A 219,180-nucleotide genomic window follows, 5' to 3' on the forward strand; every position below is an offset into this window, starting at 1 on the left:
GCTGGCCAGCGGGGGCGGCAGGACCCTGCGGGGCAAAGACGCCGGGCTCCGGGCGGCAGGTCCAGGCCGGGCCGGCAGCGTGAGGGCGGCCGGGCCCCGCCAGCGCCCCCGTCCCGCCCGGGCCCAGCGCGAGGCCGCCCCGCCCCGCCCCGCCGTCGCTAGGCCGCGCCGCCAAGGGAGGAAGTGTCGTAAAGACTGACAGGAAACTTGGCCACGGGTTACGGCAGCGGCGGCCGCGCTTGGCGGCCGCTGGATGAGCGGAGAGTGGGAGCCGCGGCGCTGAGGAGACGCGGGGGTGAGTGGCCGCGGCGGCGGGCGGGGAGGCCGCGGCGGCGGCGGGTGGCCGCCCGGGGCCCTCAAGGGACCGGGCAAGGGCCCCGGCGGCGGCGGCGGGGGGAGCGGGACAGCAGGAAGAGGCGGCGGCGGGGCAGCGAGGCGGGGCCCGGGCACCGTCTCTGCCTTTGTTCGTGCCCCCCCCACACCGCCCGACCGCGGCCCGTGAGGCCGCCGCCTCCCCCCCTCGCCCCCGTCTCGTCTGACGCCCTCCTCCTCGGTGGGTTTGTGTCGGTCTCTCCCGTAGGATATGGCCGAGGTACCGCCGGGGCCTAGCAGCGTCCTCTCCCCGCAGGGGGACACGCTCTCCCCCTTCCCCGGAGGAGGAGGAGGAGGGGGGGCTGCTTCCTCCTCCTCCTCCTCTTCCACCTCCTCTGCTGCCGCCGCCGCCTGCACCGGGGCCCAGGACGAGGAGGCCGAAGAGGAGGAGGAAGAGGAGGGACCCGCGGGCGGACGGGAGCAGCAGCAGCGAGGAGGAGGAGGAGGCAGCGACGGCGGCAAGGGGGGGCCGCAGCAGCACCGCTTCCACCACCACCACCATCCCCCGCACCACAACCACCAGCTCAACGGCCTCATCAGCCCCGAGCTGCGGCACCTGCGGGCCTCCCTCAAGAGCAAGATCCTCAGCTCGGAGGCAGGGGCAGCCCCCGAGGGGCTGGAGAACAAGCGAGCCAGCAAAACAATGGGCTCCGGACAGCAGCAGCCGTCATCGCCCCCGACCACAGCACCGTGCTCATCCCCCCTTACCAACCACCTCCCTCCCCAGGGAAGGACTGCACCCTCTCCTCCTCCTTCTCCCCCAGCAGCAACAGGGGACAGGAGCCAGCCTGCTGCCACAACTACAACTGCTGCTAAGACTGCAGCCCGCAATGGACTGGCAGGAGGGACTGGCTTGGAGGAGGAAGAGCAGGAGGAGGGGGATGAAGGAGGGGAGGAGGAGGAGTCCCTGCTGCTACTCTCCAGGTCCTTAGCAGCAGCTTGCAGTTTGAAAGGCTCGGGAACGGACTCTCAGCCCGAGGAGGACCTAACGATACGATACGTCCGATATGAGTCAGAGCTGCAGATGCCCGATATCATGAGACTGATCACCAAAGATCTGTCTGAACCCTACTCCATTTACACATATAGGTATTTTATCCACAACTGGCCACAACTTTGCTTTTTGGTAAGTGCCGGAGGGGGCAGGGAGGGCAGGAATTGGGAGTGGTTTGGGGTCGGGGAGGAGAGGATTAAAGGGTTGACATTTGTGGAAATACTCCTAATAATAATTTTGTGGATAAGGCCAAGCTTTTTTGGAAGTACCTGTCTTCCTAATTAAGTCCCTTTGTGACCTGTGCCCATATAAGTAAAACATATGCCTGAAGTTCCTACATTTGTTAATGTATGTTTTAAGTGGTGGGGAAAGGGTTTGAGCACAGGGCTTGGATCCAGGAATTCAAGGCTTCTGATCTTGGTTTTGACATTGACTTTTGTGACCTTTGGTAGCTCATCTTATCATTCTGTCTCAGTTCCTAGGTTTGTATTTAAAAAAGAAAGTGCTTAGTCCACTACTGTCTTCTAAGTGCTTAGTAATTCTTGCACAATGGTTTTAAAACAGACTTCAGCGTGGCTAGTGTATAAATGTTCAGTGATGCGTGGAGAGACACTGTTAAAGGTTTTGTAGACTTTTTGATCTACTAGCTTTGAAAAAAACAAGTACAACTGTATTGCTTCTTACAGTTGTGATTGTGTATACTGCATGCAGAAGTTCTTGTGCTGCTTAGATTGTCTTGCTGTACTAACAATGTATTTAGTTTTATATTCTTCCTACTGCACTATTGAAAAGATTGATTTTGCTGTCATCCTGTCTTTCTAAACGTTTAGCACTTCTTATGGAAGAACTTGTGTCTCAGTTGAAAAGCATGCTTTTAGGATGATAATCAGTCCACAGGTATATGAAACTGACAATAAGTTGGCCAGAGGGGTATATGTGCATAGTGGGAGCTTAGCTGTGTTTGATTTACTCATAAGAAAACTTAACGTCTGCAAAACAGAACATTTGTGGGAGTGTATGGCACTTCCTTGCTAAGGCAAATGATGAATTCTTCTCCCTTGATGTTTTAATCAAGGCTGGGCACCTCTCTGAAAGGTATGATTTAGCCAGAGCCAAGTCATCCCTCAATTCAGGAGTATTTCTGTAAAAATTTTAATAGGATCTGAGTACAGGAGGTGAGACTAATGGAATCCATCTGGCCTTAAACTTCCTGAATGTTCTTGGTTTAGGGTCTGGTATAATTTATAGCCGGATCTATATGATTCATAGGAGGATTTTCAGAACTGTGCTTCTTAAAACCCTGAAGAGGGAATACAGTAGGATTATAGGAAGTTGAGCAAAGCATTACCTTCTGGAACAGAATAGAAATAAAAAAATATTTGACAACATTGTTTGATGCAAAGTCATGTTTGCCATTAAAAGGATGCTGATCAAAGCCAAATGCTATGTGTGTGACTGATTTACCTCATGCTGAAAAGAAATGCTTGTGAACTACAAATGTCCATACTTTCAGCATCAAGTGTATCACTGGTAATGCCAAGGCAATGTTGGATACTATTAGATCACAGTGCATCTGTTTAGACTTTAAATCTTTATTTTTTTGTCGGGGATTAACTTGAGAATTTTGTTATGAAAAGAGCAATGGCAAGTTGTTTGACAGAGCACTAAAACAGATGATTTCTAATATTCATTTTTAACAAGTGCATTCAAAGAATGAGATACCACTCAAGTAAAAGAAAGTGTCTTAAGCTTATTTTGTAGTGACGGCTTCTTTTTTTAATAGCCTTGAAGAATCAACAAAACTTTACTTGAACTCTGTGTGATTCTACTCAATTTGCCATTTTTTTGAAGGGTGGAACAATGTAAAGTACATAAAACTGTAGAGATGAATATGCGGCTATGAATGTCTAAAGCTGTTAGCAAATTGTTGTCTACTTAATTTGAAGCTCTTGCAGTATGTTGAGTCAAATTTGATGGGTGTTTTTTGTGGCTGGTTTTAGTATTTTTAAGGTTTGTTTTTTAGAGGTTGTCTTGAAGACTTTCTGTTCTATAAAATTTAATTTGTTCCTGCAGTTAATGGATTCCTGAACTACTTCTATCTAATAAGTCTCTTTAAAATATTTATCTTCAGTCAGGGACTGCATATTCCAATTAGCAAGAACAGTGTCAGTATGGTGAACAGAAGCACAGTGCCTGATCTCACAGAATCATTTGTCGCTAATGCCTTGTGGCCTCACCGCCTTCTGGTTTCAGGTTTTGAGTGGTCTTGGGGAGAGGGGTTAGACTGCAATTTGATTGTATTTGAAAAAATACCTGTAGTGATTCAATCAATTTCTTTACTGAATTTCACCATCACCATTTTTAAAATCTTCCAATGCATACTCCCCTGTCTTCATTGCACTGTCATGGGCTCCTTTCCCTTTCTCAACATGTAAGGGGAAAGTACTAACACCCTTTAAATTTGAAGATGGGATGTGTATTTTCCGTAAATGATCAGCAATTGTCCCTTGCTGATATTTATTCAGTAAACCACCTTAAACGCCATAATTTTGCTATCTAGTATTTTGGATACCTGACAATGCAGAGCTGTTTTCTGGGGGCATCATTATTCCTGATGATGAATATCTCATGGGTTTGAAACTTGCCGAGTTTTGGCTTGGCCTTCCCAAGGTGCACCGTTGCTCTAATGGCTAATGCAATCAAAAGGGCTGCTTGCTTTTCCTTTCTGTTCCACTACCTCTTCCTGGCTTGTGCCAACCCTTGTGTTTCTCTGATTTGGGAAGGTAAGATAGCCCTCCCACCACCACCATATGAGTGTGTCTTTGTGTGTGTATGTGTGTATATGTTTTAGGGTCAGGTTTCTGTTGGTTTAAGGCTCCAAACATATTCGTAGTAGGATGTCACAGGCACCTATGTTGGTGCAAGGGAAGAGGTGAGAATGCACAGCTAGAGGGAAGGCATAGGACCAATCCTAACTAGTCACTAGCGTGATTTTGCTGTATCAAACCACTTCCTAACTGTACATTCAAAAAAGAAGTTCATATTCCGCTTTAAAAGGACCTGGAGATACTAGGAATCTTCAGAACCTCTTCATTTTCATGTCAGATTCATCTGTGTAACTGTCTTCTTGACTTTAAGGGGTAACAAGTTGGGAATACTTGATGGTCAGTTCTGATGTGTTACACTGCAGCGTTATCTGACTGAGCTGTTGCAAGGTAGTAACCTTCTTCTCCATAAACTGCAACTGTCTGCTTAAACTCAGGTGTCGCCTGTCTTTGGAAGAGCAGGTTCGCACTGTGTGCTAGGTGTGGATGCCCTGTAAATGCCTCATTTTTACTTATTCCCAGGAGCTCTGTCAGCCCAGTTTCTCTTCAAATGTCCTATGATAACCACTCCTCTGTCAAAAAATGACAGAGGAAAGGGGTATCTTTTGTTTCTTGTGAAGCATTTTTAAGCATTGCTACAGTTTTGTCCCCATATGGATTGTAAATGTATTTTCAAAGTTGTAGCTTCCTTTTAAAGTGTTTTTGCAGCTTCTAGTCTTAGCAGTGTTAAAGTTCTAAAACTTCCATTTAGAACTGATACATTAAATATTTCAGAAAATTTTTTTCAAAATACTTTAGCGTGGGAGAGGTGTGCTTAGGAAACCTTGCTCTGTGCCAAAGTTTGGATAAGACAAGATGTAATGAAAGCAGAGTTCTGGCTGAGTGTTGTAACCTCTCCTGTAATTCACAATACTGCACCACTCAGCTGCCTTTTAAGAAAAATCTGGAAAATTCGTGCTTTTATTGGGTTCTTAAATTTGCCACTAGCTATAGCAGCATTTATAATTTAAACTTTCACAAGTTTAAAAAGAACCTATTAGCTCCGTGTAAGTGGTTTTAGATGTGTTGTAAATCCTATATGACTGCAGTTAAGGTCTTGTTTTATACTAATGCTTTGCCTTTTTGTTTTTTTTCTTAATTGGATTTTAGTCAAGAGTCTAAGCGTACTTCATGTTGGGACATCATCCCTGTTTTTCAGTTGTGGAAAACTTGGGGCATAAAAGAAGAACCAGAATAGTTAGGAAACTGTCTGGGAAGTCTTCCTAGCCTCATGGCAGACGTAGGAAGAAATTCTATAACATCCATTACCAATTTGCAAACTCTCTCTGTATTCCAGTTTCCTCTTAGGAATGATCCTGGTTTTAGATACAGGCTTGCTGTGCTACTTCTCACCATCAGAGGCTTTGTGAAAACTTCAGTCATTGCAGCATCTGAGTACGTTAACAACAGCTAGTGTAGTTATTCTGGCAATGCCTTTGCACAGGAGGGAATTACTTGTGTCCAGTTTCACAGAGTGGAAACAGAGCGACTTAGTGATTTGACCAGTATCGTGAAGAGCTCTGACGGAACTGCCAGACTTTAGGTTAAAACCATTAGCCTAAATGTATCCTCTAATGGCATTCAATAACGTGATTGCTAAATGTAAGCCAAAGGATTCATACAGAGCTGTTTCTGTGATACTTTGGGATGGATTTTTGTGCATGTGCAAAAGGGAAGCTGTATTGCAGTAGTGCAGGTTCTACTGCATTTGAATCGCAAAATATTTCTTTTTCAGGAGCTAGTTGGTTGTTTTAATCTTCTATAAATGGGAACAAATGTCACAGGATCTGGGTATAAAATGCATATTCAGGCTGTGGCTGACAGACTTAATGCCATCTTTACTAATGTAATTAATGACAATTGTTTAATTTTGTGAAAAGTAATGTTCTTGCTGATTTACAGACATTTCCATGCTAACTCTTCTAGCAATACATGGTTGCAATACGAAGATACTAAAATCTAGTTTGTTGTAAGCATTTAAACTTATTCATAAGAACAAAGTTGATGCAAATGTTGGATTTGAATTTATGTATGTTAATCATGCTAAAGACTTACGATTGAAGTAAATCTTATAGTACTCTGTGGGGTTTATAATAGTAACATGGGCTGAATTCTGTTTGTAGAAACTTGTATGTTTGGAATTACTGTCATGTACCTGAAAAGAAAATTTGGCCCATGAGTGTCTTTTCAGAAATGGTCTTGTGTGGGAACTTCTTTTTCTCTGTCCTCTCCACTCTCCCTATTTCATTCTGGGTTTTTTTGTTTACAGTTTCGCCTTCTCCAGGGAATTAAATTACAAAGTTTTACATCACATTTTAGGTTCATTTCCAGCTTTAGATAAGGTTGGAGAGAAGGAGAAAGGAGAGGAAAGGCAACAAAAACCCTCAAATTGAGGTGGAAATGCAGCCCTCCCTCTGTAAGTGGAACAACCGTATATTAGCTGGCAGGCTTACCTGCCTGAAGACAGAGAAATAGATTTAAGTGTTTGGGGAACTTGTAACAAAGTCATACTTTATTCAGCATTCTGGCAACAGTGGTAAAACCAGTGGGTATTTGCTGCTTTGATCACTGAAACAAAATTCTTTGTTCTTCATTTAGCGGTTTAAATATATGATTCATGAACATAACTTTTCTGAAAAGTGCCCTAAACAAGAAAGAACACAGATAATGCAATGTCTAGAACGTCACTACTCTTGAAGTGTGTTTAAAAAAAAAAAACAAAAACCAAACCTTAAAAATTCTCTGCATGACTATTACGATCAACAATTTGCACGTGTTCACTTCAGGGCAAAGCATAACTATAACATGCTAGTTTGTGGTGTGCTTTTTTTTTAGTGAGGTATAAGATTACATCTAGGTACTCTGCATAATTATAGCAATGTTATGAACAGTCTGTCTGATGATACTCTTTATTTAACTCCCTGGTTTTCTCAGGTTTGAGCCGAGATGCGGAACTTGCCTTGAGCTGACACTTTGCATACACAGTTTTAGTAGAAGTACAGCTTTTCTTTTCTATGAAATAAACTGTGTTTTAGAACAAATGAAAGACTGCTTAGAGGCTGTGTATTTCAGTCCATTTAGATCATGCTACAGTTTTTGTTCGTTGTTTTAAAAACCACTTGTTTAGATTGTTCAGGGTTGTTCTTGGATACTGCTAAAAAAATGTGTTTTCCTGCCAAATAAAAACTTAGCAATAATTAAATTTGCCTGATGAGCTTAAACTGTATTAGAAATGGTGTTAGGATCACGCTGTATCATTGAGCTTGGAACTGCAGCTCGTACATTTTGAGTTGCTTCATTTCACCTTTGATACAGCTCCTGGTTGACAACTAACTTGGTTAATAACCCATCATCCAGGTAGAGATGCTAGAAGACATTCTTCTTGAGGCGAAAAAACTGTGGGTCTCTGCCTGCAATATGATCCGCATGAATGAATCTTCTGTCCATAGAGTCTTAGCCTACAAGCTGTATACAAAAAGGTTCAGGTGGTTGGAGACTATGGAGTATAGACCATAGACTTTGGAGAAGCGAGCACTGGGTTTACAGGTGGGCTGCACTGAGGCCTGGCAATACTGGCTCTGGCAAGGCCTTTTCATTTGACATGTCTTGCTGGTGTAAATTTGGATTATCCAGAAGCACTTGTGCCAGCACATGCTTGTGCCAGTCATGTGCTGTAGTCCCCGTTTAGTTGCTACGCTTGAGCCAAAGGCTAGTTCCCCCCTGCAGATACAGGTCAATCAAAGTCTGTGGATCCACTTATGTAGCCATACGTACAATTATGAGTTTCTTTTTTATCTCTGTCAGTCTTCCCTGAATGAATAGTAATTCATTCTCCCCTTGAATGCTATCCTACTCTGGAGCATTATTGAATTTTACTGCTGCAGGTTATAATGTCATTAATCTCTCATGCTGCCTAATCCTTCATTTAACATATGACTTAGTTTTTCTTACGCTTTTTCTCTAATGTATTTCATGGTAAAATTTTGGTGAACACAGTGGTTGTGCAAGTGGTTCGATAAGTGTTTGGGGTGGAGTTGGGTTCTTTTCTTTGTGTGGTGTTTTTTTTTCTTACTATTTCAGAATAACCACGTCTCCTTGACCACGCTATTTGTGACAATACCATTGGGATTAACTGTCAGTGCATAGCTCTTAACAAATTAAATCTCTGAATAGTTAAAACGTGTGAAATTAACTGTGTGCTTTTTTATTTGTTCTTTGGGTGCCATATGACTGAAAATGGCAGTTTCTAAAGATTAAAGACAGCAACATTTTTCTCTGATCCATTGTGGCCTTGGCATTAAAACCTGACAAAAATTAGGCATGTTATCTACCACAGCCCTTGTACATGAAAATTCAGATCACTGTAAAACAGGAATGGACTTTTCTCCTCTGCGGCAGCCCATGTGAAAGGGTGATTTATCCCTTAACCTGGTCTCTTTTTTCCTCCTGCCCCCCTGCCCACCCCCACCCCCCCCCCCACCCCCCCCTTCCTATCACACGTGTTTTTGCCTGTAGACTTCATGGAATAATACTGTGGTTCTCTCCAGGACAATTCATTGGTTGTTAATTGACTGTAACTTTATTTGAATGTAATAAAGAAATAAGAGTCCTTTAATCTTATTTATTCTTTTGGAGAAGTTTTTAAAATTTATTTAGGTTTTTTTTAATAGCTTTGCAAACAAATTTTGTGTGGCTGTGTCACTTAAAATTAACTGGTTTACTACTTTTGGTAGCACTGTAGATCACAAACTGAGAATGCATACGTGTATGTTTGTCTTTAAGGCCATGGTAGGTGAGGAGTGTGTAGGTGCCATCGTCTGCAAGCTGGATATGCACAAAAAGATGTTCCGCAGAGGTTATATAGCCATGTTAGCAGTGGATTCCAAATACAGAAGAAAAGGAATTGGTAAGAATAGCCTTTTTTTGTTACTTCTTACTTAAATCCTTTAGTTGGGATAACTGTAGCTGTCATAAAGATTTAAGCAGAACTGAACTTCTAGATGTGGTGGTTTGTCTGTCTTCCCTGCCTTACTCGACCACACAAGCTCCCTAGAGGCTTCTTTTATTTTGTTAAAATAACCTGAAATGCCCTATGAGATTTACATCTGGGATACGATAAAGCTAAAAAGAAAAGCAGTCAGCAGCCCCTTACCTCTGCCTGTTACCACTGTCAGATAGCAACAGTGGGAATTGCTTTGCGTTTTTATATGTGCCCTCATCACCGTATTTCTATGTTATGTTCAGTCTATCTTTTTTCAGTGAACTTATCCCTTGGCTTTCCCCTATCAATTATGCTTATATCGCCCGTTGGGGAGACTGTATGTAGCTCATTGTTGTATTAATAAGTGAAAAAAAATAGTTGTGTTTCACTACTTGAATGACTGAAACGGAGATCTGTTTTGTTGGGAAGTTACATGATAAAAGAAATCACTCTCGGCAGGGAGTTTGCCCTCCCTTGTTGATCAGTTTTGCCCTGATGAAGGGATTTTCATTCCAACACCAGTTATTCTAGTTGGCTTAATTAAAGATCTGTTCTTATGGAACTTAATTTTTTTGTGTTGGTTATTGTGAAATTACATTTTGTAACATTTTTAACTTCAAATGTAGACATCAGCTTTAAAGGCTAGAAATGTGCTTCACTCATTCAACTTTTGTAATTAAAGACAGAAAAATACTTGCAATGGAAAAATATGGTGATACATTGCAGAATGGTACCCTTGTGTTTGTTCTCTTCAAAAAAACCAAACACCTCCAAAATACTTGAAGCACTACATATTGCCATGACTATTCAAGCACGTGCGGATTTTTTTTTTTTTTTCCTTCAGTGCAATTCTGAAGCCTTTGTTGGTTTCTGTAGTGGAGCAGAGGGAAGAGGATACTGAGAAATCACTGTCTCTCTTTTCCTTTTAGCCGAGTCACGAAGGAGCCTGCCATAATTTAATTGCAGGTGCTTGGATTCATAAGTAAATAAGAACTAATGCTGTTGTTATGAAGATCTCTGCAAGATTTTTCCTCACTTTAGTCAGTTCATTATTTTAGAATTATATAAATAGAATTTACATTTAAAGCCTTGCTTACTTTAGCATTATGTATGTTGACTTTTTCCTACGCTTGCCACCTTGCTGTTCCTCAAAGTATGCTGTTAATCTGAAGATTGGTTTTAAATGTAGTACAGTTTTGTTGTACGTTCAATGAAAATCTTAATCAATTAAAGTTTTGAGAATACTTTAAAACATTCTCTAGATTCCTTGGGGTTTTTTTTCCTTTTCCTTAGCCTTCTTATGGAAGTGAGATTTATGCAATTTCATTGAACAGCAGTTTTTTCCACTAATAACTTTGAAATCAACTTTCCATTTCACCCCAATTCTACAGACAGGTAGGGATATTACATTTGTAGAACTGTTGTGAAAGAGATGAAAAATAATGATAAAGAATTAAATTAATGCTTGACTGAGGGGAAGGGATGGGCTTCAACTATATTCTTAGATACTAGCAAATCCAAATGGGAGCGAGCCACAAGAAAAGTGGTTTCATAAGTTCTGTTACTAATAGAAGTATTTGTTTTAGTAAGAGGAAATTCCCTTGGAAGATGAATGTCCTTCAAGTACATGCCAGCAGATTTTGACTTTAAATGCAACAAAAAGGAATGAATCATATCTTGGAAGGCTATATATAACACTATGTTAAACATAGAAGCCTGTTTCTAATATCCTTGTGTTTAGAAGAATCTTGCGCTCAAGCTGAGTCTCTGGATAACTTTATGGATTATTTTAATGTTCAAACTTGAGACTGCAACTTGACTGCAACTTCTTGTTTGTTTCTTTCTTTTTCTTTCTTTCCTCCCTGCTTTCCCCAGGTGTCATGTCATGTAGGCAGCACATGTTAGTAATATATAAACTAGCATCTTTTGCATTGCGACTCTGACACTTACTGAAATCTATATTTCAGGTACAAACTTGGTTAAGAAAGCTATTTATGCTATGGTTGAAGGAGATTGTGATGAGGTAAGATTTTATAATCAAAAACTTTCATAATGTAAATGGTTTGCATTCTCCTATATGTGGATTCATTTCACAGGTTTTTCTTCTACAGGACTTTTTTTAGGTGGGGAGTGGGTTGGTAAGAAGCTATTCCTTTTAAAATAAAAGGAAAAATAACCTCAGAAAAATGTATGGCACAAGTAGGAGAAGGTTTTTTGAAATTTGTGATAAGGAATCAAATTCAGTGTTTCAGGTTTTGTTTTACTTTGCAAAGCTGCCTCAGCCTTTGGTTGCAGGCACACTTTCCTCCAAACACTAGTTTAAGGTGCTACTGACCAGTGTAACTTGCATGTTGTGTGTAATACTTCCATACCTTCAGAATACACAGAGATACTGGAACAGTATGTGCTGTAGTATTGCAGAATATGGTTTTATCACAGCAAGTCGTCAGGCTATCCTGACAGTGAATAACTGTATTACGAAGCACTAACAGAACTCTCATGATTTAGCATGTCAGTGAAAACTTGGGAGGAAAGTGACTGAATCACTGTCAAACTTTATCTGGCCTATATGTTATCAGTCTTTCCTTTTGGCATATTACAGTCCCTACTTTTTTTATATATTTTTATATATATATACACACACACATATATACAAAGCAACTATCTTTATGTGCCATGTTTAACTTGTGAGGAACTCTCCCTACATCCATCCTGCTTAACCCTGTTATCTGTCCCTTTAACTTTCATCTGCTTGATACAATGCAATTGTTAGCTTGTTCCTGATATGCGAGTGCTGTGTCATTTCAGTGTGTCATAGTTAATGATCCTTTAATCTCTCTGTTATCTCGTTTCAACTGCTCCCTCAATTGTCCTACTGCAGCGTGGTGAAGTTTCTTATGCAAAACTACAATTTGTGTCCCAGGACTTCTGGCACATACTCTGTTTATGTTTTCTACTTGTTGTGTTAAGCCTCTGGCAGCATCCCTGCATATATGATTCTATGATTCTGCATTCTTTAAGTTCTTTGTTTTGGCTTGTTTTTTCTATGATCATATGTAATATGCTTTTCTGTCATCTGTTTTACTACTTGCTACATTGAACTAATCAAGAAAAGTTTGTTTGTTTGTTTTTTCCATTGCTTTCCACTATGGTCTTGAATTCATTTGCCATTGCTAGAGTAGTCAAGATTAAAAAAAAAAAATTAAAAATATTTGAGGAATGGTATCACACTATTCACATCGCAGTTGGAGAATTGAGATGCAGAGAAGTGAATTGCCAACTGTTATAGTCAGTAGTAGAACTGGCTATTTCTATTCAAGCTACCAGAGTTGCAGTAGTTACCATATGATTTATGAGTGTTTGTGTACTACTTCTTATGTAACTTCATTTCTAAATTGGACTATATAACAGGTATACACATAATGATCTCTCCTGTGTCTTTCTTTTTTTCTACCGCTGTAATATTAGTCCAAGAGTCCTTCTTACTGGTTTTTTTATCTTTGTAAAAATGAAATAAATGTGATAAGGATTGCAGGCTAGTCTTCAGTGAGACCTCATTAAGTCTTAATCACAGATTTTCATCTATGGTGCTGTATAAATGCTTTGTACTAAGTGCAGAGGGCGTTTTTCAGAGACTACTGCCATCCCTCTTTAATCGAAGGCGCTACAATTCGAGCTCCTTGAAGTGTGTGCTAGACGGGTGCAGGCATGTTTCAGTTCCAGTTTAGAAACTGTGTAACCGTGTTTGTGGGATGATGATTCTGAACTAATTATTCCCTGGTTCTTGGGGGCTTTTGCATCAGCTAAGTCTTGTACTGGCACAGAATTTTGAAATAGGAGCTTATTATGTCTGGGCAACGTGGAGCATAAGCAGAGTATATTTCTGACTTTCTACACTGGCCAGCAGGGGCATACCTACACTGATCTGATATATTTTATGTTTTTCCTTTTCACGTACAGGTTATCTACAACCAAATACCAAATAGCCAATGTTTTCATGTTTTCTTCTTTTTTTTTTGCCATCAAGTGTAGGCTTCTTCCAGATATACATGGTACAAAGTAATTATGTTGGTTACTTGTACCACATGGTGGATTGCCGAGTTTTCAGTCATGACCAGAATCTGAAAAATCCAACTAGCCACCCATTAAAAGCTCTGTCCGACAGAGCCAAGACAGACCCTCGCCAGTTTTTACAGCGGTTGTTGGGAGAACAGTTTCTGGCTGTCTAATCGATGCCTAGAGCTGATCAAACATGAAGCAGTGCATGACAGTAATTTGTCTTTGTGACATGTGTAAATAGTTTAATCATCTCTGCTGCTCTTCAGATATTTTTCTACATCCCTTAATAAAATCAGAAGCATGATGAAAATAAAAAGATGCTGCTACTTGATGTAAGATGAAATGCAATTCAAAAAAATGCTATTTTCTGAAACTTGCTTGGAATAGGATTAAAAACATGAATATGCAGCTGTGGGTGTCATGAAAAATTTCCAAAGGCTGCTTGGAAACTCTTTCTGTCAATCTAACTATGGAATAGATGCAGTAAATGTACTTAATTTTAATAACTTGTGGCATATAAGCTGATAAATGTTTTGTTCAGTGTGTTACTTTTCAAAGTAACTTAGATTGGACTTTTGAAGCATCAACATTGAGTCCTGAAAAATAAAGGATTTATACAACACCATAGATTGAAATCTTGAAAAATCACTACTGATGTGTTGGGATTTCGAAGTATGCTGTAATATTTTATTGATTAAGGAAACTTTTTTTTCCTGTAAGCTAATTTAGTGGGAATAAACTAAGCCAAGCCTATGGAACAGGTGATTTACAGTGCAAGCTTCTGTGGTCAGCCAGCTGCCTAAGAAGTAGTTTATGCTATGTGCCATGCTTTAAAGCTGAGAGGCAATACCCTTCCAGCCAGAGGTTGTTTCTCAGCCTGTGGAAGCTGTGGGATGAGTAAGTGAAGAAGTGAATTGGCTGGAATGGAATCTGTGTGGAGGGGAGGAGCTGGCCGTGGCCTACATTAGAATAGAAACGAGGGAAGTGATCTGATGTTGGGGGTGGGTGGTTGAACTAGAAATAACCTTCAAGCCTGAAGAAAGTACCCAACAGCATGCTTTGAACTAGAGTGTCTGGATATAGCATTACAAAACTTGAGGGATCTTTTGATTTTTCTTTTTCATTTCTTTTTTTACCTTGGTGACTTTCTCAGGCATTTGATGTTAATTAATTCTCATATTTGGGGTAGTGAACTGAAGGTTTTCAAGATTATAATGCCCTGAGTTTCCAATAAGTCACAATGATTTAGACTAACTTTATGGGCTGGTTGCATAGAAAATGTGAACTATGGAAGCGAATCAGGTGAAGGTGAATAGTTTTGCTCCTATCTCCAAAGTTTTGAAGAGATTTTTCTTCCAGTGTAAAAAAGGAAAGTATGTGCTAGCATCAGCAAGCTGGGTGTCTGGCTGGTTTTTGTACATTTGCTTAGTTTTTACTGACAAGCAATTTTCAAAAATTGTACTGCTTAAGACCTTCATGTGGAACTGTGACATCCCTTAATCACAATTAGAAAGGAGGAGTTGTTCATTCATCTGTAGGTTTTCCATCTGTAACAAATGACTGTAAGTAATCTGTATACGATTCATTCACTTTGTATTACTGAAATAACGAACCATGTAACTGGTAACTAATCAAAATAAGACTCTAGTAAGTGGGAGTTATAAGGGCTTTTTTTAAGCAAAATGTAGAATGTGAAAAGGAATTGCAACTTCTCATAAGAATTTCCATTGAAACTTTAGGGTGACTTAAAGTGGGGGGTTTTGACCACACCAGTAGGTGTGTCCTTTTAATTCAGTACCACATTTGTAAAAATTAAATGTATATTTTTATATAATCCTATTTGAAATTATCAAACTCTTGACACCTTAGCTTTTTCTTAATCTACAAATCATCTAAGTTATGAAGTGTTATATTTTGTGGACTACCTTTCTTTAAAAGTTAAGGCACTTAAACTGATTAAGGACACTGGACAAGCACGCATAACTTGAGTCTGATGATACGCCAGACTTACTTGTAAGAATAGCAACCTCTTCTGTTGGTGCCAAGAGAGTACTTTTTTCATTCGCTTATTTGGTTTGGATGTACTCATTCGATGACTTGGTTTCTAAACTTGAGTTCATTCAGAGTTTGAACTGAAGAAGCAAGAAAGCTTGACCTCTCTGTTTTCCTTCAGTTTAGGAATAAATTCTAGGTATGAAAACGTAATAACAAGAAACATTGCACTCCGCTCTCATTATAGAAGATTTCTGGCTTCTAAACCCAGCTAAAATTAGAGTTGACATAAAATGTTAGGTTTATGAAATTTAAGATGTAAGAGAAAGTAATAGCCTTCAGAAGGTTGCAACTTGTGCAGAAAATGCTGTTAAATCCAATCAGACCTTTTCTGGTCTCCAAGGGAGGATGTGATTATGTTATTAGAGGATTTAACAGGCATATGTGTACAATAAAATAGACCCTATGAGACCAGAATAATAAATGTAATGATTGAAGGTTTGGGGCTTGATTGAAAATCTCACACAGGAAGAGATGAATCCTTCACAAAACAAAGCTAATGAAATTTGGATAAAATACGACTGTGTTTTGTTTTTAGATAATAGAAACATGTCTTTAGCCCTTTGAGATCAATGCAATATGTTGAGATCAGGGAATTATTTTTCATTGTGCTGAGTCTTCCTTAGAAATACCAGAGCAAATCTCTTGCATTTGCTTTAAAGATGAGCATTCACTCAGGTAGTGGGATTCCAACAAACCTGAATTTCAACATTTAACCACTCCCTTAAATTCAATGATCTGCAGTGTTGGAAGTCTTTTAGCATTGCAAGATGTGCAAGCTTGCAGTTGAATACAGACTTGTTATATCACTCTGCCAGGTTACTAAACTTTTGTGAGGGTGAATGCCATTTGTAGCTACAGTTCAAATAATAGTCTCCTGCACTGTGGGTCAGATTCCCTCTTTGGCATAATGCTTTGTGTTAGTTTGAATTAAGAAGTTGTACAATGCACGTAATTGTGTAGGAAGTAGCACTCTTCAGGAAAACTATTGCACTTCCATAATTTGCTATAAATTAATAGTTACCCATTTTAATGGATTAAGGACATTAAGAGTACTCGATCAAGTTACAAGACTTGATAGTAGTATTCTACGTGGTGCCAACTAGAGAAATCCAATCTCTAATTCTTGCCATAAAAATAAGAATTGAATTAGCTTGTCTTAAGTGTGCAGGTGCAACAGACTGTCCTGCTGTAATTTAAGAACTCTGACTACTAATATTTTAATGTGTGACCCTTAATTCCATTTTGGAAACGAACTACTTCTAAGTCTTATGTTGTTCATTGGGTTGTTAGCCCCAGGTTTACTGTTCTTTCAACAGTCTTACATTGAGAAGTGCAGGGGGAATTACCCATTGGAATGTAGTTAGAGTGGCTTGAAACTTGAGTAATGGTCAAATATATGCATTAAATGGATTTTTAAATCTTATTGAAGGCGACCAGTCTAACTGCTGCCTGTCTTCCTCATTTACATTGGCTCAGCCACTCCTCAGACTGCAGGAAACAAACTTGATGGAGTGAAAAAGGAAAGGTTTTCTACCAGGTTGCTTTTTGAAGTAGCTCGGCAATAAGCCTAGCGAGCTGGCAGAAGAGGTGAGGGAGAATGGAAATGCAAGCCTGAAGGCAGCGGGGCCACAGAGTCCCTAAAGTAGATTGACTTAAACTGCTCTACAAATACAGGCTAATATTTTGTTCCTGGTTTTAAGGAGGTGGGGGGCTGTTAACCAGTTTTTCTGCTTTTTATTGGAGGAGAAGGGAGTCCTGGATTTTGAGGTGGGGTAGATGACTTTTTTTGGACTAGGGGAGTTTTATGTATATAGTTCTAACTAGACAGAGTGGGTATTAAATGCTGGTTTAGAAATAGCCATTAGTGTGGACTTAACACTGTCAATGATCACTGGTTTGCTGCAGAAATTGCTTAGGCTGTATTTTCACTATATGGTCTTTCTACAGTGTCCATCAGCTCTTGTGTGATATAGGAACCTACGTTGTCATGGGACTGTACGTAGTCTAGTCAGCTTATAGTTCAGCCTGTGTTCTTGTGCATCCATGATCCGTCCTTAATAGCAGAATCCTTAAGTAATTGAGTTGGACAACAGTAAAGAGGCAAAACAAGTTTTTATCATGTGGAGTGGGTGCACAGCTTACCAGGTATGCCAGAGCTTTGCAGTTTTGTATTTAACTTCTTGTTAACGCCAGTGTAGTTTTTTGCCTGTACTTGAAACTTCTAGGATAATTTTAGTCTTTGCTTAATTTGGACGACTCTTACACTTGGGTTTGGTCTGAGCTATTTATGACAGGTCTTCCTGCAGCTGGGGTCTTGGCAACACAGGGGGGAAAACGATGGAAAAAGCCGCTCTTTCTTCCCGGTGTGCACTCTGATTTGAGTTTGGGATACTTGTGTTGAGCACAAATATTCGTTGGAAACATGGGGTCTGACAGCTAGTCGTAGAATGCTGAAGCTTGTGTCTAGGTCTAGATCTATTGAGTTAGAGGTCAGAGATATTAAATGACTAAACAAAACCTCATGTGCCAAGTTCTTGTGATATGCAAAAGTTCAGTTGCTCATTCAAAACTCAAAGTATGTTTTGGACCCTAACCTGTTTGATAGGTGGATTTTTTTTCTTTTTTTCTTTTTTTTTTTTAGGGGGTGGGGGGGTAGATGTTGGGAGGCCAGGGTTGTTTGGGGTTTTTTTGGTTGGTTTTTTTTTACCCTAGCTATTAGGTAATGAGTTGAGATACTATTTACAGCAAAGAACTAAAATCTTGATATGAATGAAAGTTGTTGACAATTACAATTGTTGATTAACTGCCTTTTTTTTTAAATGTGGGAATGGAGAGGGTTTGCCTGAATAATTCAGGACAAGAAAAAATTAATTCTGCTCATTGCTAACAAGTGTACCTTTAAATAAAAACTTTGAAGTTGGTTTGGTAGTCATGTACTTGCGACTGCTTTCTAATATGATATGCTTTTTTCTTTTTTTTCTCCTTAAAGGTTGTATTGGAAACAGAAATCACAAATAAGTCTGCTTTGAAACTTTATGAAAACCTTGGTTTTGTGCGAGACAAGAGGCTGTTCAGATACTATTTAAATGGAGTTGATGCACTGCGTCTTAAACTATGGCTGCGTTAAAAGAAACCATCCCATCAAGCAACTGACGTCCCAACAGCGCAGAGTTGTCCTTTGCATGCAAGCAATTTGTACAAAATTGCTTTGCAGGTGGACTTAGTAATTTCCATGCAGCTCTTTCTGTCAGTGTCTCATTGAGTGTCGCACATATTTGTTGCACTTTGGCATGGCGCATTTGTTCAGAATTAAAACCGATTGTTTCAAACTTCGAGTTCTTTTTGGTACCAGCAAGATGTGCCAGTTGATAGCCAAGATATGTTCATTCATTTGCAAGTCTACTGACTGTATTAAATACACAGTGAACATTTTATCAAAGAACCTGTATGTGGAACATGACTTTTGGTTCCAGAAAAAAGCCAATGTAGATTGTAAAATTCTATAAGTATACTAACATTTCATACAAAAATTGCCATAGTTTTCTGGAAAAAGGCTTCAATTTTAGGTTTTATTTTTCAATATTGAATTTTCCATTCTTAAATATTGGTACCTCAGTGATTAGTGAATGAAAAAATGTATTGTAGGGTGGGGTGTGTGTTACAATGAGTAACAGTAACAATTAAATTGCGTCTGCCAGTGCCTGTATAGATAAGTATATTTGTCTTCACCTCTAAGTTTGGAGTGCATGCTTTTATTCTTTTACTTTCTTCAATTGTCTTTGCAAGGAAATTTCTGCTTTTATTTAAATTCTGGATTTGATAATAAATTATTTCAGATTTTTATAATTTGGATACTTTTCCCAAACGAGGGTTTGGAAGGCCCTTCTTTTCTTATAGCAAGAAGTGTAAGCTATTTTGAAAACCTTGAGTAGCTGCTAAAAGAGAACCTGATGTCACCAGTAAAACTCTGCTGGTTTTGGATGCACTTTTTTCATTAAAAGAGTGAGGGACTTCTTTTAAAAGAAGGTATAGAAAATTAATGTAAATTGGTATGATTTTATTTAATCAAAATTATTGCTAGAAGCTCTGAAAAACAGCTATTTTAAGATAGTTGTAACAATTTTTTTTCAGATTCAGATTGCTTTGCTTCAGTGTTCTAAAATGCTTCAATCTTTGGTTCTTGGTCCTGGAAATAAATTTCAAGGTGTATTGTATGCATTTTTAGCTGCTCTCATTTTCTCTAAACTTACATGAGCTAAATTACTGGGGGATCTTTTCCCTGTAAAATCAAAGCAGCGGGGAAGGACTTCTCTCTCTCTTTCTCTCTCTTTCTCGCATTTGCTCTTGCTCTGTTTTTCTCTTATTTTTTTTTTTCCTTTAATTGGGCTTACATAGGTTTTACCAATACCCATCAATTTTTTTCAGTAATTACAGTGTCTAGGCTTTCTTGTTCAGTGTGATTATAGCCCAGTTCTATGAATCAGTTGGGGGTTTTTTCCACTTTGGGGGGAAAAAAAAGGTATTAGTTGACTTGTGGAAGCACCTATGTAATCTGTGAAAAGGATGAACTCTCAGTGAATCCGCTCTTCTGTAGTTGAGCGTACTCTTCAGATTTGCCTTACTACACTTTTTTTGTTATTTTTTTAGGGTTTGGTTTGAGTCATGGGTTTATTTTGCTAATTACTGTACACTTAAAAACAAAACCAACAAAACCCCTACCTCCAGTAACATTTGGAAAAGAGCCCTGTGCAGGAAAACTGGATTTAAAGGAAAGCCTTATTTTGCACAGACCAGTCGCACATGGTGATGGACATTTCTTACCATGTACAAATTATGAGTTGTATTTGAAAATAAAGATTTTTAATGGAAATTGGCCCTTCTGAGTTTTCTGCTTGTAGACACCATTTGTGCTTTTGAGGGGTGTTTGTTCCCCTCAGTAAAGAAAACTCATATTTAAAATGATGCCCAAGACAAAGTGTTATAAACTGGGTTCTGTTATTCACAGAACATGATGGAGTTCAGCGTAGAGCCTGTATGTTGCCACTACTGCCTTGTGACAGGATAAAACCTTTTGTTCACGTTACGCCGATCCCTCAGGGTTGCCAGTTTTTCTGGGTGGCTTTTCAGGAGGTTTTGTTCATAGTCAGATGTTGATAATAAATGAATCAAAACAGACTTCTCTCAACCATGTTCCAGTGGTCCAGGACGTAGTGACTGCTCTGGCTTGCTTGAACTGAGGAGACAGATCAGGGAGGTTTCATACCTTGTTAGCAGCTGTCGGACTTGTATCGCAAACTGCAAACTAGGCTATCTTGTGTGTCTGCTGATGTTTAAAAACTGAAAAGCCAGACAGGCAAGTTTTCTATTGGTTAATATTTAAGCCGTGGGTGTCTTCAGATTCAAAAGCTGACTTAGAAGTTAGCCGAAATCACTTTTCATGAAGGCACTGCCAAAAACATTGCTTCTGAGCAAACTTCAAATACAATTCTGTTTGTTTATTGTAAGAAGTAATTGTCGCCATGCACGTTTTGAAAATACTGCGCAAAATAGGGGCACTTTTTTCTAAAAGAGCACATCGCCTGAAAGGTTCTGATATTGCTGCTGTGTAACACACAGTTCACTACGGAAGATGCTGAAGCTGTATGTGTTGGTTCGTATTAAAAGAAACAGATTTGTTCGCTGTGTTGCTTGGGATTTGGATATCAAGTGGGAAGTTCTGAATTTGCAAAGAGGTGAAAATAGATTTTCAAAAGAAATCTAGTGATGAAAAGTTGATTATTTCTCATGTCTGTTGCTAAAACACAGTCCTCTCCCCCTCACCTTTTGCATTGACAAATCTAACTAAGGAGTCGATCGCTCTTATGTTTAAATTTGCCCAAATGTTGCTACTGGCTGACATGTCGGTATGGATGTTTGCATTATATTGTTTTTTAAGAAATGATCAGGTTCATCACCTTCAAGAAAAGTAGGCATAATCTAATTGGCATTGCATAGTATGTCACAAACTATTTTTCAGGGCACTGCAAGACATTGCTAAAACTGAGTGCTATGTTAAAAAAATTACAGGTCTTGTATAAACATTACAACATATTGGAGTTCAGGTATCAGGTGGGCATCTATGAAAAATATCAAGTGTATCTCAAAATACTGGACTGCTGTTTTGAGTGGATTATATTCTTCTGTCCCTTTATCCTTTTTGATGAGAACAAAAACAGTGGGGTTATGAAATGTACAAGCTGTCTAAATACAATGCAGTCAAATAAATGGTTAAGTTGTTTATCTATTTCCTTTTGAATGGAAATGTTCTAATGATTGTTTTGCTTTGTCTACAAAATATGAATACATGCTTATTCTTGAGAGAGAAAGAGTGGAAAAAATTTTACAAGAAAGTTGCTTATCGTTACGTGATTTTCATTTCCATGCCTCTGTTAGAAGCATCCTGAATAACATTTCTATGAACATCGGTGTCATAGCTGAACTAAAATGGATCCTTTTTTCATGTCTATTAAGTTATGATTAATGTAGTCATGCAGGACTTCCCTGGCAGATAAGGGTGGGGGGGTTTATTATTTTGGTAGGAATAAGCAAGAGTTGAGAACTGCTGGCAGCCCTTGCAAAGCTGAGAACAATCTCTTTTAATAGTGTACGGGGGGAGCCTATGGATTTTGAAAATCCTTTGTGCTTTCTTCCCTCTACAATTACATTTAGGCTCCTAAAACTTTCTAAGAATTTGCCAGCAAACGTTGTGCGTGTTTGGTTGTGCATTTGTTAAGAGGTGTGCAGAAGACTGAGAGTTGTAACCAACTTCTAGAAACTGCTGGTTGCCTGACAGCAGCTCCGAGTGTTTTGTTCTTCCAGCTTCTTTTCTGATTCCTCACAGCTAGGCTATCTGATTGCTAGAGTTCATTTCGAATTAAGGCTTCACAGACCTTTTACCACTTCCTCGTAGTAGGAACTGTTGTAGGTAAAGGGAAATTTCTTTCCAAATTCAGGAACTGGATGCTGGGTGTTGCATTGTAACTTTTTATCGAGTCATAAACCAGTGACAAACAGCCCTGCTGCTTTTTTTACTCCTCCAATTCCTCCAAGTATTGAATTCTGTGCAAGATAAGGGTTAAATTATTTTTTTGTCTTGCACTGCAATGTATTTATAGCCCTAGTATATCTAGTTAGTATGCATGGGCTAAAATAAATTTGGAGAAGCCTAGCATTTCTTTCTTTAATGTGAAATTATAAGAAGTCTTCTCACAGATAGTCCAGACTACACAAGACTGGTTAGGTATATTTTTAGGAACGAGCGATTTATGTGTTACCCACCAATGTACACTTTAAAAATCTGTGATTTCTTTAAATATGCAGTGCAGAGGGATCCCGAGCTATGACTTGTACGGGGAAAAGAGAAATGTCTCTAGGTCTACAGAAAGGTTTTTGGTAAAGAAGCTGAGGCTTTTCTGCTTCCGTTGCTATCCGCCTCCCTGTGGGGAAGACAGGACTGTGACTGCACTCTTGATCATTGCTCTTCGTGGTAAGGCTCAAGGGTAAGGTAAAAAAGAGTGAAATGCAAAAGAGTTCAGAACAGATGAAGTATTTATCTTCTAGACTTGATGTCCTCCACAGGAGGACAGTCCCTCTTCAATGAAGTCTGTGTGAGCCCTCTTCAAAGGAAATCGTGGATGCCCGCAGTTTTGGTGGATTCAAGGAGAGACTGAACAAATACTTGAAAGAGGGATCTATTGAGAGATGCTGAGCAGACAAACTGTAGGAGGCTCAGGAAGCTTCCAGAGCTGAACAGCCTCAACAGCTGGGAGACCACTGGGTGAAACGTCGCCCGCTATGTATACTTGCCCCATCCTTCCTTTTCCCAAGACATCTCCTTGTGGCAACTGGTCCTGTGTTCCCATTTTATGGCCAATACTGGAGATGAGAGATCAGCCAGGGTACCAGTGTAGGACAGAGCGATGCTACTGCAGGGCAGGGAACGACCAGCTCACAGGGACTGCTTTCCACCTTTGCAGGCATTAGAGGATGAAAAGGCTCTTGATTTGTAGACTTTGGATCTGGGGCTCTGCAGGACAAGTGGCGCTTTCGTTCAGTAATACTCCTTTGCTCTAATACAGTGCCAGGGAAGCTGCCCTGGGGATAATCAAGAGTTTTCTATGTATTTTCCTACCAGGCCAGGGGTCTTTCCTTCCACGCAGTCAGAGAGATGAGTGCAATACCCTGTTACAAACTACGAAGTGCTTTCTGACCTTGGGTTTTTCTAAAATGTGCCTCGTTAAATGGTGATCATTTCTTGCACCTTGTTGCGATAGCATTTGGTGCGATCCACTGCTGAAGTACAATTGTTTTCTTCCTTCGCTGAACATCTGTTATCATTTAGAAAACACAGCTAAATAAAAGAAACATCCCCTCTGTCTCACTGCCAGCAATCCCTATTGATCTTTCTTCAGCTGCATAAGAGAGGAAAAAGGTCAAATCCAATGTATGATTTATGGTCTGCACAGTCTTCTGTCAAAGCTCAAGGGCAGGTCACTACGTGCTTTTGTCGTATATATTTGTATTACCCACAGGCCTTAGGTTGATGATTCCTTGTTTTTCGGTGATTTGAGTAGGAAATGAGAGATCTTCTTGGTTTTAAAAAACCTGAGTAGAAACAAGAACGTACTGAAAAGTCTTAAGACTGTTTCAGAAATTTTAAGGTCCCTGGGACATGCACGCACACGACCCCTCAGATTCAGATTTTGTTAAATCTCAGTATTTGACTTCCTTTTAAGCAGGGATGGAGAACGATTCCCTGAATTTTTAGCCATTGCCTTGCAGGTGGCTGGAACACGTAATCTCCATGTGGGAGTCACGGATTTAAATTCCACCTTGGCATCGACCAGAAGTTCCATCCTGGACCGAAGAAATTCTCCAACAATCAAAACTGAACCCAAAGAGCAACAAAAAAAATTGTCCAAAATGTTTTTTTGGACTTTTCCTGATAGACATTTTTCCTATTTTTTGCACCAGCTAATGCCTTGAGGTTTTGGGGTTTCTTTTAAAAAAAAAATAAATGCAAAAGCAGGAAAAATCATTTCTGCTGAAGTGTGAATGCTTCTCTCCGGGTGCTGGAGAGTGGGAGAAGCTGATAAAGAGGAGGTAGTGGCTAAAGATGTAGTATGGCAGCTTAATAGTAACTAGTTTCTACTTTCTTGTTTCTGTCTGTAATAAGATACCACCTGCTGCTTCCTTTTTTGTTGTTTGTAAAATGCCAATAAAGATGAAGGTTGAAAAAGTGGGTGACTGAGCAGCTTTGCCAACGTAAGAAAGCTTTATGCAAAGCTAGAATTATTACTGATGTCATAAAGGAGGGGGCCGAAACCGTTAGCCGTGCGACCCCCTTCCAGATAGCTCTTTGAAAATACATGTTCTGTCCACGTGAACGCGCTCCTTTCCATGAGTAATTTAGAGCAGACAGCTAATTGAATACTCTCGTGTTGCCACGGCTCCCTCCCCGGGGATGGTTGCACTGGAAAAGGCTCTTAGACTACATCAAAATTAGTCTTTAATATTGGAAAGAACAAACAAATGAGCCCTCCGAGTTTGATGCATTTGATGAAAGTGGTTGATGTGTCACTTCTGAATTGAGCTAAGTGTGCTTCAACCTCATTGACTCAAAGCATAAGGGCTTGCTGGAGGAGCTAATTATATTAAGAAGAAAACCAGCTGCTCTTCAGCCAAATTCAGGATCTCCTTTCTCATCCCCCTTCTCCATGCAGCGACATGCTGATCTGAGGGTCCTGCAGCTTTCCAGGGAATAAATGGCAGTTTCAGGTGTGCAAAGCTGCCTTTGCCAAATTAAGGGCTTGCCCCATCCATAGCTAATGCTGCTGTTCAGTGATAAAATTAACCAGAAAATGTGATTTTTATTTTTATTTTTTCCCATTTTTTTTTTTACACAGATGACTTGATCCAGGAGCCTTTCGGTTGCCTTAGGTCCAAAGTCTCTCTCACGGCTGGCACAGAGTGTATTTTTGCAGTTCTAAACTGAGCTTGTTGAGGATGAGTGAGCTGGGCTGTCTGAAAATATAAACAGCCTCAAAAAAATAAATAAATTGGGAAGCAGTTTAAGCCGCAAATGGCAGTTGGAGTCCTTTTCTGCAAATAGCAGGGATTTTTATCTTGCTATCTGAAAGTGACATTCAAAAAATTGCTCTTGAAGCTGGAAAAGAAGTTCATCACTACAGAAAACAGGGCTGGATATGATTAAAGAGAGAAAGTGTTCTCCTTGGGGGTTTGTTGTTTTATTGAAGTGAAAATTGAAAAGCTGGCAATCTCTGGGCTGTCGATGAACCAAGCATCGCTCGAACAGTTTCACATATAAGCTAATAAGTGGAATACGTAGAAGGCATCTGCATAGGTGCTACCTGGCGTTGAGCACCCTGTTAAGGGACTGCATTTAGTGGCTGCTGTATTGTCTCAGAATACTCAATCCCATATATCTTACCAAAATACACCAAAAATACATTTATTGAAGCTTAAAACTTCAATGTTTTGGCTCTGTCTGTGTAGAAATAGCTTTTCTGTCTGTCGACAGGAGTTCTGTAGTTCTCTGTGAGATTGTTTTGCTTAAACTATGCATTCTTGGAAAGTCCTTCGGAAGAAGTGCGCTCTGAAAACTTTTCCAGCGTCAAAATCTCAGGAACATTTTGAAACCTACAGAAAGAACCCTTTTTCTTTTGCAGATCCTGGAAGTGACTTCTCCTGGTTTTTTGCTCACCAGCTAAAGAGCTTAGTAAATACTTCCAAGCGTGGAAATAAAAGTCAAAGGTTTCAAAAAACGTTTTTTAAAGATCTTTTGCCAGCGTCAGCCCTCTTCCACTCCTGTTTGAGCTTTGCAAACTTCTAGTTTTCAACCTGCTCTAACATTGAAAGAACAGATTGCTGTGAGTAAGTTTTCTTTGGTAAATAGTTCCAGGGAGATTTAAATTTCTTTAAGCTGCAAATTTCTGATCCCTGAAATGGAAAGATTTATTTTTTTTTTTGAGGTTGCTTTGAATTGTATCCAGCCCCAAAACTATCTTCTGTTACTGTGCATCAGAAATCCAGCAGTATTGGTGGGGCTTTTTTACACTGAGTTGCTTCTAAAGCATCCCCTGCCATCTTACGGTGCTTTTGGAAGCTCTCCCTGATGCTGTGCAGGGACAACGTTCCTGCAGATGAGGCAGAGAGCATCCACCCCACCTCATCCACGTCCAAAGAGCACGGTACAGTTGTGCATTCACTTGGACGCAGTCAGCATCAGGCAACTGTTTGAGGGCAGGTTAGGAAAGAGCTGCAGGGAGAGAATGGGGAAACTGAGGCAGGAGAGTCTGGGTGTGCTGGCATCCTTTGGGTACACAAATTCTGGAAACCAGACCTGCTGCTTCTTCGCGGCGAGTGCCGTCATCATACCTTGGAGTAGGGGGACTGTCTGAGTCTCGTACAGACGGGAGGCGTGGGATACACCGTGGGTGTGTATCCTCAGGAAACCTGCAATTTTCATCCTCCACGCTTTTCTTCTCTCTGTACAAGGAAGAAGAATTACTCCAACTAGCATTAGCCTGCTTAAAACACCGGATCATACGTTGGTGGGGGAAATGCATGAAAAAACAGAAAGCAAGACTTTGGTTTGGGAGTTACCCTTTGTCGGTGCTTCGTTATTAGAGCAGCCTGATCTCATGGGCTTGCGCCAAAGCAGTTTTTGCTGGGGACTTTATGCAGATTAATCCTTAAAGCTGGTCCTGACGCAGGATGGGGCCTCTGACTCCTGTGACTCAGACGAAGCTTGAGGGTTAGACCGCTTCACTTCACCAAACAGAAACCAACTTCTTCTTTAAAATTAGGACTTTAGGGAAAAATAGTGAACCGCAGTAAGTTACAGCTAACAAAACAGTAATAAAGCAAACCATCCCTTAGTGGTCACCTGAAATAGCAGCTACGGCAGAAGCCGTCTCAGCCCCGGCAGCTCCCAGAAACCTTTCTGGAACAGGCGATAGCTTTAGTTAGCACCTCTAAAGCCCTGCTGCCCATCACAGCCATCCTGGCTGTAACCCTGCCTTGGGACCCTGCTCCCCCTTACCCAGCGCTGATAGGAGAAGGACCTCCCGTCCGTGAAACTACAGCCGCAGTCGTACTCCCGGGTATTTTGGCCATTTGCCCCATTCCTTGCTGTTGTCCAGCGAAAGTTTTCACCAGGGTGCCTGCAGAGCCGGGCGGTGAAGGCGTTGAAGCAGGTTCGGGGAATAGGGCTGGTTTCAAAAGGCAGCGTGAAAAAGTGTGTGAAGGTGAGTAAAAAGGAGAGTTTGGTGGGTTTTTTTCACCATACGGGTATCAGGTGTGGATAAATGTGCAGATCCTCTTCATGGGAAGTCAAATCTCCTTTAGAAATCTGCTAGTTTCCTAGCACGTTGGCAAGCTGAATTTCATCCCCAAAATGTGCGTAGCACGGTGCTGCCCTAACCTGGGCCAGCTTACCCCCGCGCACACAGGGATTCAAGCAGTGAACGAAAGCTAAAACCACCTTTCCTAAACCTCAGGCTATGCGTGATTTAAATGGTGCTCACAGCCCGCTTTTCCATAGACTGGCCCAACTTGCTTAGAACTGAATAGAAAATAATTATTTTTTTAATTTAGAGGCTAAGGGAAAGTTGCAGTTCTCAGACACAGCGCTGTGTGTTCGCTGGTCTCCGACTGCTTGGCTTGCTGCAGATGTATGAGTGAATTTTCAAACTGCTCTTTATCATGGGCTTACATGTTTAATTTGGTTGATTTAGGCTTGCCTGACTCCTCCGACCACAAGCACCCCAGCATCAGTTTGGCTGTAGACACCTGGATACAGGGCTGGGGGGCTTCAGACTTCTCCACGTCCTTGCTCTGAATTCATGGTGGTCACTCAAAAATCTCGGGATACCGAACCCGTACAAATGGTTTGTCCTTTCAAGAGAAACGTTTCATTCAGAGTATCCAGTTTTTGTTCCGTGTTAACATCTGGGCAGCTTTTAAAGACAAAATTTACTGCAGTTCAAGATTTTTCCCCTTGTGAAAGGCTCTGTAAAACTTCCAACTGCTTTACAGTCTGCTGGCTCCTACGGCTGTGCCCCACACCACTCTTTATCTAGTTCGACAAGTATTACCAGGCTGCTTTCCGAAGATCTGGAGTATCTGCGGTGCGTCTGGATTCTGCTGGGAGTCTGCTCCACTGCTGCCTGCATGATCCGGCTCGTGTGTTTTAGCTGAATAATCTGCAGCAGCAGCGGTTTGGGCTCACTGGCGTGACTGATAAGAGCTTTACATAGAAATGAGGCAAAAGAAGGTTGGGATACACAGGTCTAATCTCTCTGCTTGGTTTTTGATAGGAAATAAGAGGAAAAGCAGGTAGGCAAAGCTGTGCCGATGGATAAAGCAGTACCACAGGGCAGAGGATGGAGAGCAAGGACACATAAGTCCGTATTTTCGTGTGCTTTACACACTAGGGTTGAACCACACCTGGTTAAATAGATTCTTCCTTGACAGTAAGTGCTTGGTTATCCACCCCTCAAATTACCCCGCAGGCATGGGGAAAAGGGAGAGGGGCTGGAGAGTGAATAGGGGAAGAAGGCGGCAGCGATGGGAAGTCAGAGGTGTGGAGCAGATGAACTCTCGCCTGCGTCTCCTGCGTGCGCGGAGCCAGGCGCGCTGGCTGGCTTGCAGGGGGATTGGGCAGATAGTCTGTGAGCGAAAAGCATGAAAACCTGATGTATGTTGCAGAGGGTTCAGGAGGTTCTGCACTGAAAGGGCAACCCTTAATTCATCTGAGGGGCTGCGTGTGGCCAGAAGGAGATACCTGAACAGGTCGAGAGGTGATGTCAGGAAGTCTAACCAAAAAAACCTTGAACTCCGGGGCAGAACGGGCTCCAAGACCCTATGGAAAAACAGAAATAAGGTGGAAAATCAGAAATAAGGTGGAAAAACAGAAATAAGGTGAAAAAGCAGTCCTGACTGCAGACCAGGTGTGTGCCCTCCTCTGAGAAGATTGTATCCTTTGGTAAAGATGTACATCTCGTGTTATATTTCTGTCGGGTTAGTGAGCTGAACCGGCTCCCAGAAAGGTTCAGGTAGCAGAGGAAAAGCTCAGAGCGGAGGAAGGGAGAGGTGGATCTGCATATATCCGCTGTGATGAACTGAGAGAGCAGCTCAGACATGATGAGTAACTTGCCCTGGAGACAGTTCAGGTCTCAGCTGAATGCTGACAGCGCTCACTGCCCTCTCTGGGTGTCTTCCCATTGAGTACGCCCAACTTGGTTGTAAAATAACCCAGATTTTAAACCCATATTAAACCCTGCTCTTGTGTACACCTCCTCTAGGAACAAAAATACCTGTCCTTGAGCCTCTGGGCCCCTCTGATTAACCTTTCTTCCCCCAACACGATGCAGCAGCGAGGACTGTCCCAGAGGAGCAGGAAGGCAGAGGGACTTCTCAAGAGGTTGCTCCCAGGTTCTGTGTCCACCATGTCCCCCGCCCCAACATGCACACGGCCAGGGAAGGACCACATCCTTCTCGTACAGGCATGCTCTGGGTGCTCTGACCTGTTGCAGAGCTGAGCCTCCTCTGGGATGGTTTAAGCAGGCAGATAAATTTTTATGTGTTTAAGAGCAGGGAATTAATCACACCTGCCAAATCCTTCTTGGTAAACAAGATTAAGCTTTACCAAGGAAACCTGAAATTATAAAACCTACTTTTCCACTTGACAATGCACTTGTTTGCTTTTAGAAAAGCTTTTTCTTTCTTAAGAACGCTTTTGGGGTTATTGTCTGGTTCTGGCCAGTTGCTGAAATGGGAAAAAATAATGAAAATTTGTGCAAAGAGCCCTTTCTCCTTCAGGCAGGAAGAGCCACCGTAGGAGGTGTGGGCTGCGTCCCCCTGAGCCAGCTGCATCCGCTCTGAAGTGTCGCAGGGAGACGGATGCTCAGGGCTCCCTGCTCAGAGCCTTCGCGAAGGCCACAGCTTTACTTCATCTGCTTCAGTCCCAAAGTATGGTGGTGCTCAAGTCCCTCAAGAGGCCCCTGAAGGGGACTTGAGCCCAAGTCCACGTACTTCTCTGAAAAACCACCATGGGGAGAAATAAGTTGGCTATAAATGACCAAGGAGCTACAACTCTTAACCCTTTAGGAAATGTATCGCTGTAGCAGAAGGCATTGCAGGTTGGGAACCTGGGCAGAAGCTGAGCAGCCTCAGATAATGTCACCTCAGGGGATGGGGAAAAAGCCCATGTGGTTCTTTCAAAACAGCTCTTCCAGTCTTCCAGCACATTTAACCCAAGATGTTTATCTGGGAGAAAAGGCTGAGTTTCCTGTTAACAGGCTTTAACTGTGTGGGTAATGCGCTTGCTGCTCTGAGTGTTGGGTTACTGGCTGTCATCTGAAAGCAAGGACATTTCTCCTCAACGTTAGGAGCTTCATATGCATTGATTTGGTCACCAAAGTGACACCTCTCTTCTCGTGACAACAGGAAGGTGGCGGTGATTTCTGTGCTGTGGAAAAAGCATCCGCAGAAAACCTGAGACGATGTCGTTCACACGTTATGGGGTGGTTGTTTCATTTTTCTGTCTGGGATCTTTTTGTTTGTCTTTTTCAAAGAGTAATCTTTCTTGAGCCCTTTGAAATGCACCAAGTGGATGATTAAGTGCAGGAAGCATCCAGTCTCTGAGCGAGATTTGTATGGCAATCGATGACACCAGCACGCCGGAATATTACACTTGGACATCAAAGTGGGCCATTAGGGAGTGGCTAGAAGAGCTCCAAAGATAGCCATGGGCCCCAATGATAGCAAACGGCCCGGGGAGCTGGAGGCATCCCTGCAGGAGTAGAAGTCCCGGCGGCGAGCAGGGTAAGGCTCGGTAAGACTCGACTTTGTACCTGACTCACTGGTGTTGTCTAATAGGGGAATCTGCATATGGTTGGCAAAATCCACCACTGAAGGGAAGTACCTTCACGGACAACGTTGTCCTAAAAGCATTTCATTATTTTTATGACAGAACCTGTCTGAATAGAAGCACTTTGGTATGTCGAGCCAAATTTTATAATGCCTTCCTCCTCAATTTTGTGAAACTTTCTTTGCAAAAACACCACAGTTTCAAAAAGAGCCCTTAATGACCATCAGTCCCATGAACCCCAAAGGCAAAGGACTTCATTCGATACAAACAAGCAAGACAAATAGGTAGGGTTGCCATAGGCGGGTGTTATTTTCTCAGTACGGGGCCTGAATCTGAACACATCTGGGTTAAGAGTAATGTTTTTCTTTGGAGGTTTTTGTTAGCACGGATTCGCTGCCTGCTCTAGATCTCGGCACTCCTCTCCAGTTCCTGGGGTGAGCACAAAGGCAGGTCTTAGTGTGCTTAACTGGAACATCGGTTACAGAATCCGAGCACTTGAAAGCTGGGAAACAAAGAGGTAAGACCTCATTCATTTTAACTATTTCCACATCACAACCACTTACATGATTTTTCTTGATGATAAACAAAAGCCTTTCCCTTTCTGTGGCTACCTAATTCCAACTCAGACAGACACTTAGCAGTCTTCTCTGTTTTTTTTTTTCATTATAATAGGGTGGTTTTTTTCATTTTATAGTGTTTTGTAATTAATTTTTTCCTTCTTACGCAGATGAAGACAGGCCTCCTATAATTTAAACACCTGGATCAGAAAAGTCATCAGTGCACTGCATCAAAAGAGCAAAAACGGTGGCTAACCTTGTATAATGTGCAGCTGAACATCTGTTTTCCCACGGTAAGTGAAGATGCATCGCACTGGCTGTGTCCTAGGTCCTTCAACTCCCCTGTCCAGAAGTGACACCTTTCTGCCAAGGCCACAGTCCTCCAGAGAGGAGACCAAACATCTGATCCTACAACTGCAAAATCATACCCTCTTCCACTTTACTTGGAGGGAAGCCCTTTGGCACCTTCATGGACTGACATACCCATCAGCACCACCATCAACCCCTACAAGCCAGGTGCTCCCACGAGGCCATAAAGCTCATTCCTTGTGTGGCAACCTGCCATCGACACAAGCTGGTGCACGCGTTCACCAGAGCCTTTGCCGTACTGAGGTCCTTAAGAGGGATGGAAGATGTGAGAGGGGAACTGATGAAACGGTATCTGAGTATCACTGTCTTGGAGTAAAAGCCCAAAGAGATTGAAGCGTTTCCCCAAGCTCTGCAGAGCTGCTCTCCTTTGCCTTTAGCCCAACTGTGGATTTGCACTCCCGGCTGCTTTCCTGGCCATTAGCTGAGATGGAGGAAAACCTTCAAGTCTGACATGCCGAAGATGGGGGGCTCAGACAGGGACACTTGCCACGGGATGTCAGAAAGGAAGAAAACAGGGCAGAGCCAGGAAAGTAAATCAGCGCAGTGAGCACCTGGCTGGCGAAGCAAAAGCTGGGGCTGCCTCCAGCCCCATATACCCTAATTTTTGAGCCAGGCTGTCCAGGTCTCCCGCACCAGGACCAGGGCGGCTTTACCTCCTAATCACACACTTTCTCTAGGAGATGGCTTATTTCGTCTATGCCTGAAGCCATCCCTGTATATTAGATCTCGATGGGAGATCTGGTTGCTTAAGCACAGAAAAAGTGCCCCACTTGTTACAGTGTGAGAGCGGGTGCCATGGTGTGGGATGCTGCAAACACCCGGGCAGGACCGGTCTCTGCCGTGGGGAGGTCGGAGCGGGGTCCTCGGGCCAAGAGCAGCGTGTAACGGAGTCGGAAAGGGAGGAGCCCCTCGTCCGTAGGAACTGTGCAAGGCTGGCTGCCTTCAAAGCAATTTCTGAACATCAGCTGAGCTGCACAAGATCCCTGCAGGTAGTTAATTAAGTATCATCTTCTTTTGAAGGATGGAAGGGAGGAGAAAACAAAAATGATAAATGAGGGCAGAGCAACGTAACATGCCCAAAGGGTGAAGGAAGCGGTTATCAAAACCCAGAGCAGCAATGGGCTGTTCCCAGCTTCTCGCCCTCGCCTTCAAAAGGGGGTCAGGCAATTTGTTTTTAGCAGATAATCCTGCAGCAAAAAACATTTAGGGTCTGCAGGAAGATTTTAATCTTTTTTGCTTTATGGTCACTTCCAGTCCTTCTGCTCACGACAGCGAAGCAGACCTGGAGAGCCTTGGGAATGAGAAAATTCAAAATAAAGGTTGGAAGCAAGGCTTACTGCAAAAATTCGTTTTAAAGATTGAAGGGACTTCTTGGTTTTTTGCCTTTTTTCCCGCTCTAGCTTTAGCACAATACTTTCTTCCACGTTTTTGTGATTATTTTTAGTAACGTCTAGCTAGATGATTGTGGCAAATTAGCTTTACCAAAATAGCGACAAGAACTTGTTGTGGCTAAAAATTGGGTTTTATAAAACAAAAACAGAGAAAAACCCCAAACCAAACCCCTACTCTTAAGCTTGTTTTGTTTTTTTTTAAGAGTGGCCAATTCTTGGGCAAAAGTGCAGTTTTTAAAATATTTTTTGCAAAGACCTCCAGACACATTTTAAACAAAATTAATTTTGCTGAAAATAGTATCTGCTTCTTTAAGTACCAAGTTTGAAAAAACATCCAGAACCGTGTCAGCACTGTATGCTGATTCTCCATCTGACCTTAAAAAAAGCCTTAAGCGTGTTAATCAATCCCCATCACACTGAAGCAGTAATGGGCTCACGGTCCCCATGTAGTGCGACGCAGTGAAATGAAGCTTCAGTAGCTTTTTTTCAAGACAGAGGAGCACTGTAAGAAAAAATCAGCTCCAGCAAGCCTCACAAGGGAGGCTTTGTGTGGCAAAAAGCTGTATTTTTAGGTCAGCTCGGCGAAACTGAAGGAGGTGATTTGTGTGTTAAATAGAAGGGCTGCCTGGCTTTTAAGCTCAGCCTTTTTTTGCGGCACAGACACAAGTCATGAGCCACGCTGATGGCTTTCGGGTGGTGTTTGTAACCGGGATCAAGAGGCAAGTGCTTGGTCCTCAGCGTTTAATGAAAGGTGTGTTTCTGCAAGGGGTGACTGCAAAACTGATGCTTTCTTGCTCCTCTTTTCTCCCAGAACAGTTGTCATCTAGCATTTTAATTGAGTAACAAGGTAATCGAGAAATTTTGGATGTTAGATCATATGCTGCATAAAAGCTGGATTGAGTAAACGGGTCATTTGCAGTCTGCCTAGACCACCAGCTAATGCTGGCATGGGGATCTACTGTGTCTCAGGGTGACTTAGGAGGAACAGGGAAATTCGAGGCTGGATCAGCAATATAGCAGGTTTTTGCTCTACCCCATCACTGAGGGTGTGCATTAACAAAGCATGCTGCTGATGGGAGTGAAGGAGAAGGAAAGCTGCACGGACTGAAATGAGGGAAGCTCTGAGAAGATGAAGGATTCCCCAGCTGAGCTTCACTCAAACTCCACGAGGGCACGAGAGCCACGTCAAAATTGCTGCTGCAGAGACAACGCCTCATTCAGCATCTCTGGCAGGAGACACAAATAGACACGCTCAGCTCCTTCACAGGGGCTGAAGTCCACCCTGAGCAATGAGTTAGCACTGTTAGCTTTGTGCATTGCTTAAGTCATCAAAACACGATTTAAATGAAGCTTAAGTAATGTGCAAGGTCCTGCAGAGACCTTCTGTCCTCTGATCAGAAGCCCTCAGCGGAGCTAAGGAAGAAGGAAGGTGCCTTGGGCAAGGGCCAAAGCCAGGCAGAGACTTTAGTGGGAGACAAAGGGGAAAAAATAGATGAACGGGGGAAAGATAGAAGGGGAAGAAGTCACGGCTTTGTTTTGCAAGTGAGATGCATGATTTCTCCCATGTTCCTGCTCTCTGGAATGATGAAACGAGGTGCTCAAGGGATGGGGCAAGGAGGCAATTATAGCAAGGAACAACTGATCAAATACATGTTGCTCTCCTGTCTGTGCCAAGTGCCGTATTTAGTCTCGCTTTTATTTTTGCGGACCGCTCAGCCGATGCTGGAGGCACTGTCAGCCAGAGCCAGCACACGATGAAGCCTTTCTGCAGGAATTCACAGGATGAGCCGTTCCCACAACGTGTCAGTAGGTGGCAAAAAGCTACAACCCTTGTGCTAAGCAAGAAATAAATATTTTTCCGACTCCTGCAAGAACAGGAGGTATCTGTGGGCAGCTCTGCCCCATCGGTGGAGATGGATCGTGTTCCCCATGGGATACCTGCATCGGCACTGCTGGGAGGGAGGGGACATCCCAGCAAGGGCAACATTGCATATCGGGAGCAGGCAAAGAGGCTCAGAAGAGAAATGAGAGCTGCCTCCCTCCTCTTAACTCATCAGGGGACCCTTGTGCCATCTCTTGACTTTGCTCAGGAATTATTTAAAGAAAGCTGGAAACCGTAAGGGCTTAATCACTGTTTCCAGCGTTGGAAAACAACAGGTTTAGGGCTGTGCTGTCATGGCACAGCCGGAGGATACCTAGTTAGACAAACCAAAACGTGCCAGGGTTGGTATTTTTCAAGCTGATGATAATACTTTAATCTTCATGTACAGCCTGAAATGGAGCTGCTCAAAGTCGATGTTCTTGAGTGCTTTTCTCTTGCGGCTTTGTGTAAGCAGATTGAAGCAATCCCAGTTGCCTGTCACACACCTTCCAGTGAGGCAGGGCAGATAAAGGGTTTAATAAGGTTAGTGGATATATGCCAGTGCCTTTGATGGTGGGGTTTTTTCTGCTTTTGAATGTGTGCATGTGTTAGGGGAGGGAGCATGTTGCATGATGCTGGAAACTTGCATTCCTGAGGAGGTCAAATACTCTGAGCACCAGGTGGGACAGAGCCCAGGAAGGTTAGAAAATCACATTAATCCAGACCACTCAGTGAGATCCAGTTACAGTGTGGCTTTGTTTGACTTTATTTACCTAACACCTCGCTTTACTAAGTGTAAGTAAATCATTTTTCTGCTCAGGAACAATAACAGAGATATTACAGCAGCCCTGGCAGCAAGGTCTCTGGAATACCTTCCTGCTTTTTTACAGACAGAAGTAAGGTGCATCGACATTTCCTCTTATGAGCTGTACGTTTAATTGCTAATGATTTTGCCAGACATTAACTGCTGGTGCTGACTTCCCCCAGCTTGGTTGTCTGCTTCAGGCTTAGTATTATCATTTTGTTTTAACATTTCAGCAAAACCGGTTCAGCTAAGCCTGAGCTGGAGGAACTTGGGTTGCTCTGGCCACGTTCATACCACCACCAAAAACATCCTATAACCATTTCACTGGGCAGATCAAATGGCCTTGTGCCTTGGGGCAGGGATCTAGCTGACCGACATCCCCCCCTTTCTTCAGGGCTGTGCCATTTGCTGATACCCATAGCCACGTCATTAACTGCCTAAAATCTCCATTTTTTGTCATTTTGGTGGAAACTGATAACACGAATTCTCTGAAGGCGCTGCGTCGGGGCTGAGCAGCCTCTGCCTCAGCACGGCTCCTATGGGGAGGCAGGTTTAACCTGCAGGATGGGTCCAGCCTCGCCTTGAAGCTGGGCAGCTGGTGCGAGATAGCCACAGCACCATCTTTTTAGCCATCAGGAGAGAGGCTTCACAGCCCTTAGATAGCCATGATTAGGTCAGACAAATTCCACTCTGCTTCCCTGCTCTGAAACCTTGCCTCTTGGCTCTTCCTCCTCTGACTATGCATTGCTCCGCACCACCAAAATCAAACCCCGTGCAGGTTTCCTCATCGTCATCCTTCAAAACCCATCCCACATCCGTGCCTGCCAGCCGGGATGCAGCACTGCTCCAGCCTCTCCTCCCTGGGGAGGCATGCTGGGATCAAGGCGAGGGGCTCTGCTAAAACAGATGCTGGTTTCTGTGGTGCGTGACTGGGACTGAAGCTGTGTGTGCTCAGTTATGTCGAGCGACAAGTTTCATCCTCTCCATAGTTGACTGCAATGACTCAGCCTTCAAGGGATGAGCTAATACCGAGCATTTGGAATCGGGAGCTATTCCGAGAAAAACAGCTCTGTAAAGTCTTCCTTGCTGAGTTGCAGCACATGCGTTGTGTTTTTTTTTTCCCACCTTCTGTAATTTGTACAAAAGTCTAAGTTTCACTTTTAGTAATAGACAAAACATTTTCATTTCCAGCCTCTGGAAAGAAAACACGAGAAGAGGATGAGTTGCCGTCTGCCTTTTTACAGGTTATGAAGAATTAATACAATTGAGAACAGCAGAGATTTTGAGCACCAGCAGTAGAAAGTGGGTTTGCTGGTTTTATCGCCTCCATAAGAGCAAATTTTGCCCACTGTAAATTGATAAATTAATGCTCAGAGTCTCTTCTCTGCACAGTCTGTGATATGGATCGACGGGTCCACACACTTTTCTCCGTGGGCAGCACTCTTCCCCAGTGCTGGCAACATGATTATTGGGAAACTAATCAGCTCTATCTGAGATAAATTGCATTTCCACCAATTATAGCTTAATTGTTGACAGATGGGAACACAGAAGGGAGATGTGTCACATCATTAAGAGGACAGGTGTATAGACAAGTGCCAGATTAATGGTTCCAGCCCATTAAATCATTGACCTTTTCAGCATACCCTCAACGTCGAATTCAAAGCTCTCACGATATTTCCAGCTCACACACGATGACCGAGTTTATCAGCAAAGTTCTCAGGGGCGTTTTTAAAACACAGAGACTCCAGGCTCGGACTCATTAGCCATGAGCAGTTCTCCTGTCTCATTAAAATCAGTTCTCTTCTTCCTCCTTCTCTGTGTTGGGGTTTGTGTTCTTAGCTTTTCAGTGGAATCACGCACGGCGTGTGGGCTTTCTCCAAAGAGCAGTTTCCTCCGTGAAGCATGTAGTCATGCTGTAATGGGTTATACACTTAGGGCTGTCAAAAAGAGAGAGAGAGGGGAAATCAGGACAGAGAAGCTCAGTGCTGGGCAGCTCTGCTGGAGGCTCCAGCTTGGATTTGGGGCTTTGGCTGTGATTCCCAACTCCTGCTCTGCCTGGGATTTTCAATAAAGCCTGAGAGAGACAAATAGCTAAATACTGTTGAAACCGAGTCAGCCATGGGTGTCTAATTCTCCTAAATACGTGTAAAAATGTGTCTCCTGCTCTTTTTCTGGCTATGCCATCCAGGAAGCTGAGGATTCAGCGCAGACACATCCAAAACAGCTTTGTGGGAGGTAGCGCAGGTTCGAGACAGTGATGCAGGACATGCCTCATCTGTCCTGAGCTACCCAAACCCTGCGCTGGATGACTGAGAACGGACTCCGGGTCTGGTTGTTCTGGATGTCCTGAGCTGAAAAATATGAGGATACAATTTCCAGCTGAAGGAAATCAAAGTCACTGTGATGATAATCATGTTTGTTACTCCTGGGGTCCCCGTCCTGTGCCAACGAGCTGATTTGAAAATGTATTATCCTCCGGTAGGTTTTAGAGAGACCAAGTGGAAAGCAACCCAGGGAGACAAGCAGGAGTTACAAGGAAGAGTTAATGCCCTTCGTCAGCTCTGCAACTTCAAACGGAGGTAAAATTGATGCTGGGAATCAGGCAGGTCTTTTTCCCAGGGCCAGGGCTGGGTGGTGGGCTCTCTCCCTCCCTTGGGTTCTCTCCCTCCCTCTGTCCCCCACATACCCAGTTTGTCACAACAGAATAACTATAAGATGTGTAACTGAAATCCCAGGGAATCATTTTATGTATGTGCTTGAATGACTCACTGTGTTCCACAAAGATGATGCACCTTTACGGACCTACAAAGACAACCAGATAGGAGACAGGAGAACTGGGTGAAGCTCTCTTTCAGATAACAAATGATTTTATAAGGAAAAGCGGATAACTCTATGAAAAAATACAGTTTAGGAGAGATGGAAACTGCACGGATCTCTTTGATAGATCTGGTACCCTTCGTATAACCATCTTTTTCAATATACTAGGAAATATCAGGTTGCAACAGGGAAGCTTGTTCAAATTCTCGGTGGATGCAGCAGCCTTGACCAGCACCACCGGGGTATGTGTCCGCAGGAGATGCTGGAGATCCCTCAGTTTCCACCACTCACTGCACAGCGCTGAACCCTGGACAGAGAAGGCAAGTGAACGAAAGCCAGCTTTTTCAGAAGATTATCCATAAAACTGGAGGTTAGTACTGAAGAAAGTACATATATTTCTGTGTCCGGGGCAGGGAAGGAGAGGAAATTCCAAAAATATGTCAAAAAGGAATTCTAGAAATGTCAGAATATTTATTTTAAAGATTTCCAAATGAATCGTTTTACCTTGCATTTTGAACTGGGTTTTTGTGGTTTAGAAAAGGATATAAGGTTAAAAACAAGTTAAACAGGAAGATGGAGTAACCCAAAGGCGGGCGAAACATTTCATTTCAGTTGGAACTTAATATTTGGGGTTAACACAGGATATTTTCCAGCCTCTGCTTGTTTTTCTTGCCAGCCCCCTCCTCCTCCCTCTACCCCACTTCAGTGTTGCTTGGTCCAAGCCTTTTTCTCCCCAGATATTTTGATTCAGCCACATAACCCAAGCAGTCATTATTCACTCCACATCAGTGATCTCCTCCTTTCCAGCTGTCCTTTCCTACTCCCAGAAATGCCGCTTACTGCGAACATTGTGTCTCCACCCTCAGTCCATCCAGCCAGGGGTTTCTGCCCCACCGGAGCTGGGGCTTGTTTCTTCAGCACGTCCCTCTCCACCCCAAGCCATGCCACTAGAAATCCTTATCAAAGAAGTCGTCAAAGAGAGAAACTCTCTCTGTCTTGGTTCTCACAAGCGTAGGTTTGCGGTAAATCTTCTCTTCCCTTTCCCACTCCTCAGACCCTGTGCTGGAGGTGTCCCAGAGCAGATCCCTCGTCCGTGGCTCCCTGCAGAACCACAGGTCAACCTTCCTGCTCCTGCTCGGAGAGAGTTCAGCCCCATCATGCTGCCCCGAGAGTCCTCCACCCCACGTGTTTCCTTGGGGAGAGAAGAAAATAAAAATAAAAATCACCATTTTGCAGAGCTGCATGCTCAGTCACCTAGTTTAGCTGGAAATGGTTCTGAAAAGCTGGAGGCATGTAAAGAAGATCCTGAGAGATCCCTGCAAGACCAGACCCCATGCTCAGGGCTGGGCAGGGTAAGGTATAAGATACTCAGGATTCTATTTGGTGAAATTACGGAGTATGACAAGAGGCAGTAGTATGGTTTTATCCCCAAGCAGAAGAGAGCTGAGGCGAAGAGACACAAGGGAATAGGAGCAGCCAAGTCTGTGTCCCCTTTCTCCTGGTGAAAGTTCACCAGCAGACAAGTTTTTCACTGATTTAAGCATTTTTACCCTTGGTTATACGTTTCCAGCCTGTGCCGAAGATTGTCATGTGCAAGCAAAGCAGAATAGGGCTCATGCCTTGGGGATGTCAGTACAAAGTGGTAGCTGAGATTCGCTTTGATTTCCCCTTCGCTGGGGACAGGGAGGTCACCGTGTGTGCTCTGGCATCTCCAGCCCCCCCAGCTGCTCCCCCAGACTGCGTCAACCAGTGCCGCAAAGCTTAGATGAGAGTCGCGGCCAAATCCAAAGCACCGCAGGTCAGCCCTCCAGATTTATGCTATGTCTGTTCCTGCTGCTCGCCCATCCTCGAGGCGTGCGGGGGAATGAAAAGCCCCTGCTCAGTGTTTGCTGGCATGGCTGGCACGCAGACTGTGCTGTGCTCCCTCCTGCGCTACGGCGTGGGCTGCAGCAGGGATACACGCCCAAGAGAGGCTGAGATCTGTTGCCTTTAAATGAATTTCACCTGATGTGTTTTTGCGTCAGATGTTGAAAGTAACACAAGGCCACGGCTGGAAATCATCTAACCAAGAACATCTCAACTTAATTACACACTGCCCAGAGGGAGGCAAATCTGCGATGGAAATTGCCTGGCTCTAGGCAGTGGGAAGTGGTTTCCATATAAAACCAATCCTAAAAAGTGAGTAACCTCAGTGACTGTAACATTTACCCCATGGTCATTTAAGGATGGGCAGGAGTCCAGATGTTACACTGTGCATACGAATGCAACATCACGGTGGACCATGCAACGATGAAGCTGGGAGCAAATCTGGCAGCTATTGCTCAAGCAGCTCATTCTCCATCTCTTGCCTGGACCTCCCCAGCAAGGAGTATTGCTGTTATCCTTCAAGCTGTTCAGCAGCATCTCTCCTGCTGAGCCCAGTTCCAGCTTCCCAACATGCCCAAGGCTGCTTTGCCAAAGACGACTCACTGCGAGGTTCAGCACCCCAAAAAATGTACATGGGTACCCTCCTTTAGTCCTTCATGCATGTCAATGGGGAGAGACGAGGCTGACTGTTCTCCCAAAAAACAGTCTTGCAAGGTCCCTGAAAATAACCAGCGATCTTAAAACATCCCGGTTTCCCTTTTGCTGCAAGGGAACATCACACTTCCTTTCTCCAGAGCAGAAAAAATTGAGATGTAACAAACCTGGTGCAGTAGAAGAGCTTTTCTGAAGCCCACCCTGCTTGACCCTGGCTGAAGATTTGAGCTGGTTGTTTGCACCACATGCCCTGGTATATTTTGGTAGGGAACCACGCAGTTGTGTACCCGCCGATGATTGCCCCACCAGTGGTTCAGCCTGTGCTCCCTCTGGGAAGGGACCAGCTCCATGCCTGAATGGGACAATCGCTGGGTCAGAGTGGGGCTGGGGCTTGGCTTTGGCTCCCCAGCTGAGGATGGACGCATGTTGTGGTAGAGACTCTACCAGAGTAACTCATGGCTCACGCTTGAAGGAAAGCTGGCAGGGCACGTTTTAATTGGTGACTGCCAACCCTGCCAGAGTGATGACTGTGATGTTGTCACAGCCTACGTCCACCTGAGCACGCCCCAGGCTTGGGCAGGAGGTGTCCTGTGCTGGGGCAGAGGGCAGGGAGCAAAACATGGTCTAAGGGTTGATCTTCAGGCAGTTTTCCATTTTTTTTCTCCTTCACCCCTTTGGCTGGCATGTTGGAATAGCTTCAGAGGTCCCCCCCAGCCCATGTATGTTCACTTATGCGGCGGTCTATATGGTCACCTCCTGGGACGCTTTTGCCTGATGGACCCCCAGCTCTCCAAGGATGTGGGACCCCAGGGACACCCTCTGTCCTCACACTCGGTTTGCCATGCAGGGGACGTGTGGGACAAGATGAGACTCTTCTGTGGGTGGGAACCTGCTCCTGCAGGGACCTGGCCCTGAGTACTTTGCTTTTATGCCCCTATGGCTATTCCATGGCCCTTAATTCACATCTACTCAGGTCTGTTTGGATGCTATCAGAGAAGCAGCCCGGAGACCTGCGTCCTGCTCTGAGGCATCCCAACACTTTGCCTTACGACCACATCTCACAGCCTTCCCCCCCAGTCTTTTGAACTTGGACCGTGTCAAGGCAGGAGATGGAGTGGTGGAAGCAGCTTCCATAGGGAAACTTCTCTGATGACATTTAAGAGGCAGGCAAGTTTTACATCTCCTTGGAAAATTATTCTACTTACCGTGGTCGTCTCCGTGAAAACTCTGATTGTGCTCAGCAGGGATGAGGTCTTGGCTTTCAGCACTGTCGCCTCTCTGGAGACTGTCAAGGACTTTCTTCGGGCTGAATTCCTTGATTTTTTGTTTATTGATTTTTGCCTCCCTGTGGAGATTTCGCTTCAGCTCTGCCTGGGTTTGCAAACGAGTCGTCAACACAAGCAGCAGAGGAGCAAACACGTTTTAACCGCTTGACGCAGCGTATCATTAGGGAGATGGGGCTGAAAATAATTAGGCAGCCAAGTAGTTTAACCAGGGCAATTGGTATTTGCCAAGCTGGGTATATGACAGGACATGACATGGACAGAGATTTTTTGGTTTCTCCATGGGCCAAATGAGGGCCAAGTGTTGCAAAAATCAGAAGTTATTACTGATCGTGGGGACCCGGGGGATGCTCCCCACCTCGCCTCTGCCTAAACAACCAGGAAAGCTTCATCTGCTCTTCCCACCAATAGGCTTTAAGCTTCCTGGTCCATAGGAGAGATGCTAGGGGTGGGCAGACCCCTGTCCGAGATGGGAAGCCCCAACCTCTCCCCAAATCCATCTCAGCGTTACCTCTCGGCGCCTGCGGGTCAAATCCAGCATCTGCAGCTTGTGCAAGTGCTGCCGCCTGCCAGGGAGGTGTCTCAGGCTTTGCCCCCTCTTCTCCAGAGCCTACAAGGTGTTTAATAACATAAATAAATACATCTGCATTTTCTCGCAAATCCACGCCCGGCCCCTCGGGTGCTCCCCGGATAAAGGCAGCGTCTCCCTGCGTAGCCAACTTGCAGAAATTTATCAGAGATTTCCGCTGCGCTTGCAGTTTATCTCACAGCTCTGGGGCAGGATGGAAAAAAATCTTCATTAAAACAATGTATACATGCTTCTGCCCCCTGAGGTGTTACCGCTTTGAGTCGGCTGTCCAAGATAATCTCGTGATCCGAAGGGAGGAACCACATTTGCACGTTTGGGGTTGCAGGGGATGTTCACAGCACACAGCACTTGCAGCCCTCTCCCTGCCATCTGCAAGCAATGGGTGTTTGAGTTGCTCAGCTATTTAAAAAAGTGGTCCTCAAACCTTTAGCCTCAAAAATATGTAAAGTCCTGGCTCAGCAGGTACCTCTCATACAGGGAACTGTCATGATGGAGATTCAAAAACTTTCCTTTTATTTTATGCCCCTCACCCACACACTGGTGTTTCAGCCGGTTCCTGGGCTTAGCCAGGGGTGGGAGCTTAGCCGGTGTAAAACACCAACTTCTGCTCTTCAGCTCTTCGAGGTGCCCGAACCGCGAGGGAAAGGAGCCCACAACCAGCAATGACCTGTGCACGGCGCTCAACCCATGCACTTACCTTCGTTTTTGGGCTTGCAGCCACTTCTTGCTGACTCCAGAGCTTTGTGGGAGCGATTGCTTGCGCAGGGCCAGCGGGTTCAAGCCTCTACAAGTCCAATATTTATAATATTCAGCATTGGTTGTTCCACATGATCATAAAACCTGATATGAAACTACCTTGACATTTTTCCAGCTCCAATTCTGGCCTGACTGCTTGGGGTACAGGAAGGAGATTGGCATCTCTAGCAGATGCTCAGGGAGATGAACATCTCCTTAGGTGCTTCGGGAGTGGACAAAACTGGGGCAATCTCCTGCATTAGACTCGAAGCAGCAAAAACCCAGTTTGATATTAGTTTCATCCCTGCAGGTATTTCTCGTTGAGCCTCAACAGTGCCCAAGGCTCCAGCCAAGACCAGAGTGAAGACAAACCCCAGCTCAGATTGCTTCATGTTGAAGCTGAAGCATGGAGAGGTATCATAATTTAATATAAAGTCCCCTAGCAGGTCATCTAAGGGCAGATCCCAGACACCTGAGACCCAGAGCACCATTCCCTCCATCCAACCAGTCTCTTCTATGTTGGCCTGAGTACGACCTTTCTTTGCAGGGCTGTGCACGGTACAAAGTGTCCTTCCTGGTGGCTAGTGGAAGTGGGCAGAGACTTGCTTTACAGACTGCTCTGAGCATGGATTTTTATTTTAAGGACCTAAGCGGTCTCCTTAAATTGTGCCAAGCTACTAGATGATACTGGCTTATTTCATGGCTTGATATTGCCAGTGTCCCCTTCTAGGATGGGAGCTCAGTCCAGCTTCCATAAAGATTAAGGGGAGCATCATCAAGGACTTCATCAGTAAGACCTGACTTACACTTTATGTGACACATCATTAACCTCTTGAATATGAACTAGAGTGTCCTCTAAACGGTGACATGCCTCTGGCTGTCTGCACTGAACTGCTGCCAAAGCCTGAGCTGTAATTTTGAAGCATCCTGTAGGTCAATGCAATAATGCAGGAGAAAAGAAGTCAGCAGCATCCCTAAAGGAGACATCCCCCGTTAAGTTCACATGTCTTTCAGCATCAAAAAACGCCACAAAACGGAATATGAAGCTTAAAAAAATGGCACTAGATGGCAGCATGTGACACCACAAACTGCAGTCCAGGCTGTGCATCACTCCTAGATGCCACCAAGGCAGCCAGCGCGGGGTGGCTGAAGGCAGATAAACTCCCGCATCTATGGGCTCACCTCGCCGCACCGGGCGGGGAAACCAAGTTTCAGGCTTTTGGCTAAAGTTGTGTCACAGGCTGGAAAATCGACTCTCCTTTTTCGTCTCTGTGAACCTCACGGGATTTTTCTCCGGAAATGCTCCCTGACCAAAATCCTCTAAAAGTCCTTGAGAAGGCCACGTCATCCTGCTCCGCTGTCTTTGAAAATATTCCCACTGGGAAAAGGGCTTTTACTGGTGCTGTTTACGCTCCCTAATAGCAATGGCAGAAGCACGGGGTAGGACTCACAGTGTCTTTGTCCTGTAATGAGCATTATCAGTGTTTTAATAATACATAAATACAGCCGTAATGGAAATAAGATCAATGACTAAAAATTACATGCTGGTAGACTTTTAAATGAGGCTGCGATTCTCCGTGATGGTTCACCAGGCGTAGCTGGGCTCATTCCAGGCGTTGCTGCCTCATCCTCCCACCAAATCCAGGGACACATTATTCAAGAGTTGGTGGCCACCTCTGCTCTTTGAAGCCACCAGTCTTGGCCAGAGCCACAGCCTGGTGTTTCAACTGACCCTGTCTGGTGGCTCCTCTGTTCTTTATTATATTAAAAAGACCTTAATCACAGCAAGGAAGGCTTGAGCAAAGCACCCCTGCTTCAGCGGGTTTGCTGTGGTGGGATATGTGCAGAGGGTTTATTTTGGGAGAGTGGAGGTGCTCTCGGGGAGGAATAGGGGGGGTCTCAAAGCAGTGCTGGGAGGCGAGGTGTTCACCCAAGGGTTTTAATGGCAAGAGGTTATATAGGTGCTTGGGAAGGAAGATGCCCGGTGGCAGCGGAGGGGCAGGTTGGTGCTGCTGTAACCCAGGGCAGTCCCAGGGCTGCTCCAAACTGCACCCAGCGCTGGGATGACCCAGCACCTACAGGAGTGTTACAGAGAAGCACATGGCCAGTCAGGGCAAATACATGTCTTCCACGGGTTAAACAGCCAAGAAGCATGTTTGCCTCTGTTTATTCCCAACCACCCGCTGCTGAGGACTGCCTCCAGCAGCCTAATTAGGCTGCTGATGTGCCCTGTGCAGCTGGGCTCTCTTAGAAGGGTCTCAGCAGCAGGTACAACATTGGCCCTTAATTGCTAATTAAAAGTCCTGCTTAAATGAGAGCATTGGGGAGGGAGAGATACTTCCAGCAGCCAAGCCCTTCCTTGAGCAGGGCACCCTGCTGCACCCATGCTTGGAGGGGTCTGCTTGAGTTGTCCTGTCTGATTTTATTCCTCTGAGCCCTGTTTGCTCTCAGTTTTGGAGCCCCCAGACCTGGGCCAGGCAGCAGAGGAGAAACACAGCTGAAAGCCTCAGGCTGGGGCTCTGAAGGCAAAAGATCTGAGGAGCAAAGCGGGGGAGCTGCAGCTCTGGGGCATCCAGAGCGGGGCTGAGCCTGGTGTCCCCGATGTCCCTCCCTGACCCTCTGTGGGCACGTAGGGAAGGAAGGAGAACTTAATCTCAGCCAAACATTAGCAGTTTTGCATCCTCAATGGTGAGCAGGTGAGAGATGGGAAGTTGGAAGGTGTTGCTGGCTGTTTTGGGAGGGTGTGGGGGAGTAATGAAAATTCAGGTGGAGCAGAGAAAGCAGTGTGTTTCTCTGGGTTTGGGTTTTAAATAACCTGATTCATGGCAAGAATTGTACAGCCCTGGTAATGCAGCTCCACCTTAGCCCTGTGAGCATGTGGTGGCCTGAGCCTTGCCTGGGTTTTGTATTGTATAAAAATGTCAGTGCATAAAAATATCAGCACAGAAAATGCATGTGGAGGGCTTCTTGTCACTTTTTTTTTTTAAAGGAAATAGCAACTCCAACCCTTGTGTGGCATGGTACGCTAGTGGTGTTTCCTTTCCTTTTTTTGCAGTAAATTATATGGATATAAAGATATTTCTGGTGCTTTAGTTATGTTGTGATAACTCTTGTGTGGGGAAAAACCTGATTGCCACGTCAGGCAGAGTTATGGCTTTCAGGGCTTGGAGGGGAAGGGATCTGGGAAAGTGCATGAAGGGGAAGGGAAGGCCACGGAGGAGTGAACAAGGGTGTTTTAAGTTTGTTTGGGGAGGTTTGTTTTTATATCTAGATACACAGATGTGTGTGCACGTGTACATACAGTGCTACTGAGGGGAGAAGGTGAAGGTCCGTATAGGTACATGGCATGCATAGCAGTTCTTGAAACCTAAACTAATTGCCCTGTACTTTCACCAGCCCCTATTGCAAAGCACATCTGTCTGCTTTACCTGTCTCTCTGCCCCTAATCTGATGTCAGAGCTTGATGGGATGTTTGGCCTGAAGAACCAAAACCAACCCCACGTGATGCAAGTTGGATCCCCTCTGCAAAGGGCTCTGTCTTGGCCCCATCAGCCCCATGGGAGCGCTAAGGTTTGGCTGCAGGTACCCAGACATGGCAAAGTGGGTCATTACAGGAGAGGTGGCCTCATGGCCAGCACTGGGACACGCATCCTCCTCGTTGGGTGTCTCCATAGCACACGTGGACTGGACAGCAAGGCACGACCCATGGAGTCAGGCAGGAGGGCAAAGGCAGGGCCTCGTTGCATTGGCCCCTCTTTGGCTGTTCTTAGAAGGTGAAGTCCTCTCCCTTGTGCTAATGAACCAAAAATAACCTCTCTGTGGTCAACGTACCTGCGCTGCCCCAGGTGTCAAACTTGGGCTGGTGATAAAGCTCACCTAGGGATGATCGTCTAGAGGTAGGACCTCCTACTTGCATTCTTGTAGGATATTTGTTTCCCCCACCGTGGTGCTGTGATGTGTGCCAATGTCCCCAAGAAAGCCCATGTCAACTGGTCAATCAGCAACTCATAGGGAGCTTTTCAAACTTATCTTACTTGAGGTCTTCGAGGTGGGTGCTGTTTAATGATGCTGGTTTCCCCCTTTTCCAGCATGGTGTTGAAAACAAGGGGCCCTTAAAGATTAGAGAAGAAATGGATGAAGTTACTTTTGGGTGATCATCAACTGCTAGGCTGTCCTCAGCAATAGTTTTATGCCCTTGTTTTTTCATTGGCACGTCCTACTAATGTCTCTCAGTGTACCCCAGTAACACATGGTATAAGTCATTCTAACTGCTGCAGAAATAAAGTGAGGATGTAGCTGTGGTTTCTAACAAATGTCTGCCACGTACCTCTCCTACTTCCCTTTACAACATCTCATGCATTCTATATGTGACAATAACCACCCTCCATGTTTCCTGTGGCCTCCCTGAGCTTTTAAAATGGGGAACAGGCAGCAGTTTGGATCTCTTCTTGCTGCTCAGTCCCTGAGACTTGATTGGTTTTTTTTTTTGGTGGAACTGAGAAACATCTCTGATGCTTTTACCAGTCGCAGCAGAGGTGCGCTACAGCGAGCCAGTGGGTTCAGGAGTTAGTGGGTTATGGACAGACAAGCGGTATGATCACAGACCCTCATCATCTTTGGAAATCAGCCCAAAGTAATGCGCTACGCACCAGTGATTGCCTGTTAGTTATTAAAACAGTGCTTTCTCTGAGGCCAGAACGTGATCTGGGCTCAGGTCTGTTCTGCACTGGTGCTCTTGGGTGGACACCACTGTCTTTTTTTTCTTGCACAAATAAATACTGGCATGTATAGTAAGTATTGCTTTTACGGAGGAGTTTCTCTATCCCACCTAGTCTCCCAAAAAACTGTCTTGGTGCATTCAAATGCAATTTTGTAAGTGGAGTTGAGCGAGGTGTTGCTGAGCAGCTCCTGCTCCCATGTGGTGGGAGCCCCGAGGTGGCCACAGGGGAGGAGAGTTGGGGATAAAGTGCAGGAATTTCATTATAGCTGGTGCCAAATTTAATAGTTATATTAAAAGAAAAATAATGATTTGGAGGTCACCTTATGGGGGACTTCAGTGGTCCCTTTAAATGAGTGCCATGGAAGATTGCCAAGGCAGGGCTCTTGGAGAAGAGAGAGAGGTGGCGATGGAGGGAGGGCATTGGGGTATGGGAGGAGACGGTGACTCCATCAGATAAATGATTGCTGGGCTCTGCTGAGCACCAGCAATGATTAACTGCTGAGCGAAGCTGCGGCTGCTCCACACACGCAGGAATGGGCACCTGAAGTGAAAATTCCCAGCGCAGGCGGCTCCTCCGGAGACAGACTTCGGCTGCCGGGGAACGCACGCTGAAATAGCAGCTTGTAATAGCAAAAAAGGTGGGGAGGGGGGTTATTAAGTTATTGCCTCTCAATCTCAGGACAAATTAGTGCATAAAGAATTTCTAAGGGGGAAGTAAAACGTAAGGAGGTGGCTCATGGTGCTGGGAATGTGGGATCTGGGGCTTGGGAGAAATTTCTTCTGGCAAGGTGTATGGCTTTGGGGAAGTTACTTCTCCCTTATGAGATTTTTTTAAATACATTTAAATTATTCCCTCTCCTCCTATACATGCATGTGTCTTGGAGGTTTGCCCTTGTCCCTGCAGATACAGAACTGGGAGCCAAGTGCTCTCTGTCCCCAAACCTGCTCGGTCCTGGGGCAGGGATGGTCTCTGGCACGCCTGCATGGTGCCAGCCAGGAGGGACCATCGTCTCACTGCACCACGCTGCCACTGCCAAGCCTGAGCTGAAGGTGCTCTCATGACTTTTATTTTTTTTACCCTTGCACTTTAGCAGCAGCAGGTTCTCCCCGCTGGAGGAAGTGGGATTTAAGAAGAACCCTCATAAACCAAATAAAACCTATTCTCTTGGAGGCTTTGCTTATTTAGACAGCAGCTCAAGCTAATACGTCGCTCAAGTACTCTTGAGCATACTCTTTTTATTTCTGAAAATGAAAAACAAAAATGACATTTATTGAGGGGGTTTAAAAGTTTTTTTTATAGAAGTACACATGTTTTACAAGCTCTTGTAAAATACCCAGTGATGATAATTTTCCAGAACAGGAATATTTGGTTGTTCTCGCTGTCATAAAGTACTTGAAACCCCCTGTTGTACAGCCAGACCTGATCCGTATTTGCCCCAGGACCTCCAGCTCTGGCAGCGTCACCGCTATTGTGCGAGAGAGTTATTTGCTTTCACCCCCTCCTGATGCCTCTCGGTGGATGATCCTGAAGGAAATATCCAGCTCCTGGTGAAGCAGCGGTGCTTAACGCTGCTCGGTGTGTGTCAGAAATTCATTTTTGGAAATGGAAAAGAGAGGAGGAGAGTGCTAGGGCTGCAAATCCTCCTTCTGCATCGCCCTTTCTCAAACCACGTTGGTGTTCATGGGGGTTTCTCCCTACACTCACCTAACGTGGCTGTGGGAAGTTGTTCACCACCATCCAGCTCATTGTACAGAGCTATGTGTCTACTTCCGTGGATGCAAACCTCCTTCCTCGCCTCCAGGAAGGGTTTGGCTATGGATGGAGTTTATACCATGCTGTGAAAGGCTGTGGGAGAGGCTGCACGATGCTACTTGTAGAAAAACACCCATAGCTATGCTATTTGCCTTCCTCTGCCTCTTGGCTCATGAAATTAGCCCCGTATGAGACATGGCTATGATTTATTTTAATACTGAATTTTGTCTGCTGAGCACATTACCCAGATTCTAATTAAACTAATGATATCAATATGCCCAGTGGTGGCAGGTGAGCAGAACGGGTGTATAACTGGGAGTTAGGGGGCTGCTGCACGAGGGCTCGCGTGGCCGCAGGCTGGTGTCATCGCATGCCAGGTGGATGCTGGGGAGTGGGGCTGTTCCTAAGGGATGGGATGACTGATGGGAGCAAGGAGCCTGGGATCTGGGCTCTGGTGGCTGAGGTGCTTTCCAAAACAGCCTGGGGGAAAACAAATGAGTTTTCCCAAAGCTAAAGTGTCCTGGAAATGGCAAAAAGCTGCTGATGGAGACTGGCGTGTGCACAGACCTACACCCATTTTACTGAGGTGCTTTCCCAAACAGCCTGGGGGAAAACAAATGAGTTTTCCCAAAGCTAAAGTGTCCTGGAAATGGCAAAAAGCTGCTGATGGAGACTGGCGTGTGCACAGACCTACACCCATTTTACTGAGGTGCTTTCCAAAACAGCCTGGGGGAAAACAAATGAGTTTTCCCAAAGCTGAAGTGTCCTGGAAATGGTGAAAAGCTGCTGATGGAGACTGGTGTGTGCACAAACCTACACCCATTTTACTGAGGTGCTTTCCAAAACAGCCTGGGGGAAAACAAATGAGTTTTCCCAAAGCTGAAGTGTCCTGGAAATGGCAAAAAGCTGCTGACGGAGACTGGTGTGCGCACAGACCTACACCCACCCTGCTCTGCAGTGAGCAGACCCGCAGGCACAGCTGATGCCCCGTGGATCGCTGCCCTGCGTGTCGCAATAGTTCGGTGATGACCTCCTTACCTGTAGACGCTCTCCCGTACCAGGTCTCCTGGAGAGGTGGAAGTTGCCGGTGAAACGTGGGTTTTCCCCACTCCGCTGTGGCCGGCAGGTGCAGGCTGGGCTCTCCCGGCATGCCGGGGAGCCGGTACGGGGAGGTGAGAGCAGGCGGGTCCTCCCTGGCACGCATCGGTGCCACCTTGGTCACCTTGGGGTGTCCCTTGGAAGAGCTCAAGCCCATCTTACAGAGCGCTGGCTTTGAAAGGAGAAGGAAAACCCCTCATGCACCGCCCTCCCTGAATGCAGAGGGACCCTTGCAAAGAACCCCAGCTCCTGGGGAGCTTCCTACCAGCCACCGATGCCGGGGCTGGCTCCCACGGACGTGCGCACACGTCCTTCCCCGCTCGGTTAAACATTGACCCCGTCCCAGCCATTCCCCCGCGGGGGTGAGAGGTGGCTGCTGCTGACAGAGAAGTGGAAAGCAGCCTGGGAAGCCAGTGCCAAGCCCTGGGGAAGCTTTGTTTTTTACCTACAAGTGGTTTTTCAACTGGGGTACCGCCTCAGCTGGCCATTGGCTGACCTAGAGGTAATTCTCCAAGTAGCTCTTTTGCTAAATCTTCGGTTTTTAGGAGGAAACTTAATCCTCAGAGCACCAGAAGGGTTAAAGTATCTCCCACCCTGCATGAGAGAAGCAGCCTGGGGACAGGGGCTGGCTGAGGAGCATCCTCCGCCCTTGCTCCATCCGGCCAGTGGCACTGATGGGGGGAAAATGCAGCTTTAGCACAAACCCACCTGAAAACATCAGCCAAACTGAGTCATATTCTGCAGTTTTAGAGCTGCTGCAGGATTTGGGCTGAACGCAGCAGGATCGGCGCATAAGAGAAAGATCTACATGTCTCCGTTTGTTCCTTCCTTTCCCTTCCCAAGGCGTATCAGGGGGTTCAGAGGGCACAGTTATTTCCAAGGTGGAGCGATTGGAAAATATGTTGGGAGGATTATTATGCAGTAAGATTTGCAGGGTGGGGTTTTTGGCAGGAGTAGGGTTGTGGGAGGAGGTCAGGGCACCTGTGGGCTCAGCTGTGAAACCCCTGGAAACCAGCAAACACCAAGAGTGTGAGGGAGACCCAAAACAGCATCAGAGCCAGGGTTCATGTAGCAGCAGCTCATCCCACTGGGATTCCTGGAGCGATCCTGTATAGGTTTGGAGTGACTGGGGCCTCCTTTGGCATTTCTCTTGGGAGAGGAGTGCTGGGAGCAGGGTGGCACAGGGAAATGAGGGTCACGGCAGAGCCAAGCATTCAGCATTCATGGCCAGTAGATCCATGGATAAACCACTCAGCAACTCCTTGATGGAAATGGGGAGGTTTTGAGCAAAATGCCACCGGCCAGGGGTGGCACCTCCCAGAAGAAATTATTCATCTCTGGAGTAATGCAGCGGGTTCATATTTTCAGCTGTAAAGCACTAACATCACTCGTGGCTTTGCTTTTGAAGAGGTCACCCAGGGCACAAGGGAGCAGAGTAGCTTAGTCTGTATTTTTTTTTCTTCTTCTTTTCAAATGAACATGTAAAATCAACACCTTCCTTCCCTCCTCAGTTGCTCAATGCTTAATGTCTATTTTTCCATTTTTTTCCCCCTTCCCCTCCCCTGCTGAGAACAGGTCATTCCTGTTAAGCAGCTTGGAGAAAACTGTGAATTAAATGCAATGATGGATGTGTTGAAGCAGTGGAAAACCTGGGTGGATGTTCAAGCTAGTGCCTGTTGTGCTGTATCTGGGGGTTTCACCTGGGTGTGATGCTGTGGCCCTGGCCCTGCTGAAGTCCTCGCAGGGTCCCCCTGCTCCCCATGCTGTCAAACCCCCTCTCGTGGCCAGGTTTCTTTCCAAGCCAGATGGGTTTCCCCACCTGCCATGCAGGACGGCACCACGGCCTGTTGTACGGTGATTTAGGGAAGGGGGTTGCAAAGGGACAGAGGTGCCTGATGATATTGCTCCAAGCACTTCATCTCTGGGTGAAGAGATGCTCCTCTTTGCATTTAAAGGTGATGCAGTATCCTTCTGGCTGGTCCATGAGTGTCAGGTCCCACCTCCCCTGCTGCAGTACAGCTCTGTGGTACACGTGCCCGAGGATGTTAGCCTGACAGCATTCTGATGCTGCATCAGCTAATGACCAATATCTCCCATCAAATCCCCCAAATCTCAGCATCTGTGTACTTTGGGGCTGCGCTTTGATCTCCATATGCCTTTACTTTGTAAAGCAACGAGGGCCAAGAGCAGCACTTGTGGGTTTGGGGTGGGGTAGGAAGGCAGGATGCAAAAACATGCCCTTCCTGCATGTTGCTGGGGCAAACCAAGAGCAAGTTGGGGGTTGAACTGGATCCTAGAAGAGCCCAATGGTACTGGAAGAGGCTCCCAAATATTATCGCTTGCAACTGTTGGGCCAAAATTACCCCTTCATGTCTTTACCTGCGCTCCCTGGACCACGGCTGTACTGGGTGTTGGGTGGAGGCTGGGGGGTTTGCTGGGTGAGCCGTGCACCTGCGGCGGTGGAGATCGTGGCTATCGGCATCGTATCGACCTGCTCAGCTGGAGAGCCAGCAGTGACAGCCTGTGCTGCAGCACTAAGTAATCCTCTGTTAACCCCCTCGCTTAAACCTGCCTTTAACACCAACTGATGGCATTTGAAGTGAGGAAGGATGGGTTGAGGTATGCCTGAGCTTCAGGCTGGCTTCATCACTGCCCTCCTGGTGATGTGAAGCTCATCCTTTTCTTTAACTGGGGGGTTATTTAATGCAGCCTTTTATCTGTATTTAAGGTTCAGTTCGATTCCCAAGCACTGTGCTTTAGAAACATGGGACTGGAAGGAGCTTTGGTCCCATATATTGCCATTAGGGACAGCACATGGTCCCTCCCAGGAGAGCTGGAAGCTCTTTATACCTTTCTCCCATTTAATTTATTACCTGAAACCCTCTACCAAATTCAGCTGGAACCTGTAAGCCATACTGATCTTGCCAGAATTGGATTTTCCAGCAAATTTATTGTGGTCAAAATGAAATCATTGACCCCTAAGCACTCTGATGCCCTTGTTTTAAGGAAGATACCAGGAAAATCTCAAGGGTAGGGCAGTGCCATGACTTGGGGCAGGGCATTTTCCCACAGAGGAGCAGTTTGTTACTCACCTGTGTGTGGAGCAAAGCTGAACCAAGCGGAGGATTCTGCACAGGGCACCTATCTAATGTCCAGCTGCAGCAGTGGATTGCCTCTGCCTTGAAACTTCTGTTTAAAAATGAGTTTTAAATTACAAAAAACACAGGCACAGGAGGAGATGGAAAGTGGGCAGCACTGATTTTTGCCAAAATAACGCCTGGACTTTATGCAAATCTCCAGTGAGTAAAGCAGAAAGAACTATAATGATGCTGTTGTTTGTTATGCGTGCAGTGTGTTTAGCTAGCGATAGTGCAAAGAAACTGAGCAGCGAAGAGAGGAAAATAATCCAGCACTATTTCACTGCCTGGCATACACACCGGTGCAACTAATAGATCCCTTTATTACACATCTGTAAAGTCAAGAAATACATCTCGTTCCTCCCTCTGCTGCTTGTGACTTGTATTAATGGGGGATGTTCGTCTTATCCCAGCCAAGGCTGAGGACACTGGTGTTGCAGAGATAACATTGTCCGTGGTGCCTGGTCACTGAGCCCTCTGGAGAGGGCGTGCGCAGGCGACGATGCTTGAGGCGGGTTATTCGCAACATGTTTTGTTTTCCTTCCAGAGAGCTGTGCCCTGGTGAGAAGGAGAATCTGATAACGCAGCTGCTCTATCAAAACTGGCATTTTCCTTGGGGTGCAAATGAGATGGTGCGACTAAAATGAAACCATCATGTTGCTGGAGGCAATAGAAGGGCTCATCAGAGACACCAAGAGCAGCAGAAGTAACCACATCTGAGCAGTCACTTGATGGGCGTGATTATTGGGTTTTTATTCCTCTGATGGATCATCAACTCTCTTGTGCAAAATAGCCTTGGTTTATTGTCTGATTTCTTGGGTTTAATGGGTTTTCTCTGGCTGAAAGGCTGAGCTGTGCTCTAGGGAAAACAATTACCTTCCTCACTTAATAAGGAAGATAAACTGCAGGTGGGGCAGCAGGTGAATGATAGGGCCTTAACAAACCCCTGAGCGGGATGAGCACACCTGGAAAGCATCTGGGCACGATGCAACTGAGGGCTTAGGTCCCTGCTCACCCCTGGGGATCTGGGGCAGTTGTGGCTGCAGTGGTGGACATTGCCCGGAGCTGATGGTGGGAAGGATGCAGGAGCAAATCCTTCCTGCCCACCCATAGCAGGGGCTGGGGGGAGCGAAGCGGTGGCAGAGAGGGAAAAGCCTTCTGCAGCCCCGGGTCAACCCTCAGTGCCGTTTGCTGTACAGGCAGCAACGTGGGGGATGCTTGCTCCTAGTAGAAAGCTTGTGTTGGGTTAGATGTCTGTTAAGCCCAACATGTGGAGGAAGGTGGCTGCTGGGCTCAGAGCGACACGTCTTTTCTCCCTGTAGAAATGCAAGGGTGGTCGCTGGTCCCTGGGGATGGGACGTGCACAGGGACTGCTCATGGAGAGTGATGGGCTGGCACAGTCACACGCTGTGCCACTGGCTATGAAACGTCTCAAGTAGGGGAAAACTGACTCAAACACAGGCATGTCACATGATTTTTCCTGCTGAATACTCAATGAGATTCCTTGAAGGATGCCGTCCTGGGTCTGAAGATGCTACTTGCCAAAATGTACTCATCAATGCACACTAAAAGGAAATGTTTGGTTTTCCTATGTGTTCAGTTTGGCAGGAGCTAAAATTTCAGTAAAACACATCTCTAAAACTATCTATGAGTGTAAACAAATCTATCAACTCCAAAATCGACTTGAGGTGGTGCTCAAGCTGTCATGTGTTATTTTCTCTCAGCTGTATTGTCCCATCAGGATCTCCTCTTTTATATAATTCACTTTTTTAGAATATTTTTAATGTCTATCTCCTTTCGAAAGCAGCAGGTGAGGAGCTGAGCCCATCTTCTCAAATGCTAGAAGAGACTTTTAAAAGACCGTGTGAGTGTGTGTACCCAAACCTTACACCTCTGGGTTTAGTGCAAAGGGGTTGGTTGTTTGGGTTGGTTTCTACAGTCCTAATTCTACAGCCGTGTGATGGAAGAGCCCAAGTTTGGGGTTCTTTTAATATACACAAGTATTTTGTTAGCTCTGCTGGTTGCAAGGAACAGTTTGGACATGAATGTTAGAAGATAAAACCCATCAAATAGAAGAGAGTAAAATAAAAAGGTGTTTTTGTTATTATTTGCATGAATTGCTTTGTTTGCAGCAGTATTAAGCCCTAATGGCCGTGGGGACACGCTGGCTGCCCGCCGCCCTCCAGCCCCATCACTGCCACCTTTGCCCCCGGGACCAGCCATGCCCTCAGGGCACTTCTCCAAACTGTGGGGCTCACGTGGGACCCCCACATGCATCAGTGCAGTACGAGGGGTGCGTCAGGACTCGCCAGCCAGGACGTGCTCGCGGAGAGGTGAGCTTGCAATCAGCCCCAAAATAAATCGTGGCTTTGCGCTGGGTGTGGTTTTGCTGTTATTTTAATAAGCAAACACAGTCACTGGTATCATCCCACTGGTATTATTAATAAAAACCACTTCCTTTCCCTAATAATTTTTTTTTTCTGGCAGAAATACCATCAAAAAATCCCTACTTGCTGCTGATCAAACTCACACGCAGAGTGGGCAGGCCAATAAAGCTCAGCGATCTGCGTTACTGTCCAGTTGTTTCTATTCTTTAAAAAGAAGAAGAAATGCTTCTGTCTGCATATCAAAGTTGTCTTGCGTGGTTGATCCTAGGAATGCTCTAATGGAAGACAGCCATCCTAAATTACCCAGTGACAGGCTTAGGGAAGGCACTGGGTGGGTTGGTTGGTTTGTTTTGGCTTTTGAAAGATTTTTCATGGTGGAGGTTAAGAAAAATATTTGTTTGGCCCAAAGGAAAGGCTCTAGAAAATAGGAACTGACATTTCCCAGAGACGCTGGCGATCTGGGGTGTTCAATCTCTCACAAACAGCTTGTTGTTCAGCTGGGAGTGCAGCTTTTTGGGAGAAAAGAGAAAAATAAGGCTGTTTTTTGCTTTACTAAAGGCACCTGAAATCCAGCGCCACTGCTAGAAAGTTGTTGGAAAGAGGCACAGCTCAGCGTGGCTCTGAGAGGGATGCGGGGCTAGCACCGGCATCTGGTGCCTTTCAGGGGGCGATGCTATGGGTGGTTTCAGGTTTATAGGACGTTTGCAGCCACGCGGTCACAGGCTGGAGCAGACCATGGGTGTCATGAGTGGGGTCGGTTCTTTAGCAAAGGCTGGGACAAGGTGTGAAGCCAGCTAAGGGTGTAACAGCAGTCCTGGAGTCGAGGGTATGATCAGCATCAGTTCAATTACTGTTTGGCTGACTAGGGCAGGTAGAAATCCTGCAAATCTACGAACTAGCAAAACTAGTAACTGGCAAAAGCTCATGTAAAGACGCTGTACTCCTACGTTCAGCAAAGGACTTCTCTCTTCCAACCGGACTGGGAGGCAAGGTGTCTCAGCAGCGCCTGCCCGTACCCTTGCCCCTGCTGATGTGCAGGGTGTCGCCTGGGTTAGGACAGCAGTACCGAGCCATGGATTTCCACTGGTTGCAGGGGCAATATTGAGTGGAGAGGAGACAAGCTTGCAGCACCACGTCTCTAGGTAAAGCACTGCAGCATGTCCAGGTTATATGTGAAGTAGCTTTTATTACGTATTTCATAATAACGTAAGTTAATGAAAAATTAATGTTTTGCACGTCACAGAATATTTATTCCGATTATTCCTAATATGAGTGTGAACATTGGCTTCCTTCAGAAATGAGTTCTCAAAAATGCTGGGAGAGGTCTGAAATGGCTTTCCAAAACCACAACGTCGCCACAAGGTCACTTTATTTTGAAGGTAAATTGACATGTTCAATTTTGAGATTTAGCTGGAAATAATCAAGATTTGTGTCTTTGAGAATGGCTCTACTTTAGCCAGCAAAAGGAGATAAATGATGTAGACTTGGTCTATATTTTAAACCCACGAGTTCAGTAAGACACAAGATTAAATGGTTTTTATTACAAAACATTTTATTGTAGTTATTTACACCCGTTCCTTCATAAGTGTATAAATGTAAACATTTATTATAGATGTATTTCTCTTATCTTACAGTTCATCCCCAGTTCAGAGTAAATGGCATTTTTAAGCATACAAGTAGTGAGGAAATTTAAGCTATATTCACAGAATATACATCTGCGTGCAGTTGAAGTCCACCAGCCCTAAGCTAGTGGTATAGACACTGTCCCATTAGCTCTGCTTCTGCTTCTCGTGTGTACGCTGGAGTCTGTGATGTCGTCGGCATGATCCTCACTTTTCTTCTCTTTCAAGCTGTTGATGAACCTCAGGGTTATTTCATCCCATTCCTCAGGGAGCAGCATCAGCAGAAACCCAATGCAAATGATGATGGTGGCTCCCAACCTCACTACGCTGAAGATCATTTTGTGCTTCAACAGATCCACAGCTGTGAAGAAGAAACAACAATGCCGTCAAACCTGTAGCAGGATGATCTACAGCATCGGACCAGCCTGGCACATCTCCATAACCTGCGTGTTGAACTCTGGCTGTGATACTGGCCTCGTTGCTCTTCAGTCCTCTAGAGTGACCAGCTCCTTGTGTTCAGAGAATGGCTTTGACCCGTGAGCATGGTACTGGAAGTGCCACGTCTCCTCCATGCCTCACTGCCTTTGTGCAGGCTCTGAGGAAGCCTTGTAAGGCTGGTCTAAGCCTCAAGGTTTCCATTTCTGCTCTGAGAGGGAAGGTACTTTATGGTAACTCTTCATCTACAGCAGGTTGCATCAGCATAATGTTTCCTTGGGCTACATGGACCAGTGATGGGGAGACAGCAGCATGCAGGTCAGAAAGCTGGAGTTGATGCCCCAGGCACAGCCTCACAACTCCACAACCACCAACAACAGCAGATCTGAGACCTGCAGCAGTCTCTTGCAGGTACTGACTGTTTTGCAGCTCTGACCTGCATTCCCCTAAAAAGAGGCGTTTCTTTGAAAACATGCTCAAATACCTGGAGTGGCGAGGCTGAGAGGGTGGAGGAGGAGACTGGAAGAGCAGGGACAGAGGCTATTCAGCGAGATAGGACTCTGGAGTAAACTTCCACGTATACTCCCTGCCCTGCTGTTGCATGGCAAGTCACCAGCACAGTGCTGAGCCGCAGCAGCAGCACGCTGACCCCGCCACGTCTCAGCAGCAACCAGCAGCTTTGGGCTGCTGGCTGGGGATCAGCCTGCCTTCTCTGCGTGGTATGGACACATCCCATCACTCTCAGAGAAAGGAGGCAAGACAAAAAAAAAGGCTTTCACCAACCGAAACACCCACCATCACCAGGAGCATCCATGGAAGCCGAAGGAGACTGAACTGCTTTTGAAATATGTGACAACAGATTTTGACCGTTTAGACAATAAACTGCTTCTGCTGTCTGCATGCCCACGTGCTTATTTCTCCACCAACAACCACGGTACTTGTACCTGCATTTCCAGGGACGCTGAGCACTGTGCCGATAGAGATCAGAATGGGGTAGGTAAGCACGACGCCAACGTTAACCAGAATATTGAAAGCTAGGGAAAAGCAGAGAAAATAACACATGATTACGGGGAAAAACACTAGGGTGAGACTCTTCTCCTCCATCTTGACCCTACAAGTATGATATATGCTCAGTATGCAGACCACAATAAGGTAGTTATCACAAAGTGATTGACTTTTATCTTTTTTTTATATATGAGTGTGAAATACGGGGAAGTTCTGCATGGGGGAAGAGGGAGGGCTGTACGTCCTTTCACAAACTGTAATACCAAGTTTATCACACCCGTATTTCACAGCTTTGTCCAAGCTTTAATCAGATACTAACCACCAAGTTTTGCTGCCATAAGCCATCATTTCTCCTCCTACCAGAAGGATGGCGATCCCAGCTTCCCCTTGGCTGAGGCTGTGTTGTCCTTGTCTTAGTAGGACATTTCATTGATGAAAGGCCCCACACCCCCCCAGCTAAACCACACACCAAAGGTGACAGCAGCAGGAACTCGTACTGTAAAGGACACTAAATACAATTAGCCGGTGAAGTTAACTGCAGACTAAGCAGACTGGAGAGGGACCATGGTCTTGCTGCCATGTTGAAGCCAAGGTGAAAGCTGACAAAAGTACAAATGTTCAACACTTAAGTTATGGGTTGAGTTTTTTTTACATGACAGTATTCCCAGCCAGCTCCAATTTCCTTGAGAGACTGAAAGCAAACTGCAAAAACTTCCCTTTCATACCATTACCTGAGGTGTTCTTCCAGCTCTCGTAGCCAGGGGCTGGTGCTGTGGCAGGACCCCAGGTCACCCGCCATCACCCACCACCCAGTCCTCTTTTGCTTGAGTCCCCTACGTGAAAGGAGCAGGTTTGTCTGCTCCACAGGGTTGTTCCCTCCTTGTTGGGATCATACACTTGGGTAGATCATTGGGTGGTAAGTTATCCCTACTTTTTGTCCCTTAGGTGCTCACAGAGCAGCTGCAATTCAGGTTAGAGCACTTTCAAGGTGTTCACAGTATGTCAGCTGTCAGCCCGACCACATCTCAGGACGGCTGCGTGGATAGGCTACGTACCAGGCTGCAACATCCTCTTTGTTTCCATTTAATATACTTGTAGTGGAGACAAAAAACCTCTTCAATTATGAAATAATAGAGACTTGACTAAAGGAAAGGATGTTGTTGTATCTGGAAATTAAAACACCCCTGGGTGGAATCCAACAGATATTCTGCCTGGCTAGAGGATACCAATAGTGGCTGTGAAAAAGGGAATGCTGTGGAGGAGCGGAGGGGAGGTGACGACTGCAGGAGCAGAAAAAGCACCAGCCTTTGCAGGCTAATGCAAAGCTGTGCGAGCTCTGCCCAGAGCCCTGTAGCACCCACAGAAAGGTGCCCCAGCGCTGTGGGTCCCCGTGTCAGTGCACACCCCCCCCACAGAGCATGCCAGGAACTATTGGGTACACACAGCCCTTTGAAATTGGATTGATAGCAATCCAGCTGTGCCAGAGACAGTGAAATACCAATGAAACTACAGTAGAAGCGTAAAAATGACAAGTAGACAATTAGTATGACTGCTTCATGTTTATTCTCTGCTGTTAATATTAGTATTAAGGCTTCTTATGAAAAGTATGAATATTTTCTCAAGAAGTACCTGTCTGCACTGGGATCAGACTTCACCTGTGAGAGAGCTCTGCTCCTTAAGGGAGGGGAATTGTTTGTGCCTGAGGCTAATTTTGTGTTGGGGGAGAGGAGAAGAGCTAGGAAAATGAGTAAATTTTTTTATCACATACCTAACCAGAGGCCAGCTACTCCACACAGGTAACCCCACGGCACAGCAGAGAAGGGGGACCAGTACTCCACTTTCGTAAAATACAGTATGATCGGGGTAACGGAGATGAAAATTAAATTGAAGAAGCCCACAGTAGAAACAAAATGAGCCGCTTCCCCAAAGTTCGCACTTCCAAGAAACATTTTGAACAAAACCTGCGAAGGAGAGGAGAGAAGAGGGTTTTAGGCTCCATGCCTGTCATGGGAAGCAAAGTCCTCCTGCAGAGTTCTCCGCTCCCTTGGGGAGAGCTGGGCATGGGACAGCCCTGACCAGGACAGTGTGCCACAACCTGGCCCTTTCCTAAAGAACATTTGCAAGGAGAACTTTGGTCTGATTCCTGCCCTTCCTGCACTTTAGCACAGAGGGGGATACCATGTTATTACAGTGGGGATGGTTGCATCTGTACAACGCTTAACACAAAAAGCCGTAACGAGTGAGTGTAACTAAGAACCCAAAAACAACACTGTTCATGCAATGAAAGTTACAGGATTTGGGCTGTGCTCGGCACTGTTAGGATTTGTGAGGGGACTCCAGTGACTTCCACAGCATGAACCTGCTATGAGAGGAAAGCCTAGCCTGGAGGGACTTGCTTCAGATTCACAGGCAGCACAAGCCTCATAGAGAATTTGTCCTGCACCAGCCTAAATTCATGCACTTCGAGTGACTTGCGAATGGTCACAACACATTGACAGGACAAGAGGAAATGGCGTCAAGTTGCGCCAGGGGAGATTCAGACTCGATATTAGGGAAAATTTCTTTACTGAGAGAGTGGTAACACAGTGGAATAGACTGCCCAGGGAGGTGGTGGAGTCACCCTCCCTGGAGGTATTCAAGGAGCGTGTGGACGTGGCATTGTGGGACGTGGCTTGATGGGCATGGTGGTGTGTTTTTTTTGTTTGTGTGGTGTTGTTTGTTTGGGGTTTTTTTGGGTTTTTTTTGGGTTTTTTTGTAATGGTTGGACTTGATGATCTTACAGGTCTTTTCCAACCTTAGTGATTCTGTGATTTATCAGCGAGACAAGCAAAGTCTAAAGCTGGGAGGCAACTTCTCATCCTACTACAACTAACTCCAAACATCTGCTCTTTACACGCATTTCACCCTCCCCGAGCTGACAAAAAAATACAGCCACCTTCAGCCCAACCCGTTTCTAACTCAGACACGTGCCTGCCTTCATCCCTCACCTTCAAGAGCAGCCACTACTTTCAAGCAGGGGGCAAAGCCCTGTGTGTCTCTAACGCATCGCCTGCACCAGGCACACACAGGGGCTTCGAGCCCAGAACGAGTGCAGAATGCGTAAGAGAGCTGCAGTGCAGACCAGGGATGAGCCATCCGTCCCCGCTCGGGGAAAGCGGCACTACCCGCATTCAGGCTCTCCTCCCTGCTGCATATGGCAAGCTCCTTTGAAATCGGGTCGATAAACTGATAAACTGCGGTGGCAGGAAGTGATTAAAATGTGATCCTAAACTCCTTGCAGCATAGTAATGGAGATTTCATCAAAGGCTCATAAAGCAAAGTCATTCTGAATATTTGGCAGCTAACAACTAATTACCGTCATAGTAGATTTCCTGACAACACCTGGTCACAATATGAATGATGCAGGAGGGATGAATAAAATAAAACATTTATTCTGTAGTGATACACCTTGTACTTGTGCATTTTTAACATCCAATGTTAAAGAATATAAGCATACTAACAAACAGTTATGACCTACCTTATACAATGCAGATGTAGAGGCTGATCCAACAGCATATGCTACCCCGATAATTGAATCACCCTGGAAACCATCTGCATATGCCATCATTACGATTCCTGTGATCGCCATTATTGCTGCAACTATCTGCACGGACAAAGCAAAGCAATGTAAAGCTCAGTGCAATTTCATTACCTAGAAAGAGATTATCACTGTGTGGGGTTTTAATGAGGGTCACTAGCTACTTTATCTGACTCGAAGCTTTCTTGCTTTCCCTTAAATAGGGAAAATTATGTACGGTTGGGAGAGATGTAAAACATAATGAAAGTGTAAGCACTGATAGTGATATGGATCTATAGCACTGCAAATTCTCCTGGGAGCTACTGACAGAACATCCATCATTAAGTATTTTTATAAGCTAAACATCCACTCTGGAGATATGACTCCAAGATCAAGAAATTTTAAGACATTACACTCTACTATACAACAAGACAAATGTTTAGTAACGCCACCAATTTGACTTGAAATGCAGACATTTAGATGGCCAGTCTTCCTGGACATCACTCCAGGAGAATGACCCCTGTATTGTGGAATATCAGTGTACCACTGGGTGCTCTTCCAGGCTGCTCCAGCTGTGCATGGTGTTTCCTAACAACCCCGCCAGCTTTCTTGGACAGACATGACCAAATTTCTTTATGAAGCCTTTACCTTTGTGCTTATGTTTTTGGCCTCATTTGAAAATCTCAGACAGAGCTTCTAAGGAGCTTCCAAGATAAAGAACAGAAATAATTAACTACACCATATCTGAAATCCTGGGTCTTGGCTCCAAGGACCCCGGTGGTAAGGATCCTGACATGTTTTATTCTTTGAAAAACTCCCCCTTTCTACCTAATTGCCCTCAGCAGGCAAATACAGAGTCTGAATTTTGAACACAGTGAATACCTAGCTTCCATGGACTGCAGAGGAAAATGTGTTTCCTCAGACCTGTGGAAAATCACAGCCTCATTTCTGAAAGATAGGGATTTTTAATAGAGGTTTTTTAAAAAATCAGTATTACAGTAAACATTTTATCCTTATAAAAAGGCTGTTCACATACTAGAGCTGGCTGTAGAGCAGAAGATGCACAAATGCAGATACCCAAAGCTGGCTGTTACAGAATCATCAGCAGCATTTAAAGTTCAGACCCGTTTTCTATTCCCAGATACCCATTGAATCACCTAACTCCCCAGTGGATAGGCAACGCAGGCTCTCCCCATTCATACAAAGGAAGAAACGAATGCAGTTCACCTCGACAGCGCTAACTGCTACAAACACAGCCACATCGACTGGCTCCCAAACTCAACCACTGAGCCAGGCAGGGCTTTTTACCTTCTTGCTCCTGCAGCTCTGGTACAACTCCTGAGCCAACACCAATGTGAGATGGACATTTGCTTCCTGGAAAACCTCATTAAACTTCATTTAAGAAATCCTTCCTACTAGACAAACCTAAGCTTCACACACTTCACAGCACAGACTTTAAAGGCGTCTTGATCAAACCACGTGCTCTTTTGTAGAGAAGCCTGACTTTCAGATCTCATATAGTTTTACCAAGAGTCCCAGAAAACCCACTGATACTCGTATAGAGCAGATGTGAGCCAGACTGAGGCAATAAGCACAAAAATCCCACTGAACAATTTCAACAGAGCCAGTCAGTAGAGCAAAACCATGTGGGACACACGGACACATGCCTGACTCAGGTAAAGGTGTCCACAGATGGGACACAACGGGGAACCAAGAATCAGCTCCCAGGGTGGAGCCAATCTCTGAGACCAGAGGTAAAAATGTTATTGCTCCTAAATCCCATTGGTATCTAGGCCAATAGCTTCACTGGAGGACTCATCTGGGTGCAGCTTTAAGTAAGTACTTCCCTCTCACCATTAGCCCTATTTTACCAGTAACTGAGGCACACAGGTATCTCCATCTCATTGCAGTCGCAGTGCCGAAGGCAGAGTCACAAACCACAGTGCATGTCTATATCCCACCTTACTTCTATTTAAAACATCCAAGCTCCGAGCTCCAGTTCAACAAAGCTGCCTAGCTGTCACCTAAACCTGAAGATAGATACTGTTGATACCTCCAAACTGACCATGAAATGGCACTTGAAATCCAGGTCCCCCAACTTAGTGACAAGGGCTGGAGTCACATACGTACTCACAGTCTCTCAGGTGTAGTGCAATGGGTCAATGAGATCTGGAAGGGCTTTAGCAAGAGGGGACCACGCGGCTTCCCTCTCCTCCTTCCCAGAATAACACATCCCAGCAGTCAGGCCATCCTGGGAGGAGGGCTTGAGTCCCTTCATCCAGAGGAGGGACATGGATCCAAGAGTGCCGTCTCTGGACTCAGGGCTCTCACTGGCGAGCTGCTGAGGAGGAGGACAGGGGAGCGTTGCACTTTCCAGTGCCTAAGTGGGAATCTGGCCTTCACTCCTTCAGTGAGCTGGAGTGCTGGAAGACATTACCCTCTGCTGTTCACCCTGCTGAAAAGTCAGGGCACATCTGGAACAGGACGCACACACCATCAGCCAAGATGCAGCAATGCTTATTTTGGTCCCTGAGCTTACATCTACCCAAGTGCCTGTGAGCAAAACAAAGTTAAATTCTCTTAGAAGAATGAGTTTCAGCCCCGTTCAGCGGTAACGGTCCCTCCAGAGCTTCCCCCTCCTGCCTTTACTTTAGTGAGGAGTTAGTAATATACTTGTGTAGCACTGCTGTTCTCCTTACAGCTTATCCTAGGATACAAATACCACAAAAGTCCAGCCTTGAAGCAATGCAGAATTACCCCCAGGACCTCTCAGACTTTAGCACAGCCCCTCCCATCAGCTTCCAGAAGATGCCCCTTGCCCGGCTACACCGCCTGGCTGGTTTCATCTCAGGCTGCACTATACATCTTGCCTTGCACATAAATTCAGATGTAGCATTTCAGCTGTCAGCTGGAATACTTCAGCTGTAATATTTCAAGCAATGTCTCCCAAAAGGCAAAATAGAAAAGTCCAATGTAGTTATCCCCTTCTTCAAAGGGAAAGGATCAAGATTTAACTCAGTGCACTCATTGCTCAGATCCAGCGAGTCCTTTTCTTGTATTGGTGGAAATGAGGAGATCCATCATCTCCAACAGGAGATTTTTCCTATTGGGAGAAACATCTTCCCAGTCTGACTACACCAAATTTATTGAGAGCCCATTTCCTAATTTAATCAAATATTTAGAAAGCCAAGCACTTTTTTTTTTTCTGAAACAACTAAAATGATGGACACATATGGAGCAGCATCTCATGAGACGTTAGAGAAATAAGACCTGACACTAGAAAACAGTGAGAACATTACTTAAGTTTCATGTTCAAAGCTCTTCCTGCAAATTGTACACCACTGCATTAGCACAGTTGACCTCTGCCTAGCAATTGTCGTGTATTTGCTTTAGAAACCCAAGAGCACATCCTGCAGGCTTCTGTAAGCTGACAAGAAGCAGCAAGGTCATAGTGAAGCAAAGCTGGTTGTTGTAGCTGACAGCTCGTTAAACAATGCTTTTAATTAACAGAAGAGGGTAGTAACTTTCTTTTGGAGCCTCTGAGGTAAGCAATGAAATTAGCCTGCCTCTGCCTGCCCCCCCTCCCCCAGAAGAGAACAAGGCCAACCAACATTTTTACTCAGGAACATTTTTTCGCATGGGGAGCACAGCAGTAAATGAGGTGCTGTAGTAAAGAAACCTGCCTCCAGACTACAGCTAACCTTTTTTTGGGGGAAAAATGTCCCCAAACCACTTCACACCTACCTAATAAGCATTAATTCAACTTCTCAGATGAAACACAACCAAGGGCTCGAACATGCAAATGTTTAAGCACATGGCTAAATCTAAGCAACACAAGCCAAAAGAGCTACTCAAATACATGAAGTCTTTTAAATATTTGTGCTTGCTCTGAGCCAAAGCTGTCTGGGCTTCCGGAAGTCCCAGTGTAACACAGATACATTATTAATTTGTGAGAAGTTCAGAAATGTCCAAGTAAAGAAGATTACAGTGCAGCAGGGCTTGTGCTGTTCCCTTGTGCAGGGCAGTAGGTACTTCAAGGTACCCAAGGTCTACCTGCACTAGTTTTATAGGTCAATAGCTATATAGTCATTGCTGTATATGTCCTTACTATATGAATACTCTTACTCCAGCTGGTGTTTTTCTCTCCTGGGTTGGGTGCAAACTCCTTCCTACGCTACAGCATCACCACTGAGGGCACGTGGCTCTTGCTGCACAACACACACTCCGGGTAGCTCAAACGCAGCCAGGGCAGCTGGACCTCTGCATGGAGCCCCCGGTAGCACTTCTACAGCTAGTCAACACTTCCACGGGCAAGATTATGCCATACCATAAGGTGGCCATCAAGACAGGTTTGTCTTTAGACAGCCCATCTGAAAATCCAGCCCCCCAGCCCGGCCGGCGGCTGCTTTCTGGGGTGTGCGGGAGCGGTGTGCCGGCACGCAGGCGAGGGATCGGAGAGCCGTCAGGCAGCCGGCCGTGTGGCTCCCACGCGCCCACGGGCATCTGCAGGCAGTTCGGAGACTGCCTGCAGCAACACCAGGCGCACAGGGAGCTGGTGATGCTGGAAATCTGCTGCAGAGCCACCGAGCCTTGACAGCTGCTGGTGCTCAAGCCCAGGCGGATGAAAGCTGTCTCGGGTACACAGGCACCGGCTGCATCCCCACCTCCGATGCGCCGCAGACGTGCCCGATGGCTCTGAAGCTCTGAAAGAGCTGCTAGGAGCTGAAGTCCTTTGTAAAACTGGCTGTGCTCCTGGGTGCTGAGCGCTTTTGCAAAAACGCTGGCTCAGAGTATACGGTTAAGCTCTTATTTCTTTTCATCCCCTTACTGTCCAAATAACCTAATTACACCTGCTCTCTGAGAGGCTGGGGGGTGAAAGCAGTAGAGGTATTCACAAAAGGCTGGGTCCGTGCTGCTTTGTCGTATTTTAGTTCTCAAACACTCTCCAGCGTGGTTATTAACATCATTAAGTGTTATGCTGGCAGGAGGGCTGCTGGAAAATGCTGCTAATTACTTTTCCAGCACTGTCCTTCCAGAATCTGCCAGTTAGAAGCAAAAGCAGTTTCTTTTATGTGCAGGAGTTGCTGTTCACTTCTTCTGCCACGTTTTTCTTGTGCAAACCTCACGATGTTTACAGCATTAATACTAATGCATATTTATAGCAACCATTTTCCTTAGTCAGTGAAAAATAACTAATAACTGAAAATAGCTTTAGTTTTTCTCATCTAGGTTTCTTTAAGAGAATAGGCTAGAAAAATACAATAGCTGTGTTTACTCTTCTAGAAAGAGGTTGCTTTTAGACAAGAATTAGCTTAAAGGGATCAAAATTTGCTATTTTTTTCAGCTAGACTCAGTATCATCTTACACAAGTGAGTAATAACAGCTGGAAGGTGAGATGATCAAGGGCCAGAGGAGGGAACTACAGGCTCAGAAATTACCATTCCTGTTTGTTTCCGTAGAAAAGAACTGAGGATTTCAAACCCTGCTCAGCCAGTCATCAGCAGGCTGAGGGTAGGTCACAATCACCTGATGCTTCTGTATTTTAAATAGTATATGAAATAAATATACAGGTGTCTGGCTTCAGCACTGCAAAATGAAATGTCCGCATCCTTACCTTCAAGGGCACTATGGCTGAGGTCTGTGAAACACGGGTTCACCTCCTTGACTTTGCCTGGTCTGGACAGACCCTCCACTGGGCCAGTCCAACAAAACCCTCCTGGCAGATCCCTACCCAAGAGGTCACTTGTGTGACGGCACGCATGTCTTGAGGTGCTCAGGCCCCGTGCCATTACTAATTGCCAGCCAGCCCTGTCTCACCGGGAAATTAGAGGAACTCTCTTACTTCAAACCCCAAGCACAGTGCTCTCTTCAGTGTGCGGGTGGCTGCTCCAAGAGCTAGATCAGATGCCTGTGAAACAGGCATGCCTTTTCATTTCTCAACCCTTCTAGCACATTGTGTACGTGAAATTACAGGAAACGTGCTTGCTTTCCCCCAGATCCAGGCGCACATCATTTTGCTCAAGCTCTTTTTTTTCTTTTTGCAGGGTCCATATTACCGCCAGTGAGTCCTAACACTTTAGTGCAAAATACACCTTCATGCAAAACAGTTGCTGTCCCTTTTAATCTATATTTGGCACATGTGTATGCATTTATGTGTATGTAAAATAGGGTGGCATAAGAAAAATACATTACATATTGAAAACAGCTATCTACCCAAACAAGGAATAAAATTGCTTTGCTTAGAACCTAAACATTTATCACTAAGTTTAAAATAAAATTGACTGTACTTCAGCACTGTAACCCAAGACAGAGTAGATTTATATGAAACTGGAAGTCCTCCTATTCTAATTCATCAGATTATACTTAGCTGTAATAGCTTCTTGAAATTCCCACATCGTATTACCTCTGGAGTCTGAGATCTCTAAGTGATCTTCAGGCTTAGGTTTGCATCATAAAATTAAATGAGAAATGGTTTCATGGTATATACATACCATAATGCAGCAGTAGTATGGCAGCAGAACAGTTTATGGATTTAAGGGCAATTATGAAAACAAGAGAGAGTTGAAAATCAAGCATGTTATTACCCTTGCTCCCATGAACCTGTCTTTCAGCACAATCCAAGAAAGCAAGAAGACAAAAGCTTTGTTACAACAGAATAGGGCGGAGACGTCTGTGGCTGTCAGCTTCTTTAAAGCCAGTAAATACAGGTAGTTAGTCAAAGTCCACAGAATAGAAAAGGGAGCAGTCCTTTTAAGAAAGAGTTTCAGCGTCAGACCATCTTCACCAAAAATCCGACTGCATTCCCTATGAAAAGAAGAGAGTTTAAAACTCAGCTGGGATTTTCCTTAGCATTCACTCCAGCACAACAAAGATTCATGAGACTTTTATTGCATTCAATTAAGTGCTTTTCCTAATTACTCTGCACACCCATAAGAATCTATTGTTTGAGAAAATAACCTACAATCTTCTTAAAACAGCAATTTTGCAAATAGAAAAGAAGTAACTTACCTGGAATACTCACACTCTATGCAACAATAATCCCAGGGACTCACACACAGAAATGAAGGTTTTCTATAATGCACCGACAGTTCTCAGGCTCTGCCTTCAAGGCCATGAACAGAGGGCTTATAACTGCAATTTTTTTTCTCTGTAGCTTGACAATTTTTTCTTCCTTTGCTCCAAAACCTGGTTTTATTCTTAGTGAAATATATTCTCACGTATGGCCAAGTAAGCTTTAAGAATTGCCTAAAGATACTCAAAAAATACTGCCAGACACATCACCATGGTGGGAAAGTGAGCCACCAGCCAGTGCGACTGAGCCACTCAAAGAAGAGTGTAAGAAAAGAAAGGAAAGGGGAGGGAAGGGTATTTAACAGCTGTATTTTATTATACAGTGAAAAGTTGTGTTTGATTGGAGATGCTTCTTTGCAGACTAAATTGCAAAGAAAATCTCTAGCTTCCCAAACACTGTGTCACACACAACTTAAGTGAGCTGTTTGCTTCTTAGGATTTCACGAAAGGGAAAGGTCAGCTCAGAAGACACTGCTTTTGGGGACACCACTCCTGTGCAAAGCAGTACCTGCATGGGCTCAGGGGAGACCAAGTACTCAAGCATGCAGCTTGATTAAAGGCACATCACTGTGCCCCTCCTGAAACATCTCTACCCTTCCCAAATTGGGAAGGATGTTTTTCAGCAGCTCCACTGTCTGCATTCTTGGTTAAAGGTATTCCTCAAGATATTCCCAGTATGCTTCATTTCTTGATGTGGCAGGCTCCCTGACACATCTATTTAAAACATGAGATGTCCCACAAGTGAATGATTCATACAACCAAAAGACCAATGGAGTAAACCAAGGTGCCATCAATCTGCAACACATCCTTAGGAGGCAACATCAAGGGACTAATCTAAACGCCATGAGGCCTCAGGGCCCCAGAGTATTCACAGCCAAACATGGCTGTGTTTGGAAGATTGCTAACACACTAATTATGTAGAACTAATTAGTAACTTCAAAGATTGCACTGCAATGTGAAGTCAAAACCACTTGTTATTTGGGGGGGGGAGGGGGTGGTGGGGGTGGTGGTGGTGTAATAATTATACTGATTTGGCTTTGCCTTTAAAGACAGAATCGTTTTCAGGTCTCCTAAACCAGTTTTAGTAATTCTGGGGAATTCTGCTCTTAAAAATATTGCAGTTTTTTGCTATTAAGAATGGAAACCATCACTCTTGTTTTGAGGAAAGTAGAAGAATAACATCTGTGTAATACATGATATCAGCCATGTCTTAACCTAAATGATTCTATGATTCTGCTTAATAACCATTCATTCCCTGCTGCCACTAAAATTACCTGGGGTACAAAGCAGTAATTTCTGGTGATAATAAATTCCTTTCTCAAACTTTGTGCCAGGGTGTCCAACAAGTTAACACTCAGGCAGGCGGATCTGCTAATTATCTCCTTCACTCTAGTTGACCTCGACGTTCTCAAAAGTCAGTCTGTTCTCCAAAGATCAGAACAGAAATGTTACACATAGAAAGAGAATATCTAGTGGTGTGTATCATTTATCTGAGATGCAATGCAAATCCTCAGTGAAGCAAATAAATTAACACTGAAGTTTGACTGTAGGCTTTTCTATCACTGATTTGATCAGGGGTTAAAGGTGATGAGTCTCCTTGTGTGAGAATGGACTCACTGGTAGCACAGACTTGAACATTCGTTGACATGCAGATATAGGAGTTTACATTTAAAAGATGTTCTTCTCCCTTAGAGACTTAGGTGGATCTAGAGGGTGATTCTGAGCTCAGACTACATCTCACTTCAAGGCAGGTGGCCTCTGACCTGGAGGCACCGTGGCTGTGTCACCATTACATGACACCAGAGCCCGGATGCCCCATGTCCTGGCAAGAACAGATCTGCATTGTGAACTACAGACCTGTACGGAGCCTGCTCTCTCCAACCCAGAGGGAATTCTGCCATCGGTTTTGATGCACGACTGGATCGTTACACAGTTGTAAATGCAACCTGTCTCAGAAGCTGTCAGGATCTGTCTTAGAGGAAACAAGCTTGTGCTGTGTTAAAACAAGAGAGGAAGGTACCGGGGCTGCTTACAGTAATGCAGGGCACAGTTAAGTACCCCAGCGCTATGCTGACAGCGTACCAAGGGAACAGCAAAACCATCCAAGCACGTCACACTGGTGGAGTCTGCAAGGCAGCAGGAAAAGGTCTTCTACAAATGTGCCACGGGAAATTATACTCCTGTCTTCCATCGTGGCTCCCCACTGCCAGGGAGATGCTGGGAATAAGCCCAGCACTTCTGCTCCTCCATCCACAGGGAGGGCAGGTGGCTTCCAAAGCCAGAGTGGGTCAGGTTTTGTTGTCCTGCACATCTCTGGGATGTCTGCACACAGAAAAACTCAGAGCAGTCAGGAGGATGGAGTCCAAAGTGCCCTGACTGTGAATCCTCAGAAGAAGGAAGCCTCAGTGATTATTATGTTATTTTGGGGTTGGACTCTGTGGGCTGGTCAACTATTTGGGAGAGGCAGTTGTAGCAACATTGCAAATGTCACTTATTTCTGAGTTCCCAGAAGCAGTGGGAGGGACAAGCACAGATTCACAGCTAGGAAAAGAAATCTGGAAACACTTCACAGGTCCCGGGCAATGGGCTGTTTAGGCAGATGGAAGAGCCTCCAGCACACACAGCAGCATACAATGACCAGACAAAACAGGGGCCAGCGGTTCCTCACCTCTCAATTAAAATAAACAGCAAAGACTTGTGACAGGGCTGTGCTGAGCAAGACAGAGACCTGATGAATTTACCTCCGTGCCTGGGAGAACTCCATGAATAATGCTCAGCAAGTGAAGAGACAGGAGGAATACTTTATTTTCCCAGTCATGGTTACAGTAGATTGCCTCGGGCTTTGTGAGGGCTGGTTGCTCAGTGGTTAACTCAGCCTCTTTGGCATGCAACTAAAATTAAACTTGCAGGAGTCATCACGACATGACAGTGATTAAAACCGTGGGCTCAGGAGAGGTGGCTCCATGGATCCCTCCCCATACAGATAATATCTGTAGGCTGTCGACATAAAGGCAGAGAGATATCTAAGGGCGGCTGACCCTGAAACTATGACACAAACTATTTCCAAATGCACAAGAAGTCTATTTAAAACCTGCCCTCTGACATAAATAGCTCTTTTTATTTGCAGGTAGCCCTCAGCCATCAGCTCTGGGCAGCGTGCCATGCTCTCAGGAATTACAGCACCTCAGGCAGTCATGTAGCTTTGCCTGTGGCACCCACTAAATATCTTGCGTGGCCTCTTAGTTATTCTGATGCCAGTCCCTGCAGAAGAATGGGTTTATTCACCCCTGACGCACAGCAGCCTCTGGAGTGTAATGCAGCAGCTGGTTTTAAAACTGCTTATAGAAAAAAACAGAGCTAACAGACGCTACCTTGGGTAATGTGAATACGGCGAATGTAATTACATCACTCGGATTAAAACTTGGCAAGGCCACCAGTGACATGATGGCAGCAAGAAGCACCGTGGGAGCTTTTGTGAGCACAAGTTGTTACTATGTCATTTGGTCCTTCTATCTAAATGATGGCATCTGCTGCAATAAAATATCTTCCAGCTCCATTTCAGGAGGAGATGGACACCAAACAGAGTAATGGCGGTTAAGCAACTGGTGAATTGTTTTCCAAGACTCATCGAGTTCTCGTTTTGCTTCTCATCGGAACATTAAGAAAGAGCCTGGCCAGCTGCATTTGTCTGCTCAAGAGCTGGAAGGAAAGGGAATTGTGCGTGAACGTCTCACACAAGCAGTGACTGGCTTGGGGGGCAGCACCATGGGAATGCTGTCCCCCAACAAGGAATGGCCCAAGGGAAGCCCTGTTTTGTGCTGCTGGTCTCCCTCCCTACCATTGAGCCATCTGGGGTAGGAGTAGCTTCAGGCAATAGAGATCCTCATCTCTCTTCTGAAAAGACTTGCAGTGAAGATCTAGGTTTGCAGTGCTATTCCAGAAGTGGCTGGGGAAGCTGGGCTGAGCTACTGCTGCAACACAGATGGAGAGATTTGTAGGTGACAACATGCAGATGACAGATGACAGCAAGTATCAGCTACTTATGACTCTGTTTTTTACTTCAAGTGATGCTCACATCTTGTTATTCTTCTTGCTAGAAAACCAACTCTGCCCAACATGTTCACCTTTCATTAAACCTGCACCAAACTATATTCTTCCTAGCCAGTGCCTCAAGGCTGCAGAGCACCTGTAGGACCAACTTTAGCTATTACATTGTGGATATATTCTGGCTGAAAGCTGTTGAACATTACAGTGTTGTCCTTGAGAAGCCAGGACAGCAGGTGGGGAGGCAAAATTTATCGACATATTGAAAATATTATCCACCTATTCCAAACTATAACTCTATTAGGATCCTACGTCAAGTCTGTGGAGTGTCTTCTGCTGTGGTAAATACCAGCAGGGCCAGATTTCCTATTGCTGAGCTTACTGAGCTTCAGACCATCTTATTCACCACTAATGCAAGGAGTTTCAAGCTCTTTATGTGGGACCTTTTATCTACAATACTGAGGGGATACCAAGAGCTGTGTCCTCTGCCTCAAGACAACCAAGATACTTTACTGAAATGCAACAGGGAGGTAATAACCTTGAGTTAGTAAAGCGTGAAAGGTGAGAAATACACAATTTACAATCTCAAAGATTATAAAACTTGCAGAAAGCCAATCTAAAGTTGAAGATTTAGACTCCTATCCTTCCAAGTGGGATTTATTAAAGTAACAGTGGTTCTGTACAGCTTTGCCAGCCTGGGGCAGCACTCTGCAAGTCACTTGCATGATCACTGATCTCTGCCAAGATGTCATAGACACTGTTTGTTCTGATCCACCAGGAATATCTGCTGGACAAAATGTCATATGTCTTTAAAGCATCTAGTGAGTAACTACATCCTCCAGAAACAAAAAGACAAATCACCTCTGGACACTGAGGTAGGCCTGGAATAGCTACAGGACAGGCTTTATTGACAAGAACTAGATACTCCACAGAAATAAAACCAGCAAATGAAGCAACAAGAAATCTTACAGTATGTAATAAAAAGCCCTGTAGCAGGAACAATATCAAGAACACAAACCAAAGAATTATACAAACAATTGATCTAGTTTTGAAAATGACCCTGTTCTGGGTAGGAGGCTGGGTTAAATGACCTCTGAAGATCCTTGCCAAACTAAATCTGTCTGTAACTCTCTGAATTTAAAACCTACAAATGATGCTTTTCAAGTCTTTAAGTCATCAGAAAATCAAACGCTCATCTTGATGTGATGTCCATTGCCATACCCAAACGGAAAGAGTTTGGCTTGTCAAGTCATAATATGGCACAGACCAAGTAGCTGGTCCCCATAATAAAGTCAGTATTGGCTAGTAGTTACCTCCTCCCTGGGATGTGAGTTCCCAACATACCTGGAAAAGGAAATATTCTGGGAAGATGCCCATCAGCTCTGACACCAGTCTCCTATTTCCACACATTCACAAACCTACTTCACATATCCGTGTGTGCAGAAATTCCTCTGGGCATGTAAGCATGTATCCTCAGCTTTAAAAGCTGAACTCCTGACAGCTTGGGAAATGTTTCAATTATTTAAGCATACTTATATTACACATTGCCACAAATGTTTTGCCCAAAATTTTGCTCTGATGGATATATAATCAATCAACTAACTGCAGAGGATCTATCTGCAGGGATATTTATTCTCACCTTCTTCCTTATCTGCTGTGCATTTGTTATTACTTTACCCCATACCCAGAAGCCAAGCTGACACTGTTAATGCTCTCACAAATACTCCAGCAAGAATCTGAATGAAGGCATCATTAACGTACAAAGCACTAGGGCTTTCAGAGAAGCAGTTAATTAAGTGCAACTGTTCAATTTCAGTCACGCTGATTTGACAGAAATGATAATTTAGGGCCAAATTACATCCCAGATCCTGGCAAAAGCAGCCAAGGGAAGAATTTGGCCCTGCTACACTCCAGCCTGACAGTCACAAATTGAATTCCCTGTGAGTTCAATGACAGCTGTGCTGAACCCTCCGCCAGCGGGAACGAGGTACGGGCCACACGCTGGTTAACACCTTGCAGAACAGACAATTCTGCTGAAGTTAGTAAGATTGTTTTCAAAGCAAGTCTGCACTGGAGTAACAGAATTCGGTCCTAGCTCAAAATTATCCTGTGAATTTCTTCCTTCCATGGGCAAGGTGAGTTATCTCTTGGCAAGCTGAATTTAGTTCCATCCTTTAACGCATCTTCTACATCACCGTCAGATTGGTCAAATAATGGAAGTGGAGGAGGAACTGTGAAATTAATTGTCTCAGAATGTGGTGGTACTTCCAAGCCCTGAGGACAGGTTAGATACGGCTTTCTTAAGAACTGGCTAGGGTGAAGCTAAGCCAGCTTGGTCCTGCTGCAGTGCTGGTGGTTAGACCAGATGATCTCTTTGGGTTCCCCTCTAACCTTGTATTTCTATGATTTCACAGTGGTTACTGAAGAGGGATTTAAAAATTTCCACCCCTGCAGACTAATGTTATAGTTAGTACTATGGACACCTTTGCATTTGAGGTTGAGAGTTCAATTACAACATGCAGCCATGTGGTGTAAGGAAAGGCTGGAATCAGAAGGCCGTCTTCCCCTGGCTCTCACAACAGAGAAGAGGAGGTATTTCCATGTTGAGCCTGATGGAAGATGGGACAAAGCCTTCACATCATTTCCTCAGGATGCCAGCCACACAGCTATGCCAACTTACCCCTCAGAGCTACAGAGGGAGGAAAAATCAAGAGTCTGCAACCTGCTTTAATTCCTACCCCACACAAAAGAGAACAGAGACGGCTACTAGGATGCTCTTCCTCCATGCTATGATCCAGCAGGAGGAGGAAAGGGCAGCTTTCATCCTGCTATACTTCTAGGCATAGAGAGCAAGCCATGGTCTTCCACATGGAAACCATCTCCTCAGCTGTGAGCATCTTCTTCTCAACTATGCATTGTTTTGGTTGCACTTTACACTACTGTTCTATCACAAATGGACCAGAACAGATTAATGAATGACCTGATCCAGACAAGAACACAAAATACAGAGATATTAGATAATATAATAGCAAGACTATAAGCAAATTACTGACCTTTTCAACTCAGTAAAAACCCCCTCTAACAATCAATTATCCATTTATTCAAGCATGTAACACTCATTTGTTAGCCTTCTGTAAGCTATTTATGAATGAGATTTTTTGCAGGATGACCTTTATTCTGCCTTCTGACACCATGGGTCAAACTGAGAAGAACAGTGATCTCAGTCCACAGAAATCAGGTTGTTTAAAGGGATATTGCCACGATAAAGCCTACCTGAATTTTTTGATTGGAGAGTGCTTCTCCTGCGCAGTTGCAAGGTGCCCAGAATAATAAATGGGAAAAACCATAATGTTCCAGTTTGTTGAGAACCAAGTCATGAAAAAAGGACAGTCAAAGGTTTCATACGTGATTTTGACAAACTGTGTGGTCCCGACCCAGGAGGAAGAGACGGACAAAATGATCAGAAATCTCCAGATAAGCTTGAGAAATGTGGATGTGCAAGACTGGCATCGTGTCTGTCCTTCAGCTTCTTGGCTGCTGCTCTCTGTGTGCGTTTGTGTTCCTTCTTCTCCTGGTAAAAAAAAACAGAAAAAGAGAAGAGTTGTACACATAATGAACACATTCAAAACAATTCTTGCCTTCTCCCTTTAATTCCTCTACAACCCACAAACACTGAAATCCCACACAGAAATACTTCAGTAATACCATCTCTGGTCACTTCAAGGGGATAGGAACAAAATACAAACACTATACAGAGGCCTGAGGTAATGGTGTTACAGTTAAGCTGTTGCTGCTGTTTGCTTTATCAGCCCTTCTTTCCTTCTGTCAGCCAAACCTCTAGAATAGAGCTACATCCCTTGGAACCAACTACATTATAAAGTCAATTACTGTGCATGTGTGCAACATAAAAGCTATCTGAGCCTGTACATCTGAAGCCAGGAACAAGTTCTTATAATTCAAGATTTTAACTCAAGAATCACTTTTTTTATTTGCAAGCTAGAAGGGGAAAAAGAAACAGCCTGGTGGTTTTATATACCCAAGTGGTGAAAAGCTTTTTTCAGTCAAGTTAGTGTATTTACATTTTTGAAGTTAAAAAAGGAAACTGGACAAAACGGAAGCTTGGCATGCCTAGAAATAAACCTCTACACATAAACAAGGAGGAATCAGAAAGTTGTCATTTCCCATTTCAGTACAGTACTTTTCAGATCTAATCTGCAGACCACTGCAGATTTCCTAACAGAAGTGTAGCGAATTTAGTCTCACTGACTGTTGATTCGCTGTCCAGAGACATCTTCCAAAGATGCAACCCATGAACCCTATTTTGATTTCACAGATCCCAGCTGAAAACAACGGATTGAACTGTGTTGGATACTGAGAAGCACTAACACCGTTGCCCCATGAGCTCATGTGGCAGCACTGAGCTCCAACCATTTACCCCGTTAGACCATATCACATCGATTTGATAGAAGAAACAGGAGTTCCTTCTAAAAATCTTGACCTGCAGCTCTTCTTAACTATTACTATCAATTATCAGTCGCATCAACACATGATGTGATATATACAAGAAACAATATAATTGTTGATGTTAAGAGGAGCTACAGATCCACTGCAGTGAGAGCATACACTGTCCTACATTCAACTTAAATGTGAAAAAGGTACCCTTTCAGACTCAGGTTTACTTTCCTTTTATATTACTGTTTCTGCTACAGCCATAAAGAAATGTCAAACTGAGGTTCAAAGTTATTACATTAGACCAATGTTACCTCTAAAAAACGATTCACCATAGCAGGGAGTGCATTTGCAATCAAGAATTTTCCTAACCAGGACATGGAGCTTTTTGTAATTGTAATTGTATGCTGTGGTTTTTTTCCTAAAAATAATCAGTATTCAGGGGCTCCATTGTTTAGTGGCGAAGCAAGAATTTTAATAAAATTACAGGTTTATTAAAAATATACAGAGGATAATCACACACAGCTCTGAAAAGGGAGGCATCATTTTAGCATTCGCTTTGGCTGCTGAGAGAAAATAGATATTTTTATGGTACTAATAATGACTGACATCTTCTATTAAAAGGTAAATTACAGTTTAGTTGCAAGTTAGAATGGCTTAAAAAGAATATATTATGTAACATCCACTTGCAGGTTTTCCTGCTAAGCAAAACTACCGTGCAATTAGTCCTTCTTCAGCTAACAGTTAAAAATAATCATACAACGATAGAAGACCAAAGCACCTTTATCCATGCTTTCTGTTTTTCCAATTACCAGATAACTATGTAATTGCTATTACTATGCATGACACTACCATTAGCATTTGACTTGGATTTTACAGTCCCAGGTTTGAATGTTAAGGAAAGGCACAGAAATATACACTTGTTGCAAGTCCTACCTTGGATTAAAAGACCTGTGGAAGTTTCAGCCTGATTAAATGTACAGTGGGGAGTTTTTGTAAGTGCTTAATGGGTAGGATTCATCCCATGTAATGTAGTTAGCAAATAATTTTGTATTCAGACTAAACATGTCATCTAGGGCCCCTTTATATTTAATTATAATGGACAGGCATGGTGAGAAGGTAGCTGATTTCATCCTCATATATCTAAGCCCACTGGAGGTGCTTATCTCTCCCTAGACTAGATATTTAAATTTAATTTATACATTTAAATTATATTTTACATAATTCAAATATTTACAATATTTTACAATATTTAAACTATATTTTACATCTTTATACATTTAAATTAATGTATACATTTAAATTATATTTAATTTAAGTGAAATTGAGATGGATCCCCGGCCAAAGTGACATAGTAGCTTGTTGCTTTCAAAATCCATGTGATGTACACATCTAAATCTTGGCCAAAGAATCAAAAGGACAAGATAAGAAATATCTTTAAAAATAATTACAGGGCTTGAACTCAAAGACACATGATGAACCAGCACACAATTCATACTAAATAGGTTTAAGGATTTCCAAGTCATGAAGCTGGGGCTGGATTGAGCTAGAAAGCAGCACTTATGCTCAGATACTGAATGATATGCTAATCAGGAGAAAACAAACTGATCCGCCAAAGTGGTTGGTAGATAGCATTTTACAATTAGGAAGGGGGTAGAGATCCTTGGTGTCTGCATTTAGTTCGGTCTGAAACAAACCAACAGACTTACCCTGTCAAGAGCACAGAAACAACCTGAGAACTCGACAAGGATGAAATGACAGGGAAAGAATGCAGATGACACTGCGGGTGACACATGGAGATGACACTGCTCAATGGCAAACTGTGTTGAAAGGCAGCTAGCAGAAATACCCCTGCATGGGCCTTTTGTCTATAATTCTTGCTTGTGATGTCTCTGTGACAAGATGGCAACAGAAAAGCCTTCGTTTTTCAGAAGAATGACATGAGGAAAATCAAAACCTACAGCTTTCTTCTGAACTCTTCTTTATATCTGTTTACCTACCTGTCAGGTCAGTCCTGCTTAGAACTCACTGATGAGGAAGGGAAGATCAGGATAAAAAGCGAAATTAAAGAATGCAAAATAAATGTTTATAAGAGTATGATGTCAAGGCACTACTCTTTTCGCAAGAGGACTAAAGTCCTTTCTTAAAGAAGATGGATTCTGTCTTTGGATGTACCCTAGTGCCAGTGTGCACAGTTATTTCAGCGTGATATCTGCAAAAATTAGAATAAATTGGTTTTCTGCTATCTTAGGTATGATCTTTACTGCAAAATGCTGTATCATCCACTCTTTGCAGCAATAATCACCTCCAATATTTTTCTGAGGGTTTCCATCAAAAGAGTACTCCTGGAGTACGAGATCTCTCCATTTTCCAACACAAGAAGAAAATGGCTGACTCTTGCTGCCATCAGTAGTGAAGTGATGAGGGGAAGGTTTATCTCCCACAGCTCCAGTGTGCAAGGGAGATCCAACCTGTTCTTCCTCCCCTTTTTGCTCACAGTATCTACACAGACAGTCTTCCACATAACTTGGGCAGTTAAATTATTTCAGTCATTTAACGGCTCTCTCCTCCTCAACAGTACAATTCAGCAGACTCAAAGGCCTGTGGTTGCATACTGTAATTGCTGCCATCCCATCCCTGCTGATGATGGATGGACATCATGGTGAAGAAGTCCATGTTCAGCATACCTACAGGTTCATTTGAGCTAAACTTCTGCAGTAAAGTGGGTGACACATTCCTGACGGAAGCCCTGATGTGCAGCTGATCGATGATCTGAACTGTGAGGGTCTTCCCTAGATATCCTTCCACCTGTTGCTCCTTCTCTTCTTCTTCATCAGACCATCCATGGTATGAGCTGAGATTGTCATTGTCTTTGAGAAGGAACATGGCTGGTTCTTAAGGGTCCTGGTCTCTGGCCAGGCTGAAGCTGAGGAAACATAACCACTTTGTAAAAACTAACCTGTGTGCTAACGTTAATCATCCTTTCAAGATCTTCTGTGACTACTGGCCTTATGATTTCTCAGATATCTAACACATTACATTTTCCTACTGAGACCCAGGCCTTTTCCTCCCATCCTTGCTTCCTTCCCGCCTAGCCCCAGTTTGCACACAGCTACAGGAAGGACTCTCATGTGGCTTTGCTGTTCGCAGCACCGCAAACCAACGTCAACATGGTCGGACTCTGCACCATCTTTCAAAAGACAGACGAAAGAGGCCTTTCGCAGGCATGCTGTGACGCCGGGAATGAGGCTGTTATGCCTACCTGATCTGCTCTGCCTCTCGACTCTGCTGTGCCGACAGATTCCCGAGGGACTTCGATTCTGCAGCTCAAGAATGGGAGCAGCAGAATCTTCAGCAACAGATAGAGGGGAGAGCTGCCTAGTCATGCCTCTGTGTCTGCTGGGGCAGTTGCCTCCTGGCTTGCATTGGATGACAGATGATCGTGAGGCACCTGAGAAGAAAGAGTTTGCATCAGTTTGGCTGTAAACTCCCTGGAGGAAAGCGGGGCTTTCAAACACTCTGTCAGTGAAACGCGTACAAACGATTCAGCGGGAGAAAGGAAGCACACTGCAAAAATCAAGGTTTCAGCTCTGGTCAGCATAAAGTAATTAAGTAAGTAAATAAACACTTAACTCTATACTTAACTCTCTCCCCCCCATAGAAAAAAAGGTGCTGTATGAAAACCAGTCTTTCCCCTGAAGAAATGAGAGCCCTATGCTGCAGTATATTATCTGCCCCACGGCTCCATCCATAGCGTCTGAACAGGCAAAGGAATTTGTACTCACGTGGGCCCCTTCCTGAGCACTGACACTGAATCAGGCAAAAGGAGAGATCACCATTTTCCCTTAGGGTGGAAAGGAGGGCTGAGGAGCCATTGCCTCCCAGGGTCAGTGGTGACAGTCTCTCCAGAGGAGAGTTTCCCCTTTCCATCCTCCAGAATGATCCTTGAGACTCTTGCATGGAATGAAGCCACAGTCACTGACAGGTCTTTTAGATGTAGACTTCTGCTAAATCACCGAAGATGCCAGTTTTAAGCCTTCACATGCACCAAATCAGAATCTCCACATCTTCAGGGAAGTTCCTTTTTCTTCTTCTGCTGGGTGCAGACAAGACCAAGATGCTGCATTTCACACAGAGGCTCTATAGAGGCACAAGGCAGCAGAGAAGACCCAGGTCCCAGAAATACCAGTGGTACGAGATGAAAAATTTTCCAGTGAGCAGGACACCACATTTTACGAGTAAGAACTTGAAAGACTGGATTAAGAATGAGCAAACAACAGAAAAGAGCGCAGTGCTGAAATCTGGCAGAGTGTGCCCAGTGATCTTGCACATACTCCTGAATTTATTGAAGGTGTCTATGTAAGAAGAGGTCAACACATGAGCGGCACAAGGAAGTCCTCTTCGCAGTCTTTCTAGGCACGATGACAGGCCATTTTGGTAAGTGTAAGTGTGTATTCAAGGTCAGTTGAGATCACCCACCACTTGTTTTGCAGCTGCTACTTCCACTGATGACCGTCTTACCTAAACTTAAGGAACACACATATACCCTGAGAGCCACTGACCTTGCCGTGACTTGGAAGGATTTAATATTATAATCACACCTATTTCACATCGAAAAGTATACAAAAATAGACACAAACCCCATGTGTAGGGTGCCAAATGTGCAACAAATACGGCAGATATCTCAGAGGGCAACATTCTTTGTTGCAACATGAGCCATTCCAGTACACTTCATGCAAATAACTCCATGCCAAACAACAACATATTCTAAAGCAAGTACTGTATTCAAGAGACTGCATGAATCAAGTCAATGCTCTTTTGCCAGAGGAAGCTAGGGTTCATATAAACCTTCAATGAACTTAAAGCTATGTTTGATTCACCAGGTCTGTAAATATCTTGCAAGTCACTCTGAGGTTGAAAAGTACATTAGAAATAGCAGCCCTTGGCCATTCACCCCAACAGAGGCAGCGTAACACCTTCATTTGACAGCTGAAAATTAGTTCCAGCCTCCACAAGATTAAGACAATCAGTACTTTTTGGGCTAAATATTCAAAAAGGCACTTATGATTTTCCAGGTCCCCAAGTTAAAGAAGGTTTACTTTCAGAAAGCGTTTGCTGACTGCCTGTCCTCAGAGAATCAGCCACGAAGGTACCTCGACCCAAATCACTACTCGCTTTGATATGCATCATTTAAAGAGATTTCATTAAGTTGAAAGACACATGCTACATCTCAATTCAGATATAATTTAGAACAAGATCAAGATTCACATTACACTCAGCAGAAGTATAGCAGATGATCTGCAACCAGAATTTCAAGGAAACCTATTTTTCCTCACATGTAGAAAGAGCTCAGAGTTATTTATATCTGGTATAACAAAGCAGCATCAATCTTTTCCTGTACATTGAGAAACTCAGCAGTTGAGACCAAAACTGCAATTCAAGAGATTGCATTTAATCGAAAGTCACTGCTTGATTTACTGAATTCTTCTTCCCTTATGCTTGAAAGCAATCAGATAGCACAGCAATTTATCAATATTTCATTGTTACAGCTAGAAAGCCTAGGCCATCTAATGCTACTGAATCTGAACATGTTTTAAGGATATACTTTGACAGGGAAGGTAAATAGATATATGCTGGGCTAACTTATCCAAACCTGGTACCAGCAGCAAGGACAACAAATCACCATTTACACAGTACAGCAATGAAACTTCGCATATGTGCAATGTTACCCCACATGAGAGGAAGGCAGAACTCATATAACTCCAGTTCTTTGTCTTACACAGCAATTATCAGCTGTCAAGCAGGGATCCACTAATACCCTCCAAATTTAGAGGAATCAAGAGCAGCATTTTCCATTGAACTTCTGTATACCTTCATAAATCCCACATGCTTATGGAGACCCCATCGTCTCAGGCAGTGAGACCATGTCCTCTCCAGGGAGGACAACAGCAGGGTGCTGCCACAACTTGCCACGTGCAAATGGAGGAGCAACTCTGTACTAAAAAGGTATCATAATACACCACCTCCAAGCAAAGGAGGAGTGACACAGCCTGGGTTGGGTTAATTTGACCTATTTTAGATGTCAGCCTTAGGATGAGAAAAATAGTGTCCTGGGACTATCTGCATCTCCCTATGACTATACACGGAATAATAGAATCATAGAATGATTTGGGTTGGAAGGGACCTTTAAAGGTCATCTAGTCCAATCCTCCTGCAATGAGCAGGGACATCTTGAAGAAGATCAGGTTGCTCAGAGCCCCGTCCAACCTGACCTTGAACAAACATCCTGAGCAGAGATGTTTACCCTGGGTAGGACTTTCTACCTGATTACCTTACCTGACCTTCTTTTAACCTGACTACTCGATGTAAGAGGTTGCACAGGTATCTGTAACTCACTGCATACAGAAGCCACATCCAGTTTCTGTAGACTGACACAGTCAATGCTGAGCATGAACACAGTTTGTGGTTTTAGCAGAGATGAATCACAGGCTGAGAATGACTCCACATTTTGGGCATCATTTGATATTTTACGGGAATGCTACTAGAAGAGGTTGGGAAAAAACTAACAAATAGGAAAAACCTTGCCAGACTGCCAGATCTTGCTGCTAAAAGTGTTCCTTCATTACTTGGAGGTTCTAATCAAGTGTCAAAGCAACACTCAGCCCATGGGATTGACAAAGGAGGAAAGGGAGAACTGGAAAGGACCACACGTGATTGTATCAAGCATTCCTTAATGAGTTAAATCCATCTGGATGACTTTTCATTATTGGATAAAAACAAACCCCTGCTCTTTCCCATTTTTTAAGATTATTTTTAGTTTATTATTCAGTTTCAGCAGATCTTTTTCCTTGCCCTGAAAACGTGGATGCTTTATAGCATGAGAAGTAAGGCCATTTCTCTGCACATGGAGACCAAAGGGAAACCAGCAAGGGGAACCCATGGCTTGCCACATGCTTCTAACAAAATCTGTCCTTGCCTTGCGTTAATTATTATATACTTATCCCAGTGTACTTCAATTTAGCAAGGTAATTACGCTTGTGACTAACCTAAACCACATGATTAATATCACTGAAGTCCATGCCTTTTCACGTCCTTGACCACCACTCTGAGTCCCAGCTGCAGGAGGATGTGACCACCATGCACTGCTGCTGCTATGTCCATTCAAACCAGGAACCAGTAGCACGTGCCTTGTCCTGACAACCATTTTCACCATCCATCTGTAAACTATGCGCAGCTCCCTTGCCCCTCTGAAAGATGTGATACATGAATTGTGGCTTTTCGTTCACATACAGATATCCATATGCAGCTCACACAGTGAGAAAATATGTCCTCACTTCGGCTAGAAAATCCACTTTGTTATTTTGCAGGGGGCTTGGAGAGAAGGGATGACGCTTTGAGGTTCAAAACCAATTATTTTCAGATTATCTTCATGTATATGACATATTTAGCATGTGACAGCAGTGCTTGGAATACAAAAAAACCCCATGCCATTTCATTTGGGACAACTTCTCTGGTCTCAAAGTTGTTACTAAAAATGGATCAAATAGACTGCCAGTAAAATAATCAATACAACATAAAAATGCAGCCCTGGAAATAATTTTTATGGCCAGGTCATCACAGAATTGATTTTTTCTTTTTCTTTTCTTTTTTAACCAACTGCCCTGATGGAAATTTAGAACCTTTCAAACAGGTAACTGAATTCCCTTCCGAAAGCCACCCGTGCATTCATGACACTGGATTACCAACACGAAGTGTTGGCTTATTTATAGACAGCAACATCTGGCTTGCTGGTATCTGCCAAAATACATACTCTTTTTTTGATTACACAACTAAATTTACGGTTAAATAGGTGATGTAAATGAGCTAGACAGTTTCTTCATATTATGTTCCCAAAGCCCTGCAGAGCAGTGGTCACCTGTGGCTACCACTGTAGTCATGAGAGAGACCAGCTTTTCCAAAAAGTCAGTCAAGACATCTACAATCTCCCTTTTACTCATTCAGTATTAAAATATTCTTATTTTACTGTGTCCTCAAAATCTCAGCTCCTAATATGTCATTGTTTTTGCATTGACAAAATGATGTCTTCATACCACTGCTGTGGAAACAATTGCTGGGTTTTGACAGATGGATGGAGGTAGAAGCCAGTCTGGTGTTATGTGGAAAGTATGTCAATTGAATGTTCCTGCTAAACTGGGCACTGGTGAAAGAATTGACAACATTTCCGTTACACTGCAATGTTACCTGTTAGAGGGAGCATCCACGGCGGTGACGGACTCACTTACACATCACAAGCCTATCGTTTCCAGCAGCTCGCATTGACAACAGTCAGTTCATGATCGTGAGGGCTGGAGAATTTTGCAAGGAAATTCTGGTCTTAATGCTGCGCAGCGAGGAGAAGATGATGTGAATTTTGCGGCCAGGGAAATATCAGATGCATATGGACCTACAGGAAAGGGGACTGCGTTGCACTGCTATTGGTAGAGGTGAAGAGAGCTTATTCTGTCCATTTTACAACAATAAAACCTCATTAGATTGGATTAGCCACGGCTTTAATCAGATTGTTTGCTACTGGTAGCATGCCACTGGGGGCAGGGCTATCCAACACCATCAATCCAACGGCAAGTTAGGCCCATAGCTTGTTTTATTCAGCCGAAGGGACTACCCATAAAATCAAATCCTGCCCTTCATTACACTGGTGTGAACCCACAGCAACTCAGTACAATCAGCCAAGGTGTCTGGGCACGCACTGACATACGTGAAGGTAACTGCTGACCTGGGAAGTTAAAATTGAACGGCAAACTCTCCCCAACTTTTAATGAGTTCAGAACCAGTAGTTTGACTCAGGAGATGAAGCCGTAATCACATTTACTAACACCAAGCAAAAAACCAATAGGGAGGGTGTCTTTGCAGACTGCGTGCGACACAGGTTTGAGGAATAAGCTTCTCTTGTTCAGTGAAGAAAAATCATTTCACCGCGTCTCAGACGTTTGGAGATTATGTTCTCCATTTAAACACATCCTCTGAGACACTGCAATAGTCTCTGTGTATTACAGTTATGCACATATGTCTGTTCAGAGTAGCCTTGTTCATTTACTATTTGCTTGTTCTGGAAGTTTTTATGTTTGAAGGGGATGAGAAGGTTACAACAACTTTTTTTTTGTCCTAGGGGAAAAAAGATTTTCAGATTTTAATGAAAAACAAATGACTCAGTGATGGTGTACAGCATTTCTCTTGTACTATGATTAACTATTGTCAAGAGCAGAAAGCAAAGAAGCAGATATTTTTGTTGTAGTTTAACAGTGACATCCATCAGCAATTTCTGCCAATTATCCCTTCAGTGTCTGTACACAGCCGTTCACGTCAAATCAGCAGACAGCAACTTCACTTACAATTAGAAACCTCAACAACTTCCACATGCCCTCCTATCCTTACAATAAAGTGAACAAAGAGGCAGTAGAGGGAGTAAATAACTTAAATTTCACATCTTATAACTAACTTAGTGCCTGATCAAGGGATGTGTCACTCTAGACCCTTGCAACTAATTACCCTTCCAGATGAGCAGTTTCAGCCTGATTGTCAGGGGAGGAAATCTAAGTTAGACAGTCAAAAAAATCTCTCCCTCCCCGTACACACCAGACATGTCTTGTGCTTAGGTACCAAATCTCACTCAAGCGGCTTCCCACCTCCTACTCCTCTGACCACTGCCAACGCACTGCGCTCCAGATTGGAACAGACACTGCGACAGCAATGCCACGGTCTCTCCCTGTTACACCATCCAACATCTGGGGAAAGACCACCCTCACATCCCACATCCCACATGGGGAGGAGGAAAGCTCTGACCACAGTGACCACTAAGTGCCTGAGAAATGGTGTCACAGCAGAGACAAGTGACAGAGATACCTGTCAGGGATGGTCAAGGTGTATCTGACTCTGCCTTAGAGGAGCGATGACACAGATAACTTCCTGAAGTCACCTTCCAGCCCTGCATCTCCTTGGCTTTATGATGCTAACAGCGTTAGGACCTAGTCCCATGGTGCTAACTTCTCCTGATTTAAGATCCAGACTGCTGAACAGTAAGGCAATGGACCTTGATTCCACTTATAACTAAGGTTTGAAAAAGAAGCACAACAATCTAAACCAATATATAATCAGCGAGAAAACCTGACAGTAACTGGATAGATGGAGGATGCACCGTTAAATCAAAGAGAAAATATGTGCCCAACTCTGCCAACTGCCATACCATAAGTCAGTTTTCAGCAAAAGAAATATAAAGAGCTAATGAGAAGGAGTTGAGTGCATCTGCATCTAACACTATGAGATGTGGCAACTTAAGGAATTCAGAATTAAATTAAAACAACCAGAATTGGGCAGGACCATCTGTGCGTGGTCCACATCAGTTGTGAAAACAACTTGGGATTCCACTTGGTCCTGGCACCTGCAGCATGTATTTGCTCCCAACTTCTTTGGTTGACACACAGAAGATGGTTTTGGACTGCACTGCTAATATGGAAGCTACATCATGCTACTTTCCCAGTGCCTGGTATGATCTGCTAGATGAAATCTGCAGTCAGAGAATCACTGACATCAGTTCATGCAAACTTCAAGGTCTATGAAGGGCCCCAGCAAGACAAGGTGTAGCATTTGTACACACTGGCTGTGCTTGGAATGGAAAGATGCTGAGATCTGTACTCAAAGTACACGCCAATGCATCATGTTATTGTTAGAAGTAGTAGTAGTAATAATACTGAGGTTTAACACACATATATTGAAGAGTTAAGGAGCTTCCATTTATGCTCAATACAGCCAGGTCATATGAGTAGATATATATATATATGACTATTCACCTTTTGCAGGTAAGGGAAGTGGGAAATAGCTGCTAAATAAGTTGCACAAAGGCATCTATTCATGCAGTGGTTGATTCTCATCTCCCCAGATCCCCACAGTTGGCTGCTGATCACTGAGACTGGGGTTCCCATATTAATTGCCACATGCTTCATGCCCAGGCTTCTGCATGCAAACCTGATAAAGACTTGCAAGTCTGTAATCCATCTTTCTGCACATCAGCTACATGTTCTTCTTATGAATAACCTGCTCTGAGATGGATGCTTTCTGGGCAAACCAGGGAATATGATGTGCATGCTCTGCATCCAATGCTGTGTCCTAAAACCTCCGACTGGGGACTGCAGCACAAAATGGATTCAGGCTGCAACATCCGTTATGTTCAACAGCTGCAACCATTAAAAAACAAACAAAAAAAAGACCTTTGCAGGAAGCATATAAAGGCTTTGCTGCCTGTAAGCAACCTGCAGACCACCTTTTCAGGAGCCCTGATGCATGAGTGTAATGGCCAGCTATCTCTGGAGGACTTCCAACTGGTTTGTTACTGAAGTAAATGGCTCCTCTTCGTATTGCTTTGGATCGAGACCCTTCCTCAAAAGACATAAAGAGAATTATTAAAAAACATGGATCTCTGTTCAAATCTTTGTTCTGCTTGTTCATCCATCTACATTTTACTGAAAGTATAGTTAAAAGCATGGAAATATTTTTTCCCTGGCTTTTTTTCCTCCTTACTCACTGTAAGCCAAGAAGACTTTTTTCCCCATTCTCCTTTCAGCATAACTCAAACAAATTTATCACTGCCTCTGTGTAAGCACTGACAAGGAATTCCATTGATTTGACACCAAAAATGATACACCAGTACCGGGGTGGGGGTGTCAGAACAGATCTCGGGAAAAAAGTTTATTTGAGAACATCTGTAGTGGAACTGGCAGCTGGAGTATGTATTTTGAAACATACTGGCTACATATATTTTAAAGTTACCAGGCATGACATAACATATTTAGAGTTTAAAGGAACGTAGAAGAAAGTGCTGCAAATGAAGAATGATTTTTATATGTTGAAATCAAACTTCTACAACTTCTACACAAAACGATCTACATTGATCTACAAAAAAAGATTTAAAACATCCATTTGGAGTGGAATATTTTGGACTGAAATATGCTGTCGGAAAACATGGCTGGCATCTCCATTCGCCTTGAAAAACAAATGCTGCATCAAAATCTCATACTTAGCTGTAACAGCTCTGGAATTAGAAAACACCTCCAGGAAGGGTATGAACATCTCCTCCTTCAGCACAGAACTTTTCCCATGCAAAGAGCCTCTGCTTATTGCTCCTTCCTTACCCATCTGGGCACTATGTCCAGAAAGGAGCCTGGGAAGGGCAGGACCAGGCACACAAATACACTCCCTCCATTACCTATGCAACTAGCAAAGAAGTTGCATGAAAGATTGTAAGACCCCTCCACACCATGAACATCTCAGAGACCAACTTTCTGGCTAAGTGCTGCTGGGGAAAGCCAAGCGAAGCTGCCCCGGTGCTGCAGAGGAAGAAGAGGGCAGTGTAGAGGCATCCAGAAGTATGTCTGCACCCCAGTGTCCAGCCAAGGTAAGCCCATGCCAGAAAATGACTACAGATCACGGGGACTGATCCAATCCCCGATGCAGTTCCTGGGAAGACCAACTGATTTTAGTGAGCTTTGGCTCAGCCTCCAAGGAGGACGACGAGGGTACTTCCACACAAGATTACTCTGTGAGGAGGAGGGAGCTGGACCATCAGATGTTTTTATTCAGGTGAAGCCAACGCATGCCTGTCTGATGGAACAACCCCCAGGGACTTACAAGATTTTGCCCCCTTATTGCAGCTCCATAGCAAGGACTTTAAGCTTTTGCTTACATAAACAGTCCCTATGAGACCACCTCAAACAACTACTGAATGAGTCCCCTGAACACACATTTAAAGGGATATCCTTCGCTGCAACAGTCCTACGTGACTTTCTTTTCCCCAGATATGTTTGACCCAACACCAACTCAAGCCAATCGCAGGATTCGTTGGCCTAGGATCAGACCAGCTTTCACCGCTTCAGCACTGACTGAGCAACAGATAAACACAAATCATTAGATTCAAAGCTCCACAGCATCCCATTAAAGAAAACCTCTGTTACAAACTTCATAATAAATTATATCAGATGCGCCTCCAATAGTTTCATAATTTATACACTTTACTTCAAAACAGAAGGTTATGAATTTCTATTTAAAAATCCTTTGAAAATCTTGTCATTGCTAAAATTTAGAGTAATTTCAAAAAAAACCCCAACATTCTGGGTTAGACTCTCATTTTTACTTTCACTGCAGTAAATCAAGACTATTGTCAATGAAAGCCATAAGGCTGCTTTGACGTAATGTTGTAGTGAAAGGAGTTTAGACCCAGGACACTCCAGAAATCACTCATATGCATCTCATTATTAAATAATTATGACATAGCATCTACTTTCAAGAAACACTGCAATAAATCCAGGCTGGTTCATGGGTCTCCTAAGATCCGAGTGTAATAGCAGTCAGCACACTGACACACAACTCCATATCAAATTGCTTGTATTTATCTCCTACACAAACTATTGCCTCTCCTGTTTGACGGGTGCCTCCAGAGAGTGATTCATTCCAGCTCCCTCAGATACCAATCTTAGGAGATGAATCACCTCGCAGAGGTGTCCAGCTCTCCTGCTGACTACAGGAAGGTCCAACAACTTTCTTAGGACTTACCGAGGCTTACATTCAGGTGCATCTGGCTGAGTCCAAATCGGACTGTCTCAGGCTCAGTCCATGGCAGCACTGCGGTACATGCATTAAGCACATGCTTCAGTTTCTTTGCCTGACTTACTTAGAGCCTAATTAAGCACATTTGAGGCAGGGTGGGTTAAAAGAACATTGTACAGTTAAGCAGCTGAGGCAAAAGTGGGTATTTATCACTGTATTGCTGCATTTTGTAACCCCAGGAGATACTTAAGACACCTCCCGACTGTTTTTTTCCACTGCCCTTGGGGTAATAGCTCCAACGGGTCTCACCCCTGCCTTTCCGTGATGATGCATTTGGGATAAGTCTCCTCCACACAGTGTCCATACAACCCACCTGGCTCAGGCATTTGCATACATACAGTCCTCTCGCTGTAGGTGATGCCATGCTGGGGAGAGTAAGGGCTGGCCAAAATGAGATGAAGACATGTTCTCAGAAGTATTTGGTGGTTGTGGGTCTCAGGTCGCTACACACCTCATATCTTCCAGAACCACTCAGTCCCCGCGCCAACCCTTGTCGGCAGCTGTCTCTGCTCCATTTCTTTCCATGTGAACAGTGTTTTCTAACCAGTGATCTGCAAACATCTGGGTGCCTCTTTACTACTGAAGGAGTCTTCTTGCCTGGATTTCACTCCACTATCCAGGAGTCAACAGTTTCTGTGGTTCTACCAGAAGATATCTAGGAAGCCACAAACCTCAGCTGCTTGAAAACTGCCACCACAGAGTGCACTGCTCCCCTGCTCTCCACCCAGCACGCAGTCCCAGAGCCCAAGTTGCTGTGGCATCTCTTCCACGTGCCCTCCCCATGCCTGGGAAGGCAAGGGGGGACAGGCACAGTGCTCTTGGGAAGCTGGCTGCCCCACTCCATTAGGATTCTTTGGGAATCCCTGCTAAAATGTTTGCTGAGCTGTAAAACTGGCTGCACATCCTCACATTTAATGTATGGGTCCAGTATTAGTGCAGCTTGGCCAACTTCATCCCTAGCCAGAACCTTTCCATTTGCAGCCTGTTGGATCTGACAAGTGCTGTCATGTAGTCACTTCCAGTCTATTGCCCTTTCTTCCTACGACAACTGGATTTTCTGTCCCTGAGGAAACATACAGTGCAATATTTGACACTGCTGTTGCAGCCCAGCACAGGGAGAAGGTTAAGCCTGGACTGAACAGGGGCGCCTGACAGCAGTTGGACTGGTTCAGTTGGAGGCAACCACAGCTTGTGAGTTGTCTTAGACCCTACGGGGTAGGGATGGTCTTTAATCCTCTGCATTCAATGCCTGGCATGACACAAACCCGGTCTGTGCTAGGAGCTCTCAGGGAATAAAGAGCAGCAAATCACCCCGTTAACCAGCACAGCAAGCCAGCTCACCCGGCCGTAACGCTGCTCCTTTAAAAGTACGTGAGCGTACGAATTACAATATCACAAATCCTAAAATCTGGTGCTGTGCAACAGCAACGGACCGATGCAAGCAGTCAGGTCTATCAGCTGCAACTTTCTTTACAGCATTTTTCCCTCAAGAAAGAAACACCAGGTAACTACTAAGCCTGCAGAATACTCAATATCACACATATAATCCCAAGAAAAATGACATGAACTATTGCCTGCTGTATCAAAACCCAGCCCCGTTTGTACTTTAAGCCAGTCCAGCCCAGGTAGATTGAAGAACTGGAAGTCACGCTCTGCTGACAAGCACTGGACTATGTCTCTTGCTTTGTTTTTACCCTGGATGTAGTGCTGAATTTAACTCACAAAAAGGAACCACATTTTCATTGCTGGCCGGCATAACAAAGCTCAAACCAGAGACAGCACACACCTTGCAATTTTATGGCTCAAGTGTTCTTAACAACGTACCAGACCTGGTGGGAAAAGAGTTCATTCCTGACAGAACAAGCAACTTCGAAAAGTACCACTTGGCCTTTTAAAACATCTGACACCGAGTATAATAAACTTGCAACAGTGCAGTTAAAGCCTGAGATTTCTACAGACATTTAAAACAAAAACTTGAACCCAAATATTAGGAATATTTTTAGAAAGCTTTCCTTTCAACCTTTGATTTATACCGCACATATACCTGCTGTATATTTTCAACATGCCGAGTTTATATCTGCATCACAGCTATTAGCACAGTCATATCTCATGCTGGACAACATCACCACATTTCCAGTTGACACTAAAGTGTGATGTGAAGTTGATATGCACTCTGCAAGGAATGAGGCTGTCATGTCTGATCGAGAGCACACAAAAGATTTCACAATTTCTATCTCGTGGTTATTGTTAGGGAATTACTTTAGAGCCGACACTTCCGAAAATAAGAGAGGAAAAAGCAGTTTAAGGGAACAATTGCTGTCTCAAGGTGAGGGACAGCAAGCACAAAAAAGTTGATGGCTCTGTCTTTAAAGCAAAAAAGATAAATCTAGAGTAGAATATTAAAATACTACAAAAATTTGATAACATTATATGGACCTAATTTCACATAATTTTAAAAGCCAGAATTGAAGTACAGCAACTTCATCAGTTGTTCACATTTCAACGTTAGTTTCTTCATCAGAAATCATTCACACAGCAGTTGAACACAAGCAATAGAAATTTAACTGCACTTATCCCAGATGATATTAAAGCTCCAAAAACACTATCCAAGCATTAGTTACTTTAAAAACACACATACACACACACACATTCGCCGTACTTTGCATGGAACAGAGCAGGAGGAGCATGCAAAGTAAATTCCTGCCTAAGGTTAGATTATACAGGGGAAAAAAAGCATTTACCGTCTGGCATAGGCGAATTTAATTCAGAAACATTGTAAGACGGTAATGGTGCCACTCTTGCCGAATGTTTCTTCATCCTTTGAAATTGCTGTCCTACTCACAGGCTCACTTCGTCTTTAGTCTGCATCGCTTTTGGTCCCGAGTACTATAGTAAACACTCGGCTATGGCTGGTGGCTGGATGTTGTTCTGGAGATGCTGCAGTGGGCTATGAGTACTGATTTGCTGTTTCCCTGGGAAACCATTTGCAACAGATTCAAACAATGCTTGACCTCTGCTAACACTTTTCTTTCATTCAATTGTTAAGTGCGGCAGATAAAATATAAATATATTAGCTATCACGCTTTGTAAACTTGAAAGCGCGGCAGCCCCTTTGCATGAAAGAAAGGTTTTCATCAAATATCTGTGCCGTGTTAGCAAAGCAGACGGGAGATTTCTCAGACAACTGCGAGGGAATTATGCAATGCAATTTTCTGGTTCCTTACACTGTGACAATATACGGATGATTACAGTAATTATTTTAAATAAACTTTGAACAATGTAAGTCCTATAGAGCCGCTAAATCAGGAACGCCTTGGGCAAAAGAGCCGGTAACATCCAACTCTGTGTCTGAGAACGAAGCAATGGTATTGCAGGAGTCTATTCTCTTTTAATGCCCTACAAAAATTGTCACAACCAGGAGATATATATAGGCCACAGTTGGTCTACATTTCTTCCTCACTTCCCTTGAGGCAGCTAGGACAATTTTTTCCTTCTTTCTCCGACATCTTCTCTCTCTTCCACTCCCTTTTTATTATTATTATTAATTATATTATTGGAAGTTGTTCACTTGGAGCAATGAGATAGTTTCATTGAGCAAACCAGTGACAGCCCGTACAATTTCTGCAGCTCTTAGAAAAACCCATCCACTTGCGTAACCCGGCACTGTGCTGGGAGCTTTCTTTGCCAGGAGGTGGTTACCAACATCTCTTAAGGGCCCTGGCTTCAGCGCTCTTCACCAAGAGAACTGCTATCAAGTCTTACCCAAGAATTTGTAGGTAGAAAGCTTTACCATTGATATTCAAGGTATTTGCTATAGGAACTATGGGAAATACAAAGGACAGAAAGGCAGCTTAGATCTACCAGAATCTGCTAGCAAAGCCGTTCCATTTTTAAGGGCCACAAGTATGTATCGCTCACCTATAGTCTCTATGCCTTCAATAGCAACTGAGAGCAGGGATTCCTAGCCTGGGGCTTGGTCCTCCATCCACTACTATATCGCCAAACAGGGAGAAGTTATCGGCTGTAAGGAAGGCCATAAAGTGATTTGAAAAGGATGAAGAATCACTGACCTAGAATGTCACGTGCTGGGCTTCCTAAAGCAGCCTGCGGGGATCTCACGTGTCTTACACAGTAACAAGCCCCGTGCTTGCGGTATGTGTGCAAGGACCCTTCCCTTCACTCACCTGTAAAGAGCCAGGAGATACGGAGAAGCAGAGGGGAGGAAGCAGAGTCCCGGCTGGATCATCCTCTGGATGCAGCCACGGAAGAGCCTGGCATGTGTGGAGAACTGAGCTACGGCATACTAACGGATGAGGCAGACCATGACTCCACCCTACCCAGAAGGGGTAGGAAATGACCCTTAGGTCTTTGGGGCAACCAAGCCAGCAGCATAGGACATTATCTTAGATGCACGACCTTGCCCTGCACAACCCTTTAATGCTGCTCTCTTATTCCTCTTTGGGAGACAGAGTGGCCTGCACTCTTTATTATTAGGGTGCGGTGACACACTAAAGAGGAGACAGTGGTTAACCCTATGGAAGGGCAGGAGAAAGGAGAAAGCCTTATCACCCCCTCTCCCAAGGCCATCCTGCCCCAGTGTCAAGCACCTAGCACACACTACCAAAGAAGTACAGGGAAAAAAAATGGTTACAGCTGCCTGGTTTTCCACCCAGCATGTGCTCTCCTAGAAGGCTTGGAGCTCTCCTTTAGGATCTTCATTATATCCCCTGCGACTGATAAGGCTCTCCACTGTGACAGTCTTTTCCAAAGCATCACGCTGCATCGCATAAAGCTAACCAGCTTTTACTGTTTATCTGCATGCGGAGGATTTCCAGCACTGTGTAACAACTGTTATTCCAAAGAAAATTATCTTTGCAGTTTGCAGAAGGAATTTTATTCTCCCCTCCGAAGTGCTGCGAGTCAGCAGACTTTGTGATAGAGTAATCACCAGTGAAGTAATTGCTGGCTCCACAATCACAAGGCTATCTATTAATATATGTCTAGTCCTTGAGCATTTATATAATATAAACAACATAATAATATAACACAGAGATTGTTTTCAAAAAACGATTTCTGCAAATAGGAGCTTATAATGGAATCATTAACGAACCTTAACAATGGTGAGGATGAAATGCATGAGACAATGTCAAGCAATTTGAGACGTTTCTTTCAGACAATTTCAACATCAATGGCAGAACGTGATTGCATCTAAAAGTTGCTGCATTTTTTTCCAAAGGAAAATCGGCCATTGTTTTAACACTGTAACTCAGAAGCCATATTCAAACCCACAAAGCCCTCTTTCAAATACCTACCCCAGCAATCTCCGCCTTGTACAACAGTTACAAGAGAAAAGAAGCAGATACAAAACTGTATTAAAAATATGTGTGATTGGTACCTGTAATTCCCATTAAAGATTGCAGCTCGAAAAGCATCAGCTTCTCTGGCTACACAAGCAAGAGCTTTGGCCATCTGTTTCTGCTCCTACTATGAATAGCTGATTGCATTTCTGTATGAGATGCTACTCATATAGGTCCTCTGAACCCTCCTATGTACTGTCTATCTCCACTCTAAGTGTGCTGAAGAAAAGAATGAAGTAATATGGAGCAGAAGTGTCCCGCTCTCCTGAGGTACACCAGACACAAATCCATCCACAAGTAGAACATGATGTCCAAATTTACCAGGATGGCATGGTAGTTACTCCACAGATTGCAAGTCAACATGAAATCTGTGGTCCTGTGCCATCTTACTCACCTCACATTTATGCAAGGCACCACAGTGGGAAAATACAGGGTTTTCCCACCAAAATTCAAGAGTAAACTAGTTTCCCGGTGCCTTTAAAACAGATCTTCATACGTTGTTGCTTGCCTCAAGTTCTGCGCTTGCAGTCTGTAACATGTTAAAATTTTCTTATTTGCAGGGAGAGGAAGCCGTGTAATACCTGGAAATCTGGCTCACGACTTCTCTGACCAAGAGCCCCAGATCACTGTCAGCCACTGCTGAACGTGCTGGCTCAGCAGTCCAGAATTAACGAACCCCAATACAACCCAATGCTCCACATAATCAATCTACATATCCAATTATTTTCACTCAGGGAGTCCTTATTTGTCAAGGAAACATGCAGTATGAATTATAGCAGTGTAAATTATACAGTGTGTTACTATACAGTGTAAATAATAACCCAGGCTGCAGGCTCACAACCTCCACATCTGTGCCTAGTTAAGGCAAACAGTGTTGAGACACTAACCAAAGCTCTCGAGGCAGAAGTGTCCATTCCCTCACACTGGTTTTACTGTAAAAGATAATCATTGAATAAGGTGTGTCTCAGGAGACATTCCCTATCCCCAGCCAAGAGTCCCAGTGGTTGGAGGCCTCTGAACCGCATCCAGATTGCTTCCTATCGCCCTCCTTGTGCAGGCATGGTGCACACTGCCTGCAGCAGTCTCTGTCCCCTGACTCAGTAAATATTAATCCAGACCGAGCATGGGGAAGCTGGGAGTTTGCTGACTCACTAACCAGACAGCAAACCAGCACTGGAAGCGGAGTCAGAATTAGAGAGTGCTGAATCACATCCACTAACGAGTACTCCACGCTCACAGCAGAAAGGGGCTGATGCCATCAAAACATACACTGTTCTCTCAGCTTACATCATCTCTGTTTGCAGTAGTTAGTCATACATATTTAAGGGACCTACTGCAAAAGTAAAGGCTATTTACTCTTCTTCACTGAAGTTGCAACTTACATCAAAAGCTGTAGTTGAACGCGGGGTAACCACAGGTTTATCTTAAGTGTCAGCCCCACACAGATGGATGTTTGCTTGCAACAAACTGCACTCCAACCACAGATGTACTCAGTGTCTGCTGACAAAACTGGCAAGAGAGACTAAAATCATTTGGAGGTTTACCTTGTGGTAAGATATAAAGGATAAGGTCCCCATGAAGGACACTACACCATCTCACATCGCTTGTTGGTTACGGTGTCTACAGTCCTCATCAATGAACAAATTGAGCTATGTCAGGTTCAGGTTGGGGAGCTTTTTTTCCCTATAGGAAACAATAACCAAAATTACAATATTAATCTAATCCCAAAGGGGAGGGAAAGAATAGCTGATCCAGAGAAGATGACAAGTGTGCTACAGCCCCAGGGAGGCAGAATCATCTCAGCTAAAGGAAAGCAGCTGCACAAATACATGAAACACTGAATTTCCACATTGATAATGGGATTCATCTCACTTGACTTTGGACACCAAAGTCTGAAACAGCTATATCAAAATCTTTTTAAGGTGAGTGGTGGGAAACTGATAACTCTAGAAGACAACTCACCTGGTCTCTCTTAGATGTCTATTGTAAACTGAGACTAGCAACTCTCTAAAGGCACTCACTTCTTCCCACTATGACGGTGCGGTGACTTGCTCACACCTGGTCTTCTGGCTTTTAAAGACCCTAGGGCAGATGCTCCCAATGGGAAATTCTCTGTGTGAACGCCTGATAAGGACATGAAAGGACTTTATTTGACTCTAATCAATTTTGGAACAGTGTTCAGATCCAAAACTGTAGTCCTTGTTTGTTTTGAACACCGCTAGTTATAAGATCCATATGAAATCCACTTTGCATACATCCCTGCAGCTGACAGGTCAGTCCATTCCCAGTCACTAGACTGTAAGACTCTCATAAACATGATTTCTATTGGCTCTTCCAGGCTGAGCATGTGTTTTAAGATGACAAGGTAAAAGGCCATTATCAAGTTCATTGTATCCTGTTGGATTATAAATTAGATGCAAGGCACAGAAGAGACAAACAGTCAAACTGAGATCAAAACAGATGTAAACTACAAAAGGGATTTTTATGTATAGCGAAGTCAAGGCTTTAGTTTGAACTTTTACCTTGCTTCTAGCAAAATCAGACACATACAGCAAATATGTTACTTGATTCAAACAGCAAATTCAATCCAAAACAACTTCTAAGGCTCACAGAAAAAAGAACCGTACATCTCACTGCTGTGCCCAGTCACGCCGTATGGATTTTGAAGAATCAAATCCTGAATTCCTTACCCTGTCTTAACTCCTACTGGCTTAAATACTGGTGGATACCCCTGCTCAGCAACCCAGAATATCAGCTCTGTTCTGCTAAGCATCCCATTAACACCTACCAGGCAGGTCACGGTCCTTCAGCCCCACCAGCGTGTGCTCACACATCATGCGGTGTGGACAAGACTGCGCACGCCTTTTCTCTCTGTGCTGTCTGCAGGAGCGACAACCGTCTCTGGCCACATATCCAGTGGCTACATGACCAAACTCACGTTTCCACCACAGACATACGGCAACTAATCCTTCTCCAAGTGTAAATTAACCAGCATCCACAAGCCCGTACTCAGGTGGTGAATGCCAGATTCATACACCTGCCGGAGAAGAGGGCTGCGCAGTGCAGGGCAGCCCCAACTCAGAGTATTTAAATGCTTAGAGGGTCCCACTCACTTGTTTAAAGCAATGGTGTTCTCCATTGCCTTACTGATGGATGGCATAAAAATCACCACATCAGCAATGGCAAGTTCCTACCTATCTTCTCCAGATCTTTCATCCAAAGAGCTGCAGCCAGGCAAGCAATCCTGCAATGGCATTTCAGGCTGGAAGCCATTGCTCCCAGCCATCACCCGGCTTGTGGTAGAAAGACTGCCTTAACCTTGACTTTCCCTAATAAATAGGTATGATTTGTCAGAGAATATTCATATTGAAGGCACACTAAAGTCTCACATGTTTTGTTCACTGAGGCAGAAACTGAACTTCATCGAGATTTTCTGGTATTCTGCAAATACCAAGAAGCTTGCTAAAAATCTCACCTAATAACTGCAAGAAACACCTATTAAATCTGAAGAGACTTTAATTCTCTTGGGGGCTGGATGTTTATATACTGATCTCCAGTTCATGTTAACATGGGTTGCTATTTTCAGTAAATCAGCCCAGGAATTCACTCTTTAATACCCACCCTGGTTTTCTAACAGAAAAATGCAATGATGTGATGTATTTTTAGGCTTCCCAAGCAGGCAACTTCCAGAAATAAGATTAACGGCACCAACTAAATATCCACTCAAAGATGATGATGTTAAGATTTGCAGTGGTACTCAGCTGTCATCCAGGACAGGAAAACTTCTCCCTGCTGCCACAAGCAAAGGCCTTTTCAGTCCGTCGTCTCCCACCAGACCTCAAGAAGCTGCTGCTAACCAGCTGACAGCTCGACTCCGCAGCCGGCTCCCACTGTGAAACCAGTTCAAAACCACTCAGATCAGTGACAGCCAGTTGTGTCTTGGCTACCAGAGGCCAGATCCTCTATGTACCTGAAAAGCTCCTAATAGTTTTGAGCTACCAAGTGGGTAAGATGCTACACATCATCACAATGATATGTTGCTTACGAACAAACCCAAAGTGTCTAATGATTCCCCCACCCTAATATCAGCATCCCCCCTCCAGAAGTATCAACTGACTTGAAAGTACTAACATCTTCTACTGCAGTGCTTTTGGACAGCTTTTTATTTGCTATATGATTTCATAGACAACTAGTGCTTCCCTGGGAAGCACAGGGATTAAAACTTCAGTTAAAATGAACCTCAGATTTTCCTTAATCACGCGACTTTTGAAACGTAAACTGCCCATCCACAACGATCAGGAGATACATGCTAACGTCTCCAGAGATGGCAATGCAGCTTCTTAGGTTTTTTATTCTGTTGTAACATGAAAATATCATGTAGTCAGAAATATTAAACTTCTAATGCAATTAAAGTTACAAGGAAAAAAATATTAATTGTGGGCACGGAGAACTGTTCTTCAATTTTAACAACTCATTCAGTGTTTCATGGAAAAGGTAAATATATCAACTTGGATGCACCTTCAATATTTTGACATTATAAGAAACAAGACATGAATTTCAGGCTGACAAAAATGTAAAAGTTACCTCCAACATTAGAAACTCATTCATATTTACAGGAGAATAAAAAATAGCTGCTCAATGAAAAAACAAAAAGGATTCAAGAGGAACTTTATTTCAGCTGCACAGTGCACACAGTGTTACCGGCCTCAGAGCCTCTGCCAGGTTGAATAGATCCTGCTGTCCTAATCCTGAATCAACAAGACAAGATATGTTTAGTACCCCGTCATAAATTTCCACTTACGGACTTTGCTGACGGCCAGGCACGGTGAAGAGCAAGAACCTCATGGGGAACACACAGAAATCTCATCTGTAGCATGCACAAGACCTCGTTTGAGAAACCAGAGCTCACTAGACTCCCTACAATACAGCCTACCTGCTTGAGGTGGAAGGATCTGCTCATTTGAGAAGCAGTGCTGGCAAAATGGTAAGGCTACGAGATCATGCCATGAGCTTCTGGAAAACTACCGGGGTAGCCTTCAGCTACCCAGAGGCTGGGCATCCCCCATCAAAAGTCACCTGAATTTCAAACTCTTTCCAAGTTTAAGAGATTGCAAGAAAATTTCCTACTTCAGCCTGGCTCCTCCGAAACTCCCTGGCAGTAAAACACAGCACAAGTAGACAACTGACACACAGTCTGCTCAATAACAAAGAATAAATCTGGTACCAATTTCAAATATCCAACACAGACTTTCCAGACAAAATAATAAAATCAGATGCCCAACACTTATATTGTTCGGGTTTTTTTGAGGAAAACAGCTTAGATGTAACTGCTTGTCAGATAATTATTTGCCTTTCCAATGTTTTATTAACAAAGCTGCCATCAGTGAAATAAGCTGTCTCCATTTTCTGGTTCTGCAGTTATAAAGTGCCTTTTCTTTACCACAAGAGAGCATTTGAGTTGAGAAAACTTCCATTTTGTGTTTGTCATCGTGACTGTAGAGCATCTCAGTGAGAAGTAAATAATTTCTCATACTTGCTGTCTTTAGGGTAGCCAACAGTTAATTAGATGGCTTAGGGCTTTTTTCAATACCATAATCAGAATAGCAGAGCAGGCTAGAAATCCAGGGCTGGCTAGTCCCAAAATGTAGCCACCAGCACGTTCCTGTCTATGCAGGTTCTGCGGTAGGAGCAGGAGCTTGCACCATCCAACACTGCAATCCCTACCACCCCAGATGGCACCACAAAGTTCCTTGGATGAAGAAACGTAACCAATTTTTAGGACAAATTACAGCATGAGATAATGTTTGTTGTCATGTTGGTGGTGCTGCATTACACTTCACAGCCCCTCTAATTTTAAAGGCTGGGTGCAGAATTCACAGAGCTTTTGAAGCAAGATCTGAAGCTTCAGAAGAGATCTGAAAAAGGACTGCAGCTATCAGAGGTCTAAAAAAAAACCCCACAGTCTGTGTGTGAAGATAGAAAGAACTGAGGTCAAACAACTTAAGATAGAGGAGAGACAGCAAGTCATCTTCATGTGTGTAAAAGGTTCCCGCACAAAACAAAGGATTAATTATGCATGCCTGTGTTGACGGGGCCAGGAGCAAGAGACTTTAATTGCATTAATGGAAAGTTCAGTGGGATAGCAGGCCAACTGTTAGACATGGAGAACAGTGAACCACTAAATGAGATGATGCCAGATAGAAAATTCCCATTGCAGCAGCGTTATCAGATCAGGCTGCTTGGCATGGATGAAGTGCGGTTGACCACCTCAGAGCATTAGGACAGAGTAGGTCCACTTTCTACCATAAAATGATCGTGATAAATAAATTTACCTCCCAATGAAGGTATCTGATCTCCAGAAGGTGCTAAACATATTCAGAAATAGCAATCCTTCAGTGTGACTACATACGGGTGCTTAAGCAGTCCTGAAAATAAAGGCCTTGACTTTCATTTAGCTTGTCCCATTCATTCAGTCAACCCATATTCATCAAGGAACACTGAGCTAATAACAAAAAGGTGCTAATAATAAAAACTAGCTATTATTAGCTGAGCTAATAATAAAAACTAGAGTGAAGGAAACATTCTGTGAGCTCAGAATGGGTGTCAGAAGTAGGATGCTCTGCAGAATTCCCAAATAAGCATCCCATCACTGCATCCAAATCATTGCAAGTGGTGTTTTCCAACCTGTATACCACAGGCAACACAGGACCACTGCTAAGGACAGGCATGAAATGTTAGAAAGAAAAACAATCCTGTTGCCAAGCAAGTACTGCTTGTTATTTGGGCTTCTGTGCCTTCTTTGGAAGGAATTTAGATCTCAAAGTCAAAATAGTTTGACAACCAGCAGCATCAGACAGTGGATTTTAGAAGATTCCTGAGGCAGATGTGAAGCCTTGTGGAGGACTCCTATGGTAGAGCATCAGGGCTTCACATGGAAGGAATGTGACCAAGCCGCTGTGTGTCCCAGCTTGGCTTCAGGAGCTGACGTTGAACACACAGTGTTGTAGCTTTTGAAGGAGAACAAAGTGCCCAAGTCCTGATTCAACAGATGATTCTGGTTTAAGGCCCTACACTATGATTAATCCCCAGTAGCTCTGATAGATAGTCATAAAATCTACAACCCCTTGGTTTCTGCTATTTTATTTAAAAGCATTTTTATTTTCCATTTTAAGTGCTGATCTGATGGCAGGGTGGCTTTGCTGCTGCAAAATTCCAGCTACATTCATTTACTGGTGAGGAAATAACGGCTCAAAATCTCAGCTGCAAGACATCAGCCTTACTCCACGACAGCCAGTCCTTGGAGTTAAGTTAAGTAGCTGTGGTTGTACAGGCTCAGCACAAAATGTCTTCCAGCACCCGCAGAGCTCCTCTGAAATCAGGGATCTCTGCTGAGTGTCAAAGTCCATCTGCACTCATCAGCACGGGTACCATGGAGGATGCTCATGCATAACTGCTCCAGCAGAAGAGGGATCCCATGTGAGTTTAATTCTCCCTCTTTTTTCCCCCCAAAATTTGGGTCCACTTTAAAAAAAACAAAAAAACAAAACAAACCAGCTGAAAATTCAGCTAGTACTAGTCTGAAAAATAACCAGTGCTGAAGTTCAAGAGAATTCTTTTGAACAGTAGCAACTTTTTGAATCTTCTAGCAGAAATTCTCTACAAATTCTTCGGAAAAAAGTAAAATCCTTGCACTATAGAAATTAAAAATTATGATACTAAGAATCTCCAACCTTTTGTGTGCACTTCTTGTCTAATCTTCATATAATCCTCCCTAATACTTTTCAGTGTAAATCTCTTGTTACGTGCAACATCTTATTAGCAAGACAATGAAGATAACACAAGAAAAGTCTACTGAGCAGCATTAGGGGATTAAGGAAGGATTAAACAATCGTGACACAATGAAAATGTCGAAGCTGTGTATTCACCATAGTAGTCTGATTTCTAATACTCTCACTGGGTCAGTTACTGAAGTCCCTGGACTGTCCCACGGGACTGTGCTCAGTGTGACGAGTGGTGGCAAGACCCAGCCATCATCTCATGACTGGGGATGGTTTTCCAACATAAGAAGAGGGACACGGACACTGTTCTCGACACATATGAAAAGCTGAGTGCATATGCACCAGAAAATGGATAGTAAAATTGAAACAGGCTCTTCCTAGAGAGAACAGCTTTGCATTCCTTTAAGATGATGATACCCTTTCAGTAATGTGGTTTTATGATGACCTGAAGTGTCTCTTTCGCAGAGAGGAACTGGCAGCCCCCCACACAATGAACCTCTTTCAGGGATACTTCAACAGCCCACCCTCCCCACACATGTCCCCATCATGGGCCAGGGAAGCAGACACACCACTACAGCGGCAGGTCCTGGGACCCAGCCCCATACAAACCTGCTTTATCTGATGGAAGTGGTAGTTATTTTTATGAGTAGTCTCCTCAGGTGTCCACTCCACTTACAGAATTGACTGGTGGTTCAAAACAAGGTGGTTCAAAGTGAATTTGCTCCTATCAAGGGTACCCCTGAGATCTCTGCTGCCTTCCAGTTCCCAGGGAAGACACGTACCCCTGCTTTCACCAGCTCCCCAAGCAAGGCTTTGCAGGAGCCGAGATCTGGACCAGCGGGGGCCAGCAACCACCCACAGACTTGATCTGCTCGTTACTTGAAAGACCAGTGTGCTCTATCCATTAAACATCAGACCTTAATCTGAAATAAATTCTTACTCAATACTTAAAATCAAGCCCATTTACTGCAACAGAGCAGAGTATTGATCTGGCCCTGGTTTAACTTGTCAGAGGTAAATCAGAGCCTGCAGCAGGATTCTATTAAGTTACCAGACAGCCCATCTCCTCCTTAGGGAACACGCTGTGCTATCAGCACTCAGTCCCCAAAACAATTAATCTGGCACCCAACCATTCCCATACATCCCTTGCTAGCTAGTGGCATCTTCAAGCCCAAGATAATGCTCTGCTTACCATAACTGTGTGTCAGCATGGCTTATTAATGGGTCGGAACTGGTGGGTCTGGTCAGAGCAGGTCAAGTGCACGGTCCTTGAGAGACTCTGCACAGCTTTCCAGAGCCTGTGGGACACAGTAGCCCACTCAGAGGCTTATTTCTAACACCTCAACATTGATGTTGAATACCTGAGGAGGGGTTGCCCCACTTTTCCAAAATCTTTCAGCACCTGGAATCCACATCAATGAAAAGATGGGGGTTTTTTAGACCTTTTTTCTTCCTCTCCCTGATGACTCTCCTGCAAACGTTTTTCCCTGGCCAGGCAACAAATCACAGCACAACTGATTTCCATTGTTTCTGAATAGGCACCGTCCCCTGCACCAGTGTACAAAAGGTCTCATCCCACTAAGTGCTGTTCAGGGAATAGAAGGACCAGGATTAATCCTGGCTCTTAAACTTACACTGGAAGGTTGCCGGTGCCATGTGGACGACATACAGCAAGCACTGGCCAGCCGCTGGCCTTAACACACAGCCTCTTGGGAAGCGGGTGTATTTGCTGGCACTCACGGGCGCTGTGGGCTTGCCTCCCTGGCACATCCCACCAGCAATCCTGGGCTCAGCCTCCAGCATAAACAGTGGCTTGGACCTCTGCGAACTGGCACTATAACACGAGGCTGGCCCAGCACGCCTGTGACTAAACTGCTAACTTTGGGGGATTAAAAATGCAAGAGTCCAAAACCAGGCAGCAGTGCATTGGTGAGGAAATGTGACCTTGAAAAGAAACAACCCTCCTCGGCAGGAGATGAAAAAGGCCACAAAATTGGGGTACACCATAGGGTGCTTTGTGGCAAGCTTCCCAAGCATCAGGCTAGGGATGAACAGATCCAGACAAGGGCAAGGAAAGAACAAAAAGACCCCACTGCTAGGTGTGGTGCGCTTCCCTCGGGTGTGCTGGGTATTGGGGAAGGCATCACCCCTGAGACGCCGCAGTACCAACGTTGCTGGCTTCTCCACGGGGACTTTTTTGCAGCTGGATGTTGGGATCTGGCAGAAAGGGTCCTTGGGGAGCAGCACTCCAGCTATAATGGGAATGCAGCGTCACGGTGCAGAGGCCCTGGCAGAGCACATAGGCTCTTCTGCTTCTCACAGATGCGTCTTGGCAGCAAAAAACTTTGCATTAGTTTTTCATGCACATAAAACGCCTGTAGCCCTCACTCTGCAGGGGCTTAGTACAAACGCAGTTTCCTGGGAGAGCTCAGTAGGACTAAGAACCTTTTTTTCCTCTCTCCACCAAAACTTCAAGAGTCTGAAGAAGACGAAGAAAAAAAGAAAAAAAGGAAAACCAGATTTCCACGTGTCATGCCCACCCAACCTTCCCCAGCTTGCAGGCTCACACCACTGCGTCTTACACAGCGATTCAGATCTGCATTTACTGTGTACACAAACTGCTCCAATGATGCAAAGTACCCAGTGAACTCACCCTGTGGAACAGCACATCCCCCTGTATTCCTCGAGCTCCACTGCAAGCAGAGCTAGCCTGACCTCTCTCACACCATGCTCTCATTTGAACAGCAGCTTTTCCCTCAGGGATTGTCCCACAATCGGTATTTTGAACCAGTTTTACTCTGCAATACACCATCCAGGATGGCTTTCCGTGCTCTGAGGAACCCTATTTCAGCAGAACTTCTCCAGCTATTATCTCCTGGGGTTTGTAACGGAAGAAAAACTCAGCATTAACCTAACTAATTACTTCAAAAGGAGGTTGCAGAGGGTTTCATTCCACTTATTCTTTCATCTCTCCTTTCTCATTTAGATATATTCCCCTGCCCCCTGCTCCTTCCATTGTGGGATTCTGGGTGTTTAATACCAATCTCCTGAATGCCAAAAGCAATAAAAAAAGTGTAAAAGAAGAGAGGCGCAGAACAACCCACACGAGACAGGGATTTTATGCACATTAGCAAGTTGGTCTTTAAAGTGACATGGAGTAGTGCTCTAGCTAATGAAGTTTTGGCCTCATTTTGTTTGGCCTGTGTATCCGTGCCATTGTGTGTCTATATATAGAAGATACGTGTATAGCCATATATATATATACACGCACATACATATACATGTAGGCTCTGTGCTCTGTCATTGCAGCACTGTGAGACCACCGGGCATGCAAGGACACCAGCCAGCAGCCCAGGCCAGCTGTCCCCTGCCATTGCTGGAGTGATGCAGCATCTCTCGCACGAGCGGCTGGGGCGGAGGGATGTACTGGCTCACACAACCACTCTGCCTGCCATACATCAAGGAACGGGCACAGGGTTCAAGCCCAGCCCATTCAGGCAGCAGTGTCAGTCAGCCCTGGGGCTTGGCTTATACTGCAGATGATACTCAAGTGCTGCTGGGATAAGCCTGGACAGCTGAGATTTCCCTGCCTGGCTCAAGTACCCCCAGATCTGTGGAGTGGTGCTGAGCTGGGCTCCGACATGGGCAAAAGGAAAGTTAGTTTTAACCTGGTCCCTAAATGACCTCGTGATGGTTTTGTCGGGGTAAGTGAGGAGCTAAAAAACAAGACAGGAACAAATGGCTAAGCATACACAGGTCCAGGGATGAGGCTAGACCAGCCCTTTGGCATCATGGCCTAAGTTTGTAATCTTGAAACTTAGTCCTCCTTCCTTTCAGAGGAGCACAAGCTACTGAGCTCTGGGCTCAGGAGCTCCTGGTCCCCACCATGAAGGACCCCAGAAGGATGCAGGAGGAGGCGGTTAGCAATGGAGGAAGTGGTGTGGCATGGAGGCAGCTTGGGGAAGGCTCCGGGCACAGGGTGGACTAAAAAGCCAGCTACAGAGATCAAGGAAAAGGGCAGGATGGAGGGCGACAGCCCAGGAGGAGAAGGAGGCGGCAATAAGGAGGGAGAACAGCTGACTGTGAGCAAGCTTGAAGCCACATTGGTGCTGCGGCTTCATACAGCCCTGACAGGTATTTCCACTAGCTGGTCTCCTGACCAGCTCTCCAAGGTAAAACTTTAGGAAGTCACATAAGTCAAATTCAGCTTTAACCACCTCTTCCTGTACTCCCTCCTTGTTTAAAGTAGCTATTTAACCACTCTTCACAGAATCACAGAATCACTAAGGTTGGAAAAGACCTGTAAGATCATCAAGTCCAACCATTACAAAAAATAAAAAAAAAAAATAAAAAAAAAAATGCCGTGGGTATAGCCAGGGTACCACTTGACGCTGCAGAAAATATGCCTGGCCCAGAAATCTGAAAATGCATTTTTCTATTAATCAAGGAGGGTCCTCGTCCCGGAGAAATTTGGAACTTCTGCTCTCTCTTCCCAAAGAGGGAAAAGCTGTGTTGGGAGAAGGCATGGGAAACATAGACTGAAGCAGCTGCTCTTCCCCCAGCAAAGCTCCGAGCGGTGGAGCAGGATGCCAAGTACTCATCTTGGCTTACGAGCACACAGGAGGCTTTGGAGTGAGAAGTTGGAGGCTCTTAAGCTAATGAAGAAAACCTCTTTTGGATGCCCTGCATGCAAACAACTTTCTGCTTGATACTATCTATGTTTTGGTTTTGTAGAGCAGAGCCCTGGGTTACATAGCTGTAGAAATGAAAAATTCAGCAACCACATCCTCTGCAGCTTTTATCATCTTCTACCTGTGCCGTCCTAACCAGAGGCTCAATTTAATTACAAAAGCTGTGCTAAGCACACCTGCCAAAAACACAGTCAAAAGCCCAAAATTATTTTCATGGTGGCAGGTGAGGCAACTATCTCTCTTTGCAGTGTCAATAAGCATCTATCAAACTAGCCCCTCTTCTGTCATTCCTTCCCTTTGTTGCTCCAGCTGCCGCTCCCTCTTAACTCCACTTGCAGGCAACCAACACTTGGGTTTTTTCCTAACACACAAAACAAATTAAAAGACAAAAGCGATGTCTGCCCTCCAGCGAGATTTGGCTATTTCTCCCACTTGTGGAGCCCCTGTTTTCCAGGCCAACTCTCCCAACTTGTCCTGGAGCAAGGAGACCCTGTAAGGAGACTCTTCGGAGCTATGTGGACCAGGCACCCATCCGGCAGGTCCAGCCACAGCACCGGGAGCCTCCAGCAGAACATACACATCATCTCCCTTGACGATGCTCTCTTGCATGTGCTTCTGTGGCATGGGCAAAGTAGCCGTGGGGTCCACTTCCTTTATGGTCTTCCTACAGGGTTTATAGATCTTCACAAACTAGAAAAGATCAATTGTTTCTCTGCCCATTTCCCAGCGCTGCCTGGGACAGCAGGCCTTGTAAGTGTGAAGGCTAGGGCAGGCTGCAGAGCTGCTAAGCAATACATCCTTTGGCTCTCAGCGGTGCATGCTGAGCACGTAGCAAAGCTCAAAAGAGAGGCTGAAAAGCACCGGGCAGGATCCCCAGCAGCAACTCAATCTGTCTTAACTTTAACATGCAGCAGCTCCTCTGGCCACAGGGGCAGCCCCAGGAGCCAGAGCACGGCACAGGCACGTGCTGGCTCCCTGTGCCCCCAACCAGGGCAATAGCAGTGATTTAGTCAGTGAATGCCTCCACCCTGGGAAAGACAGATAGCTAGCCGCCATTGTCCCCAGCAGTAACAGCTGTATGGGTTGGTTTACAGCAGGGTACCAGCTCCCTGATACAGGAAGCAATCCGTATGATAATCTGCACCTCAAAAGTATTTTCCTTTACATTAGTGGAATACTGGCTGGAAACTGTGAACTCAAATAGCTAAATCACTGGAGTAATGCCAGTATATTACACCCTCTTAAAACACAAACTGCATTATTCAGTGAGCAGCACCCCAGCAGAGTGCATTTTCATGAGCACAACCAAGCCGTCCCTGTTCTGATTATCATTGCTTCTTTGCATGTCAAAAATCAAAGATCAGGAGATCTATCTGTGGGCATTTCTAGTTGTGCTCATCAGTGTGGTAACTTAGTGCTGTACACTCAGCTAGGTAATCTAATTTGTTCTGAAGACTAACCAGAGCACTGCCATGTTATACTCACAGCTGTATTTTTCCATGTGCCTAAATTCCAGATTTTATTTTCTTATAAAAAAAATTCTCACTCAGTCTCCTGACTGAATCCCTGTTGTACTCCCATGGACAGCAATGCTTCCAATGACTCTAAGCGAACAGAGCTGGCACCACATTAGGATAATTACAAAGAGACAAAGTTCTGCGGTTAACCTCCAGCCATAACTCAGCAGCAGCAGCGTTCCTGCAGCGGATCTGCAGACGATCCCCTTTCGGCAATGTTCAGATCAGGGTAACGGTTCCAGCTTTTGACAAATGCCTACAACCACATTTCACAAAAGCCAAAGTGAAATGACAGATGTGAATTCAAGGACTTGCAATGTTTCACCGCGGGAATGTAAGCGAGTCTATGGTCACTCATTGAGAATCTCATATTATCCCTCATATACGGAAGGGGCCTCCCTCCTCAAAATCCCCACTTTACTCTGCTGCTAGGCAAGGGACTGACCTGGGGCAAGCTTCCAACCTTTCCATGACTTAGTCTCTCCACCGATAACACAGTGGTGGAGATCTGGCTCTTCCATCCATGCTCAGAACCCAAATAGAAAAGTGACCTGATTTCCAGGAGTCCTGAGCATCACAAATTCCCATTGAAATCAAGGATAACAACAAGATTCAGCACCTCAGAAAACAAGGACATGTACACTCTGAGGTGGCTAGGCACAGATTTAGAAGCGTGTTTGAAAATCTGGCCTGCTAATTTTACTTTCCAACAAACTGCTTCTTATTTATAGCTCAGACTGTATCAAGTATAGCACGTAGTATCCACCCAGGAGCTGCGATGAAAGGCAAGAATGAGGACAAAAATGCAAGAGGTGTTTGAAAAGCTTTAAAGGAGAGAGGGGGAGGGAAAGCAGCAATTTTCTTCGAGCAAAATTACACCAGGTATTTGAGAAGAGGCACAGCCCAACACACAGGGCAGGTAACAGACCAACGGTCAAAGGATGCTGACAGTGCTCAGAGCTACAGACAACCTGATAACTTCAGCAACACTGTTATCCAGAAGGTGAGGTTGAGGCAGGAAATGTGGAAATTGGAGATCTGCAGCCCTCCCTTGCCCAACCATAATCAGATGTCAAAAAGCATACAAAGTCTAGCAGAACTAACTTATTTTCCAAAATTAGGACTAAAAAGGAAGGAGAATTAAATACAGATGAGCAGGTATCTTCATAATGCCCAAAGTCTTGCATCTTGAGCAGCCAATTTGGAGAAAGTCATTGAGACAATGACTCTTAGATCTTGGGAAGTGCTCCAACTGCTATGCTACAAAGCACGTATGTATGCTGCTTCTCTGCCCTGGCGTGATTTTGAAGCAAAGCTTTGTGCTGTGTGTAACACTAGCATTAGTCCCCAGGGCCATCCTTTCCTTTGTAAGACAAAGGTAGGAAAAACATTTCACATAAATGCTCAATCCTTTAAAATTTGCTTTATCACATGGAATTGCAACCAAGTGTAATTTAAAATACAGAGGTATGAATAAGCAATGAAGCTTAACATTTGGATAGCAACTGTAACTTCCTGCATCTAACTCATGTCCACAGTAGTACCAGATTCAGGAGCAATCATCTCTTATTTTTTAACTGTATTCCCCAGGGAAGAAATCTTCCCTTCCAACTTCCTCTCCAGATCATTTAGGGTTAACTAGTAGCAAAGTAACCCCAGAAGTACAAGCACAACAGATGCCTGGACTGACTTTCCAGAGGCTGCTGTACTCACAGATTTCTTTTCTTGCCCATTCACATGTGTCTTTTATGCCCGGGTGAACCCTGCTGTATCTCTGGAGAGTCCATAGCTCCCTCTTGTGTCACTAAAGCATTGCTGGTACTTGCACTTGTGGACTCTCGGGCCACCCTTTGCATCTGGACACCTCACCCGCAAGCACAAACTCACCCCACTTGCACCAAAAATTCACTGGGAACCTGCTGCGCCTCTGGCTCAAGCTGCAGTCTCCTATTTTTCATGCCTCCTGCTTGCACACGAAGCTTTCCAGGCTGCAAGGTCATAGATCAATATCTCAAGGCAGTGTCAAACGGAGCCAGGCGAGCGGATGAAGTCAGCTTCCCACAGCACGCTCTGGGGCAGAAACTGTATCTGGATATATTTGCAGGAAGACAAGAAAAGTCTGCAGTGACATACTGCTGTAATTCTGCACCTGATGAAGTGGGTGGGTTTGAGGTTTCAAAGTACATTTGAAGCCAATCTGGGAGAATAGTGTTTCTTACATTTTATGAGCCTAAATTATTCATTATTCCAAAGAACAGAACAATTAAATAAAAATAATTTAAGAGTTAGGAACAAATTCAGAGAGAAAGAAATCAAATACAGAAGGATGCCCCAAAACGTCTTTATTTGAAGGGAAATGCGTTAAGCATCCTGGTTTTTGCAGTAGAGAGCTGTCAGATTGCCTGACCGCAGTTACATTAGGACAGTATATTTTCACTGGCACTCTCCTGTTGAGGCTTTTCACACACTGTCCCTTTCTAATATTCCTCTTCGGATTCAGAGCAAGTCAAGGACCAGCTGAATCCATTTTTTGCCCATTTCTCCTCAGTTTATATCACCAATTAAGTGTTACCATTATGTATTAAATGGAATTAGCTTGTTGTTGAAAGGCAGTGACAGAAGAAAAAAAGAGATTTATATGCTGTGCTGTTCTCCGCTAAGCAGCTTGACTCTGATGGATGTTACCAGCTATTAGTCACCATCAAATGAACCTAATTGAATCATGTGGCCACGCAGGTAATGAACCCTGCAGGAGGAACTACTTTTCAAGGTGACCCCATCACAGAACAAGTAGGGATCACCATGCCAAATACATTGGAAAGAATCACTAGCTAGCAAGCCAACAGTGGGTTTCTGCCTTTGATCTCTGCTGCACCAGGAGCCGGTCACTGCTAGGATGCTGTGCCCTCAAAGCCAGTGAAGGAAGACACAGAGGTGCAGCGCAGGAACAGCCACGTTGCCGCTCCCACCAACCCTCTGCAAATGGTTATCCTCGCTGCAGGAGGTGCTCTGGGGCATGCCATGGAGGCAGCAACAAATGGAAGTACGAATAGCCTCCTTGCAGCATCACCAGATCAACCCAGGTTGCCAGATCTGCAGCAGGGACACCATGCCTCCACGGGGAGCAATGCTCTGGGGCAGAGACGCTCTGGCGGGTCCCCACAACGCTGCTAACAGAGAGCACGCCTGGGATGACAGGGCAGGGTGTGTGGTAGGAGCACGGGTGTAGGCAACTTCATCTGCTGATCTCCCTTCAAGCTTATCCCGTCATTGCCTTCAGCCTGGCTGTGGTCTCCTTTCTGTGTCCGCTTTATTGCTTGTCTCCTGCCATCTACTCCTCCCGCCTCCCTCCAACCCATAAGACATCTCCCAACCCCTCTGGCCTCCCAGAATAACCCAGGCAGTGGCTGGCCCAGACTAGACCCTCATTCAGGCACAAGTCCTGAATGGCAACCTACCAGTTGGCCCTAGACACCTCAGGCCAACTGGGGAGAGAAGCTACCAAACCAAAGCCTGCTCAGACCTCCTCCATGGCAGACCCTACCTGGGGCTCAGCACCCTCGCAGCTATACGGGAGTCAGTGGACATACAGACAAGGCACAGGCACCTACCCCATCTAAGCATCAGCGCTAAGACGGGGAACTCCTGAGAAGAGGTTTGAGTCCATGGGAAACATAATACTTGGGTGCATCTCCTGCCTTCACACAGACAAGTCTCTCCTTCATTCTTCCCCTTGTGCGGAGACGAGCCTGTCTCTAGCTGAAAAAAATGACTTCACTAACAAGGCTAGACTTTCAACTGATATTAAGTGACTTTATTTTGCTCCATCCTCTAGAAGCTCTCCTCAAACAGGGATTATTCTTGCCAACTCTTTATTACCATAAGCTGTTTGTTATAATTCTGGAGCATTTAGAAATTTCATCCTATTTCCAGGGGTTTATCACCTTCCAAAACTGCTCCCTTTCTAGACAATATTTCTCACACTGGCATTCAGCCTGGAAGTAAATTTCTTTACAGAATCACAGAATCACTAAGGTTGGAAAAGACCTATAAGGTCATCAAGTCCAATGAGAGTTTAAAGAAAATACTGAACAGATTATACTCATGATAATCAGCATTCATAGCGGTACAATCTTCTGATGACATATCTAATGCAAAACTGGGCTCTTTATTTTGCTTTAAAAGGAAATCTATCACAGAAGACGGGTAGGGTTTTCGGTGAAAGCAAAATCAAGACCTTGAATTGTAAAACATCAAGAGACGGAGATGTAAAGCTGCAGCACCAGATCTGGCTCTCTCCCTTCAAGTATATGCATTTCATCTGTATGCAGTAGCACAACAGAAGCAAAAAGTGGTGCATGCTCAGAAAAATACTACAGAATGGGAAAACACGGTTACTCCTCCAGGAAAGCTAAACATGACTTCCAACTTTTATATGAAATTTTACCTTTAAACTGTAATTTTACCTTTAAAGCAGAACTTTCTGGGTACACATGCAGCATTTTGGGTCACTGCCTTTAAAATGTATAATCATGAAAGGAGATGAGTGTAACCAGGGAGACACAGCTACAATTTGCTCTGGGAATCTTAACTGAATTCCCCAATTTTGCTGCAATTAAAATCTTAAATTGACTTAGAGGGAGGCAGGGCTTTTTCTCAGTCATTTCAATGGAAGATTCTGACTGTACCAGAATCTCAGGAGGTTTTGTAATTATTTACCTTTCCTTTTCCCTTTAGGAAATTTTAAAGGGTGATTTTTATTTTACTTTTTTACACAGTGCTTAGTCTTAGTCAGAGAACTGCTGTAAACTGATAGCTAGTGTTAATTATTCACACACCATGTTAAACTTCCCTTGAATATTTAGCAGACATTGAAAATTAAAGCATAAGTTTAGTTACTTCCAGATTTAGGACTTTTTCCTGGTCACTTACCCACTAAAAATACTGTGTGGAAATCGCCTGGCTCTGAGGCTGTACGCAGACACAGACAGTGTGATCTGGAGCATGCAAGCAACGCTAGATTTGTACCTAAAGGGTAGAACACCAACTACAACTCACCTAGACCAGCTTCGCTGAAGGCTGAGAGCCAGCCATTGGGAAATATTTAGCGTGATGGTTTGAGCAAATCTATATGGCAGTTAAATTTGGACCACTGAGTTTGGATGTTTGGCCAAAACTCCAAAGTAAATGAGCACAACCTCCCTAATATTAAATTTTTAATAGCGATAATATTAGTTTGACAGACGTCACACTTCATGCTTCGAGAGCCAATCTCAGCTCTTACAAATCACCATAAAAGTGATGTGAAACACGTTTTACCTCGCCTCCACTTTCTGCCAGCTCTCTAAGACTTATCTAGTGGTGACCGCCGCTGCTGAGAGGGTATGGAGCTAAACAGCTCGGCAGCTGAACCACCTTCACAATTCTTCTCTCCTATAATCCGTCCTTACTGCAGCCCAGAACCAGAGCAAGCCTGTAAGGAGTCTTGAGGGCAATGCCTGCAACACAATTTCATGCAATTGGCCGAAAAAAAGAGTTATTCTTCAAAGCTACAGCTTTGAATCACACGAAACACAGCTAACGACACCTCCAGAGGTCAGTCGATCCATTTCTCTAGCACAGTGAAGGATCCACTCAGCCTTGCAGGAAGACGTGTGCCTGACCTGCTATTTAAACCCTCCAGTAACGACTCCACAATCTGCTTGAGAGATTCATTGCCCTGAACAGGTACCCTAACTCTGTCTGACTGCAGTTGAAGCCTATTACTTCTTGTCCTGTTCCCAGTAGCCACCACAACCAATGCAAGTTGACCACCTCAGTCTTTCAAGCTTTACCGTCTGCTCCAACATCTTTCTGTGCTCTGAGCTACTGAGTGTGCATCAGATTAGAGCTACAGGAATTCTCTCATTTGTGGCCATGAGCAGGCTATAGCTGTTCCCCTGACAGCAGCAAGGGAGAGATTTTCAGCTGCGCTGTCAGTAGTATTGAAACAGATGTGTGCAATGGTCACACTGTGGGTTTTGAGGGCAAAATCCAGGAGTGAAACTGCTGCCCTTACTTAAGCAAATATGCTATTGAGGTTGATAAATGTAGCTCAGTTCATCCTAAAAGGTATTTCCCTGTAAATTAATTGATGAGGAAGGGACACATACTGAGGAAGATTTACACAACTCGAAGATGGATTTTCCTGCACATAAGACAGCCCTGCAGGTGGTGCTTAGTCTGGTCCAGTTAGAAATAGGGAGAATCATTAGTATTTGAAGAAAGAAGGGTTGCGAGGCTTCCCAGTAATTCTCTTTGCCATCTGGCTATGCCCATCCAAACATCTCCGGACAGTCCCACTGAGGCTGCCCATGGAAAGCACAGTAAAGCTGTGTCGCCCCCTCACTCCCACCAGCACTGCTGGGTACAGGGCAGCTCATGCACCCTCTCTTCATTGGCCATGGAGGGAGATGGGTTCCTCTAGACGACCCCTTCGGGATTGGGTTTGGAAAGAAATCCTGTCCTTGCTTGGTTTTGTGCATCTGATTAAAAGCATAAAGACTCCCCTTTTCATGAACAGACAACAGCCAGCCCCAAGAGACATCGTATTTTGTTGCCAGCACAATTCTCACAAAGCCCTTAGACTATCCTAATACTCACTGACATCCCCCCTCCCCAACCCCATGCTAATATATGTGTGTTTAGCAAATAAATCCCACGAGGCAACGCAACTTCCCGTTCGACTTCTTCAAGGAAAACATCAAAGTGCTGTGCTCTGCTTATCACCAGAGGGTAATGCTTCAACTCTGCCTTTCATCATGAAGGTTCGAAGGGACCTCGCAATGCTGCTGCACTGACACAGATACCTGAATATGGAAAAACCCCATCTGATGTCAGTCAACATCACAGAGCTCACCGCGCAGCAAGGATCATACCGAGCTCAGCTGTTCAAGGCACTGACCGCTCCTCTCTCCACGTAGCAAACCAGATCCCTGGGTAGTAAATGGTTCAAACTACTCATTCTTGTCTCAAGCATAGACAAGCCAGTAGCCACATTACCTAAAGTAGGTTTCTGTTGTAATCAGCCTATGTGAGACCTTGAGTCCGTGCATGTGAATTGGGATGATTCAGCTGGCAGATGTGCATATGGTATTTATCTGCCTCACATGGGTGCAGGAAAAAAGTCAGACAACTAATTCCTGAGCACTGCTCTGAGATCCATTGTCACAGAAGGTCAGAAAAACAGTGCAGCATCGTCACAGCTCAGTCCCTTGGGAAGGAACTGAATGTCGGTAGATTTATGAAGATCAAGGTACCAATAAAGTTATAAACCATCACAGACCTGATCTTTGAAAAATACAGCTACTGAGTGATGTTAACCACATTCATCAATCAACTAATGTGCATACAGTCCCCCTACTTAACCACTACTCTAAACGATCTAAACAAAAGTCAGCATGAACAGTTTCTTGCCGACTTTGCTGGCATGTGGGGAACCAAAGTCTGTACTGTTTTCCTTCCAGTTTTGCAGAGTAAGAACCACTAGTGCTTACAAGCCCTCTAAAATCCATCTCCTCTAGCAGTCCTGACCTTCTCCACTCTACAGGCCTGGCTCAAAAGCCTTTCAGCTTCTGGACTCATTTGTTTCACTTATCTCTATGCACAGCATGCATCAGGAGTGTATGAAATGGTGCCAAGTTAGGAAAGTGTGATGCTTCACATGCTTTTTAAAAAGGTGTCACAAAGAGCAGCTACCAGAGAATGGAGAACGAGACTCCGGTCCAGGATATTTTTAGTCATTTAGGTTTTGTTCCTATACAAAAGAAATTAATAAGACTCTGCCCCACTGAAATCGATGGCAGTTCTAGCATTCACCTTGCTGGGTTTAGGACTTGGCCCCAAATATCTTTTTTTCTGCCAGTCAGTGTACCACAGCAGGCAATACACTCCCAGACAAAACATAACTCATCTTTAGATCCTGTTTTTCAGGAAACTTTTCGAGTGGGAGGAAAGACAGAAGTGCCTCACTACAAGTTACACATCAGTCAGAAAGACAGCCAAGCTATCCTGGGGCTCTCAAACCCACGACGTGAGAGAGGACATCATCTTGTGCCTGAGGTGCCTGTTTTGAAGAACCTCAGAGGGCGATGCAGGCGGCACAGCCCAGCACCACGAGCCCGACTGAGTGGAGTGACCCTTGGCTCGCGCGCCTATGGTACAAGCAGTATCATTAAGACTTGAACCCACTGTCCCTTTTTTGTTTTTCCTAGAAATCACAACGGGCCCAATGCTTTAGGGAAATGTATGTCAAACCTTTGTTGACAGAGAAAAGCCACGAAGCTCCACTTCATTACTGTTTGTATTACAGGAGCCGACCCTGACTGTAGTCGCCACTGCAAGTATACCAAGAACAGATGGTTCCTGGCCCAAAGAGGCTGTGTGCAAAGAGGTACAAGAGAAATGCTTAGGATGGAAGAGACAGGAGGTATAACTCTCTTCATTTCACAGTGGAGGCAAGTGACATAGTCAGGAGTTAAGCTTCATGCACCCCCAAAGATATCCATGCACTTTATTCTCATCGGCTGAGGTACCACGTATGGTTGCAGACCCACACATCCTTTCCAAGGATGAAGACAGGTCAAACCCAGAACTGAACTGAGACCTCAGCTGCTGCCCAGTAACTGAGGCAATAATAAACCAATACATGCTAGTTGGTCCCAGTAAGATTTTTACAGTTTAAAGGTTATCGTGAGACTTAAAATTGCCTGAAGAACGAGACAACTACAGCAACAGCCAAGTGAACTCAATAAATGCTTGAAGGAAAACCAACCTGACCCTCAGCAATGCTCTCCAGTGCGCTTCATAGCGGGGAAGAGAGACAAACTGCCTCTCCTTTATTCGTACACCATTTGTTAAAGTAAGAGGGAGCACATGATCCCTAGAAGACTGCATAAACTCTAATCACTACATGCAATCCCAAAGAAAATCTGAATACAAACACCTTGCATCAGGAAAAATAAGATAAAATCCTCTATACTGGAGGCGTCATTGAAATAATGTGATTACACTAATTAGGAGCACATCAGTAGGCAGCTTTGCAAGCAAGAATCTTTTACAAATGTCTCAAGGGACATTTCCCAAGCCAGGCTTTGTTAAAAAACACATCTGATTTGGGGTCCATGCATTGTCAAAGGTGAAACAGGCCTGATTTTCAGACGATAATGGGACTTTACCTCTGAAAAAGGAATAGCCTTTAAAGTGCAACACCCCAAAATCAGCAGGCAGTTTGAAAACTATGCCCACATCCACATCCTCTGCTCTCTACAAAGCCGTAATGAGCAAGTTCCACTCCCGTGACCATGGGGAAACAGGACCTATCTGTGCCCCAGCCCCACATACCAACTGCAGAGAGCTGCTAAGGACAGCTACTCATCCACCCCCTCCAGAGACCTACAGTGGCAGGCACCACAGCCAGGGCAGGAAGAAACAGCACAAACCTCTGAGAACTGTTCCCTTACTCCACCGCGGGCCCCAGCCTGCAAGACGCCTGCAGCCAGAACAGGATGCATTTTTAAATCAACTTACCAAGTGCTTGACTCAAAACCTCATGGATCAGTGCTTCAGTGAGAAAAATCACTGCAATTTGGGGGGTGGGTGTATTCAATCCCTCTTGTTTACTCATTTCAGTGCTTAACTTGTTAACAGATAGTACCTTCTGCGTTGATCCAACAGTCTGAGCAGCCTCCCCACACATCATATATACATTGTTTTGACTTTTCATGCCAGGCAGCACGGACTGTGGATGGTAACCAGAAGGGAGGGCTTCATTTTTTGCTATTTGCAGATATTGCAAGTTGACACGAACAACAGCTGACAGGGAAGTGCACAAGGAATTAAGGTTTCAACTGCTTTGAGGGAGAAAGGGCAGAGAGAGGAGGATCACCTGGTTAGAAGTGTTTGGGAAAGGGATGGAGCTGGATGGCTCAGCTCAGCAGGTCAGGGAGAGGTGTTTGGCAGGAGCAGAGCCAGAGGAGTCCCATGATAGCCACGTCCAGGCCACACTCCGCTCTGCAGAGTCAGAACTCATTTCCCAGTCTTCCTTCTCTCTTTCCCCCCTCCCCTTCTGATTTGTTTGTCAAAGTTTCCTCCCCAGCAGAATTTGATGCCGAAGTTTTCAAAATCTGCGTTGCCTCAGGTTAAGACACCTCAAACCACATTCTGCCAGCAATCCGAGGGCGCCTACCAGAGCCCTTCACAGAAGGAAAATACTATCAGACTCTGACTGCTTTGACTTCAGCTCTATTTACCAGTTCCAGAGATGCAAATAAGGTATCTGAGCTCAACAAATATGGAATATTTAAAGTAATTTTGATATTTTTTCCCCTGCTTTTATACCTGTGGAAGCACAACCAAGCATATCAAAAGCAGGGTGACATGTCACAGCATCAGCTGCCACTCCTCTCCCTGCTGTGAGATCTACCATAACATTTACTCTAGCAGGTGAAAGAAGGAAGAAGATTTTAGGGTGATTATCCTGGAAACAAGTCAGCATGCTCAGTATCCTATACACAGTGATGATCCAGCTGCAGAGATGTGCAAGTTGGCCTTTAGCAAGGCTTAGACCTGTGTTAGCTCCATTTGGGTGTCACTATGTTGTACATGCATTGGCGTTGTGCATCCAGTAGACAAAGAATACTGTTTCACTTTGTGAACAGAGATGCCATCTCAAGGAGAACAAGACCCTCTAGTCTGTTTTTTTTTGTTGTTTTTTTTTGTTTGTTTGTTTGTTTTTTTGTTTGTTTTTTTTTTTTTTTTAAGAGGGTGTGGGTGGGGTTTTTTCCATTATGGCCAGGAATCCCATTTGGGTCTGTACCTCCCATTACAACTGACCAAACCCACCAGGTCTCTGCTTCAACACCTTCTGTGTACACTACAGTTCAACAGCATCCCAGGACAGGACTTTTGTCCTGCTCTGGATGAACTCCAAACTCCAAAGCAAGGGCAGTTTAGCCAGACTGTATGACCGCATATTACATTTATCTGTCTGACAAGGCAGCACCCCACTGTGGTAGTCATGGTCAAAAAAACCTAACTGGAAACACTTTCTCCTTCTGATTCAAAGTGTTTTGCATCAAAGGAGAAAGAATATTTCAAAGCAAGGTTTCCCCAGGTTGCCTGATGCAAAGCAGGAGTTTCAGGTCACTTCTGCTGACACAGAGTGAAAATATTCAGGAAAAATGACTTTTTAAAAAAAAAAAACAGAACTGCTTGCTGTGGAAGTCACCCAGTTTAGGGCTTCTGTTCCCACAGGCAGTAAGAGCAGAGACACAAAGCAGAGCATCTGGTCAGTCCTGAGAAACAGTCCCATGAGTTTGCCTTTGGGTATTAGGTGACGGCTTACAGGACTTGCTGTGGAGGTTCAGAGGCACAACAGGAGACGAGATTTTTAAGCAGAGAACAGAGAAATGAGCAGAAAGGATGTGGCTGCTTAGAGGACGCCTCCCTTGTGCAAAAAGCAGCAGAGGTGAAAGTGTGAGAGTACTTTGTGAGAAGTCTTAAAAGACAATGAAGAGCAGCGCTGCAGAGCAAAGACAGCCAGGAGAACGCAGACAGGACACAGATAGGTCAGCAGAGCCCTTACAAAGACAGGCACATAATTTACATCTGAGGCAGTGGAAAAGAAAGGAGCTAAAAAGAACAAAGATACGGTAGCTGCACCACTCCAGGGCAGTGAGCCTTACAGCAGCACTTGGACAGGTATAAAGGAGGCAGAGGGAAACAAGCACACAGGGATCCATCAAAGCTGCCCCTGGATTTAGCTCACATCCTTTCCCTCTGAGCCAGGGAAGACAGGACTGGTACAACAGCAGCTGCTGCAACTGGATGTTCTTATTCAGTTTCCCTGTATCTCTCTCTACTTGCAGAGTTGGAACAGTGATGGATTTCAGCTCTAGGCACTTCATTCGTGACCAAGGTTAACCATGCTCTGTACTGTTATTTTTTTTGTTCCCATGAGCTGCTCGCATTGGCAGAACATGACCTTTCTGCACCATAGTACTATACTCCTTCAAGTATATTCCCCAGTTTCCCACAGTTTATTTGGTCATGATGGACAAAGTACTAACATATCTGGCATCTCCACAAGTTTTTCTCCGACAAATCTGCAGCTGAATCCAGCTGAAGACAAATCGCAGGTCTGATCTGGCATGCCTTCTTGTCCATACAGCAGTTAAAGCTTGTTCTGGTCTCCGACTGCAACTCAAGAGATAAATAGCGACAACTCCTAAAGTGCAGCGCAGAGCCCCTAACGCAGACTCTGACCCTGGCTCTGGCTGCTTGGTGCACCTCTGCTGCCACCAAACAGCCACGGAGTGGCAGACGAGGTATCCTGAGAGCACATCAGAACACCCTCGCACAGCTGAGAGCCTCACAGCAACTGTCTGCAGCACAAATCTCCCTGCCCTCGGCACAAGGAGCCCGAGCAAGGAGTCGGCAGTGTCCCAGCCTTGCTGTGCTCCCCAGAGCTAAAAAGGATGATTAGCAGCCCTAGGACAACTCTGGATTTTGCAAAAAGCACCTGCTTGACTGGCCAGCTAGCCTCGTACAGTCCCTCCCTATAGATGATAGCATTTGACCATCCTACACAAAACAACTCCACTGTAATTAAACAGCAACGAATTACCGCAGGGAGGCCAGCGTTGCGGGCAGCATCCTAAACTTCCATTTAGCCGAGATCCACTATGTTCTTCAGAGAGCAAAAGACAAGGTCATCTCCAAACAGGGCTCACAAGCAGGGCTCAGCAGCTCCCCAAAGGGTCATTGCTCCCCACCACACTCCAGGATGATGTTGGGCTGGCCTTGCTGTTGTGGCCCTGGTCAACAGTGTCTTATCTCCCCCTTCATCCCATAGGACCTCCTTCAGCATAGATCCACTGCCAGCTGCACAAAACCACCCCATTTGTATTGCGCTTAAGCCACATGCGGCTCAAAAGCCACAGGCTGGCGACACTAATCGCAGGATTCAGCCTTACATAAAACCCAGAGCAGAACTGAGCCCCTTTTCCCTATTACACTGAAGGTGAATTGCACATATAAGTCCATAACCCAAATACCCTGGTTTTCCACCTGGAGTCAGCAGAAACAGACGGCTTCAAATAAAAGCCACATTATCTTCTGGGAAATATCTGTACCATAATATGCATGAGCCAGAAATAGATGCTTCAGTAGAAGAGAAACTGCCTCTGGTACCAGCCAGCCATCGTCAGTCCCTTGCTCCTTCTCTGCTGCAGTTCTCTGCTTACCCACTAGTGCTTTCCTCCTCGGCTGTCCCACGGTAATAGGAACAGGCTGGAATGTGTTTCTCACTCAACAAACTTGATTGCTTTATACGCTTTAAATCACTGAACCATAAATATTAGGAAAGATGGATGAAATCTTACCTAGCTCACATTTCAGTGCTTGTCTCTCAATGGGAATTTTAATAGATGCCTGAACTTCTCTTTTCAAGTCACGTAAACAGAATGAGAGAATGCAGGCTGCTCGTTTCGACACAACCACCAGAAAAACACTAGCGAAGAGCCAGATTGCAAATGTCAAAACAAGTGATTGGTTTTGAAATATGGGGAAAAGTTCATTCTAATGATCCTAGCAGCTTACATCCTTATGTAATGTAAAAAAAGAAAGCAACAAAAGCATTCTCCAAGTTCCCTTCATTTGGTGGGGTGATGGCAGACATGATGTGCCTACAAAATGTATCCCTCTCAGCCCAGCCCGATGAGACGGCAGCCTGTTTACAAAAGGTACCATGGTCTGCAGTGGAAGGGAGCTCGTGAGGATTGTGTTTAATATCTGCCTCTGCTACAGACACCCTCCTGACTTTGTCCTAATATATTCACCACTCTGCAGCTTCCTTGTCCGCTTGAATTGGATGCTCTTGCTGCAGGTTCTGTCTCTAAAATTCAAGCACATGAACAGCGCTTCAGCACAACACGCTTCACATTTCAGAGACAGCCTCTCAGGTGTTACCACAACAGAAAGAAGAGTAAATATTTTCTGTAATTCTTCAGTACTTTGGGATTTGCATCTGTCAGATACTGATGCAAAAGCAAGTCAAAAAACCTGGCAACCTCACAGGCCACTCTGTTGATAGGCTCCCAAAGTTGATCTCCTGTCCCTGTGGGAAGCCATTGAGTTCACACTTCAAAAAGGCATTCAAACCTAGAGATGGCCCTGGCAACTGAAAACATTGCTGGCAGCAGTGATGGGCCAAGCAGGAGAGCCCAGAGGCCAGAGCTGGGTTTGGTTCAGGAGTTGGATAAGAGAGAGGTCTGGGAGCTAAACTGGGAGCTGACCAGTGCTTCCAAGTGGGAAGGTACCTGGCTCCTGCTGAAGGGTCCCACCACACTGCTGCCACAGGAGTAGTCTGGAAAATCACGCCTGATAACCAGCCTGTCCCTGGTCAGTCACATGCCAAGGAAGAAGAGACTAACCTGAGTGCCAGAGAGAGCAGAGGGACTTCAGGATAACGCAGATCCTGAGATTCGAGAAGTAGTGACTCGGTGACCACTGACAACAAGGTTATTCATGTACCTGGGACCAAATAATCTCCAGATGGCCAAGGCCACCCCTTGCACAGCTTATTTTTTGAAGGTCTGGGTCTCACCCAATGTAGGTCGTGAACTTGAGGGCCTTGAAACCAAGGCCAAGAAGATCGAGAAGCTTGTAAGCCCAAGCAGAGCATGGGGAGAGTTGAAAAATTAATGCCTTTTCTACACTGGGACAGTAAAGAGGGTCCCCAATTGCATACCACAGCAGAGCCACAAGACAGGAGGAAGGGAGCAGGTCACACATCAAGAACAGGAGTTACTTTACTGGGTAAAATTCCAGCACATTTTTCTTTATTGTTTCTGATGAGCCTAGTAGCTCCTCAAATTAGAACTGGTCTGGGGTCATATGGCTCTGCAGAAATAATTATTTTCCAAAATTATTTAAACGGATGGGAAGAGTTATTTATTCTTCTTTTTCCACATTTTTACTTAATTTAGTCACTTTTCACCCAAGCGGTACATTCCTTTTTAAAACAGGACTTCAGAATATATTTATTTCATTGATTAATAAAGGAGTAAATTAGTCTTTACTTACTTTTTGCTTAATGACCTAGCAAAGGCCTCAGAATTTGGCTTAATAGCAGTGCTGCAAGATACTTCAACTGATGAATTATGGCATAATTATCAACATCCTTGCAGTTGTCAGGCACAACGCCCAGTGATGTACAAAGCCTCTGCATACACAGGCTATAAATGATTCCAGTACCCCACAGTTTGATGTGTTTATTGCTGTGATATCATAGCTGACATTCGACATATCTGTAAAATATCCCGAGACTATTCTTTCTTTCAGTTAAAGAATCTGTAAACATATTTAAGCTCCATAACATCAACAATAGATTTAAACACAAACTGTTGGGAAACAAGCCCTCACCTAGACATTTTTGTCTCAAAAAACCATTAAAAATATCAAGTCAAATTTTGCTTCTGGAAGAATCTTCTTAGCATAAATCAGGGACCTGCTCTCAGCTCTACAATACTCTCATCATAGTTGATCTCAGCCTGACCTAAGCCAGAGCAATTTATAGCAGCTAAATGGCTGCTCTAATTTATGTGACATGGCGTGGCTCTTTAGAGAGTAGCCACCAGTTCAATATACATGTCCACTCCCTGCAGGTCCTAGGTCCTATCCAAGCAGCACACTGTGCAGTGTTTCATCTCTTCTAAGCCTTTTTCCAAACAGCTTATAATAGAGTGGAAAACTCAATTTTCAAAAAGAAAGAATAATTCAATCTGGGAAGAGGGAAACAATATAGCACACTTGGACAAAGCCGTCTGAAAACACAGCCTGGAATCTAGTTCTCTACACATGGCATGAGCAAACCGTGAAAGGAAAAGGCAAGCTACTGACTTCCCTGAGCATTAGTGAAGAACAGGGCAGGACATTCAGGTAACTCCCAGTACTCCAGCACTCAGATACTGCTTTGCAAGAAATACGGTTGAGAGCTGTGGGCAGCTGATGATGCCCAGAGCTATAACTGACCTGTCAAAGCAAAGGACTTCCCTGTCCAGCTTCCCCATTCTAGCTGTGGCGAGGACTGTAGGAAAGTCCAATGGGACCGGAGGTCCTCAACTGGCACAGCAAAGACTCACCTGGTTGTTTCTAGCCTTTCGCTAAACAGCCCAAGTAAAGTCAAAGATGGCCCAAGTTCCACTTAAATTGATAGACCACAAGACCTATTCAATCAATAAGAAAAACTAGCACAGCAACAGCAATGCAGTCTAAGTTGTCTGGATACAGCCATAAATACTAGAGCAGGAACTCCTCCAAAGCCCTTCAGTCTGAAACAAGCACCTTTCACTCAGAAGCCAACGTGACAATCAAGTCCATTTGCAATTCTTCCCTTAAACAATAGAACGTGTCCATCTTCATAAAAAGAGCAGCTTATAAAAATCATCTCAGCTCATTTAGCTGTAAAACAATTGTGTATGTGCAGTTGACTGGGCTGCTTCATCAGAAGTTGTACACCTCTGAAACGCTGCTCTGGTGATGAGTCAAGAGCCAAGGGGCTTCTTGCAGGGGCTGTGCAAGTTGTCCGAGGTCTTCTGATCACACTCATCTATCTTCTCTGGGGAAGAGAACCTGTGAAAGTGCCTGTGAGGTGGGAGAATCTAGAGCAAATGTTATACCAAGGAGACATTGAAATCCATCTGTTTTACCAAAAGCAGCAAAAAACGAGGAAGGCAATAACACATTTCCTAGAAACTGGTTCTGTTATAGTGTTAAGATACCAAGCTTCAAGACAAGGCTAAAAGAAGTGAAGGCTTGAGCTGTGACTTTAAAACGTATTTTTCTGACCAGGTAACTTTAGCAGTTTCAATCATCTGGTTCAAGGAGTTACTCCATTGGCACTGGTGTAATTGCCCACCTTGACTTGACAGAGTAGTACCCATTCCCATCAGCAGCACTGCAGCTAGCGATTGCCTCCACCTGCATCCACCTTTGCCTGAAGAAAGGTTTAAATTCAAGAGTGCAATTTCTGTAAAAACAATTAAAATGGAAGCTTTGCAGCAGCTCAAGCTGCCGGGGAAATTGTCAGCCTTCATGACACCCAAGTACAAGTGATGTCTCTGACTGCCAGGCTGTCTAGCCAACATGGAAACAACTGCCGAATTCTTGCTTCACTTACAAATAGGACTATATTGGTGTCCACAGGAATCACAAACTTTCAAGGGCAGAGGGTAAACTTGCTGCGCAGGCTCCACCACGTACCTGATGCCACTTTGTTTTAGCCACTACTAAATTTATGCATACTGCATAGCAACTGACTCTTTCATGAAAAGGATCAAGTTTGGCAAAATTCAGCCCATTTTGCATGGTCAAGACTGAGCTTAAATAGGCCCTCTGATTTCTTAAGAGAAGTCTTAGGAATGAAAAGTACATTTCAGCAGAGAAGATGATCCAGTTTTGGTAGCACTTGCTTCACTGAGCACACTTAAGCAGAACATTTAATCAATCCACTTAACATAAAGTGACGGTTTGCCTGCACATGCAGAATTGAAAGCACTTTATTTTTAGGCTGGAGTGGTAGAACTTCAACCTAACAATGAAAAACATCACAGTGATTTAATGACCGCATCATTTTGGCCAACCCAGCAGTTTGCTGACATTCTGTCTGTAAAAGCAAAGCAGATGCTCCCAGGCTTTCTTGTAATGATTTTTAAAACCAGAGGTTTTAGATGTACCACATGGCAGACTTCAGGCCCAGGACTGACTTTAAAGAAAAGACAGCTTTACAAACCCCACCTCAATGACTGTGGATGTAGTCAAGAAACGATTGTAGAAGCTAGCACAAAGGACACATAATACTTGGTCAGGGAGGAAGGAGATACTGGAGGATACAAGGAGGGAAAAGCAGAGATACCACAACAATTCACTGAAAGGTAGGTGAGAAACAGTGGAAATTGGTGTGGAAGAAGAATACAGAATAAAAGAGGGTAACTGGAAAGGAGGAAAACTGCTGAGGATAATTAGCTTGAAGAGCAAGAGCTCCAGCAGAGATAGTACATTTGTGCAGAAGCTTTGCCTGTGAGTATCAGAGGCAGAACATTTCAGAGCCATCAGGTCAAGAGAGTTTTTTGAGACCAGTTACCATACCTGTATGCTCTTCAAAGCCACCCAGCATAGCACAGCAAACAGCAGTCCTGTCAAGCCTCAAAACACTGATCTGCCACTGCCCTGTATATGGTGCAATATATCCCTTCCAGGGTGACACTGCAGGCAGTTTTTGTACAGCCCAAAGAAGATGTCAGAGAGATCCTTCAAGAAGATTTGCTACGACCATACACCACACTGCACAGATTTCACAATGGCCCTGAAGCCACCATTCCTCCAAAGATGTAAAGAAAGCCAAATTTTTAAGCCTCCCTCCTCCATAAGGGCAGTAAGTTCTGAGAAAGGGTTTGACGGGTCCTGGTGCACTCCACAAGGTGCCAGCAATCTTGTGATCCCGCGTCTTTCTCATAAAAATCAAGGAGCTTTTTGTGAGACGCTTGCTCTGTTCTCATCCCTCCTGATCTCAGTCCACAGCGATGAAGCAATATTCAATTGCCAGCACTGCTCCATGTTACAAAGCATCACACAACATCCAGAGATCACCTCCCTTGTTGAGCACAAAGCGTTCTTGCACCAGAGCTAGCTGGTACACAGTCCAACCAGATCTCTCCCAGTCTATGACAGGACAGCTTGAGATGTCTCACACCACTCCAGCTGTTTGGCTGGAAGATGCAAGGATGTTTTCTCCTGATGAAAGCCACATCCTGCCCTGGGGGACAGTCAGATGAAACACAGCTTCAGCTCTCATGAGAGAAAGCTGTGAAGAAGTGTGGACAAAGGAGTTTGTCCTGACACCTTGTACTCCGAGGCTGCCCTGGTTCAGGTGTCCCCAGCAGGTCTAAGAGCTCTCTGCAGATCGGCCAGAAGGGAGGGGCAGGGAAGAAAGATGAATGACAGCTAGTAGGGACCCTCTTGCTGCCAGGATACAGGGCTAAGCCGTAAGTCCACAGAGGAAGATCTTTGCATCTTGTAATGAGGTCTCAGAGGAGATTAGTTGTGACTGTCTTGTGGGAAATACATGAGATTATTCTGCAGGTAGCAGACTGGCTGAAATGCCACAGTTCGAATGCTTTTGAGAGCTCTAAGACCTCAAGTAGCTTTGGACTAAGGCGCTCAGTGTCTTTGAAGAGAATTATTTTGGCAGGAAGCTTTGTAAGAAGGGACAAATTGAAGACCCGAAGGCACGTCCCAAAAGAACTGACTGGTGATCAGAGACCTCACAACTCTATCACGTACACTGCAAGAAGTCTACGGGGAATACTGTGACTGTAAAGTTCCCATAAACCTCCTAGCAACAACTCTGGCTCAGCTGTATGTTGGGTTCAGAGTGGAAATAATCACCAAGCCGCAGACACTGAGAGATAAACTCCTCAGAGAGAAAACTGTGAAACGCTTTCATGCTGCAGCACAACAAATTACAGTACTCCTTTTTCAAGAAAATGCAACTTTGCTGACAGCAGGCTTATCACGTGCAATTAAGAGTCAAAATTAGTGTAAGGTGGGCTGCTAACATCATCACTGAAATCCTTCCTCAGAGATACACTGTAGTATAATAGAATTTCACAAACCCAAGATAGGAAGAGCAGGCAGTCTCCTTTGCATGAAGATTAGCTAAAACGATGGCTTAATCTTTCTTTTGGACTGCTTAAATCCATGCTTCTCTTCAAGAATCCAGAAGGCAAAGTTAAATGCAAGATAAGGTCACTGTCAGCATAGGCAGGACTAGTGAAAAAAAAGCCACAAACCCTTGAAAGTGTCTCTATTATAAACCACTGAAAAGTGTTCAGCCGGATAAGGTGGTGCAGATTATAGCTGGCGCAGAGAAACAGCAGAGACACCTTTCCTGGCTGCCAGCAGAGTTGTTTGAGTTTATATTGAAAAGTTACAGAAAGGGACAAGCCGGGGCCATGACCAGCCAGAGTCACACAGAGGTTTAGCAGCCCCTCTGATTTCCCACCTTAACCAGTGGGAGTAGATAGTAGCAAGCTCATATAGGAGCTCCAGTCATTGAAGGATGAGACACCATCATCAAACCAAAACTGAGAAAGATCCAAGTCCACGTGGAACAAAAGGAAACAGACTTAGTTGAACTTGGTCATAAACAGAGACTACCGGCCCACAATAGCTCTCCATCTAAACAAGTGTGGCACGTAAAAAGGAGACGTGTTGCCTGAACTTGACAGAAAGCTTAAGAATATTCCCAAGGAGCTTGTGGAACAGCAGAGAACTAAACCCAAACCTCAGACCCATTTCCAGTCTTAACCCCTAAATCATCCTTTGTCTCCTCCACAAAGGCTCGGCTGAGCAGACCCAAGATCATTCGCAAGCTCTAAATAGAGTATAGAGAATGGAAAATAACTTTCAGTGCTGACAATATTGTCCCTGTTTAGCTAACAAGTATCGATTTTTTCCTCAGCCACTTGAACGTAGGTGAAAGAAGTGCAGATTTGGTTCTTTTGTTTAATTCCCTGAATCCAATCAGTGTTACTGATGCTATCACCAGACTCTGAGGACTGTTTACCCATGTGCTATTTAAAGTCAGAGAGGTGCTTACATCTCATTTTATTTGGGACCAGTAGGAATTGTAGGTTATGCAGGAAGTTTTAATTTTTTTCCTCCCTCTTTTTTTGTTGTTGACTAAGCTCTCCCATGTGAAGGGACAGATCTCTGAAAAAAACAAGCTGTTCTCAGAGCAAGAGAACAGATGATGCCTTGTTCTACTACAGATTTATCCCTTTTCTACACAAGTGCAGAAACCTGCTTCCACTTTTGCCACAGTTCCATATCTCCATGAAATTTTGGAAAAACTATTATCTTCCATGAATCATCTTATAAAGCTCTTTCCCTGTCATTTCAAGCTGAAGGGGTCATACACAAGCTACAGCTGAAGTTTTCCACCTGTGACTGAGAAAAACAGAAAGCAGTGGGGGAACAATTAGTCTGTATATCATGTATTCCTTCTCTGTATGCAGATCGCCTCTTTCTTAATTCAGATGCAATGAGCACTCAAGCATTTGCCTGCAGTCTCACCAGTTGTCCACAGCTGTTATGAAGATGAGCCATCTTGACCGAGATGACAAATAAAGATGGCAAGCAAAAAGCCCCAGAGTTTGCAGGCAGGAGGGTCACAAGGCATCACTCCAAGCCTCACAGCTGTATAGCTGAATGCAGGAGCAAACTTTGGAGATTTTTATGATATTTACAATTCTTTGCCTTTAAAGCCATCCCATTGGAAAATATGCTCTGCCTGCTCACACAAAGCAGAACCTCATTCGAGGCTTTCTGCTTTAGTTCAGCTTTGGTTTTGTGTTGCCAAATTGAAGACACCTAGTCTTGATGTCAAGATTACAAGTGATAAGAGGATTACAAACCAGGCAGGTATGTCTGTATGCCTGCAACATACACATCCACCTGGTATCCCCCATATCCTATATAGGCTCATGTACCAGCCGCATTCACTGCCTCTCTGCAAAAATCTTCCCCAAAATCAGGTACAGCAGTACATGTATCTCTTGAAACGACTGCTAGTCCATTTCTCACTTCCAGTCAATGGTACAATCACAGACAGGGTCATCCTGTAAGTACATTAAGCCCCCAGAGACAGCTATCACTGCTGCTGCAGCAGCACCCCTGCATTTCTACAACATCCTTAAGAAACACAAATATGAACCAGATCATCAGCAGAGAGCCATCTAAATTCTATGCCCCTCACCCATTTCTTTCCCACAGTTGTAAATCTATTATCAAACATACTCTCAGACACAATCTGGGACACGTGCCTGACACACATGGTATCAGGCTATAAATAGTCAAATATAGACAATCATACTAGCTATACTGAAGATGATTTGATTAAGCTGGGACTCTGCCCTGCTGAACAGCCTGTGATCAGTAGAGACACCTTGTAGAAGCTGGCTCAGATCAGCACAACCATCTCCCGGGAGCAGAGAGATGCTGAAAGACTGCAGTTATACCCTGTGCCCTTGTAGGCACAGGGTGTATGTTCTTTTAGCCCACACGACAAAGGTATTTCTAATAAGTGGAAAATTTCTGTAAGCAATAATTGAAGAGTGTAGAGCCTACTGGAAAGTCCAGTAAAGCCTATATGAATTTTCAGCTGTGTTTTTTATTGGTCCCTGCTGGTTTTATTTGGGGATTCAGGCGCTCACTGCTTCATTCACAAAGTACTTGGCTGGCAAGCACCAGTAGGGACCATTTGAGCATTTGCAGCTGTACTTCCTGGAAGGAAGGCAGGCAGCAACAGAAGGTCTACTCTAAATACACACTATTTTCACCTTATCCAATATCTCTCTACAACCCACAGACACTGAAAAATGTTTAGCATCAGGGGAGCTGCATTAATCTTTTAGAGCTGTCACATCTCATACACTGAGCATGAAATTGGTGCACATTCCCACAGCAAGAAGGCAACGGGTCCTGCATTGCTGAAGCGATGTGCAAAGCATTTCAGACCACACAAGTCCCAGCCTCACCAGGGCAGCGGAGAACAGGACAGCAAACACTGAACTACAAGTTTAAATGCAGACTAATCTGAGCACATGCACTGAACCCACTCCTGTGTATCACACCTGGGTGCTCAACTTCTGAGAAACACTGAAAGACAGCAGGCTGGATTCTCCAGTGCTTTATATTTGCCATTGTCACCCACACCCTTACAAACCAGCATTGCGCTTTTCTTCAGATTAGATTCTCCGAAGCACTTTAACCCTACTTTGTTCAGATGTGACAAATTTTGTGAACCACAGGTTAACAGTCAGACCCAAAGGCTCAAGAAAATAGTTTGGATTCAGGGCAGAAGAGGAGCATTCAAAACCTGTGTTTGGAGTCCAGAGTGAAACTCACAGCATGGAGCCATTCACTGCTGCAGCTGACAGGGCAGTAAGCTTCCTGCCTGCAAACAAGATAAATTATATATAAACTAAACTACCTGCTGTGAACATCCAAGAGCTGTTTTGACTGGTGCTACCATACTCATTGTTGGGTTGCTTACCTCAGCTGAGCTCTTGGCCTGCTGCAGCAGTGACGGTACTGGGACACAGTCAAGACAACCCGCGGCAGCTTGTGGATCTGTTTTCCGCATCCAGCCCAGCCAGGCTGCCTAGATCTGACTCACGTCCGAAGAACAGTTTGACAACGTGCTGGTTTTGGCAGAAAAGCCAGTTTAAAGCGTTTCCATCCCTTCCCTTCCTGGCCATTTATTAATGCCACGCTCTGCTTTCCAATTGCTTCTTCCCTTCAGCTGCATCACACTTATGCGCCTGTTTCGCTAACCGGATCACTGAACTGACCAGGATTAAAACAGTGCTAAGCCCAAGCAGAGAGCTGTTTCTGAGAGACAAGGTCAGAGCAGCCCTCCAAAGGGATGGAGCAGCAGAGGCAGCACCGCAAAAAGCCCAGGGAGGTTTGAGAGTGCCGTTTCCTCCGTTTGAGTTACCCAGGTAACCTCTACCAGGTAACCAGGTAAGCCACCTCTGAGGCAGTAAGTGATGTTTACAACACGCGATGTGTAATGCTGTGCACTATCCAGCCAAGGCAGAAGTACCATCCCTTGCTTCCCAGCTAGGAAGAGACCCATTCTGAGTGCATCTCCTGCCTGAACCCTCAGTCAGCCCAGTGACTTGACACTCACATTTGAACTGCTCCACAATGCAAATCTCACAAGGCCCAGCCCTCAGCAATCCAAGGCTGAACTATTCTCTGGTTCACAAACAGCTCTTTGAGAGCTGCTGGCATCCCATTGGCCACATGCAATCTCGAAAATGTAAAACGTAGCTGAAGAGGAAAAAAATTATAAATGCTTGATCCACATATGCATCTTATCTGCTTATAAAGGAGGGCAGGAAAGTATTGGTAACTCATTAAAATACCTTGAAGACACACAGTCCTCATGAGGCAAGATTCCTCTGCAGTCACAGGGCCTCCTTATGAATAAAACACTGTAGACAGTGACTGGACATTACCATAATTCCTGGTAAAGCTGAAGGTACAGGGGAAAACGTAACTATGCCATAGACAGAATGAAGAAATGCCTTGCAAAAGGCACTAGCCTTGTGAAATGGGCTGTGCAGGAAGCTGTTTCCCTGCCTGTTGGAAGTTTTCCCAGTCTGCACCAGGATGAGCAGAACATTCAACATGAAAAAATAAAACAGAAAGAAAAGCAAAGAACAGCCAGTCACCGTGAGGTCAGGGTATCTGCTATGACCAGCGTCCAACTCCATGTATAAGGAATTTGCTAGAAACAGGAACTGGGTGGGAAGCCAAACATCTGTTCACACAAAATGATCTTCTGTTTCCAGAGATAAAACCTCCCCAAAAGAAAAAACTCCTGTCAAGACATGTCCAAAGCATCTCCAAAGTCTAACAGATCTTCAGAGCTTAAAAATAAAAGGTGAAAAAGATCATATGGCCTGTAAAAGTTATCCTCCCAGCACAAAATTACTTCTACCCATTACCACTTCTGTTTAGCTTCTGTATGGTATCACTAAGCGCATCTAGCAAAAATAACATGCACTGAACAAAGTGGCAAATAACATGCACTGAACAAAGTGGCAATTAAAACTCCAAAAATATTTAAAACCCTGTCCACAACAGGGATTAACATTACCTGGGGCAAGTGAAAGTTAATAGAAGATCAGTCCTGCCATGTCAGACTAAAGGTCCATATAGGCTGGAAACCCATCTCCAACAAGGACCAACAGTGATGCCCAGCAGAAAGCTCAAGACCAGAGGTAAGCACAGTAGAATATGCTCCCAAATTCGTTGTTCTGTGGCTCAGCGGGTTCCTGGTGGATTTCCAGCAATAGCTTTACATATTTGATCCCAACCTGCATTCAGTCCTTCCTTATTGCTACAACAGAAATGTAGAACAGAACTAAAGTTGGAGTTGTTACATCCTGCATGAAGAATGCAGAGAGGACTCTGTGCCACCTTCTCACCAAGGAAGACGAGTGAAAGGGGACCCATAGGCACCACAACATACTGGAATAACTTAAAGCCACCTAAAGACTTCTCTGAAACCTGCAGGACACAAAGCAGGTCCCAGGTACTGCATGGGGGGGAAACCACCTACCTCAGTTGTGCTGAGTACAGCTTTGGGATGCAGCTCTGTATCACGAATCAGAATTTAAGTTGTTTGACTTGAACCATTCAAAAGCAGCACAGCACTACTGTGATATGGTTCCCTTGTCTTTTCCAAGCTCTGCTAAATACCTAATTCCTCAGCAGAACACCAGAGATGAAGAATGCAAATACGAGGCACAAAACAGATAGCCCTAACAGCTTCACCTCACACAGCATTCAGCTTGCTCCTCAGAGAGCAAACAAACTGAGCTCCCAGTTTTACTTAACTGCAAACAAAGCAGCATGAGCTGTGCTACAGCACTGGTTTCAAACAGGTCCCTTCCAGGCCTATATTCTGAATCCAGAGGCGTGCCACTGTGCCCAAACGTCCTGCTGAATTTTTAGCAACCCCATCATCCCCATTAATCACATTTACCAGTGAAATCCCAACTCAGATAGTGAATCTAAGAGCCAGCAACTGTCCCTTCTTTGGAGCAGGTAATTTTCAGGGCTTTCAGGATACCCAAGAAAGACTTGAAAACAAGATGCCGTCATTCAGAAGGAGGGACACCATACCCAAAGCTGATGCAGTTAGGTTAATCTCAACTGAATGTAAAAGCAAATGACCATACAAAAGAAAAGGACAGATTCCTCCTCTGGCTGTGATTTCACTCAACATCACTCATTATCTGCTCTCACCTTCACCTCTGCTTGAGAGAAGTGGTCACTGGCAAAGCAAACAGATGTCTGTGACAACCTGATGAGTCACTGCCATTAAGAATCATGCCACAGCCATCACCCTTGTGTGCCGACCATCCGATGATGAAAGCACCTCTCTCCTCAAGTTGCTACAGCTCTGCTGACCATGTGTGTATATACAGGCAAGGTTCAAGTCAGAGACAACATCCCTAATCAAATCCAGGTCAGCTCTGTGGTGAAGAAGAGTCGATCATCTGTAAAATGGTTTTAAAGCACCACTCACACTGCTCTGGACTGATACAGTGGGGCTCAGAACAAGCCCTGATATGAACAAGCCCCAGGAAACCCAGCGCTTCTCCCCAGGCTTACACAGACTCTACTGCATACAAGACCTGTTGGTATCAATCTTTGTGCTATAATCATTCAGAAATTTCAGGAACAACAGGATTCTTGCTCTTCTTCCTGGAGAGAAATATGACCCACCTGCTTTTCCATAACATCACTATTTCTTCACTACACATGCATATAACCCACAAAAAGCTTAGGCACATTTAACTAACAGGGAAATAACCGTGATAGAATTAAAAAAAAACAATTTGGGGAAACCAGAAGTTGTTTCCCCAACAGAAATCCTAGTTACCTGCAGTTTTGCCTCCTGCAATTACTTAGCTTTGGTATCCAAGATGATGCGAACTCAGACTGAAGCATTTTTTGTCATTAGAAAGTGGATAAGGACCATCTGCTGCTTCTTCCTCCGATGTCTATTAAGGGTTGAGCTCATGCTACAGACTTTCCGAGAGCCAGGTGCTGAGGAATTCTCTCCTTATCCTGCCTGCTGTATGCACAGAACTTGCAAAAAGACAATCTCTTTTAATTTGAATTCAACTGAGATTCCAAGAGATCCAAAGGTCCAAGAGAGCCAAAATTCTGGAAAGGATGAGACAAGCACCACACACACACACACGCAATGACAGCAACATTACTGCCTCATATCCTGAGAAAATGAAGTTGAAAGAAGCATTATTGCAACTAGTGTCTGAAATATGTGAATGAACAGCCAGAAGTGTACAGAACAAGATTCCAAAGAAATTCAATATGAAAGGGTAAATAAAGGCCAAATCAGCATCTGTTAAAACAAAATGAACTTGTGTTAACCAACATCAGGTAGCTTCCACCATCTATGGAGGCATATGTCACAATTGGCCTCCATCTTCTTATCATCTGACAGCAGCGAAACAAGAGGAGGGAAAGGGACCCACATTACTGATGCAACATTACTGGGCTTGGAGTAAAAATATTCATTAGTCTCAGGAGAGAAGTTGAAGCTGAAATCCAGTAAAACAGGATTTTCTGTCCCCTGGAGAATCCCAAAGCACCAGGCAGTATAAAGTCATTTGGCAACATTCCTCATTTGAGGTAAGTCCATTTTTTAGTAAGTTGCAAATCTTCTTCAAACAAAGATTGCTTTTAGGGAGAGGTACTGTCTTTCATTAGCCAAATTGATATATAATCATTAAATCTGACACTTAAGCACTTCCAGCTACTAAGGGCCAGGGTTATTGTTAGAAAGTAGCATTAACCAAGAGAATTTTCTCCCAAAACCCACAAATGTCTTCAGGTAAAGTGGCTCACCGCAAAGAACAAATCTGGCTGGAGAAGTTTCTGTGTTTCAAAGTATTAGTCTTCCTTAGTGATTAACTAGTTTATTAAAGGCTTAGTGAAATTTTATTTTTTTAAACTGCCTGCAAAGAATTTTCTAGCTTTATTGTGTTCATAATATGCTTGTGCAGCTCAGCAAAGCCTACGTCCCATTCCCTAAATTAATAGCTTGTATGCTTTCTTTCTAAGGACAACAAATTGAATTAAACTGTCCGGGAAGCTGTATTCCCTTGAGAATTCTCATTGGGGATTTAATTTGAAATACTGACCTTTTGGAAGTAGCTCTCAATGCTTTTGTTAAAAGTTGAAGAGAGAAGCTACATTCTGGAGGTAGAAATTCATCTGTAGACAGTCACAGGCTGATTTGAGTACAATTCTGAAAACCAAGCCTTTTTTAAAAACGAAGAAAAAAAAGTCTGGTTCAAACACTTGGTAGGGGAACACCTTTAGGCAGACTTGCCAGGTCTTGGTTACGTTGGTTAGCTTAGATGATGTCTACCCCAGTTTAAAATCTCCAGGATAGATCATTACTGGGGTTAGTTTCTACTGGTATGAAAATTACTAATAAGCAAATATCTGCTCTAAGAATCTGGGAATTCCTCCACAATGAAGACGACAACAAGCATTGTACTGTGACAAGTAATTAGAGTATTATTAACACAGCATCAGTATACCCTTTATTTGTACAGCACCTAGTACACAGGTCCCATCCCACCAGGGAGTTAGCCTGGTCCATCAAACAATTAATAATTTGAATGCTGCCCCTTTGCCAAGGGCTAACTGAAGCCCAGAGGTTTTTCCATTGATGCTTCCCACTGGAGGAGAAATGAAGACTCCTGACAGCCCCTGAAGTGAGATGACAGAGTTTTTAGTATGGCCTGTTGCAATAAGACAAGGGGTAATGGTTTTAAACTAAAAGAGGGGAGATTCAGACTAGATTTAAGGAAGACATTTTTTATGATGAGGGTGGTAAAACCCTGGCCCAGGTTGCCCAGAGAGGTGGGAGATGCCCCATCCCTGGAAACCTTCAAGGTCAGGTTGGATGTGGCTCTGAGCAACCTGGTCTGGTTGAAGATATCCCTGCTCGTTGCAGGGCCATTGGACTAGATGACTGTTCAAGGACCGTGTGGACGTGGCATTGTGGGACATGGTTTAATGGGCATGGTGGTGTTAGTTGATGGTTGGACTTGATGATCTTACAGGTCTTTTCCAACCTTAGTGATTCTGTGATTCTGACCTTTAAAGGTCCCTTCCAACCCAAACTATTCTATGATTCTTTGACAGACAGCATGAAGGACCATTTCTTCTACCAGACACTGGAACCCAGTGCCAGCACACGCTCTTGAGAACTGAATTCAATTAGAAACAAAGTCAAAGGAGAAAAAACAGTCTATCTACAAGGGAGGGGAGAAACCACAATCTCCAGCATTACATGGTTGTGGTCCTTAAGCAACACAAGTGCTGTACAACCACCGCAGACATTTCCTTTACAATAGATTTGCTTGTGCTCTACTAATCCAGAACTGGCCTCTTTAGCAGATGGCAGTAAAAAGAAAGTGCCAAGTCATCTATTTCCACATTTGGGGATGATGAAAAGCACTTGAAAATGCTCAGCACTTCTGCAGTAATTATAACAAGCACAGTACTTGTTTAGGGAAAGTATAATGTATTCTGGTGAGCAGAATCACATAAAAGAGGAAGCCTTCAGACACTTCAAGGAGCAGAATATGAAGACATAGAGAGAGAGATATAATTATCACCATGGTCACAAGTCCCTCTTAGGCAAGGATCACAGGAAGGAGAAGCAGATGAATGAAGTGTAGTGAACGTATAGCTGAGGATTTAAGCTGGCATAACATAAGTTCTCATTACCTAGATATGGTGCAAGTTGGGCTGGTACTTTGCCTGACTTTTCTACCTGAGGATGAAGTATAGCTGTTCAAAAAAACCCAATCTTTCTCTTGGGACAGTGCTCCACAGCTACCTGCTTCCTCTAAAGGGCTCAAAGCTGGTCAGCAGCTCCAGCACAACTAATCACAGCCTTTTCAAAGATCTCCCTGCGAATCCCTGTTTCCTCCCTCCAACCTCCATTTTGCTACACAGCAGCTGTTTAAGCATCTGTGCATGTCTGTCTGAAAGATGCCTCCACCCCACCACCTAATGGATGTGCATGCATGTGGGATAAACAGTCATGTCTGCAATTTGCCTCTGTCTATGGCCCCAAGCTGGCCCATTGCAAGGGAAAGGTGGCTGAAATCAGTAGGGGGGAAAAAAAAAATAAATAAAAAAAAAAATCAAAGGGATTCAGCTAATGTAGCTGCTGGCTAAGGCAGGTTTGGGAAGTTTGGCCAAGTCTTCATTGCTTAATTGGCAACCAAACTGGAGACTTAGTTTAATCAGTTCAGCCTCATCATCAACAACTGCTCAGAAATGTCATGCAAAGTAACATGCAGCATGTCCTAGTCACGGATGCAAGGTGGAATTACATGAATCACAGAATCACTAAGGTTGGAAAAGACCTGTAAGATCATCAAGTCCAACCATCAACTAACACTACCATGCCCATTAAAACATGTCCCACAGTGCCTCATCCACATGTTCCTTGAACACCTCCAGTGATGGTGACTCCACCACCTCCCTGGGCAGCTTGTTCCAGTGTTTCACCACTCTCTCAGGAAAGAAATTTTTCCTAGTATGACTCTTTCAGTTTTGGCAGAATCTAGGAAATAAGAGGATATGTCCTCATTTGAAGGTAGGGGAAAGAAAAAATCTGATGCACCTGAAAAAAAAAAGTAACACAAAACTAAAATGCATTTGAAAACCACCCTTGATTTTTTTTTTTGCCTTTTGACTTCCAGTGATTGCTGGACATGCTCGAGTCCCCTTGGCTCCGTCTAGCATGAAAATAAGCAAATCCAGAACAGCAGAGCCAGCGAAGCCTGGCTTTTAAGGATTTCCCACTCCACACTGGCCTCTTGCATCAGTTCTCTGACTTCCAATACTAACTAATTACTCATGGAATTTCTAGGACCTTAATGCTAATCATTAATTGTCATTCCAATAAGAAAAATTTGTAATATCAAATAACCCCAAGATCTATATCTAGCTTGCTTCAAATGGAGCAATGGTTTTAAAAGTTCCTGAGTAAGAACAAAGAGAACCACACCAACACACAATACCAACTGTCTCCCAAGAAATCATGCTAAAATACAGCAAGGAAAGAAATTCTTAAGAGTATTTTTCATCCACCTGAAGCCAGGATTTATTGAAAACACTGTGCAATTTCTCAGATGCATTTTCTCTGCAATGTTTCATACGGTAACCTGTAATTTTCAGTGAAGAAGATTAAGAACTGAGGTTGTTTGCTGAACACTGAGGCTGGCAGCTTTATCTTGATAGTTAACCACAGAAGTTCTTCGCCTGGCAGGATGCAGGCATGCGAGTACTAAAAATATTCAGCTGAGACGGAGCAGTGTTATCTTATTTGAATGAGAGGAAGGGGAAAGTGAGCACAGAATAGCTACTTCCACATTTCCATAGAGAAAGAGCTCAACTGACCCCCAGCTCCTTTCTCCAGACATTCAAAGGGTTTCTTTAGAGTCTTTTATTCAATAACTTAAAATATTTTTTTGCCATAAAACTTCAGCCATAGAGAGGATGAGATGATGATGTCACCGTCCCAACCTGAGTGCAGCGAAGAGACGCGTTCCTTGCTCCTGCCTGACTGGCAACTCTGCTGTTTCCAAAGGATTTACGGCAAGGCGGTGTGTGACCCGCTCCAAGATGAATCACGCCTCCCACCCTCACCTAATGGCTCTCCAAAGGGCAGGAAGGCAAACCCTGCTCCCCAGACTGCTGCCAGCACTCTTCATTTAAATTTTGCAACTTTTCTTTTACTGGAAACCTGAAATGCTAGTGCAATGTGCTTGTGAAAGCCCCTGCTCAACTTGTGCAGTCAGAGGTGTATTTTGCACTGTGACTGCTATTAGGAAAGGTCTCTCTGTGCCCACTACCTGTTGTCCTTGCCTTTCCCTCCGTAGCGATCCTGGTTTTGCCTCCAGCCACACAATCTCAGCTCTCCCCTGCACAGCTCACAGTGTTTAAAATTGCTAGTCTGGAAAAATGAAAGAAATAAAAATATTCATGGTGCTTTTTTCCCCACTCTTGGGTTTGCTTTCTGCCATTTTAGTGAATTAAATCAGCACAGCGCGGAGTCAGACACACCCAGAGCCTGCACAAAGTGAAGTGGGAGCACATAGCTCAGTTTCTGCAATCTGACTTTCAGTGCTACAGGCTGCTAATGCAGAAAAAAGTAATCTCAGACTCCGGATTTTTAATTTTGTTTTTTCCACAAGAACCTGCTGAGGATGAGAACTGTCCCTTTAAGCCTAGATGTTGTGCCTTAGGGACTCTTTAAGCACTATGTGGACAAGGAGAAGCAGGGCCGCAAGCTGGACCCCTCCAAATCCTTAACATTTGTCTGGAGACAACATTGTCCTGGAGACGCATCCTCTGTCATTCAAAAGCCCCTCGGTCCTCATCAAACACAGGCACTGCAAAGCCTGACCTGGCTGGTAACATACGCAGCATGACATTCCCCATCCTTCTCTGCCTTCAACTAGAGCAGCACAGACCCTAGAGCAGGAACAGCGATTTGCATTAGAAGTGAACATCAGTGCGCACTGGTGGTTCTGCTGAGCCCAACTCGGCTGTCACAGCATCCCACAGCAGTTGCAGCAGTGAGAAAGGGCAGAGGAAGAGGAAGGAGTTCAAACCTGCACACAGAAAATAAAAAGCAACCTGTATGTTTTCTGCAGTGGTAATTCCTCCTTCATCTTACTATTCGCCATGGAAAGATCAACAGCATCTTCTGGATCACCTGCAACAATCCTTCTCCACAAGCCTCTTCTGCTCCAAAATCCACCTGCCTCAACAAAGCCAGAAATCACAGAAGACAGTGCTCGAAGGGACCTTAGAAGCGCGTTATCCTTCACTCAGCCTTAAGGCAGGCTCCACTGTACTTACCATTACTGACAAACTGCCATCCATCCTGTTCACAAAAAAAAGTCACCAGCAGTGGGTACTCCACAGTCTCCTTCTCAGCCAGTCCCACTGTTTCATGTGTTTTTCCCTAACAAGTCTTGGGAAAGTCTCTCCTGATAAAAAGCCAAATTCCCTTGCATCATCTTAAGCCAAATTACTCTTGCCCTATCCACAACAGTCCTGGAGAATGGTATGCTCCTGTCTTCCTTTCACACATTTGAAAGCTCATATGTGTTCTTCATGCTGTCTCACCTGGACTCAAAAACCCTGTAGGTCATGTTCACCAGCCCTCTGAATCAGTGAACCCCATAACACTCCTGGACAGTAGTCCCAAAAAGTGAGCCTGATGCTCCACAAAACCTTCACAGCACTCCCCCAGTCTAAAAGGATTACACCACATGGCTGACATGCAATGCTCTGCCTGCACAGCAGACCATGGGACAGCTTTGCTCACAACAGCCACGGACCACGTAGATCACTGCACATCACCAATCCCCCGGTAGATGTTGCATCTTCCAGAGTCCACACAAGCAGACAGACCAGCCCCGTACTAATCCCTGAGCGCTGTACATACCCAGAAAGTGCTTTACTGCATAGATATGTCAGTTTAACCTAATGGGAGGTGTCTGTAAGGGATAAACATGCAAAGGGAAGAAGAAAACTTCAGTCAGCCAATACTTGACAGACAAGGCATGCTGTTAACAGGCAGTGTCCAAGCTCTTACCTTTGAATGATGCTGCCTTCTCGAGCCTGCTACTAAACTGCTTTGCTGAATACTCACAGAAAACCACAAAGACTGAGGAATGGGTCTTTTTTAAACCTGCTACACAAGATGAACAGCAGGGAGCAACTGCTTGGAGGATAACAGGGAGCACTCAACTTTGTACCTGGAAATGTGTTAGGATATCGGACAAAGCAAGACCGTGATGTCCACAGGACTGCCATACTGACTGTTGGTTTGAAAGTGTGTTCTCTTCCCTTGTGCCCCAGTGGTAACACAGGAAGGCTGTTGGTCACCGTGTCACCACCCTACAGAGAAACTGCAGGAATGTGACCTTCTGGGGTGAGGATGCTGAAACAGCCTGGGGTCACCAGGCTGAGAATGTCAGGAAGACTGAAAGCAGAGTCTGACTCTGAACAGCAGCACGCAGAGACCAGGACTGGGATGAACACGTGGTTGGACCTGTGATCACCAACACACCAGGCCTGCTTGTATTTGCTGGGAGGAAAAATACCCAAAAGGGGAAAGCAGACAGTGGTGACCTTCAGCTATGCTGAAACTCCTTCATCAAGCAATGCATAGAATTTCATATGATTATATGACAGCACCACCTCAAAGAGGGACAGAAAGTACAAGAGCGAGCCATTCTTCCTGCATGAATCCTTATATTTCAGTCATAGCAGGCTCCACCAGCAGAAGGAAGAATGATCCAAAAAGGTGTTAAGAGACAAGTTTGAATCCCTGCCCTGCCCCAGATTACCTGGGTAACCTTGGGCAAATTAATTCATCCATCTGAGCTGCAATCCCTCATCTGTAAATTCAGGGCAACAGAGCTTGCTCCATGGCATATCCTCAGAACATCCCAGAAGGACAGTGAGTCACTGAAGTAACAGAGGCCAGTTTTGATGGATGGTATCTCCACAGCATCAAAACAGCCACAATGATTACTGGTATCATCACACTCTTAAGATAAACAAGGACCTAATCAGAGAAGAGAAATGACGACTTCGACAGCAAGCCAACTCTTCTAGGAGGAAAAGCAAACAAAGATTTTTCACTTCCTCGCCTCAGCCATCCATCAATAAATAGTGTCTTCTAATTGGGAAGCTGCAGAAGCAACTGCCTTTGACCTGATGCCATAAATTGGATTTCAAATCAACCAAGCAACGATATTCCTTTCCAAAGCAGAAAATTTCTCAGTGTTTCTCTGCCTCATACTTGTAACGCCTTAGTCATCAAAACAGACAGGCCTCAGGTAAAGCCATGTACTTCATTAGCATTACAGAACCAGCTGGATGACAGACAGAAGGAGCTGCTCATTGGCAGTGCCACTTTTGGGCCTGTCACCAGCAGAGACACTGTCCCTCTGTGGAACCACCAGCACCAGCACCCCCCCCAGATGGCAGTGAGATCCAAGGAGCATATTTCTCATAAGACACATCTGGAACCAGTCCAGACCAGCTGAAGCATCTGCTTTGTATTTGCATCACTTAACAGGATCTTTCTATCAGTTTCTTAGCTGCAGAGATGAGAGCAATTAAAAAACCTCACGCTCATGTCTGTGGTTCTACCTGTCGTATCTTGGCTCCCTGATTATCATTGAAATAATCACAACAAAAATTGGAACAGAGACCTAAACTCCACTCTCAGTGAAATCATCTGCAGGTTCAGAATAAACTACAGGCTTAAGAGCTTTGCTGTACCGAGCCCTAAATAATGGAGGTGGGAAGGGAACAGAGTCCACAGCTACTATAGCACCGTGAAAAGCTCAGTGAGACCTTGCTTGAACAACTCAAGCAACACAGAAAATCCAAACATAACTGCTTTGACATATTCTTAATCAAATCAAAAAAACACTGCAGGGCATGACAACACTGTAGCGATACTGGCAAGAGCACAGGAACAGGAGTGCTGTGAGCGCGGCACACCAACCCTGCCAACCTGCTTCCACCTAAGCAATCAGTATCATAAAAGCACCCTGAAAGAGACCCCCCTCTCTGCTCATTGAGAAGCAAGAACAGAACAAGCGAAAGAAGCCAGACGTTTTCTAGTCTCGGGTCACAATCTTGTTGATAAGTTTATCAACTATGAAGGGGAAAAAAAAAGAGAACAAGTTGCTCATTTTAGTCTCTCTTTTTGACCACATCCTGGATGACAAAGTCACAAGTAACAAAAATGAGGACAGTTACATTTTAGCACTTAAAGAAAGGCAGAACTGAAGCATCTCTTTTCCTGCCCTCATCCTTCAAGAGCTTCCAAGATACTTTCACCCCACACAAGTCCTACTTCCCATCCACCACTGACCAGCAGCCGGTCCACTCCTCCGATGCAAAGCACATCATCCTTGAGACTCCTGAGGCACTTCAGGTCTGGCGATTGCTCACCCATGCCTCACACTTCTGAGGTGAAGCAAATCTGGCACGTGTGGCCAGACATGGTAAAGGTGACTTTAAGATGCAAAGCAGGGGAGAATTTACACAGATGAAACTACAAGAGGGCCTTCGAGCAGGCAGGCTGTAACTATCTAGTGAGGAACATTATGTAGGACAAGGACTTCAGAGGTAGCTTTTGCACTCATTAGGATGAAAATGAAATCACATGGGGCAGTCATGGGACAGGAAAGCAAATTCTGCTGAAGCACCAGCGAGGGGCATCTCTTTACCAGATCCTCTGGCGGAACGACTTTGCTCTGGGACCAGAAGTCAGGAGGCCTTTTAAGGCTACAGCATTTCCAAACATGAGCACTTGTGGCAGGGTTTTCAAAGTAGCACTGGGCCAGAATTTCAACAGGGGTTCAGAGCCAGCCTAGCAGGGATTTGCCAGGCTCAAACATCAAAAGAACAGTAAAGACAGCTGGCTCCTGTCTCTGAGGACACCTTACTGAGCCATGCCCTGACATCACCTGTGCCAAGGCTGCTGTGTACAAACTACCTCAGAATGTATAAAGAAGGCAGCTCAGTGAATGGGCGTTTGGCTGAGTTTGTCCTAACAGATGAGAATAAGGAAAAATGGAAATAAATTCTAAAGGGGAACACCCCTCCACCAAAAACAAAAGCCCAAAACCCCAGAAATTTCTTCCAAGCTAGCAAACCAGTATGTCCAAAATACTGTAACAATAGTTCCTCAATGAGGCACTTGCAACAATAAATTCAAAATACACAATACCCTGAGCAAAGCAGCTACAAGAACCCAGATCATTAATGGCAAACACGCGTTAGAGACAATTCAATCTAGACTGCATTGTGTTTTAAGTAAGAGGAAGTCATCTTTATTTCCAACTACGTGGTTTTTTATTTTTATTATTTTTGCTTTTTATTAGCAGCGTAGGCCAAATAAGAAACAAACTCCTGTTTCAATATGAGCTTTGCACATTGCAAGGGATGCCAGCGCAAAGGCAAGAGGCCAAGTGACTGTCATGGGGCCAAGAGCTAACGGAGATGACTTCAGCCTTACCCCGTTAGATCTACAAGAGAGAGCTAATCAACTGAGGATGGAGTGTGGTCCAGGGCACAGAGCGATGGCTGGGGATTCAGCTGCCCTCAGGCTCTGCTGCTGGCTAGCCTGCGCAGGGGAGGTAAAGCCTTTCACATCCCTGTGCCTCCCTGCCCCTTCTTACCTGGAACAGAGGCTGAGAAGCTCCCCTCTTTTCTACAGGAAGAGCTGAAGCCATGTCCCCACAGTCTCTGTAATAGCAGAGAATCAGCTAAGTAAAATAATAGAGCATCAAACCCTAAATGTAGGGAAAGCCTAGCCAGGAAAACACCTTCTTCCAGCCCCATCACTTAAAAACCCACAACAGTAGAGAGTGGTTATGAAGCATTTAAAAGAACAAACACCCTGGCAGGCTGAGATCAGGAACAAGAAACCTCACCTCCACAGGTAAATTTTTACTAAGTTATGAGCAGGCAGAAACGTGACTTTGAAGGAAAGAGCCAACTCAGCTTCCACTGGAGCTCCAGTACTGCTGCACCAGCATAAATTTTAATAAAATAGCAATATAAATGTAGTCTTTTTACCCCTTGAAATGTTGCTGTACACAGAACGAGACTCACAGGCCTTTAAATAACAGTCTATTCAAGCATTACAATGAGCTATTTTGCCTGCGTAAGGAGGTACTCTATTCCAGCAACCCGACAGCGATTCAGAGAGATGCTTTTCCCTACTCTGAGCCATAAAGCCATTCCACATACTGAGAAACTGATTTTTCAGATCTACTACTACAGTGTTTTTTCGGCATGTTAGTCTATGCCCTCATCACCAAACAACTCACAAAGTCAAAGAGCTTAATTTTTTTTTTTTAAAGGAACAGTCTCTTTCTTGTCTGACACAGCACTGATTTAAACTGAGATCAATGTGAGAGATGAAAGATAGCATAAATATATGGTGTTCCTTTTAGACACTGATGCACCATAATGCAAGCCAGCCCCTAACCAGCAGGTGAGGCTGAGAGAAATCTTCCTTTGAGGTAGCAATTATCATGGCATTCCTTGCTCGCTGCTTTGATGAGTCCAATCACAGCCACTTTCAGACACACAAAACTGGGCTGGAAGGATTGACCAACCGCAGCAATTGTCACGTTCCTTCATATATAACGTGTGCATATGGTGAATTCAGGTATAGACCAGAGTCAAAGAGGATCTACAAAGATACTCCGTTGCCTGCTACAGCTGTAAGCAAGGTCTATACTACACAAGCATCTTTATAAACCTGTTTCATTTTATTACCTTTTAATTACAGCACAACCACACTGAATTCACAGTTAAGGTAGGAACTAACATTAACATTTGTAAGACATATTTATTTCTAACTTACCCCAAAAGGCTGCTTTCTTCATGAATTTTCACTGCATGCCTTTCTAACCTAAGTAGAACTTGGCTTGCAAAGTCTACCATAAATCAGGCACAGCAAAACAGAGGTGAGATTCCCTTTTGCACAAACATGCTGTCTTCCAAGTGCTGTACCTCAAAGACGTCAGCCTATAAAACCCAGAACTGCCTTATTTACAACTCCTATGTGAGGGCCAGTATTTGAGAATTTAAAGTCTTGGGGGTTAAAGGAACAGAATAGCAGTTTCCAAACAAAAGTATCGGCTGGTTTTGCTTCCTGTTGACATATTTCATTTGTGGGATTTACATGTTAGATGACTGCAGTAAAACTGAGCTGAGAGACACAGGACAAATCAGCATCACCCCCATTGGCAATGTGCTGAAAATACGGAGTAAAGGAAAAGAGAAGAGAGCATCACTGAGCAGAACATGGATAACCTCTCCCCCTCAGATCAGGCACACCAGTGATCTCCACCCAGAAAGGGAAAGTGAGATACATTACATAAAGGTGCAGTTTTTTATATCCTATCTCATTTTCTCGTATCCCTTGGGCTCCTTACAGTACCACCATCAACTGCAACAGAAACAGGAAAAAAGCTTCTCCAGACTTTACCCCAAAACGTGGCAGGGAGAGGAGGTGATGCAAAGGCAAACACACTGTAAGGAAAAAAATTATTAGAAAGGAAACTCCTCAGACAGGAAACTAAAATTATTCAGGCAATGCTGCAACTGGAGTCCATCAGCAGGAAAAGGGACAGGACCTTCTAGCTACAGAGGTCATGTGGATCAACCACTGCCCAAGGCAGACAATGAACGCACCCATCTTGAATATCCCTATGGCAGAAAGCAGCCCTGGCACCTTCACCTCCTGTGAAGCGGCAGATTGATTTCAGGACGGAGCTGGCTTTTGCACCGACATCACAAATCCACTTCAGAGACCTGAAGCAGAACAGCTTGTTCTCCTGTCCATGTTTTTCACAACCGTGCAGCCTCAGGAGCTGTCAAGCTGTCTTGTGACAGATGGCCTTGTGCCCAACACAGGCTTTCTGGAGGACAGCAGGAGCCATGCTGTTTTCACCTGGACGGCTGCAAACCTGGAGAAGGAGTGATACAGAAGGGGTGGTCATGGCCCTGCCTCCTGCCTGCTTCCACCTTGGGCTTCATGCCATAAAGGCAGGAGCACTCAGGCATCCCTCTCTAACTTCTTTACGCCTCTGAAACAAGGAGTCCTTCAAGCAGGTAAATCAGCTCCATGGATTTTAGGGAAGACAACCAATATATAGTGGTAGCATAGTAGTCACTGCTTTCAATGTATTCGGCTCCAACGTATGTAAAACAACCAAAACATGCATAGAAATGTGGTTGGGTCTCACTTTATCCTCTCGGTCCAAGACACTCCATTTCACTCCAAGGAGTCAGACACTGCACTGCACTGTCCTACTCAAGCAGGGTAAAAGGGACCCAGCAAGTGCAAAGTTGGGGTGCAAGCTTAATAGCTTGTCCTCTGCCTGATGAAAAGTCATCATCAGATTGCACCTCCTTTTTCAGTAGCCTTTAGCACTTGTGCTATTTCCCTGGACTCACTTCGGAGTATGAAAGCCTCCACTAAAAAGACTAAACAAGCCAAACAAGAGAGGCAAGATTTGCACAGTGGATTTAGTTGACCAAGCTCATCTCTGCAGAGTTGGCATGTAGCCTGTGCACCGCAGACAAACAAGGGAGTGATGGAGAGCTGTCCTGAGCCGAGAACCAAACAGCTAAGAAGTTGGTGTCAGCCTCAAGTCAAGATGCTCTGATTTGCTCTAGGAAAACCCCAAGGGTAGACCTGGACAGGAGTAACCACTGCAGGAGCTGGCACAGAAGAGTGTCAGGTCTGCAGGATACAAGGTACAAATGACTCAGCTATGCTTCTGAGCATGGGAAAGGTCATTCATCATGCAATAAAAAGGATCCCAAGCAAAACGGGACATGCATTTGTTTTACTATCAATCAAAAGCAGGAAACTACAAGTCTCACTTACAGCGGCAGGACCAGAGCAAAGCCTGCTGAATGGACCACTAGAAAACAGTTACCCCCTGCAAAATTATCCATGCTTCAGCAAAACATTTAGTGGAATTATCTAAGGATCAAAATTACTAAATGTTCCATGAAGACCTTGGATTATTGTGCTGTTGTGTTGTGTCAACAAGACTGAGATATAAAGTATCAGAAAAAATACCCTTCTTACAAGTAAAATGAGGACTGTGCTCTCACCTGCCCCATTACTACACCTCCAAGGAATCAAACATAGATACAATTTTGCTGTTTGTTAAAACAAAACAGTTCAGTCAAAAATAATGGCTTCTGCTCCAACCCAATGTGACTAATCCAGCAATGCACGCACCAGGCAATCTACTTCATTACTGTTTTAATAAAAAATGATTTCACGGATTCTTTTTTTTCCTCCCCTGAGATGCCAGCATATTGGTGATTACTTAGTATTATAGCAGTGCTCATTCCATTAAGCAATCCATTTCACAAGGCATCTGTGATTTAGACATGCAATTCTGCAAAAGGCTTGATGGTGCTGTATATTTCCTTGGAAATAAGAGGCCCAATCAACAGGAAGCACAGACTGGGAAGTTCCCATTGACTCAAATACCTACGCAGTCTGAGGATTGAGATCTTGAGAGCAATTCTCTGCTAGCATTGACAGGCAAATTCTGCCAAACTCCATGGAAGTGAATAAGGGGACTTCGCATTTACCTGCACAATTGCCATCCACCAGAAGCACGCTCCTATCATCCAGGTGTGAAGTCCAGCTGTTGTGCCATACCCCATGGCAATAAGCAGCTCGGATCTGTATTATCAACAAAAAGGTGAACGCTGAAGCAAAAAGATACTGCTTTCCCCTTTGCCTTCACTTCAGAGCACAATCAGCCAAAATGTTTCCACCATCCTGAAATCAGTACAGATCCTCATGACAAGCATCCTCTGCTGAGTGGACATCTGGCCACACCAGAGGAAGCAGCTTGGTTATTGCTAGTCAGCTAGAGCAATGCAACAGGTCTGAGGAAAGCAGTCTCTGAAATAAATTCCAGGCCACAAGGGAGTATTCATAACCACTGTTCACTGCTGCTAGTCTCTTTTTTCTGTTTCTCAAATGCTCAATACCAAATCAAACTCATTGGGAGAGGTGTTCTTCTTGGATCAATGTACATTACCACAGATCTGAGTCAGCTTCTTCAGAACATAACATAACCATAAAGTTCCCACCGAAAGGTCAAGGACAGCAATGCTTTTATAATGCATTTTATTTAATTTAATTGCAAGGCAAGAACAACTCCTCAAATTCAGTTATTTTCTAGAAAATATGCCTGGTTTTTACCAGCTTAGCTAGGCAAAACACAAAGGTTTGTGTTGACCTTGGTATCTGTTTTACAGCCTATGGGAGATTATCTGCATCCAGCAGTTAAAGAATCTTTCTAAAGAAAGAAAAAATTCATCTTTGATAAACAAACATTTTGTAAGCATTCCAGCAAAAGAATAAGAACCTCACTGAGGAAGGTTGATTGATTATGAAAGGCATTGATTCCTGCCTCACAACTCTATAATAAAGATGTTTGAGAGCCAGAAATCCAGCAGCTGCAGTAATATGATGCAAGAGAAGTTACTGTAACTAGCAGACAATCTGATCCCAAATTTGAATTTTCTTTCTTGTACCCTTACAAAAGCATAATTAAATACTAGGAGGTGAAAGAAAAAAAAATCTAGTTAATACACTCCAAATCATTTCACACCAGTATAAAGCAAAATTCAAGGAACTTAGCTGGGAGAAGATCAAAACAGAACCTTTGCCTGCATCAACCAAAATTGACAGCAATACTGTTACAGAGAAAACAACCACAGAAAACCAAAGCAATAGTCTTAATTTACTGCTGAATCTTTCAATTCTGTTTCCTTCCTTTGCTTTCCGTGGAAAGTGCATGTTTTATTTATGATTAGAGGAACTTATCCCTGAAGGGCATGTCTCACCAAGCTGATCTTTTAGGGGACAAAGTAAATTTAATATGAACTTTGTCTGCTTCAAATTGCCAGAATGCTAAACGAGCCCATGTATTTATATCAGGTTCTCTTATCCAGTTGCTGTGTCTCAGTTATAAAGGAAGGAGCAGGCTCTGCTGCTAGAATTAGGAATGGCTTACTTTCACTCGATACCTCCTTTCAGCATCAAAGACTTCTTACAGACAAAATAGTAGTAGAATCATGAAAGACAGGAAAAAGCTTCTTTTACTGATAAACTAAGCCAAAGCTCCACAAAAGAGCTCAGCAAAAATAGTTAAAAATCCATGTACTTGCCTTTGTCCAATTTCATCCTACACAGAATTTCAAGAGACAGATCGTTGTCAAAGACACACAACAAATTTTTAAAATAACAAACAAAAAATAACCCACACAACACCACACACACCTCTAACTAACCCTAAAAACACAACCTCTTACTGTGGAAATTTCCAAGCACTCATAGTTCTTTACTCAGATGACCTAAAACCCTTTCTAGAAGTTATCTTAGACTTCCTGGAACAACCGCTGGTCAACTTCGGAACACCGGCCTTGAACAATGCACCCAGACAAGGCACGCTCCTGTTCCACCACTGGAGACCACACAATAGCCGCCTCCTCACCCCAGCTTGAATGTTACCCACAGGGGCAGCAGACATGGTCTCTAGAGCAAGCTCGGACTTATATTTAGCTCAAAGTACAGACTTAATGAGTGGTTAGATGGAAAGTGATTAAGCTTCACTGGAGGATGGATGTTTGATTTAATTAGCACAGTTTGCACCTATCATAGTGAGACTCTTCATCACCAAGGGCCATACCTAAACAAATGTTACAAGGTCTTAACTTCTTTTGCTCCACACCAAAGAGATGACATGGGAAGGAAGGATGACAGTATTTTGCTCAGTACATCAGTTCATTTGTTTCCTGCCTCCAGCAGATGAAAGCAATCCTACCGTTGGCTGATGACTATGTAGTTCAAGGGGAAAAAAAAAAGCCAAGGATTAGTGCTATGAAGCTGGCCTTTCTGGAGCTAATCAAATCTTATTTGCTCTAATTTGATCCTTATTAGACTTTGCAAGGAAGATTTTCCTCAGGCCATCTAAAAGAATTCCTTTTTCCTTTTTCATTGTCATGCCGTTTGTATGAAGAGAATACATTTACATACAAAGAGCAAACTATCTCCAGATTTTCCAGCAACCCTGAGATGCTGTTTGCACAGAAAATCCCACAGAAGAAGAGAGCAGGACTGAGAAGTGCTTATGCCCAAAGTGCAAATTTTTGTTTAGTTCTTCCTTTGAGTGTTTATTCATCCCATTAGATAACTCTTACCACTTGCAAATTATATTAAATCCCTGCCAGGACAATCATGCTGAGTCAAATGCTTCACTATACAAGGTAATTCTCTAAGTAACCCTCTCGCTCCTCGCATCAGACTTTACCTCCTACTTTCTCATTTTTATCACATCAGCCTTAAGTTCTCCTGGCTTTGTCAGAACTAAGTTAACACTTAGGTGTCACAAAACAGCCCAGAATGACAAAATGGAAATGCCCATCAGAACTTACAAAAAGTTTCTTATGGTTGCTTCTGAAGAGCAAAGACAGTCCAGGTTTTGCATACTGCTTCAGCCACAGCAGAGGATGGACACAACAGCAAGCAGGCAACTCTTCCCCCCAAGGACTGCAGACATTACAAGACTCCACTAGTATGGAGCTGCAATCTAATATGCTGGAGCATTTAGCACTGTTAAGGAAGCTCTCATACAAGCAAATCAAAAGCATCCATCATGCAGGCTTTCCCACATTACACAACTCAGAGGTTAGATCTAAGGCGCTGAAAGATGACAGCTCATCATATCTCAAACTTCTCATCTTGGGACGGGGCACAAATACTTGTGGAAGAAGGAATAACACAAGTAAAGAAAATACTCCAAGTGTGGAGAATGAAGTCAAGCTTAGCTCTCCAAATGTGAAGGACAAACAAAGGAAAAAGTGCTTCATTCTCAATCCTACTATTCTGGATGCAAGTATGTGCTCACAGAGTCAGCTCTAAAAGCTAAGCCTATAGAATATATTCTTGATACAGTACCATCTCTTCTGCCTAGCTGCCCAATTCCCTGTGTGGAAAGAAGCAGGTGAAAGTTAGAAAAAAAAACCACCACAACACAAACACACTCTCTCTCAGCAACAACAGTGATATTGCTGGAAACCCACAGAGCTAGGCACTAATTAAACACTGCTTGTTAATCAGTTATTTATAAAAAGCAGCTGTTCTGCAACACAGACATAAAAACATTGGAGACATTCAAAGGTCCCTTCCCATCAACCTCTTACTCAAAGTGGTACCAAGGCCAATATTACATTAGGTCACCCATGGCTTTATCCAGCTGAATCTTGAAAACCAAGGAGTTTCTGTCATTCCCCGGGACAGCCCGTTCCAGAACAGCACCATCTCTAGTGAAAATTCCCAAAATGAACCTCCCAAGCTGCAATTTGAAGGACATCCCTTATATCATTTGTATTACGCTGAAGAGTTTGCCTCTATCAGCTTCGCAACACCCTTTGAAATAGGCTGCTGAGGTCCACTGTTATGTTTACCTCCAGCTGTGGCAGTAAGACGCAAGGAACAATTTTAGAGGTTCTTAAAAGATGAGATTGTGGCTTATAGCTGCTGCAAAGGTTAATACCAATGCAGCGCCAGTCAGACATGGACCATGGAGCACTGAGTTTCTTCAGGTTCCTTAGCTTTGAATGAATGCTGAGCTACAGAGGGCAGATTTTAAAGTGCTCAGTAGCATTTTTTATCGTGATCGGGACGGCAAGCACAGAGCCACTGCGGCAAGAGACTTCAACAGTCAAAATTCAAGCGTCTCACTACTATTCACTTGCACTCACGCACAGTGAATGGTGGAGCCAAATGACCTCAAAGCAGGCCAAAGCAAAAGTTTGGATGGCCACACAGAGACTCTAAAACACACTCTCTAAAATGAAAAGTCACAGTTCAGGGCAGACTTGATACAATTCTTGTAGCTATCTTTCAGCCATCATATCTGGAGCAGGGGAACACCATTTAGTTAACGAAGATTCAAAGCTTGGCAGCATGGATTAAGCAAACAAGATGTTAGAGCGGGTCCTGTTCCTACCCCTGCTGATGACCGGCTTGTGACTGTGCCCCATCCTTCTTCCTAGTCTCACCCTCTAGTGTCTCAACAGAGGGGATGCTCCTTTGTATACAGACGTTGTCTCTCGCTTGGTGTGTGTGCATAGCAGGATGAGGCCCTGATTCCAACTGGAGTCTTCAGGCACTTCTATAAAACAAGTAACAATTCATTACTGCAACAACAAAACATCCCCAAGACTCCATGAGAAGCACCAGGTATTTTTCCTGCAGTAAGTTATTGGTATCACATGAAGTGCAAACTTCTTTTTCTCTCTCTTAAAACGAACATTTCTTAGCCTTTGAAGCATGAAATAAGTATGCCCCACAGAGAATGGTATTTTTAGCTTCGAGGATCACATGATGTGCCAATGGCTTCTGTCAGGATCATCAGTCTTGCAAATTTAAATTGACTGAAGTAATAAGAGTGCTTGGCAAACACACCAAGTTGAAATATATAAAAGGCCAAAACTTCTCATCAGACAGCATGAAGTAAATGCAGTCCTCTTCATAAAACTCCTAAACAATTCATATTAGCAGTGCTGGAAAAAAGCTTACCGTGTTGCAAAAACTATAAAGCATTATTAGTCTTATTTTTTAATTTTATCATAACCAGTTAATTTTTTTGTCATCACTCTGTCCTTTCTTTCCAAGTGTTTATACAAATCAGTATTAACTCATCTGCATTAAGAACTAATTAATTCAGTATCGCACAATAATTTCTACTACAAACAAACAGCTGGATACTTGGAGTTATTCTTGCATTATTCTTATCCTGGATGGATGTGTAATAGTGTATGCAAAATAGGCAAAAATACATGATGAAATACTCCTACAAGCCTGGATTTATAGACATCAAGACAGAACAGCCTGAGAAAAACTTGAGAAGTCCTCCTCAGTTTTGGTGTGATTTTCTTTATCATGATCAGACATTAGAATAAAAAAACAATGGACAGATTTTCCATTCCCACAGCCAGCCCTCCATCACCATTCCGACTTTAGTTGGAAGGTCCACACCTGCTGAGCATCCACTGACACACATACACAAACATCCTTCCTACAAACACTAGAGAGGATGAAGGGCAAGAAAAGCTACAGTAACTGAGGATAACAGAAGAACTTATATTGGTCAAGGTCAATGAAATTACAAATGAAAACCAGCCAACCTGCATGGTTTTCTAGGATTTTATATTTCTTTCTCTTTTAATGATTTCATGCTCTGGATAGGATGCATTGACTGAAATACATAAGATGTGTTTAGAAAAAACAAGCAGACAACACATGGGCCAGATTTTCTCAATGGCACCAGGATAAATCTTCAAAAATTCCAGTAAATCTGTGGGTTTCCACTGGGGTAAAATAGGTGGAAAGGTCTCCCCTGATTGCTACTCTTATTCTTGAATTACTCTGGTAAAAGGCAACTAGAATTTCTCATCAAGGCTGGTCCCTTTTTATATTTAGAATATGAAAAATCAAAAGTTCATTCAGAGATACAGTCTGTCAACTAGAGCACATAATTATGGTTGAATCTAATTGCTAAAAGCAGGTGACTTACGGGCAAGCTCCACTGACATGAGCTTGAGCTAGGACACACACCAAGGATAAAGTGTTAGAACAAGCCTGTACACTACAAAACAGTTTGCAATTTGCTCACATGACTAAAACTAATTGTACTCCCTTTTTCATTGATTGATATCTATAAATAATCCACTTTGAGCTTGAAATGACTTTCCCCTAAGCAGGAACTGACCAATTTATGTCCAAACATGGGAGGCTGGAGCTAGGCACAGTGTCCGAGTTCACAGCAAGCTTGAGGCATAAATCTTCATGTTCCTTTGCTAAGATCTAGAGACTCAGAGTCCAGCTACAGCCAGAGACAACACTGACTCTCCAACGATTTCTCGTAGCGTAAAGAAAAATTAACTGACTGCTATACTATGGTTTTCACACACATGCATTAAAATTATATTACACATATGTCTTGGTTTATATATTAAATGTTAGACTATATAATAATGGATATTTGTATATGATGTAATACAAAAATAAAGGAGGTCAGATTAGGCAACCTTGACTGTCCCTTCTGGCCTTAAAAACATCTATCAGTCACAAGGCTTTAGGAACACATACACAGAACCAGCTGATCCAGCTGCCAGGCAAACTCGGTCAAGGGAGTCTGACCAGATAAGCAGCTCCCTGGTTCAAACGTCACTGAAATCTAAGGATGCCACTGGTGGTAGTGGACAACCAAAGCTCATGATTCAAAAACCAGCAGATTGCCTGCAAAGGAAGTACTATATACTTTTATATATACATAAAGGAAGTACATGGTTGCCTGTGATTCTGCTGGGTGAAACCCAGCAACCTTGGAGGTCCTTCTCAGCTTGCGTTTCTGCCAGGAAATTTCCAGTCCTGGTAGGATTGCTTTTCCCTGATGGCACCACAGATACCTGCAGCAGGTAAGCACCAAGAGTGGTAAAGGTTGAGCAAAGTTTACACCAAAGGCATTATAAAGTTCTAGTTCCCTGTTTCATCTCATTAGACCACAAAGCACAAACATGAAGGAGACCTCTGGAGCCTAAATACTAGTGAGAAGATAATTCCTTGATAAGTGGTTGCAAGGTACAGCTGTCCTCACGAAAATTCAAAAAGATCTCAGAGGATCAGTGATCACAGAATCACTAAGGTTGGAAAAGACCTGCAAGATCATCAAATCCAACCATCAACCCAACACCACCATGCCCACTAAACCATGCCCCACAATGCCACGTCCACACATTCCTTGAACACCTCCAGGGATGGTGACTCCACCACCACCTCCCTGGGCAGCCTCTTCCAATGCTTCACCGCTCTCTCAGGAAAGAAATTTCTCCTAATATCCAGCCTAAATCTCCCCTGGCGCAACTTGAGGCCATTTCCTCTTGTCCTGTCCCTAGTCACTTGGGAGAAGAGACCAGCACCCACCACACCACAACCCCCTTTCAGGTAATTGTAGAGAGCGAGAAGGTCTCCCCTCAGCCTCCTCTTCTCCAGACTAAACAACCCCAGTTCCTTCAGCCGCTCCTCATCAGACTTGTGCTCCAGACCCCTCACCAGCTTCGTCACCCTTCTCTGGACATGCTCCAGCACCTCAATGTCCTTCTTGGAGTGAGGGGCCCAACACTGAACACAGGATTTGAGGTGCGGCCTCACCAGCGCCGAGTACAGGGGCACGATCACCTCCCTGCTGCTGCTGGCCACACCATTTCTGATACAGGCCAGGATGCCGTTGGCCTTCTTGGCCACCTGGGCACACTGCTGGCTTATCTTCAGCCGGATGTCAATCAACATTCCCAGGTCCTTTTCCGCCGGGCAGCTTTCCAGCCGCTCGTCCCCAAGCCTGTAGCGTTGCATGGGGTTGTTGTGACCCAAGTGCAGGACCCGGCACTTGGCCTTGTTGAACCTCATACCATTGGCCTGGGCCCATCCATCCAGCCTGTCCTCTGCAGAGCCTTCCTACCATCCAGCAGATCAACACTCCCACCCAACTTGGTGTCGTCTGCAAACATACTGAGGGAGCACTCAATCTCCTCATCCAGACCATCAATAAAGATATTAAGCAAGACCGGCCCCAAAACTGAGCCCTGGGGGACTCCGCTTGTGACCGGCCGCCAACTGGATTTGACTCCATTCACCACAACTCTCTGGGCTCGGCCGTCCAGCCAGTTTTTTACCCAGTGAAGAGTGCACCTGTCTAAGCCACGAGCTGCCAGCTTCTCCAGGAGAATACTATGGGAGACAGTGTCGAAGGCTTTACTAAAGTCCAGGTAGACAACATCCACAGCCTTTCCCTCACCCAATAGGTGGGTCACCTGGTCATAGAAGGAGATCAGGTTGGTCAAGCAGGACCTGCCTTTCATGAACGTGTGAACCTGTGCTGGCTGGGCCTGATCCCTTGGTTGTCCTGCAACCTTGGTGATATCTAGGAGGCTCCACTACTTTTTCATTTCAGGGGCTGTGAAAACCTCTTCTCCTACATGCTTTCCAACCAGACACAGTTGGAAATTCAGATGCATTAGATCTGGGTGAACTACATCTTGAGGGACTAGTAGGGAAATCCCACAGAGGAGAAAATATAGGGATTTTCTTATTTATTTATTTATCATGTTTTATTTAATGTATGGCAGATTAATGAGAGGAGTAAAATCATTAATAGCCATCCGCAGAGGTGGAAGAGTACACAGCATTTTCCATTTCCCCTTACTAGCCAACCCAGGCAGTTCATCTGTAAGTCCACAAGAATTGCAAGAGCTAGTCTAACTTCTGTGTTACATTTGAGTAACTCAAGACCCTCCCAGCAAACAAATACACCGATTTGATTTTATTATGCTCTTCTTAAACAGAATAACTACAAAAGAAAAAAGTCAGGCTGTACAGATAGCAGACTATACTTCTGTTCAAAGGGAATTTCAATTCCAAGTTACCGCAAAGTGCTCTAAAACTGATCTCTGTTTCTGTAGTATTTGGGTATCCATGGGACTGGGCAGGACGCCAATCCTGGTTACATCAGTGTAAGCCTGAAATAAATTCCTATGCTGTAAAGGAGTTATTCTTAAGCAGTTAGTTCAGACTGAATCCAAGCTTACAAATGGCCACATTTCACATCTTAGAGGGGAAGGTGACAGCTTAACAAGGAAGTATTAAAAAAGCATTTTCAACTTGAGCAAACTCTGTGTACTCTGCATTTAAAAACTACCCTGACTGTCCACAGGAGCTTATGTGTCAGATGCCCAAAATTTGTGCTATAAATAGACTCCAGCAGTCTTCTGAAAACCATCGAGACATAAGAATTGTCAAACACAGACACAGCACCTAAATATTCACTGATCTAGTTTTTATGTCACGTCACTCACACAAGTTATACACTGGTGTAATGCCGTATTTTTTTTAACGGAGAGAGGATTCATCTAGATGCAAGATTACTACCCTATATTTACTTCTATTTTTAATCCGTGTGATTAATTATTAATGTTACATGGCATGTTTAAGATAAGAACATATTGCTGCTCTAGAAAAACTAATAGAGTAGGCTTTTCCAGATAAAAGAAAATAACAAAGATACAATCTTCTCTAATTTCACACAACAGCACTGTCTTCCTGTGATCACTAAATTAACAGTGCTGCTATCACTTTGAAACAGTATATAACATTTAAGATTATTAGTCAGCTGTTTGCTTTTCTACGAAAAACTCAAACAAACATACTCCACAAAGCAGCAGACAAAACCTGAACATACCCCAAGCGATCTGCTCTCCCAGTATGATTCTTTCTAGTTTGCAAGTTAGGATCTGCAGAAATTATCACTGAAGAAGGCAAAAAAACCATCTACAGGCATAGTGCTGATAGACGAGTACCTGCAAATAAGTACAAGCCAAGATCAAAATTAACTCACTTTATGCACCAGTAAGTGCAGTCTATTTGCAAGCAGATTCAAACAAGACAAAATACTGCAATGGGAAAAAAATACCAAGGGCTGCAGCCCTGACTCAAGGCAACATTCCCATTAATTTCTGTGGTTTTGCCCGAGTCACAACTGCAGCTCTAGAACCCTAATTACAGCTGAATAACCAACCCACAAACAACTCTGCCAGCAAATCAGTACCTCTCTCTAAATCATGTAACAGAGCAAGATTTTTCTTTTCATGAGCAGCATCTCCATTCCCCAAGACACCGTGAATGCTTTGTGCCCACCAGCTCCAGCCAACGGGAAAGTCACAAAGGGTTTGTCACTGGCATGCAAAACTCAAGCTTCAGGGCTCAAGCTAACACAAAAACTAGATGGTTCTGGAGAAGACAGTCAGCGGGAAGCTGACTTAAGGCAGCTTTCTCCACACAATGCAAAATGAGACGGTGGCACTCATTGCCAGAGGTTGTCATAAGGCCAAAAGCAAAAAAGTTTGAATTTTTGGTTCTGAAAGTGACTGACGGCCTGATGTTGGGAGGGGATGACAGAAAAGGGTCACTTTATTCATATCCTGTTTTGTTTCCTACAGCATCTCCTCCTGTCTCTGCCACATGAGGATCCCATGCTAAACAGGCTTCTGACCGAAGCGTGGAAGATTTTGTGGTCTGCCACACTAGATTAAGAGTCCAGTTATTCAGAAATATTTCTCAGATGCCAGTTTGGGAGCTCAAAAAATGATTTTCAGGAATTTTCAGGAACCAATATGGTCATGACCTATCCAGCTGGGGCTTGGTATGTGGCAAGTGATGAAGAGTTCAGCTTGTTGGGCCCCTTCCCCTGGGTGGCTGTAGGGAGACGTTTCCTCCCAGAGACCATTTCTAGTGGGCTGGGGCTGGAAAGGAAATTCTCCTACCCAAGGTGGGAACTAATATACACATGGTAGACCTGCCAGCAGCCTGCTCTAACCTTACCCCAGTCACTGCTCCCTGTTCAGAAGATGTCCTTTACAGCCTACTTACAGGTAGTCAGATTTTTCAGATATAGGCTAGATGTTAATTTTGAATTTCAGCCCCTTTACCCTTCAGGCCTCCTATGGATACAGCTGCAACTCTTGGTCCAACTCAGGAGCCTTTTCATGCAGTGATGAAGTGGGAGATGTTTGACTGGTGGACCCATCTGCTATTTTAATGGATATTCTTGGCTTCCCAAAGCCGCAGGTCAAAAGGCTGTAGGCTAGATGGCCTGCACTGGACAATCTCCTAAACACTCCTACAACGTATTAGTTTATCAGGACCATTAAACAGGTTTCTTCTGGTATTTAAACAGTTTCTCCTTCACTATTCATTTGGCCTTGTACAATTTGTTATGTACGTGAATTTTTCAATCTGTGCAAAGGTCAGGGAGGTGTCTACAAAGCACTTAAAGATTCAGGTACCATTTGGAGTTAGATTTGCTTGTCGTATACCACATCTAACAATGTCACCATCTGTGAACAATATGCCGAGATGACTTCACTTGCAAAACGCTGGCAAAATACTGGAGAGAAAGATCACAAAATAAGTTACAAAGTTCATTTCAAAGTCACTGATAACTTTGCCAAAAAATTTGCCTCATTATGTGCCCGGCTCTGGCCTTGATCATCTCATAAACATAGGGGAAAATTAGAATTTCATCTTAACATATAAATTTTAAGTTCTTAATAGAGTAATGAAATACTGTATCTTAAAAGTGCAGTCACTGTTCTGTGGAACAGTAAATTCTGAAGAGTACCGAGATGGCACCGAACCAAGGTCTGTCTGGAATTTCTTTAGAGGGATGCATTTCGTATCAACAGTTTGGTCTGGTATATCCAGGAAAAAAGCACTGGTCTCAGTTCTGGGAACTTAGTTTAAAAATGTTACAGGGACCTTTGACAACTCTAGGTAGGCAAAAGAAATTCTGAAAGAGTGGAAAAGCACAAACTTGAATAAAAAAGGAAATATGAGCAGCTGGATATAATAGGCACCCTGCGTCCTGCTTTCCCATAAAAATACCAGACCAAATAATCAAACAGGCCACATGTAAGAAAACCAGGTGAATGACAGTCAGAGGTTCGTCAAGACTAAATCCCATCAGACTAATATCGTTTCTTTCTATGACAGAGTAACATGTTTGTGAATAGCAAAGGACAGGAGACATTACAGATCTTGACGGCCACTGATACTGCCCAGCAGGACAAGACAGGGAAATGATTTCACTGGATGGAAAAGTGCTCAGGAGCCAAACCTGGGGTTGCTATCAGTGGCTCACTGTCAAACAGAAGGATGCTAAGTGAGGGTCCTTTTAACCTTTGTTATTTTCATAATAGGGAGCTTAATCATTATGTCAAATTATATTAAACAGGAAGGCTGCAAGTACATTGGAGGAAGAACTGGAATGATTTCAACAACCTGGAGAAATCACCTGGAAAGAAGAATTATTAGCGAAAGTGAAAGGTTATTCCCACCTAAGTGGAGAATCAGCTGTACAGACACAGGTCAGGGAATAGCTGCAGTTTTCTAGAAGAGGACTGAGAGTTTAAAGGAATCCCCAAGCTGAAGCTGCATCACTTGTTATACTGTTGCCAAAAATTCAGACACAGAAGTGAGATGGATAATCCATTGTACACTAAGGACGTGAAGTAATTCTTCTCTGCAAAGCTGTGCTGGTGAGACCTCAACTGAAGACCCGTGTCCAGTTTGAGGAAGCAGATTTTAAGAAAGGTGTAGGCTCACTGGATAGAGTCCAGAAGAAAAAGAAGATAGGCAAATTTCTAGAAAGTATGACTACACAGAATGAGTGGAATAATTTTGTTTGTTTAGTAAAGATGAAGGAAAACAAGAAAAAAGATCCTGAGATCTATAGGATATTGTTGCAGAGGAGGAGACCAGTCACAAGGTGACTAGGACAAGTATTGGGTCTGAACTACAACCAAGAAAGATTTAGCCATGAGGAAATAACAGTAAATGAAGCACTGGAACAGACTGCCTGGAAGAATGGGCGCTCTCCACCACTGATGTTTTAAAAATGTATTAGACATGTATCCATTAAGAACAATATAGGTGACCCTGCTCATTAAGACAGTAGTGACTTCTCCATACCTCTGCCAGTTCTGCAATCCTCTTAATAGATGATTACTGCTCAACCCTCGGAGGTCACCAACTAAATTTTTTTAAAAGTGGCCAAATCCCAAACATTGTAATCCCAAACATTGTAATCAGACAAAACTTCCCCTGACTCTGGAATCCGGATCAACAGCAAAAATTTCAAAAGATCATGTCAGGTTCTGCCACTCTTCGCCATGTAATTTCATTTAAGGAACAAATCATGATTCATCCTGGGTAACATCCCACTTGAGAAAGACGATCATAGCAGACTGACTCACAATTTGGATGCCTGTCCATGATTTTGTAAAGTTTTAGGACTACCTTCGTGGTTTTACACTTGCATCCAGCCTCCACAATTACTTTAAAATGTTCTGCTGTAATAGAATAATCACAGGCAATTATGGAAGGTCAGAGAAAGAGCAGGCGTAATATATTCTGTTAGCTCCTTCTCATAGTTCATGATGTGGAGCTTTATTAATGTGTCTGGGATACATCCCCCAGCCCACTTCAGAAATGCCAACGCTCCCTGGGGGATGGCACTGAGGGATTCACAGCTTTCAGATATCTCTTCAAAAAGTTAAAGATGATGACTTTCAAAGCAGTCAAAGGGAATCAGAAACCTTTTCCCCAAAAATCAAATGGGGGCATGCATAGCTGTAAGAATAGGTGCTGTGGCAGAAGGATTAAGGCATCCTTTTAACCAACCCAGAGAGGCAAAGGTCAGCCTTGGTCCAGGTTTGCACCAAAGGCTGCATTTCCAGTTAATCCAGCTCTGAGCAGCTCCTTGCCCACTCAGACCAAGTGTTGAAAAGCAGCTGGATATAATATTAGCCACTTCATAACATATGTAGTGAAGACTATAGGCACTGCTGTTTTAACTTCACTCATCCAACAAGGCATAAAGTTTGAGTGAACTGTCACCTTGGCCAAAATCCCCAAAATTGGTTGAAGAGGGAAACTCAGAACTTTCTGCTCTGCTCATCTCACAAGTCAATGCCAGGCAAGTACAAGTTCAAATTTATGGGCTCGTTGCCCTTCTCATCTGAACCACTCTGCACATGTAATATTTTACTTCCCCTGCTTCTTAAACTTTTATGCTGTGATGGAGCAGACATAGATGCCTTTGCACCTCCACCACTGGAAGACCTTTCAGAGGGCAAAAAGCTAAGCTTCTGATACTGAGCCACACTTCACATTAAGGGCACATTTATAAAGAATATATAGAGTGTGAATAAGTTGCTCATTATGTCTATAACAACCAAAAATCAAAAGATCACCAAACAATTTATAAAATCTATAAAGTCATTAGTGATGTGCTTATATTTATGTCTTTATAATAAGATTAATCATCCTGACTGTCCTTACATTAAATGATTACTCTGTTCACAGAAATGGAGGGAAGAAACATTTCTTTCTCAGACATGCCCTACAAATGACTTCCCCTGTTCTCGACACCCCTCTCTGCCACACTACAACTGACAAGTTACATGGGATCACAGTTAACCTACAACTTTTCCCTTCCTGCTAGTAACAAGGACACTTTTGCAAAATTCAATGAAGAAATTGATAAATGCTGACACACCTGTTCCTTAACCGATTCTTTCTACATCCTATTCTTTCAGAGCAGTAACGAAATTATGGGTATGCGCCCACAGTCTTTTACAGGTAGACATCAGCAAGTTGTGGCCCCATTCAAAGCCCACCACAGACAACAGGGCTTATTAGGGCTAGCACAGCACAGAGCTGCCACAGCACCACAGTTTCTAACTGGGAGTTGCCCAACATCCACATGGCTCACAGCATGAGCAGAGCAAATTCACCTCCACCCAAAGATCAAGCGTACATGGCAAGAAGCTAAAGCCAGTTGCTCTTAAGCCTTTGGCTCTGCCAACAAAGCAAAGACATTAATTGCCAGTGCTGTACCTCTCCATCAATCACAGGACCCCTAGGACTCCACCACAAACTCTGCTCCAGTGTCTGATCTTGGTACAGGAAAATGAAGAAAGCTGAAGTGATTAAAAGATGCCTTGGGACTACTCTTTTTCTCAAGCTATCTTGCTTCTCTGCAGCCTCTGCCAAAGCAGAGAAAGTCATCTCTAATTTGTGTGCAGCTGAAACAGTCACTCCCCAGTTCCCATCAGCCAAGGATCACTAGGTAGCTCCAATCCAGCCCTCTCCTCGCACTGCAAGGACCACAAGCAGCGCAGTGAAACAGCATTGCGAGTACTCGACCCAACTCCATGCATGTAGCCCCTGACTGCCCTTGTTATGCAGTTTATGTTTAAACAGCACAGAAATGGGATAACTAAATTAGTTTCACTGATAACTTTCAGCATCTCTTCTCAGAGCTCTCTTATTAGGCCTCTCAGCCTGGTTTTTCCTATCATGCTCCCAGAGGTCAAGAGCCAGCCCAGAGTACCTGGCTGCCGGCACTTATATGTTAAATCTGATCAAGCGGCCTCTGCCCTCAAGGAATCTCTGCAAACCCATAAGGTAAAAACAGGTAAACCACCTTCCGTAGGTCTGCAAACATTATCTTATTATCAGCCACTTCTTTGCACTTATGCTTATGAAAGCAAGATTGAACTTTGTATTTTACCTCCAAAGCAGAGCAGAGTCCTCCAATCCGGCAGCGTTACATAAATGAGTTTCACACCAGTGGGGAGAACCTAATAGATTTTGTAGGTCAGTGCTTCTGGCAGATATTTCTCTAAAGACTATGCTTTGAGTTCAAGGAAAAAACCTATCCTTCAACTAGATTTTTGAAGGCACAGTCTAGTAAAAGTTAATAAGAGTGGGGAAAAAACAGAAGGAGGAAAGAGCTCAATTGGTTTGTTGTAAGCTGATCTGAAATTGTTTCGAAAACTCAGGGCATGCGAGGACAAAATAAAAAAAATATTCTAGCAGAGAACAACTCAAAAATAAAAATAGCAGCAGTGGCTAAGAACAGTTCTTCAAAGGGATGTCAGACTTTACAATACTTTGTGCAGCAGCAGTGACTGAAAAGGCTTTATGTTGTCGCTACATGGCGGTATTAAAAACTACTGTTCATTTCTTTGGGGGGAAAAAAATAAACAACAAAAACACATACAGCAGAATAATAAAATGCAACCACAGGAATGTTGCTTTAAAACCTATTTATAAAACCCTGAGGCATTTTTCCTTGTTCAGTGCAGTCACCACAATGTCAAATTCTAATTTTCAGCTCCGGTCAAAAATGTCATAACTGGCAACACAATGGATGGCATGGATGACAAAGATAATTTCTTGGAACTTAGCCTTTAAAATAAACAAACAGAACTGCTGGCATTTCTTTATAGTCTTTTTTAAAGCTGAGAGTTAAACTGAGTATTAAATTTGCTAACAGACAAACTTTCATGTTTTATATGAGTCCTCTTGTGCAGCAATGTTTTCCTTTCCTGGGCTCTTAAGGAGCCAAGATGTCTGAAATGACTGCAGAAGCCTCTATCTCACTAACCTGCAGGAGAAAGACGGGGAAGCTTACTTTTCCTTCTCTCGGCGCCATGACATATTTGTGAGCCTAATAACATCCTTGCAAAGTATCTAAAATATTAAGTAGTATCTCTACATTACACCAGCAAAGAAATAGAGGGCCAATAGTCAGCCACCAGTTTTCCAAGTACAAAATTAACCTTGGATTTATTATTTCAAATAAGAGGAGATTATCATCATGAATATTTTATAACATTTTTTGTAGCCTTATAAAACAACTACATTCTCTCAATTTTTTAAAACTGCAAAGGGTTCACAACCATCATCTGCAATGCTCTACAGACCTTTACTGATAGCTGTGGTTCTGGAAATTAATCTTTTATTCATTGAATTTCAGACCAAAACCTGAAACTTTCCTGGAGAAACATTTTATGTTTTTTACTGCATCGTCTCAAAGTCCCAAAGGCAGGTGTACCCTGTGAGACTCCTGACATTCCAGTACAGCCTGAAGAAGTAGCCAAACAGCATGAGGCCAACATCTCTCCTCCCAGGCAAGTATCTTCACAGAATCACAAAACCACTAAGGTTGGAAAAGACCTGCAAGATCATCAAGTCCAACCACCATCCCAACACCACCATGCCCACTAAACTATGTTCCACAATGCCACGTCCACAAGTTCCTTGAACACCTCCAGGGATGGCGACTCCACCACCACCTCCCTGGGCAGCCTCTTCCAATGCTTCACCGCTCTCTCAGGAAAGAAATTTCTCCTAATATCCAGCCTAAATCTCCCCTGGCGCAACTTGAGGCCATTTCCTCTTGTCCTGTCCCTAGTCACTTGGGAGAAGAGACCAGCACCCACCTCTCTGCAACCCCCTTTCAGGTAATTGTAGAGAGCGAGAAGGTCTCCCCTCAGCCTCCTCTTCTCCAGACTAAACAACCCCAGTTCCTTCAGCCGCTCCTCATCAGACTTGTGCTCCAGACCCCTCACCAGCTTCATCACCCTTCTCTGGACATGCTCCAGCACCTCAATGTCCTTCTTGGAGTGAGGGGCCCAAAACTGAACACAGCATTCGAGGTGCGGCCTCACCACTGCCGAGTACAGGGGCACGATCACCACCCTACTCCTGCTGGCCACACCATTTCTGATACAGGCCAGGATGCCGTTGGCCTCCTTGGCCACCTGGGCACACTGCTGGCTCATCTTCAGCCGTATGTCAATCAACATTCCCAGGTCCTTTTCCGCCGGGCAGCTTTCCAGCCGCTCGTCCCCAAGCCTGTAGCGTTGCATGGGGTTGTTGTGACCCAAGTGCAGGACCCGGCACTTGGCCTTGTTGAACCTCATACCATTGGCCTGGGCCCATCCATCCAGCCTGTCCAGATCCCTCTGCAGAGCCTTCCCACCATCCAGCAGATCAACACTCCCACCCAGCTTGGTGTCATCTGCAAACATACTGAGGGAGCACTCAATCTCCTCATCCGGATCATCAATAAAGATATTAAGCAAGACCGGCCCCAAAACTGAGCCCTGGGGGACTCCGCTTGTGACCGGCCGCCAACTGGATTTGACTCCATTCACCACAACTCTCTGGGCTCGGCCGTCCAGCCAGTTTTTTACCCAGTGAAGAGTGCACCTGTCTAAGCCACGAGCTGCCAGCTTCTCCAGGAGAATACTATGGGAGACAGTGTCGAAGGCTTTACTAAAGTCCAGGTAGACAACATCCACAGCCTTTCCCTCACCCAATAGGCGGGTCACCTGGTCATAGAAGGAGATCAGGTTGGTCAAGCAGGACCTGCCTTTCATGAACGTGTGAACCCGTGCTGGCTGGGCCTGATCCCTTGGTTGTCCTGCATGTGCCCTGTGAGCGCCCTCAAGATGAACCTCTCCATAATCTTCCCCAACACTGAGGTCAGGCTGACAGGCCTCTAGTTCCCCAGATCCTCCTTCCGACCCTTCTTGTAGATGGGTGTCACCCTGGCAAGCCTCCAGTTGTCCAGGACCTCCCCTGTTAACCGGGACTGTTGATAAATAATAGAGAGTGGCTTGGCAAGCTCCTCCGCCAGCTCCCTCCGTACCCTTGGGTGGATGCCATCAGGTCCCATACACTTCTGAGTATGTCCAGGTGGTCGTTAACTGCTTCCTCCTGGATCGTGGGGTGTTTATTTTGCTCTCCATCTTTGTCTTCCAGCTCAGGGAGCTGTATACCCTGAGGATACCTGGTCTGGCTATTAGAGACTGAGGCAAAGAAGGCATTAACTACCTCAGCCTTTTCCTCATCCTTCGTGACAATGTTCCCCCCTGCATCCAGTAAAGGATGGATGTTCTCCTTGGCTCTCTTTTTGTTGTTAATGTATTTATAGAAGCATTTTTTGTTATCCCTTACGACCGTGGCCAGGTTGAGCTCTAGCTGGGCTTTTGCCTTTCTAATTCCCTCTCTGCATTACCTAACGAGATCCTTGTACTCTTCTTCAGTTGCCTGCCCCTTCTTCCAAAGGTCATAAACTCTCCTTTTTTCCCCCGAGTCCCAGCAAAAGCTCCCCGTTCAGCCAGGCCAGTCCTCTGCCCCACCGGCTCTTCTTACAGCACATGGGGACTGCCTGCTCCTGCGCCTTTAAGATTTCCTTCTTGAAGAACATTCAGCCTTCCTGGACCCCTTTGCCCTTCAGGACCGTCTCCCAAGGGACCCTCTAGATCAGTGTCCTGAAGAGGCCAAAGTCTGCCCTCCGGAAGTCCACGGTAGTGGTTTTGCTGACTCCCCTCCTTACTTCCCCAAGAATTGAGAACTCTAACATTTCATGGTCGCTAAGCCCAAGACAGCCTCCGACCATCACTTCTCACACCAGTCCTTCTCTGTCCGTAAACAGAAGGTCAAGCGGGGCACATCGCCTAGTAGGGTCACTTACCAGCTATGTCAGGAAGTTATCTATCTTCCACACACTCCAGGAAGCCCTGGGACTGTTTCCTCTCAGCTGTGTTATATTTCCAGCAGACATCCGGTAAGTTGAAGTCCCCCACAAGAACAAGGGCTTGCAATTGCGAGACTTCTGCCAATTGCTTGTAGAATGCTTCATCCACCTCTTCGTCCTGGTTGGGTGGTCTATAACAGACACCCAGCAGGATATCTGCCTTGTTTGCCTTCCCCCTCATCCTTACCCATAAGCACTCAACCTAGTCATCACAATCATTGAGCTCTATCTTATCTATGTTCTGGAAGGAATTATGAAATAGAAGATGTGTTAGCTTCACAGAATACTTATTCACATCGAACAGGCCAATGCTTTGGTTTCTTTCTCCTCCTCTGTCTCCACATATATTGGGGAGTGGGGGAGACCTGACTCCAAGATTTCATGGGAGTTACCCTCATTCGTCAGCTGAAGAGCCATATCCAAAGAATCAGCAGCAACAGAAACAAGCAATTCTACAACAGCAAAATGGAGAAAGTCACTTTCCTACAGAATTGTGTCTTCCAGCCAAACTCTCCAGTGTCTAAAAAGCAATTAGACAAATTCATGGAAGAAACATACACCAAAAGCTACTAAAATATATATACACCAAGAACTTCCCAAGGCACAGATCAATGAAGGATGGAAGCACACCAGGAACCTGCATTATAATATTTTCTGCACATCTCCTGTTGACCACTGTCCAAAGCTGGATGTTAACTAGATGCATCTTTGATAAGACCCCAAAAGTTTTATGCAGTACATCTTCAGGAGTGAGCTAATTCTGCAGCTTTCCCACTGTGGGAGAACCAAGAGGGCCCCCTTTTTCTAGCTGGCCACCTGTTTTTATAAGGTCCATCAGGGTTCCATGCTCTTCATGGTCTCTAAGTCCTGGTAAGTTTGCTTAGATATGGCCAATAGATTCAAAAGTTACAGGGGGAGGGAGTAGGGACAGAGATATAAAGTTCACATAAGTCTTGTTTCCTTAAGAAACCAGGTTGAAAAAAATCAACAGATGACGAGTTACAAGACATTCTGTAATCTGCTTTTAAAACACCCAGGAATAAGGTGCAAAGTCCTAACAGGCCACACGAGGATGTGTTTGACAAGGAGCAAGTGCTTACATTAGGCAAAACATCATCATCTTTAAAAAATGTTTCCATGATAAAAGAGAGACCCAGTAGCAACTCCAAAGAGCAAGAACCTGCTCACTCACAGACCTACCACAAGGCACAGGGCTATCCTTTCCTATCTAAATCATCCCTTTTACTCTCTTTCAGACCTTAACAGACTGCTACAAAAATACCATAAATTATAGAGTATGAATGATGTCAAAGCCTGCTCTCAGAGGGAGGCTGGGAACAGCAATCATGTATTCTTCAGTTTGGGAATACACAGACACAATTTTTGTTCATAGCCTATAAAAAAAAGGCTCTGCACATCAAAGACACCAAGTATATTTCCTTTCAGATCTTCCCTTCAATAAGCCCAGTCCAATGCCACAGACACAGGGAGAGAAGGGAGGCTGATAGGATGAAAGGGGCAAGTCAGGACCAAGGAGAACGGCTTAAGCCACTGAAATACACAGGGAAAGCATAAATGTAGCAGAAGACCCAGTATATACATACTCAGTTCAAACTGCACCGTGTTATTCCAGCTGGCTTCCAGAGAGACCTGCTTCTGAATACCTGAATGTGACAGGAGATAATGACTGTAACCTTCAAATGAAGACCTATGAATTTTCTCTTCATGTGCATAAAGGATGTTTGGCAATTCAGGCTGCTGTAAGCTACAGTACCTATCCACAGTCCCAAGTAGGGAAACAGAAAAATTTGGGGAACATGAACAAAATGGGATGACTTATTTTACCCAGCCACACACCATCTATCACCCACAGGGAGGACATGAAGGGCAACAGTGATTAAACCATCAGAAGATCCTCCTGATGTAAGGTGATCTTTTGCCAGGTAACACATCATCAGGACCACTTCACCACGGGGGGGAAAAGAGCAGCAGAGGAAATTATCAGAACCTTGATGCCGTTCTCCAGAGTTGTGCTCATCAGAAAATTCTGAAAAAAGGGGCTTAACTTTTGTCTACAACTAAACCAAAACCATCCTCAGCTGTGAACATCACACATCTGGGAGCAGCTTTGGAACTAAAGCAAATCTGAACCCAGACAACTGAGGTCTGTCCCTTACTGTTATTTGTACAGTATATCTCAGCAAATCTGAGATCCCAGCTAAAATAAGAGACCAAAACCAACATCTGTTAATGATATGCACAGTGATAGTGATAGATTTTTTTCTACCCTCCATTCTCCTACATAGGGTAAATCTGAGACCTGTACTTCCCATTCCATTTGCCTCATTAAAGCAGTAAACTATAAGGAATGTCTAATCTCCACAAAGTGCTATGTAACTTCACCACACTGTATAAATGTTTTACACCAATAATAATTAAGTGGCACATTTTCAAAGAAGTGCCTCTAAAAGTTACACACACAAAATTTGAGAGCAGTGCAGCTAAATCACACATACGCTCACCAGAGTGGTATTTCCAGGCATCTGCCTCAGAAACTTTGGCTTTCAGAAGAGCCACTGCTGCATCTGTGCACAGTGTGAATACTTAAGTTTAAGCAAGTTCTCTAGAGTCTGCCCACGTACAGACATCTTTTCTTCTAGCTGACTTTTCTAAGCCCATAACCAAGGATGCCTGTCTTCACAAGGATGCTCAAAACAGTTGCTCTGAATTCACTTCAAAGCAGATGTGCACAAAGACACTGCACAGACCCTAGCTAGAAATAGAGTTGCCCTAATTTGATCTAATTAACCTCCTTTCCAGCACCGAATGTGTGGAAACAAACAGGATGCATTGGAAAACCCAGCTAAGCAGCCTTTTCAGTGCTTTTGCCTGCCACCAGTGCATCTACAGGTGAAGTACAACCTCAGCCTTTAAAGCTGACCCTCTGAACAGCCAGTGAGGTCTGCATCTGAGAGCAGATGGCCTTCAGAAGGCATATTCCTGGACCCACACCTCCGTGAAGACACTAGGTCAGATGACAGTTCTGCACTTAACTGCACACTGAAGTCAGTCCAGTGCTCCCTGCAAGCGTCAAGCTTTGTGGCACACAACCACAGATAAATCCACGCGCATTGCCAAAAGGTCCCCCAAGAAGAGTGACAGAAGGCAGACCTTGTACTGGATGAATCACCTCGACAGGACACATATGGCTCAGCACGCCAACAGCTCAACTAAGTTTTTCAGCTGAAAAATGTCTTTTCTTCCTTCCTCCAAGGTTCCTTTTTCAGTGCATGTGAAAAGTGGCACTTGTTTAGTGATATTCCAGACACTTCACCAGCCTGAATTTTCTTCTCAGAAGAAATGTTCTCAAAATGTTTAAACTTTTCTTCTTATCTAATTCCTCATTTTTTTCCATTCCATCCCACCCTGCAAAGACGCAAGAATTGATAGAAAATTAGGAAACCTCATCAGATGTATTCTTCTTTTCCATCTCCCCAGTAAATGCTAAGTTCAATCATTTTCCACCTGCTCTTTGTGTTAGCAGCCTCACTGAGTACTGAGAATTGAGTAAGTGCTTTCTCACATGTAGAACCAATCCTCTTCAGGTAGAAGTCCAAACTGTGGTACAGAAACACCAAGAAGAGTTCACCTTCCTACCATCCATGCTGTCAGCATTGAAGAATTTCCTCTGGTGGAGCACTGCGAAGCATCCCACTTGCACACAAGCTGCTACAAATTCTAGCCCCTGTAACGTATCACACGACAGGTTATTTCTGGCACTGCAGAGAAAAACCCCAATCTGCACCCACACAATTCCAAGGCTGCAAACTCCACATGGCAAGCTTTGTCTAAGAAAGGATTAAGAAGTCCCAGGATTTAGACATATAAAAGAAAAGAGTCATAACAACTGCACTATCAACTGCACTATAACAACTATGCCATCTTACTTCAAGATGCTGAATACAAATCACACCATGCAAACTAATGCAATCACTTTTCTATCTCAGAGCACTCCAACAGAGAACATGTGTTCCAGTCCTGTTTCACGCTTATCTTACACAGGCACAGCAGCACGTGATGTCGGTATTGTCCCAAAGCATTCAGGTATATGATGCCCATTAGCTGGAATGGACCTGCACAGTTGTGTTCCTATGAATCATATGAAAAATCAGTCCCCAATAGGAAATTTTTTTTTAGCAAAGTGCATCTCCAACTACCGCATTAATAATAAAGGTGTGTATTAGCTGTCATCAAAAATGTCCGCCAGAAGACTAAGCCTCTGCAGCAAGAGAAATAGCTGTACTGTATATTGCTTCAGCAGGCAATTGCTCAAGCAATACTGCTTCAGTATCATAAACAGCCACTTCCCAGTCATTACACAAACATAAAATGCCCGAAACTGGAAGGAATAAAACTGGAAGAGTCACCAGGTTGGCCTCAAGCTACAATTTCTTTCTCACTTTGGATGGAGAGATCACTACCAGGTCTACGAGATCACTACCAGGTCTATGACTGGTCTAGTAGTGGGTTTAGTGGAACTGCTTTGGTGGAGTCGTATTGGCCCATGAACTGCCATGCTGGTGCTTGCCTCTCCCTTCCCCCCCACCCCCCCCCCCAAATGTAATTGGAAACTTAAATGAGAATCAAAACAGGCACAGGAGCTCTTCTTGCATCAGACAAAATAAAACAGACAGCTTTGAGACAAGGAACAGCTTTAAGATTGCCAGAAACAGCAGGAAGCATCATCTTCCACCCTAGACCTGAATCCTGCTCCCATGCCTTAGCTTATAAGGAAACCAGAACAGGAGCAAATCAGCTCCTCCTTCCTTACCTCTACAAAAGGACAGCAGACACAGTTTTCTCACTCCCTCTGATCCAGCCTAGCTAAATGCAGGAAAGGGCAAGTCCATTTTATCAAGAGTATTTGCAAGGGAAGTCTAGGTACAATCAATACAGTTTTCAAGTAATAACAGAAGGGTCTTCTTTGCAAGGCAGATACACCGAAAGCCTGTGACTTGAACGCATAGCACATGCCTTTGAATAAATTCACTGTTGCCACTCAAAGTGCCTGGGATGCTCTCACTTACAGCTCTGCCACCACTGTGTAAGCCATACCCTGGGTATTAGCTAGGCATAGCGTTACATATTCTATCTTCTTGCAGTGAAATTTGCCATTCTGCAGAAGGCCAGCCCAAACTGTAGGCCACCAGGGAGTCCCACTTCACCTTAACTGCAATAAAAAAAGATTTTCAGTCTCACTAAGTAGAGCTGGTCCACTTAGTGAATAATTTAACACGACAGTTAAACACTTCACCTTTTTTCCCCGAACCCTATTTGCACATTTGCCACAAAGAGACACTGCCTTTTTTTGCAGGCATTTTCATTATTCATTATTATGATCATCCAGCAGCAGGTTCGTGTGAAAATATTCCTGCCACCAGTTGTTCAACAAACAGCAAGCCGCAAATTCACTTTCATGGGTGAATTCCTATACAGGTAGCTCATCAAAAGCCCATCAATTTCCAACTGTGCAGAAGAAATAATCACAAACTTTTAAAACCACTAATAAAAAAAGGAATGCAAGCTTTGGAAGCATAAAAGTTTGCTCAGAACTGTCTGTCACTTTGGAATATTATTTTACCACATTTAACCAAGATGAGATATGCAGCTGCCTGAGAGGATGGGGAAGAGAACGAAAGGGAAAGAGTGCTGGAAGGACAGTCGAAATGGGGGATATCTCATCTGTGCACTCCAGAAGAGTGCCAGGAGCTCATGGCATACCCAGATCATAACTTATTGAGCTCATTACTTACTGAGCTACATGCAGCAGCAACTCTCTTAGCGAAAACAAGAAAAGGTGTCATGCAGCTCCATGCTGCCATGATGACACCAAGTTGAGCAAGCTTAAAGCCACCTCAGGTGAATCAGTGCAAGCGAGGCAAAGCAGCAGGCTGCCGGAGAGCCGTGCCACCCGGGAGTGCAAGGCACAGCCTAGCCATCGCCCAGAGGGCCAGGCAGCAAGGAAGCCTTTCTGCGAGAAAGGCTGGAGCAAGTGAACACAGGAGGGCAGAGGAACTGAAAAGCAAGCAGAGAGCACATGTAGGAAACTACCAAGTTATTGAAAGCACCTCTACCTACCTTAGCGTCAGGCCAAGTTCAGGGCAAGACCTGCTGTGCAGTCACCAGCGGAGGAAGAGATCACTCCATCAAACATTATGGCTTGTTCCGTGCAATCTCTGGCAAATTAACATCCCTCCCCCCACCTTACTGTCTCAATTTCCCCCGCCAAATAGGAGTAATTTTTCTCAAAATCTTAGCAAACTTCTTTATGAGGCATCTTTAAAGCTTGGGAAATAATTCTTATTTAGATACATAAGACTGGGAGAGACTTTTTGGCCATTAATTTCAGCCTTCTGCTAATTTTCAGCCTTAATTTATTCATGGCCTGTTCATACCCATTTGTCTGTGTGCCAGCATGCCATTTCAGTTTAAATAACTCTTCTTTCCTACATTTCCCTGTTCATCCTCCCAAGATGTATTTGGAGCAGGAGCCATGTTCCCATCTCGGTTAGCCTACATAAACCAAGCTCTGTCAGTCCCCTCTTGCACGGGTACACTCCCCAACACCCTGGTCCCCATGGTGTCCTTCCTGATTTAAATTCATCCCTGCTGCCCTCAGTCGTTCAGAACTGCACTCGTATGCCGTGGCATAGTCAGGTACCACAGTTTCATGGCTCAGCACCCCAGGGATTTGAACCGAAGAGACCCAAAAAAAGTCTCTGACAAGGCCGAGGACTGAACCAGCTCCCTCTCCTGCCAGCTAATGAGACCCCTCATCCTCCAAAACACTCTGAGTCCCCAGGTGAAGGGGAGGTCCCACACTCCAGCACGAGTCCAAGGCTGCCATAGTGTCCCTTCCAGCACAAACAGCACAAAGCCTGGCCCTACTCCATTAAAGAATACATACCCGGTCGTGCCAAAATTAGTGGGCAAAGGAGTATTTATAAAATCTGTTTTGCTGAAAGAAATTACTTCATAAGTTATTGCTATCAGTGCCAATACACAGCCACACATTGATTTATTTTTTTTGCCTGAACAGAGAGACAAGCCTGCAAGGAGGAAGCAACTATAAGACTACATCCTATACAGAGACATCCACGTGGGCCTCCAGAGCTGGTGGGGAAAAAAAAGATTGTTAAATCTACAGTTTGCAATCCAGCCCCCACTGCAGCCCAGCCTCCCTAAAAGAAGGGCCAGGAATAACTCTCCTATGGGAAATCCCTGCCCAGCAGGGAAGGGAGGGCTTTGAAATAAAACTTATTCCAGACTAGGCCTGCATCTGGAGTCCTTGCAACCCAAACGCTATCAGGTGGCACAGGGGCACAACTGGTACAAGCTGAAGCAGCCCTGAGACTTCAGCTCACACAGAGGCAGATTCAGACACCACTGCCTCCCTCCCAGACCCCCTCAAAACACAACTCGATGAAATCAGCCTCGTCCACCAAAAATTTCAAAGCACCTTTCCTCAACTGCTCCTTTTCCAGTCTCTCCCACTGTGCATGCTCTGCACGGAGAAACCTGGGCTGTACGAACTGCTGGAGAAGCAGCTGGGCGCCTCCAGTAAATAGACTGAGACTTTGCTCCTCTCACTGGAAGTGACAAGCCACCAGGAGGGCACGGTGTTCAGTAAGCACGGAGATGATCTGGGTTTGCCATGTGATTCGTACTGCAGCAGAGCTGCTGGCACAGCTGCTGTAATAACCAGAAGAAAATTCCCTCCAATGTTTCGGAGTTAGATTTCCCCTCCACAGCCTTTTACTGTGCTTGGAGAGCCGAATTGCCAAGCCACTGATGCTGGCTCAGCGTGCCTGTAATCCCAGTCTTATTAAGCAAAGCAATTAAGCATGGACTTAACTTTAAACACATTGTCAAAGCCCAGTGGCTTAGTGCAAGTTCAGACTTAAGCAGATGCTTAACTTCATTGCTGACTTGAGGCTTAACTTGCCAAATTAAATCGCAAAACCTTGCTTGAGCTGTTCCAGAGAAGTAAGAAAACACAAAGATTATTCTCTTCAGCAACTGCGCTAACATTAAGGACAGGTTCAGCATTTCTTCCCAGGTGCCAAGCACCGCTAAGGACACACAGTGCTGTAAGGGCTTTCCAGCTCACTGGCAGACCCATCTGACCATGCAGCTGCACGAGAAGGGTGGTCACCCACTACCAGTGAGCCCAGCAACACAGCTGACAGTCCCACTGCTGCATAAACATGAGACACCACCCTCTGCTTCTAGGAGCTTACACAATGGCAGGGTTTCAAGGCAGGTCTGAAGGAGAGGAGAAGGGGAGCTCAAAGCAGCATGGGACAACGTACAAATGTTTAAAAGTCTAGCAAGTGCCTGCTGAAGGTTGGCATTCACAGCCTGCTACAGTGGGAATCAAACCCTCCAGATCTGAATGAGGGACGCCAGAAGGGTAGAAATAAGCTTTACCTGTTAAGAGAAGCTCTCCAAGCATGATGAAAAAGAGAAGGTGATGGCCTGTGTGAAGAGCTAGGAGAACAAGTGCAGCCACTGCATTTTCAGTACAGTTACGCTGTTCTCATCCAGGCCTGGAAAACAGCACTACAGAAATGCAGATCTGCGATGCTGAGAGCCAGGACAAGACATAAAACTTTGTGGATGGTGATAAGAGCTCCAGCGAAAAGACATTACACAGGCAGAAAAGTGCTTGACTTGGAGGGAGACTTGGTGAAGCTGATAAAGATTAGAGATGAGAAACTTTGGCTGGAGCAGTTTTAATTCAGTGGACGGCACAGAAAAGGTGTTAGGACAGACCTGAAGGAGGGCAACTTTGTAGTGTGAAAGTAAAAACGCTTTCAGTACTGAGATGAAACGCAGATGGGGTGGCAGTTGGAAAGAGTCGAAAAAGGAAGGAAAAACCAAAAACCATACATACTCTTAAGACTGGAGACACTAAACATGTTTGTATTACCAGCAAAAAGTCAGAGAAGAATGAGAAGTTATGGCAAAGATCAGGAGAAGGAACAGGATTTCCCACTGTTTGCATAGATGGAAAAGCTGGGTCAGACCAAATGAAAACGCACACGTTGAGACATGAAGCCAAGGGGTCACAAACAAGGGAGCACCATCTGCAGCCCCATGTTAAAGGCTGGAGCATCTGATCTACACCAGCACCATGCCCTGGGAAATTATGGAGTAACTTTGAAGAAACTCACTGGAAGAGAGACACAGCCCCTCTTCTTTGCCACGGAAGCCAGAGACCTCATACATACTCTGTACATTTTAAATGCAGGAATTGAGAGATCAAGCCCTGTATCCAAAGGTACAGGATGACTGGGATCAGCAAGAGCCCTTTTCATCTAAGAAACAGGTGGAAGGCAAAAAAACAACCATCGTATCTTGCTCCAATTCCTGTGTCTTATGCAGGATTTTTTTTTTTTTTTTTGCAATATACATAGGTGCAAATACCAGACCAAAATACATGCTTCTGCTTAATCAGATGACTTACAGAGAAATAAAGAAGGAATTTTCCTTCTCTAGCAGCTTTTCTTTTAAGGATAAATAAAATGATAAAAGTGCCTGACTTAAAATTAACAAAAGAATCATTATATGCACATTTCAAAGTCTGAAGTGCGTTAGTGTACACAAATACAGAAGATGAAGCAAAAGTCTCTAGAAATACTGCAGTTCTTTGTAATAACAGCTCTTGAACACTACAGATCTCTGACATTAGATTCCATGACCATTTGTGACCATTCCTTAGCCCTCACACATTGAAACCTAGGCATGATCCCCTGTTAAACCATGAAAAATATGCCAGTCCACTAAGGGAGGGATGTAAATCACCAGCTCAATTCAGAGCCTTGAGCTTTCTTTGCCATTTTCCAGGACCCCCCCAAGAGTGAGCAGAACAGCAGCCACCCCACCCCCAGCCTTCACCTTTCCTCATCAAGAGAAATCTCCCTGTCCCTAGCTGGGCACAGCAGGCTGGGGACAAAGAGGAGCCTCAAGGAAGGTAGTGACCAACAGCAGGCTGTCACCATCCACATAACATCCCCATCTGGTGTTTGGCCGGCTCTCTGATCAGGCCTGAGGGGTACCCAAGAAGCAGACAGCACAAAGCCATCCTAGGGGTACCCAAGAAGCAGACAGCACAAAGCCATTCTGGGGACACCCAAGAAGCAGACAGCACAAAGCTATCCTGGGGACAACAGCTCATCCTCAGCTGCCCTCTTCCTCAGGCACCCTTCAGACCAGGCAGGAGCAAAGTGACAGCATAAGCAGATGATTGCATATGCTACAGGTTCAGGCATATAGAGGACACTGGCTCCTCTGCCACTGGGGAGAGACGCAAGCAACCTGAAAGTTTGAGCACATTGCATGCCACCAGCACGCTGCTCTCCAGCAAAAGGCACGTGCATTGTTCAGTTGCACTAAAACTGTATTTGGATAGCGGTGACAAAATCATGCCCTCACCAAAATAAACTGAGATATCAAGTACATTAATAATTAGTTGTACAAACTTCCCACCTTCAGTGTTTACGCTTTGACAGTGCTGCAGCTGTATTAAACGATTAGCTAAGAAGAACTGCCAACAGCACTTAGAAGCAACACCACTTGAAGGCAATACTTCATTCTAGACACAGGAACACAGTAAGATCTCCAAGCCAGGACCTCCAAGAGTGACTCTCGCTGCCTCAGTGCCAAGGGGCTGTATGTTCAAGATGCCTGAAGGATGCCTGTTTTTTCCCCAGATAGGGGCAGAACATCTTCATGAAAATCTTAACATGTTAAAGCACTTTATAAACCCAAAACACACAGCCACAAGGATAAGGTAGTCATTCACCAACTGCAAGCACTCCAAAACTTATGAGAGTGCTTTAAAACACGTTCACAGCTTAGAAGGGGTACATGCTTTTCATTTACCTGAGGGCATTTAAGTATTGGGATACCTCTGGGTTACGCACTTCCAGTTTTCCTCTTTCAGCATGATGACCACAAATTTTGCTTATTTTCTTCAAACAGCAAAACCTAAGGTACAAATCACTTTTGTTTTGCCTCAGCACCCAATCATCAAAGGTACAAAAGGCTAGGAGATTTGCAATAAAATCCCAAGAGTCAGCACTTTCAAAAGCCTTGGCCTCTCCCAGCATGCTTCATCTAATTTTAAGCAGATGCAATTTGTAGCACCTGCAGAACCTGGTCCTGGACTAAGAAAGCTTTTCTTTGTCCAGGCAGTCCTCTCCTGGCCTCCCTGATGCACCCGTGCAGAGACACTTGCATTGCCAACATTGAATTCGGGTCTGCATTTTGATAGAGAATGGGAGTGTTGCTGCAGACTGAAAAATTGCTTTCTGCCACTGAAGCAAACTTGCGACAAAGTATTAAGCCAGCATCCTCATCCCTCTGCGGTAAGTCACACTGTAGAGAACCTCTGGAGCCACTGCAGAATTTGGGACTCACATCCCAACTGGCTCAGACTTAAATAGTCCCTGGACTGTCGTGCATCCATTCCTCCAGATCGCTCTGAACTTCTTCCCAACTCCTCTGACTACAGACAAACCAACTGACCTCACCAAATGATCATAACAGCTGCCACGCTGTTAGCATGCTGCCAATAACAGCTGAATAAAACCAATGGGTTTGACTCTGCTTTTCCAGCCGACCATTACACAAAGGACTTCCTTTTTTTTTTCCTCAAGTGGTTTCAATGAATGGCTTTCCTCCCTCTGTCATAAAAAGCCCACAGACATATTTGTCTGATACTAGCAGTTTATTAACTGTGTTTCGGTTTACTGTTGTATTAGAGCTGGAGAGGACTGCGCTGTCTGTTCTGGAAAGCAGCTCACCTCCTTTGATTCCAAGGGGAGTTTAAACACACAGAAGAAAGTCTGCTCCTTAGTGCTCACCTCACTAAGGTGGGGGTTTTTTTGCCTTTCCTTTTTTTTCCCCCCCACTTTGCCTCCATTCCCCTTTTGTTTTTTTAAGCTGTGGTATGTCATAGCTTTTGCAAACTGCAAAGTAACTATTAGACAATAAAACCCTAATGCATCATTTCCTCGGTGGTACAAATGAATTATTTCTTTCATTAGCCTAACTTTCCCAGGTAAATAGCTCTACAGAGCACTGGGACATCCACAATTTCAGGGAAACCCGCTAACATTCTCCCAGCTGCTAGAAACCCTAATTAAAAACTTCAAAAACAAAAATAGTTAATTTCTGCAAGGACCAACTGCTTTAATGTCAGCTGCTTCTTTTAAGGAAGGAAAAGAACAAAAACCAAACCAACCCCCATCCAACAGCAACCCCCTAAACCGTACGTGTCTCGTATTAAAACGGCACGAAGGAAAACCCCTCGGTAACTCCCCACTTTTCTGGAAAAATCTAATTAGTTTGGTGAGGAAGATGAATAATCCAGGAGCTTCACGCTGAAGCGGCCGCCCGGGGGGAGCCACCGGCACCGAAACTTTCCCGGTGCGGCGCGGAGCACCCGGTGAGCAAAACCCCCCCGCGGAGAGCTGGGGGGGGGGAGGTGGAAATAATAAATAAACCTAAAAATGACAGTGAAAGGTCCCTGTACCCCTCCTGAGCGCTGGTTGCAGGATGGAGCCGCGGGCGCCGAAGTTACGCGGCGAAACGCCGTCGCCCCCCTCTCCAGGAACGCTCCTCCACCGGCAACCCGGCCGCCCCCCCCGGCCGCAGAGCCAAGGGCCCGCCTGGCCCGCGCGTCCCCTCAGGGGAGGGCCGGGCAGGGAGCCGCCCTCGGCCCCCCACACGCACCCCCCAGGGGTGGGGAGGGCATTTGTGGGGGGGCCACGGGCACCCTCAGGGCTCTGCCGCCACCCCTTCACACACACCCCCCCCCCAAGGGCCGGGAGGGCGCCTTACTTTTCTGGCTGGAGTAGCCCGGGTAATATCCATAGTAGCCCGTGATCCGCAAGATCCTGTCCTCGATGGTGGCCACGCCGTTGGGTGCTGCCTTCCCATCCATAGAAGGCGGGAGCCGCGTGCCGGGCGGCCGGGCGGGACGCCGAGCCGAGCGGAGCCCAGCCGAACCGGGCCGGGCTGGCAAGAGGAGGAGGAGGAGGGAGGAGGAGGAAGGCGGTGCGGGCACGGCCGCCGCAGTTTGCGGTGCTGCCGGGGCGCTCGCTCTGACTCCGCCGCCTGGTGCAGGACGGGCTCCGCAGCGCGGCGGCGGCCCGCGCCCAGCCCGGCCTCTCCCCCCCGCCCGCCCAGCCCCGGGCGGGAAGCGGCGGTGCGGGGAAGGGAGGGGCGGCACTTCAGGCGTTATTTAAAGGCACGGGTGGCGGGCAGGAGGAGGTGGGGGCGGCGGGCTGGCCCCTCCGGGCCGCAGCTGAGGCGGGAAGGGGGTGTGGGGGCCGGCGTCGTGCCCCCGGCACGCTGAGGGGGTCTCTGCTCAGGGCAGCGGGCCCCGGCTCAGGCGGCTGTGGTCTGTGTAAAGAAGCGCTGGTGTCACCCTGTACCTGCCAAGCCCCCCAAATCCTCCCCGGGCTGGTGAGTGCCCAAGGGACATGGTTGTCTGGAGTTGAGGGGGGGTTACTGCGGCTTGTGGGGCGGGCAGCAGTTCCCCACACGCTGGTACCTCGGGGCTTGACAGCGGTGAGGAGAATGACCTGAAATGGCACCTGCAAACCACAGACCTGCAGGTCCGGATGCTCACATCTGGCCCCCCAGGAGCTGCCCACAGATGTCAGGAAAGGACAGTGGCCAAATTTAGTCTCAGAGGACTCCGAGGGAGGGAGGTCTCACCACTCCGAGCTGTCCATGTCCCACCCGAGGAGCCCGTGGCTCTCTCTCTGCGTCACTCAGAGGCAGCGGTGGCATCTGTGCTGTCCCACGCTCCAGGGAAGTTCAGAGAAGGGATATCTCCCCTCTGCCACCCAGGCAGGTTGTACACCTGCTCTAACTAAGATCTGTCCATAGGATGTCCTCTAAATCTTTGCCTGCGTTTGAAAAAAGAAATGAGAAATTCACCATTTGGCTTTGTAACTCATTGGTACCAATAAGGCTTTGAATTACTTGACTTTTCCTGCTACTGGTCCTTGTTATGCTTCTCTGCTAGGCTGAAATCATTAGTAACTAGCCTTTTTTCCTCCAAGATGTACTTCTATCTAGTAATCTACTCACTTTTTTCCAGCCCTTTGTGGCTCTTTCATACCTTATCTTCACCTACCCCTTATCCGCTGAGCCGTTTCCATTAACTGGTGCATGGGGAACCTGGTCAAACCATTTCACGTCCCTTGCTTCCTCCTCTGTTTACATTCGTTTTTCTCCCTTCCGTGCTTGGCTAAATAAGCTGACGGCACAAAACAGCCTTTTATGAGCACAAACAAATAATAGATGTATTAAAAATAACCGTTGCTGTGGTTTTGCATGGGGAGTCTTTAGCTGGTTAGTACTCGTACAGTGCTTTGAAGATGAATGTTTTCTGGTGTATGAATGCAGGTATAATAAATGCACTTAAGATATTAAATACTCTTTTGATCGTGATTTCTTGTCTTCTGCCGGGCTGCTAGGTAATGCTAAGGGCAGTTACAAATCAGTGATACATCAACCCCCTATAATTCAGGAATTCAAGGCATAGCTCATTTCACAGCTTCTTCATCCCCTTTTAGGCTAGCTATGAAACAAGATTAGTGACTTTTAATGTTTTTCAATGTATAGATTTTTTTCGTCTTTGTCCAACAGAAGCACAGACTCCTGCACGGTGAATTTACACCAACTGACAACAGATATTTTCTTTTTACTTCTGATCCACGGAGTGTTACAAGCAGCCCCCACCCCTCCAGGATTTCACAGACCATGGGACAGAAGCGGCTGAGAGCCAACCCATGTATTAGTTGGCTTTGGGGACAGAAGCGGCTGAGAGCCAACCCATGTATTAGTTGGCTTTGAGAGGTGCCGGGTCAGTAGGAGCTGGTAAGGCTCTAACCCTTTCTGCAAGATTAAAATTCTCTGTCCTAGTTAGGGAAGCACAGTTGATGCAAAAATGACTTGCCTGGTGTGTTGTGTGGAATCTCTGAATAAACCACAAGTACCCCCCCTTCCCAATTTCACCTCCAGTGGGAGTTGGTGTTATGAGAACATTATCAGCATTGATCTCAGCTTCAAAGTCAAATTTCGGGACTTAAAAGTGTTACTTTGCAGAGAAGGAAAGAAAAGACTGGTTCATTTGAAGGTTAAACTAACATGCCCAGAAACAACTCTAAGCTTCAAATTCTTTCCAAACACCTTAGTTCTGCCTTAATTTTTCATCTCCTCTCTTTCTTTTTTCCCTAGGCTTTCAAGGACATGCTATGCATGTTTAAACATCACTAGATGATAATGTAAGCAAAGCCATTCTTGAAATTGCTCTTGCCTATGGTTGCCTTCCAACATCACTCTATGCAATAGATGCACATTGGTACCCTCTGTCTCTTTGAAAGCTTATAATGAATTGCAGCTTCATATTGTTTCTGAATTCTTACCCTGCTGACAATTATTCTTCTAAGAAAAATCAAGCAGATTGCTTTTTCTGCAATTAGGCTTTTTGCAAGTTAGGGTTAAAAGAGTGCAGAGGAAGCCTAGCTGAGTAAGATGTATGAACTACCATTTATTACCAAGAAAAAGACACTTACATGATTAGGGGCACATGGGGACTTGTTTGTTTCATCTTTTCAAGTTAACAGGCCCATCAAAGTCGCTAGTTGCATAAATATGCTAAAGTGATTTTGTAGAGAGATTTGCATATTTACCACTCCGTGACCAAAATGTAAGGGTTGATCCAGAAAAGAGCTTTAAAAGCAGCAATTTAAGCTGGAGCTTGTTGCACAGGTTGAATTTCCCCCAGACTCTGCAAATGGGTATCTCTTCTCTAGAGAAAGAGAGAGACTTACACAGTTAATGGCCACAGAATTTGGCCACGGTTTTTCAGAAAAACTTATTTAACTCCAGGCCATATGTTCGCAAAAATAACCTCTCGAGTGAGAGAACAATGTAAATGTCTTCTGTTCATCTTGCTGATTCTGCAGACAGACAGTCCCGGTGTCTTTTTTGCTGCTCACAGCTTTCCCAGACAGCCTCAAATAGAAAGGAACAAGAGTCTGGGTATATTTCACAGCTGCCTTTCAAATCCCGCTGGATGGTGCCGTCATGAAACAGCGAGTATCCTCACATAAGTAGAGCCTGAAGAAGCAGACCTTTCCTTGCCTGCCTGTTTTCTGACCACATCGGCTCTGGTTCTTTCTCCATGAGGCAAGAGGCATCATTCCCTCCTTTTCAGTTCCTTATTTATGTTGCAAGACACCCTAAAGACCCAACAGTGATCAAAGCTCGGTAGGTCCCCACATTGGAGAAAAGGCCCAAAGGATTTACAGAAAGACACGGGGTCAGAGGGGTAATAAAATGCTTAGAGTTGAAGTGATTGCCTGAGAGCCTAAAGCAGATCAACCACAGGCTTTGAGGAATACAACCCAGTTAGCCTGTTTCCCAAGCCAGTTCCCTGTCCTTCTTCACTACTTCCTCCTTCTCCATGTACCTCCCAAGCCCACCAGAGGTAAGAGAAAGAGGTGATTTCTGTCCACGAACAGAGGTTACTGCCAATCCTGCCATCTCATCTCTTTGAGGAGGTTCTAAGCTGTTATCTGTAGTAAGCTGTAAAAAACACAGGCGGCTTTGGTCTGTCAGTGCCCATTACTTTCTGGATGAAGCTTACCTATGAGCCTGTGAACATGTGAAAAAAGAAAAAAAACTTCCACAGCGAGGAACGTTTAATGCCAAGTGACTCTTTTAAGTAAAAAATTAATTACAAGTCGATCATTCCAAATTAACTGTTTTCAGTCCAATATACTATTGTTTTTTAAACAGGAACATGTCATTTTGACTTGGACTGCAACTTAGAAAGGCACAGCAAATAGGACTGCTCTCCTGTCATTTGGAAAAAATTATTTTCTGTGATATGGGCCCAGTTCTCCTCTCAGACAAGTCGCGCTGGTGTAAAATTAGCATAAACACAAAGAAGCTGGACCCATAGATAGGGAAAAGAATGTCTGTGGCATTTAAAGTTCCTCTAATTGTTCTCTTAAGTGGTACCCATGAAAGTCACTGGAGCATAGCCAGTTCCTGCTCACTCTGCCTCACACACACCGGGGATGAAGGATGGACTAGTCTCTCCACTGACATCAAGGTCAAAAAGGACTCATTGACAATATGATACCATTTAGCGTAAAGATGCCTGAAGCTGGCAGCTTCTTTTTAAGAGCTTTTCCCCTCTGTTTGAAAACTGGGGAGATTCCAGCTTGGAACAAAATTTAAAGTCCAGTTCCAAAACATTTCAGAGCATCACCAGATATTAAAAGGTTTTGATTTGGCAATGGGCTAGGCAGCTTTTTTAATGCCAGCTGATTTCATTGAAGGGAGGCAGAACAAGAAACAATCAATTCTTTGTGAAATTAAGACACAAAGATAGTATTAAGGATGGAGGAGAAAGCTGCCAGAAAAATAACAAAAGGAAAGTTGAAGAACAAGAAAGAGAGATGAGAATGAGCGGGAAAGAAAAGAACAGAAAGAAAGAGAAATTTTGAAAAAGGAGGAGACCAGCAAGCGAGATGTGTCCATGCAGAGACTGGAACAGCGACAATCTGAGCTAGAAAAAAATGCCTTCCTGATCCCAAACCAGGTTGTGGTTTTCACTGCTGGAAGGGGAACAGCCTGCACCCAGCCCTTAGAGCTGACCCGTGCCCCGAGCCCGCAGCAGGGCAGGGGGCAAGACGAGACACAGCCAGAGCAGCACACACCCGTGCCATGGGCAGGGCCTGAAGAAATGGCTTATGCACATTTTTTCTTACTGTGCACCTGTATCCCAGACAGCAGCGCAGCTTTAAACAGTCCCCATGCTACAAAGCAATTTGTATGAATATGTCCATGCTCCGATCCACTTGGGGCACTAGGAGACAGAGGGGTAGTTTGCATTTGCCCCCAAGATGTATACAAATGCAAGCCCCCAGCTCTGTACATTTATTCTGACTAAAGCTAGCAAAAAGGAGCTTTCAGGGCATTCATCATTTTTGTTTCCAAATAGCAAAGGAAGGTAGTTATTCCTCTGAGCCCATGCTCTCAAACATTTCCTGGAAACATTTATTTAGCAGGAGCACTGCCAATTTATTGATCCCTGTTTCAAAGAGAGGGGAAACAGACAGAGACTCAGTCCAAACTGCAACCAGTTGTTGCAGGTATTTGCTCTGCAAGGGTCATTCAAGGCAGCTCTGCTCAGTCTCAGTGGAAAAAAAAAAAGAAGAATGGTTACAAAACTCCATACAAATGCAAATAGTACACAGGTACCGTGTTCTCCATCACTTAAGATGGGCTGAGACCCGTTTTTGCGAAGTACTGACCATGACTTTTGCCTTCCTTCCTTGATGGCCAGAGTTAAGCTCATTTATGGCAGCTGATGGACTGGTTTATACCCGTTGCTCTACTTTTACAACTCCCACTTCTTCAGCAAGGTCTGAGAATGATGCATGGCCACAACTAGGTTCTTACGCTGTTTTCAGTAGAGCTGTGACCATGTATACCAGCATAAGATCTTTCTTGGGAGCAGTGAGAATTGGGGTGGACAACGTCTGGATGGACTTTCAGATTCCAGTCTGACTGCAGTGGTAGGGATAGGGAAAGGAAATCATTATTTGTAGTGAAAACAAGGTATTTTTTGGAATAAATCTGTGATGGCATTTCCAGGAACCACTTTCCTGCTAATGCCTGCCCTTCCCATTCAAAACAGGATTTGATCTCTGAACAGCCTTCAGCATTCAGGAGGTAAGGAGGAATTGGAGCTGTACACTGTGACTCAGGAATCAGCTGTGTTGGGACCCACACTGATTTCTTGAGCATCTGGTAAGATTTCATGTACTTCTCTCTGTCTCTGGATTTGGAGGCTGGTGTCATTTGAAAGTGAACATGCTGATGCACTGACATGGAAGTGTCCGGATGGCTGGCTGTCAGGACAATACTGAGCTCATGATTCAGTGTCAGAAATCTCCTCTGCCCTGCGATTGTCTATGCCAGTTTTTCAACTGCTTTTGACATCAGCAGGAAGCACAGCAGGACCCACAACAAGCAACACTCCATTTAACACACGCAAGAAATCTGCAACACTGGGCAGTTTTACAAAGCAGCTTTCTTGTGGATAATAAGGTCCTGGCTCTTTCAATACGTCTGCACCTATGAAGTTTCGCAGATGGTATTCTGAGGAGATAAGACTTCATGAAAAGTGGCGTGAAAAACTCAAAAATCTCTACTACCTCCTGGTGGCAGAGATTTGCTCTCTGTAGGAACAGAAGAGATGCTGATGGAATGAGGCCTGATCATCTGACAACACTGTAAATATTTTGGTGTCTTCAGATCAGTTCTATAACCCCTTAAAACTCCCAGTAAGACATAATATATTACCTGAGCAGCAGCTGTCCAGTCTATCCTCAGCTTTTTCTTCCCACACTTCTCCCTGTCTACATCAAATCAATTCTTTTAGGGTGCTCCACACTCTGGCCAGTTAAACCAAAAAGAAAGATCTCCTCCTCTACCTCCTTTCTTTTGACATACCTTATGCTGGAGATCACTTTGTCCTGTCCCCTGGCCTTCACAAATCCTTTAGATCAATATGCTATAGAAGGACAGAGGCTCCTTCTGGTGTCCTAGATTGAATGTGTACCTGATGCCTAAAGAGAGGAGTAACCTTACTGATCGCCTCCTGCTCAGGAATGAGCAGTTGGATGATACGGATGAGTGTGCCCCTAGGACTCTCCAGTCCCAGCTCTCAAGAGAAGAGCTCGCAGCTACTCCCTGAGGACCTTTTGTGGCCAGTCTCCCATCACACGTCGCCCTTTCACTCCAGAAGGCTTCCCAATGTGAGTGCGCTCCACTTCTTAATGCAAGTTGGGGCTCAATTCATTGACCTGAACATCATCATCTGGTGTCATTTAAGATGCCGTGGGGCATCTGAGAAAACTGCAGAGCACTGGCAGGTATAACAGAGGATCTAAGGAGATGGTGCGTTTCTGCGCTGGCAGCTGGGGGCCAAGAAATGTTTCACAGCACATCCCAAATAGCTCTCAAGTTTTCTGCGAATCAAGCCCTCGGTGTCACCACTAAGTAACTGTGTGACTTGACTTGGAAAAAAAAGAGTCATCCTGATGTTTCTAAAGGCAGGGATGTTTTCATCCTGAGTCACATACGCTTCCAGGAGGCAGAAGAGCAGGCTGTTGCATTGTCCCAAGGCCGATGGATTTGCTGACTGCATGCTTTGAGTTATCTGAATTGCACCTGGGAGGGTATAAGGCAGCACAACTCAATAGAGGCCAATAGCAAGCACTCAGATTAGCTGAGTAAGTGCATTTGTGTGTGTGCATATCTCCCTTGAAAACATGCTGGCCAGTCAGAAAGGTAAATTATGTGGAGAAAGCAAGGCCTCCAGACTCGGGACAGTACCTTTGGCTGTGCTCTGCTTTCTCTGCTAGCCTCAGGAGGCTACATCACCCTTTGGAGGAGTACAACTGCAAGCTGAGCCTTTTTGCTTTTGGGAATGAGGTTTTTATGGCGTGAACTGTCTGTGAAGGTGAGGTTGATTTTTATCCTTTTCTTTCCATCTGTTTACCATGCTGGGCTAAGTCGAGCAGATTGCAATTGGTCTTTGCTGCCCAGCCTCAGCACGCTGACTTTGTCATAGTGCCAAGCAGCGCTGACATCCCTGACCCCTCTCCAGAAGGACCTCATGAATTCAGATTTTCTGGATTTCCTCCAGTCAGGTTTGTCATGTTTTTGCATCTTTATCTTGTGACAGATCTGGCTGGAGCGCCACACACCCTCCTCCTTGGGCTCATACCTGCCACATTTGTAGACCAGCACTGTGACCTCTCTTCTGCCCCACAAGTGGATGCGTAGGACTTGTGATCTGCTGCTGATGCTGCATATGTAGTCCCTGCAGCAGCACTGCATCACACCCAAAGAGCCTGCCAAAGGAGCCCAGCCACCTTCCCCAACGAACGTGATGAACTTGACCTAGCCTCCTTATCCAGGTCTCATCGCATATTGCAGTCCCGTTACCCAGAGTATTCAGTCCTGTTTCTGCCATATGCCTCAAATCTGGGATCTGTCATGACAGGACACTAAAACCAAAACTGGAAGGGTCTGGCCAGTACCCTAAAAACATTGAGAGCTTTTTCCATAATATTTGCTGCAATGCGTATTTGGAGACTTTATTTTTCTGCCTTTGCAGCTACTTCATAGCTATGGGAGAAAACTTACATCAACTGCCACTTTCTCTAAAGGATCGGTGGGTGAAGTCTGGTTTTTAACATCTGGTTTCTCTCTGGAAACTCCTTGGATTAGATACATAGTAGGAAAAAGAAATCTGGTGTCCCACTCCCTCTGCTGGTACAATTTTTCAGCCATTACTTTATACCAAAGGTGAAGCTGTTCAAGTGCTCTGTCTTCCAACGCCTAACCTGGCTCTGCTATTTGGAGACCTATCACTGTACCCAAGGAGAAAGCTTGGGAGCGGCAGCAGATCTCTTTTGCAAACAGTTTTCTAATTTAATCCAGGTTGTTCCCAGATGGCACTGCATGTTTTATGGCTGCCCCTGCACTTTCTGCTTGAGCTCTGCTATTTGGAGATTTATTTCTGTGTCCATAGGAAGACTTGCTGCTACCCAAACTTTTCTGCTAGTATTTTTTTCTGGCTTCCATAAGCATTTCAAAATTCACATGTATCACAACATCTCTTCCTTCAAGATCTCCTAGCCTGTTGCTTGTTTCATTTTAGTGCTTCAGCCATTAGAGGCAGGATCCCAGTGTACACATCTTATTCTCTCCTGCTCATTGACATTGTATTTAAAGAGCTTTCCAGACTGCTAACAAGCACTGGGCAATCCTTTCAGTCTCATATTTTTATTTATAATAAAGCCTCTTATCCCATGTTTGTCAAATGCCACACATCTGTTTAAAATCAGGTAGAAAATTAGGTACGTTGCCTTTTACCACTAAGCACAAGCAGGAATGTCTTCCAGAGACTTGGACCAGGTGTGCATCTCCAGATACTAGTGTGCCAGAGGATTACTCCCATCCTCAAGAGTCCCAGGGAACATAAAACCATTGAAAGCTGCACCTCAAACAGCATCTCAGGAGGTCATTGCAGCCAAGTCTTCCTCCTGGGTTGGACAATCAGCTCTACCTGCAGCCACTTTGTACCTAAAAAGACTCCCACAACAGAGAGTCCATCCAACCCCAGAGCACCAGGGAATGAGTCCTAATACCGTGCTCTGAAAAAATCATTTCCTTTCTCCCTCTTTATCACAATACCCCGTTCCAATTTTAATTTCTTCAGTTTTATTATGCAAGATATAATTGAATGTGACCTATAGGGCCAGAAGGAAAATGGCAATATGGTTCTTCCTTTAACAATTCCACATATTGCATTGAAGTAATTTAAATATGATCTTTGGTGTTTACATGATCAGAGTTTGGCTTGTGTATCTAAGAAGGCTTGTCAAATATCAGCACAGATCAACATATTCTGCAGCCAGAACAAGCTGTCATATTGAAATACTGACCCAGATAACATCAAAACTATTTGCTATTCATCACATAAATTATTAAATTTTCATCAGGAACAGAGCCAGCTGTTAATGTCTTTAGCTAAATATATTCTTTTTAAATTGTAGTACTTTTTTCTGTTTTCCGAAGTACAGCAACTTGCCATGAACAATGTTTTCAGTGTCTGGTGGTGATTAATTTTCTGCTGTTCCCTCTTGCATTATTTGAATCTTTACGAGAACACAGTATTTTTCTTTACTCAAAAAGAAGAAATGCTCAATTCATATCAAACACTGCTGGCAGCATCAGTTTTCAATGGCAAAAATGATACTTGGGGTGGCACTGAGATCTACTTGAGAGAGTGCCACAGAGCACTGGCTCTGTAGAAAGGCTTTTTGTTTTATTTTATTTTTTTTTTTATATGATAGCACAATGGTATTTGGCAGAAGTCACACTGCAGGGTAGGAAACCTTCTCCTGTTGCAGCCAGGGCAGTGCTGGGTTTCTGTTTGAAGTGTAACATGGAACAGACATATTTGCTAGCATAAGCTCTAAAAGAAAGAAATTCACTAATCCCAGGGCTGTGACTATTATACTACTGAAATTTAGAGCCGTAATAACCATTTCCTATCATTTGGTGTGAAGAATAAGGCCTTCCAGTCATTTTCCTTTGTTTGTAATAAATTACCTCCCTGCTAGCTATTTGATTGTGGTATAAATCAAATTGTTTCCATTTCAAGGAGATGTCATATCTATCTGAAACGTCTCTAAATTTATTACATGGAAAACAGAGACCATGAATGTTAAGGTTACAAAGTCAAGCACTAAAAAGTCAGAAACGCCAGACTAAAAGTCATCTGTGCCATCGGGACTGTGCTGGATGGGCTTTAACCACCTGCTAAAGTCATGCCGCATACCCAAACTGGCTGTTATGAAATGGCTCCAGCAAGCCCCCCCTTCCCTGTACAGCTGCTCCACTCCTAAAAGCTGTATTATTTATGCCTCTTTCAAAGGATGGCTCTTCCTCCTCATCCTCTCCTTACCCCTTGACTTGGACGCAGAGCTGTCCCCAATCTTGGTCCCACCACACACATCCCCTCTCACATCTCTGTGACTAAGTAGCACAACCTCAAAGATAGCTTTTACTTATCCCCCTGAATTCAAGCCCATATTCCATGGCATTATTTTTCCTGCAAGTCTCTTACCTTCTGGAGGTGCTGACAAGTGGGGACAAGACACCAAGGCGCTATTTTTCCACACTCGTTAGTCTGTGTGAGAGCTGAGCCCCTATTTTCTGCACAGCACCAAACCTCTGCACTGAATAGAACATGAATAATTCCCTGTGGGACTTTTCTGGGGCACTCATCACAGGAGAAACTGGGAGTTTTGCAAACAAAGTGCAAAAGTCACTTTTTTGACTTCATCTTCACAACACACTGCTAACGTCAAAAGGCCTTGCTGCCCTCATTTTACACGCAGGGAAGTAGGTGCAGAGACAAAGGCACCAATTTTCCAGATATTTAACTGTGGTTCAGCACTTTATATGTTCAAAGCACAGCTCCCAATGGTTTCAGTTGTAGCTTGGAGAGCTCAAGACATCTGCAAATCAGGCTCAGCGGGTGTTTGAGTGGACCTCACAAAATAAATCACTGATAATCACTAACCACATGGGAAAATGTGGGATAAGAAACTTGCCCATCATTCCTCCTCCTGCTTTGGTTGCCTTGCCGTGGCACACTTGGTGATGAAAGACTAACAAAGATTTTCCTTTCTTAGAGCAAGTCTCACTCTCCTTAACAGAATCGCAGTGCGCTGCTTAGCGCACGTGCCATCCTGTTCACCTGAGAGACCCTCCACGCCGCAACAGCATTGCTCAGTGAGATACAGGAAGAAAACCAGAGGCAAAATGATATGCTACAGGCAAAGACACATCATGACTGTGTTAAAAAAAAAAAGCCACAAATACAAACAACCACTTCGGAAAGTAGCCTCAAAATGAGACTTAGGAGGTTACAAAAACATTAAACTGAACCCATTTGAATCTGTAATACGCAGAATTATTATCGCAGCTGAAGGAACACTCATGGCTTTCAGCACTTACAGTTAGTTCCCTTTCAGCATAAGCAATGATTGATGCCGGTTGTGTGCTGAGGTCTTGCCAGTCATGTACCAAAGGTCTGGACTGTCTCTCCTCCTGCCCCTTCTCCACTCTGAGCCACCCTGTCTTGCTCCACTCCCTTCTGGGTCTGCTTCTTTTCAGGACACCGACTGCCATCCCTGTGCTTTTCCAGCATTCAGCCAGAGAAGTTGGCTTTTTGCTGACTTGATCACAAGTTGGGCTCATCACCTTGTACCTGAAAGAATTTATCTTCCTACAAGTCTTGTGCAAGTCAGTTCCAAGGAGAACTTGTCAGAAAGGGTGAGAAGAATTATCACACCTACCTTTAGCTGTCCAGAACATACACATTTAGCCTAAACTGAACCTTTACATTCCTGCTGTAATCAATGGACAAAGATAACCAGTTCCAAAGGGTTCTTCATCCCATCCTAGTCCCAATGCCTCAGACAGGTGGCATGACATTTTTCCATGTGATTGCTAAGCTGCATCTAAAAGGACTTTTCTTCCCTGATTTTTTTGGAATGCCTGTATAGGCTTTTCTATAAACAATGCCTTACAGCAACAAGTTCTACACATTAAAGTGCATATTGTGAAAGGAAATTAATTTTGTTTCTTTAAAATGTCCCACTTGACCACTTGTTAGTGCCCTTTAGTCCCTTCATTATGAGAAACAGTGTTTAACCACTCCCTTAAATCTTCTCCCTGTTACTTCTGCTTTTACAAACCTCCATCATATTCTCTCCCTGTTAATCTCTGTTCCCAGCTGAAGAGTCTTATTTATTTCACTTTTCCTTGTACAGAAGTTGCTCCATACCTTTGGCCATCTCTGATGTCCTTCACTGTGTCTTTCTCTAGTTCTGCCTATCCTTTTTGAGATGGGGGAGCGGCACAATGTAACTGCAGGCACGCTGCAGATCTGCAGAAAAAGCCAAGTGATAGCTTCTGATTTGTTGTTTATTCCTACCTAATAATCCCTCCCATGCTGTTTTCCTTTTTGAGCACTGCTGAGCCTGGAAGTGTTTTCAAAGATGTTGCTACAGTTTGAAGATCTCTTTTCTGGATGGTAGCAGCTAACTTAGAGCTGGTCCTTATGAACCTTATGAATATATGAACATATTGTTTTGTAACAATATATTGCTCCCTGTTTATTACCTTTAAATGTCATCTAAGATTTTACCACCTCGTTAGTATCTAAAGATCCTTTACTTACCATTTGCACTTGCTCTGCATTTTTACCACCCTGAAGAGAAGGAGCCTTGATCACAGCCTAAACAGATGCATACCTTTTTGGATCATATCTTAATAGGCACTTGAAGGAAGAATAAACAAAAAACTTTCCAAACAAAAAAGTCTGAAAGCAACACAAAAATTTCCATGACTTGTGACTCAGGGGAAATGTTTGGCTGCCAGTGTGACTTTAGGCCAAATTTCAACTCCTCTTGCCTCAGGCTTCTTCAGCTATAAAACAAAGATGCATTTATAGTGCATGGCAGAGGCCAGAAAACTTCCCCCAGCCATTTCCACCTTCAACCTCACAGGCTGCCAGAGCTTGTGCATGTTCTTAGGATGATACCCTGTGTCCCTGAGATTTCTTCTGATGGGGAATACCTAACTGACTTGTCCAAATAGACAGGTACTCCCACCATGGAAAAAAAAATATCTTTCTATAAATCCTCAGTTTATAAATTCCCTTAAAAGTTTATTCTCCTTTGTAAGTAGCTTGTAGGTCTGCAGATCATTTTAAATGGTCTGAAGCATGGCACAGCAAAGGTTAATTCAGCTTTCCTGGCAGGCTGAATCACCTACAGGTGCTACAAGTACAAAGCATCACTGCTAGCTACCTGTAAAAAACAAAATAAAAATTCCACATTTCCTCTATAAACATGTCCAATATTTTATTACCCAGAGCCTCTTCAAGAGGTATTCCATCATTTGTGAACCCCCAGTTCATAGCTCTATCCTGCAATAAAGAGAGGCAGACACTCCACCCCACTACATTCAGAAGTGTTTCGTTTGGGCTGTTAGAAGGCAGAGATTGCCAGTGACATGGGCAGAGAATGGTTTGTATGCATTATAGGTTTTCATTTCAGATCTACAAGGAGTAAGCTATCTACTCCAGCAGCCTGGGCAGCGAAGGGTGATGCTACATGAACAGGGGATGTGAAGGCAGGAGAGACCACTGGATCTCCAGGCCAGCTCCAGCGAGGATCCTTGTCTAGCTGACACTCCGTATTGCCCCAGAGGAAATTTGCCTGTTCCAACCAGCACTGAGGCTCCCAGCAGCAGATCCACGAAGCAGCATTAACATCAGCAGCCAGAGACTGTCAGTTCCAGTCTGCTGGCTGCAGAACGTGCCCCGCGAGCAGTAGATGAACGGCAGCATAAGGTGATCAAAACCAGCAGCCTCAACTACTAGACAGCCACAGCCCTGGTGAAGACAGTACCTCTGCACAAGGGGAGGAGAAGGGGCCTTTGAGCTCCGTTTTAACCCTGATTTCATCTGAGTGATCAAAGCTTCCTTGTCACACTGCAAGCAGAGCTGCTCTCTCTTTTGTCTGCATCAGGTGATATGCAGACAGCAAGCCACGGATGTGAGGCTGTGCTTCTTACCTGAAAAACAGCATGACAAGAAGAGGGAAGATGACAGGATCATGCCAGAAAATGGCACCCAGAGAGCTGTGACACAACCAGAGAGTTTTCTTTGCTAAAAGCAGCCAGGGAGTCTTGCCTTCACTTCAACAGCTCCCTGGACTGAGTGCGGGGGCTGGATCCTCAAAGACTCATCAGTACTTCGCTCCTAGCCCCGCTGCCGCCACGTAAAACCCTCATGATGGTGTGGAGCTCCAAGGTTCACTACACAGCACAGAGGCAGAGCTGTGGCTGAGAGGTGGGATGCTCAGAAACCAGAAGTACGGTGCAAGGCTGTGCAGAGACTGGGTGAGCTTGGGTCTTGGAAGCAGAACAGACACATTAGTTCAGTGCTTTGCCCGCCCTGATTAGCCCAACTTATTGTATGGCTGCATCCAGTGTCTGAGCAAGCTTCATTTAATGCCTTTGCAGTATATTTCATGTATGGACGAACCAAAGGACCTCCCCCAGTAGAAGAGAAAAGAGAAAGAATGGGTTAAATTAAAGGAATTAAGCAACTGGTCTGTCAAAGATAAACCACAATCCATGTAGGATATTAGGACATGACCTTTCCCTGCCTGGGATTAACCTGTTGCTCCCAACAGAGAATAAACTCCATACCAAGAGTAAGCAACAGGCTGGTTAATTGGGCTTGGACATGAAAATCATCTCCCTGAGGTGGTATGGGGACTTGCCGTTCCATCTCCCGTGTCCAAAGCAGAGCATCCTGACCACCAGGACAGTGATAGGACTCTTGGCCAGTCTCTTCTCTTGGAGCTCTTCTGTAGAAGTAAGTAGATGTTTATTGGACTCCAACTCTGGTGTGTTTCTGACCTCAACTAAAAGGCTTTATCTAGAAATTGTTTGTGACTAGAGAAGTAAAGAGTAATTCCATATAGAGGGTGGCCAGCACCAGTTTATTGCTTCTCTTGCTTCTCCAGCAGTGACACTGCCAAATGAAATCCACCACAGAAACTGTCTGTACATAGTTAAAACATTTAGCGTATAACCAAAAGAAAACATCCCAGCACTGCTTGGGGAATGATGGAAAACATAAGTAATAAGAAAGGAAAGAACTATATTATAGCAAAGCGCATGGAGGGACTTTGTGAGTCTCTCTGCAATCAGCATCAAAATTTCTACTAGCATGAGGAAACAAACTTACACTGAAAATATTAGTTGTCGCTGAATGAGGTACCTAAGGCAACAGGCTGGACACCTCAAGTGGGACCCCAACACTCTCTTCTTACCCAGCAATTGTGCACTCTTCACTATGCCAGGGAACGTTGTAGGTACATCTTCATCATATCAAACCAGTCACAGGATACGTACTGTTTGTTTGTATATCAGGAGTGTTTGGTATAAATACTACATTGAAGTTGTGAATAAAACGCTCAGACATTCTGAAATGTCAAAAAAAAGCATTGCTGGCAGTCTAATAGAAGCCTAAAAATAAAAATTAAAAAAAATGAAAGAAGTCTCACACTTATTCCCTAGCTAAGCTGCACAGTTCAACAAACCCAACCTTTCTGAGCCTTTGTTTCAAGATTCAGTTGCACTGAGGGAGATTTGGGAGCAATTACAGTGGCTTTCACAAACGAGTAATTTTTATATTTATAGTTCAGATACTGATAGTAAATATGACAAAAGGGCACTAAACCTTTAAGTAACTCAAAATATTGCTGTGCTCAGAGTAAGACAAACTGAAAGAGAAGCCAGAAGAATACTTATGCAGACCATGTTATCAGAAATATTTAAGGAGACCGCATTTATAAAGAAAATTCTTACAGTCAGTTATTAGCCAATAAGTGGAACAGTTCATTGGCAAAGACACAGTAATACACAGCAGGCTGCTGGAGCTCTTAGGGAAAATACAATTAACTTGGTAACAAAATTAAATATAGTAGATCTGTAATAAGTGTGAGCAGCTTATAGTAAACCCAAAGGGAGTATTAAGAATTCAATCCATCAATCATCACAGCACGTAACCGCCCCCGGACAATGTTTCTAAAAACCTGTTTGCAATTTTATGTCTGTTCCAATTACTATATGAATAAAGCTGATCTTTGATTTTAACTGCTATGGCTCCTTGAATTTCAGTACAGAAATAACTACTTCACACTAGTCTGTCATTGTGATATTCCTGGTCTTTATACACATGATAACTGTTGCAGTGTTGTAGCTAGACCACCGGACTATTTCCACCTCTGCCGAATGATCTTTGACAAGTTTTTCATCAAAATGTGACTCTCTTTCCCCATCTATAAAATGTGGATAATGACATTACTTTCATGACATGTGGATAATGACATTACATGACTGGAGACCTAAGGCTGCTCAATGAAAATGTGTTGGCAGTGCTGCAGCCACCTCTCCTTTTACCTAACCTAAAGTAATCATGAGTGATGCTGCAAACTTGGTGAAGTTATTATGGTAAAAACCAAGCACAAGAGAAGACTGCATCGCCAATCATTCTAAAGAAAAAAAGCATCAAGAATATTATTGCAGCTTACGGAAAACAATCCTGCGTAAAAAATTGCTGCCTTCTCTGTCTTACTATGAAAATCAAGTTTAGGCTCCACAGTGATGATTTGAAATTACAACACGTTCACTCAACAACTTGTCATTCTTCACAGACTCCCTTCTCCATCACAGGGACAGAAAGGCACGCCATGTCTCAGCCCTGCAAGGAGGACCCTGCTCCCAGCACACCTCCAACAGTGACAGCGACTTCAAGGCAATCTCAATAAACAGTTCAACTAGTTTAACCACCCTCACAGCCACGGACCAATTTGCTTCTCTCACCCTGGATGAAGCTCAACACTGACGAGAGTGCTGGTACATGAGTACTCTGGTACTCCTGCCAGCCGAATCATTCACAACCCTGGCTAAACTGAATTTTTCCATAAGTTCCCCTGGAAAAGATAATCCTCTCTTCTTCTTTCTGTTCAAGATCACATTATCCCAGGTAGTCAGAAGTGTCTTTAAGTGGAAATCTCAAGCTATGCTTACAAAAGATACTGAGACAGTGCTGACCATTCATAAGATCACCTTGTACTTCCAAAGCCCTCCTGGGGTGCGTAGCCCTGGTGTGTGCTGGTTCCCTTGCCCCAAAGAAACCTGGAGAAACTGCAGTTCCCAGGAATTCACACAAGTGTGGGGGGACTTGTTACGACCCAGGACCTTCAAAACTGCAGAAAGCAAGAGCATGCACTTGAAAGCAGAACACTGGTTTAAGATACCAGCCAGTGAAACACTTGGTGCCAGCCCTGTCTGAAAATTTGCCACTGTCTGCCTCCCCGATAAAAATGAATGCTACCTCCAGCTGGAGTGAAGTCAGAGATGATGGATGCAGCGAGGGCGGGTAAGGACTATCTGTCACATATAGCTCTGTGAAACAGCTTATTGTTCCCCATGAAAGGTAGACAAGCAATGGCTCTTGTTCTGGGCAGTATGCTGAGGCCAACACTGCCATCTCCCTGGCAGCTTCCCAGGTCCTCACCGCAAGCTGTATCTCTGTCGCAGAGAGCAGCGATCTGTCCGACAAGGAGCGAGAGGAGACTCTGAGGAAGAGGAAGCAGCAGCCTCTCGCTAGTGCCCAGGACAGGGCTGGCGAGGGCCGGGATGAGCCCCTGCCGCACAGCCAGCCCAGCGAGGCAGCTGCGGTCTGCGAGAGCAGGTTTGGACTCCTTTTCATACCCATCTCTGTTCATAAATCAGGGAAAGTACTGAAGCGAAAATTCCCACAGTAGGAGCATTTTAAACTCAGACAGTCTCCACCCAAGGCAATTATAGAGAGGAGCTGTTAATCACCGTGCAGACAGGGTAACCTTTGAGAACTGTGTGATGAGAATTTGAGGAGCTGGAGTGAAAGTGTTTGCTTGAAATGTTTTGATTCCAGCACTGCATTTTCTTTGGAACTATCGATCAAAGGTCCACCTCCCCACAGTTTCCTCTCCAGGTCTATTCAGCAATCATCCAGGAAAAAATAATCTCCAGGGCCCACTAACCATTAGTATTATGAAACCTCATTCAGAGAGAAAGTCTGCAGCCGTTGCTTTTCTAGAGAAACAAACCAAATGTTTCTACTCTCCATGCCCTGCGCATTTGGAAAATGCACATGTTGACTGAGCAGTCTGTGCAAAACAGAGCTATCGTTTCACCCACAGAGAGCAGGGGCTGCTTGTGCCCCAGACCAGGGCACACAGTGAGCAGAGCTGCTATGGGTGACCTTCCAGCAAGTACTTCCAGCACCAGGAGCATGGCACAGACCAGTGGCGAGAGCAATATGGGAAAGCGTGGACCTTGAAAAAGAAGTATGTTTACAATCCACGGGATGCTGCTCCAACTCAGGTAATGCAGAACATCCTCCAGGACAGCCCAGAGTAGTCCTTATTCACCTGAATTATCCTGTTGAGTCACTCTAAGAGCTTGAGCAGACCCTTCACCTTTTCTGTCTCCATTTATATGGCTCAAGGTGGCACGAGCTCACTTCTCTTAGCAGAATCAAACCCTACCTTCCTTTCTGCCCTCCCCCTTTCCTCCTGCCATCACCATCAACACTCAATCCAAGGATTAGCAATAGATCCAAGGCAAGGGAAAAATCTACAAGCTCAGGTTGGCTGATGGCTTATTTCTTACCCATTTAATTCCCTAATCCAAACGCACAGCAGTGGATTGTCCATTGCCTCTATTTGAGGTACTCCAACAGAGACTCCAACACTTGGCACAGAATCACAGAATCACACAGAATCACTACGGTTGGAAAAGACCTGTAAGATCATCAAGTCCAACCTGAAAAAAAAAAAAACAAAAACAAAAACAAAAAAAACCACACAAACAACCCACGCAAGCCAACCACCACACAACAACAACAAGGCACAACACACCAAAAACCAGTGTTGGAGATGCTCCTATGTTCTTGGGAGAAATCAGACCCTGGAAGAAGTGCAGCTGATACAAAACCTGGACCAAAGTGGACTGAAGCGCTCCCAAGCACAACAGACCCTTCTTGATCCCAAGCTGGCCACTGCAGTGATAGGCATGGAGGTGTTCACTAGGGGTTTGATCACAGCCAAGGAAGGTCTATATGAAAGACACTATTAACTACAGAAAACAGGGAAGCAACTTCATTTTCCTGCGACCCTTTGCAGCACTTATTCAAAGGGCCAGGCAAGGTGCATTGGCACATTTGCCGTGAACAGTAATGGCAAGAGGATGGCTAATAATGCAGTCTACTTACACTGAATGAAACAGAAGTTTGTCACCTGGGACTGTTCTTCAGAGTGCAGCTCAGGTAAAATCTTTAAGCAGAGCAGCCTTTAATGTTTAATAGAAATACTATCTTAATCACCAAGGAGTCCCTGGGCCTTACACGAGACATTCTGATTTAAACTGCATTAACGGAGTGCTGTACCCAGCTACTGAGATTTATAGGTGACCTTCCTCTTACTGCCGGTCATAAACGCTTGAGCCAACAGCCACTTGGAAGTGCTAGCAGAGATGATTCGTGTTCATGCGAGAGAGGGGGTTACACTGATTCAAATAGTCTTTGGATCATCCCCTAAATACATCTAGTTAAGCTAGCTGTTTTATTAAATCACTGTGCCAGCACACGCACGCATGGATCTTGACAGCTTAGAAGATATTAATTTTTGATGTGGAGCTGCAGCTTCATTGATGGAGTGCCATCTGTAATATTTAGCAGTGCTGCCATGCCACAGATACTCCAGTAACGTATTGCCAGCTACCACCTCTCAGATTAGGAACTGGACTGCATGTTCAGTGAATTCTTCATTTCACTGCAGAGCAGTGCCAGCAGCCCGGGGAGTGACAGCCATGGGCTTTGAGTAAATATGGAAGGAGCTGAGACCAACAGCTACTTGCCCTCTCACATGTTATTGCTCTTTTCATTGTTCATTGCTGGCAAGTTTGCATGTGCCTAGTGCAAAATTCTCAGTCCTATACTAAGAAGAAAATTAAAAGGAAGGGGGAAAGCTTCTCATTAAAAAAATTGGTTACTACTAAGCCAGAAAGTTCTTTCATAGCCCAACAATTGCTGCCATCAATATTTCTCCCATATATTCTCTAGAAGCTGCCCAAAAATTCCCTGAAAATTATGGAAAGCTGTGTGGATCCTCTTTGGCACAAAGATGTTTCATAGATACATCTAAATAAAGTCATGAAACATTGCTACTTACTGGCTTCAGAGAAAGCCTGCACTGCTGCTCAGAGTATTGTGGTGACTCTCCTGATACTTGACAGCCTTCCGAGAGCAGCGGCTCCTGCAGTCCTGAGAACTTCCTCTGGTTTCAGTCTCTTCTCAGAGATGTCTCTTTTGTTTGCTGGAAGAGCTTGAACTCACGACAGGAGTGAGCACAGGCTCAAAATAAAATTAAAAGATGATCCTCTCCGGAGTTTATCAACAGAGCTGCACTATAGCTGAAGGCATGACCATCACTTACTCACGAGCGGTCATTGCGTGAGCTGGGCAATGCAGCTTCCTTCGCCCTGGTAGCCCGGGTGGCACGTGTGCTGCTCTGCTGTGGCGCGGATCCAGAGGAGCGTAGGGTTCATACACACAACACACAGCATGGAGCATCTCCAGGCTCTCTGCCGACAGCAGGGCTTTTGTGAGGCAGCATTTACATTTTAAATACAAAGGCAAGCTCCCATTACAACCCATCCTTCACCCAGGGTGCAGTGGAGTCACCTCTAGACCAGCTCTCCTCTCAGGGCACAGCTGCCATCGCATCTCTTGTTTCTTTTTTTCCCCCTTCAATTGCAGCCCTGTTCTGTAACCAAGATGGAACAGAGCTGAATTTTGTCTTTGCCAGACTTGAGATAAAGAGATTGGTGAAGAGCTTACCACAGGCTTACAAAAGGGACTTAATAAAAATTCCCCTCTATTTTGTCAGGAAACTAAGAGTTCAGCTGTAACTCTTCATGGAGGAGCACGCACTGGCTGTGTTAGCCAGGAAGTCATGCACTTTTTAAAGCATCCTCTTGCGTAACCGAGCACTGTTGAGACTCTTTTTCCGTAGGAAGCTTTCACCATCCATGAACCCATCTGTGGCAGAAGAGACCCGTGCCAGTATATAGATCAATCTGTGCTCCTCTAACCCACCCCAGGCACCACCTTCCTGCACAAATAGCCCAGCTGGAAGTAAAGGGATGGCTTGGAGGGAAGTGGGCTTGCTGGCATGAAGGCAGAACAATCTGCCCATAAGGCAACTGGGACAATAATACCTACCTGAATCTTTGCTAGTGTGAATTGCGTTAGCTCCATCACAGCTGATGAAGCTGTGCTGAATAACAAGGTGTGAAGGTATCGAGAAGTCTTAGTTGTGGTGAACTTTGGGGTTTTTTCTAAGGGACGATGCCTCTGGGATTGGGTCCAAGATGCAGCTAGATATGTGTGTTGGAGGGTACCAAAGCAGCCATCAGCTGATGTCCATTTGACTTTTCATAGTGGAAACCACCTGAGGGTATGGGAAGAGGCTGTGTGCTGCCACTGTTGGGAGCGCTCTCTTGGGAGGTGGGAGCGGGCAGGAGAGGAGGACCCCACAGTAAATCCATGCCTGCTTCTGGCTGGGTTGCCATCAGCATCTCCCCCAGCTGAAGCCATGATGCTCAGGGGAATCAGAGGGGACCACAGTGACAGCCCAGTACTTGGGAACCAAGGAGAAGAGCCCAGCATCAGATTCACAGGCCATGGAGATAAACAGCTAATGTGCAAATTATCCTTCATCCCGCGTAGACTGCAGGCAACATACAGCTCTGTCTTGGGCTCAGACCGGTGCCAGCAGCCAGTTCTGTCCAGTACATCATCCCTACCATCCACATGGCACCTCCTGGATTACACGCTTTCTGCAAGGAGGTATGGGCAGAGAACATCTTACTTATTCAAAGCCAATGGCAAATATCCAATTGCCTTCAGAGAAGGCACAACCATATTTATTTTAAAAAAATTAATAAGCATGCTTTCAGGAAAATGTTCAGCTTTCAGAGCAGAGTGGGTCACAGCAGCATTTGATCTATAGACTCCAAAGCTACTGGTGGACATCATGTTCTTTACGGGCAGTTCCATGCCTCTTTTTGTCTGTATCAAGCAGACGATTGCACTTGCAGCCGTTACTTTTTTTAGGGACTCTGTGCTTTTAAATAAACCATTAAAATCATGGTTCAGGCTCCAGCCTCACCAAGAGCCACCACAAATGGGCAGATGTGCTGCAAGGACAGTGTGAATGGGGTCTGTGCTTGCCCTGAGCAGCAACAGCGGTTTGGTGACATCCTGTTGCATTGCCCCCATCCCAAATGATTGAGAGAAGCTGCCCCCCGCTCCTCAGTGGCATTTTCTGATCTATATTCAGAACTGGGGTGTTTTCTGTGCCCTAAAACATTCTGTGATCCAGCGCTCATGGCCTCAGTAACACTAAAGGTCTCCAGGTCCACAGCTGAAGCTCCCGTGTGCTATCATAGCATCATATTGTAGAGAAGAAAAGACAATTTTGGGAGCATTTTGAGCACTGAGAAGTGCTGATTTAGGGCACATTTGTTTATCTACCATCCAGGAGCAGGGGGGAGCTGAGGCAAAAGCAGAAAATGCCCTGGCACATGTACCAGCAGTTGCAGGAGATGGGAGAGGTGAGGTACGGCTGGACACAAAATGTTGTTATCTATGTATGTAAGGAATTAAAGGAACAGTATTTTTATCCCAGTCCCTGAATGAAGTTCTTCCATTCAGCCCTCTTCAAGAGGTGAATTAAATTATTTGGAGGCAAAATTGCTCAAAGAATCTCAAATATATTTTTTTGTCCTACCTAAGAGGGAGACGTTCCCTTATAATTGATATGCCAAATGTGTTAGCCCGGACTGGGCCAACCCCCTTTTCTTCTGGGACTTTCCCCCTTCTCTACATCCCACAGATGGTCTCAAGCATCACTCAAACAGAGACCACCACTTTCTCGTTATGATTGTCACTTGTACATGTCAGCATGACTAAAGTTCCTATCCTCCTTCAGTGGAAGGCCAATAACTGCAGCAGATGCTGGCCTGAGCAGATTGTCCCTTGGTAGTTTGTCCCTTGGTAGTTTGTCCCTGGGTAGTTTTGAGCCCAAGAAGGCTTATGAAGAAAGATGGAAATCAATTGACTGACTTCAGCTCCCACGTGCTGGGCAAAGGACCCGATTTCAGGGGTGTCTCCCTGTTGGGTGCTGGTTACCAGCCAAAGGGTCCAAAATGGGTGGCAGCTGATGGGCTGCAACCCAGTGGTGGAACTGAGCCAACTGAGGCTCAATCCATCCACTGAGTCTGCTGGATTTACCCACCCGGATCTAGATGTCTTTCCCCTGCATTCAGCCAAGACCTCTCCAGTTTCTCCTCCCCCACGATGCGCCCTGGGGGATACCATGTCACCACCCGAAGCTGTTTCATGAAGGCAACCTATCAAGGACCTGTGGCTACCACCTCCCCACTGCCTCGACACCGCAGTGGATCCCAGACCGGCCGCATCTGCAGCGGAGTGGGGGATGCCCAATGAGCCAGGTGGAGAAGCGGGAGGCAGACCTGCTCTCCCGGCTCCGTACGTGAGACTTGGCAAGTCTGTGACTTGTACTTCCAAGGTGCTGCTGAGCAAAGAAAGGGGTCTCATTTGCCTTGAAGTGGTGGGAATTTGGGTTATATACAGCCTCTCTTCTTCCCTTGAAAAGCATCTGTTAATAGAGAGGAGTTGGAGGGGAGCATCAGACAAAGAGACATCACAAGCACGATCTTCCCAGTCAGTGGAACTGCCACTTGCCAGGAGGGTTTCTCAGGCAGCCTACGCCTGTGATGTGCTATTATACTTTATGAAAAGAAGGGAAAATGTGAAGTTTAGAACAGCTCGGCTATTTCCGGAGGATTAATGCTATTATGGCTCTGAGATGACATGCAGTACAGACTGCTGCCTGCTCCCAAGCAGCAATTTGGGGGCCAGGTCTTTGAAGAGGCATCTGAGCTGAAATAAAACTGATCCCAGACTAAGGCAGAAGCTCCCCATTTGGACCATTTTGACCATCAGCACTCCCCAGATCTCACCTTGAACTGCCAGTCATTGATTGGGGCACACATTGGGCTGTATGGACCAGGAGGGGATGATGAAGGGCTCTGATCTCGTGTGATAGTTCCCAAACTCTGGCATCCCAAACACAATATGCCACAGGGCAGCCTCCTCCCCTGTGACCTGAGCAGCTCCCACTGAAACGCCGAGGAGCCCCTTCAGCAAAGGGATCCCGACAGCAGCTTCCCGCTCGCTCACGCTGCCTGCACGGTGCCGTTTCTTGCGTAGGTGCATTTGATCATTGAGCTGTCATGCATGCAGCACCCTCCCTGCGTGGTTGCTCCCGGGGCTTTACTGCAACTCAAGCCACTACCCAGGCTACTGAATTTGTTCTCCTTTATCGAACCTCTCATTTTCCTGTTGCATCTGCAGTAACACGAAGAACTGAAGCCTCATCTCCTGCATCCCAGGTCAGTCCTCAGCTACTGAATCATCATCCCCTTTCGAAAGGAGCTTAAAAAAGATCCATTAAACCATTTGCTTTGTGGTCCTTTATTAGACACTCCAAGTTTCCGGTTCAGCATCCAGTTTCTCAGGACACCAGCACTGCAACAACTCCCTTCTCATCGGGGATATTATTTTAAAGGGCAGAATAATCGAACATCACACACAAGTTTTCCTTGCAGCATTTGAAAAGAAAGTCCCTTTAATCTGAGATATGACACATCCTGATCAGGTACAGGGGGCGAAAAAAACCAGATCAAAGAGATTTTGCTTTCATGTGGCTACAAGATAAATCATCATCCAGGGCAATGGGTAGTAATTGTAACTCCCCTTTGAGTTTTACAGTACATCAGAGATCTCCGAGGACTGAGATTGGTCGATAGCTACCGTGCCTTCCAGGCTCCAATTACCCTTCTCGCTGCTTTCAGTATCAAAGGCAAAAAATTGCTTTCTTCACGCTAAATGATCCGCAGAGTGGAGCCAGATGGGCAAAGGGACTTGGAGAAATTAGCGCAGGCTCTGCTGTGCCCAGGTCTCATCTATTTCTTTTAGCTCCTTCCAGAGGAGGAAGGGCTGTGCGGAAGGTGTGGGACCAAAGGTGCTGCTTTCTGAACCTCGCGCTTTCTGTGATGAGCTGATGATTAGCTTTAGGGAAAAAAAAAAAAAAAAAAAAACCGTGCTCAATTGGTTTGTTGGACACTTCAATATATCAGAGAGGAAGAATCAAAACGCAGAGAAAAACCTTTTTGTCTTCAGACACTGCACTTCCACTTAGGAAAAACACCTGCCCCTGCAACAGTGACTGTTATCAGCAGATGGCCATGCACATTTCAACAGAGCCATTTGCCCTCTTAAAAAGGGCCAACTCTCCATCCTGAAATGGGATTTCATCCTCCCATGCAGCGCAAGACCTGGCAGAATGCTCAGCCATGAAGCAAATCACTGTCAGGCACTTGTACTATCAAGGACGGTCCTCCCCATCTATTAAATCAACATGCAATGAATTTGGGCACAAGCTGGTTTGGCCCAAGCCAAGTGTTAGTTCCACCACACACTTATGTGGCTGCACAATAGCAGTCTGCTACGTTGGGTTGGGCTTCAAGCACTTCACACTTGCAGTGCCCCTTATAGTCAGATGGTTGTGCAAATGTTTCCATCACTGCCCAAAATGCTGCTGGTCCAGCCAGCTCCATTATGATGTCCTGGGCTTTGCTGGATGCAGACTTTAATTAATCAGCAGGATTGGCAGTATTTCCAGTGCTTAGGTTCACTTGCAAAATCTAGGCTGTCTACTGCACAACTACACTTCTCCACTGTACCAATTCTTGATTATATATATACTTATTTACTGTTGACTAGGTCCAAAATTACATATATTGCTTCAAGTTGGTCTTACGAGCAGTGGCCATAGGTGTGTCACCTCAAGGATAGTCAGGCAGGCAAGAGCCCTTCCTTCAACTTCACTGTTCTTCAGATCAAATGTTCAGTCCATAAAATAGCACTAACATTTTATTTCCATAGTGTCAGCTGAGATCCCTGTTCTGCAGACAATTCCAATACGTGGTTTTTCCCATGTGCAGCTCTGGGAGCACCAGCGTAAGGGCTCGGGGTTTGCTATGGCAGTGGAGCTCGCAAGAAATTCACTCTAAGATTTTAGCTCCAGGTTTCTGTCAGACTTGGGTATCTAGAACAGAGTCTCTGTGCAGACTCTCAGACTCTAATAATGCTTGACCCATATGAATTTCCCTAACCACACATGCTTAAAGCCCTCTCTGGACCATGGCACATTTGCAGATTTGACCCTACACTTTAAGTGGTCTGAGCCATCGCGTGCCTGTGGATGTCATCCAGCACTGCAAGCCCCAGTGCGACTCAGGGCATATTGCTTTGTTATAAGGTAAATGTTAAATAAGATGATGTTTTTCTTGTTTCCTGTCTCCTCAAAGTCTGTACTCTGCCATCCAGAAAGAATAGGTATCTTCTGGCTTAGTGTTTCCACAGCCTCATCTCCTTTCTACACCCAGGTGTGATCAATTAAACGTTTCAGGGTGATAGGATGTATTTTTGATCCCAGTAGGCTGACTGCAAAACAAATACCCAATTAAATAATAATTTTTAATAGACACTGTACAGCTTGCATGCAGCCAAATCCCTTTATTAACCTTTTATTTTTAATGCTATTAAAGCACATTCTTCAGTTGAAATTTTAGAGGAACGACTTCTCTAGCATGTGTTCACCAGCTCATCCACTGCTATCGAGCCTTTAACAATTCACTGCCCTCTCCCCTGCTTTGCTGGAAATAAGGATGGACTTTGGTTATTTCTGTCAGCTTTTTTTTTTTACAGAAGACAAATTCAATTACAAATTATAAAAGTCACCTTTGACTTAGAGCTAGACATGCAAAGTCAGCCCTACACATCCCGGAGTTATTATTTTGTCAAACCATCTGGAGAAGTTAAAAGCACAGCAACTTCTGTGCCGCTAAGAAAACGTGGTCTCCATGCGTGAGCCAGCCTCCAGCCATGCAGCATCAGGGCCACCGCCAGGTCCCATGGCCTTACCGTGCTTGAAGACCTCACCAATGCTTCACTGCCAGCTTTATGAAGGTTACAGGGACAGTGAAGGTGATGCTCATGTGATAATGCCTCCCAGGGCATCGCTATAGACGGATCTGGCTTTCTGCTTCCACTCAGGTGAAGCGAGGGGTTGGGTTTTAATCAGCTTCCTCTTCCTTTCCAACTGCCTGTGGAAAGAGCATTTGCCTCAGAGCCATAGTGTTGAGTCATCATTTTTGACCTGGGCCTTCCACCTTTTGGTCAGCTGCTGAGATTCTGGGTGCCCTCAGCTTCCTGGGCTGTTCCTGGATGTCCCCTCCGGCTTCCTGCATTACTGGTCCTCCTGATGCAGTCCCCTACCCCCTGGCAGAGACTGAGCCTCTCCCTAGCACCAGCATGTGCCCTCACTCCTCAAAATTTGCCCCGTATTCATCTCTTTCTGTGCCTGCAGATCCAGCACCACTGATCTTTGCACCAGTAGCCACACCAGCACCTTCTCCACTCCCCATTGCCCACCCTGCAGGACCAGCCCCAGCCACTGCTGTGTCTCCACCGTCCTGGAGGAGCAGCTCTGCCCCATGAGCTCAGCCCAAAGGTTCTCTGTGCAGAGATCAGGTAGTCGGTGCATTGCCCCAGCGTTACGTGGGGAGCACACGTCATCAGCCTACTGAAACGTCTGACATGAAAGCATACGGATGTGTCATTCTTCAAATTTTTTCTCACTTACGGCACCATGGAGCTGTAAAGCAGCCACATCCAGGAACTCATTTGGCACCTAAGTACATTACCCCCTGTGGAGATGATTCAATGTCATCCTCTGGATCAAGTTTGACGCTAAAAACAATTACTTTTGATACAGCAGGTTAAAAAGTGCTTTTATCCCGTACTGACACACAGCGGATAACACCGAGCAAGGAGTTTGGTGAGTGATGGGCACTGCAAGCAGCCTTCACGTCCCCATGCTCAGAGGTGCGTGGCCCCACCGCTCCCATGGGACAAGGAACCACGGGCACCTACTTAGCATGTGCTGAGCCCCGTGTCAAACACCAGAGCCGTATTTCCCAGCAAGGGCTGCTTTGTGTGATCTATCGCACTTGATGGGGCAGGCGCGTCCCAATCAGACCAGGAAGCTCAGCAGCATCAGATATTAGAGGAGAAATCCATCAGCAAAGCTTCTGTTGTCTCTTATGCCATGAAGACATGGCCAAACAGATGGCTACTCTAGCAGCAGCGAAGGCCGTATGAGATCGGGGTGAGCAGACCCAACTGCTAACGTTGGCCCTGGGGTGGTGAGTAGGAGACACCGCAGCCGGGGGCAGGTCAGTGGCAAAGGGGTGCACAGCATCGCCCTCCTCCAGCCCCGCAGCAGCAACCTCCTACCTAACGGCCAGATCCTGTAAGTGACAGGAGTTTTGGAAACTCCTTCCATCACTTATAGCAAGAACAAAACACCCGACAAACCTCCGCCACCGTTTTTGATGCAATCCACCTACAGGCACGGTCCAGAGGAGCCGGAGACCTGCCACCCTTCTGCCCATAAATGTTTCACACAGCCAGCACTAACGCACAGTGCAGCTTTCTCTCATTCTAGCCCTGATTCAATGATGCATTTTACTACCTCCCTCCTTTTCATTTTAAACCCAAGACCAGAGTATTTTTCATGTCGGTCTCCTTGGCCACAGTTGCGCCTCGAACACAATATTGATCTTCTCTCTAGTTAGCTCCTCATGCCCAACCATACCAAAGCAGGGGCAGCTCTGGTCTCCCCTGGGATGCAAGGACCGAGGTTGCTGGTGTGTTATTTAGTGTCACAAACCATGACCCCAACAGCAAACCCCACAGCCCCTTGTGCCCATAGATGAAGGTTTGTCACCGTAAGCCAGTCCTGAATGTTTGCACAGCGGCAAAGCTCCCACCCACAGCAGCCCTGCTTCTGCTTTTATAACAGAAATTCAATTTCTGGGTATTTCAGTTGAATTTCAGGCTGTATCCAAGTGAGATTTAACTGGACTGGAGTGTAATGCAAAACCAATCAGCCAGAGGATTGGAAAGATGTTATTTGCTATTTTTTAATATTAAAAATGCAAAATGTAAATAATCTGCAAAAATATATCAGAAGCCCTGAAATTGCTTAAATAAGTGTACGGAAGTGCAGAGTAAGTTGTGGCAAGGAAAAAGCACAACTCCCTGGGCAGGCAATCTCCAGAGGCAAATCAATAAGTTTTAAAGGGCATATTGACCAGTAAGAATGAACCTTGGGAAAAATAACTGAAAATGAAAAAATAGCTAGTCGATCAATTATTTAAAATAAAGATTTTCAGTTTCCTGATATAAAGTATGATTAAACCCAGTGGTTTAAATATTTTTACTTTAAAATCCCAGGTCAAATTACAGCCTGATGCTTGCAAATGATTTAATTATCTAGACTTTGGTTGTGTAATAGCAGCTGTTTTAATTTTCCTGCAGAAATTCTTGATTTATTTCTGCATATCTTTTTATATGAATAAGGTCACATTTTTGCAGGGATTTTCTCTTCTCTTTTTTACCACATTACCAATTTGTTTTCCATTAAAGAAAAAAAAAAAAGATTAAAGTTGAACTGCAGTGAACCTCTGTTAACATCAGCCTTTTTCTCATCACCCAATTCCATTTCCTCTGCTTCAGATGAAAATGAATTAATTAGTGAAGAGCCTCAATGACTGCAGTTTAGCCTTCGAGTTATTTTGTATGTTAAGATTTGGAAAATTCATCTTGCTTGAGCAAACTCCTGCTGGTGCGGCTGACGCTTGTTTACGCCCCGCCGGCAGCAGTGCCCGGGCAGCCTTGCCAGGCACTGCACAGGTCCCTTTCCGACCCACGCTGGAGATTTATTTCCTGCCAAACCCATGGGCTTCACAACAAGGATGCTGTGAGCAAGAGCTGGAAACACCTGTGCAACGGAGCTTGTCGCACCAGGCTGAATGTGACATCCTTCCCTGGGTGTCAGGTTGGGCCCCTGAGCACTGAATTTGGAGCAAAACTTTAATTGCTTTCCCTCCAGTGCCTTTATTATCCATCATTCTGAAATAAATACTTTGCTAGGAGTCCCTGGAAACCTCCAGGAAGGGTAGGTAAGTCTCCACTCCCAAATGCTGGCCCCAACACAGAGGTTAACATTTCTCTTCTTGCACAATGTGCAAGACCCAGGACCCTTCTGGGGATATTTTTGGAAAGGGACACTCAAGAGCTGCTGTTCAACTCCATCTGTGTCCCTCCACAGACCCCTGAGTTAAAGCTGCATCAGCAGCTAGGCAATGCCAGCGGTTGCTTAGGTCTCTGTCAACCTTTCAGTGTCAGAGCCATTTCATCCGGGCATGGATTTGGCCAAAATGCACTTGCCAACACAAGGTATGGACCTGCCCATGAATATTCCTGCCTGGACTCTGCTGAATGTGGCCTTTCAGCCCAGGAATGAAATTGTAGGTATCGGCCAAAGGCAGCATGTGGGTCCACCAACTCCTACCAAGATGTGGAGCTGGTCTCACACCTTGTCTCTCCCAGGCCTGTCCCCATCAAGGACTAACCGGCCCGTGAGCCATGCCGAACTCCCCCACCTCCCACACCCATGCCGCTGGCCCCCTCCCCTCCAAACAGGAGCCCCTCTCGATGCTGCGGGGAAGCCTCATGGCTCCATACGTGAAGGCAGTGCTGCAGCAACCTACAGGTGATGCAGGCAGGTACAGCTTAGCCATCACTGCTGATCTGCCAAGAGGGTTTGTGTGGTCCTCTTAACTGCATCGATGGTAAAAGCAGAAATACCAGAACTGTAACTCAGCCTATGCCTACAAGGAGCCTGGGGACATTTTTCCCCACCATCCAGATGCTAAGAAGCCTTCTACTGAACAGAAAGAGAGCGTGGCACATTTCCACCGCTCTGGGAAGAGATTTTCAATGTTTACCTTTGCGTTCTGCTTTGGAGGGTTTGCCCCCAGAGCCCCGTCGAGAGCCAGGGCTGCAGTCACAGCCTCCCCTTCCCAGCACCTTTTCTTCTCCTCTAATTGCAAATTTCAGCTGGTGCCTGTTTTGGATCCCTCTTGTGTCTCCTTCAGCAGATTTCTGCAGGCAATAAGCCTTATGTTAGACATGGGGTAAATCTGCAGGAAATCAGACTGAGAAAAGACAGAAGTCGATGAGACTTGGAGTAAATCGTAAAAACCCACTGTGCCTGGCAGGTGGAAAATTTGTGTTGCAAATACCATGCAGTTCTGTGCATATATAACCCACTGCTTAAACTTCTAGGTGTGCCTATATCTTAGCATATATGCATGCTAATAACGTAGTGCGCTCACATATAGGCATTTGGTCATCAATACAGTGGAGCACAGGGTGCCCAGCAGTTACCATTAAGAAGGGACTCACTGGTGGAAACGTTTCCGCTGGGAAATGCCACCATCATTTCTGCTGACTCCCTGCTGCTGGCTGAGACCCAAACCCTTTCCTTGCAGGCAGGGGCTGTCCTGCTCCTGAGCCCTTGGGAGAGCATCACTGTTGGGGAAAAAAGGGGGAAAACTACTGTGTGCGTCACTGCAAGCCTTGAGCAAGCTGAGAGTCAACATCCTTGTGCACCAGATTTTTCCCCATTGAGGTCCAACCTTAAAGCGCTTATAACCCCCATATGCACTGGGGGCTGCACAGGTGGAGGATGAGACTTGCCCCAAAGTAAAGGAGCTTTTTGTGCCTGGCCCCAGGCCCTCAACCCAAGCGCAGACACTGGTGGGCTCAGGCACAGCAGCAATGACCACCAGAGCAAACAGGGAATGCCTTTTGGTTTGTCCTTCTAAAATACATTGATGAAAACAACCCCAGGCTGGGCTGTCTGCGCTGCTCAGCATGGATCAGTGCCTCGTGGCTGATGGCGCGCTCGTAATTAATTAAGCTGAGCTCTGTGCCAGGGACCTCGTGCTTTGCTCAGCCCCAGGGAACGCACATGGGGCAGCAACCCTGACGGGTGTCTGGGACATGCAGCTCGTCCCCTCCATCGGGGCACATATAACCTTCTTTGCTTACGTGGGTTTTCTGCGGCCTCAGAACGGCTCCACACATGCTTTTCTTGTGGGGGTTTTGATATGATCTCTCTCCTCTCCCCTGTTTTCACAGACCCATGGCTTGGCTGGCAGAGCCAGGGACATTGGGAGGAGACAGGCTGATGGACAGAGGCTCACAGCTAGGGAGCGTGGTTACAGAGTCATTTCCTTAGGAAAGAAACCAATGGGAAAAAAACATTGTCATTGTTTATCTTCTTTCAGCAGGTTTTGTTTTTTCCTTGGAAGAAGTGAGCAATGCAGCAGATAGCTTCATGAATAAACAGACTGTTTTTGGCAACTACCAATTAGCAAAGAATGTGTTCATGCAATCCCCAAACAGCTATTTCCCTGGGAATTTCTTGTTTTGAACAAGCCATTTTTCATTAGAGAAGACACACGCTTGGACAAACAGCTCTTACTGGCTCTTATTACTAGATGATGCCTGGGGCCGGCTGCGTGCCCCGCTGGCTCACGTTCCCACCCTGTGACCTCCACCTATACATGATACGGCAAAAGGACGCGTACCCAGCCCACGTACTTGCATGCAGTAAGACAATGCATGCAAGGACATCTGCAAACAGGACTGGGAAGGCGATTGTAATCCCAGCCCATACACCTCTTACTCACTCCCAAGTCTTTCTGATTCTTCCGCTTGGATCGCAGGTCCATCGAGGTGTGTGCGATAATATTCACCTGCAATAAGGCTGCTCTTTTATGAAACATTTGCAGCACCTACAACTGAAACTCAGGGCTCACCAGTGCCGTATTACTGGGGTCTGGGAAGATTTGTGCACAGACCCTTGCTCACGGGGCAAAACGGAAAGGACAAATGTCCTGGTATGCACAAAGAAG

General features: G+C 44.6%; 3 protein-coding genes across 5 annotated transcripts; 1 reads left to right on the forward strand and 2 right to left on the reverse strand.

Moving 5' to 3' along the window:
• Positions 1-264: 264 nt before the first annotated feature.
• NAA30 (N-alpha-acetyltransferase 30, NatC catalytic subunit) lies at positions 265-21,610 on the forward strand. The gene is made up of 5 exons (XM_059819412.1): positions 265-295; positions 581-1,498; positions 9,013-9,136; positions 11,179-11,234; positions 18,315-21,610. The coding sequence occupies exons 2-5, from the start codon at positions 584-586 to the stop codon at positions 18,450-18,452; spliced, it is 1,233 nt and encodes a 410-aa protein (XP_059675395.1). The 5' UTR covers positions 265-295; positions 581-583; the 3' UTR covers positions 18,453-21,610.
• Positions 21,611-40,006: 18,396 nt separating this feature from the next.
• On the reverse strand, positions 40,007-51,914 carry CCDC198 (coiled-coil domain containing 198). Its single transcript, XM_059819942.1, has 6 exons — positions 51,698-51,914; positions 48,221-48,297; positions 44,149-44,235; positions 43,374-43,472; positions 42,785-42,950; positions 40,007-40,251 (listed from the first exon to the last, which is right to left on the reverse strand). The coding sequence occupies exons 1-6, from the start codon at positions 51,912-51,914 to the stop codon at positions 40,007-40,009; spliced, it is 891 nt and encodes a 296-aa protein (XP_059675925.1).
• A 7,090-nt stretch (positions 51,915-59,004) lies between these two features.
• SLC35F4 (solute carrier family 35 member F4) lies at positions 59,005-185,827 on the reverse strand. 3 transcript variants are annotated; one of them, XM_059819797.1, is made up of 8 exons: positions 185,725-185,827; positions 82,726-82,914; positions 78,288-78,582; positions 70,484-70,703; positions 63,861-63,986; positions 62,112-62,304; positions 60,283-60,372; positions 59,005-59,264 (listed from the first exon to the last, which is right to left on the reverse strand). In XM_059819797.1, the coding sequence occupies exons 1-8, from the start codon at positions 185,825-185,827 to the stop codon at positions 59,023-59,025; spliced, it is 1,458 nt and encodes a 485-aa protein (XP_059675780.1). In that variant the 3' UTR covers positions 59,005-59,022. The 3 variants fall into 3 exon arrangements, with proteins under 3 accessions (XP_059675780.1, XP_059675779.1, XP_059675781.1); XM_059819796.1 differs by having other exon boundaries at positions 78,288-78,585; XM_059819798.1 differs by lacking the exon at positions 185,725-185,827 and adding an exon at positions 95,858-95,933 and having other exon boundaries at positions 78,288-78,585.
• Between the last annotated feature and the right edge of the window lie 33,353 nt (positions 185,828-219,180).

The sequence above is a fragment of the Gavia stellata genome, chromosome 7 (assembly GCF_030936135.1).
Source record: "Gavia stellata isolate bGavSte3 chromosome 7, bGavSte3.hap2, whole genome shotgun sequence".
Classification (NCBI taxonomy): domain Eukaryota; kingdom Metazoa; phylum Chordata; class Aves; order Gaviiformes; family Gaviidae; genus Gavia; species Gavia stellata.

Bases quoted from the DNA above. Each gene is read 5' to 3' on its own strand.
- NAA30 (XM_059819412.1), top strand. From the start codon at position 584: ATGGCCGAGGTACCGCCGGGGCCTAGCAGCGTCCTCTCCCCGCAGGGG. The intron at 1,499-9,012 runs GTAAGTGCCGGA...TTTGTCTTTAAG, and splicing joins GGCCACAACTTTGCTTTTTG to GCCATGGTAGGTGAGGAGTG. The intron at 11,235-18,314 runs GTAAGATTTTAT...TTCTCCTTAAAG, and splicing joins TTGAAGGAGATTGTGATGAG to GTTGTATTGGAAACAGAAAT.
- CCDC198 (XM_059819942.1), bottom strand. From the start codon at position 51,914: ATGGGCTTGAGCTCTTCCAAGGGACACCCCAAGGTGACCAAGGTGGCA. The intron at 48,298-51,697 runs GTAAGGAGGTCA...CTAATCTTTAAG, and splicing joins GTACGGGAGAGCGTCTACAG to GGCCCCTTGTTTTCAACACC. The intron at 42,951-43,373 runs GTAACGCTGAGA...TTGCAAACCCAG, and splicing joins TGACCCGCAGGCGCCGAGAG to GCAGAGCTGAAGCGAAATCT.
- SLC35F4 (XM_059819796.1), bottom strand. From the start codon at position 185,827: ATGGATGGGAAGGCAGCACCCAACGGCGTGGCCACCATCGAGGACAGG. The intron at 82,915-185,724 runs GTAAGGCGCCCT...CTTTCTTCTCAG, and splicing joins GGGCTACTCCAGCCAGAAAA to GTGCCTCACGATCATCTGTC. The intron at 62,305-63,860 runs GTAGGTCATAAC...TCTCCTTCGCAG, and splicing joins CTACATCTGCATTGTATAAG to GTTTTGTTCAAAATGTTTCT.